Raw genomic sequence first — 284,160 nt, forward strand, 5'->3', positions numbered from 1 at the left:
GTCAATACTAGTTGTAATTGATTATTTTAGCAGGTGTTATGAGTATGCGATAATGAAGTCTACAACATCATAGAGTCATAGAGTGATACAGTGTGGAAACAGGCCCTTCGGCCCAACTCGCCCACACCGGCCAACAATGTCCCAGCAACACTAGTCCCACTTGCCTGCGCTTGGTCCATATCCCCCCAAACCTGTCCTATCCATGTGCATGTCTAACTGTTTCTTAAACGATGGGATAGTCCCAGCCTCAACTACCTCCTCTGGCAGCTTGTTCCATACACCCATAACTTTGTTACCTTTCGGATTCCTATTAAATCTTTCCCCCTTCACCTTGAATCTATGTCCTCTGGTCCTCGATTCCCCTACTCTGGGAAAAAGACTGTGCATCTACCCGATCTATTCCTCTCATGATTTTGTATACCTCTATAAGATCTCCCCTCATCCTTCTGCGCTCCATGGAATAGAGATCCAGCCTACTTAACCTCACCCTATAGCTCACACCCTCTAGTCCTGGCAACATCTTCGTAAATCTTTTATGAACCCTTTCCAGCTTGACAATATCTTTCCTATGACATGGTGCCCAGAACTGAACACAAAATTCTAAATGCGGTCTCACCAACGTCTTATACAACTGCAACATGACCTCCCAACTTCTTTACTCAATACTCTGACCGAAGAAGGCCAAAGTGCCAAAAGCCTTTTTGACCACCTTATCTACCTGCGACTCGACCTTCAAGGAACCATGCACCTGTATTGCTAGATCCCTCTGCTCTACAACACTACCCAGAGGCCTACCATTTACTGTGTAGGTCCTGCCCTTGTTCAACATCCCAAAATGCAACACCTCACACTTCTCTGTATTAAATTCCATCAACCATTCCTCCGCCCACCTGGCCAATCAATCCAGATCCTGCTGCAATCGTTCACAACCATCTTCACTATCTGCGAAACCACTAACTTACGTATCATCGGAAAAGACTGTAGCATTTTTGATGGAAATCTTCAAGACACGGTTTACCAGTGACATTATATTCAGACATAGAAATAGAAAATAGGTGCAGGAGGAGGCCATTCAGCCCTTCGAGCCAGCACCGCCATTCAATGTGATCATGGCTGATCGTCCCAAATCAATAACCCGTGCCTGCCTTCTCCCCATATCTCTCGATTCCACTAGCCCCTAGAGCTCTATCTAACTCTCTCTTAAATCCATCCAGTGATTTGGCTTCCACTGCCCTCTGTGGCAGAGAATTCCACAAATTCACAACTCTCTCTGTGAAAAAGTTTTTTCTCACCTCAGTTTTAAATGGCCTCCCCTTTATTCTAAGACTGGCCCCTGGTTCTGGACTCGCCCAACATTGGGTACATTTTTACCTGCATCTAACTTGTCCAGTCCTTGTGTAATTTTATATGTTTCTATAAGATCCCCTCTCATCCTTCTAAACTCCAGTGAATACAAGCCTAGTCTTTTCAATCTTTCCTCATATGACAGTCCCGCCATCCCAGGGACCAATCTCGTGAACCTACGCTGCACTGCCTCTATTACAAGGATGTCCTTCCTCATATTAGGAGACCAAAACTGTACACAATACTCCAGATGTGGTCTTACCAGGGGCCTATACAACTGCAGAAGAACCTCTTTACTCCTATACTGAAATCCTCTTGTTATGAAGGCCAACATTCCATTAGCTTTCTTCACTGCCTGCTGTACCTGCACGCCAACTTTCAGTGACTGGTGTACAAGGACACCCAGGTCTCGCTGCACCTCCCCCTTACCTAACCTAACTCCATTGAGAAAAGAATCTGCCTCCTTGTTTTTCCCGCCAAAGTGGATAACCTCATTTATCTATATTATACTGCATCTGCCACGCATCTGCCCACTCACTCAACCTGTCCAGGTCACCCTACAACCTCCTAACATCCTCTTCACAATTTACACTGCCACCCAGCTTTGTGTCATCCACAAACTTGCTAGTGTTGCTTCTAATTCCCTCTTCCAAATCATTAATATATATGGTAAACAGTTGCGGCCCCAACACCGAGCCTTGCGGCACTCCACTCGCCACTGCCTGCCATTCTGAAAAGGACCCGTTTACTCCTACTCTGTGCTTCCTGTCTGCCAACTAATTCTCTATCCATGTCAACACCCTACCCCCAATGGGCCTCAGTTCATTTCTCAGTTTACTGACTACACGAAGAACATAGGTGTGAACCATCACAAAGTTACACCAAAGTGGCCGCAAGCTAATGGAGAAGTGGAACGTCAGAACCAATCTCTAGAGAAGAGGATGAGAATTGCTCAAACAGAAGGCAAAGATTGGAAAGAGATGCTCTTATCAAATGCAGCAGCATTTCGAGCTACACCACACAACACAACAGGGAAGAGTCCGGCAGAATTGTTGTTTTGAAGGGATATCTGGACCAAGATCCCATGGGTTAGTGAAAGGTATCACCGTTGCGATAGTGCAGGGACACTGCAAACTGAAGTTGAAACTGTGGGGCATCAGACTCAAAACTATCAACTTGAGGCGCCAAGAATGCACGACTTTGGAGGAAACTGTGCAAAGCACGTATCGAGATGATGAACTGGTGGAACAGGACTAACAGATCGGAATCCAGTACCAGTGCAGCCTGAGGCAGTGGTCAGACCAAAATGTCAGAGAAGACCACTAAAGAGATACGAGGACTTTGAGATGTATTGACATGTGGAAATGATGCATAATCGATGTAACGAATGCCATATCTTGAATGGTGTTGCAATGTTCAGTTTGCAATGTGATGATGCGGATATCTTTTCTGTTTGATAAGAGAGGGATATCTTTCTTTTGTATGTCAACTACAACAATCAAAAGTGGCAATTGGTGCTTCAGAGTATCGTAGTTAATGCTTCACTGCAAATTTTGCCAGTTCTGTAGAACTGCCCAGGGTGGATGACGAGGATGTAAAGCAGCTCCCACCCCAGGGTGGGATATGATGGGAACTGATGTCATATTTAAATATATCACGTGTTACTATGAGTCAGAAAGCTCAGAGGACACATGTTGCCGGGATGTAAATGGCGGACGAATAAAACAAAGCATTTATGTTCAGCGCCCTTGAAGAGTGCCTATTACATTCTGATCAAGGCGAGGATCTTTCAACAGAGGGCCAAGGCATTGGGTATTTTTAAGGTGGAAATTGATCGTTTTTTGATTAGGAGGAGCATCAAAGGTTATGGGACAAGGCAGGAGAATGGAATTGGGAGGGAAATATAGATCACCTGCGTGGGTTTTCTCCGAGATCTTCGGTTTCCTCCCACACTCCAAAGACGTACAGGTATGTAGGTTAATTGGCTGGGTAAATGTAAAAATTGTCCCTAGTGGGTGTAGGATAGTGTTAATGTGCGGGGATCACTGGGCGGCACGAACTTGGAGGGCCGAAAAGGCCTGTTTCCGGCTGTATATATATGATATGATATGATAATACAACTCTAGACTAACTATCCTATTTTTCTCTTACCTTGTTAATGTCTCTCCAAGTGGGATGATGTAGAGATTACAATAAAAACGTTGCAGCAAAATGTCCACCCTCTCCCAACATAGTTGCATCATTCTGCTTGTGTCGGCCAGTTGCTCAAAACCATCAGCTCGGTTTCTTTATTATTTCCAATGTTTTCCTTGCTGCCATATGGGTTAGGATTCAAGATCTTCACCATTTTTGGAAGCAATTACTTGTGCCTTCTCTGACATTTATCCTAATGGACAGCAGTAATCCAACAGTTTGTCTTTTCTGAAATGATTGATTCCTTCACAATACTATACCACTGATTGATCTAGATGGCTTATCTTGCGGGTCTCAGAACTAATTTGTCAGAGATCGAATAAGCCTGTAATAGCTCCAGGCTTGTAAATGTGCAGTGGATTGCTTTTCTGAATTCAACTCATAGAAAACAGTTCTACACATCTAAGTGTATACATTTAAATAATAAGCACATGCTACTCATCTCAGTTGTACAGTTTTAAAAATATTATTCTTTTCAGAGCTCGATGCTAGACAAATTGCAGAATTTTGTATATGTAGAATTGCTTAACATAATCACTTTTCTAGAATGATGTCTGCTGAATAGAAGAAAATTGCTGTCTTCATTAATTATTCAACCCACACGGTCACAGGGAAAACGTACAAACTCCGTACAGACAGCACCCACAGTCAGGATCAAACACAGGTCTTTGGCGCTGTGAGGCAGCAGTTCTACCGCTGCACCACTGTGCGACCAAAGTTATTGATTCAAATTTAAAAATTGTTAAAGAATAAATAATTCAAAATCCCTTTTCCTTAAATAAATGTAATCATTATAGCAGCTTATCAATTCAGAAACATTTAAATTACTTAATTTGAATTTCTCAAGGAAGTATGTTGATGAGGATATTGGTATTGGTTTAATATTGTCACCTGTACTGAGATACTGTGAAAAGCTTGTTTTCGTGCTATCCAATTAAATACGATCATGCCTTACAAGAGTATAATCAAGCCACATCCAAGTACAACAGGTAGTGCAGGGGAAAATACCAGAATATAGTTCTATTGCATTGTAGCATTACAGTTACAGAGAAAAAGTCCAGCGATGAAAGTATATTGGAAGATAAGGAATACATCCTAACTTAAGGGAGGTAGACACAAAATGCTGGAGTAACTCAGCGGGTCAGGCAGCATCTCGGGAGAGAAGGAATGGGTGACGTTTCGGATCGAAACTCCTTCAGAAGGGTCTCGACCCGAAACGTCACCCATTCCTTCTCTCCCGAGATACTGCCTGACCCGCTGAGTTACTCCAGCATTTTGTGTCTACCTTTGATTTTAACCAGCATCTGCAGTTTACTTCCTACTAACTTATGGGAGGACCGTTCAGTAGTCTGTTGTATACAGGTGGGAAATGGCTGTTTTCAAATCCCGATGAGAGAGGGGAGAAGAGGGAATTACCAAGGTGAGAAAGGCCCTTGCGGTTGCTGGCTGCTTTCCTGGGGCAACATGAAGTGGAGTGGAGATAGTAGGAAATCTGGTCTGTGTGATGGACTGGGGTGCATCCACAACTTACAATTTCTTGCGATCCTGGGCTGTTCCTAAATCAAGCTGTGATGCAACCCTGGGGAAGTAGAAATGTCGGTGAACTTTTTGGCTGTAGCTTCAATTTGGTTGGGCCAGGACAGAATGTTGGTGACATTTATGCCGAGAAACTTGAAGCTCATGACTAGAGCCAGGATTTTGCCATAAGTGCCTTTTTATGCCTTTTTTGATGATTTCAGCAAGATAAATGCGTTTTTCACGATCAAGTGCCTATAATCAGCCTTTTTTTGCCGTGTTAACATAACTTACAAGAAATTTTCCACCACCAGGGCGAAACCGGGGACACCACCATCGGTCATTCATTCTTGGGTAGTGGACGAGGCCCCAGTCTTTTGCAGTCAGGCTGCAAGTGGGTGTTAAGTGGGGATTGGAGAGGGGTGGGTGGGGAAGGGTCCAGTCTTTTCAAACTGGAGTCAAGCTGTGAGTAGGTGTGAAGTGTTGTTGGGGAGGGGGTACCAGGGTTAAGTTTCTGTTTATAGACCTTGCAATAGAACTCGTTCAGGTCGTTGATCAGCTGACGATTGTCCAAGGAGGAGGGGGTTTTCCTCTTGTAGCTGGTGATTTCTTGCAAGCCCTTCCAAACTGAAGTAGAGTCATCAGCTGAGAACTTGCTCCTCATCTTCTCAGAGTTTCTTCTTGCTCCTCGTCTTCTCAGACCTTTCCTTGGCAGCTCTGATTCCTCTTCTCAGCTTGTACTTGGCCCGCTCCTGTAGGATCTACTCCTGCAAGCATCAAAATGCCTAAAGTCAAGTCAACGCCTTGTAAAAAAGTGAACGATTTGGTGAGAGTGTACTGGAGTGATATATTCTCTACAGACAACTGTGTACTGTTTTGCAAAGCACCTGAGAAAGCAGGGAATCATGAGAAGAAATATTTTGTCTCCCAGCATGTACAGACAGCTAAATACAAGTCGGTGGCAGAGAAACTCAAGCTAGTCTCCTTACTACATTTACTGCTGGCTCCAGTCGCAAATCTGAGTTTTTGAGTGATTTGTGCAAGGCATTCATATCATATCATATCATCATATCATATCATATATCTACAGCCGGAAACAGGCCTTTTCGGCCCTCCAAGTCCGTGCCGCCCAGTGATCCCCGTACATTAACACTATCCTACACCCACTAGGGACAATTTTTACATTTACCCAGCCAATTAACCTACATACCTGTACGTCTTTGGAGTGTGGGAGGAAACCGAAGATCTCGGAGAAAACCCACGCAGGTCACGGGGAGAACGTACAAACTCCTTACAGTGCAGCACCCGTAGTCAGGATCGAACCTGTGTCTCCGGCGCTGCATTCGCTGTAAAGCAGCAACTCTACCGCTGCGCTACCGTGCCGCCCTTCATTGATACTGGAATTCCACTGTGGAAATTGGAAAACAAATCTCTCAGAGGTTTTTTTAGAGAAATACACAGAGGAACATATACCAAATGAGTCATCATTATGGAAAAGTTATGTTGACTGCAACTTCAACATTGTTGTGCAGAAAATTAGAGATGAAGTTGCATGCAACAAAATTTGGATCTCAATAGACGAGACAACCGATGTTGTGGGGAGATATGTTGCCAATGTGGTTATCGGTACACTGGAGGCAGGTCAACCATCAAAGGAGTATTTGTTGACATCGGAAGTATTGGAGAAGTCAAACAACTCAACTATTGCTCAGTTGTTTACATCTTCACTTGCTGTATTTTGGCCAGAAGGTATAAAACACGAGAATGTTTTTCTGTTTGTGACTGATGCAGCTCCGTACATGTGAAAAGCTGCTCATGCTCTTAAAGTTTTATTCCCAAAAATGTTGCATTTGACATGGACTCCTGGACTCCATAGAATTGCTGAGCACATACGTAGCTTGTTTCCAAATGTCGATGCCTAGTTTCCAATGTCAAGAAAATCTTCCTCAAATCACAGTTGTGCAGTTGTTCAAGGAGATGGCACCCGAGATTCCGCTACCTCCTCAGCCCGTTTTGACTAGGTGGGGTACATGGCTCTCTGTTGTACTCTACTATGCTGCAAATTTTGAAAAGATAAAAGAAATCGTCAACTGTTTTGAAGAAGAAGAATCTGCTGCAGTCAGGATCGTCAGTGAAATCATGCAGAAAAAGTCCCTCCACCGCGATCTTGTGTTTATTCCCTCCAATTTTGCAAACTTCCCACAACCTATCACTTCCCTTGAGAAATGTGGCGAAACATTAGTGAATAACTTGCAGGTTTTCAACAAAGTAACTGACGATTTTTTCGTAAATTTCCTGGCGATGTCGGTAAAGACATACAAGGAATATGTAAGAGGGTGATTTTAGGTAACAAAGGTCTTGAAGAAATAGAAAACATAGCTAAAGTTCTGAAAGGTAGTTGTTCTGCTGAAGATATTGACATGAATATAGAGTCTGTAGCTTGTTTCGGGTATGCACCAGTGACCTCAGCTAGGGTAGAAAGAAGTTTTTCACAACTGAAGCATATTCTGTCTGACGGCATAGTTTAACACCAGATCATTTGAAAAAAATGCTGGTAATTATGTGCAACCAGGCAACTTTGGTCATTTAATGTAGTATTGATGCTGACTGGGTCATTTACTCCAGCACGCTTCCGTCAATAACGAGCTACTTGGTCTTGCTGACATTGAGGGAGAGGTGGTTGTCTTGCCAGCATGTTGCTAACTTCCTTATCTCCTTCCTGTACCCCATCTCAGATAATGGGGTTGATGAAGTCTACATGGGCTTCATTGTTTTGTGTTTCTGTGTAGGAGACTGATCCAAAAGATCCAGGGTAATTTGATAAATTGGATCCAAAATTGGTTTGATGATAGTCAATGGTTGCTTTGGAATTGGAAGCCTCTGAGGTATGTTTTACTGCAGGGATCAATGTTGGAAGACTTGCTTTATGTTATATGTGTGTACATATTATAAATTTTATTTAATTTAATATATTATTTAAAATCTGGATATGAATAATGGAGGTATGGTCAATATGTTCACAGATGACATAGAGATTGCTGTGAGGTGAGTGGTCTTTGACTGCAGACCAACATTGATAAAATAGGCTGAGTAGTGTAGTGACAGGTAGAATTTAATTCTGAAAAAATGTGATTTGTTGCAATTTGGGGAGAACAAATGAGGCTAGAAAGGGCACAATGAATGATAGGACTGTGGAAAGTGTGGAGAAACCTTGATGTACGGATCCCTTGCAGCGCAAGTAGCACATGGGATACTTGCCTTCACTAGCCAGTGCATAAAATAAAAACTGGTACAGTTATTTTAAATGTTACTTCGGACAAAAGTCGAGTATTGTGTGCCTTTCTGGATGCCACACTCTTTGGAAGAATGTGATTGTTCGGGAGGAAGTAGAAAGGAAATTCACTAGGAGGTTGTCCAGAATTGAGCAATTCTGTTGTGAGAAGAGATCGGAAAGGTTGGATTTATTTTCTATGGAGCAAAGAAAGCTGAAAGGGATCTGATTGAGGGATACAAAATTATGAAGGGAATAGATAGGCTAGAGATAAACCATTCGCCTCTGCATGGGTATCGATAACAAGAGAGTATAGGATTAATGTAAGGTGTAGGGGATTTGTGGAAGATTTCTTTTTCAACCAAAGAGTTGTCAATATCTATAACACACAACTAGAGGGGCCAGTGAAGGCAGGTACTCCTGAACTGTGAGCCTGGTGTAATGTCTCGCAAATAAAAGTGGTAAAAAGAGCCTGATTAAATGCTGCAAGAATCTTTGCTCTGTGACAGGACGTTGGGTAAAACAGACTTTAACAGGAATTAAAAAGCAATTTGGTGGAAATCGGAAATGGAAACAGAAAATGGCGGAGATATTCAACAGGCAGGCAACATCTGTGGAAAGAGAAGCTGTTAACATTTCACATCAATGTCCCTTCATCAAAACTGAAATAATTTATTAGCAGAAGTTGGATGTCGGGGCTTTATGGCAACATCAACTGTAAGACTGATGAAGGACCTGGGGGCCAGCTGACAAGCCCTACGCCAGGCCATCAAGGAAACTTCAGGGGTGGCAGAGCAGAGTAGCCAGTGGCTGTGGCTGAAGAGGAAAGACCCATCTGGTCTCCCAAATAAGCCGGCTAGGCAGATGCAGAGGGGGATGTTCTGGGATGCCAGAACATACCGCTGAGCCTACTGGAGACGTCGTGGGTCCAGTCAGCGAAACGTTGATGAAAGTAGGAGCCCACTTGATAACCCCAATGACGTGTCTGCCCAGCCTTTCTCAACATCGGAGGAGCGTAGGTGAGTGCTTAAGACTTCCATCACCACCGGGAGCAAGTTAAGTGGTGGCACTTTGGATTTTAACATCACGTCCCGTGTATATGAAAACATTGACGAAAGGTCACTAACCGCAAAAACTAACTGTCTCTCTGCACGTGCCACCTGACCTGCTGAGTATGCCCAACATTATCCATTTACCAAGCTCATGGAACTGGGTTTCTGTGCATCCCTCTGCAACTGGATGCTTGACTTCAATCTGTCAGACCACAATCTGTACAAACTGGTAACAACACTTCCTCCTTGCTAACCATCAGCACAGGAGCACCTCAAGGCTGTGTGCTTAGCTCCCTGCTGTGCTCACTCTAACAAAACTGTGTAGCTGGACGCAGTTCCAGCTCCATTTTCAAATTCGCCGACGACACCACCATTGGACGAATTACTGATGACGATGAGTCAGAGTATAAGACGGAGATTGATCAACAGATCAAATGATGCCATAACACCAACCTTGCTGGAAGTCACAAACTTCAAATTCCTGGGCATGCATGTCTCTCAAGATTTGTCCTGGACCCAGCACATTGTTGCAATCATAAAGAAAGCCCATCAGCGCCTCTACTTCCATAGAAAAATGAGAAGATTACGTATATCAAAGAATACTCTCTTCAACTTCTACAGGTGTACAGTGGGGAGCACATGGACTGGTTACATCAAGGCCTGGTTTGGCAACTCAAACGAAGATTGTAAAAAATGGTGAACACTGCCCAGTCCATCACGGGTACTGACCTCTCCACCATCGAAAGAATCTACACCAGTTGCTGCCTCTGAAAAGGGAGGCAGCATTGCCAAAGATCCACACCACCCTGTCCACACTCTCATGTCACTCCTGTCTTTGGGAAGCAGATGTTGGAGCCTGAAAACTGTAATGTCCAGGAACAGCATCCTCCCTGCACCCATCAGGCTATTAAACACTACAACCTCCAAATAAGCTCCGACTACATAGACGTAGGGCATTGTTACTTACTATGCACTATCATTGTTTGTTTACTTTTTTTATATATGAACTTTTTTGATTATTACTGTAGTGTTCACTGGAATTTAAAGGGATGAGAGGGGATCTTATAGAAACATATAAAATTCTTAAAGGACTGGGCAGGCTAGATGCAGGAAAAATGTTCCCGATGTTGGAGGAGTCCAGAGACAGGGGTCACAGTTTAAGAATAAGGGGTAGGACTGAGATGAGGAAAAAAAATGGCCTCCTTTTTTTCTGTGTTTATGTATCTGTTGTGCTGCTACGTAACAATTTAATTGTTCCGTTTTGGCGTATAGGACAATAAAACACTCTTGAATAACTGAGGACATTGAAGAAGCAACGAACTGCAGATGCTAGAATTTTTAGCAAAACACAAAGTGTTAGGGGAACTCAGCGGGGTGGTCAGCAACTTTGGAAGGAATAGACAGATGACATTTCGGGTTGGGGCCATTCCTCAAACTGGAGCCTGAAATTGAATATAAAATCCAATTTTCATTTAAAGAAATTGCATTTAATCTGGTGAATTGATGCTAACACAAATCTGAACTATTTAGCTGTAGGAAAATTACATAATCTTCATAACAGAATTTTACTTTCACTTTCTTCAAAAATGATTTCCATCTTTTCAGTAACATTTATGGAACACAAGGATATAGTTTCTGAACTATTATTAACTTAATTTGAAATGGCTATTGCGGTTAATTTTAGTATTTGCCTAATTGCGTACTTTTTCCCATGTACAGTAGCATGAATTAATGCATTTTTCAGGAGCTGTAGAGGAGACAGACAGCCTACGTCTGTTTCCTCTTTGGTTTGACATGATTTTCTGAACAGTTTCCCTGATGTTCTCTTTCTATCATCAGATTTTGCTTGCCAGAATAATTACCCTTTGATGAAACTACAGAAAAGTAAGTATTTTCAAGAATAGTAAATGCTCCTAAGGAATGCATAAAGCAGACCTTGAGCTGTTCAGTTGAAATTACAAATGTTGCTGTCTAGCAATATACTTTGGAAAGGGGCAGTTTACTAAAGGGCATCTTCTTCACAACAGGATTTTTTAAAAATTCAAATCAATAGACAAAGACTAGGGAAAGTTAATCAAAAGTAGGAAAGTATTTTGGGAGGAAATATTCCTTAAGCATTATTCCCAGAGCACAAGAATAATTATTGAATAATTACGTTTTGCAACACAGGAGATAGTACCTATCCCTGCCAGCTCCCCAAAAGCATGATCTAATTCTCTCTGTCAATGAGTTAAAAGCCGCTGGACTTAACAGTGCCCGGTGCAGCTCGGCCGCGGGGCCTTCCATCGCCCGGTGCGGCTCGGCCGCGGGACCTAACACCGCCCGGTGCGGCTCGGCCGCTGGTCTTAACAGTGCCCGGTGCGGCTCGGCCGCAGGGCCTTCCATCGCCCGGTGCGGCTCGGCCGCGGGACCTAACATCGCCCGGCGAGGCTCGGCCGCGGGACTTAGCTGCGCACGGCTCGGCCGCGGGGCCTTCCATCGCCCGGCTCTGCCGCGAGACGTTTCAGCGGCCGGTGCGGCTCGGCCGCGGGGACTTCCATCCCCTTGCGGGGACTGTGCGGGTCGGTCGGGGACGAGCTGTCTGTCCGTGGGCGTGGGGAAGAGAGTGGAAGTTTTGTTGCCTCCATCACAGTGAGGGGGTGTTTGGAGTCACTGTGATGGACGTTTGTGTTGGGGTCATGTGTCTTGTGTTCTTTTTTTTTTTGTGTGACTGCTATGTAATTTCGTTCGGTACCTCGGTACCGAATGACAAATAAAGCTCTGTTGACTGTTAATGGAAAGTCACTCGGTTAAATTGGCATCATTGCTTTGCTGAGAAATTTAGCACTCTACTGAGCATTTTGAATATATCTTTACTTTTAAAACACTGTTTGAGAATGATGTGCACTTTTTGTCAACAAGATGCAAGAAATAAATGCCGACCGTAGCAACACTACATTGAAAATCTGTGAACATCCACTGTCATATCAGAAGGCTTCCTGACAATCTGGCCCTTGTAAAAAAAAAGTGATCAGTGGTAAATCAATGTACTAAGATTAACTTTGATTGGAAGAAAAAAGCTCAAATTTGGCACATATGTGTAAAGTGTAAACATGGAATATATTCCTGGATTTGGTCACAGTGACAAAAAACATTTAAACAATTGTTTTAAACAATTTAAAATTTCTGGCGACATAACCACATCTGTCTTTATTTATCTTGCAATTGCGATCTTTATCAAATTGACAAATTAGTGTACTAATTGTCATCAATATTTTAAGCATAAAGTAGTGTACAAAATGTCATCAATATTTTAAGCATAAAGTGGCAATATGATGTTTTAATTAATCTTAATTTCAATTTGAAGTTGTATGTTTGAGTGTAATGTGGATAGTTGGGATTGGAAAAATTACTATTCATTAAAGACAGTGAAATACTTTTTCTTAATCATCCTTTGACTTGTAATGTGTAACAGACGAGGAAGAGTTTATGTAAAAAGATTATCCATAATCTATTTTGCTGTGTACTAGATCATGCTGCACTACGAACTTAAATTATCCCACTCAACACTCTTTAATAATCTATTTAAAAACTAATGATCAACTATTTATTTTTTCCTAATACATTGATTTTTCTTTGTCTTTATTAGGTTCCCCTGGAAACCTTGATGACAACATTAAGAAAATTGCACAAGTGTTGGATAAGATATTTGCTCACATCCACTTGCCCACATGTTTTAGGAAATAGCTATAGCTTTAGTTTTTAAAACTTGTAACTTAATCTGGGCATTGCCACTTGGCAATAAAACAAAACTGCTTGATTCCTAATAAAAAGATGATTTACTAAATAATTAATAACTTTGTATTTGTACATGCAGTTGAATTGATTATACAGTATCATTCAGTAGTTTCGTCAAATTACAGATTAAAACAATGTATTTATGATAGGAATATCTGAGTGTTTAGCCAGTTAACATGGACCACATTAGTTTGAACAACAAAAGTACAAGTATTGTCAAACAATGAATCAGTTAACTGGGTATCTGGTGGCATATTTTTTTAAAGGTAGAGCTCTTCGACATTTCCTCATTTAGTCGATTAAGCTTTCCAATGTGTGGAATGCTCACTGCAGTTTCTGCAAAGGGAAAAATGCAAAACAGCTTTAATTTGAGATTGAAACTAATTTATGACATTGTTAACATTTCAGATTTCCGAAGGATTGAAGGATTGAAGATTGGGGGGTTAGCTATTTGCAGAATTACACAATGAAGCCTTAATGTAGCATATAAAACAGGTATTTGTTAGATATAACAAGGCTTGGTAGGTAAATGTGTGTTAGCTCTGCATCTGGAACCACTATTAGTCTGCAATACAGTGATGGCAAATGAACAATTGGTGTCTGATTTCTAGTACATAATCATTTCTCCTTTCAGTGTTGAGGAGACTCCCACCGTCACAGCTCAGAATTGATATATGTTTTTCTGTTGAAGTAGGTTTGGGGGAATACTTGGTCAGGTCCTCTTCCAGTTAGGAGTGCAGAGTAGGTTGAGGTTGTGTAATAATGAACAATTAAATAAATTGGATTAGTTCACATATTAAGTGGTTCATTATGGCGGAATCAATAATTCATATGTTGCCAAATCAATTGTGCCAAAGCACCAATAATCTAGATAAAGAAAATGATTAAGACCATCATGACTAAGGTCAGCAAACTACTTATGCTCCATGTCATGGAAGAAGTATGTTAGTAACATTTTCCATTTATGCTTAAAACTAATCCATCTCTTGTAATTATTTTGGAAGTAAGAATTTTATCATTCCATTTTCAGCACATATGTCATTTAAATAGTCTTCACTCTTGAACAATTTAGTAACATAACCATTCCTTCAATTTTGTGTCGAAGTATCAATCTAGCCCAGGCGAGGAGCTCAGATCTGCAACTTGGTTGGTCTGGATTGATGTAGCGAACACCTGCATGATCCAGACCTCTGGAGGAAATATGGACCATCTATTTCCCTCCACTCATGCCGCCTGGCCTGCTAAGTTCCTACAGTAGAACCAGCCAAATGTGTAAATGTTTACATTTCCTTACATTTTTTCAGAGGTCAATTTCAGGAATTCACTAGCTTTCAAGCATTGCTAAAGCCACTCAAATGCCATGAGCTGCATTATTGGTACTTTAATTTCAAAGATAACATGTATTCTATGACTGTTGCTGGTTGTTACTTAACTAGTTATGAACACGGTGCTCAATGTAAAGAGTAGTATTTGAACAAATTAAGCATTTGTTCTGTGAAAAACATCATAGCATTACATTTATAGTGAAATATTCGATAAACGTTACAGTATTTTCTCAGAGTTCACCATCTAATTTGTCAATGTCCAGATTTTGTGTGCAGGTCTATGTAATGATCATAGAGCATTGGTCAAGAGTAAGAAGGAGGCATGGAACAGGTATAGGCAGCTGGGATCAAGTGTATCACTGGAGGAGTTTCAGGAACTAAGGAGCAAAATGTCTTGACATGTATGTGAATACATGATGTAGATGTCAAACAGTTGAAGAAGCAATTGGACAGGTACGTGGATAGGACAAATTTAGAGGGATATGGGCCAAACGCAGGCAAGTGGGATGAGTGTAAATGGGACATGTTGGTGTGGGCAAGTGGGCCAAAGGGCCTGTTTCCACACTCTATGACTGATCCGAAAGTGAATCACTTATGTAACAAAAAGGTAACACAGCAGGATGTACAAAGGACGGCACATTTTGGGTGTGAACAAATTACCAGACAAGTTCTTGAAAATACCCGAGGACAGTACCTTTTGAAAAATTGCTGGATTCAGACAGACTGTCATACATCTGTCCAGCTCTGTCTCAGATTCTAGCAGAGTTAGTGATAACTTAGAGTCTGTGCTATCTCTGTAAGGTTTGCGCCACTCCTTAGATTTCTTGTAAATGCTTTTAAGTTGTTCGGCTCTAAAAGTATCATCTAAAATTAAAATGTTTAAGTAGAAAAATTACATTTTTGAAAAACACTTCACTTACATGAAATGTTAAATTGTAAAGACTGGTTTGTTTGGCTCAGTATCCCACACAGTCATATTAAACATTCTTTACCAACTCGGCCCAATTTGTCCATGCTGACCAGGATGTCTTTCTAAGCGAGTCCCATTTGCCCAGGTTTGGCCCATATCCCTCTAAACCTTTCCTATTCACATACATGTCTAGATGTCTTTTAATTATTGTCATTCATTCATTCAAATGTGTCCAGATGTCTGTTAAATATTCTTATTCGACCTCACTCAACCGCTTTCTGTGGCATCTTGTTTCATATACCCACCAACCTCTATCTGAAGAAGTTGCCCAGAGGTCCCTTTAAAATCCTTCCCCTCTCACCTTAAATATATGTCCTCTAGTTTTTGATTTCCCTTCCCTAAGAAAAATACTGTGCATTCATTGTAACTATGCCCCTCATATTATACACCTCCGTAAGAAAACCCTTGTTTCCTGTACATCACAGGATAAACCCTGAGCTTGGCCAACTTCCCGATAGCTCAGTCTCTGGGGTGCCACACCTCCACACTCGTAAATCTTTATGCTCTTTACCGTTTAATTACATCTTTCCTATAGTAGAATAATCAATAATGTACACAAAAAATCCTAAGTGTGGCCTCACCAATGTCTTGCACAACTATAACAGAACATCCCAGCTTCTCAGTGCCCTATGTGAAGGCCAGCATGCTAAATGCCTTCTTAACCACCCTGTCTACCTGAAACAACACTTCCAGGGAACTATGCACTTGTTTCCCTATATCCTTCATTTGTGCAACACTCCCCAGGGCCTTACCATTTGCCATGTAAGTCCCACACTGCTTTCTCAAAATGCAACAGTGCATATTTGCCATTCACCAGCCCACTTATTCGGCTAATCAAGATGCTGCTATGATTTTGCTTAGCCTTATAAATGAGAACAATGGGCCCAGCACCAATCCTTGTAGCACACCCAAAGTCATAGGCATCCAGAATGAAAACGAGCCTTCTCCCATCGCCCTCTGCTTCCTACCATCAAAGCAATACCCAGACCACCAGCTCTTCCCTGCAATCTCACTGCACCCATTATGCCAAAATATTTTAGGATGAAGTGCTCTATTATCTTAGTATTAAAGTAGGAAGGAACTACAGATGCTGGTTTAAATTGAAGGTAGACACAAAATGCTGGAATAACTGCAGGACTGGCAGCTTCTCTGGAGAGAAGGAATTGGTGATGTTTCGGGTTCTTCAGACTTTAGTCTGAATGTCTTAATGTATTAGTATCAATGAATTATTATTATTGTCTGCATCAGATCTATTGAAGCACAGACCTCTAAATTATGTTGTTACATTGAATTAATGAAAATAAAGGAAAAATGGCCACTGGGTTGCTATCCTGGGGCAAGTATTTATGTCCCCACCATTCAGATTCCAGTTATGAATACCTTGAGCAGAAACAAAAGCCAGCTAGCACTCTCAGAAACCCGTGCACTGAACCCATCACCCGGTTGAACCATTTGAGCAACTTACTGGCTGCCTCATCTTTGAACAAACAGCCACTTCACAGGGACAAGCTATAAGCAAGGAGCCAGACAGCCCACATCCTATTCCTTCTCTCCAGAGATTCTGTCTGTCCTGCATTTACTCCAGCATTTTGTGTCGATCTTCAGCCCACATCCTGCATCTTAATGGCTTCATGTCCACAGATATGATCAGGAAAAAAAACCATGAGGTGAATACAATTAGTTGTTGTAATTGTAATGTTAGAATATAAAGAGATGTTGTTGCTCTTCCTCAAAAAGCAATAGATCTCTACTTAATTAATTAATTTCCAATGGGGCTAATGGAATCTGCTAAACAAGAGCATAAAAGGAAATTAAGCCATGGGTGGCACAGGGAAGATCACTGCATTCATATGGACTTGGGCCCACTTGATCTCACCCTGGATTCATCATCAAGTCCAGGGTATTCAATGACTTCTTGAATCAAGGAGATGAATATACCTCTGGCCTCTCAGCATTACACCAGCTTCACTTGGTGTTATCCCTTTTGATTTATTGATAGTTTTTGTTTGTTTATTTCGCTGTGTATTTATGTCGGTGACATTCCCAAGAGGCTGGATTGCCACTCATTGTCTGACCTGCCGCATGGAATGGTCACAGAATGGAGGCCTTAAGATGGGTATGAGCTGGATGATTAGTGTGCAGAGGTGAGCATGTTCAAGTACGTTTCAGTACAAAGTGTAGATTGTTTACAATCAGACTAAAGAGGCTACTCTTATTCTCATGGTCAAAGGAAAATATGTTGTTTCCATTTGTCAAATAACTGATATCCAATGTAATTTAATGACTGGGCAGCACACTGAAAATCAACACCAAAGACTTGCAATTTTATGACCTTCTACCTTCCTGAAATGCCTTACTCCAATGAAGTGTGTTTGAGTGGTGCCGCCTTGGTGCCTGTCCAAAATCCTGTCTACAAATTAAAAAGGAGTACCTCATTTTTAATAAATGGATCAGGATCTCTGCCAAATTATAATGTGGTACGTCAGTGGTATTAACTATTTGTTCACTCAGACCCCAAGTTAATTTTAAGCCATTAAAGAAAATGCTTGTCTTTTTATATTCCTTTACATTGTCGAAACAGAAATATATTATAGAGTCATACAGCATGGAAACATGCTCTTTGACAAGAAACTTGCCGTCACCGACCATCATGTCCCACCTACAGTAGTCCCAGCAGCCTGCGTTTGACCCATATCCCTCTAAACCTGTGCTATCCATATTCCTGTCCAAATGTTACAATAGCACCTGCCTCAACTACTTCCTCCAGCAGCTCGTTCCATACACCCACCGCCCTTTGTGTCAAAAAGATACCCCTCAGGTCCCTATTAAATCTTTCCTGCCTCACCTTAAACATTTGTCCTCTGGTTCTTGATTCCCCTATGCTGGGCAAGAGACTACCCGATCTGTTCCTCTCATGCTTTTGTTCAGCTCTATAAGATCATCCCTCGTTCCCCTGCGCTCCAAGGAATAGAGTCCTTGCCTGCTCAACCTCTCCCTATTGCTCAGGCCCTCAAGTCCTGTTAAATATTCTCTCTTGACTCTGCCAACTCTGAAGTAAAATTCAGTATCTTTTATTACTCATCAGTAAAATGCATACCTGCCTGGAGAATACTGGTTGGCACCGGCTCATAACTCACTTTCTTGTAGAGTTCAAAATCCTTGTGCCTTTCATTCCATTTCCAACTCCCTCGCTGTTTGAGTGGTGCATTTAGGTTACCATGGAGAATATTTTCCTTCCAAGGCTAGAAGAAAAATTGGAGAGTTTTTACATGCCCAACAAACAGAGATCTATGAAAGAGTCCGTGAGGAATGGTGTTGCATAAATCAACTCCATGAGTGGAAGACCCATGTCATACATCTGTGAAGTGAGGGACAAACTAGATTTTCTACCAGTTTGGAAGCCCAAGGACTATGTTACAAACATAGAAAAAAGGTGCAGGAGGAGGCCATTTGGCCCTTCGAGCCAGCACCGCCATTCATTGTGATCATGGCTTAATCATCCACAATCAGTAACCTGTGCCTGCCTTCTCCCCATATCCCTTGATTCCGCTAGCCCCGAGAGCTCCATCAAACTCTTTTTTAAATTCATCCAGTGAATTGCCTCCACTGCCTTCTGTGGCAGAGAATTCCACAAATTCACAACTCTCTGGGTGAAAAAGTTTTTTCTCACCTCAGTTTTAAATGGCCTCCCCTTTATTCTTAGACTCTGGCCCCCTGGTTCTGGACTCGCCCAACATTGGGAACATTTTTCCTGCATCTAGCTTGTCCAGTCCTTTTATAATTTTATACGTCTCTATAAGATCCCCTCTCTCATCCATCTGAACTGCAGTGAATACAAACCCAGTCTTTCCAATCTTTCCTCATATGACAGTCCCCCCATCCCAGGGATTAACCTCATAAACCTACGCTGCACTGCCTCAATAGCAAGGACGTCCTTCCTCAAATTAGGAGACCAAAACTGCACACAATACTCCAGATGTGGTCTCACCAGGGCCCTATACAACTGCAGAAGGACCTCCTTGCTCCTATACTCATCCTCTCGTTATGAAGGCCAACATGCCATTAGCTTTCTTCACTGCCTGCTGTACCTGCATGCTTACTTTCAGTGTCTGGCATACAAGGACACGATGGTCTCGTTGCACTTCCCCTTTACCTAATCGTTTGTGACCATTGAGATAATAATCTGCCTCCTTGTTTTTGCCACCAAAGTTGAATACCTCCTCATTAATCCCGTTAAGTCAGTGAGCTAGGGGGGCACCAAGTGGATGCTCCAATGTAGCTCACTGGTCGAGCCAATTCAGATTTCCACTGATTCGGATACCAAATATGTAAAGAAGAACTGCAGAGAAGGATCTCGACCCGAAATGTCACCCATTCCTTCTTTCCAGAAATGCTGCCTGTCACGCTGAGTTACTCCAGCTTTTTGTGTCAATCTTTGATTCATATACCAAGCCCAGATCAGAGATGATGAAGGCAAGCTGCAGTATTAATATGGCGATAGGCAGGGTGCCCCTGAACAGTGTAAATGGTAGATTCAATGGTCTTTTTGAAGGCTTTGACAGCCTTTACTGTTGGTTAAAACCAGCGCAGGACCTTCACAGTGAATTGCAGGGCCCTAGGAAGTGTTGTTGAGCAGAGGGATCAAGGAGTGCAGGGACATAGTTCCTAGAAAGTGGCGCATTGGCCTACATCAGTCAAGGTATTGAGCATAGGAGTTGGGATCACAAAAAGCTGGAGTAACTCAGCGGGTCAGGCAGCATCTCAGGAGAGAAGGAATGGGTGACGTTTCAGGTTGAGACCCTTCAGATTGATGTCAGGGGAGAGGGCGGGACAAAGAAAGGATGCAGTAGGAGACAGGAAGACTGGGAGAACTGGGAAAGAGGGACAGAGGAGCTATCTAAAGTTAGAGAAGTCTGGAGAGAAGGAATGGATGATGTTTCGGGTCAGGACCCTTCTTCAGACTGATGTCAGGGCGGTGGGCGGGACAGAGATAGAATGTAGTCGGAGACAGTAAGACTGGTGGGAGAACTGGGAAGGGGGAGGGGATGGAGAGAGTGGGAAAGCAAGGGCTATTTGAAGTTAAAGAAGCTAATGTTCATACCGCTGGGGTGTAAACTGCCCAAACGAAATATGAGGTGCTGTTCCACCAACTTGTGGTGGGCCTCACTATGACAATGGAGGGGGACAGAAAGGTCAGAGTGGGAGGGGGAGTTGAAGTGCTGAGCCACCGGGAGATCAGGTTGATTAAGGCGGACTGAGCAAAGGTGTTGAGCGAAACGATCACCGAGCCTACGATTGGTCTCGCCGATGTAGAGAAGTTGACATCTGGAACAGCGGATACAATAGATGAGATTGGAGGAGGTGCAGGTGAACTGCCTCACCTGGAAAGACTGTTTGGGTCCTTGGATGGAGTCGAGGGAGGAGGTAAAGGGACAGGTGTTACATCTCCTGCGGTTGTAGGGGAAAGTACCTGGGGTGGGAAGGGACTAGTGGACCAGGGAGTTGCGGAGGGAACGGTCTCTGCGGAAAGCAGAAAGGGGATGAGATGGGAAGATGTGGCCAGTAGTGGGATCCCGTTGGAGGTAATGTTGGAGGATTATTTGTTGTCTACGCTGGCTGATGGGGTGGAAATTGAGGACAAGGGGGACTCTATCCTTGTTACAAATGGCGAGAGGGGAATCAAGAGCAGAGCTGCAGGATATAGAGGAGGCCCTAGTGAGAGGGAGGGGGGACGGAGGGAGGGGGATGTAGGGAGGGGAGGAGTGATAAGGGAGGTTGAGGGGGATGGAGTGGGGGGGGGGGGGAGGGGAGGGAGGGAGGGGGAGAGAGGGAGGGGAGAGAGGAAAGGGTGCTACACCAATGCAGGAGAGGTTAGGGCCCAATGGGTCCACTTGGTCTAGTAGATATTAGATATATATAATCTTTATGTGCAACAAATTACTCACGTTCTGAAAAGCAAATTACTTAAATATTCAAGCAATGATGATACCTTTTTAAGTTCATCTATCCGTGCCTCATCGGGCTTGTGTGGATGCTCATTTGCCTCCAAGCTGCCTTTGAATCCCGGAATTTGGAATCCATCAAAGGTTAGCCAAGCTTTCTTTGATCTTCTCCTTGCCTTCTTTTCCTCATTGATAATGTCCACAGGAGCCACTGTTCCCGACAAGAACATTTGACTGTACGTGAACCTCTGATTTGGCTTCTGTCAGGAAGAAGCAGCAAATAAAAATGTGCATTTATTGCTTTGTCGTTTGCACCAATGTAAAGGTGGACTCAACCCAAAATGTCACCCATCTCTCCCGAGATGCTGCCAGACCCGCTGAGTTACTCCACCATTTTGTCTCTATCTTCGATTTAAACCGGCATCTGCAGTTTTTTTTCCTGCACCAATAGAAAGTTCAGTTCAGTTTAGCTTATTGTCCCGTGTACCGAGGAACTGTAAAAAGCTTTTGGTTGCCTGCTATCCAGTCGGCAGAAATACAATACATGATTACAATTGAGCCATTTACAGTATATAGATACATGATAAGGGCATACCACCCCAAAGATACCCCAAACCATTCCTCTTATATGTGTTCTAAAATTGTCTGGAAGTCTTAAATCCAACATTTGGATTGGAGCGCAAATGGTCAAAATAAGTGGTGCTCAAAAATTGCACCTTGGGCCTTGGGTGGCATGTCCAGGTAACTTAGAAACATAGAAAATAGGTGCGGGAGGAGGCCATTCGGCCCTTTGAGCTAGCACCGCCATTCATCGTGATCATCCACAATCAGTAACCCGTGTCCAACTTCTCCCCATAATCCTTTGATTCCACTAGCCCCCAGAGCTCTAAATAATTCTCTCTTAAATTCATCCAGTGATTTGGCCTCCACTGCCCCCTGTGGCAGAGAATTCCACAAATTCACACACTCTGGGTGAAAAAGTTCCTTCTCACCTCTGTTTTAAATGGCCTCTGGTTCTGGAATCCCCCAACATTGGGAACATTTTTCCTGCATCTAGCTTGTCCAGTCCTTTTATAATTTTATGTGTCGCTATAAGATCCCTTTTCATCCTTCTAAACTCCAGTGAATACAAACCTAGTCTTTTCAATCTTTCCTCATATGGCAGTCCCGCCATCCCAGGGATCAATCTCGCGAACCTACGCTGCACTGCCTCAATTACAAGGATGTCCTTCCTCAAATTAGGAGACCAAAACTGTACACAATACTCCAGATGTGGTCTTACCAGGGCCCTATACAACTGCAGAAGAACCTCTTTACTCCTATACTGAAATCCTCTCATTCTGAAGGCCAACATGCCATTAGCTTTCTTCACTGCCTGCTGTACCTGCACGCCAACTTTCAGTGACTGGAGTTCAAGGACACCCAGGTCTCGCTGCACTTCCCCCTTACCTAACCTGACACCATTGAGATAATAATCTGCCTCCTTGTTTTTACCACCAAAGTGGATAACCTCACATTTATCTATGTTTCTTATATAAATTACACCTCCTACCCTCCACTCATGGAAAAGTGGGGCAGTACAGAGAGAAAAATCATCTCATTAGTTGCTTTAAATCCTATGAGTTTTACTTTTGTTAACATCATTTGAAACTTTGCTTCTGCTTACTATAAACTGACTGGAGCATAGTTATGAAAGATAACGTGTAGACTGGAAAAATTATATGTTTTCTAAAATCTTCATATATTGCCACATTTGGTCCCCAAAAATACAGCCTTTTTTTTCCTGGCTGAAGTTTTGTAGTTGTATTGTGGATGAATGTTCCATATCACTGCATCAACAAAACTAACAATGAGTTCAGGAGTTTAGCGTGTGCATGGTGGAAACATGGAAATCCTGAGGTTGTTGTCAACACTTTCTCAGTCTTTTCACAGTGCACCCTGCTGGAATCTGGGGAAATGAGTGCAATTGTTAAAATGCTTAAAATGTTGTGCTTTATTGCTTCCGTTCTCCTTGGGACGGCATGGGTTTCCTCCTGCCACTCCAGTGTCCTCCCACAACCCAAAGGCATGTGGGTTGGTGGATTAATTATCCTCTGTAAATTGCCTCTAGTGTGTGGGGCCTGGATGAGAAATGGAATAGTATAGAAATTGTGTGAATGGGTGATCAATCTTGGGCTCGGGGTCGAAGAGCCCGTTTCCATGCTGTATTTCTAAACTAAACTAAACTCACTGCTTCAGGTCTAAATTAGTTTTTATTAATATCATAGCAATATTTAGCCCTAAAAAACAAACTTTATGTGTGCAATTGTAATTTTCCCACGTCTTGCAACAGGTTTAAAATCTGCTGTTTGATAATCAACTTTATTTATTTAGCATTCTGTAAAAGGTTTATACTATTAACATTCATTCAAAGGAGAAAAAAGTGCTCTGTCCTTGCTGGCTTGTTGTCTCTAATAAGCACATTCATGAGATGGGGTGCTTGATCATACATAATGTCAGATGGAAGGTCAGGCCATTTTCTGTTAGATTTTAGACCTTCAGGGTCAGAAGACGAGGCATTTTTTACTGAAACTCATTCATTCACCTATGTAGATGACACTGGCAATGCTGACGTTTATTATCTTGCCTGACTGCTCCAGAACTGAGGAGCCCATGAAGAATAAACTACACTTGTAGGAAGGAACAGCAGAAGATGGACACAAAATCTGTTTGACCCAAAACATCACCCATGCCTCTCTCCAGAGATGCTGCCTGTCCTGATGAGTTACTCCAGCATTTTGAGTCTACAATGAACTACACAGTTGAGTCCAGAACTTTCAACAGATAAGGTTAGGTAAGGGTGATAGATTTTCTTCCATATAAGATATTGGTGAACTGCATGCGAGTCTACAACAAAAAGTGGTTTCAAGGCTAACTGTGTAGAGAAGATAGACATAAAATGCTGGAGTAACTTCTCTCCAGAGTTGCTGCCTGTCCTGCTGAGTTACTCCAGCATTTTGTGTCTTATCTTTGGTGTAAACCAGCATCTGAAGTTCCTTCCTACATATTTTAACTGTCTAGAGACTGGCTTGTTTAAAAAATTACAAGCATACTTACTTATTTACTAGAATTGCAATTTTCCACCTGACAATGTGATTCCAATTCATGGTCCAGAACTCCGGCTGCTACACTATATCACCATGGTACCTTACACATTGTCCGCCAACCGTCACAGGCAAAGTAGGTTGAAAAAGAGTGCAAAAGGCAGGTTTGTAGTCTTTGAGTGAAGGTTGGGAGAAGCACATACCTTCAAGCTCATCAGAGGAAGGCAGGTTAGGAGTGAGTACGGGGATTGGCTGAGCAATTAAATTAGAAGATTGGTAAATTGGCCAATTAGTCAATTTAACAGCTAATATAAGCAAGGCTTGCTCAAGGGGAGCAGCCTGTCAGAGAGTGGCCTTGTTGAGGGAAGTGCCCTGTGAGTAAAGTGCAAGTCTTTGGCTCAAGAGTCTTTGGCTCAAGAGTCTTTGGCGAGGAGGCTACACCTGATTTGAAACGTGATTTTTTTGACCGCTGAGGAAATGGCAGGCAGGTAGGTTGGTGCAGTGTGCTTCCTGCAGGATGTGGGCCGTCAGGGACACCGATGGAGCTTCTGGAGACTACATCTGCAGGAATTGTGTCCAGGTGCAGCTCCTGAGTGACCGTGTTGGGGAACTGGAGAAGCAGCTGGATGACCTCAGGGCCACCCAGGACACCAAGAGCTTCCTGGACAGGACCTATGGTAAGGTTGTCACACCAAGGATGCAGGACGAGAGAAGGTGGGTGACTGGGAGTAAACATGGAGAGCAGGTGGCTGTGCCTAATGAAAACAGGTACACCGTCTTGGGAGCTGTCGGGGCAGAAGACGCTTCCAGTCCGAGCGGCGGACATGTCGGTGGCTCCAATCCAGGCAAGGAGACTCGACTGGGGAGACCGATGTCGGGCAGAGCCATAGTAGTGGGTGACTCCATTGTCTGAGGTGCGGACAGGAGATTCTGTGGCGGCAGGTGAGACTTCAGGATGGTCTGTTGCCTCCCTGGTGCCAGGGTTACAGTTGTCACAGACTGACTTCAGACCATCCTGGAGAGGGAAGGTGAACAGCCAGATGTAGTTGTGTACGTGGGCACGAACGATGTCGGGAAGAAGTGGAAGGAGGTTCTGCAAAGTGAGTTTAGAGAGTTAAGAAGAAGACTGAAAAGCAGGACGTCAAGGGTGGTTATCTCTGGATTGCTTCCTGTACCTCATGCTAGTGAGGGCAGGAACAGGGAGATAGGGGATATGAATGTATGGCTGTGGGGCTGGTGCAGGGATTTAGATTTATAGACCGCTGGGACCTCTTCTGGGGTAGGAGTGACCTGTACAAAAGGGACGGGTTACACCTTAACAGCAGGGGGAACAACGCTCTAGTAGGCAGGTTTGCTAGTGCTACAAGTGTGGCTTTAAACTAAGTAGTGGGGGGGGAGGGAGGGGTTGACAAATTGGGAATATGGAGATGGAGTTAAGGGGATTCAAATACAGGAAAAATTGCAAAAGACTCCCAAATTAATGGGAAGGAACATTCGAGAAGGGATAGGAGAGTAAGGTCAGGGGCAATAGTGACCGGTGTGAGAAGGGAGGTGAATACGTTAAAGTGTTGTATTTGAATATTCAGTGGTATACGACCTATCGAAAAGACAGACAGGTGGGCAGAGGGGGTTGGGTCGCTCTGTTGGTAAGGAATGATATTCACTCCCTTGCAAGGGGTGACATAGAATCGGGAGATGTAGAATCATTATGGACAGAACTGAGGAATTGTAAGGGTAAAAAGGCCCTAATGGGAGTTATCTACAGGCTCCCAAACAGTAGCCTGGATATAGGGTGCAAGTTGAATCAAGAGTTAAAATTGGCATGTCGCAAATGTAATGTTACGGTGGTCATGGGAGATTTCAACATGCAGGTAGACTGGGAAAATCAGCTTGGAAATGGACCCCAAGAAAGGGAGTTTGTGGAGTGCCTCAAGATGGATTCTTAGAGCAGCTTGTACTGGAGCCGACCAGGGAGAAGGCAATTCTGGATTTAGTGTTGTATAATGAACCAGATTTGGGAACTCAAAGGGAACTCAAGGTTAAAGAGCCATTAGGAGGTAGTGATCATAATATGATAGTTTTAATTTACAATTTGACAGGGAGAAGGGAAAATCGGAAGTGTCAGTATTGCAGTTGAGCATGGGGGACTTTGGAGGCATGAGGGAGGAGCTGGCCAAAGTTGTCTGGAAAGAGACACTAGCAGGTGGAACAACAATGGCAGGTATTTCTGGGAATAATCCAAAAGGTGCAGGATCAGTTCATTCCAAAAAGGAAGAAAGATTCTAAGGGGAGTAAGAGGTGACCCTGGCAGACAAGGGAAGTCAAGGACAGTATAAGAATAAAAGAGAAGAAGTATAACATAGCAAATATGAGCGGGAAGCTAGAGGATTGGGACTCTTTTAAAGAGCAACAGAAGGTAACTAAAAAGGCAGTATGGGAAAAAAAGATGAGGTACGAAGGTAAGCTAGCCAAGAATATAAAGGAGGATAGTAAAAGCTTCTTTAGGCATGTGAAGAGGGAAAACAAATAGTTAAGACAAATGTGGGTCCCTTGAAGACTGAAGCAGGTGAATTTACTATGGGGAACAAGGCAGACGAGTTGATCTGTCTTCACTAAGGAAGACACAAACAATCTCCCAGATGTACTAGTGGACCGCACCTGGAGTATTGTGTGCAGTTTTGGTCTCCTAACCTGAGGAAAGACGTTCTTGCCTTGGAGGGAGTACAGAGAAGGTTCACCAGATTAATCCCTGGGATGGCGGGACTTGCATATGAGGAAAGACTGGATAGACTGGGCTTGTACTCGCTGGAATTTAGAAGACTGAGGGGGGATCTTATAGAAACATATAAAATTCTTAAGAGGTTGGAGAGGCTAGATGCGGGAAGATTGTTCCCGATGTTGGGGGAGTCCAGAACCAGGGGTCACAGCTTAAGGATAAGGGGGAAATCTTTTAGGACCGAGATGAGAAAACATTTCTTCACACAGAGAGTGGTGAGTCTGTGGAATTCTCTGCCACAGAAGGTAGTTGAGGCCAGTTCATTGGCTATATTTAAGAGGGAGTTAGATGTGGCCCTTTTTGCTAAAGGGATCAGGGGGTATGGAGAGAAGGCAGGTACAGGCTACTGAGCTGGATGATCAGCCATGATCATATTGAATGGTGGTGCAGGCTCGAAGGGCCGAATGGCCTACTCCTGCACCTATTTTCTATGTTCTATGTTTCTATGGACAGAGGTCCTAGGGTGATAGAGGAACTGAAGGAAACTCGTATTAGGCAGGAAATGCTGTTGGGTAGCCTGATGGGACTGAAGGCTGATAAATCCCCAGGACCTGATGGTCTGCATCCCAGGGTACTTAAAGAATTGGCTCTAGAAATTGTGTGGACGCATTGGTGATCATTTTCCAATGATCTATCGATCCAGGATCAGTTCCTGTGGATTGGAGGGTAGCTAATGTTATCCCATTTTTTAAGAAAGGAGGGAGAGAGAAAACGGGAAATTATAGACCAGTTAGTCTAACATCAGAGTTGGGGAGATGCTGGAGTCAATTATAAAAGAAGAAATTGCGGAACATTTGGAAAGCAGTAACAGGATCGTTCCGAGTCAGCATGGATTTGCGAAGGGGAAATCATGCTTGACTAATCTTCTGGAATTTTTTGAGGATGTAACTAGGAAAATGGACATGGGAGAGCCAGTGGATGTAGTGTACCTGGACTTTCAGAAAGCCTTTGATAAGGTCCCACATAGGAGATCAGTGGGCAAAATTAGAGCACATGGTGTTGGGGGTAGGGTACTGCATGGATAGAAAATTGGTTGGCAGACAGGAAACAAAGAGTAGGGATTAATGGGTCCCTTTCAGAATGGCAGGCAGTGACTAGTGGGGTACCGCAAGGCTCGATGCTGGGACCACAGCTATTTACAATATTCATTAATGACTTAAATGAAGGGATTAAAAGTAACATTAGCAAATTTGCAGATGATACAAAGCTGGGTGGGTGGCAGTGTGAACTGTGAGGAGGATGCTATGAGGATGCAGGGTGACTTGGACAGGTTGTGCGAGTGGGCAGATGCATGGCAGATGCAGTTTAATGTGGATAAATGTGAGTTAATCCACTTTGGTGGTTAGAACAGGAAGGCAGATTATTATCTGAATGGTGTCAAGTTAGGAAATGGGAAGTACAAAGAGATCTGGGTGTCCTTGTTCATCACTCACTTAAAGTAAGCATGCAGGTACAGCAGGCAGTGAAGAAAGCTAATGGCATGTTGTCCTTTATGACAAGAGGAGTTGAGTATAGGAGCAAAGAGGTCCTTCTGCAGTTGTACAGGGCCCTAGTGAGACTGCACCTGGAGTACTGTATGCAGTTTTGGTCTCCAAATTTGAGGAAGGACATTCTTGCTATTGAGAGAGTGCAGTGTAGGTTCACTAGGTTAATTCCCGGAATGGCGGGACTGTCGTATGTTAAAAGACTGGAGCGACTAGGCTTGTATGCACTGAATTTAGAAGAATGAGAGGGGATCTTATTGAAACATATAAGATTATTAAGGGATTGGACACACTAGAGGCATGAGACATGTTCCCAATGTTGGGGAAGTCCAGAACGAGGGGCCACAGTTTAAAAATAAGGGGTAGGCCATTTAGAACGGAGATGAGGAAAAACTTTTTCAGTCAGAGTTGTAAATCTGTGGAATTCTCTGCCTCAGAAGGCAGTGGAGGCCAATTCTCTGGATGCTTTCAAGAGAGAGCTAGATAGAGCTCTTAAGGATAGCGGAGTCAGGGGGTATGGGCAGAAGGCAGGAATGGGGTACTGATTGCGAATGATTAGCCATGATCACATTGAATGGCGGTACTGGCTCGAAGGGCTGAATGACCTACTCCTGCACCTATTGTCTATACTAGACCACTTTAAGTACTTGTGGTTTTAGTTACATTGCGTCAATGGATCAATTCTGGTTACCAAGATAACAATAAGGGCGGCACGGTAGCGCAGCGGTAGAGTTGCTGCTTTACAGCGAATGCAGCGCCGGAGACTCGGGTTCGATCCTGACTACGGGTGCTGCACTGTAAGGAGTTTGTACGTTCTCCCCGTGACCTGCGTGGGTTTTCTCCGAGATCTTCGGTTTCCTCCCACACTCCAAAGACGTACAGGTATGTAGGTTAATTGGCTGGGTAAATGTAAAAATTGTCCCTAGTGGGTGTAGGATAGTGTTAATGTACGGGGATCGCTGGGCGGCACGGACTTGGAGGGCCGAAAAGGCTTGTTTCCGGCTGTATATATATGATATGATATGATATAATAACACAGGCCTCAATTGCACAATAAATCTTCCCCCTCTAAATTAAATATATAACACATTCTTAAAACCGAATCTTTGTGATAGGAGATAATAGGATATATTATTGAAATCTAATGTAAAATATTCACCGAGGGGAAGCACATGGAAGTCCATGAGATCAGTGCTGGGAATATTAATCGGCTGGGGTAGTTTTAGATCAAGGAGGAGGTGGTATTGGAGCTCTTGCAGAGCATGAAGATGGGTGAATCCTCGGGGCCTGATGGGATCTATCACTGGTTATTGAGAGAGGCACGAGAGTGGATCATTGGGACCGTGAAGAAGCTCTTTCTGTCTTCTCTAGCCGCAGGGGAGATCCCGGAGAATGAGCAGCCGATGTTGATCAGGAAGGGTCTCGACCTGAAACGTCACCCATTCCTTTCCTCCATAGATGCTGCCTGTCCTGCTGAGTTAGTCCAGCATTTTGTGTCTATAGCCGATATTGTTCCTTTGTTTAAGAAAGGAAGTATAATTCAAAAAGTACAGGCCAGTGAGCATCTAATGGAGGGGATTCTTTGGGATGCGGTTTACTCTCATTTGGAAGAAAATGGCCCAACTTGGACTCGGCTTGGTTTTAGGCCTGGCAAAACTTGAAAGAGTTCATAAGTGATGAGAGCAGAATTAGGCCATTCGGCCCATCAAGTCTACTCTGCCATTCAATCATAGCTGACCTATCTTCCCCTCTTAACCTCATTCTCCTGCTTTCTCCCCATAATCCCTGACACCCATATTAATCAAGAATCTATCTACTGTGTCTCTGCCTTGAAAATATCCATTGATGGTCTCCACAGCCTTCTGTGGCAAAGAATTCCACAGATTCACCACCTCTGAGTAAAGAAATTCCTCCTCATCTCCTTCCTCAAGGAACGTCCTTTAATTCTGAGGCTTTGACCTCTGGTCCTAGACTCTCCCACTAGTGGAAACATCCTCTCCACATCCACTCTATCCAGTTTTTTTGAGGAGGTGATGAAGGTGATTGATGGAGGCGGGGGCAGTGGATATTGTCCACATGGATTTTAGTAAGGCGTTTGATAAAGTATCTCAAGGGAGGATGATCCAGAAAATTGAGATGAACGGGATTTCCCGATGATTTGGTTGCTTGGATTCAGAACTGACTTTCCCACAGAAGATGTGGGTTGTGGTGGATGGGTGTGACTCTGGCTGGAGGTCCCGAGGAGTACCACATAGATCATCTGCACCGACTAACCAACCCATCTACATGTATGTAGGAAATAAAAACCTGCAGATGCTTGTTTAAATCAAAGGTAGACACAAAATGCTGGAGTAACTCAGCGGGTCAGTCTGAAAAAGGGTCTCGACCCGAAACATCACCCATTCCTTCTCTCCAGAGATGCTGCCTGTCCACTGATTTACTCCAGCATTTTGTGTCTGCCATCTACATATGTGTTGTGGCATCAGGGATAACACCAGGTTCTGCAGTGACTACACTGATACAGTCAGGTGAACGCACATGCAATATTTTATTTACAGTGGTAAGAGAGTCCAGGACCAGATTGGAGCACTGTCTCTCGCCATGTGGGTGTACAGTATGTGCGATCGCAATTGGGATCTCGGGCTCATCCCTGCAGCTCAGTCCTGGTCTCGGAAGGGGAGGCAGGTTGATCTCCGGCTTCTCCCTGCAGTTCACCCTTGCCTCCAGAGGAGGCTCCGGCAGTCTCTGGTTTATCCTGAGTTAACTGAGCATGCTGGGTTATTCTGGTGGCTCAGTCATTGACTCTGTGTGTGGACAGGAAGAGCCACTTAGTCTTGGCCTCAGTGGAGGTGCTGGCTGTCTAGAGCTGATTTCGGGCAGCCCAGTCTTGGCCACAGGGTGGTGCTAGTGGTCTCGTGTTTGTCATAGTGGCTCAACCTTCCTCGAACCTGCAACAGGGGAACACGGCAAGCAACGATGCTCCCCACTTTCTCTCCCTTCCCCTTTCTCTCTTCCTCTTTTCTCCTCTGCTTCTCCTCTCACCCTCACTCTTCCCCTCCCATATTATAATATATATATATATATATATATATAAATAAATAAACACATACATATATACACACGCACATACATTCATATACACAGATATATATACACAGTTTTATATATGTATGTATGTATACATACACACATATATATATATATATATGTGTGCATGTATATAGACATATATATATGCACATATGTGTGGCCATAAATGTAAATGGGTTGGTTAGTAAGTTTGTAGATGATGTGAATCAGCTACAAAAATGGCCAGAGAAATGGCAGATGGAGTTTAATCCGAGCAAGTGTAAGATGTAAGCGTAATGGAGAAGTATATTGTTAATAGCAAGACCTTTAACATCATTGATGTACAGGAGGATATTGGGGTCTAAGTCCACAGCTCCATGAAAGTGGCAACACAGGTCAATAGAGTGGTAAAGAAGGTGTGTGGTTTGCGTGCCTTCTTCAATCAGGACATTGAGTACAAGATTGATGTGGTTTCATGGTAAATGTGCAAAGTCCACACAGCACCAGAGATCAGCATTGTACTTGGGCTGCTGGAGTTGCCTGGCAGCAGCACCACTGTTTACACCACTGTCATGCACTCCAAATATTGGTAATCATTTCACTTCTTCAAATAACATTATTTTATAAGTCAAAAATACTTTTGGACAAATGAGAATTAACAGCCTGTGACATGGAAAACGGGTCAATCCATGTCAAACATGTCAATCCATACCTGAGCCATTTGCTCCCGCAACAATTGCTTTGCCTTCACCGAAGAGCTGAAGGTCTGAATGGAGTAGTTGTGTACCTCACTCCCTTCAGGAGGCACAAACGTTATTGACCTTGGTTTGATTTCCTCCAACTTTATGCTGGCTTCATACACTGCATCAATGTTATTCTGAAAAGAGAAAATGGTTGGTCCTCAAATAATTTAGTTACTTTTGTAAAAAGATGTCAGATGCACATTTCCATTTGAAAGTATTTTATTTTTTTCTATTAAACCTATCATTCATCCTTGAATGGTTCTGGATTGAACTCTCAGACTTTTGCAGCCCAAAATATTAAGAATCCATCAGCGCTTACTGAAAATCTATAGCATTCGATACATTGGTATAAGTTTAATGTCATTTATTTTACACTTAAACTACTACCTCTTTACAAACTAATGGAAAGTGTTGTTTTATTTAATTTTTTCCCATTTTTTGTTTGACTTTAATACAGATAGTTCTGCCATAACATACACTTGCATTGCATGTATTGTATATAATGAGTTATTAATTAAGAAACACTATTTGCAATATGTGGGCTGACTTGGAATAACACAATTTCAATCAGGAACAAGAGAACCACTTAAAAGTGTATTCAGAAATTGACATGCAGAGAAAAAGCTGTCTTCGATGTAAACAGTGTGTGCGTGGAGGGGGGGGGGGAGAGTTTATAAATTGGCATTATAATTACAAATTATAAATTGAGATTATAATTGGCAGACTATCTCTCAATTGTTAGAGATATAAAGCAGAGACAGACCCTCACCAAGTACAGGTTAAGTGACCATCATTTGGCAGTTGAAAAAGGAAGACAGAAGAAATCTTGGCAACCAAGAGAAAATAGAATATGCGGTCACTGCTTGGCAGATGAGGTTGAAACAGAAGTGCACTTCCTCTTAAAATGTAAAAAATTCGATAAAATAAGAAATATATATTTTCGAAAAACTCAGTCTGGCGACACCAGATTTTAAAGAACTAGACGATATATCAAAACTAAGAATAATTCTTGGTGAAGGAAATACGGCACATCTTGGCGCACAATACGTAACAGCATGCCACAACCTGAGAGACAGTGAATGACCAACATGTACACATACACTCATACATAAATTGACACCAAGGAAATTAATATCGACCTGCTAAACGTGCTACCTTGCTGTACTGTTTACAACTGCAAGAACGAGTAGCAATTGATAAAAGGCTATAAATGTATTGCGTGAATATATATATATATACATACATACATACATACAGGGGCATATTGACCCATGCATTGTTTACTTGTTTTTATATTCATGCATTTTAAATATGTATGTCATGTTCTATACTTTGGCAATATAATGATGTATCTTATCATGCCAATAAAGTATTTTAAATTGACATTGAAAAAATTGAATTGTAATCTCCCCACAGTATTCAGACACATTGTATCTTAAGTACACAGCTGCTACTTTAACTGGGAGCGGCTATTGAAAATGACAAGCAATCACTTCCATTCACACTTGTGAATGGTACGATATCAAACAATGTATCAAACAACCTTAAGTATTTTATCGCAACAAAAATATGTTGCAGGAAAAATAATTCTGTTACCACGATTCTGAAACTCTATAGCCCCAAACTTCCTTTATCCTCATTGACACAATTGTCCTTGTATTGTGATTTTCTATAATGAACTCTCCTAGAAAAACAACTATCGCATTATAAAAGACTGACATGCATCCACGTGTCACCAGTAGTGGACAACATTAGATCGGTGCATTATTTGCAAACAAGAATGCTTGAACAGTTGATGGTAGAAATCCATTATACCTTTGTAACCATATTGTGACAATTCATATTCAATGATTCAATGATTCATATCACAGTAACACTCATATTATGAGTGCTAATGTGTTAAGTCCATAACTCAGATTGAACCCCAGGAATAATATCATAGAACAGAAATAAATCTAATATCATTTTATATATCACAATAACAGTGACGTATCAAGTAGGGAAATAGTTTTCAACCTTTAAAATAACCATTCTTAGTCACTATGTAAATGCTTTTTATCAAACTATTTTTACCTGGATGTGATTTGTGAGGATTTTTTTACTTAGTTTGCTCTGTAAATATTGCATATTGTAAATGTCAAGTGGAGCATGGTAAGTCTTTTTTGACAATGCATTTTTAGAAATCAGTACTCTTGGGATGGCTGGCAAGTGACTGAAGATATGTGGATCAGTTTCAGAGGCTGGGATGCCAAACTCCCGGCTCAGAACCGTTATCATTGCTGCTGTTGGGAAGAGGTCACTCTGTACCACTTGCCTCAGCTTCTTAGCCAAGCAAAGGTATTGAAGTCTGAGAAACAATTTAAAAAAAAACACAAGTTATAATTTAACCGGAGAAATAAGTGATTCATGTTCCCTAAAGATCCTGGAATACAAATCTCAATTTAAAAATAACAGTCAAGTTTAGAAAAAAGATATACATCATCCCTGAAATATCAAAGCATGTCAGGGTTTTAGTAGTATCTAATTTAGGCAAAAATTAAATTTTATGTTTTTTATATTGTCATATTATCCCAACCAAGCTACCCTCTCCCTGGTCAACTCCCTGGTCAACTCGTCCCTTCCCACCCAAACTACCCTCTCCCCAAGTATTTTCCCCTGCAACCGCAGGAGATGCAACACCTGTCCTTTTATTCCCCCCCTCGGATCGACCCCGACAGTCTTTCCAGGTGAGACAGAGGTTCACCTGCACCTCCTCCAACCTCATCTACTGTATCCGCAGTTCCAGGTGTCAACGTCTGTACATTGGCGAGACCAAGTGCAGATTGTTTCGCTTAACACCTCCACTCAGCCTGATCTCCTGGTACTTCAGCACTTCAACTCCCCCTCCCACTCCCAGTCTGACCTTTCTGTCCTGGGCCTCCTCCATTGTCAGCGTGAGGCCCAGCGCAAATTGGAAGAACAGCATTTCATATTTCGCTTGGGTAGTTTACACCCCAGCGATATGAACATTAGCTTCTTTAACTTCAAATAGCCCTTGCTTTCCCACTCTCTCCATCCCCTCCCCCCTCCCAGTTCTCCCACCAGTCTTACTGTCTCCAACTACATTCTATCTCTGCCCCGCCCACTCCCCTGACATCAGTCTGAAGAAGGGTCCTGACCCAAAACATCCTCCATTCCTTCTCTCCAGAGATTCTGCCTGTCCCGCTGAGTTACTCCAGCATTTTGTGCTTATCTTCGAGTTGCGGAGGGAGCAGTCTCTGCGGAAGGCGGATAGGTGTGGAGATGGGAAGGTGTGACTAGTGTTGAGATCACATTGGCGGTGACGGAAATGTCGGATGTCATCCCCTCAATACTGTCAGACACACTTGTGATTGATGATATAAACAGCTGCCAAATATTGCCAAATATTATGATTGGATTCTTTAAATAATTCTGATACCAGATTTTTTTAACAGTTCAGTACTATTAATCATACATTCATGGGTTCTCAGGGCAATATGAGGCCACTCGGCCCATCAAGATTACTCTGCCATTCAATCATGGCTGGTATATCTTTCCCTCTCAACTCCACTCTTTCTCCCCATCACCCCCTGACTAAACAAATATTATTCAATTCTATATTTAACAAAATATCAATCACAACCTTTAATTTGAATATATGGATAGGGATATCGGAGAGCTGATTTAGTTCACTGTTATTGTCTTTGGAATAAGTAATGTGCATAGAATACAACATTCCATCAAACACCTCATTAATTCATTGTACCTGTAACAGAAGGTCTCACCTGTACAATGCCTGAACACAGTCCTGAGGAGCCATGTCCCTGACATATAACAAAGGTTGCTTCACAATATCACTTAAAGGCTCATGGAGGTACATGTGATAAAGTCTATCATCTAAATTTGAATATAACCGCCGATCAAAACTGAAGTCGGAATTATACAGAACTTTAACCCTTTTTTCTCCTTCAGCCATGGATCTGGAAAATATAAGTAAACGAAGAAAGATTAATATTTAACAATTGAAAATTCCCTCAAGAGAGTCATAAGACATCGGAGTTGGAACAAGACCATTTGGCCCATCTTTGCCACCTAACAAGATTGTGATTGATATCTTACACCATTTTCCCATACTGTCAATTCCTTTAATATCCATAAAAAATCTCATCAATCTGTTTCGAATGTGATCAATGATTGAGCCTGATCAGAGAATCACAGTGATTCTTCACCAGCCGAGGGGAGAGATTTCTCTTCACTTTGGTTGCAAATGGGTGTCAGAGGTTATGGGGAGAAGGCAGGAGAATGGGGTTAGGAGGGAGAGATAGATCAGCCATGATTGAATAGCAGAGTTAATTTGATGGACCGAATCCATCTATCCCCACAGCCATCTCTCTAAAACTCTAGGATGTAGATCATTATGTCAATGGGATATAGATACAAAGAGCTGGATTAACTCAGCGGGCCAGACGGCATCTCTGGAGAAAAGGAATAGGTGACGTTTCGGGTCGAGACCCTTTTTCAAACCTTCAGTCTGAAGAAGGGTCTCAACCTGAAAAGTCACCCATTCATTTTCTCTAGAATGCTGTCTGACCCACTGAGTTACTCCAGCTTTTTGTGTCTATCTTTGCTTTAAACCAGCATCTGCAGTTCCATCCTACACATGTCAATGGGATATATCAGATCCCAGACTCACTAAGTTTGAGTGGTATCTTTTTATTAACATTAATTTCCGGTATTTCATTTGCATTGGCATCTTGCTTAGCTGGTGTACTGGGAGGATGTTTGTATTTTGTACTTAGTCTAACTCCTCTGTCATATCTCTCATTCCCCATTGTAACTAATCCCACCTCCATATGCAAGGGATCTATATTTCCCCTCGCTAGTCTTTTTCTTATTTACACATCTCTGGAAGCTCTTGCCATCTATTTTAATGGTTCTTGATGGCTTATTCTTTCTATTTTCATTTATTAATTTCTTAGCCACCATTTGCTGAATTCTAAAACAGTGGCAAACCTCCGGCTAACTGCATTTTCTGGTAACTATACAAGATTTTCCCTTAATCTCTCCTGTAATCCTTGGTTGGACCACCATCCCTGCTCTGCTTTCAGTACTCTAAAAATAAATGTATATTTGTTGCAAATCACAGGTTTTTCTCTACATTCTAAATGCTGCCCACATCCAGTCCACTGTCATGACCTTTAATGCAGCTTCCATACCCACGTAGGCAACCTGCCCCCTCAGCTCTTTACAGATTCAGTTTTTCAACTTGAAAACCCTCATTTCAAATTAAGTTCACAATTGGCGATGTTAGATTCTCTCATATCATGGTCACTTTATTCTTGTGCTCCCTTGGGGACTACAGGGTTAATAATTAACCCTTTCGCTCTGCAAACGGCCTGTTCCTTGTGTTCTTTGATGTCCTGATCTATGCATGGGATAATAGGAATGGAACTGAACTTGGTAAAACACCATGCTCAAATCAACATCCTGTTTTACATGACATCCAAGTGTTTATCAAGCAATCACGTGTGCTAATTCAGCAAGAGTCTTGTGGTTTTGTTCAAGAATGATCGTATTGCCTGTTTATCCAGCAAATTGATATTTGTCAAATCAGTGTTTACGTAAAGTATCTTACATGCTGTCCTTGCTCATGCTGACTGCTAAAGATGTTTCTCATCATTGGGTAGACCTTTGCCAAGTTTGTTTCTTTGTGCATCAGATTTTTTTCCTGACTGGAAAAAACTCAATGGATTCTTCAAATTAAAGGCAGCTCAGCTCTATTTGTGAAATTGCCAGCACGACACTTGGAACAGGAATATCATATGGGAACGACTTTTCACTTTCCCTTGAGAGTACATATTTCTTTCCCCAGCGGTCTTGTCCTCGGGCCTCGAGTCAGCTGTTAAGCAGGTTGCCGTGACCTCCTGCAGAAAACCACGCACTAACCCTGCTGACTATTCTAAATCCACAAACAATGAACAAAAGAGTTAGAGAATATCTTGCTGGACAGGATGCCTGAGCAGTTAATTATCTGTAAATCCTCCTGGATTCCATTTATTGGCAAAACTTCACTTACTGAAAGCAGCATTTTTTAGTTTCTGTTATTTAGTTACCAATTCTCAATTATCCTTTGGCAATTTGCATTTGTACTTCAATGTGATTTTTTTTTTTTTTTTGCATATTTTTTTTCTTTACAAATCCATGACACATTGGTCAACCTAAGAAGCACCTTCAGCAACAGACTGGTCCCACCAAGTTGCAGCACAGAATTGCACAGCAGATCCTTTTTCCCTATGGCTATCACTGTTCAGCACCTCCCCCTTCTGTTGTGGGGTAGACTGAGATGGGACCACCCCCCACCTTCCCCAATCTTTGCACATCCCCAATCCTTTCCATATGTCACTTTCATCATATCATATATATATACAGCCGGAAACAGGCCTTTTCGGCCCACCAAGTCCGTGCCGCCCAGCGATCCCCGCACATTAACACTATCCTACACCCACTATGGACAATTTTTACATTTACCCAGCCAATTAACCTACATACCTGTACGTCTTTGGAGTGTGGGAGGAAACCGAAGATCTCGGAGAAAACCCACGCAGGTCACGGGGAGAACGTACAAACTCCTTACAGTGCAGCACCCGTAGTCAGGATCGAACCTGAGTCTCCGGTGCTGCATTCGCTGTAAAGCAGCAACTCTACCGCTGCGCTACCGTGCCGCCCAACTTTAATTTCATGTTTCATGTATCTTGTATTCTATGACAGTTGGCAGACCAATTTCCCTCCTGGGATAAATAAAGTTATATCGTATTGAATACAGTTTGTGTGTTGCACTGGATCATCTCACCCGACAGGCAGGTTCTCCCACAATGTCTTGAGTCCTTTGTTCTTCAGTCCCTCCAAAACAAAGAGGTGAAATGTTCCATCCATGATGTGAAAACCTGTCACAATATCCAGATTGGAACTTTCATCATTCTCCAGAGTAGAACCTGAAATACTATTCCTTTGGGAATTGCCTTTCAGTTCATAATCTCGTTTCAGTTCACCATCCACTGATCCGTATTCACTAAACTGAGAATCCGCACAAAGAGGTAGAGAATTAATTGCATTAATTTGCTCCAGTAGACTTTGAAGAAAGGTTCTGTTTTTATAATCAAAAACGTATATAACCCGACCATATTGGCACTTCTCTCTTTCGATTGGCGCGTAATCCCTCCTTTTTGATAATGGGTAAGCCAGTTTCACTCTCACATTGAGCACAGTGTTTGAGTCTACATAATGACCTTTTGGTAATGGCTTTCCCTCTGGTCCATCAATAGCTCCTGCAACACCTACAATACGCTTATTCAATCCATTGGTTCGATAACCTAGTGGATCTGGCAAGTCACTGTTCTGAATGGAGACGTCAACATTCAAGCATGTTGCACCATAAACCAGTTCTGAGAAACTCAGCTTTGCAATGCCATAAGGGTCCCAAGATTTATTTGTTTCCATGAAGGGGTCGTGAACAGTGCGTTTATTGCTAACAAGGCCAACGTTACTCAGTTTGGTGTCTTCGGGTTCAGTGCCAAACAATGCTGGTGGCTGGAATTGTGGTTGCACCTTCCTGTCACGGTCGTGGATTTCTATCACCAGTGGTGGACCCTGCAAATACTCTTTAAGTTTGTCCGGATTGATGGTCCCTGTTAGAATCACATTTATATCCTTGAAGGAAATCTCTGTCCCATGTTCCCTGCCTTTAGTTTGATGACAAGGCAGGTTATAGAATTTATACTGACAGTACACAGGGTCACATCTTTCCTGGAAAGGAAACAATAATTGGACATAATTATCATTCATTGCATTTCTCAAAATTCAGAGAATTAAATCTTCTCAACATATATATTTGTAGTGAGTGTCAAGTCGGAGGTATAGATTGTATAACCACGTGTGTAAACAGATTGAAAAATAGTTTACTCTGATGTTAGAATTTTCCACTTACCTTATTTTTCCCCATATGCCTAATATTTTGTCTAAAAAAACTTTATTTAATGATAAAAAGCAAATCACAATTAAAAAACGATGTTATTTTGATGCATTGTTTTGCCCGTGCCAATTTTAACTGAACGATCATTAACCTGAACAATAATTCTGTTTCTTTCTTTCTTTCTGATATTATCTGACCACCTGAGTATTTCCAGCATTTTCTGTTTTATTTCAGTCTCCAGGCTCTGCAGTATTTAACTACTTTGATTTTTGCCCGTTCAGGAAAAAAAAAACATACGATCGATTGCAATCATGTATTGTGTTTCTGCTGACTGGTTAGCATGCAACAAAAAGCTTTTCACCGTACCTCGGTACATGTGGCAATAAACTACACTGAAACTGAAACCAAATTAAACGATTTCTAATTCTGTTGAAAATGACATATTAAAATTTATTCTACTTCTGAAGTAATGGGCCTGTCCCACTTAGGCGATTTTTTAAAATGCGACTGTCATAGTCGTAGCAGGTCACCGAAGAAACAGCAACTGGACCCCCTCTACGACAAGCTACAACAACCTACCACCTAGTCGACGTCAAGCTATGGCAAGCTACCGACAACTGGCGACCCAATCGTCGCGACTTAGGACGTCCACCTACGACCGCACCTACGACCACGCAGGCGACAGCCTACAACAACTGAAGTCAACCTACGTCTACTCGCGACAAGCTACGACCGTGTCGGCGACAACTGAAGACAATTCATGTCATTTTCGCCTCCGGTTTTGACGCCGGTACCTGGTTGTCGTCAATGGAATTCACCGAAGTCAGCACTGGCGACAACCTACGTCACCTGGCGACAACCTACGACAGCGCCTACGTCAGGAGACGTCAAGCTACGATCATTGGCGTCAAACCAACAGTCGCCGAAAATGTTTAAACATTTCAAAATCCAGCGGCGACCAAAAAAACGCTACGACTCTTTGGAGACGATTCACGACCGTACAGGCGACACCCCAGCGACCGTGTGGTGACAGCCTAGTCACCTGTAGTCGTCTAAAGTATCGCCTAAATGGGACAGGGGCTTTAGATTATAAATATTAATTTATGATTATTCCACTGGTGCTAACGGGAATTGAATAATTGGCTAGAATCAAAGATTACAATAATCACACTGTTGAATAATAATTAGTTCATTATACACGCTCTGATTCATGGCAAATCCCCATTTGCCAGCTCTTTCCCATGTACCTGGTTATTTTTCTTCCTCGATCACTGTTCAAATTTTACTTTGAAAGCCAAGTTTGAATCTATGGTGAATTCCAGATTGTGAATATTAACAATTGAAAATTAAGTGTTCACTTTGACTCCCCGTGCCTCTTAGCCAATAACTTTAAAAATAATCTCTATTTCAGTCAGGGACCTCTTTTCTCTTTTACATTAAAGATGATGCCAGAGTTTCATTATGAATGTTTTTGTCTGGTGACTTGCCATTTCTTCTGGGAGCAGGGAGGATAAGTCCCATTTTGTCCAATTATATTATAATCCCCTTGCCTCTCTGCAACTATTTCTGGAGCTAAATGTTTTTATTGCAATGGAACCTCTTGCACAAAACGAACCATCTGACTAATTCACAATTCAGGAAACATTTACATGAGCTGCAAGAATTTAACCCTTTCCATTGCTGGGCCCATGCAGGGTGACAAGGCAGTATTGAAGAAGGGAATCTGAAGAAGGGCCCCGACCCAAAACGTCACCCATCCTTTTTCTCCCGAGATGCCGCCTGACCCGCTGAGTTACTCCAGCACATTGTGCCTATTGAAGAACAAAAATGTCAGACCTGACCATTCTAAGATCGTAAGATAAATATGAATAGGGAAGATCATTTAATCTAACGGTAGGATCCTATCAGAATATCCACTATTTTCACAAACCAGAATTTGCTGCCTTAGCACACCTCAACCTCCCGACCCATAAACCACAATAAGTGTGAATATACGCAACAAAACATCCTCCACCACAATTCACAACGACCATGCCCTGCAAGGATGAGTTTTCTGAGCTCCTTGCTCCATCTCCTAGACACTCACATCTGTGCAGCCAAATTCTGCTCTAACTCCATTTACTAGTTTGCAGACACCGCTGTAATATCCGGATCTTGAAAAATGATAAAACGGAGTACAGGAAGGAGAATAAAATAGTGCCAAGACAGCAACCACTCCTTCAACGTGAGCAAGATGAAGGAGCAACTTTTTGATGTCAGGAAATTAGGTGGCCAGCCAGCAATGGTGGAAATTGTTGAGCACTTCAAGTTCCTTGGCACAAACATAGCCAAATATTTGTCCTGGACCAACCAAGGTGAAGGTGCAACCAAAAAAGCACACATTCGCCTCTACATCCTCAGAAGACTTAGCTCACAATAGGTGCAGGAGTAGACCATTCGGCCCTTCGAGCTAGCACCGCCATTCAATGTGATCATGGCTGATCATTCTCAATCAGTACCCTGTTCCTGCCTTCTCCCCATACCCCCTGACTCCACTATCCTTAAGAGCTCTATCTAGCTCTCTCTAGAATGCATTCAGAGAATTGGCCTCCACTGCCTTCTGAAGCAGAGAATTTCACAGATTTACAACTCTTTCACACCTTACCCTTCCATATCTTTATGTCTCCACCCCCCCTGACTTTCAGTCTGAAGAAGTGTCTCGACTCAAAACGTCGCCCATTCCTTCTCTCCAGAGATGCTGCCTGTCCCGCTGAGTTACTCCAGCATTTTGTGTCATGTCTCCAATGACTCTTTGCAACTTTTCCACATTCACCATAGAAAGCATTCGATCAGGATGCATTACAACTTGGTTTGGCAACAGCTCAGGCCAGGACCGCAAGATATTGCGAATAGTTGTAGATGTAGCCCAGTCCAGTCCATTACACAAACAAGCCTCCCAACAATCATCTCCATCTGCACTTCACACTGCCTCAGGACAGTAACCAACAGAATCAAGGACCATTTACACACCCTATTCCCTCTTTTGTCAGAGAGAAGATACAAAAGTTTGAAAGCACGTACCACCAGATTCAGGAATATCTGCTTCCATGCTTGTTATCAGATAAGATCATCAGTAATAGGTGCAGAATTAGTTCATTCGGCCCATTGAGTCTGCCCTGCCATTCGATCATGGCTGACTAATCTTTCCCTCTCAATCCCATTTCCTGCATTTTTCCCATAACCTATGACACCCTTAACTAATCAAGAACATGTAATCTCTGATTTAAAAATACCCAATGACTTGGCCTCCATAGTCATCTGTGGCAATGAATTCCATATATTCACCACCCCCTTGCTAAATACATTCCTTCTAATCTCCATTTTAAAGGTATGTCCTGTTATTCTGAGGCTGTGCCCTCTGGTCCTAGACTCTCCCACCAGTGGAAACATCCTCTCCACATCCACTCTATCTAAGCCTTTCTTATACTGTAGATTTCAATGAGATCCCCCTCCCCCCCCCCCCACATCCGTCTAAACTCCAGCAAGTACAAGTCTTGAGCTTTTGAATGCTCATGTGTTAATCCAATCATCCCTGGCATTATTCTTGTAAACCTCATCTGGACCCTTTCCTATACCAGCACATCCCTTCTCAGATGTGGGGCTAGGGTTGCCAACTGTCCCGTATTAGCCGGGACATCCCGTATTTTGGGCTAAATTGGTTTGTCCCGTCGGGACCGCCCTTGGCCCGTATTAGGCCCGGACACTGTAGGCGAAGCTGAGCTGAACTGATGGGCAAATTAGGAGTCTGAGTTGTCAGACGAGGCTGGAATATTTGGAGATGTAGAGACCCCGTGATGATTTCACTAATGAATTCCCACCGAACACTATAAACCATAAGAGGATTGACTGAGACTGTCATTATTTAAATTTCATGCCAAGTCTGTCTGGAGTTTGGAATGAAACGACAGGAGACCATCATGGGACTGAGGGCATCAGCTGCTGCAAGTGATCACTGGGGAAGTGCCCAGTAGGTAACTGAGTGCATGGAAACAAATGCACAGGTTCCCCGGGTTACAGATTAACCACCTTATTGAAATCTGACTTTACACAAGTTCATCCAGACATTTTTCACGCATTTTTTCAAGATATTAATAATAATTTTAAAAACATGTTTGTGATAATCATTAATGACTGGATACCATATATATTCTAGTAGTTTCATTATGGGTAATGTTAGAATTAGTGTATAATGATCCAATATTGGTTACTACAAAACCCCCCCAGAAATGTCTGACTTTTGGAAAAATCGACCTGTAGACAGATCTCATAAACTGAATAGTTATGTAACCCCGAAATGGGTTAGTGGATTTATTAAATATTAGACTGAACTATGTGCATTTGTACTTTCATATGTTTTCATGATACAAATGTAAATGTGCAAAATGGGTCAGATTTAACCTCTCTAAGACCTCTGCAAAAGTTTGTTTATCTTCTAAGTTTGTGATCTTTGGAACTAGACTGGGAAATTTTTGATTTGGATACCATTATCCGGAACAATGTAAATCACATGGGAAATCCGTGAAGCATTTCTCTGATCTCTCATCTGGACTGCTGCTTACAGTATCTTTTTGATTTCAGCTTATAGATGTAATGCTTTTTGTTAATCATTGACCCTGGAGGCGAAGATCTGACATTGGCCAACTAATAATATATCACAATTACTATCACACTGGTACCCCACTCAGAGATAATACAGTGAACACTGATGTGTTATTGTGTTTTCAGTCATAGAGTCTTACAGCCTGGAAACAGGCCCTTCGGCCCTATTTGCCCACACCGAGCAACATATCCCATCTGCACTAGTCCCACCTGCCTACGTTTGGCCCATATCCCTCCAAACCTTTACATGGGAGGAAAGAGAGATTTTGATCATATAAGTCAATATGTACATCAATAATCATTCCAATTATTCTAAAAAGTATATGGGCAGTGTGAAGAAGATTCCTGGGCCAAATGTTTTCTGTTTATTTCCTTACACAGATGCCCTCTGACCTGCTGAGCTCATCCAGAATGGATTTTCTGAGTTCTTTGAAAAGTCATCAGGGACAGAGGGAGAGATTAATTTGAGATCGGAACAGCAAAACAAAAAGAAAAATCACAGGCAGGTCTAATTTGACACATCGCTGATCAGTGGTGAACATGGGCGTCCTACAGAGGTAGATCATGAGTCAGTCTGTGAGGGCAGAATATTGTGAGAAAAATGTGTTTGAAAATCAAATGACTTATGTCGCAAATTGTTGGAGAAAGGTGACACGCCAACATTAGGAGAAACACTGAACATTGCCTGTTCATTTGAAGCCATGGAAACCCAGTTTCTGACCATGAGATTGGATGGAGGAAGCCAAGTTAACAAGATGACATCTACTGGCACTCGGGACATGGACATGGTATGGGTCATTCCAAAGCTGAAGATAACTGTGAGTGTTTTAGATGAGGAGATTTTGGACATTTTGCCAAGGATTCATGTTGCTGGGATGTAAAGGAATGACGGGTGAATAAACCAAAGCGTTTATGTTCAATGTTCTTGAAGTGTGTTTATTACATTCGGATCCAGGCGAAGATCGGACATTGGCCAACTAATAATATATCACAATTACTATCACACTGGTACCCCACTCAGAGATAATACATAGAACACTGATGTGTTATTGTGTTTTCAGTCATAGAGTCTTACAGCCTGGAAACAGGCCCTTCGGCCCTATTTGCCCACACCGAGCAACATGTCCCATCTGCACTAGTCCCACCTGCCTACGTTTGGCCCATATCCCTCCAAACCTGTCCTATCCATGTATCTTCAGTCTGAGTAGGTACATATGTATATCCACCTATACTTAAAGAAAAATCACATAGGCAGTACAAGGAGCTCAAGACCCAGGAACCTCAGTATCAGGGACCTGGTGCAAAGTATCATGCAAGACTTTGTGTGGAGAGATGGGTGGGGGCAAGCTTCACCTCCTTCACCACACTATCTATCTGTGTTGCCGCTTTCATGGAACTATGTACCTTCATCCCTACCCGACTTGTTCAATTCAATTATATTTATATATATTTAAAATATTTGGGAAGTAGTCAAAATAATACATAACATGTTGATCACAACTAAAGCCGGATGCAACGTAATGTTTGAAAATGTACAGTCTTTGCAGTATAAAGTTTTTGCATAGCAATTTAATAGTATTCTTATATTTTGCACTTTAATGAATTGGTTAAAACAGACAGTAACAATGCAAATGGATTACCAGAAAGTCTTCTGGAACAGAAGCCTAGCTAAACATTCTACTTCAGCAAAAGCCCTTTGTTATCTCTTGTTCCATTAAAGAACAATCGATCCAAGGCAACGTCTGCCACCATTATTCGTTGGCATGTTGGGAAATCTATATACTAAAACACTCGTTTGTTTGTTTGTTTGTTTGCTCCTGATCTACAGCCAAAGCGGTACACGATAGCGTGACAATTTTAGGCCCACCTTACTCACCGCCGTCCCTTTGGTGCTAATGGAAGAAGTTTAATTGAAATCGGTGTTATATTTTTTAAGTTATTCACATTTTAAAGTTTAAATCTATCCCCTAGGGAGGGAGGGAGGGAGAGGGTGGAGAGAGGGGGGGAGGGAGGAGGAGGGGGATGGTGGGGGGGAGGGGAGGGGAGGGAGGGGAGGGAGGGAGGGAGGGAGGGAGGGAGGGAGGGAGGGAGGGAGGGAGGGAGGGAGGGAGGGAGGGAGGGAGGGAGGGAGGGAGGGAGGGAGGGAGGGGAGAGGAGGGGAGGGAGGGAAGGAGGGAGGGAGGGGAGAGGAGAGGAGAGGAGAGGGAGAGGGATGGGGGGGAGGGGGGCGATGGGAGGGGGAAAGGAGAGGTTTGGGCCCAATGGGTCCACTTGGTCTAGTAGACACTAATCCTTTCAGTGCAGATTGTCACTTGGATCTCACTCAGTTACGATATCTGCTGCTCATGATTTTTATGGTCATGATAAATGCTTTCATTCCTTAAATTCATCAATGCCGTAATTTATGCAATGACTATATTTGGTCCTCTAGATTGTAACTGGTTACTAAATCGAAGCACACTATTCTTGCAATATAAAGCTCGCTTAAAATAAAAGTAAAGATGTTTTCCAGCTAAAGAGGCTGCAGGCAGTCTGATTTGCATTCCATCACTGAACTAGCTTTCAGATTTTAATCATTATTGATTGTAAGAATTGTTTTAAGAAATTAGTTCTAAAGCCAAATATTCAACAGGAGCATTGCAGTTTTACCTAACCACCATAGGAGGCGACGAATACCAATTTTATTCAGTTATTGGTCAGTACAGACAAGTCATCCATCATGAAAATGGCTCAATTTCAAATGGTTTCGTTTAGTTCAGCTTGTTTAGTTTAATTCAGTAGAAATACAGCATGGAAACAGGCCCCTCTGTCCACTCTGACCATCAATCTCCCAATCACACACTGGTTCTACGCACGGCTTTGGGACGTGTGAGGAAACCAGGGCACCCGGAGGAACCCACACAGTCACCCATATGGTGAACGTGCTAACTCCACACAGACATCATCTGTGGTCAGGATCGAACCCAGATCACTGGGTTCTGTAAGGCAGCAGCTCTACCAGCTATGCTACTGTGAAGTAATGTTACAGGTTAATTGAGATCTGAGTGTAGTTTAATTGCAATGGTTGTCCCACTGTAAGTAATTCAAATCCAGTGGCGTGATTGCGAGTTGAGCTAACACCAAATATGAACGAGGATCCAACTTTGGATTGGAGGTTTGATCCAGATCAGTGGAAGGAGATGACACCTCCAGCGAGCACCACAAGCTGCTCAGTTGTCAAGGTGGCTGATATTTTCAAGAGCAAAAGTACCAGGAGGTAATCATATCTTGCAACATAGCACTGAATTAAGTATTTCTTCATTTTCATTGCCTTTCCACAATTACCAGTTTGTGTAAGAGGTAAATTTGCACTTAAATGTCTTCTTTCACCTGCAAGTGTATCTTCACTCAGAATATGGGAAACTGTGGAAGAAGAGAAAGGTATTTCACAGACCACAGCAAGCACATCTGGAACATGTGTCCTCTGCCATATGATAGCACCGGGTGCCTTCACTGTCTTTACTTCTTAAAGGGTAAATAGACCATAATCACTGGGCAAGAAGTAACATCTTGATTTTCCAAGGAAATCACATCAAATAACCTCTGAAACTCATATGGCAACTGGCTAAGATTGAATCAATTGATTGACACCAAAGGAAAAAGTGTGGTTTTCTTAAGCAGAAAAAGCTTGTCATTATTTTTGGGGAATAGTACATCCCACATATTGGAGAAAAAAAAGAGGGATTACGTGGACAAAATTAAGCCAAGATAAATATGGAAGGAAACTATATCTGGAGGGACCTTCAATGGAAACCTGAGCAACATAGCTCATTTGGCAGTCCAAACAAGTGCTACCATTGCCAATGACATAAAGAACACATGTGGATCAGACAGCCTCTCCCTCATGTCTCTTCTGGTCACTTCACTTTAGAGACAGGAGGAGCTGTTGAACCAATGCAAAGACCAGCCAAGTTGAAACACTGGAGCGGGGCCCAACTCAAAGTTATTCATGCCTACGTGGGTACAAATCCAGACATGATTACTTTTGTGGGTCTTCTCAGTAGACCCCGAATGTCCCTCACAAAACCATAGCCAATCGTTGCTTCAGGCTCAGTTGAATATCGTAAATATGAAAGAATTTTTCATTAAAATAAATGGGATAAAACATTTAACATCAATAAACGAAATTACAGGTTCATCAACAGGAAACAAAAATTACCCCCAATGTGTCGGGAGTGGATGAAAAAGTGGGATAACATAGAATTAGTGTGAATGTGATCGATGGCTGGGGTGGAGTCAGTGGGCCGATGGCCCTGTTTCCCTGCTGTATCTTTCAATCAATTTTCGGATGTCTTTTTACCCTTAGCTTGAGAGGGGGAGGCCTGTGGCTGTTCACTCTCGACAACCCTCTACACCAACAAGCTATTAGGAATTTGGGTCTGCCATTGACCCAGTAGCATTAGGCTTTACCTAGTGTCACTGACACTGTCTCAATAACAGCAAGAAGTTGTATTTTTATAGCATATAAATAAATGAATCAGGGGCAGAGGAAGACCGATGACAGACACCAAAAGCTGGAGTAACTCAGCGGGTCAGGCAGCATCTTTGGAGAAAAGGAATACGTGACGTTTCGGGTCAATAAACAATAGACAATAGACAATAGGTGCAGGAGGAGGCCATTCGGCCCTTCGAGCCAGCACCGCCATTCAATGTGATCAAGGCTGATCATTCTCAATCAGTACCCCGTTCCTGCCTTCTCCCCATACCCCCTGACTCCGCTATCCTTAAGAGCTCTATCCAGCTCTCTCTTGAATGCATTCAGAGAATTGGACTCCACTGCCTTCTGAGGCAGAGAATTCCACAGATTCACAACTCTCTGACTGAAAAAGTTTTTCCTCATCTCAGTTCCAAATGGCCTACCCCTTATTCTTAAACTGTGGCCCCTTGTTCTGGACTCCCCCAACATTGGGAACATGTTTCCTGCCTCTAACGTGTCCAACCCCTTAATAATCTTATACGTTTCGATAAGATCCCCTCTCATCCTTCTAACAGGGTCGACACCCTTCTTCAGACTCTGGGTCCCTTGTTCGAGTTGACTAAATCTGCCGAACAATAAATGTGTGATCCTCCAGCTCCATCTTAAATTGGCCGCTCCTTATTTTTAAACAGTGACCTCTAGTTCTAGAACTAGAATTTAGGTGACATAATGTCCTCAAGAATACAAAGTAGTATCAAACAGAATTTGGCAGAGTTAAAAAGTAAATATTAAGATAGAAACCCAAAATATGCCCAAGGATGTAGGTTTTAAGGAAGGTCGATGGTGAAGGGATTTAGGAAATGAATTTCAAAGCTTAATGTCTTAGTAATTGAAAGCATGGTTGTTAATAAGACATAGTAGCAGAATTAGGCCATTTAAACCATCAAGTCTACATTTATTCTAGCATGGCTGATCTATTTTTCCCTCTCAACCCCATTCTCTTGCCTTCTCCCCATCACCTTTGACACCCTTCCTAATCAAGAACCTATCAATCGTCGCATTAAAGAAACCCAATGTCTTGGTCTCCACAGCCTCATCTGGCAATGAATTCTACCAAGTCACCACCCTCTAGCTAAAGAAATTCCTTCTCATTTCCATTCTAACGGTAGGTCCTTCTATTTGGAGGCTTTGCCCTCAGTAGATTTTGGACCTCTACTGGTCCTCCAGTAGGTTTCAATGGGATCACCCCTCATCCTTCTAAACTCCAGTGAGTACAGGCCCAGAGCTATCAAACGGTCCTCATACATTAAGCAAATTATACCTGGGATCACTGCCATAAACCTCCGCTAGAATCTCTCCAAAACCAGTACACCCTTCCTCAGATATGTGACCCTGATCCACTCACAATATCCCAAATGGGGCCTCACAGTACAATATAGAACCTCAGCATTACATCCCTGCTTTTATATTCTAGTTCCCTCGAAATGATTGCTGGCTTTGCATTTGCTTTCCTTACCGCCAACTCAACCTGCAGATTAACCTGTTGGAAATCCTGCACCAGCACTCCCAATTCCCCTTGTACCTCTGATTTCTGAATTCACTCTCCATTTAGAAAGTAGTCTACGCCTTTATTCCAATTACCAAGGTCCATGAGGTACACATTGTTACGCTGTACTGCCACTTTGCCGACTCTTCCAATCTGTCCAAGTCCTTCTGCAGCCTCCTTGATTCCTCAACATAAACTGCCCCTCCACCTATCTTCGTATCATCCGCAAACTTGGCCACAGAGCCATCAATTCCATCATCCAGATCATCAATGTATAACATGAAAAGTAGTGTAACCAACACTGACCCTTGCTGTACACCACCTGTGACCAATAGACACCAGAAAAGGTCCCCTTTATTCTCAATCTTTGCCTTCTGCCAGTCTGCCAATCTTCTATGCATGCCAGTACATTTTTAGATTTCTTTTAGAGATACAGCGCAGAAACAGGCCCTTCGGCCCACCGGGTCCGTGCCACCCAGCAATCCCCGCACACTAACACTATCCTACACCCACTACAATACAATACAATACAATACAAACTTTATTGTCATTGTGCAGTGTACAAGTACAGAGACAACGAAATGCAGTTAGCATCTTAACCAGAGTGCATGTGATGGAATAGTAAAACATATAATATATACATATATGCACAGTAGCGGTAGTGGAAATTCCGGTGAGCGAGATCAGTCACTGATGGGAGGAGCGCCCGAGGGGGGGGGGGGGGGGGGTGGCAGCAATCACCGAAGCGCAGAGTTAAGTGAGGTAACGACCGCAGGAAAGAAGCTGTTCCTGAACCTGCAGGTCCGGGAACGGAGAGACCTGTAGCGCCTCCCAGATGGGAGGAGGGTAAACAATCTGTGGTTGGGGTGAGAGCTGTCCTTGACGATGCAGCGCGCCCTTCGCAAACATCGCCTACTCTGGATAGACTCAATGGACAATTTGTACATTTGCCCAGCCAATTAACCTACATACCTGTATGTCTTTGGAGTGTGGGAGGAAACCGAAGGTCTCGGAGAAAACCCACGCAGGTCACGGGGAGAACGTACAAACTCCGTACAGATGGCGCCCGTAGTCAGGATCGAACCTGAGTCTCCAGCGCTGCATTCGCTGTAAGGCAGCAACTATACCGCTGCGCCACTGTGCCGCCAGTACTTTGTACTCAGTACTTTGTCTCTAACACCATGGGTTCCTATCTTGTTTAGCAGTTTCACGTATGGCACCTTATGAAAGGCCTTCTGAAAATCCAGGTAGACAACATCCACTGACTCTCCTTTGTCTGTCCTGCTTTTTACCTCCTCAAAAAACTCCAACAGATTGGTCAGACAAGATCCCCCTTCAACAAAACTATACTGATTTCCAAAGATGCCAAAACCACAGCCTTAATAATGAACTCTCAACTTTTACCAACCACTGAAATCACACTAACTGGCCTATAATTTTCTTTCTTTTGCCTCACTCCCGTCTTAAACAGTGGAGTTACATTTGTGATTTTCCTGTCCTCTGGAACCAATCCTGACCCTAGTGATTCTTGAAAGACCACGACTAATGTTTCCACAATCTCTACAGCCACCTATTTCAGAACCCTGTGGTGTAGTCCATCTGGTCCAGATAACTTATCCACCTTCAGGTCTTTCAGCTTCCCAAGCACCTGAGCTCCTCAGTAATAGCGACTGCACTCACTTCTGCCTCCTGACTCCTTGAATTTCTGGCACAGTGCTGGTGTCTTGACTGTGATTACGTATCAAAACACGTATTCAATTGATCCACCATTTCTTTGTTCCCCATTACTCCAACCTTAGTGTAATTTTCCAGCGGTCCAATGTCCACTCTTGCCTCTCTTTATACATCTGTAAAAACATTTGGTATCCTCTTTTAGCTAGCAAACCTTCATATTATATAATTTCTCCCCTTATTGCTTATTTAGTTGCCTTCTGTTGGTTGTTAAAAGTTACCCAATCCTCTAGCTTTGCCGTGTTATAAGCCTTCTGTTTTGTTCTTATGCTATCTTTGACTTCCATGGTCAGCCACGGAGGCCTGATTCTCTCCTTGGTTTGTTTCTTCCTCTTTGGGATGAAAATATCCTGTCCAAGTTCAAGGACGATCAGTAATATAGAATTGGAAGAATCGGACTGCAGGAAATGACACGAATTGGAAGGGAGTGAAGCAATGGTGGGCTTTGAAAACAAGAGCAAGAATTTTAATATCTAACTGTTACTTATTCAGGGGCTAATGTTTGTCAAGAAACCACAGGGAAATGCCAAATAGACTTTGGCTTTCATTAGCAGAGCAGTGGATGACCTCAAGTTCATGGAAGATGGAGCAAGGGATACCAGCCAAGAATTCTTTGGATTATTTAAGTTCAAAGGTACCAAAATCAGATGTTGCAGCAACCGCTGAGCCAAGGCAGGAGCAGCATTGATCAAAATTACAGACGTTGAAATAAGCACAGATTTATGGTGGAAAGTTTATCTCGGGTTCATTGCAACAACAGAATTGGATCAGACTGCATCAGTTTCATACAAGTGCCACAGGGAGAGGTGGCACCAAAGGCCAAGAATTAAAAACGTCACGTGCACTGACAATTATGTTTCGGCTGGATCCAATACTTAGCTGTCGGCAATTTCTGTCTTTCTGTCTATGGCAGATCAGATAAGCATTCTGACGATTTAGAAACTGCAGAGGGTTTGAAAGGGATCGCGATGAGGTAGAATTGGTGTTATCAGCATATTGGTGGAAAATGAAGCCGTGCTTTCGGTTGACAATGCCAATGGCAAACAGGAAAAGGCCAAGCATACATTATTGAAAGTTACTAGATAATTGCGTGACATGCAAAGTGAAATTAGTGTCAGCAATTTCTTGCTCTGGGTGGATTGAACAGAGCCAGTGAGTGGAATCACCTCCCATCAACTGAATAATACCAAATGCAAGATAGGTGCAAAAAAGCTGGAGTATCTCAGCAGGTCAGGCAACATCTCTGGAGAAAAGGAATAGTGACGTTTTGGGTTGAGACCCTTCCTCAGACTGAGAGTCAGGGCAAAGGAAAACGAGAATGCAGCAAGAGAGATTGTTGCAGAACTCTCGTCGGAGGAGCAGAACGTCCTCAGGCAAATCTTGAGGAGATCTCGCAGAGGAGCAGACGAAATGTGTAGGAAGGAACTGCAGATACTGGTTTAAACTGAAGGTAGACACAAAACGCTGGAGTAACCCAGCAGGACAGGCAGCATCTCTGGATTTGGATCAGCATATCTTTGGTTTAAACCAGCATCTGCAGTTCCTTCCGACGCTTAACACCAAATGCATTTGAGGAGTGGACAATCACATCAAGAACTGAGGATGGTTAGTGAAGGTTGAAGAAAGAGAGTGCAGGCTTGTAATACCACTGCAGGTTGTATAGGATATCATTAGAGACTAAGAAATATGGTTGGGGCAGCATGCTGATTGCATGGATTCAAAGGGAAAAGACATATTTGGGAAGGTCCATTGCATTCAAGGGCTTTGGAATGAAGGGGAGCTGCAGATAGTGCAGTAGTTTGCAAGGAATAAGGGATTATGGTTATTTCCCTTTTGAGAGAACAGAATAGTTCTATCTTCCTGTCTCCACCTATATCCTTCCTTTGTCCCGCCCTCCTGACATCAGTCTGAAGAAGGGTCTCGACCCGAAACGTTGCCCATTCCTTCTCTCCTGAGATGCTGCCTGACCTGCTGGGTTACTCCAGCATTTTGTGAATAAATTCCTTCGATTGGTACCAGCATCTACAGTTATTTTCTTATAGAATAGTTTACAATATCAGCTGAGTATCAGAGACATTGGATGTTCAGCAGCCGGGTGGAATATGGTGGACGGGTGCAAGAGACGCAATTGAAGGATAAGACAAATTGGGAGATGACATCTATATTTCCACATTTCCTTATATTCATGAAATGAGTCATCCAGTCCATCATATCTATGCCATCTTCCACAGCATTCCCATCAATCCAGTTCTCCCATTAATTAATTTTAACCAATTCTCACGTGTCAACTCCCCTCCTTTGCACATTCCACACAGCTACACTATGGACAATTTACAATAGTGAATCCATTTTCCAACCAGCATGTGTTTGGGATATGGAAGGAACCTGGAGCATTGAAGGAAACCCTACAGAGTCACAAGGGAAATATACAAACTCCACATAGACAGTATTAGAGGTCACAATCAAACACGGGTCACTGTGTTGGTGAGACAGTTGCACCACTGGTAATGCTCCATTGGAACCATGAGAGATGGTAAAAGAGAAACTAAGGTCAGGTGCAATTCTTATCTAACTACACGATCATATAAACCAGGTAAGGTTGCAATATATTCATTGTGACAAACAGACAGGCTATCAAGTCTTTTGGATATTTCCAAGGAAGATAGACTGAGTAGACAAGAAAACCCTTTTTTCCTATTTCGGAGAACATTCAGAGCCATGACGATGATCTACTTATCTTTGCAGAAAATTGATGGTCTATATTCCACACGTCAGTATTTTGAAAGCTAACTACTCACCAACATCCTGCACAAGAGAACAAAGCCTTTGTGATACAGATTGGCAAAGTCTGCTCCTACTTTATCCATTCCTCAATTCTGAAGTTCTCCTGCTAATTTTCACTACGCAAAGTCGAATCCCATCAACCAACAATGGAAACCATCTTTCTGGATCTCAAATGGGTCGTCATTTCATGAAAAGCATTTTTGTCTATTGAAATGCCCAAAACAATTTCCTTGCCTGACACACACAGCTTCAAGCACCTTATCCACCAGCAAGACCAACTGATGGGAGGCACAGTGGCACAGCAGTAGAGTAAGAGCGCCCAGGCCCAGGTTAGAACTTAACTCCAGGTGCTGTCTGTGCTGAATTTGTACGTTCTCTCACGTGGGTTTTCTCTGTATACTCTGATTTCCTCCCACATTCCAAAGACGTGCAGGTTTGTAAGTTGATTGGCTTCTGTAAATCACCCTGAGTGTGTAGGATGCAAAAGTGGGATAACATAGAACTAGTGAACGATGTTTGGCATGGACTTGGTTGGCTGAAGGGCCTGTTTCCACGTTGTATCACTAAACTAAAATAACAAATATAGAAATCCTTTTGAATCTATGAAATTCAGGCTGGAAGAATGGGCGGCACGGTGGAGCAGCGGTAGAGTTGCTGCCTTACAGCGAATGCAGCGCCGGAGACTCAGGTTCGATCCTGACTACGGGTGCTATCTGTACGGAGTTTGTACGTTCTCCCCGTGACCTGCGTGGGTTTTCTCCGAGATCTTCGGTTTCCTCCCACACTCCAAAGACGTACATGTTTGTAGGTTAATTGACTGGGTAAATGTAAAAATTGTCCCTAGTGTGTGTAGGATAGTGTTAATGTACGGGGATCGCTGGGCGGCGCGGACTCGGTGGGCCGAAGTGCCTGTTTCCGCGCTGTATCTCTAAATCTAAAAAAAAAAATCTAAAGAATTGGGTTATATTTAACAATAGCAATTTTATGCACAGATTGTATTGCCTCTATATGACAACAAAGTCAGCAAACAGCAAAGTCAATGGTAAGTCTTGCAAGAACATTGTCATCAGCACTCATCTGAGGGGGCAAAATGGGGTTCAGCTCCTTCCATCCACATAGCTCCATCCCTGGAGAGGACGCAGGTTGGGGTCCTATACATTAATGACTTGGATGAAGGGATTAAAAGAACCATTAGCAAATTTGCAGTTGATACAAAGCTGTGTGGTAGTGTGAACTGTGATGAAGATGCTATGAGGTTGCAGGGTGACTTCGACAGGTTGTGTGAGTGGGCGGATGCATGGCAGATGCAGTTTAATGTGGATAAGTGCGAGGTTATCCCCTTTGGTGGTAAGAATAGGAAGGCAGATTATTATCTGAATGGTGTCAAGTTAGGAAAAGGGAACGTACAACGAGATCTGGCAGGCAGTGAAGAAATCCAATGGAATGTTGGCCTTCATAACAAGAGGAGTTGAGTATAGGAGCAAAGAGGTCCTTCTACAGTTTTACGGGGTCCTAGTGAGACCGCACCTGGAGTACTGTGTGCAGTTTTGGTCTCCAAATTTGAGGAAGGATATTCTTGCTATTGAAGGCGTGCAGCGTAGGTTTACTAGGTTAATTCCCAGAATGGCGGGACTGTCATATGTTGAAAGACTGGAGCGACTAGGCTTGTATACACTGGAAATTAGAAGGATGAGAGGGGATCTTATCAAAACATATAAGATTATTAAGGGGTTGGACACGTTTGAGGCAGGAAACATGTTCCCAATGTTGGGGGAGTCCAGAACCAGGGGCCATAGTTTAAGAATTAGGGGTAGGCCATTTAGAACCGAGATGAGAAAAAACCTTTTCAGTCAGAGAGTTGTAAATCTGTGGAATTCTCTGCCTCAGAAGGCAGTGGAGGCCAGTTCTCTGAATGCATTTAAGAGAGAGCTAGATAGAGTTCTTAAGGATAGCGGAGTCATGGGGTATGGGGAAAAAGCAGGAACGGGGTACTGATTGAGAATGATCAGCCATGATCACATTAAATGGTGGTTTTGGCTCAAAGGGCCGAATGGCCTCCTCCTGCACCTATTGTCTATTGTCTATTGGGTGTTAGTGGGGCGATCTATCTAGTACTTTCCTCAAGTGGGGAATCAGCCTTGTTTTCCTTGCTCTATTTTCCTTCCATTAATATTGTCTGAAGCTATATGGATTCTTGCAGGCAAATACAATTATATTTTGCACAGCTTAAACAATCCAATTCCTAACAGAAACGTTAAACACATTTTATTTATGTAGTTCTCCCCACCAGAAATTATCTTTCGGGAAAGGTTTACTTTCATAGCTCCTTCGAAGAATATATTTTCACAATTATCTCACCTCACAGGTCACCCCGACATAGCCAACGTCAGGCCTGGCTTGCCCGTTGTGGAACAGGGAACCTGCCCAGAGAGGGAATCAATCCACCTCTCCCTCGTGGACAGGAGAGGCGGGAGTCAGTGTTGGACGGGGGGGGGCTGTAAGTAGACCAGCTGCGGGAGGGAGGGAGGGCATGGCCTGGATGGTGGAGTGGGCCGCTGGACTGGGGGCCGGTCCAAGAGGTCGTGCGCATGGACCAGATGTGGTCTGCAGCGGCACCGAGCGGTGGAGCAATGGTGGAGGACACCAATGGCCACACTTGGCCATTCCAACCCTGCAGCGCCACCACCAGGATAATGAACCTTCGTGGTCAGGTTAAGAACTCTACACCTATAACAACAGGGACGAGAAGATGGGCAAATCTGGCGACTCTGTATACTGTCTCTACTACTATGCACTTGTACTATGTCTGAGATGCTCATCTAAGATGTATCTAAGTGCTTATGCATAGTGATACTAGTACTGAACTGTATACAAATAAATTGATTTCACTGTACCTCGGTGCATGCGATGGATATAGTACCACTGAAGATACCAAGCTTACCTGCAGTTCATGTATTGGTACAGGTGTTGATGGCATTGAGCTGGCTGAAAGAATACGGATGACCATTGGATTCAAGACCCTCTCCGCTTCCTCTGACATTAGTGATTTATCCACTGATACGGTGAAAAGTACGCTCAATATTCCCTGGATTAATTTTTCCGATGTACTTGTGACTGATTTATCGCCTGAAGATGAAGTGGAGAAAATCAATTAATCAAAATAATTAAGGATCGTGAAAGGACGACACAAAATGATGGAGTGACTCGGTGGGTCAGGCAGCATCTCTGGAGAGAAGGAATGGGCGACGTTTTGGGTCGAGACCCTTCTTCGGGTTGTCATGAAAGGATAACCTCTTAAGTATAAATAAAAAAGCATTGTCACGCCAGTACCTAGCACTTTCACACAGTGCTTTTTTTTTGTTGGCAACTGGTATGAGCAATAACTCTTCTACATTCAGGTACGCGCATCCAGCTGGTGCACTGATAATTCTCTATATTCACTTAACACACGGAGGAAACTTTTGTTCTATCTTTCTGTTTGTCATTTATGCCAAAGTTGTTGCTATATCCAAAGATGTTCAGGTATGGTGTGGGTTAATTGGCCTGGTAAATGTGTAAAAAAAATTGTCCCTAGTGGGCATAGGAAAGTGTTAATGTGCGGGAATCGCCGGTCGGCGCGGACCAGCTGGGCCGAAAGGGCCTATTTCCGTGCTGTATCTCTAAACTAAATCTCCTGTATCACTGACATTGAAAAGCTGAAGGACCAATAGACAATAGACAATAGACAATAGGTGCAGGAGGAGGCCATTCGGCCCTTCGAGCCAGCACCGCCATTCAATGTGATCATGACTGATCATTCTCAATCAGTACCCCGTTCCTGCTTTCTCCCCATACCCCCTGACTCCGCTATCCTTAAGAGCTCTATCCAGCTCTCTCTTGAATGCATTAAGAGAATTGGCCTCCACTGCCTTCTGAGGCAGAGAATTCCACAGATTCACAACTCTCTGACTGAAAAAGTTTTTCCTCAGTTCTAAATGGCCTACCCCTTATTCTTAAACTGTGGCCCCTGGTTCTGGACTTCCCCCAACATTGGGAACATGTTTCCTGCCTCTAACATGTCCAACCCCTTAATAATCTTATACGTTTCGATAAGACCAGGCACACAAATACTGTGGCGACAAGACCCAGTCAAAAAGTGGGTACCTCAGGCAGGTGAAAGGTTAAAATTGCAATTGCCATTAAGCACAAGAAGTAGTTTGCTTCTGGATTTAGAGACAACAATAATTAACCAACCACTTAACTTAAGTACAGTAAAAATCAACTGGCCCTTTTGATATAATACTGTGCTTCGATAATTGATGTGTAATTATAACACAAACGATTGAATTTTCCACAATCAGCTAAACATGCCCAAGGCACTATTTTAGAAGTAAAGTTTGTTTAACATACATGCCATCACATGTTATACTGTACAATATTTTTAATAGCCAAATACATGAATGTCAGCTGAATATCTGAACTTGTACCTGCGCTTTGAAAAAGGTTGATTAAATCAGCCATCAATAGTTGTGAATTGCCCTTGGTCATAAGTTGCGCAGACAACAACTGCCCAAACATTTTGCGATAGACACAAAAAGCTGGAGTCACTCAGCGGGTCAGACAGCATCTCTGGAGAAAGGGAATAGATGACGTTTCGGGTCGAGATCCTTCTTCAGACTGAGAGTCAGGGGAAAGGGCAAGGAGAGATATGGACGGTGATATAGAGAGATGTAAAATAATTGAATGAAAGATATGCAAAAAAATAACGATGATAAAGGAAACAGGCCATTGTTAGCTGTGGGCTAGGTGAAAACGAGTTCCAGACAATGAGTTGTTCTGTGTAGTTGCAATCAAATAAATGTATTTTCTTCTGCAGCAATTCGTGGGTCTGACTATGTTTTGTCTGGAGAATTAAATGATTGAGCTATCAAATGATACCTGTGGTTTCTTCTGTGCAATTTCCCTTTGCTTAGTTATTCAAATGCCCCGGGGCAAAGTAGAGGTTGCGCAAGATGCTGGGCTTTGGCAGGGGTCAGGATTACTGGAGCTTCAGAAGTTTGTATATGCTTGGTGGTGAGCTTTACGAGCAGTCTGCAGCTTTGCAAACTTCCTTTTGTATACAGCAGGAAGCAGCCGCAAAAGATGACGAGGGAATGGAAGATGAAAGGAATCAATCAACTGAGATGTAGTGGAGCCTCCCCATCACTAAGGATGAGAATTCCTGTGATGGGGAGGCACCACTTATGGTTAAAACAAGAACATTAAACAAGAATATCAAACATAAAGAAAAAAACATAAAATAAGCAGAGATGTGGCAGAACAGGAGATTGCACAGGATATATATAAACAAATTAAGAATAGCTAAAAGTGGGATATATTCTGGGATTGCCCAAAAATACAGGATTTCTGGAAGAATATTCAAAAGGAAATTAAACAGATTATGGGCATTAACTTCCCTCTGGAACCAGCACTTTACATTTTGGGTATAATTCCTGACAGTATGACAGATAAGAGTTCGAAACATTTACTGACAATCCTGCTGCTGATAGCAAAGAAGACGATAACAACTTCGTGGTTGAAACCACAGCCTCCAAGCATAATGCAATGGAGAGATAGGGTAAAAAATGTGTATATAATGGAAAAAATCACAGCAAGGTTACAGTTGACAACAGACATGTTTGATAAAAGATGGTCATTATTAATACAGGCAATGCCGGGACTCGAGTCTCTTCCGTTTTTGGGAACTTAAAGTAAGGGTATTTACATTCAATATGCATCTCCTATGTTTGTTTAGTTTGTGTTTGTATGTATGTAAAAAAAAAAAATAATAAAAATAAAGTAAAAAAAAAAAAAAAAAGAATAGCTAAAAGTGGAATACAGAAAGAAAACTAGCATATAATAGCGATTGTAATTCATTGAAATTTAGAAGGATGAGGGGGGATCTTATTGAAACATATAAGATAATTAGGGGATTGGACACATTAGAGGCAGGAAACATGTTCCCAATGTTGGGGGAGTCCAGAACAAGGGGCCACAGTTTAAGAATAAGGGGTAGGCCATTTAGAACTGAGATGAGGAAGAACTTTTTCAGTCAGAGAGTGGTGAAGGTGTGGAATTCTCTGCCTCAGAAGGCAGTGGAGGCCAGTTCGTTGGATGCTTTCAAGAGAGAGCTGGATAGAGTTCTTAAGGATAGCGGAGTGAGGGGGTATGGGGAGAAGGCAGGAACGGGGTACTGATTGAGAGTGAACAGCCATGATCGCATTGAATGGCGGTGCTGGCTCGAAGGGCTGAATGGCCTACTCCTGCATCTATTGTCTATTGTCTATTGAAACTCGAGTGCAAACTAAAGTTTGCCAGAAATATAATAACAAATCATAAAAGTTTCCATCGATGCTATATAAAGAATTCACAAAGTGTGCTCTAATTCTATAGAAAATGAGTTGTGGAGGAATTAATGAAAAACAAGGAGATGGCAGCTAAATAAACACATTCACTAGAGTACACAGGTAATGTCACAGTAATGGCTGTAAATCAGGAACCTGAAAGGAAATGGGAACTTTGGGAAAATTGCTATCATCAGGAAGCTGTAGGGTGACAATTCCCAGGTACTGTTGGATTTTAATCTTTTGGATTTCATTGCATCTTCATAGAAGCAACCAGTCAGATAGTTAAGGTGCTAATTTAAAATCTCTAAAGCATCCCAGATTCAAGTAAGTTTTTATTAGGTTGTAAAATAACAAGTGTAACCTTATTCAAAAACGGAGGGAGACAGAGCAAAAAAGTTCCCTGGTACCCTGCTGGCTGGTGGGGTGGAAGGTGAGAACGAGGGGGATTCTGTCCTTGTTACGAATGGGGGGAGGGGGAGCAAGAGCGGAGCTGCGGGATATAGAAGAGACCCTAGTGAGAGCCTCATCTATAATGGAGGAGGGGAAGCCCCGTCTCCTGAAGAATGATTCTCTGGACACTAAATTTTCAAACAACTATGTTACAATCCTTACAAATGTACTAAATATCTACTGTACAACTATGTCCCTCTCTAACCCCACCCGGGCACGGACATAACCCCGGAAAAGGGCCAAGCATCTAGTTCGGGCAGAGTCCTCTTCCGCCTGGCGCGTTGACTCTTGGATAGGCAGCTTGGCCAGGCCCAGGAGCAACCCAGCCAGGACATCTTCAGCCCAGGTTAGCAAGCTGTAATGAGCAATATGCTGCAGGAATCAGAGGTAGAACTTTGTTTTGTTTTACAGTTTGTGAGCGACTTGGATAAAGGAACTGAAACTTCTAAATTTGTTGATGACATAAAGAGGTTTTGAGGAAGATATAGATGTGTGAAGGAAACAAATAATTTGTCTATTTTGGAAATAAAAGTTAAAAAATGCAAATGTATCTGAGTGTCATATTGCATGATTTGCAAAAGGTTAGTTTACAGGCACAGCAAGTTTTACAAAGCTAAAAGTTACGTTAATGATTATTACATCGGGAAATCAATATAAAATTTATGCTTCACATAGAGCAAACTGATAAGCATTCATTTGAAGTACAGGCACTTTCCGTCTTACATAAGGGTTACGATCCGCGAAACCTTACGTAAGTCAGCTTATACATAAGTCGGAATCACCATCCCCATCCCCTGCCTGTAATAACTCACTGAGAGTATTGTGTAAGAAGGAACTGCAGATGCTGGTTTAAACCGTAGACATAAAAAGCTGGAGTAGCCCAGCGGGACAGGCAGCGTCTCTGGAGAGAAGGAATGGGTGACGTTTCGGGTCGAGACCCTTCTTCAGACTGAAGAAGTCTTCTCGCAGTCTGAAGAAGGGCCTCGACCTGAAACGTCACCCATTCCTTCTCTCCAGAGATGCTGCCTGGCCCGCTGAGTTACTCCAGCATTATGTGCCTACCTTCATTGAAAGTGTTAACTGTCTCAGTGGAATCTTGCTGTGTCCGGGGCACTTTCTGCAGCGCATAGCCTTCTGGGTAAGCACCGCCGCCATTGCTGGTTTGTTTCCGATGTAAACTTGAGTGATCAGACAGGGTTGCGGAAATGACAAACTGCCTGATTGCACCAGGAACTGAGTACAGAATTATTTTTTCATTTTGAGTTTACGCAAATCACCTATGCGTAAGTCGAGGAGTGTCTATACTAGGTATTGGTATCATTTAAGGAAAGATTTAATGTGTTGGAATCAGTTCAAATGTGTGCAAAACAAAGCATTTCTCTGTATCAATAGACAATAGACAATAGGTGCAGGAGTAGTCCATTCGGCCCTTCAAGCCAGCACCACCATTCAATGTGATCATGGCTGATCATTCTCAATCAGTACCCCGTTCCTGCCTTCTCCCCATACCCCCTGACTCCGCTATCCTTAAGAGCTCTATCTAGCTCTCTCTTGAATGCATTCAGAGAACTGGCCTCCACTGCCTTCTGAGGCAGAGAATTCCACAGATTCACAACTCTCTGACTGAAAAAGTTTTCCTCATCTCCATACTAAATGGCCTACCCCTTATTCTCAAACTGTGGCCCCTGGTTCTGGACTCCCCCAACATTGGGATCAAGTTACATGTGACAATAAAGTGTCATTGAACGACTGAAATATGAAATTAATGTCTTGTTTTATGATGAACAATCGGACAAACTTGATTAAAACTTATAAGATCCTGAGGAGTCTTGACAGAATGCTTGTGAAGAGTGCATTTACAATTGTGGGTGAATCTAGAACTAAGGGGTTACTGTTAAAAATTAAGGATCACCTATTTAAGACAGAAAATATATATTTCTCTCAAAAGGTCTCTCCCACAAAGTGCAGTGGAAGCAAATTTTTTGAATATGGGAGATACAGCAAATGAACAGATTTGTCAGCACACCATGTCTGTACTGACCATCATGCCAAATTAACCCCACCCTCCTGCACATGGTCAGTATCCCTCTATTCCCTGTCCATTGGCGTGTCAGTCTGAATGCCACTTAAATGTTAAGAATATATATTGATATGTCCATCCTGAGAAAGACTGGCCATCTACCCTTTCTATCCCCTTGATACTTTTATATACTTTATCAGGTCGCTCCTCAGCCTCTAATGAAACAATCGGAGTTTGACCAACAGCTCTTGAGAGCCAATACACTTCAATCCAGACAACTTCCTGGTGAACCTCTTCTCCACCCTCTCCAAAGCTTCTCTTCCTATAGTATGGCAACCAGAACTGCACACAATACACCAAACGTGCCAAAGGGATTTTCCAATTACTGTATACTTTCCTCTTGCATATGACCTCTCCAAATGCAAGAGCAGCACTCTGGGAGCATTCCCAGTGAGTAGGGCCAAGCCATCTGGTAGGGTTGCCAACTTTCTCACTCCCAAATAAGGGATAAAAGGTGACGTCACCGCCCCGCGCCCCACGTAACCTCACCCAGCCAGCGGCCACGTGCTCCCGCTCTACCAATGGTGGCCGCCTGGGCCGGGAGGCGAGTTGCTACGCACCCTCCGTTAAGTAGGTTGCTATGCAACCTCCGTTAGGCGGCGCCCAGGCCTCCGGGCTTACACTGTCTGGGCCTACAGCGGCATCTGGGCCTACATCGGCCCCCGGGCCTAATAGGGGACAAACCAAATTAGCCTAATATACGGGATGTCCCGGCTAATACGGGACAGTTGGCAACCTTACCCGGTAGGCCCAGCTATCCCACAATGGACATCGATGGGACTCACACCACGAGAGCAAGGAGGGACCTGCAAACAACCGCCAAAAGCAAGGTGGGCCGTCGGAGAGTGAGGAGGGCCGCCAAGAATGAAGGGGGACCCAGCGATAGAGGAAGCACTGAGAAGAAAGAGGGACCCAGCGGGGTGGGGAGGGGGGGGGGAAGGGAAGGGGGGAGGCGTGAAGAACGAAGGGGGACCTGGCGAGGAGGTGAGGTGTTGTTCCTGCCACATGCGGTGGGAGGCAGTACCTTGGACTATTCAGTGAACTTTTGTGATTTTGTTGGCATCAAAATGTGGTGACACTTGTGTACTTGGTGAGGTCTGCTACGTGTATTTACCTGGTTGTGTGCAAAACAATGCATTTCACTGTACCTAGGTGTGTATGTGTGGCAACAAAGTATCATTGAATTATTGAAGGTATTTATTTCACAAAATGCTGGAGTAACTCAGCAGGTCGGGCAGCATCTCAGGAGAGAAGGAATGGGTGACGTTTCGGGTCGAGACCCTTCAGACTGAATTATTGAACTATTATTGAATTATTATTGAAATATTATTGAATTATTGAACCTGACACTTGTACAAAATATTCCCATCGACCACTTTGCCACCCAAAGTTTCAACGGAGTTTTTTTTTCCTGCTGGTTTTGTTTAACAATCTTCCTTGCTATTCACAATGCCACCGATTTTCGTGTCATCTGCAAAGTTAGTAATCGGAGCTCCTGCATTTCCATAGAAATTATTCACATATATCACAACAACTGACCTTTTGGACCACAACTGGCCACTGATCTCCATTCAGAAAAATACGATTCTATCACTGTCCTGTCATCTTCTATAATCCAGCCAATTTTGAATGTAATTTAGCAACGCACTGTGGACAAATAAAGTCAGATGCTTTCCTGAAATCCACATAGAATACACCCACTGTCATACTTTCATCAATCATCTTTGTCACTTTAAAAAAATCCTAAATCAAATTTGAGAGACAGGACCTCCCGCAAACAAACCCATGCTGACTATCTTTAAGTCTCTGCTTTTCCAAATGCATATAAATGCTGACCTTAGAATCTTCTCCACTAATTTCCCTATTACTGTTGTAAGGCTCATTGGCCTATAATTTCTTGGTTTATCCATGTTGTTCTCCTGGCTATTCTCCAGGATACAAAGATCTCTGTCAAAGTGCCAGTAATCTCCTCCCTTGCACCACCTCGTTATCCTGGGATAGATCCCATCGGGAATTGGGAATTTAATCATATTAATGCTTTTCTCGAAACCCAACACCACCTCCTTCTAAAAATTGAATATCAACATACCCCTCCCTAACACCTTCACCCGTGTCTTCTTAAGTCAGAGGGTGGTGAATCTGTGGAATTCTTTGCCACAGAAGGCTGTGGAGGCCAAGTCAGTGGATATATTTAAGGCACAGATTGATAGATTCTTGATTAGTACGGGTGTCGGAGGTTATGGGGTTAGGAGGGAGAGATAGATTAGCCATGATTGAATGGCGGAGTAGACTTGATGGGCCAAATGGCCTAATTCTACTCGTATCGTTATGATCTTATGATGTCCTTTTTCTTAGTAAATACAAATGCAAAGAATTCATTAAGGACATCATCCCTCTGGGCTTCATGCTTAAATTTCCTCCTTTATCCTTGAGGACCTACCCTTTCCCCATCTACCCTCTTTCCTCTAATACATGTATAAAATACCTCACAATTCTCCTGAATCTTCCTTGCCAAAGACATTTCATGGGTCCTTTAAGCCCAACTAATTTCTTGTCGTCCAATCGCCATTCAGCCTAGGATGTAATCAATTTTCTATAATCAATATAGCTTTGGTACATGGAAGAAAGGAGGAACAGTGGAGAGAGGTTAAGCTTTTAAGGCTATACCATAAACATATGGACCATGCACCTTTACCACAGGCCAAGTATCTGTTCTACATTTTCAGCTTTGATGTCTCATTTTCACACCTTACCCTTCCTTATCTTGGTGTCTTCCTCTCCCCTGACTCTCAGTCTGAAGAAGGATCTTGACCCGAAATGTCACCCATTCCTTCCCTCCAGAGCTGCTGCCTGTCCCGCTGAGTTACTCCAGCATTTTGCGTCTATCTATCTGTCAGAGGTACAATTTTCCATATAGCCAAAGCTAGCTCATGAAGGATATTCCCAATTTTTGTCAACTACCATCTTATAGCGCAGATGTAAGGATTATTTATACCAGAGATTCTTGATGAAAGAATGATGGGCAATAATCACCAACCATCAGTAGCAAGAGCCAGAAAGAGCAGAGCAAGGAAAGCTTATATATTCTGTTATTTGTGGTCTGGGTCTGGCACCACTTCTCTGGCCCAGGTTTCCTCTACTCCTCTCCCACAATAACCTCCTTCCCTGATCATTAATTTCATAGAGTGAAGGAAACCCCACAAAGTGCCAGAGTAAGTCAGCGGGTCAGGCAGCATCTCTGGCAGACGTGGATAGGTGATGCTTCAGGCACCTTCTTCAGAGGTCGACTGACCTTTCCAACCTCTGGAGAAGAGTCCCGACCCAACACGTCAACTATCTACGGTGTGTCTTCCAGAGATGCTACCTGACCCGCTGACTTACTCGAGCACTTTGTGGGGTTTCCTTCACTCTATGAAATTAATGATCAGGGAAGGAGATTATTGTGGGAGAGGAGTAGAGGAAACCTTGGCCAGGGAAGTGGTGCACTGCTCTGACCCGGACCACAAATAACAGAATATATAAGCTTACCTTTCTTGCTCTGGCTACTGGTGATGCGCTACTGCATCACTTGGTGTTTTTTAAAACCTGCATCTGCAGTTTCTTGCACCTGAATTTCATATAGTAATCATGTAATGTGACCCTGGCAGTCAGCTCCAGCTTTGAGGCCCAAAATTAACAGCTGAGGTAGGGTGTGGGATGTTGTGTTTTTCTACTGAGATGCTGGTCATTTCACCTCCAGAACTAGCAAGCAGAGTGCTAATGATGCACACCATGTTAAAATCAATGAAGAGGTGGTGCAGCGGTAGAGTTGATGCCTTACAGCGCTTTCAGCGCCAGAGATGCAGGTTCGATCTGGACTACGGGTGCTGTCTGTACGGAGTTTGTACGTTCTCCCCGTGACGGCGTGGTTTTTCTCTGAGGTCTTCGGTTTCCTCCCACACTCCAAAGATGTACAGGTTTGTAGGCTGATAGGCTTGGTATATATGTAAATTGTCCCTAGTGTGTGTAGGATATTGTTAATATGTGGGGATCGCTGGGCCTGTTTCCACGCTGTATCTCTAAACTGAAACTAAAACTAACGGGTGCATTCTCCATTTCTGATGGGTACACTGCTTGCTTTGTGAATTCATATCATGGAATAGGAATTGTGCCCATTGAGTATAAAAATATATATACATAAACCGGCGACAGGGTGTTGGGCGCCCAAGGCTCATTGATGCGCGAGGGCAACAAAGGCTATCCCGTCTGGTCCGAACTGACTGAGGGAAGACGACAAGCCGGTGGAGAGAGTGTGATGCTCTGGGCAATGTTCTGCTGGGAAACCCTGGGTCCGGCCATTCATGTGGACGTCAATTTGACAAGTGTCACCTACCTAAACATCGTTGCAGACCCTTCATGGCAATGGTATTCCCTGATGGCAGTGGCCTCTTTCAGCAGGATAATGCGCCCTGCCACACTGCACACATTATTCGGGAATGGTTTGAGGAACATGATGAAGTGTTCACAGTGTTGCTCTGGCCTCTAAATTCTCCAGATCTCAATCGGATTGAGCATCTGTGGGATGTGCTGGATCGACAAGTCCGATCCACGGCGGCTCCACCTCACAACTTACAGGATTTGAAGGATCTGCTGCTAATGTTTTGGTGCCAGATACCACAGGACACCTTCAGGGGTCTTGTACAGTCCATGCCTCGGCGGGTCGGCACTGTTTTGGCGGCACACGGAGGACCAGCAGCATATTAGGCAGGTCATAATGTTTTGGCTGATCGGTATACGTATATATATATATATATATATTTATATATATATATATATATATATATGTTTGATCAGACATACCTTATAATTATTGTATGCCCGTTAAATAGCTACCATATTTAGATTGGTCTGGTTCCCTTTTAGTCGTAGTATTGCTCTCACATTTCTTCCCAAGATTATCCACCCTGGCAATAACTGAAAGTTCACATCAAAAGAAAGCCGTCAAGCTGACAGGCTAGGTCTGCTACCAGTCTACAGGCAGTTATTAAAATGTTCCACCCCTACCTCCTGGAGAACACTTCAAAGTCACGCCGTAGACACAACTACAAAATAAGCATCGTTAAATCTTTAAAGAATTTGCTGAAGAGTTTAGGAAGTGCTGCATGTGTTGCTCATTTATCACAGGATGTGGGATAATGCACATGTACTCTCTTTAAACTCTATTTTATTCCAGTTCAACATTTTAAAAAAACTCCAAGGAGGGTTCCTTTGACATCAATATCTGAAAATAGTGACAGTAAACAAAAATACCTCCCTTCCCATCTCTGTGGATTTTAAACCATATGCTGTTTAACTCTCCACTTTCTACTGTATCATTTTTTGTTAGATTTTCTAAGCATTGCCAAAACAATTAAAATACACCAACACCAGTTGAATAAATGCAATCCAACCATTAAAAAAACCCTATAGAATTGTAGAAGTACTGAAACAAGTCCAGAGAGTAGGGTTGCCAACTGTGCCCTATTGCCTTTTGGGCAAAATTAGTTTGTCCCGTACGGGACCGCCCTTGTCCCATATTAGGCCCGGGGGGCGTTGTAGGCCCAGACACTGTAGGCTAACGGAGTGTGTTCGGGGAGCAGGGCCGAGTGTGTTCGCCTAACGGAGGTGGCGTAGCAACCCGCCTCCCGGCCCGGGCGGCTGCCATTGGTGGAGCGGGAGCACGTGGCCGCTGGCTGGGTGAGGCCACGTGGGGCGCGGGCGGTGATGTCACCTTTTGTCCCTTATTTTGGAGTTAGAAAGTTGGCAACCCTGCCAGAGAGAGAGAGAGAGAGAGAGGAGAGAGAGAGAGAGAGAGAGAGAGAGAGGAGAGAGAGAGAGAGAGAGAGAGAGAGAAGAGAGAGAGAGAGAGAGAGAGAGAGAGGAGAGAGAGAGAGAGAGAGAGAGAGAGAGAGAGAGAGAGAGAGAGAGAGAGAGAGAGAGAGAGAGAGAGAGAGAGAGAGATGAGAGAGAGAGAGAGAGAGAGAGAGAGAGAGAGAGAGAGAGAGAGAGAGCAGCAATTGGTAAATTCGCAACTTAGTACTGGCTGGTGAACAATTTCACAGTCTACAGTTCCGATTGCTGGATACATTTATTAGCATCTGTCAGGTAATGGGGCTTCAGGAAACGGGGCTTCCCCTCCTCCATTATAGATGAGGCTCTCACTAGGGTCTCTTCTACATCCCGCAGCTCCGCTCTTGCTCCCCCCTCCCCCCACTCGCAACAAGGACAGAATCCCCCTCGTTCTCACCTTCCACCCCACCAGCCAGCGGATCCAACATATCATCCACCAACATTTCCGTCACCTACAACGGGACCCCACCACTGGTCATATCTTCCCATCCCCTCCCCTCTCTGCGTTCCGCAGAGACCGTTCCCTCCGTAACTCCCTGGTCCACTCGTCCCTTCTAACCCAAACCACCCCAACCCCGGGCACTTTCCCCTGCAACCGCACGAGATGCAAGCACCTGTCCCTTTACCTCCCCCCCAACTCCATCCAAGGACCCAAACAGTGTATCCAGGTGAGACAAAGGTTCGCCTGCACCTCCTCCAACCTCATCTATTGCATCCGCTGCTCTAGATGTCAACTTATTTACATCGGCGAAACCAAGTGCAGGTTCGGCGATCGCTTCGCTGAACACCTGCGCTCGGTCCGCATTAACAAAACTGATCTCCCGGTGACCGAGCACTTCAACTCCCCCTCCCATTCCCAGTCTGACCTTTCTGTCATGGGCCTCCTCCAGTGCCATAGTGAGGCCCACCGGAAATTAGAGGAACAGCACCTCATATTTCGCCTGGGCAGTTTGCAGCCCAGTGGTATGAACGTCGACTTCTCCAACTTTAGATAGTCCCTCTGTCCCTCCCTTCCCCTCCCCCTTCCCAGATCTCCCTCTATCTTCCTGTCTCCACCTATATCCTTCCTTTGTCCCGCCCCCCTGACATCAGTCTGAAGAAGGGTCTCGACCCGAAACGTCACCCATTCCTTCTCTCCCGAGATGCTGCCTGACCTGCTGAGTTACTCCAGCATTTTGTGAATAATACAAATACATAGTTCTCTGAAAGTGGCATCACAGCCAGAGCTCTATCTAGCTCTCTCTTGAATGTATTCAGAGAATTGGCCTCCACTGCCCTCTGAGGCAGAGAATTCCACAGATTCACAACTCTCTGACTAAAAAAGTTTTTCCTCATCTCTGTTCTAAATGGCCTACCCCTTATTCTTAAACTGTGGCCCCTGGTTCTGGACTCCCCCAACATTGGGAACATGTTTCCTGCCTCTAACATGTCCAACCCCTTAACCACCTGAGGGGTGAAAATATAGGGGTGTATAAAATCACGAGGTGAATAGATATGGTGAATGCACACAGTCTTTTCTCCAGGGTAAGGGAATTACTGTAGGAACCAGACAGCATAGACTTAGGTGATGTGGAAAGATTTAATAGGAAACTGAGGGGCAACTTTTTCCACACAGATGGTGGTGGATATATGGAACCAGATATTATAGACGCAAATAAAAAACAATCAGGTAATTTCTAATTTTTAAGGTTCTTATAGAAATAAAGGGATTCCTATCAACCTGTAATATGTTATTTGTTACAGCTTTACACCCTTGTCCTTTTCTTTAATGCCATTTGTCCAATGAACATAGTGATCTTGGCAATCCATAGATTAATTACATATTTGGTAACGCATCGTGTTATCATAAGAAAGTCTACACAATTCTGCATGACTCTGGTCTGGGCTAAACTGAACTCATTTCAGATAGTTTTCCCTTGTCCCCACCTGTCCTCACTTTCCCAGGCTGCAAGCAATGATCTAAATGAGATGGACTTGGGAGCAGAGAGGACGAGGCTTCAGAGGTGAACACACTTCCCTCAACATTCCCCTAAGACTCTGCCCGAAGATTATCCTGACAATCCTTGACAGGAGGACGGTTCATGTTTAGAGTGGAAACTAATCCCCAGATCAAAACTGAGAAACTTTAGTTTAGTTTAGTTTAGTTTAGTTTAGAGATACAGTGCGGAAACAGGCCCTTCGGCCCATCGAGTCTGCGGCGACCAACGATCCCCCCACATTAACACTACCCTACACACACTAGGGGCAATTTACACTTATACCAAGCCAATTAACCTACAAACCTATACGTCTTTGGAATGTGGGAGGAAACTGAAGACCTCGGAGAAAACCCACGCAGGTCACGGGGAGAACGTATAAACTCCGTACAGACAGCACCCGTGGTCGGGATCGAACCCGGGACTCTGGCGCTGTAAGAGCTGTAAGGGAGCAACTCTACCGCTGCCCCACCGTGTTGCACCAAGTTGGTAACAATGATTAAGTGTCTCTGACTTGAAACGACAACCAAGAAGGCACATCAATGCCCCTACTTGCTCAAGTGACTGAGGAAATTTGGCGTGTCTCCAACGCCTCTTGCACACCTCTATTCACAAAATGCTGGAGTAACTCAGCAGGTCAGGTAGCATCTCAGGAGAGAAGGAATGGGTAACGTTTCGGGTCGAGACCCTTCTTCAGACTGAATACCTCTAAAGATGCACCATGGAAACCAGGACTGAAGAAGGGTCTCGACCCGAAATGTCACCCATTGTTTCTCTCCTGAGATGCTGCCTGACCCGCTGAGTTACTCCAGCATTGTGTGTCTACCATGGAAACCATATTGTCGTGTTGCATGGCAGCTTAATTTGGGAACAGCTCTGCCCAAGACAGCCAAGAAATTGCAGAGAGTTGTCGATACAGCCCAGTCCCTCACCTAGACTAGACTCCCCACCATCGGCTCCATTTACATCGACACTTCATGCTGCTTTGGAAAAGTAGCCAACATATTCAAGGATTGTGCCCACCTTAGTCATTTCTTCTTCTCCCGATTAATTAATCGATTAGTGTCCCAGTCGACTTACAATCCTGACCAGCTTTTTTAACCATTAAAATAATCTAAGAATCATTGGCCAAATCTTACAGTTGGGAATAAACAAAAAAACATTGCATCAATAATTTCATTTAGTTGCAAGAAGTTATATCTCTCCAAATGGAGCAACTATTTGCAGGAAACAGTAGATGAATGTGGAGCAGTCAATCAGCTTTAAAATTGGAGAGTATATCAGTTTTGTAATAATATAACTGCCGTATCATTTCTTTATTCCCCACCATTCAGAATTACTTCTGTCTCCTGCCATCCACTCACCAGCAAGGAGAGGTTTAATGTCCACTTTGATCAGAGTTGGGGCTGGTTTCTCTTTGACTTTCTTTTTCTTAGGAATTTTCTGAGGTATTAATTTCTCTTTGGTTTGCTTCTTTGCTGTTGCTGCAAGGAAATGTGGACGTGTTTAGACACAGTTCAAGGGAACGATGCTCGATTTCACATCGAAATAACATTTTACGCAACATTTCCCATGACAGTATTTCATCCAGCAACATTTTTCACAATAGTATTTCATCTTGAAAGTGCATAATCTTTAATTATTGTTGCCAACAAATGGCATGGTGGGATGCAGTGACACAAAGCAGAAGGAAAAATGTAAAATGCTGCATTTCAATACAATAAATCCCCCTGGTGAATACTGGGGAAGCTACTTAATATGGAAGAAGTGTTGATCCCTAGCCCTTTTGGATTGGTTAGCAATATGAATTTCCCTTAGGATATCTTCACATCTGGTTCCCAACCACCCACACAACCAAAATTCTCGTCATGCAAGCAATCCAGCTGGGCCAAGCAGCCCCTAAAGCAGCTTAAGTACAGCAGTCTGTAGCCACGCTCTTTTGTAAAGAGGCTCAAACTCCAGTTAATCAACATCTATGTGCAACTCAAAGGATCTCCTGAGCAACAGCAGCTCTGTCAAAAGCACCAGGGCAACACCTTGTCGGAAAAATAGCAAAAGAAGGCAGTTCAGAGTTGATTAGTTGGGTGTGATAATTCATTAAAGTATTGTAAATAGAATCAATATCAACAGCTTTAGTACATTTACAACTTGATCTATTGTTCTCCCACCGCTTCGAATTGAATGTCAGAAAATATTTGCCATAAAATGGCTGCCTGTTGTGCGGAAGTAATGAAGTAATCAAAGGAAAGTGATGGATTGAGAAGCTACTAGTCATTTGCCAGCGAAGGTGAACGAAGACATCTCCAATGGCACAGCTTCCTGGGGATCTTCCTTGCCTCTAAGCATTTTTTCCACAACTGGTGCTGCCTCCCCTGATTGCTGTTTTACCTGCTCAGGATTTAGTCTCTTCCTTGAACTGCCAGGCTATGCAAATAAAGCAAATTGCAATATTTCAGCCTATTGCATCAGAAACACATTGTAAGCCAGAATATGTGCTTCAAAATAAATTCAGTTCCTGTTAGTCCAAAGACTATATCTCACTGTATCTGAGCTCCGGAGTGAAAGAGAGGTTTGGAGAGAGTATCCCCTGTATTCCAGCAGAATTTCCTACTGCCCTTGAAAAGTGTAAAAGTATATGGATGGACAAGTGTAACCACAAAAGGTGTAAAGGAACTGGCCGTAAAAATGGGTGTCAATGAGCATTACCCTTCCGTGACATTTATGCACCAGTAAAACAAAGATCAAAAAGCTTTTGGCACATTGGTCTTCATCAGTGAGAGTATTGGGTATAGAAGTTAAGAGGTCATGTTGCAGTTGTACACGACATTGGTGAGACCACATTTAGAATATTGTGTAGAGTTCTGGCCACCATGTTATAGGAAAGATATTGTCAAGCTTAAAAGGGTTCAGAAAAGATTTACGAGGATGTTGCCCGGACTAGAGGGTGTGAGCTATAGGAAGAGATTGAGTAGGCTGGGTCTCTATTCCTTGGAGTGCAGGAGGATGAGGGGTGATCTTATAGAGGTGTATAAAATCAGAGGGGAATAGATCGGGTAGATGCACAGAGTCTCTTACCCAGAGTGGGGGAATCGAGGACCAGAGGACATAGGTTCAAGGTGAAGGGGAAAAGATTTAACAGGAATCTGAAGGGTAACGTTTTCACACAAGGGGTGGTTGGTATTTGGAACAAGCTGTCAGATAAGGTAGTTGAGTCAGGGACAATCCCATTGTTTAAGAAACAGTTAAACAGGTACATGGCTCAGACAGGTTTGGTGGGATATGGACCAAGCGCAGGAGGGTGGGACTAGTGTAGCTGGGACATGTTGGTCGGTGTGGGCAAGCTTGGCCGAAGGGCCTGTTTCCACACTTTATCACTCTATGACTCTATGACTCTGTGGAAGTCTCGCTGGTTACATAAACTCATGGATAACTGCACAAGTGCAGCATATTGTGCTCTGCTCACGGGAAGCTGGCCATCCCTTAACCAAGCACAGATTTCTTATTAGTTTAGCTTAGTTTAGAGATGCAGCGCAAAAACAGGCTCTTCGGCTCACTGAGTATGCGCCGACCAGTGATCCCTGCACCTTAACACAATGCTACACACATCAGGGACAATTTACAATTATACCATGTCAAATAACCTATAAACCTGCACGTCTTTGAAGTGTGGGAGAAAACCGGAGCAGCCGGAGAAAATCCACCGCAGGTCATGGAGAGAACGAACAAACTCCGTACAGACAGCACCCGTGACCAGGATCAAACCCAGGTCTCTGATGCTATAAGGCAGCAATTCTACTGTTGTGCCACTGTGCCATTTGATGTAACTATTGGCCATAAACTAACATATTCAAATGGTAAACTCAGTTTCAGGCGAAAAGTCAAGAGCAGTCAACATATCAAAAACGCATGTGAAACATTTGATCCAATAGTTCATTGAGTTCACCTGCTCCAGCTCAATCTAAGGTAGACTCAAAATGTTGGAGTAACTCAGCAGGTCAGGCAGCATCTCTGGAGAGAAGGAATGGGTGACGTTTCAATCTATGTTTTTTGTAATGCTCCTCAATAAAGCACCAAGAAAGTTTGAAGAAGGGTCTCAACCCGAAACGCCACCCATTCCTTCTCTCCAGAGGTGCTGCCTGTCCCGCTGAGTTACTCCAGCTCTTTGCGTCTATCTTCAGTTTAAACCAGCATCTGCAGTTCCTTCTCACACACCAACAAAGTTGCTCCTGGTCTGTGTTAAGACCATCACTCAATACTTTAACAGTTTGCTTCTCTGCTTCCAACTGTTCATCCATCCAAAGGAAGGACTAAAGAACGGAATCACAATGAGAAGTGATGCGCAGTTAGGTTATGAAGGCATAAAGTCCAGGAATGAACAAAGAGCACTACCTTCAATGATACATACATTCTAATCATGCTGGAACCTGCAGAGGCATTTGTACCCTAAATGCATCTTCACATCAAAAAGTGAACACAGAATGTTTCACATAAGGGTTCAGTTGAAATGCCCACTTGGTCCAAATGAAGTTATGGAATCATGAAGTTAAGAAGAACCTTCATTTTCCGGTATATGAGTCTTTGAATTAGCTTGGGAAATTATCTGTTCTTCACAATTTTAAACTATGTATCCATCTATTTCTTGCTGCATGGTGGAAATTAAGACTAATGTTTTAATTCATTTTTATTTGCAATTTTCTATCCCCCTTAAGAATTGCTGTACTTCATTTTGAATGAATTATTTAGGTCGCCTATTTCTCATGCTGTAATTCTATGACTTTAAGCATACTTTCCAAGTCAGAGCTAATTCAATAATCTCTAGATTGTTCATGTGGAATTGAAATTATATTTGTAGCACCAGTCTATCTTTATTCAGTTTTATTTCATACTTTTAATCATCCTTGCCCACAGACATGATGGGCTAAATGGCCTCCTTCTGAGCTGTTAACTTTTGATTCTATTAAATATTAAGAGGTTATCAGATGGAGACTGCAGAAAACTAAAAAGGGTATCGAGACGCAAAATAGCCATGTGTGCATTGTACCAAAACCCATGAAATATCTACTGCCTGAACTAATTAAGTTAATTATTCTAACATCTGTTAGTTTTCACTTAATCACCGGTGGTATTTGAAATGCAGTTTTTGATAAATAGTTGCTTGTCACATCTCGGTTTAATTTGTCAGAGAAGGTTGTTTATTTTTTTAGAACTTAGCGAGGCCAGTCTTAGCTAAATCTGCCACACATGCAAATATAATAATAATTTAGAACAACATTTAGAACAACAGAATGGCTAGAGTCCCAGGTTCGATCCTGGCTAGGGATGCTGTCTGTACAGAGTTTGTACGTTCTCCCCGTGACCTGCGTGGGTTTTCTCCGAGATCACGGGTTTTCTCCCACACTCCAAAGACGTACAGGTTTGTAGTTTGAGTGTTAATTGGCTTAGTATCAATGTAAAAATTGTCCCTAGTATGTAGGATAGTGTTAATGTGCGGGGATCGCTGGTTGGTGCGGACTCGGTGGGCCGAAGGGCCTGTTTCCGCGCTGTATCTCTAAACTAAACTAAAACATCTTGCTGAGAGCAACATCTCTCACTGGGTTGCAGTCAGTATGTCTGCATTTGACCATAACGACCTTGTTTTCTATTGGAATACTGCCTTGTGGGGATTACCCGAGCGAGCATTAGCAACAACTGCTGTTCTCCTTTGAACAGGATCTTTCAAATGTCCTGTGGCTTGTTTAACATGAAAGAAAGGATATGTTACTGTAAAACAGCACAACTCATTTAGTACTGCCAGCCAGTTTCCAAACTTTGGGGAATTATTTATCACAAATGTACAGCGTTTCATCTGCCAGCAATTAAAGATATTTTAATTATAAGGTAATTAAAGGTGTTTTCTGCTGGTAAATTTCATTACGTTGTTTTACATATTTATTTCTGTCTTCTGTCTCCTTTCTCTGTTCGTTTACTTATTTATCTATTTATTCACTTCCCTATGTTCTTTAAATCCCTGTAAAGCGTCTTTGAGTGTATGAAAAGCGCTATATAAATGTAATGCATTATTATTATTATTATTTCATAAAACGTGAATTTAACATATTTAGTTGATCAGTTAAGATTTTCCCAGTAATGTAGAAGTTCCATAAAATAATTCGTTGGAAATCATCATTCTATTCAATTTTTCCAAATATATTTCAAGCAGCTTTTAATGTAGAAGTCCAATTAATCCATGCCAAATTGTATAGTGTTATTGATCCTTGCTTTTAAAATAAGTGAATTTCCACAGAAAAACGGAGTGGGCTAAAGTTCCACTGCAAGCTCCTGTAATGAAATACCCAGATTCTTGCAGTGTGGCATTACATGTGTATCTTGGCAGGAGCCAGAAAAAGTGTCAATGCTGTTGAGGTAAAAACAAAAATACTGTAAACACTCAGCATTTGTGGAACATGAAAGGGCGTTAGTTAATGTGTGATGTTAAGGACTCAGTGTCAGACCTGGACTTTTCATGCATTTTCTGTTTTTATTTCTAGCATCTTCACAATGCTGTGAGGATTTCAGTGAATATTTTTGTTTTGAATGCATTTACAATTTTTTTGAGATACCTACCTAGAACATAGAACAGTGCAGCACAAAAACAGGCCCTTTGGCCCACAAAGTCTGTTCCGAATAAGATGCCAAGACCATCTCTTAAAAGCCATATCCCTCCATTCCCTGTATATCCACATGCCTATCCAATACCCTCAAATGCCACCATCATATCTGCCTTCACCACCAGCCCCAGCAGCCCATTCCATGCACGGTCCTCTGTGTAAAAAAGTTGACCCGCATGCCACCCTTAAACTTTCTCCCTCTCGCCTTAAACCTCTATTTCTCCTCATCTCCTTCCTAAAAGAAAGTCCTTTAATTCTGAGGCTATGACCTCTAGTCCAAGACTCTCCCACTCGTGGAAACATCCTCTCCACATCCACTCTATCCAAGCCTTTCACTATTCTGTATGTTTCAATGAGGTCCCTCCCCCCTTGTTATCCTAAACTCCAGTGAGTACAGGCCCAGTGCCGGCAAACGCTCATCATCGGTTAACCTACTCATTCCTGGGATCATTCTTGTAAACCTCCTCTGGACTCTCTCCAGAGCCAGCACATCCTTCCTCAGATACGGTGCCCAAAATTGCTCACAGTATTCCAAATGCAGCTTTACCAGCGCCTCATAGAGCCTCAGCATTACATCCCTGTTTTTGTATACAAGCCCTCTTGAAATAAATGCTAGCATTGAGTTTGCTTTCTTTACCACCGATTCGACTTTTGGGAATCCTGCACCAGCACTCCCAAGTCCCTTTGCACCTCTGATTTCTGTATTCTCTCCCCATTTAGAAAATAGTCTGCGCCTTTATTCCTACTTCCAAAATGCATGACTCCACACTTTGCTACACTGTATTCCATCTGCCACTTCTCTGCCCACTCTCCCAACCTGTCCAAGTCCTTCTGCAGAGTCCCTGCTTTCTCTACACTACCTGCCCTTCCACCTACTTTTTTTCTCAGCCGCAAACTTGGCCAGAAAGCCTTCAATCCCCTCGTCCAAATCATTAATATACAACGTGAAGAGTAGCGGCCCCAGCACCGACCCCTGCAGAACTCATCTGTAAACTTATTCATCCTACATTGAGATCAAACTAAGTCATTAGTCTACATAAGAAAGAGTAGGGTCACAATTTCTGTGGTTGACTATTGGTCACAGACCTCTGATCACAACAGCATCCCTCCACCTAGCACCATCTATTGTATTCACTAAGTGCCTTTGAAATAGAATTAATGTGTCTAGAATTACATGATGGAAAGATGTACTTCTTGAGGAGCATCTATATATTACTAAAACACTCATCTTGTATATTTGTTTTGTTTGTTCCTGAAAGACAACCAAAATGGTGCACGATGGCGCAACAATTTTAGGCCCACCTTACTCACTATTGGCCTGCGGTTCAAATGGTTGTTATATTTTAAAAGCTATTCACTTTTTAAACTTTAATAAACCGCTTCCACTTGCTCTGCCCGTCAGCCGCGCCTGCGCAGCAATACCTCCGTGTTTGACTTCACAATGGGAACCCAACGGGTCCGCGCCTGTAAAGTTAGGGCCCATTGATCTAATACTTACGTGTTCATCTTGCGTCACAACAGTAAGATGGCCACCAGATCTGCGCATGCACATTTGGGGGGAGGGTTGCCATTTTGAGATCGGTCCTGATTGGTTCCAGCCGCTCCTCCCCACGTGGGGTCGATTGATTGGCTCCAACCTCCCGCTCGACGCCTGATTGGTCGCTGTTCCCTGTCCCACGCGGGGGGAGCGCCGCCGCCGCTCTGATTGGTCGCCGGCTCTTCTCGCTCAAAGCGTGCTGGTTGTCCACCAGGGCTTCTTCCCACTCAAAGCAACGGCCGTCGCCGTTGAGCTGCCGCTGCAGGAGAGATTTGCATACAACGGGTCCACGGGTCGCTCTGGCCGCCATGATGGCCACCAAGATGGCCGCCCAGGGGCCGGGGTGAGTGGCTCCCTCTCCCCTTTCCTCTCCCCTCCTCGCCCGGCCCCGGGAGAGATTCCATGGCCGGCAACGGGTCCATGGGTCGTCAGTTGGGGAGGGTTGCCGGGCCCGCAGGAGAGGTTTGCACGGAGAGTTGCCAGACCCTCAGGCGAGGTTTGGACCCAGCAGGGGTTCCAAGCCCTCAAGAGAAGTGTGGACCCAACGATAATAAAATTAAATGATCCATGAAATTATGGTTGCTTACCAATTTGAGATTCCATGAGATTTCATGTTGCCTGTAAACATTTTTTCCCAACCAACTTTAACCTGGTTTTATAAGCTTTAACCTTATTTTTTGAGTTTTGACAGCCAAAGCCACAAGAGCGATGGTGATTCTCCAATAATACCCATGGCATGTGGGCACATGGCAATTGTCACTGTCAAATGCATTGATAAATAGCACTGTTCCTGAAAAGTATTTGTGCAAGTCGACATTGTATCAGTCTTCCAAGATGTCCTGCCTGTCCTTTGATCTCATGGATAAAGTGGAAAAAAAAACTGGTTTAGATCCATACCTACAATTTTGAAGGAGAGAACTTGCCAAAGTGAACACTCATAAATTACTTCACCTTCATCAAAATAATTATTTATAGTCTGTCAATCTATGCAAGGACAGATTTAGTTTTAGAGATACAGCGCGGAAACAGGCCCTTCGGCCCACCGGGTCCGCGCTGACCAGCAACCCCCACACATTAACACTATCCTACACCCACCGGGGACAATTTTATTTTTACACATTTACAAAGCCAATTAACCTACAAACCTGGACCGCTTTGGAGTGTGGGAGGAAACCGAAGAACTCGGAGAAAACCCATGCAGGTCACGGGGAGAACGTACAAACTCCATACAGACAGCGCCCGTAGTCAGGATCGAACCCGGGTCTCCGGCGCTGCATTCGCTGTAAGGCAGCAACTCTACCGCTGGACCAGCGTGACCGCAAATCTATTATACCTTTTGGTCGTAGATGTTGGATTCTGCTTGATCCATAAACAAATAAGGGACTCAATAAGAACATATTTATTAATCCGGGAACTGCATTGCCAGTGCTAAATATTAATTTGTGAGCAAAGTGCGTGATTGGTTCTGTAAAACATAACAGACTGTATTCTGATAAATATGCTGTAACTTATGACTCTACCCCACAGGGTAATTTATTTTTCTCTCATTGTGTTTTTAATTCCCCTACTTCATGGGGATTAAGGGAAAGATTTTCTACCGGTTAAATTTGTTCCTCGTCAAATTTACGGGCAGCATTGTGCCACAGACAGTACAGCTGCTGCCTCACGGTGTTGTAACCAGCACTTAATCCTAATCTTGGAATCTGGAGAGTATTGAAGAGAATGTGCGGAGATTTTTATAAATGGAATTAATGTCGGATTACTGTAATAGGGTAGTTGATATTCAATGGGGGCGAGATGGGAGGGGTGGGGGCTCTTTGTGTGCTGTACCTTTCTATGATTCTAAGCTTAGGTCTATCATTATTGCCATATGTACCAAGATACAGTTAAAAACTTTGATGATTGTTTAATGATTGTTTTAGAGAATGGGGATAAACCACAGTGTTGACTGCTTATATGTCCGCCTACACTCTTCCTCCCTTGTCTGTAATCAAAATTTTGAATTTTTAAATTTAATTAAATTTAATTTTTAATTTTTTTTTTTTACCTTGTATTTGTTTTACTAATGTCAATGTTTATCTCTGCGTCTGGGATGGGGCGGGGGGGTGGGGGGTGGGGATGTATCTTTACGCGTATTGTTTGTTCATTGTTGAAATAATTGTAAAAACTAATAAACAGATTTTTTTTTTTAAACAAAAAAACTTTGATCTGTGTTCCATCCGGGAGGTTCATATAGTACTGAAGAACAGATGTATATACATCAAGGTAGATTTATAAAAACACACAATATAATATTTAGTGTCACTGCTACAGAGAACGTGCATATACATAGTGCTAGGGTTGCAACGAGGTGGGTTGGGAAATCAAGAATTCATCTTAGCATGTGAGAGGACCATCCAAGAGGACCATCCATCTCACCTACACACATGGGGCAGCAGCACGTAAGCTGTTGTGTAGGAAGGAACTGCAGATGCTAGTTTAAACCGCAGATAGACGCAAAAAACTGGAGTAACTCAACGGGTCAGACAGCATCTCTGGAGAAAAGGAATAGGTGACGTTTCAGGTCGAGACAATAGACAATAGACAATAGACAATAGGTGCAGGAGTAGGCCATTCAGCCCTTCGAGCCAGCACCGCCATTCAATGCGATCATGGCTGATCACTCTCAATCAGTACCCCGTTCCTGCCTTCTCCCCATACCCCCTCACTCCGCTATCCTTAAGAGCTCTATCCAGCTCTCTCTTGAAAGCATCCAACGAACTGGCCTCCACTGCCTTCTGAGGCAGAGAATTCCACACCTTCACCACTCTCCGACTGAAAAAGTTCTTCCTCATCTCCGTTCTAAATGGCCTACCCCTTATTCTTAAACTGTGGCCCCTTGTTCTGGACTCCCCCAACATTGGGAACATGTTTTCTGCCTCTAATGTGTCCAATCCCCTAATTATCTTATATGTTTCAATAAGATCCCCCCTCATCCTTCTAAATTCCAGTGTATACAAGCCTAATTGCTCCAGCCTTTCAACATACGACAGTCCCGCCATTCCGGGAATTAACCTAGTGAACCTACGCTGCACGCCCTCAATAGCAAGAATATCCTTCCTCAAATTTGGAGACCAAAACTGCACACAGTACTCCAGGTGCGGTCTCACCAAGGCCCGGTACAACTGTAGAAGGACCTCTTTGCTCCTATACTCAACTCCTCTTGTTACGAAGGCCAACATTCCATTGGCTTTCTTCACTGCCTGCTGTACCTGCATGCTTCCTTTCAGTGACTGATGCACTAGGACACCCAGATCTCGTTGAACATCCCCTCTTCCTAACTTGACACCATTCAGATAATAATCTGCCTTTCTATTCTTACTTCCAAAGTGAATAACCTCACACTTATCTACATTAAACTGCATCTGCCATGTATCCGCCCACTCACACAACCTGTCCAAGTCACCCTGCAGCCTTATTGCATCTTCCACACAATTCACACTACCCCCCAGCTTAGTATCATCTGCAAACTTGCTAATGGTACTTTTAATCCCTTCATCTAAGTCATTAATGTATATCGTAAATAGCTGGGGTCCCAGCACCGAACCTTGCGGTACTCCACTGGTCACTGCCTGCCATTCCGAAAGGGACCCATTTATCCCCACTCTTTGCTTTCTGTCTGTCAACCAATTTTCTATCCATGTCAGTACCCTACCCCCAATACCATGTGCTCTAATTTTGCCCACTAATCTCCTATGTGGGACCTTGTCGAAGGCTTTCTGAAAGTCGAGGTACACCACATCCACTGACTCTCCCCTGTCAATTTTCCTAGTTACATCCTCAAAAAATTCCAGTAGATTTGTCAAGCATGATTTCCCCTTCGTAAATCCATGCTGACTCGGAATGATCCTGTTACTGCTATCCAAATGCTCAGCAATTTCGTCTTTTATAATTGACTCCAGCATCTTCCCCACCACTGATGTCGGACTAACTGGTCTATAATTACCCGTTTTCTCTCTCCCTCCTTTCTTAAAAAGTGGGATAACATTTGCTATCCTCCAATCCACAGGAACTGATCCTGAATCTATAGAACATTGAAAAATAATCTCCAATGCTTCCACTATTTCTAGAGCCACCTCCTTAAGTACCCTGGGATGCAGACCATCAGGCCCTGGGGATTTATCAGCCTTCAGTCCCATCAGTCTACCCAAAACCATTTCCTGCCTAATGTGGATTTCCTTCAGTTCCTCCATCACCCTAGGTTCTCCGGCCCCTAGAACATTTGGGAGATTGTGTGTATCTTCCTCAGTAAAGACAGATCCAAAGTAACGGTTTAACTCGTCTGCCATTTCTTTGTTCCTCATAATAAATTCCCCTGCTTGTCTTCAAGGGACCCACATTTGCCTTGACTATTTTTTTCCTCTTCACGTACCTAAAAAAAGAAGGGTCCTGTTCCTTTTCTCCAGAGATGCTGTCTGACCCGCTTAGTTACTCCATCTTTTTGTGCCTGTCATCAGCACATAAGCTGTTCTTGAGTATGGTGATAAATGCTTTCAAACATTAGTATCTTCTGCAGAGCAGCAGAGAGCAATGACTGGGATCCAAGTGGTCTTTAGTTATGTGTAGGAAAGAACTACAGATGGTGGTTTCAATCGAAGCTAGACACAAAATGCTGGAATAACTCAGCGGGATAGGCAGCATCTCTTGAGACAAAGACCAGAGATACTGCCTGGCTCGCTGAGTTACTCCAGCATTTTGTGTCTATCTTCGGTCTCTAGTTATGATGGTTGCTTTACCAAACTTGTACCAAAGGGTGTTCTCCACCTCTGCACCATTCATACAGATAGGGGTGAGTACTCCACCCTACTTCCTAAAGTCAATGACCAGCTCCTTTGTTTTACTGATAGACAGGGAGATATTGTCTCCTCACATTAACATCTCTATCTCCTTTCTGTACTCTGTCTCGTCACCTGGAAGATATAAAACACTGCATTTTTCTTAGTTACTTCTCCACTTGGGCATATTTGCAATGACTTCATGTGTTATCCACACCATGGCGTTTAAGAGGATTTTTGATAGGCATATATAGGTATACAGGGAATGGAGGCAAATGGACCATGTGCAGGCAGATGAGAATACTTTACCTTGCCCTCAGGTTCAGCACAGACATTGTGGGCTGCAGGGCCTGTTACGGAACTGCAGATGCTGGTTTAAATCGAGGATAGACGCAAAATGCTGGAGTAACTCAGCGGGACAGGCAGCATCTCTGGAGAGAAGGAGTGGGTGACGTTTCAGGTGGAGACCCTTCTTGATCTCGATTCAAGAGAGAGCTAGATAGAGCTCTTAAGGATAGCGGAGTCAGGGGGTATGGGGAGAAGATAGGAACGGGGTACTGATTGAGAATGATCCGCCATGATCACATTGAATGGTGGTGCTGGCTCGAAGGGCCGAATGGCCTACTCCTGCACCTATTGTCTATTGACTCGAAACGTCGCCCATTCCTTCCCTCCAGAGATGCTGCCTGTCCCGCAGAGTTACTCCAGCATTTTATGTCTATCTTTACTTTTCTACGTTCTATGGTAATCTGGCTCATAGATGGTGAAAACCATTCTCATTGCACATATTAACACAATTTCACACTTCTTATACAAGAAGCTGATACACAACAAATGGATTAAAGGATCCTTGCACTCAATGACTGATAGTGAAGATGCACATCCATTGTCTAAATACTTGACAGTCACTCCAATTTTCCATGCACCTGCTATAATCTCTCTGCGCCACAATTCCTCCAATTTAGCTGTTTTCCTCTGCTCAATGTGCAATTGAGATTGAGAGCAGGAACGTATATGCTAGATAGACACAAAACACTGGAGTAACTCAGCGGGGCAGGCAGCATCTCTTGAGAGAACGAATGGATGATGTTTCTGGTCGAGACCCTTCATCAGACTAGTTAGGGAAAAGAGAAACGAGAGATATGGACAATGATGTCGAGAGATAAAGCACAATGAATGAAAGATACGCAAAAAAGGTTACGATGATAAAGGAAACAGGCCATTGTTAGCTGTTTGTTGGTTGAAAAAGAGAAGCTTGTACAACTTGTAGTGTAAGAAAATAACTGCAGATGCTGGTACAAATCAACGGTATTTATTTCACAAAATGCTGGAGTAACTCAGCCGGTCAGGCAGCATCTCAGGAGAGAAGGAATGGGTGATGTTCCACCCAAAACATCACCCATTCCTTCTCTCCTGAGATGCTGCCTGACCTCCTGAGTTACTCCAGCATTTTGTGAAATAAAAGCTGGTACAACTTGGTTGGAGGGAGGGATAGAGAGGGGAAAGCCAGGGTTACTTGAAGTTAGAGAAATCAATGTTCATACCACTGGGCTGTAAGCTGCCCAAGCGAAATATGAGATGCTGTTCCTCCAATTTGCATTTAGCCTCAATCTGACAATGGAGGAGGCCTCGGACAAAAAGGTCATTGTGGGAATGGGAAAGAGAATGAAAGTGTTTAGCAACTGGGAGATCAGGTAGGTTTAGGCGGACTGAGCGAAGGTGTTCAGCAAAACGATCGCCCAGTCTGCGTTTGGTCTCGCCGATGTATAAGAGTCCATACCTTGAACAATAGATATAGTAGATGAGGTTGGAGGAGGTGCAAGTGAACCTCTGCCTAACCTGAAAGGACTGTCAGGGTCCCTGGACAGTCGAGGAGGAGGTATAGGGACAGGTGTTGCATCTCATGCGGTTTCAGAGGAAGGTACCAGGGGAGGGGGTGGTTTGGATGGGAAGGGATGAGTTAACCAGGGAGTTGCGGAGGGAACGGTCTCTGTGGAAGGCGGAAAGAGGTGGAGATGGGAAGATGTGACTAGTGTTGGGATCCCGCTGGAGGTGATGAAAATGTCGGAGGATTATGTGTTGTATGCGACGGCTGATGGGGTGAAAAGTAAGGACTAGGGGTCTCTGCCTCTGTTACGACTAGGGGGAGGGGGAAGGGGAGCAAGGGCGGAGCTGTAGGGTACCGAGGAGACACGAGTGAGGGGCACATCTATGATGAGGGAGGGGAACCCCCGTTCCCTAAAGAATGAGGACATATGCTAGGCCAGTTTAATTGCATGCCATGAAGTGTATTCGGATTTTGCAGCAGCAGACGATGCATGTCATTCACTGGCCTGCCACACGGAAGCTATATAATGTAGAAAAAAGACACAAATTTCAGGAGTAACTCAGCGAGTCAGGCAGCATCCCTGGAGAATATGGATAGGTGAAGTTTCGGATGAGGCCCTTTCAGTTTAAAGAAGGGGCCTGATCTGAAAGGTCAGGATCCTATCCATGTTCTCCACAAATGCTGCCTGACCCGCTGAGTTACTCCAGCACTTTTGTGTCTTTTTTTCATGAACTATATAATATATCTTTCCCAGGACAGGAGAATTTCCAAGCAACAATACACAGCAAGTGCTGGTTTTCAAATTATGTTTGCAAACAAGCTAATTTAAAGTCGAAATTGGAATGTATTGGTTCTGCATATCTTTTATGGTTCCTAAACTTGCGAATAGAATTTAAGGTTTACTTTCATATCAAGCTTGAAGCAATTATTTTGACTTTCTAGAGACATGCAATGGTTGCCCACCCACTCATTCCAAAGGCAAAAACAAGTTGGCTCCCTGCACAGTCTTAACCTCAGAGAGAACAAACATTTTTGATTAATATCTTCATTATGGAAAACATCCCAAACGTTTATTTTAAATGAGCCAAAAAATAATTAACCATTAATTAAAGGCTAAAATATTGGGAAAGTATGGTTTCTTATTTCTTACTTTTGTACATGATCCAACCATTTGTAATCATTGAAAAATATAAAAATGCAAGAATGTTCAAAAATATTTTCAAAATGTGATACATATTACAGATTGCACTGTATTGCACATTTTGCTATTTGGCATTCATTGCTTTATTTGTTGTTATATATGGGATTAGTTGGCAACATTAAATGGCAATAAACTAATCTGGTTTCAATATCCAGTTTTTATTGCGATGTGGTCAATTTGTCAATGATTTGATTTGGAAGACAAAAAAAATTAAGTTCTCATCTCAGAAGTTCTCAATGTTTTGATGGTTTGATGGTGGCGCAGCGGTAGAGTTGCTGCCTTACAGCGAATGCAGCGCCGGAGACTCAGGTTCGATCCTGACTATGGGCACAGTCTGTACGGAGGGCCGAAGGGCCTGTTTCTGCACTGTATCTCTAAATCTAAAATAAATCTATATACAAGGTGATGAGGAGACTGATTTTCACCATTTCACCACTTTGCAAAAAAAAAGGCAGCATTCGGTTTATTATAATGTACACTGATCAGCCAAAACATTATGACCACTGACGGGTGAAGTGAATAACATTGATTATCTTGTTACAATGGCACCTGTCAAGGGGTGGGATATATTAGGCACCAAGTGAACAGTCAGTTCTTGAAGTTGATGTGTTGGATGCAGGAGAAATAGGCAGGAGTAAAGACCTGAGCGACTTTGACAAGGGCCAAATTGTTATGGCCAGACGACTGGGTCAGAGCATCTCTGAAATGCAAGGCTTGTGGGGTGCTCCCGGTCAGCAGTGGTGAGTACCTACTGACAGTGGTCCGAGGAGGGACAAACCACAAACAGGGTGGGTGTTGGGTGCCCAAGGCTCATCGATGCGCGAGGGCAACAAAGGCTATCCCTTCTTGTCCGGAACGACAGAAGGTCGACTGTGGCACAAGTCACAGAAAATTTTAATGGTGGTCACGGGAGGAATGTGTCACAATACACAGTGAATCGCACCCTGCTGCGTATGGGGCTGCACACGGAGGACCAACAGCAAATTAGGCACATGGTCATAATGTTTTGGCTCGTCGATGTATCTGTTCTGCCCATTAATTCGCTGCTCTGTTTACAAACTGTCCATTTGATCCAGGAGACATTATTTTTTCTGGTACTCATATTAAACTCAAGTCCAGTTAATAAATACAAGTGGGGATTAAATAATATTGATGCAGTTTTCAATTATATACTGACAACACCATATCTTGATCACGTTCATCAATAGTGGACAACAGGTTCTAAGGTGCTCACGCATCTGCCAGTCAAAGGAATATTCCTTTCCTCTCTGGTCGAAGGCATTTGGAATAATGACTTCACAGGAACTTGCTTCTTTTGACAAAAGGTTTGAGAGCAAAGTTTCTTGAGGGAAGGTATGGCTAGGAGTTACAGGAGGAGGAGAAGGAGGAATAATAATGAAGAGAACTCTTTCAATTTGCTCATTTTCCAATGAGCATAGGGATTCTTTTCTCATCACAGAAAACAATCTTTATGTCTGGATCCAGGATCACACTCCCACAGGTTTTGGCAACAATGCAGACGGAGACTTACGTTACCGAGGCAGCAACTAAGGGATGTATCACAACCAAGAAGAGATTTTATAGCACACACTCCAATAACAATGGTAGTCATGGTCACGCATGTCCACAGCCTCTTCGCCTATGCTCTATTTAAGCTACATACAATCACAATGCACATCACAATAAATCTGACTTGTCTTGAACAAAGGGACTATCTCCAATGTAAATCAGTATGCACTTGGTGACTAGCCCTGTATAAGTATATTCATTCTCATTTCTCCCCTGAGAAGTAGTAAGGCAGGCTTGCACAAGTTATACGATTCTTCAGAATGGCTACTCAAAACGAAAGGGCAATCTTTGGGCTAATGATTTACCAAATTCAAATGGAGATTCTGTTAAGATCTTATCCATTGATCAAGTAACAGCCTTAATGAATGGACAGTTTAAGCCTTCAGATAATCTTTCTGATGCCTGAATGTTCTGAAACTTCCAAAGATGTTGACGGTGGTATCTTCCCTATCGACAAGTGAGTGCAGGGTTGCTTGTCTCCTTCGATTGTGTATCGGCTTTGATGCAAGGAGTGTGAGATTGTGTTCGTATTATGATATCATGAGAGGTAGAGTCATAGAGGGGAGATACATTTCCTCCCGGTGGATGCAACAAGGACTACAAACCATCATGGCTGCCAGCAAAAGACTACAAAACAGAGAGAGAGAGAGAGAGAGCGAGAGAGAGAGAGAGAGAGAGAGAGAGAGAGAGAGAGAGAGAGAGAGAGAGAGAGGGAGAGAGAGAGAGAGAGAGAGAGAGAGGGAGGGAGAGAGAGGGAGAGGGAGGGAGAGGGAGAGAGAGAGGGAGAGAGAGAGAGAGGGAGAGGGAGAGAGAGGGAGGGAGAGAGAGGGAGAGGGAGAGAGAGAGGGAGAGAGAGAGAGAGGGAGAGAGAGAGAGAGGGAGAGAGAGAGAGAGAGAGAGAGAGAGGGAGAGAGGGAGAGAGGGAGAGAGAGAGAGAGAGAGAGAGAGAGAGAGAGAGAGAGAGAGAGAGAGAGAGAGAGAGAGAGAGAGCAGCAAGCTACAGTTTTGATTTAACTACCTGTTTTGGTTTTGTGTACCTGTCTGCAAACAATTAAGTTTACCTGTTTTTGGAAAAGACTAAATATATGGAATTTAAGTTTGAAAACAAGAACTTTTCTGTCTTCATTTCCGGCACCCACACATCCCAACCTTCAAGAGAAAAGCTCCTGACCTCTCAAGACATCACAGTATGTACAATGGCAAAGATTGTTTTACATCTGTGGGCCAGATTACCATGGCGTGGAAAGCACAGGAAGTCACTGCAGCCACGCCCAAGAGGGACGTAACAGAGAAAAGTGCAGCATTTGAGTTCAAGAAGAAAACAGGTGCAGCGGGGTCTTCATTCTTGATTACCCGAGAGCTGCGGGAAGTGGGAGAAAAGGGATCAGTGGCGGAGAGGCAATGATATGAGTCTGTTCATCTGTATGGAAAATTAAAAAGATATGAAAGGGGGTCGCTGCTTGGTATTCTTGATAAAATTAATGCATTTCTTTCAGCGCTATAGTCAGATCCTGTTGCAAATATTAATTATATTACTTAACTTGTCCCTGTGTTTGCGTACTAATTTGCGTTACTGCTTGTCAACCATCTGCTGGAATGGGCACCATTGTTTTGTTGTAAACCTCCAGTATTTCCATGGCTGCCTCTTAAACCTCACCTCACATCCGGAATCTTGGAATCATCCTTGATCAAACCCTCTCCTTCGACAAACACATCAAACACATCACAAAGACAGCCTTCTTCCACCTCAAAAACATTGCCCGTCTCCGTCCATCCCTCTCCTCCACAGCTGCAGAAACCCTCATCCACGCCTTCATCACCTCCCGTCTGGACTACTGCAACAGCCTCCTCTATGGCGCACCCTCAAAAATCATCAATAAACTTCAATACATTCAAAACTCCGCTGCCCGTCTACTCACACACACCTCGATCCGTGACCATATCACCCCTGTCCTTTATAAACTCCACTGGCTCCCCATCCCCCAGAGAATCCAGTACAAAATCCTCCTCATAACCTACAAAGCCCTCCATAACCTGGCCCCATCCTACCTGACCGACCTCCTCCACAGGCACACTCCCACCTGCACCCTCCGCTCTGCCGCTGCCAATCTCCTATCCCCCCACATCCGGACTAAACTCAGATCCTGGGGGGACAGGGCTTTCTCCATCGCTGCTCCCACCCTATGGAACTCACTACCCCAAACCGTTAGAGACTCCCCCACACTCACCACATTCAAAACATCGCTGAAGTCTCACCTGTTCAGTACTGCCTTCAACCACTGAAGGTCACCTCACCTACTGTCTCCTTTCTCTGTTCATTTATTTATTTACTTATTTATCTATTTATTAATTTCCCTATGTTCTCAAAATCTCTGTAAAGCGTCTTTGAGTATATGAAAAGCGCTATATAAATAAAATGTATTATTATTATTATTATTAAATCCCCAAACCCCCTCAAATATGTGTCAGCCACAGAGGTGTTCCTTCCCTTGTTTTGTCCACCTCTTACTTGCAGGTATAAGATAACACATCCACAAGATACTCTGCAGCAGTGCTTAATTTCTTTAGTTTGGTTTGATTTAGTTTAGTTTATTGTCACGTGTACCGAGGTACAGTAAAAAGCTTTTGTTGCGTGCTATCCAGTCAGCGGACTGACGAGACATGATTACAATCGATCAATTTACAGTGCAAAGAAACGTGATAAGGGAATAATGTTTAGTGAAGAAATGTTGCTGCAGAGTAGAAATTTTAGAGTGTGGATGGACACACGGTGGCACGGAAGTGCGGCACGGTGGCGCAGCGGTAGAGTTGCTGCCTTACAGCGAATGCAGCGCCGGAGACTCAGGTTCGATCCTGACTACGGGCGCCGTCTGTATGGAGTTTGTACGTTCTCCCTGTGACCTGCGTGGGTTTTCTCCGAGATCTTCGGTTTCCTCCCACACTCCAAAGACGTACAGGTATGTAGGTTAATTGACAGGGCAAATGTAAAAAATGTCTCTAGTGGGTGTAGGATAGTGTTAATGTGTGGGGATCGCTGGGCGGCGCGGACTCGGTGGGCCGAAGGGCCTGTTTCCGCGCTGTATCTCTAAATCCAAAATCTAAAATGCTGGAGTACTCAGCGGGCCAGGCAGCATCTCTGGAGAGAAGGAATGGGTGACGTTTCGGGTCGAGTCCATTCTTCAGACTCCAAGAGTGCGGAGTGATTGTAATGTGTGATTGCAGATCTGCTTCTGTGGCTAACACAAAAATAGTCGCCTGGGTTGGGCACCATCTTAGAAGCATATTCCCTCCAATTAAATAGCAATTTGCCTCTGGGAAAAGAGAATTCATGCTGACAGCTTTGCCTCAAGTTGTGAAGATGTGGAGTGGCTCAGAATGTACAAAGGTTCTTTGTTGACTCCAGAGAGTGGCCATTCGCCACGTCTCGCGGTGCTCAGCTCCTGCCTGCTCCCTGCTGGAACATGAAAAATAACTCCCAAAAGCTTTATTTTTATTTACCTGAAGACCAAAATTTATATTTACCTTTGCCTTTTTTGCGAGAAATTCCCTTTGAAAGCAACAGTATTGATGATCGCTTTTTTCCAAGTGCCATCCTGACTGATTTACTTTGCTTTAGATCTGCACAGATTTTCCTGACGGTGAACAAACAAATCGCATGATAGTTAGAGTAAGTTATTTAAATCTTGCACATTACAATATGACAGATTTACTAGTAGGTGTGAAATTTTACTTGCGTATTTTAAGTTTTATTATCATGCTGTAGGTAACTATTGTGCACTGTAACTAGGGTTGCCAACTATCTCACTCCCAAATACGGGACAAGGTGACGTCACCGCCTCGCGCCCCACGTGACCTCACCCAGCCAGCGGCCACGTGCTCCCACTCCACCAATGACGGTCGCCCGGGCCGGGAGGTGGGTTGTTACGGAACCTCCATTAGGCGGCTCCCGGGCCTCCGGACCTACACTGTCCGCTCCTACACTGTCCGTGCCTACATTGTCTGGGCCAACTGTGTCTGGGCCTACAGCGACCCTCCCCACCGGGCCTAATACGGGACAAGGGCAAACCAATTTAGCCCAAAATACGGGATGTCCTGGCTAATACGGAGCAATTGGCAACCCTATCCAATCTTCTATCCCTGCGAGTTCCTTGCCTCTAATACCACAGGCTCCTATCTTGTTTAGCAGCTTGACGAGTGGCACCTGATCAAAGGCCTTCTGAAAAACCAAGTAAACAACATCCACTGACTCTCCATTGTCTATCCTGCTTGTTACCTCCTCAAAGAAACTCTTAAGTTTGTCAGGCAAGGTTTCCCCCTTAACAAAACCGTGCTGACTTTGGCCTATTTTTATCATGTGCTTCCAAATACGCCAAACCCTCATCCTCAAGAATGGACTCTAAAGTTTCATCAACCACTGAAGTCAGATTAACTGGCTGATATTTTCTTTTCTTTTGTTTGGCTCCCTTCTTAAGCATTGGAGTTTCATTTGTGATTTTCCAGTTCTCTGGAACCACTACTGACTCTAGCGATTCTTAAAAGATCGCTATTAATGCCTCCACAACCTCTACAGCCAGATCTTTCAGGACCCTGGTGTGCAGTCCATTTGACATCCACCTTCAGACTTTTCAGATTCCAAAGCAACTTCTCTTCAGCAATATTCACTTTTGCCCCCCGATTCTCTTGAATTTCTGACACATTGCTGCTGTCTTCCACTGTGAAGACTGACACAACAATCTTACTTAGTACATCTGCCATTTATTTGTTCCCATTACTCCTTTTCCAGCATCATTTTCCAGCGGTCCAAAGTCCACTCTGATCTCACCTTTACTTTTGTATATCCAGTAAACCTTCGTTTTAACGTGGTCACGGTGGTGCAGCGGTAGAGTTGCTGCCTTAGACAATAGACAATAGGTGCAGGAGGAGGCCATTCGGCCCTTCGAGCCAGCACCGCCATTCAATGTGATCATGGCTGATCATTCTCAATCAGTACCCCGTTCCTGTCTTCTCCCCATACCCCCTGACTCCGCCTTCCTTAAGAGCTCTATCCAGCTCTATCTTGAATGCATTCAGAGAATTGGCCTCCACTGCCTTCTGAGGCAGAGAATTCCACAGATTCACAACTCTCTGACTGAATTTTTTTTTCCTCATCTCAGTTTAAATGGCCTACCCCTTATTCTTAAACTGTGGCCCTTACAGTGGCCCTTACAGTGAAATGCAGCACCGGAGGCCTGGGTTTGATCCCGACTACGGGTGCTGTCTATACGGAGTTTGTACGTTCTCCCCGTGACCTGTGTGGGTTTTCTCCGAAATCTTCGGTTTCCTCCCACACTCCAAAGACGTACAGGTTTGTAGGTTAATTGGCTTGGTAAATGTAAAAATTGTCCCTAGTGTGTGTAGGATAGTGTTAATGTGCGGGGATCGCTGGTTGGCGCGGACCCAGTGGGCCGAAAGGGCCTGTTTCCACGCTGTATCTCTAAACTAAACAGACCCCTTTATGATGGATTTTGGACATAGCGCATGGACCTGTCTGATGCCATCCTGACTCGCCAGGACTCGCCAGGCCTCGCCAGCCCAGGCATCCGATGCCAGCCCCCACTTGCAAGGTGCACCAGCAAACCCTTCTTCACCCATCACTGATACGGTAGGCGAGATGGCTGTTGTCGTGGCTCACAATGTAGCCCCTGGAAACAGTGCTATCCATCATTAAGTCCATCAATTGCCACCTCATATGCCTTCCACCCTAAACTCAGCTCATATATTGTGTTACCACTCCCAAGTCCAGGACTTTGTTATTTCCAGGCATGAAAATTCTAATTTACCAGCATGTCTCCCTCTTTCTCCTCTCCATAATCTCTAGATCCCGACTTCTAATTTGCACCAAGCCCCCTTCACTTACCACCTCTGCGTTTGCATTACATTAGCTTCTGATGTGCAACAACTCATCCAAGTTTTCAAATCCTACCATGTCTATTCCATATAACCTCCGGGCGTACACCTGCCCGAGTTATCCACACCTCCAATTCTGGTGACTTAACATCCCCATGTTCAATCCTCCCACCACTTTGCCTTCAAAAATCATTCCTCCTTTTTACCTCTCATTCTTCAAGACAATCCATTGAAACAAACTCTGATAAATCCTTTGGACACCTGCCCTAATATTAAATCCAGAAAAGTTTTCAATTCCTAGTGTGGGAAAGAAGTGATGGAATGAGAGATCACGAGGCAATGGTTTGCTTTGGAGTAAATGTGGTTCATAAAACCTGTGTAACGCAAGCATGAACTTCAAAGAATAACCCTGTACTTTGATGTCAATGAGAAAGTGAGAATGCGTGTGTTGCCTTTGAAGAAAGATGCCGTGAAGATCTAGCAAACTTTGTGTGCTTGATATTAACTTGTCCGACTTTGATTGTTGACAATAGCACAAATAAATTGACATACAATGACATTAAACCAAATAGATGAAATGTGGAATATGAAAGTAACATTTAAGAGGCATTCGGACAAATGCATGAACAAGCAGAAATAGAGGGATATGGACCTTGTGTCGGCAAATGTCATTAGTTTAGATTGGCTTTAAGGTTAGTGCAGATGTCATGGCCTGAAGAGCCTGTCCTGTGCTGCACTGTTTTCTGTTCTTTATGTTCTACATAAGGCATAAAAGGACAAAAGGAAAAATAACTAAACAGTTACAGGGACATGGTGACTTCTACTGTGATAAACTCCCCAATGAAATCAATTGACAATAGACAATAGGTGCAGGAGGAGGCCATTTGGCCCTTCGAGCCAGCACCGCCATTCAATGTGATCATGGCTGATCATTCTCAATCAGTACCCCGTTCCTGCCTTCTCCCCATACCCCCTGACTCCGCTATCCTTAAGAGCTCTATCTAGCTCTATCTTGAATGCATTCAGAGAATTGGCCTCCACTGCCTTCTGAGGCAGAGAATTCCACAGATTCACAACTCTCTGACTGAATTTGTTTTTCCTCATCTCAGTTTAAATGGCCTACCCCTTTTTCTTAAACTGTGGCCCCTTGTTCTGGACTCCCCCAACATTGGGAACATGTTTCCTGCCTCTAACGTGTCCAACCCCTTAATAATCTTATACGTTTCGATAAGATCCCCTCTCATCCTTCTAAATTCCAGTGTATACAAGCCTAGTCGCTCCAGTCTTTCAACATATGACAGTCCCGCCATTAACCTAGTAAATTAACCTAGTAAACCTACGCTGCAAGCCCTCAATAGCAACAATAGCAAGAATTGGTATAGTTTAATTTTGATAATCACAAAACAAGTTGTAAATTAGCACTGGATTGTACTGAGCTTAGAGTTATTCAACAAACTAACTCCATGAGAAAGACACTGTGCCTCACTAAACTGTGCTACAAAAGCATCATTAGAATAAAATACAAATTCCTGTTCAGAAGAAATTCCTATTCAAGAGAAACCATGGGAAACAGCCTTAAAATTAAACCCTTTTGCAATATATATTATCTCCTAAGAAATGATATATCTGATAATGGAAGGGTGCAAATATCATATTCACTCAACTGACTGCAAATTGATGACAAGCAATTGGTAAAATACTATTCTGAAAAGCTGGTCTGCCTGCTCCTCGTGAACCAAGTGGACAATGTTTTATATTACATAAAAATGACCACTTAAAAACATCACAAGGCCATGATTCCATTATACGTTCATTACAAAGCTAGAATTTATTAATTTTTTAGAGGTTGAAAACATTGATGCTCAAACCGTTAAATATTTAAACTTATCGCTGACAGATGATCAATCCCAATGTCAGGAGCTCAGCCAATTTTCAGTACAAAGGAATTGCCAACACCTGCTTCACATTATCTCTGTAAAATATAGCCAGTACCTGACCTCCCCATGCACCCGTCTCAGTGACAGCTCTAGCTTATGCTGCTGAGTTCTACTCAAAAGTTAAATGTCAAAATGACTAACCGCACAGACAATATCATCCTACAGTTTGGCCTTCCGTGAGGTTTAGGATGAACAAACTCATCAGGAAGGCTGGCTCCGTCATGGGGGCGGAGTTGCATTCATGGGAGGTGGTCTTGGAGGGGAGGATGCTCCTCAAACTGCGGAGCATCTGGGACAATACAGCTCACCCCCTCCATGACACACTGGCCAACCTGAGGAGCACCTTCAGCAACAGACTGGTTCCACCAAGATACAGCACAGAACGCCACAGGAGAGCCTTCTTCCCCATGGCTATCAAACTGAACAACTTCCCCTTCTGTCGTGACTCCCCATCCCCCCCCCCCTCCCCCCCCCCCCCCCAATCTTTACACATCCCCAATCCTTTCCACTCATCAGTTTAATTTCATGTATATTGTGTTTTAGACTGTTGGCAGATCAATTTCCCTCCTGGGATAAATAAAGTCCTATCATATTTTATCGTATCATATCGTATGAAATTATGTTACCTTGGATCATCCAACACCAATAATTTTTTTATTAAAAGATCAAATTTTTCATGCTACTTTCTTCACTAATCATACACTACAAACTTCTGTACATATTGTGTAGAAATATCTGTATGGAATTTGAGTTGTGGACTTTATCATGCAAACATAGTGATGTATACTACGATATTTTACCAAGTTTTCTTTGACAAATTGATTACTAATTTTAACCTACGGCTGCATGGTCAGGAAAGAACACTAGGCAGAAATTCAACAATAATTTCTCAACACAGCCACAAATACTTTCGATTTTCCAATATTTGTGATCAACTCGCTTTTCATCCCCAGATGTATTTATAAATTTAGCATTTGGATATCTGATAATTAACGCGTCCTTTCACTTCACTTGGCTAGGCAAAATACTTATCCCAAACATTTAGATGAATGAAACAGCAAGGTCACAGGAAGAACATGCAAACTCCACAGAAACATTTAGATTAATGTTAAGTGACTCGCTGTTCCATTTGGGACATCCAGTGGAATGACCCCCTATTGAACAACCTTTTCTGAATCATTAAGGCTTGGAAATAATTTTCTGCATACATTTCTGAGTATTGTGTAAATAACTGATATGGTTATAACTACTCTCAAACAGCAGTCTGATGCATCAACAATCCTGAAACATAGAGTGCTAGAGTCATGGGTGCATCGGCCCACTGAGTCTATGTTGACCATCATGACCTAACTGTACTCGTCTCATTTTATCTCCCCTCCCTCCCCCTCAAATTACTACCAATCATCTACACTCACACTAGAGGCAATTTACAATGGATGATTATCCTACAAACCTTTTGGGACGTGGAAAGAATCTACCGAGGAGAAATTGCAAGGTCACAGGGAGAGCATGCAAACTCCACGCAAACAGCACCTAAGGACAGTATTGAAGCTGGAACCGTAAGGCAACATTTCTGTCGGTGTACTACTATACCAGCCAGATACCCAATACCCACAATCAGGTAGCAGTCAGGTGCTGGAAGACCAAATGATTGTTACAAACTCCCAACTTAGAAACAGTTAATGCTTATGCTTTGTGATGACATTGGCTACTGGCATCAATTTTGATAATCCCTATTGTTTAGGGATTATCAACATTATTAGGGAAACAGAATGATCAAGGAAAATTTGTGATCACAAATTCAAATTATTTGCTTCTAAAACTATTTAATTCTATGCATACGAACAACACTTGAAGGAAGTTCCATGTAGTGTAGCAGTGTCATTGTGAAATACTGCCCAAATAACCAATGTTAATCGATATCAAAGGTAGACACAAAGTGCTGGAGAAACTCAGCGGGTCAGGCAACACCTCTGGAGAGAAGGAATGGGTGACCTTTCAGGTCAAGACCCGTCTTCAGATTCGACCCAAAATGTCACCCATTCCTTCTCTCCAGAGATGCTGCCTGTCCCATTGAGTTACTCCAGCACTTTGTGTCCACCTTCGATTTAAACCAGCATTTGCAGTTCTTTCCTACACATTATTCAATATCAATGTTGGAGTCTGACGAGGGGTCCTGACCCGAAACATCTCCAGACACGCTGCCCAACCCGATGAGTTAATCCAGCACTTTGTGTCAATCGATGCTTAATTACACTTTCATAATGATAAAAATGGGTACAGGCACTCCCAAACTTACGTAATAGGCGACCCGTGTAAACTCGCACTTATGTAAGCAATTCTTTAAGCCCACTGATTTATTTCCGAGTTGTGCTTCTCGGTAATCTCGGTGGCAGTGCGCCACTACCATCACACGTGGCCGTTTCCGCCAGCCAGTCAGCTGTTCCTGTGGATACTCCCCCGTGGTCTCAGCGGCTGACCTCCCGCTCAGTCTCCACGTCGAATAGTAAATTACGCAGTAGTACTGGAATTCTCTGCCTCAGAAGGCAGTGGAGGCTGGTTCGTTGGATGCTTTCAAGAGAGAGCTGGATAGAGCTCTTAAGGATAGCGGAGTGAGGGGGTATGGGGAGAAGGCAGGAACGGGGTACTGATTGAGAGTGATCAGCCATGATCGCATTGAATGGCGGTGCTGGCTCGAAGGGCTGAATGGCCTACTCCTGCACCTATTGTCTATTGTCTATTGTCTATTATTTCCGACTTATGCAACATCTGGCTTATGCAAGTATCCATGGGACGTAACCCTTACGCAAGTCGGGGAGCGTTTGTACTCTCCAGTTTTTGGCAGGTTTACTGTATTGCCCAGTGCATATATGACAATGGTCATTCTAAAAAGTGAACGCCAATTTTACCTCTGTTGTTCCTCCTCGAGATTTCCTTCAGCTGCTGGAATGCCCAATGCGAAAAATGATCCTAGAGAGAGAAAGAGAGAGAGGGGGAGAGTCATTGAGAGTGATACAGCGTGGAAACAGGCCCTTCGGCCCAACTTACCCACACCGGCCAACGTGCACCAGCTACACTAATCCCACCTGCCCGTGTTTGGTCCATATGCACCGTTCCCAATGTGGGGTCCTGTACATTGGTGAGACCACACAAAGACTGAGAAACCATTTCGCTGTACACTTACGCTCGGTCCACCAAGGCCTGCTGGATCTCCCAGTTACTAACCACCTAAAATCCCCTTCCCATTCCCACACTGACCTTTCTGTCCTGGGCCTCCTCCATTGCCAGAGTGAAGCCACACGCAAATTGGAGGAACAGAAACCCACATTTTCCAAGCTTTCCAAGGGAATGAACATTTAATTCACCAATTTTATGTAACTTCTACAAAAACCTCCCTCCCCCCACTAAAAGCCTGTTAACCAGCTACACAGTTCACAACTATGTATCCCTCTTGGGGACACACCTGTCGGGGAACCTCCTTGCCCAAGGTCATCTGTTGTCAGCCCTGATTTATCCTGCTTTTCCTCCACTCTCCCTACTACAATCAGTCTGAAGAAGGGTCCCGACCTGAAATGTCACCTATTCATTTTCTCCAGAGATGCTGCCTGACCCACTGAGTTACTTCAGTGTTTTGTGTCTATCTTTAATATGTTTTAATACCAGCTACAACTACCTTAAAGGGTTACAAGGTTGGCGTAGTTCAACAGTCAGTAGAAATAAAGATAAAATGGTGTGTTTGGGGATTTCCAGCAATTTCATTAACTGTTAATTACGCTATAATTTGTTCGATTGAATGTCAAGTTAAAGAATTCCCATAAGATCATTCTATCATTATATTTTCTAGTAAACTCATTTGAGGGAGATGTTGGGGAGGGTAATCTACATTAAAGGAAATGTTACCTAACATTCCATTGTTTGAAAAGTGTCCCATGAACACGTTCAGGAAGGCAGAGTATTATCTGAATGGTGTCAAGTTAGGAAAAGGGTACGTACAACGTGATCTGGGTGTCCTGGTGCATCAGTCACTGAAAGGAAGCATGCAGGTACAGCAGGCAGTGAAGAAACCCAATGGAATGTTGGCCTTCATAACAAGAGGAATTGAGTATAGGAGCAAAGAGGTCCTTCTGCAGTTGTACAGGACCCTAGTGAGACCACACCTGGAGTACTGTGTGCAGTTTTGGTCTCCAAATTTGAGGAAGGATATTCTTGCTATTGAGGGCGTGCAGCGTAGGTTTACTAGGTTAATTCCCGGAATGGCGGGACTGTCATATGTTGAAAGACTGGAGCGACTAGGCTTGTATGCACTGGAATTTAGAAGGATGAATTATCGAAATGTATAGGATTATTAAAGGTTTGGACACGTTAGAGGCAGAGAACATGTTCCCAATGTTGGGGGAGTCCAGAACCAGGGGCCACAGTTTAAGAACGGAGATGAGGTAAAAAAATTCAGTCGGAGAGTTGTAAATCTGTGGAATTCACTGCCTCAGAAGGCAGTGGAGGCCAAGTCTCTGAACGCATTCAAGAGAGAGCTAGATAGAGCTCTTAAGGATAGCGGAGTCAGGGGGTATGGGGAGAAGGCAGGAACAGGGTACTGACTGAGAATGATCAGCCACGATCACATTGAATGGCGATGCTGGCTCGAAGGGCCGAATGGCCTCCTCCTGCACCTATTGTCTATTGTCTATTCAAACAAAAAGTCCTACAATATTCATGGAATAAACAAGTATTACCCCATATGCACATTTTTTATTTGCTTTTATTTGTTTTCAGAAAATAAATGGCAGTGGAGAGATCTTCTACTGGACTTTCTCCAGTAGTCCAGAACTGTACTGTTTTATAAAAGGTAAAGTTTCTGTTTACTTTAGTAAGGTGTATGACACGGTCTCTCATAGCAAGCTGGTCCAGAAGATTTAAGATGCAGGCATCCACAGTGACTTTGTAGTTTGGATTTAGAACTGTCTTACCCATAGAAGACAGAGGATAGTGGTGGAAGTATATTATTCTGGATGGAGATCTATGCGGTGTTCTGCAGGGATCAGTGGTGGGACCTCTGTTGCTTGTGATATATTATAAATGATTTGGATGAAATTGTAGATAGTTGATTAGTAAGTTTACCAGACAACACAGAAATTGGTGGAGATCTGACCAGCGAAGAAGGCAGCCAAAGAATACAACTCAATACAGACAATTTATAGATATTGGTGGAGAGATAGCAGATGGAGATTATTGAAGGCAAATGAGAGATGCTGCATACTCAGAGGTCAAATGTAAGGGGAAAGTCTACTTTACTTAAAGTATACAGTTAACTGCAGGGCCCTTAACAGCATTGATATACAGAAATATCTTGTAGTCCAAACCTAAAGCTCTCTGAAAGTACCGACACAAATAGATAGAGTGGGAGATTTAGGTTTAGGTTTGTTATTGTCATATGTACTGAGGTACAGTGAATAGCTTTGTTTTACATTCTTTCCAATCAAATCAGATAATACTAAACATAAATACAATCAAGCGAAATTTAAGTACAATAGGTAGAGCAAAGGGAAAGACATACAGTGCTAAACATCCAAGGACGTACACACCACTGGAGATAAATGGGTCTACTGTGGATAGGGTGAGCAGTTTTAAATACTTGGGAGTCCGCATCACAGAGGATCTGACATGGGCAACGCACATTGCCACACTGGTGGGTAAGGCAAAGCAGCGCCTTTACCACCTTAGGCAGCTGAGGAAATTCAGAGTGTCTCTGAGGATCCTTCATTACTTCTACTCTGGGGCTGTAGAGAGCATCCTGTCCGGCAACATTACAGTCTGGTTTGGGAACAGCTCTGCCCAGGACAGGATGGCCCTGCAGAGAGTAGTGCGTTCGGCAGAACGCACCATGGGAACTACACTCGTCCCCCTGCAGGACCTATACATCAGGAGGTGCAGATCCAGAGCAAGCAAGATCATGAGGGACCCCTGCCACCCCAGTAACGGACTGTTCCAGCTGCTACGGTCAGGCAAACGCCTCCGCTGTCACGCTGTGAAAACGGAGAGGATGAGACGGAGTTTCTTCCCACAGGCCATCAGGACTGTCAACTTTTATAACTCCAGGGACTAAATTTTGTCTACACTATATTAACTTTATTAACTTTATTTATGTGCTGTAACTGTAATTCTTTTTTGTGCACAATCCGCAGGCATTGCCACTTTCATTTCACTGCACATCGTGTATGTGTATGTGACAAATAAACTTGACTTGGACTTGGACTTAGAATATAGGTCTCAGCATTATAGCGCTAATGTTCGAGAGGCAATGTCCAATGAGGGAGAGGAGAATCAGACAGTACTTTACTCAAGAACAATTCAGAAGCCTGATAACAGAGGAGAAGAAGCTGTTCCTGAGCCTGGCGGTGCGCATTTTAAAGCTTCTGTATTTTCTGCCTGACGGAGAGAAAGAAGGAGGAATGCAGGGGTGGGACAAGTCTTTGATTATGTTGGCTGCTTTCCCGAGGCAATGTGGAGTGCAGATGGAGTCAGTGGTGAGCAGTCTGATGCGTGTGAAGGACTGGGCTAAAACCACAACTCTCTGCAATTTCTTGCGGTCTTGGCCAGAGCTGTTCCCAAACCAAATTGCAATGCTTCCCGATACGGTACATCAGTAGAACCTTGTAAGTCTTTGGAGACATGCTGAATTTGCTCAGTCCCATAAGGAAGTAGAGGCATGAATGTGCCCTTTTGGCTGTTGCTTCAATTTGGTTGATCCCTAACAAATCATTGGTAATATTTATGCCAAGGAACTTGGCGCTCTCAAACATTGGATGTTGATTGGGACATGTGCACCATCACATTTCCTGCAGTTGATAACTGGCTCCTTCATCTTGCTGCCATTGAGGGAGAGGTTGTTGCTCTGAGACTACCTTACTAACTTCCTATCCATCATTATTCATGATCCAACCCACCACAGTGGTGTCGTCTGTAAACTTGTAGATGGAGTTCGAGCCAAATTTGATTGTTTTGGGGACTGAGAGCACATCCTTGCAGGGCATCGGTACTGTGGGAGAGGTGTTGTCACCTATCCTTGCTGGTTGTCATCTGTGGGTCAGAAGGTAGAGGATCCAGTGGCAGAGCGGGATGCTGAAGAGGTGTATGGTATACACGTCTTCATTGGTCGGGGAACTGAATTTTTAAAACTTTGTTTTGGCCGCATTTGGAGTATTGTATGGAGTTCTGGTCACCCCATTACAGGGAGGATATGGAAGCTTTGGAGATGATGAAGAATAGGCTGCTGCTTAGATTGGAGGGTATTAGAAATGTTGGCCAAACTTGAATTGTTTTCTCTGGACCATCGGAGTCTGAGAGGAGAAGTTGATAAAATTATTAGAGGCAATGATAGGATAGATAGAATCTTCTCTCCCTAGAGTTTAAATCTCAAACACTTGAGGGCAGAGCATGAAGGTGAGAGAGAAAAAGTTTAAAGGGAGATATGTGCGATAAGTTTTCTTTGCATATAATAAGTGCCTGGAACATGCCACCAAGAGTGCTGGTGAAAGCATACAGTATACAATAGGAGTGTTTAAGAGTTTGTTTTTACAGGCACATGCAAATATATGGAATGGAGAAACGTGAGTCATGTGCAGGCGGAAGCGATTAATTTAATTTGGCATCATACTTGACAAAGACATCGTGGGCCAAAGGGCCAGTTTCTGGGCCAAAGGGCTATACTGTTCTATGTTTGTTCTTCAGTATTCATGTAATTAAATAAAATCTGCAGTGCCAATCGTGCCAGTATTTTGTTTGGGTCCTCTGATTCTTACCTGATTCAAGAATGATGGGTTCCAACGGCAAAGCACCTGTTTCTTTTTTGGTTGTCAAGAGGGGACTGAAATCCAACAAGTTCAATTGCTCCTGAACCAATTGTTTTGTACCACCTGCCAAAAAAAATCAGTTAGTCAGAAAGATTGTATAGTACCTCAGAATGCAGCACTAATTTAAGCCCATCTGCTTTACAGCATGTTCCAAAACAGACTATTGGTATGGTGGTTATTAACATTTGTCCTAACACAAAAGACACAGGATGTTCCAGTTGTTTCCCATTCTTTACTTGGTTTCTCCTTCATAGACAATAGACAATCGGTGCAGGAGTAGGCCATTCGGCCCTTCGAGCCAGCACCGCCATTCAATGTGATCATGGCTGATCATTCACAATCAGTACCCCGTTCCTGCCTTCTCCCCATATCCCTTGACTCCGCTATCTTTAAGAGTTCTATCTAGCTCTCTCTTGAAAGCATCCAGAGAATTGGCCTCCACTGCCTTCTGAGGCAGAGAATTCCACAGATTTACAATTCTCTAACTGAAGAAGTTTTTCCTCATCTCCGTTCTAAATTGCCTACCCCTTATTCTTAAACTGTGGCCCCTGGTTCTGGACTCCCCCAACATTGGGAACATGTTTCCTGCCTCTAACGTGTCCAATCCCTTAATAATCTTATATGTTTCAATAAAATCCCCTCTCATACTTCTAAATTCCAGCGTATACCAGCCTAGTCGCTCCGGTCTTTCAACATACGACAGTCCCGCCATTCCGGAAATTAACCTAGTGAACCTACGCTGCACGCCCTCAATAGCAAGAATGTCCTTCCTCAAATTTGGAGGTTTAATGTTATAAACTTCACTATGGACAAAACATGTTTGCAGGCCAATCAACTCCTCCAACATTCTGCCAATTTTCATGCATATTATTAATAGTAATTGAGGAATATTCATTTAAAAGGCACTATTTCATTTAAAATTGCACGGTCCTTTTTTCTCTAAATCCGGTAATCTAATCAGCATCATTTCTTTATGTATTTAAATGTTAAAAGGAATTTTTGTTACGCAAATATGATCATTGCAAAGCGTAGGAATGAACTACAGATGCTGGTTTATTCCAAAGACTGACACAATGTGCTAGAGTAACTCAGCTGGTCAGGCAGCATCTGTGGAGAAAAAGGTTGGGTGGCGTTTTGGGTCGGAACCCTTCTTCAGAATGAAAGTAGAGGGGGACCGGGGGGAACTGGTGGTAGGAAAAGGCCAGAGCAAATGGATGGGATCGAGGGAGGGAGGTATAACGACAGGTGTTGCATCTCCTGCGGTTGCAGGGGAAAGCACCTGGGGAAGGGGTGGTTTGGGTGGGAAGGGATGAATGAACCAGGGGGGTTGTGGAGGGAATCGTCTCTGCGGAAAGCAGAAAGGGGTGGACGTGGTAAGATGTGACTCGTGGTGGGATCCTGTTGGAGGTGTCAAAAATGTCAGAGGATAGTGTATCACCTTTCACCCTTTCAGCCATCACATACAACACATCATCCACTGACACTTTTGCCACCTCCAAGGGGATACTACAAATAATCGCATCTTCCCATCTCCACCCTTTCTGCTGTCTTCATGTTTTGCTTGGGCAGCATACTACCCAGTGGTAGTAACGTTGATCTCTCTCATTTCAAGTAACTTCTGCATTCCCTCTCTCTCCCCCCCCCCCCCCCTCCCCCCCCCCACCCTAGTCATCCTACCAGTTCCACTGTTCGCATCCCTGTATCCCTCTGTTATCACCTCTTCCTCAGCCCACAATGGGACATTGTGGGCTCCACCTTTCCTTTTTCAACTGTTGCCGGTTCTGATTTGTTCGGACCATTTCATACCTCCAGCCCCTTGTCTCCCCGTCTCCCCCCCCCCCCCCCCTCACTTTCAGTCTGAGGAAGCGTTGCAACCCGAAATGTCACCCATCCTTTTTCTCCAGAGATGCTCCCTGACCCGCTGACTTATTCCAGCATTCTGTGTCTATCTATGATCATTGTAATGCTGTCTATGCCATGGTCAATGGTTTTGTACATTTAAAAAAAGGAACTTCTCATCTTTTACAATATTTATCATTGATACAGCTGAGAATTGCATATTCTCCTTCTCACCTTGAGTTGCTCCTTCCTTGTCCAATTGATTATGTAAATTCTTAGGGCGATCAAACTTGGCCTTTGGGCTCACTTTTTCTTTACCCTCCCATATCTGAAGTGTCATTATATGGGGGACAAGTGTTAACAGCAACTCCTTCGTGACAGGCAGCTCCATGTAGTGCTTGAAGACAAACCACCTCTGTTCACCATCATTCCAGGGCTTTAAAACCTGCAGTTCATTGAAACTGGGTTACAATTTTCAACAGGGCTTAAATATATTTGTAAAGCAAGCAATATCGTATTTCTTTTATTACAATGAAAATAATAATTATCCTACAAATAAAGACAAAGAAAGGTCTCAAAAATGATTGATTCAATTGCAATCATGTGGGAGCCTAGTTTAGTTTTGCTTTAGGTTCGTTTATTGTCATGGGTACCGAGGTACAGTGACAAGCTTTTATTGCATGGATGGTTTGAATGGTTTACATGTTGCATCCGAGCAATGTATTCTCCAATTTGTTCTCTGCTCTCTGCTTAATTTCCCCTTCAATGTCATGCAAGCTACAAATGGGGACAGAATACATCGGCAAACCTGTCAACTATTGCAGCAACAACACACATTATTTCCAATTTTGTCCATAAATCTTCACATCTCTTCTGTGAACAATACATTCTTCCTTGTGTCACATTTTTGACTCAGTCTTTCCCATCGTAAATTCCATTGTCAATGCTGCTATTGATTCATATATTCAGCTTCATGCTTTCTTGATGAACCAATTTAATGACACAAGCTGCATCCTCAGTAACAAATGTCAACGGTTTTAATCTCGTTATCAGACATTTCTAATGTAAAATAAGCTGGCAAAAAGCAAATTTTAGAATTCATATTTCCCAATAACATGATTATACTGTATATCCATTGAATTGCATTTGGCATAGTTTATTATTTATATAAATGCTTCCCTCCAACACTGTTTTATTGGTCTGGGCTTCCACCATGTAGACCCATAGAGCTTAGAAAGAGCTGGAGTAACTCAGTGGGTCAGACAGCACCTCTGGAGAAATTGAATAGGAGGACGTTTCGGGTCGAGACCCTTCTTCAGACTGAGAGTGAGGGGAAAGGGAAACGAAAGATAGACGGGTGATATAGAGAAATATAGAACAAATGAATGAAAGATATGCAAAAAAGTAACAATGATAAAGGAAACAGGCCATTGTTAGCTGTGGGCTAGGTGAAAGATGTGGTTTAGCCAAATATATATCACTTTGCTAATCCAAAATTAATTGATTCATTAATTCCTGCAAATTAATTGAATCACAAGCTGATTTTGCTATTTCTTCATCCAATGAGTTTCTTTCTTTCTTTTCAAATCTTTTTATTAAATTTCAAAAAAAATAAGCATAACAGTGATATTGATACATAGGGATCAGGATTACATTAACAACAAATGTAGCCTTAATATAAATCCAGTTTCAAAATACATATAGAGTATAGACCTCCCAGTCTCTATGTAATTATAGATAAAAGGTTAAAAGAGAACTTATATATATATATTTTTTTAAAGATAAAAAGAAAGAAAAAAGATTTTTTTTTTACCCCCCCTAAACTAAAATAAGCAAACAAACAAAAAAAACAAAAAAAAAACAGAATCTGGGTGGCAAAAAAAAAATGTCATCAGTTTAGACCCCTGTTTGTCGTTAAATCCGTTCCACCAAATAAAGGTAAAAAATTATTATAACGGCTGGAGAGGGAACAACTTATATTGTGTGAAAATATTGAATAAAGCTTCCCCAAGTCCTATCAAATTTAATCGGGTTCAACAATATCACTCCTAATTTTTTCTAAATTTAAACATGATATCGTTTCAGAACACCAATGGAGTGTGGTGGGAGGATTAGAGTCTTTCCATTTAAATAAAATAGATCTTCTGGCAATTAATGTAGTAAAAGCAATCAACTGACGGGCTGAAAGGGACAGATGAATAGAATCTATCGTTGGTAGCCCAAAAATTGCAGTGATAGGATGAGGTTGTAAATCAATACCTAAAACTACAGAAATAGTATCAAAAATTTCTTTCCAATATTTTTCCAAAAGTGGGCAAGTAATGAGTTTCTATCTCCACCATTTGTTCTTATATTTCAAAATGATAATATTCAAAATACATTAAAAACAAAATAACAACCTTATACCAGCACTGCATCACTATTGTTTCGCCTCGCCACTGTTATATCATCATTGGAGAAGAACTCGCCAAGCAATTCACAAAATTATATCAAGCAATTCACAAAATAATACCATTCCAAGGAGGTGAACAAACATCCTTCCCTTGAATCAATATTGCTTGAACTCACAGTGAGAGATCACAAAATTGGTAGAGGTGAGCCAAGCTTCTGGATCCAAGATTGTCAAGAAAGAGTCTGGACGGGAGGTACAGCTACAAAAGGAAGACAACTCCAAGAGATGAGGCCGTGCTGATTCAAGAATGTAAGAAGGATCTGCGATGGACAAAGATGCGCTGAAGAAAGATTTGGCGGCAGCCCGAGTCTTAATAAGCTCAAGAACAGTGCACTGATGCTTCTTTGAAGTTGGTCATATAGCGAGAATAGACAATAGACAATAGGTGCAGGATAGGCCTTTCGGCCCTTCAAATCAGCACCACCATTCAATGTGATCATGGCTGATCATTCACAATCAGTACCCCGTTCCTGCCTTCTCCCCATACCCCCTGACTCCGCTATCTTTAAGAGCTCTATCTAGCTCTCTCTTGAAAGCATCAAGAGAGAAGACCTGTGAAAAAGAACTTCTAACTGTTGCAATGAGGAAAAAACAATACCACAGTTTCAAGAAGAAACAATATCATAGATCAGCCACATTGAATGGTGGAGTAGATGTGATAGGCCAAATGGTTATGATCCTATAACTTATGAATAATAGTGGGCCTTAAAATATAAAGATTGTGCATGTTAGTTCTGGAGAAAGGTGTTATTCAGTGACAAAAGCCATCTTTTGGTTCAGGGCCAACGTAGCCAACGTGTTCGGAGATCGGTCGGAGATCCGGTGAGAAAATGTCACATCGACCAGTTTGTCAAACCTCCTGAAAAGATGATGTTCTGTGGTTTGCAACTATGGTGTCGATCCACTGAACCCAGTTGATGGAATGATGAGTTCGCTGCAATATTTCACAGAAGAGTGGTGCTGGAGATAGTGAAGACTTTTCCAGATGCATCTGGAATATTTCCACAATGCCATACATCATAGATGGTGACCCAATTTACCCAACAGAAGGCGATACGTGTCTTGGACTGGCCTGGTAACTCACCGGACTTGAATCCATTCAAGAATTTGTGGTCAATTATCAAAGAGAGACTGAAGGGAAAGGAACGTACCACAAGACAGAAGCTGGTCGAGGTCATCATTCAGCTGCGGTATCAAGATGAAAAAATCCTCGGAAATTGTCTGAATCTGCTCGGTTCAATGCCAAATAATGTCAAAGTCTTGATAAAGAACCGTGGGGTGGACATATAATTTACTAAAGACATGATGGTGCGATGATAATGATTAAAAGGTAGCTCTGCGGTTTCTATTGACTTGTTCATAAGGTCATAAGGTCATACGTGATAGTAGAATTAGGCCATTCGGCCCATCATGTCCACTCCACCATTCAATCATGGCTGATCTATCTCTCCCTCCTAATCGCATCCTCCTGCCTTCTCTCCCCATAACCTCTGATACCTGTAATAATCAAGAATCTATCTATCTCTGCCTTAAATATACCAACTGACTTGGTCTCCACAGCCTTCTGTGGCAAAGAATTCCATAGATTCACCACCCTCTGGCTAAAGAAATCTCTCCTTATCTCCTTCCTAAAAGAAGGTCCTTTTATTCTGAGACTACGACCTCTAGTCCTAGACTCTCCCACTAGTGGAAACATCCTCTCCACATCCAATCTAGCCAAGCCTTTCATTATTCAGTATGTTTCAATGGGGTTCCCCCTCAATCTTCTCAACTCCAGCGAGTACAGGCCCAGTGCCAAGTGTTATGCTGTGATTCTATAAATTTGTGCAAGGATGTAACCCTAAATTATTATTAACTTGCTTCAGATATTCAACTGAACAAATTGTCTTTGCTTCAACCACTCATTGTGCCAAAGGACTCCATTAATCTGAAACATTACAAAAGGTTTCCTGATTTCCTTCCTCAGCCTCTGTGACAATTCTATTTAAATGCAATACACTATAACAAACACTATTCACACAATTTCTGGTTACAATAGTTTCAAAATGGTACAAAGTTTCTACTTTGCCTTTCCTGCTCTAGTAGGAATAGTCCTGGCATCTCATGAGAAAAGTCAATCAGTAGTACCCAGCATGATTAACAATATAATGCAATTCGATACCATTCGATACATTCTACACAATTCTATACTCTTTGGTCTTTAAAACTTGGTGTCAAAAGCTGCACACAGTACTCTAACTGTGCCCTAACTATAACCTAGGGTAAATTAATGATTGTTACTATTCTACGGCATTGCCTGATTCTACTCCCAAATTAAAGGCAGAAAAGGGAACAGCATCTGGGGTCAGTCTGTCGTCCTTAACCCATCAACATCACAATAAAACTCGATTGTATTACCTACATTTTAACAGCATAGCAATGACCTATAATGGAGTATTTTGTAAAACAGAGTACGAGTGAATATATGTTTCAATTTATTGATTGTCCTCCCAAATTGGATTGACTTATGTATACTATCTTATACATGTTAACTTTACCCCTATCTGTGTGCTCATTAAGTTACCTTGTTTATGTTTTCTTGAACAAAATCTTTAAGTCCTCGCCTCTCATTAGTGCCATCATCAAATTTTAAAAACAGGTTCCTCCTACCTAAAATCATCCTTCTGAAGAGAAGAGAGAACCAGACTGCCCCTGATATGTCGAACTCTACTTTAAATTGGTCTGTTGTTACCCAGTTTATCATTTTACCCTTAATAATCAAGTATTATATCAGTTGTTACCCAGTCAAATTACACAACGCTTATTTAAGAATAAAATAAAAACCCACAGATCTTTCCGACTTCTACAGTAAACTTCAATACATTCAAAACTCCGCTGCCCGTCTACTCACCCACACCCCGATCCGTGACCATATCACCCCCGTCCTTTACAAACTCCACTGGCTCCCCATCCCCCAGAGAATCCAGTACAAAATCCTCCTCATAACCTACAAAGCCCTCCATAACCTGGCCCCATCCTACCTGACCGACCTCCTCCACAGGCACACTCCCACCTGCACCCTCCGCTCTGCTGCTGCCAATCTCCTATCCCCACACATCCGGACCAAACTCAGATCCTGGGGGGACAGGGCTTTCTCCATCGCTGCTCCCACCCTATGGAACTCACTACCCCAAACCGTTAGAGACTCCTCCACACTCACCACATTCAAAACATCGCTGAAGTCTCACCTGTTCAGTACTGCCTTCAACCACTGAAGGTCACCTCACCTTCTGTCTCCTTTCTCTGTTTGTTTACTTATTTACTTATTTATCTATTTATTCATTTCCCTATGTTCTCTAAATCTCTGTAAAGCGTCTTTGAGTATATGAAAAGCGCTATATAAATGTAATGCATTATTATTATTATTATTATTACAAATCATTAAGACACAGTGCTTCATGCAAAGTTCTACTTTTTTTTAAGAACCTTATTTTTTGTCTACATTTATCTTTAAAAGTTGCTCCATTATCTTCCAACAATCCTCAGGATTAGTTTTAGTTATATCAAAAACTGGTGGCCTGGTAACGCCTTTCTTGTAAACCTTTAGCTAAAACCCAATGTATCAATGTATAAAGAAGGCTGTAACATTAAACAAGTTCCCTATGTGTTAAAATATACAATCAACATCTCGATTGGTGAAATATAATGGGTAAATTGATAGATCAATGGGAAATAAACAATAAAAAATGAATCTTATTTCTCACGTTTCCTATTTTCCTCTCAGATTAAAAGATGTCAGCTCTGATGTAAACCCACTTATTTCCCAGCAACTCACTGCTGCAATAGCCCTAAAGGACAAGGGTTCTACATGCTAAACACAAATTACATGGGTGAAAAGAACATTCAAAAACAACCTAAAGCTCAAGGTAATCTTGACATCGAAATCACAAAAACTTATAATTCACACATATGAATGACAAACACCAATTGAGTTTTTAATCTTAAAAACTCTTAATTGATGAAATGCATTAACAGAATTATCAACAATGATAGTTTTGCTTGGTAATTTGAAATTAAACAAAGGAATTGGTTGTGCAGAATAAATAGTTGAAAATTCAAAATGTGAAAACACTTAAAAAACATTTTGTAATTTCAGAAATATTAGGTTGAACATTTTATGACCTGGTTATTATCTGCTGCATCATATGTTTATTAATGAAAACATATGCACAGAAAACAAGTTCACAGATAATGGAATAAACTTCCAGAAGCATATGTCAGGAATTGTAGAGGCTAAACCCATGATAATTATCTGTTCATTTTAAGAAGTAGATGCATTTAAGATTTATGGAGATGGCCTCAAGAATAATTGCCCCAGTCAGTCAGAAATCCGTAGATTGAAATCCTAGTGTTTCAAAGCAAATAAAAAGCTTCCCAAAAACTACAACCACTAGATTTGCTCCCCAATGGGTCCTGTTTTTGACCCATTGTCCCTTGGACTTCTCTCTTAAATGATCGCAGAATCATTTTATCATCTTCCCACTTGCCTCCCACATACAATATTCACTCCACCCCTTAGCAACTTGGACAATTAAGTTGTTAATCAACCTTATTTTGTTGTATTTGGATTCCAATGTAAACTTGCAAATATATGTACAGGATATACTTTTCCAGTTGGAACTTGCTGATAACTGTCTTAGAGCAACAATTGTTATAGTTGCTGCAAGATATTTTGTCCAAAAATCGGCCGCAAACAGCTGGCAGGAACTAGCACAATTTATAATGCGTTCAAAGAACTTGTATTTCCATTGTTCCTTACAAAAGCTCAGAATATCCCAGTTTATCTTCTAGGCAATGAATTATCTACTAAAGTTCAGATATGATGCAACACAGTAAAGAGAGCTGTCAATTTGTATACAGCTCTCTCCAGCTAACAACAATATTATTTGTCCTGCCCCTCTTAGACGTAGAAAACATAGAAAATAGGTGCAGGAGGAGGCAATTCGGCCCTTCGAGCCAGCACCGCCATTCATTGTGATCATGGCTGATCGTCCGCAATCAATAACCCGTGCCTGCCTTCTCCCCATATCCCTTGATTCTACTAGCCCCTCGAGCTCTATCTAACTCTCTCTTAAATCCATTCAGTGATTTGGCCTCCACTGCCTTCTGTGGCAGGGAATTCCACAAATTCCATAACTCTCTGGGTGAAAAAGTTCCTTCTCACCTCAGTTTTAAATGGCCTCCCCTTTATTCTAAGACTGTGGTCCCTGGTTCTGGACTCGCCCAACATTGGGAACATTTTTCCTGCATCTCTTCTCTTGCACCTTTCTCTCCCCCCCTTCCTCCACCACAATCAGTCTGAGGGAGGGTCCTGATCCAAAATGTCACTTATCCATTTTCTCCAGAGATGCTGCATAACCTGCTGAGTTGTTCCTGTACTTTGTGCCATAGTTGCCTAAGAGGGAGTCTTATGTTGCTGGAAAATATAAGTGAAGACCTTGGGACATTTTATCTTTAGAGGTTTATTCATACTCAATTTATCTGAATTCCATTTTCCAGCTGGGGATTCAAACAATGACACAAGATCGTCATAGAATGGCGGTGCTGGCTCGAAGGGCTGAATGGCCTACTCCTGCACCTATTGTCTATTGTCTATAAGAGCATGTCTCACTCTGCAAAATGCTCAGTGCTGAGCAGTGGTAAACGCAAAATTATCATTGAATGGGTTGTCTCATTCCTTTGGAATATCATCTAAAAAATTGGATAATTAAAAAATATATTTATTATTACATTGGTTTGATATTTTAGTCTTCCTTATACATCCAGGTATAACCCTTTTATTTCACTTTCTGTACAAAGACTAAAACATCAATTATGCTGAATGTGAGAAATCTTTAATCTGATCAGTTAATGAGACTGCTACATGTTTAAACCATATTTAGCATCGCATTTATCTTATAAATCATGGTGGTCACAGTGGCGCAGCGGGTAGAGTTGCTGCCTTACAGCGAATGCAGTGCCAGAGACCTGGGTTCGATCCCAACTACGGGTTCTGTCTGTACGGGGTTTGTACATTCTCCCCGTGACCTGCATGGGTTTTCCCCGAGATCTTTGGTTTCCTCCCGCACTCCAAAGACGTACACAGGTTTGTAGGTTAATTGGCTTGGTAAATGTAAAAAATGTCCCTAGTGGGTGTAGGATGGTGTTAATGTGCGGGGATTGCTGGTTGGCACAGCCTGTAGGCCGAAAAGCCTGTTTCCGCGCTGAATCACTAAACTAATAAATGGCACAATATTCAAAATACTACTGGTGTTGAACCTAATCTCAATATCCAGACTAATGAAATATAGCAACATTTCATTAGAAATTTCATATACAATTGCGGTCCATTTCCTCGCATTCTTCTTATCGAAATAGAGGTTAATAAAGCATTTACAACTTAGCAATTCCGTTCTTAGATCCTTCACCTACCAACTGTGGGGCCATGGACTTTGATTTCAAATCTTTATCTTTCATTACCATTTGCATTTAAATGGAGAAATTGAAGGAATACATAGTTGGATAGCTAAGAACCCATAGTGTTGCAATAGATACTTTAAGTGCATGAAGGTTATATTCCGAGTGCAACGTAGCAGAGATCAGTTCCCATATTGTTCCACCTCTCCCACGGTAATGAAATATTATTAAGACTCCTATTACTTTTCAAATCGTCTCAAACTCAATTACAATCACATCTACTTTTCACCTCTATCAACAACATTTCAATGGACATAGATAACTGTCTTGTGCAACAGGGACAATAAGTGATAAATGTATTATTATTTGGAAACTTCCCCCCTCAAAAAAACATCAAAAATAATTTATTGTGGAAATCTTCAAAGTTCATAACAAAATAAAATACATGTATATATTTTAACTAGAAAATAGCAGCAACAACCTGAGCGACTGGCCTGGATGATGTTTGTGACAGTGTCCTCAGTAACTGCATGAACCAGCTGGCAGGAGTATTCATGTTCATCTGTAACCTTTCCCTATCCAGTCTGAGGAGTCCAGCTACTTTATTAAGAACACAACACACCCGCCTGCAAAGCCTAGCTAAACAGGGTAGTGCAACAGGTCCATGGCAGATGCCAACTCTCTGGCCCTGCACTCATCCCAGGAACCTAGGTCAGACTCCTATTTATTGATTATAGCTCTGCTTTCAACCCCATAATTCCAACTGAACTCATCGCTTACTGATCCATGACTTACAGACCAGGACCTATGACTCAGCATAGAAACATAGAAACATAGAAAATAGGTGCAGGAGTAGGCCATTCGGCCCTTCGAGCCTGCACCGCCATTCAATATGATCATGGCTGATCATCCAACTCAGTATCCCGTACCTGCCTTCTCTCCATACCCCCTGATCCCTTTAGCCACAAGGGCCACATCTAACTCCCTCTTAAATATAGCAGCTCCTATCGCTTACTGATCCATGACTTACTGACCCATAGACCACAAACAATAAGGTGACAAAATATCCTTCGTGATAATTCTAAACATGAGTGCTACGCAAGGCTGTCTTCTCATCCTCTTACTCTATTCCTCGTACTAAATTACTGTGTGGCCCAACAACTGTGTGGCCAAATTCTGCTCTAACTCTATTAACAAGTTTGCAGATGACACCGTAGTGAGCCAGATCTCAAACAATGACAACATAGAGTACAAGGTGGAGATGGAGAGCTTGGTGGCACATTGTTAAGATAATACTTCTCCCTTAATATCAGCAAAACAGAGGAGCTGGTCATTGGCCAGGTAACAGGCAGGAGACCAGTCTGTATCAATGGTGAAGTGGAGGTGGTCGAGAGCTTCAGGTTCCTAGGTGTAAATATCACCAACAATTAGTCCAGGTCCAAGCAAATTGATGGCTCAGCCAAGACAGACCACTAACACCTCTACTTCCTCAGAAAACTAAGGATAATGCACTTGATTTTACTGGCTCTTAACATTTTCTACAGGTGGACAATAGAATGTGTTTGCAATTTTTATTGTCTGCACTTTGTCTGCAGCTTAGATGTCTTATATTCTGCACTATGTTTCGTTTCTTATATGCAGGACCTGATGTACTCATTTTTGTCTGGAAAGCATGCAAAACAAAGTTTCTCATTGTATTGTGTGACAAGAATAAATCACCACCAATTATATAAACTAACATGGAAAAATGTTCCAAGCACTGTCAAACAGACGTCAGCACCAAACCACTGAAAGTTTTAAAGAGCAACCGAAGAGAGAAGAGATGAAGAGGGCTGCTGAAGCAGTTGCTGTACATGAGGACTGGACAGGTGAATGCATGGCTGCCAAAGGTAACACAGTTAAAACTGCTGAAGTACTCGTGACAAGAATTGAAAGAATGCAGAACTTACCGAAGGCTCCTAGCCTGATGGAGGTTAAAGAGATAAGGAGAGATGAAGCAATGGAAACAAACTTTAAAGTTATTTTCCACACTTATATTAAAGGACTAAATACTCTCACAGATTTACAATGTATTCCTTAAAACATGGAAGCTGCTAATTTAATGAAAAACTGCCAATCATAATCTTTGAAACAACTGTTTCAAATGTAAATTCACACTAATAGCAAAGGATTATGCAGGGGTACAATTCCGAACTTCCACTGCCAACCTAACAGGAATTAAATGCAATTGAGGAATTAAATCTATGTGGCTCTGTGCCATGCACATTTACACATTGGGTATGCAAGTTATAAGAGCAGTAGAGAAGCTATTAAAAATTCAGTGCAATTCTTAGTCTCTTTAAGTCCATGGCCTACAATACCAGACCTTCCAGAAGTGTTACTCAAGAGAGTTTGTGGGATAGACACAAAATGCTGGAGTAACTCAGCAGGACAGGCAGCATCTCTGGAGGGAAGTAATGGGTGACGTTTCGGTTTGAGATCCTTCTTCAGATCTCGACGCAAAGCATCATTCATTTCTTCTCTCCAGAGATGCTGCCTGTCCCACTGAGTTACTCCAGCATTTTGTGTCTATCTTCAGTTTAAACCAGCATCTGCAGTTCCTTCCTGCACAGAGTTTGTGGGATCATGGGAACGTACCTGATTTACATGGAACTGGGAAGTTGACTCAATGACCTCAACCATATCACAGAATAATAAAATCATCACAACAAAGTCTAGGATCACTAATTCTCCAGGTGCTGCCATGAAGTCATATTCTCCCTCACTATTTATGTAATTTGCCATTGAAAGACAATTTGCATCTGCTTTCACCATTAGCAAATTCTAGATCATGTTTATTTCAGTCCGCTATTCATGGAGGCCAAAGCAACACAAATTTTAACAGAATTAATAAACCTGCAAAACGTATTAAAATCTCCTACCTGGGAATCATTTGTCGTATAGAGCTTCGCAGCTTTTTCAAAAGTCACTAGGTCAAATTTTGCTGGGTCAGCATTTGGGAGAAGTGATGTTTCCATATGGAAATAGTTGAGAGCTTTTAACGCGCCCAACATCTGCAGTGCTCTAGACTTGCTATCTTTCTTTGCTTCGCTCTCTTTTACTAAGAAATACATGTTTCATCATTAATAAAAATTTACTGTTCAATCTGGTAAAAGCAAACACAAAAAAAACGTGCCAAACACTAAAATTAATCGATGCATACTGCTTACCAGTAGGTGTCCATACTGGATGATTTGTACTTAACAGTGATTTTATAGGGGATAATTGATAAAACATAAAATGGATTGGCGATGAACAGGGGGGAAATCGATTAAGAAATGTTTAGCACTGGAAAATCTCATTCTAGACGTCTGAATGTTCAGAGTCTCTGAACATAAAGTATAATTTAAATATAATTTGTAATAAAATTAAAAGATGCACAAGGAACAATCCCCATTCCAACGCAAGTTTAATTTTCTCCTCCCATCTCCTCCCCAATTCTACGGAATCAAAATATAACCAATTAATTTAATAGCCATCATGTCATGAGCTACTCTATTTTTCAAAATCTTAGTAATACCAAAGAACATTTGTTTCTCACATACTAGATTAGGATACATGTACAGTCACAAAATGCTGGAGTAACTCAACGGGACAGGCAGCATCTCTGGAGAGAAGGAATGGGTGACATTTCGGGTTGAGACCCTTCTTCAGACTGAGAGTCAGAGGAAAGGGAAACAAGAGATATAGACGATGATGTAGAAAGATATAGAACAAATGAATGAAAGATATGCAAAAAAAATTCTAATTGTTTTTCCTTTTCTCTTTGTATTTTCCAACTATTACCAAAAGTAGATTTTATATGACTTTACAGTGAGGCATTTTGGGTTAATCATTTATTTAAAGAGTAGAAAGAGGATTACACCCTGTAATCAATTTCTATTTATTAGACAGTTCTAGTTTGTATTCCTTTCTGCATCAATGTAAACACAAGTAGCTAGACACAAAATACTGGAGTAACTGAGAAGGGCAGGTAGCATCTCCATTTCCTTCTCTCCTGTCCTGAGATGCTGCCTGTCCCGCTGAGTTACTCCAGCATTTTATGTCCATCTTTGGTGTAAACCAGCATTTGCAGTTCCATCCAAAACATCGTACACACGGTTCTATGTCAACTGTAAACAGAAACATGTCAGTAGAGAAATAGGCTCTTGGTATTTCTGGGTGAATCACAGCAAAGAAACTAAACTGTGATTTTATTATAGCAAATGATGGTTTAATTAATTTTTTAACATAAAAACATAAAATGCTGGAAACATAGCAGGTCAGGCAGCATTTGTGGAAGGACAATAGACAATAGACAATAGGTGCAGGAGTAGGCCATTCAGCCCTTCGAGCCAGCACCGCCATTCAATGCGATCATGGCTGATCACTCTCAATCAGTACCCCGTTCCTGCCTTCTCCCCATACTCCCTCACTCTGCTATCCTTAAGAGCTCTATCCAGCTCTCTCTTGAAAGCATCCAACGAACTGGCCTCCACTGCCTTCTGAGGCAGAGAATTCCACACCTTCACCACTCTCTGACTGAAAAAGTTCTTCCTCATCTCCGTTCTAAATGGCCTACCCCTTATTCTTAAACTGTGGCCCCTTGTTCCCCCAACATTGGGAACATGTTTCCTGCCTCTAATGTGTCCAATCCCCTAATTATCATATGTTTCAATAAGATCCCCCCTCATCCTTCCAAATTCCAGTGTATACAAGCCTAATTGCTCCAGCCTTTCAACATACGACAGTCCCGCCATTCCGGGAATCAACCTAGTGAACCTACGCTGCACGCCCTCAATAGCAAGAATATCTTTCCTCAAATTTGGAGACCAAAACTGCACACAGTACTCCAGGTGCGGTCTCACCAGGGCCCGGTACAACTGTAGAAGTACCTCTTTGCTCCTATACTCAACTCCTCTTGTTACGAAGGCCAACATTCCATTGGCTTTCTTCACTGCCTGCTGTACCTGCATGCTTCCTTTCAGTGACTGATGCACTAGGACACCCAGATCTCGTTGAACGTCCCCTCTTCCTAACTTGACACCATTCAGATAATAATCTGCCTTTCTATTCTTACTTCCAAAGTGAATAACCTCACACTTATCTACATTAAACTGCATCTGCCATGTATCCGCCCACTCACACAACCTGTCCAAGTCACCCTGCAGCCTTATTGCATCTTCCTCACAATTACACACTACCCCCCAGCTTAGTATCATCTGCAAATTTGCTAATGGTACTTTTAATCCCTTCATCTAAGTCATCTAAGACAAATTGGGGAAAGATTTGTATCTTTTTATAGAAATTGCATCATGAGTTTATTAAAGTAAACAACAACAAAAAAAAACCATTTGGACAGGTACAAGAATAGAAAAAGATTTAGAATGATGCGGGCCAAATACAACTTGGTCAGAATGGATGGGTTGGACCGAATGGCCCTTTTTCGGGCTGCATAAATCTATAACTAACAAAAATTAGTTTAGAGATGCCTATTTTGATGCTTTTGTTGTTGGACTGTGGGTGACTGAATTTCGTCCAATTTGGATGACAATAAAGCTATCTTGAATCTTGAATCTTGAGAGTTTAGAGATCAGTCTGAAGAAGGGTCTCGACCAGAAACGTCACCCATTCCTTCTCTCCTGAGATGCTGCCTGACCTGCTGAGTTACTCCAGCACTTTGTGAAAAAATTAGAGATAAAGAAGGCAATATAGTAACTGAGAAGAAATAAAACACAATTACAATCAGTTGTGTAATTAGACTTTTAAAAAAATGAATATTCAGAACTGCTTAAATCATTACTATTGAGCATTTTACATTTTTTCTTTCACAGGTAATCTACGTTTCCTTCGTGTTAACGTTGATGGATTAGCATTGCGTGTTTGTGTAAAGTTTTATAAAACTGGGATTGTAACCATGTTACAACAGGCTGGGATGTTTTGTTTGGATTAATGTTAAACGACGTACCAGCGGAAACAGCGAGCGTTACAGTCGAGGTGAATGTGACAAGGTAAGGCGCAGGTGGAGAGTTACTCTCGTTTGGCAAACCATCGGACGAAAGCTGCCCAGAGACGACACGACCCTCAGCAGCCGGCGACCGGGCGGCGTAGGATAGGTTCCCTCCTCCGGGTTCATCGCCAGAGCTGAGTGGCCCCAGCTCTTCATCGGTGGGAGTGCCGCTGCCCAGCGGCATGTGGGGCAGTTCAGTGGACGCAGAGTCAGTGAAGTGCAACTCTTCCGAACCATCCTGCGGGTTAATGATCGCGACGGTCATAAATGTTGTTATTATCAGAGGGGGGAAACCCGCGGCGCTGCGCGTTGAAAGCGGGCTCTTTGTAACTTACACTGTACTTGTCCACAAGTTGCTGGATGTCCATTATTGTGAGACGAAAGCTGCAACTGGACCTTCAGAAGATTGAACAAGGCAAACGGAGGTGAAATAAAGAAACTCTGCAGCAGCAAGAAAAGGTCGAAGAAAGAAAGTCTGCAAACAACAACAACAAAACACTTTTAAAAGTGGGATGAGAATAAAGGGAGTCTGGGGAGATGAAGGCCACTGAGTGGAGCAGGGGGTGGGGAGGGGAGGCTGGGGCTGGGGCTGGGGGCTGGGGTGGGGAGGGGAGGCTGGGACTGGGGCTGGGGGTGGGGGGCTGGGGTGGGGAGGCTGGGGCTGGGGGAGGGGAGGCTGGGGCTGGGGTGGGGAGGCTGGGGCTGGGGTGGGGAGGGGAGGCTGGGGCTGGGGGTGGGGGGCTGGGGTGGGGAGGCTGGGGCTGGGAGAGGGGAGGCTGGGGCTGGGGTGGGGAGGCTGGGGTGGGGAGGCTGGGGCTGGGGTGGGGAGGGGAGGCTGGGGGTGGGGAGGGGAGGCTGGGGGTGGGGAGGGGAGGCTGGGGGTGGGGCTGGGGAGGCTGGGGGAGGGGAGGCTGGGGGTGGGGCTGGGGAAGCTGGGGCTGGGGAGGCTGGCGGTGGGGCTGGGGTGGGTGGAGGAGGGGAGGCTGGGGTGGGGAGGCTGGGGCTGGGGTGGGGAGGCTGGGGCTGGGGTGGGGAGGGGGGGCTGGGGGTGGGGAGGGGGGGCTGGGGGTGGGGAGGGGGGCTGGGGGTGGGGGTGGGGAGGGGAGGCTGGGGGTGGGGAGGCTGGGGCTGGGGTGGGGAGGCTGGGGCTGGGGCTGGGGCTGGGGTGGGGAGGCTGGGGCTGGGGTGGGGAGGCTGGGGCTGGGGTGGGGAGGCTGGGGCTGGGGTGGGGAGGCTGGGGCTGGGGTGGGGAGGCTGGGGCTGGGGTGGGGAGGCTGGGGCTGGGGTGGGGGGGCTGGGGTGGGGAGGCTGGGGCTGGGGTGGGGAGGCTGGGGCTGGGGTGGGGAGGCTGGGGTGGGGAGGCTGGGGCTGGGGTGGGGAGGCTGGGGCTGGGGCTGGGGAGGCTGGGGCTGGGGTGGGGAGGCTGGGGCTGGGGTGGGGTGGCTGGGGCTGGGGTGGGGAGGCTGGGGCTGGGGTGGGGAGGCTGGGGCTGGGGTGGGGAGGCTGGGGCTGGGGTGGGGAGGCTGGGGCTGGGGGAGCAACAGCGCAGCGACCACTCGCTCTCTCCTCCTGCCACCCACCGCCACCCACTGCCACCCACTTCGAGTTTGAGTCTAACTTTCTGTTGCCCGGCAACTGGCCCAACACTAGCCATCGCCCGGCAACAGCAACAGCAACAGCAACGCCCAGCCCGACGCAACAATCCGCAGCCAGGGTCAGACCCACAACAAGCAACGGGTAAAACCATCCCAGCAACGCCTCACTGGAGGTGGTCAAGTCAAGTCAAGTCAAGTTTATTTGTCACATACACGATGTGCAGTGAAATGAAAGTGGCAATGCCTGCGGATTGTGCACAAAAAAAAGTTACAATTACAGCATATAAATTAAAATTAATACAGAAAATAAAATTTAGTCCCTGGAGTTATAATAGTTAACAGTCCTGATGGCCTGTGGGAAGAAACTCCGTCTCATCCTCTCTGTTTTCACAGTGTGACAGCGGAGGTGTTTGCCTGACCGTAGCATCTGGAACAGTCCGTTACTGGGGTGGCAGGGGTCCCCCATAATGTTGCTGGCTCTGGATCTGCACCTCCTGATGTATAGGTCCTGCAGGGGGGCGAGTGTAGTTCCCATGGTGCGTTCTGCCGAACGCACTACTCTCCGCAGAGCCTTCCTGTCCTGGGCAGAGCTGTTCCCAAACCAGACTGTGATGTTGCCGGACAAGATGATTTCTACAGCCCCAGAGTAGAAGCACTGAAGGATCCTCAGAGACACTCTGAATTTCCTCAGCTGTCTGAGGTGGTAAAGGCGCTGCTTTGCCTTACCCACCAGTGCGGCAATGTGTGTTGCCCATGTCAGATCCTCTTGATGAGGACTCCCAGGTATTATGAACACTTTATGAAGTTGCTGTGTGCGTTAATGGATCTCCCCCACCGCTCCCTCCACCACTCCCCTCCCCGCCTAATTGTCAAGATCTGGGGAACTCCAACTCTTTGCGTCTATGGTTTAATCCAGCACCTGTTGTTCCTTCCTACACAATTACAAGATCTCCCGGTTGCTCAACACTTTAACTCCCCCTCCCGTTCCCACACTGACCTTCCTGTCCTGGGCCTCCTCCATTGTCAGAGTCAGGCCCCAGCACAAATTGGAGGAACACCACCTCATATTTCACTCGGACAGCTGACACCCCGGCGGTATGAATGTTGACAAATCTAACTTGAAGTAACTCAGCATCCCCTCCCTCTCCACCCCCCTCCTCCCTATCCTAGTTCTCCGACTGGTTTCACTGTCCTAATTAATTTTGCTGTTTGTAACCTTCCCCCTCAGCCAACAATGATCCATTCTACATTTCCTTGATCACCTTACCCTTCCAAATCACTACACTCCCTCTCACCTGACTCACAGTTTGAAGAAGGGTCTCGACCCGAAACGTCACCCATTCCTTCTCTCCAGAGATGCTCCCTGTCCTGCTGAGTTACTCCAGCATTTTGTGTCCAATTACAAGACCTGCTGGATCACCTGGATGCTAACCATATTAACTCCATTTCCCATTCCCACACTAACCTTTTCTGCCCTGTGCCTTCTCTATTGTTAGACTGAGGACTAACAGCAGAATATATTGCCCTTGGGTAGCTTACAACCCAATGGAATGAACATTGAATTCTCCAATATAGGGAATCCTGCCTCCTTTTTCCCTCTCACTTCCCTGTCCCCCACCTTGGTGAGCGGCCATCTCTTCCACTATCCCACCACCGTTTCCCTTCCCATTGTCATATGCATGTACATGTACAATGAGAGTCTTGCTTGGAGCAACATCACAGGCACATAGACTCAGACAACACGCTCATACCGCTCATATATATATATATATATATATACTTCTGAGTGCCCAGGTACACATCAGGGGATTTCACAATAGTGCAGAGAGCCAAACATTTTTGGTTCCATTATCACAATTTGCTTCAGTATCGCCACCAATAATCTTCACAGTCCCTAATATTATTGAAAGGTAACCGATTAATGTATTTGATAAACAAAGTTCAGATTGAATACAAAAGCAAAATCCCATAGCTGCAGGGATATTTGAGTTAAAAATAATGCTGGACATATTCAGCAGATCAGGCACCATATGAGCAGAAAGAGTTCACGTTTCGGATCAAACCTTTATCGGATAGTGCAAGGCCATTAATCTGAAACATTACCCTGTTTCTCTCTCTTTGGATATTTCCTGATCAATTGCATGTTTCCTACATTTTACTGGTTTTACTGCCAGTATTGCTTGCATTTGAGTAATTTTCAGAAATAGTGCTGAGACATCGAAGGTAAGATGTAATTTTGTGCTGCAGACAATTCCCAACAAAATAGAGTTAAATATAAAGAGCTTCCAGCTTTCTATTCGATTGGAAACTTCAAAGAGAAACATTGCTCCCAACCTAACTAATTAATTCTCAAAGCAAGACAAAACCTCGGCTGGTCAAGCAGCATATCTGAAATCCCTCTACTTTTGACCCAAATTCAGGACATGAATGATAGAATCAAGACATCATTAAATTATAATGGCTCAGAAGGAGGCTTTTTGGCAGCATCGTTGATTAATCCCTTCAGTTCCATTTCCCCATACTTCATCAGCAATCATTTAATCTCCTCAACCACATCGTTGATATAGATTGTGAATAGCTGGGAATCAAACACTGCCTAGTACCCAACTAGTCAGCCTGAGAAAGACTATTTGTCCACACTCTTTGCTTTCTGCCATAACTGATTATTAACCCATGCCAAAGTAAACGGAATCACAACAAATGCATGATCTGATTTAGGCAGCACATTATCAGCTGGACTAAATGCAAGGGCACTTTTTCAAATAGTATGGGATTTTGTGAATAAATCGATTTCTCCCGAGATGCTGACTGACCTGCTGAGTTACTCCAGCATTTTGTGAATAAATCGATTCTCCCGAGATGGTGCCTGACCTGCTGAGTTACTCCAGCATTTTGTGAATAAATCGATTTGTACCAGCATCTGCAGTTATTTTCTTTTAGAATCCTCATGTGCCCAATTACCAACAAAACTATTTGTAAACTGCAGGGTGAAAGTGCAGACCAGTCTCAATAGAAATTAAATCTTGTGTGTATTGTAGAACCCGTATCTATATTGGAAAAAGCCTTCTAGCCATACAGGCATGTGCTTCCAGCTCCCTGCAGATGTATGTTATCAACATTAACAGTTTGGCAAATCCCCAGAACCCCTCTTGAAACAATTTCTAATGTGTTAAAAACAATATCAGAAGTGACTTTAGGAATTTTCACAACTCTACTGATTGTTATATTGTGCATCTTTCTTAACAATATTTTTAAAATACAGGTGGCTAATGAAGCAGCTTAACAAAAAGCCAAATGTTTTCTAAAATATCTTGCTGCTTTATTACGGCACAATTTAAGTGGGAATTGCAGGTGCTGTTGAGAGGTTTATAAGGTCATAAGGTCACGTGATAGGAGCAGAATTAGGCCATATGGACCATCAAGTCTACTCCGCCATTCAATCATGGCCGATCTATCTTTCCCTCCTAACCCCATTCTCCTGCCTTCTCCCCATGACCCCTGACATCCATACTAATCAAGAATATATATATCTCTGCCTTAAAAATATCCATTGACTTGGCCTCCACAGTCTTCTTTGGCAAATAATTCCACAGATTCACCATCTTCTGACGAAAGAAATTCCGTCTCATCTCCTTCCTAAAGGAACATCCTTTAATTCTGAGTCTATGACCTCTAGCCTTAGTGGAAACATCGTCTCCACATCCACTCCATCCAAGCCTTTCACTATACGGTAAGTTTCAATTGTTCTTTATACTGACAAATTTATTATGGAGTTCGAGCCTGTGCCATCGTGTGGTAGATACTGGGAGTAAGGCTGGGATGGAGTTTTTAAGTACTGGAACTCAATGCCTCCAATGCAGTGCTGGATAATAATATTTTATTTTTGACAATACCCATTAAAATATTCTCTTGCATGACCAAAATAAACGTTTACATATCACCACTAACTGGTATTTCCACAGATTTCCGGAGATCTCAAGATACAGTTTCAAAAGTTCAAACACTACTACATCTGCTGAATATTGGACGTGGGAGTAAAGATTTCATGGGAGCACTGTTCAATTAACATAGAAATGTTAGCTTGAATAATTGCCAACCACGATAAGAGTTTAGCATGCGGACCATGTTTAGTTGTCATATCCATGACTTTCATTTAATGGTAGAAAAATAATTAAATATGGACTTTGAAAACCTACTGATTATATTAACAGAACATAGACCAGTACAGTACAGGAACAGGTCCTAGGGCTCACAATGTCCATGCCGAACATGATAGCAAGTTAAAATAAACTCCTCTTCCTTCTCGTGATTCATATCCCTCCATCCCCTGATTTTATCTGCTCATTCTTGGCTTTTACCTATTTAGTATTTTGCTTGCTAAGTTGAAATATGTATTTACAAAATGGTCCTTCTCCTTTATCATCGTTAGTTTTTTGCACGTCTTTCATTCATTTGTTCCATATCCCTCTATATCACCGTCTATATCTCTCCTTTCCCTCTCCCCTGACTCTCAATCTGAAGAAGGGTCTTGACCTGAAACGTTACCTATTCCTTCTCTCCAGAGGTGCTGCCTGCCCCACTGAGTTACTCCAGCTTTTTGTGTCTATCTTCAGTTGAAACCAGCATTTGCAGGTCCTTCCTTTACAAAATAATTAGTGGATTGTATTGATCAAGCTTAACTTTATATGCAACCTGCAGGAGACTGGAAATCTACGATTTCCAATATGGCCATGAATTGGCAAGTGCAAAACTTCCTTTCAGATGATTTTGATTTAGATTGAGCCACTGACAAATCTGTGGTGACTGCTCGATGAACAGATGTTGAATTTGCTCCTGTTGCCACATGCAATACATTAGGGGGTTTAATCAGATTAAACTGTTGTTTTTCATGTTAGTTTACTTTTAATGTTATGTTATAATCATGCTCTTTTTCCATTACAATAGATCGGAAATTGGATATGTCATTTGCTTCCTTCGTCATTTTTCAAAACTTTTATATGCACAATGCACAAGCCAGGGCGTGCATTTGAATATCATTCACTTGACTGATGGATACAACACTCAAAATGCTGAACAGTATTCAGGAGAGACACAAAATGCTGGAGTAACTGAGTGGGTCAGGCAGCATTTCTGGAGAACGCGGATTGTTGACGTTTTGGGTCGGGACCCGTCTGAAGATGGGTTTCAACCTCAAACATCACTTATCCATGTTCTCCATAGATGCTGCCTGACCCACCAAGTTACTTCAGAACTTTGCATCTTTTTTTGTAAATCAGCATCTGCAGTTCCTTGTATCTACAATATCCAGCAGAGATTATCTCACTAGATTTGTACCCCATTGACTAACGTAATCATCCATCCCCCTGCTGCCAACCCACCCTCAAACTTAGGGATGCACTGGTTGTTGTATAGATGATGTACCATAACAGCTCACCAAGGCTTCTTCAGCAGCCTTGAACCCAGAAATTCCACGTCCTAGATTTATAGAGGCCAGGTGCATGGGACATCATCAGCTCAAAGTTAAACGTACCATCATGACTATGTAATTTATCACATTTCTTTACATTTCTCTGCCACAGAGGGCAGTGGAGGCCAAATCACTGGATGAATTTAAGAGAGAGTTAGATAGAGCTCTGGGGGCTAGTGGAATCAAGGGATATGGGGAGAAGTTGGGCACAGGTTACTGATTGTGGATGATCAGCCATGATCACAATGAATGGCGGTGCCGGCTCGAGGGGCCGAATTGCCTCCTCCTGCACCTATTTTCTACGTTTCTATCTTTCCTTTGTCAAAATGCTGGAACTCCCTGCTTAGCTGCAGTTTGGAAATATTTTTTTATCACCTGGACCTGGAGTTCAAGGGGAAGACGCACTGTAATTTTCCCAATAAATGCTGGCTTTGCTGGAAATGTCCATTTCCAGAATGAATAATGACATTCAGAGGAATTTAACATTTTAAATGGTCAAGACCATGCAAATAGCCCTGCAGTTTATAAAATAAGAACAAAATCCAATTACTAGAATTTACATATGTATTGTTGTAATTCTCACTTATATAATACATTTTTCAACTGATATTCCTTTTGATCTCATATACTGGAATTTTCTTCATCCAAATTCTCCACTAACTGGGTCCAGAGACCTCTTCTTCTCTCCACAACAAGTCAACAGTTAAAGGATTCTCATACTTTTAACCTCAGTGCCAGAATAACTAAATAAATAGTGCAAGGAAGTGTAAGAAAATAACTGCAGATGCTGGTACAAATCGGAGATATTTATCCACAAAATGCTGGAGTAACTCAGCAGGTCAGGCAGCATCTCAGGAGAGAAGGAATGGGTGACGTTTCGGGTCGAGACCCTTCTTCAGACTAAATAAATAGTGCAATAATTAAAAAAAACGTGAAGAAACTCAAACCACCTGTGGAGCTTTCAAGTCACTTAACTTCAGAATTGTGTTTTAGGCAGATTACCAGACTAACTTGCTCACTCTCTTCTCAAGAATTCTCCACATTCTGGGCTTGTTCTGCATAGGGTAACCATAACCAAATTTCATGCATTTTTATAATTCACACAATTAAGACTGCAAATACAACCCCATAATACAACACAAATTTATGTTTAATATAATGTAATCACCAAAACTATTTCCTTTCATCTCAAAATATCACCTGCCTTGGCCTACTGAAACCATCTGATGCTATGCTAACATTCTTCTGGTCAGTCTCCCAAATTGTACCCTTCATAATCTTGGGATTATCCAAAACACTGCTTCCTGTGTTAAAACTTGCACCAAATATAGTTCAGCCATTAGATAGACACAAAATGCTGGAGTAACTCAGCAGGTCAGGCAGAATCTCTGCAGAAAAGGAATGGGTGAAGTTTTGGGTCAATACCCTTCTTCAGACTGAGTGTCAGGGGAGAGGGAAACTAGAGATATGAAAAGGTACGGAACAAATCAGAGCCGGCACCGATGACCCAGGAAAGGGGGAGCCCACAATGGTCCATTGTTGGCTTTGGAAGACGTGATAACAAAGGGAAACAAACAGTTAAACCAGCAGGATGATTAGAGTGGGGGGGGGGGGGGGGGGGGGGGGCGAAGAGAGAGGGCATGCAAGGGTTACTTGAAATGAGAGAAATCAATATTCATACCTCTGGGTTGCAAGCTGTCCAAGGTGGCGCTGTTCCTCCAACCCTAGTTGTCCTGCTAGTTTCACTGTTTGTGTCCCTTTGTTAAAACCTCCTCCACAGCCAACAATGGACCCTTGAGGGGGCCACCTTTCCGGTGCCAGTTCTGATCTGTTCTATACCTTTTCATCCCCCTGGTTTCCCTCTCCCCTGACTCTCAGTCTGAAGGTCTCGACCTGAAACATCACCTATTCCTTTTCTCCAGAGATGCTGCCTGGCACGTTGAGTTACTCCAGCATTTGTGTCTATCTTAGTTCAGCCATTACCCTTGTATTCACTGGCCTCCATTGGTCGCTGGTTATGTAACATTAATTTTAAACTTCTTGTTTTCAAATCTATACATGGCTTTGCCCCTCTCTATTTTCTCAGCCAGTCAATATTTGAGACAACCTTTGACCGATTCTAATCTCTTGATCATTTCGATTTGTAAATTCTTCACTATTGGTTATTCATGGTCTAAGCACCAGACTTACAGCCTAAACTTTGCTAATTCTCTTTCCACCTTTAAGATGTTACATAAAACTTAGTATGATTTTGCCCAGCTGCCCAGTATGTCCTTCTCTGTTCAGTGCAAATTTAATAATGCTGAAATAAAGTATCTTAGCATATACTAGTTTGTTTGAGGACTTTTGTCTTCTTAAGTAGGCCATTATGTTCAGGATGTCTTGGTTCCTCTCCAGTTCTGAGGTGGCTGAGAAGGCCAATGTAGGGCCTACGGATTCTGTCATAGGTGGGGTATTGTTTTATTTCCACCATTTACGCTGGATATCTGTCTGCTCCTAGTGAAGGATCTTAGTGATCTCAATACCATCCCGAATGCCCCTCCTCCATTATGACCAATTGTGGTGCAGGGATTCCATGGGTCTGTGGGAATGTTACCCGCTTTGAAGGAGGCTTGAGAGCATCCACGACTTGTTTAGGCACCAGAGCTTGGAATCTCTTGGTGAGCCAACAGGGCTATTTACATCTATTACAGCAGTTCAACTCTTTTTAAATCTCAATTCGAAGACTTTAAGAATTCCTAACAATCGGTCCGTTTTCAGGTCTGGCAATCTTCCTCGTTCCACCAGGAACGATGGACCGTCTGACCAGACCCCACCGCCGCTGGCTAGAACGAGGCCTATCACGCCCAAACCAGACCTGTGGCCTGCTGGAAAATACTCATGGACTTCACGATCAGGCTATTGGGCCCAGACAACAGAGACCCTCACCGAAGATAGACACAAAATGCTGGAGTAACTCAGTGGGTCAGGCAACGTTTCTGGAGCGAGGGAATGGGTGATGGGACAAAACCCTTCTTCTGGAGAGACCCTGACTGGAACGTGGCAACTTCAACAGCCTGACCGCGGGAGAAGACGGCAGGGGAAGAAAAAGGACATTCTAGCCTTCCATCACAGTGAGGAGGTGACTGGAGGAGACTCACTGTGATGGATGTTTCTTTTTTTTTTGTGTTGGTTGTGATTGTGTGTGAAATTGTTTATTTTTATTGCTCTATTGCTGGACTGTGGGTGACCTTTCATTTCATTGCACATCTTGTATGTGTATGTGACAAATAAACTTGACTTGACTTGACCAACTGGCCACACTGGAACAGCAACCTATGGCTACAGAAGAAGCCAGCAACCTAGTGGCCTCTCAGAAGCCTGACTGGACAAGCACACCACTTGGTGGGAGCGGCTGACCTCACATCCCAAACCTGAGGCTTGACTGAACAAAGGGTCTGACCTCATAGAGTGACCGACGCCGCAAGCTGACATAGACTCGATTTCTCTATTGAGTCTCTATTTCCAAACTCCCAAACTCCTCCTGGGATGGCAATTCCACACACCGACTTCCAGGCCCGCCAAGTGAGGGAGATGTGCTGGTCAGCATGCTCCCGGCCAACATCCATGCTACTGAAAACAAGGTGGATGAACCTAAAGCTAGACTTGGGCAACTGAGAGACTCCTATCATTCACTGTGAAGATCATCATCCTGCTATAACTTCCCAAAATGCAACACCCCATATTTATCTGAATTAAATCCCATTAGCTATTCCTCGGCCACTTGTCCAGCTGATCAAGATCCCACTGTAATTCTTGATAATCATCTTCACTGTCTACGATACCACCTATTTGTATTGTCGATACGTGTAGAGGTCTGCGTGCCAAAGAGGTCAGTCTAAGTGTTACCATAGATGAACATTGAGATTCATTCCCAAGAGAAGTCCAAAGCTGATGCATTCAAATCACATGATCCCGACCTGAGAGGGAAATCAACATTTGACCTTCATAAAGCCCGTCAGGGATATCTAGCGAGAATTCCATACCAAGCTAGAATCACACACCAACCGCATGGACACTAGTCAATTGTGGCAAGGCTTGCATGCTGTAATAGGCCACAAACGCAAAGTCGGGCAAAATCTCTAGCAATGGCGCCTTCTTCTTAGACAAGCTCAATGCATCCTCGGCTTGTCTTGCACAGTCAGTGGAACAATGTCACCGGCCCTGACACCTCAGGTGCACATGTACCCACAGTCACTGTCACAGATGTCAGATTGGCCTTCGTGAGAGCCACTCTGCGGAAAATGACTGGCTTCGATGGACTCTCCTGTCATGCTCTCAGAGCGTGGGCCAGCTGCTAGGAGTATTCGCAGACATACCTCACCTCTCCCGACTACAAAATGATGTTCCTCCCTGCTTTAAGAAGACCACTGACATACTGGTGCCAAAGAAAAGTAAGATAGCTTGGCTTAATTGCAACTGTAAAGTGTGGCTTCCACCACCATGATGTGCTTCAAGATGCTGGTCGTGGCACACATCAACTCCAGCCTCCCAGGCAGCCTTCATCCACTGCAATCTGCCTGCTGCGGCAAATGGTCCATGGCAGCTGCTATCTCCCAGGCCTTACACTCAATCATGGAACGTCTGAGTAACAAACATCTACATTAGACTCCTACTTATTGACTGTAGCTCTGCCTTCAATACCACCACACCAACCAAACTCATCTGCAAACTAGGAAACTCCCTTCTGCACTGCCTCCTTGACTTCCTGGCCCAAAGGCCGTAATCAGTAAGGATGGGTAAAACACCCTGCATCATAATTTTCAACAACCTTTAACAAGGCTGCATTCTCCACACCTTACTGTACTCCCTAGATAGGCATGACTGTCTGGCCAAATTCTACTGTAAGTATATTTACAAGTTTGCAGTTGTTTCTGTTTTCATAGGCCAGGGCATTGAGTCTTAGAGTCAGGAATCTTGATGCAGCTCTATCGGGCTTTGGTTAGGCTGTATTTGGAGTATTACATGCAGTTCTAGTCCCCCCATTACAGGAAGGACATGGAGGGTTTAGAAAGGGTGCAGAGGAGGTTTACCCAAATTATGCCTAGACTAGGGATTATTAGGGACAGGGAGGGGTTGGATGGGCTTGATTTGTTTACTCTGAATCACCGGAGGTTGCGGGGTGACCTGATAGAAGAATAGAAAATGATGAGATAGGGTAGACATTCAGAACCTTTTACCCAGGATGGAAAAATCAAAAATAGAGAGCTGAGCTTTAAGGGGGGGAGGGGCAAAGCTTTTTCCACAGGGGGTGGCGAGGGCCTGGAACGTACTGCTGGAGACGGCGATTGTGCCAGATGTGATATTGGCATTTGAGAGACTTTTGGATAGAAAATATGGACATGCAAGGGATATGGATTATGAGCAGGCAGGTAAGAGTTAGTCTTGGCATCATGTTCGGCACACACATTGTGGGCCACGGGGCCTGTTCTTGTGCTGTACTGTTCTACGCTCTGTGTTCTTTGACACACTATAGTGGGCTGGATCCCAAACGAAGACAGGACATAGTATAGGAAGGGGATTGAGAATTTAGTGGCTTGTTGTCAAAATAATAACCTGTCCCCAATGGCAGCAAAATTAAAGATCTTCTCATCAATTTCAAGGAGCAAGGTGGAGTACATGCCAAATTAAGCAGACAGTCGAGAGCTTCAAGTCCCTCAATGTAAGTAAAGCTTGAGTGCAACAAATAGGTGGCTGGACTTAACCACCCACACTGTACCCTGTACCTTCGAATGGATCTTGTCAAGAGTCAAGAATGAAGAGTGTTTTATTGTCATATGTCCCAGCACAACAGAATATATAAACATAGTGCAATAATAATAATAATAATAATAATAATAATAATAATAATAGTCTGAAGAAGGGTCTCGACCTGAAACGTCACCCATTCCTTCTCTACCGAGATGCTGCCTGACCTGCTGAGTTACTCCAGCATTTTGTGAATAATAATAATGATAATCGTCTATTGTAGTTCAGAGCTTATTTGAGGTTGTGGTGTTTAACAGCCTGATGGCTGTCGGGAAGAAGCTGTTCCTGAACCTGGACATTACAGTTTTCCCGATGGCAGGGGTGAAATGAGTGTGTGGCCAGGGTGGTGTGGGTCTCTGATGATGCTGGCTGCCTTTTTATAACAGGTCCATTGTTGACAGCTTTTAATAATTTAATCTTTCCTCACACAACCCTTCCCCTGACAACCAAAACATTTGATAAAAGTGTAAAATGTGAGAGAGAATCAGCTGGTCAGACAGCCACCAGAGAAGCTGGGTGAATGTTTGAGGTGGACAACAATCTTTAACCAGATCTGGAACATTAACTTTGTTTCTCCCTCACAGATGAAGCCTAAACACAATCTACCTTCACCATCTATATACTAAACCTCTCGTTTGTTTGTTTATTTGTGATCGAACTACAGCCAAAACGGTACACGATAGCTTGACAATTTTGGGGCCACCTTACTCGCCGTCGTCGCTTTAATGGTAAAGCAAGTAGTTTTATTGAAATCGGTGTTATATATTTAAAGTTATTCACATTTTAAAGTTTAAATCTATCTCCGAGGGAGGTGGGGGGGGGGGGGAAGGTGGATAAGGGGGGTTGAGGGGGATGGAGAGGGGGAAGGGGAAGTGGGGAGGGGAGGGGGAGAGGGGTAGGAGAGGGGTAGGAGAGGGTGCTGCACCAAGAGAGGTTTGGGTCCAACTTGGTCTAGTTTTATTTTTAAATGATTGCTGATTTTCTGACGGGTGGAATAGTTTGCTTTTAAAAATAACTTTATTGCAATGAAAAGTGTAAAAAAAAATGTTGCATTTCTTCCGACCTCTCCTGGTGACCGAGGAGGGAAGATTTTGATCTTGAACGATTTAGCCTGAACGATGTGCTGTGCATTAAACCGCGATGTTCACCGACCGCTGGCAAATCTGACGCGAAACTCTGCTTTCTAAGGGACTGTCTTATTGATGCAAAACTCAGTTTCAAGTAGGAAAGATTCGCACAACTTCTGGGGGGAGATTCGGGCAAAGATTATATAGAGTCTCTCGGAAAGGATCCGCCTGTAACAAAGTTTTCCCCAGTCCCACCCTCCCTGAGTTGCTCCACTCCCCTCCCCTCCCCTCCCAGCGTCACATCACGCGTGGACTTTTATTTTGATGATCAACTTCCAATTGCAGCAGATAACTGTTGCGACTCCCAGCACCGGGCAAGGCGCACTGAATCAAGGGCACAGTGGAGTTTGTGTGTCAGGGGGTCGCTGCTCAAACACCATGCAGTGGTGTGGAAGGTCCGGATCACAGTGCAGCCCGGTCCCAGTTACCAACGCTGACCCTCACTAAGGGACGCCGGGCTCTGGGAAGGGGGGGGGGGGGGACATGGATCGATCAGACACTTGCGACCCTTACAGGTGTCCAGCTCGCCGGACCCAGTGGGTGGTCAGCGCCTTGGCTTACCACTACGGCCTGGACCGCGGGGTGGAGAATGAGATCGTGGTGTTGGCCACGGGGCTGGACCAGTACCTGCAGGAGATCTTCCACCACCTGGACTGCGAGGGCGAGGGCAGGATCCCCGGAGAGGACTTCCACACCCTGTGCCAGATCCTGGGGCTGGCTGGCAGCTGGGATGGCGAGGAGTGGCCGCAGGAGCTGAGCTTCAGGCAGTTCCACGCCAGGCTGTGCGGCCACTTCAGCACCAAAGCCGGCAGCCAGTACGAGACGGGCAGGCTGCTGGTCGGGGAGGACAGCGAGCACATCGAGACCCAGATCCGCCTGAGGAGCCCCGTGAGGCGGCGCAGGAAAGCCCTTGGAGCCGCTGGCCCGGGCCAGACGCGCACCAGGGCACCTTCAGTGGACCGTCAGAGAGGGGACTCGCCCTGGCAACACTGCACCCGGCAGTGCTACGAGGACATCGTGGCCCTGGAGGCGGCCGAGGACAAGGTCGCAAAGCTGGAGCAGGAGAACGAGAGCCTGCGGGAGCTGGTGGAGGACATGAGGGCCGCCTTGCAGAGCAGCGACGCCCGCTCCCTGGCGCTGCAAGTGGGGCTGTGGAGAAGCCACGCCGACCACGGCTCTCAGGGCTGCCTCCTCGCCTGGTCCAGGAGGGGGTCGGCGGACACCTGTAGGAGCCTCCGGAGCCGCCCCGGCCCAAGCCGCGGGCTGCACAGCGTGCTGGAGGAGATCGACATGATCCGCAGCTCCAGGGACGGGCAGATCGAGGAGGCGATCAGGTTCAACCAGGAGATGGGGAGGGAGCTGAGCAGGTCGCAGGGCGCGCTGGTGAAACTGGAGGAGTGCAACGGCAACCTGAAGGTAGAGCAGCAGCAGACGAGGAAGCGAGTGGAAGAAGCTCGCCTGGCTTTGCTGGGGAGTCTGGAGAAAGTGAAAGAACTGGAAACTGGTGCCAAGCAGATCCCTCTCTTACAGAGGAGCATTGCGCAAATGGAATCAGAGCTGCAGTACTACAGGTAAGGAGGCACCTCAATCCCATCCTTAATGTGTCATTTAATTAAGCATAAAAACTGTTTTGCCATAACATTCACCAGTGGCCACTTTTTTTGACACCACCTGCGATTAGAAGGGCAAGCTTCCAACGTCAAAGTACATAAAGTGAAACGTGTTACTTTTGCGTGAGTTCAAAAAGTTGTTTTTACTTTTGCGTGGAAATTGTCCAATGTGGTGTTTTAAGTTGAAGATCTGGAGGCGATTGAGTGGAAAACAATTGAACTCTTTACACGATCACCATCAGGTAAATGCACTTGCTACTTTTTAATGATCTGACGCTTGGAAGGCAAGCGTGCTGTATGCAATGTAAACATGCTAGGTCCTAACTTTTTTTTAAATTTACTACCAACCATCTCCATCGGTGTCACGACAGCGCTCTCTACCACCTCGAACATACACGTGGAGCCCATAGACTTCTGTAATATTTTGATAGGAAACATCTCTCCAGCAGCCTCTGCCATATCCTTCCATTCCTCTGGCTCACGAAGTAATACTCCACAATTATTCTCTGCCTTAGCCCTGAAGTCACTCCTTTTTGTAATTCACTTCCTCTATCCTTCTCTGTCCTTTTCTAAGCTCGATATATCCATAGGTGCTACCTGTAGCCGCTCGTATCTATTCATACTAATTCACGTAGCTACAAATCTACTTTCCTGGCGTTTATACTAGACGATGACGTAAATTAATATGATTTCCCCCCCTTTTCAAATCTGACTTCATCTCCTCTTGGTCCTTTGATTCTCCAAACTACAACCTCCCTTTCTCCTTTTAAGTCACACTTTCTGCAACACCACGTTGGCGCCTCTGGAGTTAATCTTTTGCCCTGCAATGGTATTGAAATAGAGCCCTAACCAAAGACAGTTCACAACCTCAGGTAGAGGTGCATAAACACTGTTAGTTCCTCTTGCAGCCTTTGGGACAGTTGACCTTGTCATCCACCTCCAGTGTTCCCCCTTCTTTACACATCCACGTGGGAGTGCTCTTGACTGTTATCTATCCATTTATAAACAAGAAATCTCTGACAATGTTCTGTTCCCTTTGGACCATTGCAAAGCACCATCCTTTACCGATGTCAGTCCTCATTAGTATGCTTTAAGAAGAACTTCACCAGCAGTCCACTTGTTCCTTGACTGAAAACCATTGAAAATATATATCACTGTATACACTGGATTTTAGTAAGTATACACTGGAATTTAGAAGGATGAGAGGAGATCTTATCGAAACATATAAGAGTATTAAGGGGTTGGACACGTTAGAGGCAGGAAACATGTTCCAAATGTTGGGGGAGTCCAGAACAAGCGGCCACGGTTTAAGAATAAGGGGTAGGCCATTTAGAACTGAGATGAGGAAAAACTTTTTCAGTCAGAGAGTTGTGAATCTGTGGAATTCTCTGCCTCAGAAGGCAGTGGAGGCCAATTCTCTGAATGCATTCAAGAGAGAGCTAGATAGAGCTCTTAAGGATAGTGGAGTCAGGGGATATGGGGAGAAGGCAGGAATGGGATACTGATTGAGAATGATCAGCCATGATCACATTGAATGGTGGTGCTGGCTTGAAGGGCCGAATGGCCTCCTCCTGCACCTATTGTCTATTGTCTATTGTCTATATAGGAGAAATATCTCAAATGGCCATTTATTCTAGTTCGTCAACCTGGCAGAGATTGGAAAATCACATGTGGAATTTTTTTCATTGTGAGTTTTACTCAACAGCATTTTGTTTCCATTGATGTGATAGTACCATTTCTGTATATGATTTGTCCCAGTATACTAATAGTTGCTGCAATTAAGTATTGGTAAATGAAATGCAGGGAATTTGAGGAAAAGTTCCCAAAATTTTTCATGATTTGCATATGAAAGTCAAGTTCACGAGAGTTAGTCAAAATTGGAGGAACAAACTCAATATATTATGTTGATATGTCCAGTTATTTGAAGCACTTGGCACATTAAAAAATATCCATCTTCACCATCTTTTCTTCCTTATGGAGGTTCTTGTGGTCTAGAAACAGTTGGTCTTACAATGATAATTCTTCCCATAGGACTGAAGATTGTCAGGATAATAATATTGTGTCCCAGTAGAAGCTTGCAAACAACTGCGAGGAACATCAATCACTTTAAGCATTCTGCAGTCCATGGATGCACTAAGCAACTGAGAAGGTATTTATTCACAAAATGCTGGAGTAACTCAGCAGGTCAGGCAGCATCTCAGGAGAGAAGGAATGGGTGACGCTTCGGGTCGAGACCCTTCTTCAGACTTAAATACCTTCGATTTGTACCAGCATCGGCAGTTATTTTCTTAAGCCACTGAGAAGTGTGATATTTACAAGGTGAAGTCATTAGTCATAGCCAGTGGGCAGCCGGAGTGCAGGTAAGGGCAGCAGCCCAGCCTGGTAAGGGTGGCATTGGCAGTCCAATCTGGCAGTGGCCAGGGAGATGGTGTGGGTTCGGGGTGGCATCGGCTGCCCATCTGGGAAGTGGCTGGGGAGGCAGTGTGGGCTTGGACGTCCGCAGAGAAGGTTTGTAGGTCCGTCCGCCATTACTAAAATCCATTATAAAGAGGTCCGTTAAAACGAGAGTTTACTGTGCAGACCAAAGTGGTAATAATTGAACTCTTGAAATCTGCAAATGTACCATACTCCTTCCTAGGGCAGCTTTCTGTAAAAGGTAATCAGGCAAACCACAATATCTCCAGTGGCTCAATTGACCACTGAGGATTTGGAGAAAGAAGCATATTATTCAACAACATTGGAAGTAGTATGATATTATTTGAAGGAAAGATAATTATTGTCATTTAGTTAAAGAAAACTTACCATGCCCCAAAGAGGACCAAAAAAAACACCTAGTGCATTCTAATTATAAGAAATAACCTGGTAACTCAGTCCTCAAACACCTTATAAATTGGCAATTCACTGCACTCTATGTCCAAAATTAAGAAAATGGAGCCTATGAAATAGGTAAACATGGAACAGAAGACAGCACAGGAATGGGCCCTTTGGCCCGCTATGTTTGTGCCGATACGATGCTGAGCTGAACTGATCTCATCTGCCTGTGCAGGATCCATATCCTTCTATTCCTTGCACTTCCATGTGTCCATCTAAACGCCTCTTAAACACCACTATCCGGAGCACGACATCCGGAGGCTGCAACGGATCGTTCGACCAGCTGAGAAAGTTGTTGGCTGCAACCTTCCCCCCCATTGACGAACTGTACACTGCAAGGGCCAGGAAGCGAGCGGGCAAGATCATCTCTGACCCCTCTCACCCTGGCCACAAACTCTTTGAAGCACTTCCCTCTGGAAGCGACTCCGGACTGTCAAAGCAGCCACAGCCGGACATAAAAACAGCTTTTTTCCCACGAGTGATAGTTCTACTCAATAACCAAAGTCTGTAGTCTCTTTTATGCTCTGGTTTATTTTCACCCACATGTTTAGACCGTAATGTTGTATCCTTATTGTTTTGATGTGGTTATGCTTTATTCTTAATTGTTAACTGTATGTTTGTGTTGTCATTTGTGAGCGGAGCACCAAGGCACATTCCTTGTATATGCACATACTTGGCCAGTAAACGTATTCATTCATTCATTCATTCATTCATTCATTCACTGTCATATCTGCCTCCACCACAACCCCTGACAAAGCATTCCAGACCCTCACCACTATCTGAGTAAATACTTTGCCCTGCACTTCTCCATTCATCTTTCCCCCTCTCAGCTTATAGCTATGTCCTCTAGTTTCCAACCTGGAGAAAAGGTTCTGACTATCTACCCTTTCAATGCCTCTTATAATTTTATATACTTCCATCAAGTCTCCCGTCAACCTCTGACATTCCAGAGAAAACAATCAAAGTTTATCCAACTTCTCCTTGTAATTGAACACCTGAATCCAGGCAGCATTTTGTTAAGCCTCCTCTGCACCTACTGAAAAACCTCCACAACCTTCCTGTAAGGGGTGACCAGAACTGCAGGCAATGCTCCAAATGCGGCCTAACCAAAGTCATATAGAGCTGCATCACGACTCCCTGGCTCTTGAAAGAAGGCAAGCCCACCATACCACTTCTTTACCATCCTACCTTTCCTATCTACTTCAGCTGCCACCTTAGGTGGTTATGAACTTGGAATTCAACATCCCTCTGCACATCAATGCTGTGAAGGATCTTGCCAATAACTGTATACTTTCTCCTTACATTAAACCTCCCAAAGTGCAACACCTCACACTTGCTCAGATTAACTCCATCTGCCATTTCTCCGCTCATTTCTACAGCTGATCAATATCCCGCTGAATCTTCTGACAACCCTCCTCACTGTCTGCCACTCCTCCAATTTTATAACATCAGCAAATTTACTCATCAACCCATCTACATTTACATCCAAGTCATTTATATATATCACAAACGGCAGAGGTCCCAGGACAGATCTATGCTGAACTCCACTGGTCACAGACCTCCAGCCAGAATATCTTTGTCCCACCACAACCCTCTGTCTTCTATGAATAAGCCAGTTCTGAATCCATATGACCAAGTCGCCGTGAATCTCGTGCATTTTAATTTTCTGGATCAGTCTGCCATGAGGGACCTTATCAATAGCCTCACTAAAATCCATAAATCCAACATCCACCACCATCAATCTCATCCGTCACCTCATAATAGAAACCATAATAAATTTGGCAATTCTCAGTTCTTCGTTTATGCAATACTTAAACCACAGATACATTGTCTCTATGTTTGGAAGATTCAGTGTAATAGTAAATGATTGACATTCATCTGTCTAGATATGTTCCCTATGTTCAGATACAAGTCAAATACAATTTTTACAATAAATGCAAAAAAATCTGATCCTCATAATATAATGAAAAATATAATCAATTACCAAACTTTTAATATCTGCAATTATATTCTCTGCACTAGAAGAGAATGTCTTATCTTATGATAAACTGCATGCAAAATAATGCAGTCATTGGATACTTCCATACATAGAGTCATAGAGTCCTACAGCACAGAAAGAGGCCCTTCGGCCCATCGTGTCCGTGCCGCCCGTTACCAAACACAGTCTAATTTTAATCCCATTTTCCCGCATTTGGACCGTAGCCCTGAATGTTGTAGCATTTCAAGTGCCCATCCAAATGCCTCTTAAACGTTGTGAGTGTTCCCGCCTCCACCACCACCCCAGGCAGTGAGTTCCAGACTCCAACCACCCTCTGGGTGAAAAAGTTATTTCTCACATCCCCACAAAACCTCCCTCCCCTTACCCTGTATCTATGTCCCCTCGTTGTTGAACCTTCCACCAGTGGAAGAAGTTCCCCGCCATCTACCTTATCTATGCCCCTCATGATCTTGTACACCTCGATCATGTCCCCTCTCAGCCTTCTCTGCTCCAGGGAAAACAACCCCAGTCTGCTCAGTCTCTCCTCATAGCCGAGGCCCTTCATCCCTGGCAGCATCCTGGTGAATCTCCTCTGCACCCTCTCCAAAGCTATCACATCCTTTCTATAATGTGGTGACCAGAACTGTACACAATACTCCAGCTGTGGCCTCACCAGTGTTCTGTACAATTCCATCATTACCCCCCTACTTTTATATTCGATGCCCCTGCTAATGAAGGCCAGAAACCCATATGCCTTTTTGACCACCCTGTCCACCTGTCCTGCTGCCTTCAAGGACTTGTGTACCTGTACTCCAAGGTCCCTCTGTACCCCTGTCTTCCATAGAGTCCTTCCATTCATGGTGTACTCCCTCTCCGTTATTCCTGCCAAAATGCATCACCTCGCACTTTTCAGGATTAAATTCCATCTGCCACTGCTCCGCCCATCTGACCATCTCATCTATATCTTCCTGCAGCTTGCAGATCCCTTCCTCGCTATTCACCCCCCCCCCCTAACTTTGTGTCATCTGCAAACTTGCTGATCATGCCCTGTACGTTGACATCCAGATCATTAATGTAGATTACAAACAGTAAGGGACCCAACACTGATCCCTCCGGCACCCCACCCCTCGGGCGGCACGGTAGCGCAGCGGTAGAGTTGCTGCTTTACAGCGAATGCAGCGCCGGAGACTCAGGTTCGATCCTGACTACGGGTGCTGCACTGTAAGGAGTTTGTACGTTCTCCCCGTGACCTGCGTGGGTTTTCTCCGCGATCTTCGGTTTCCTCCCACACTCCAAAGACGTACAGGTATGTAGGTTAATTGGCTGGGTAAATGTAAAAATTGTCCCTAGTGGGTGTAGGATAGTGTTAATGTGTGGGGATCGCTGGGCGGCACGGACTTGGAGGGCCGAAAAGGCCTGTTTCCGGCTGTATATATATGATATGATATATGACACCGGCCTCCAGTCACAGAAGCAACCTTCTACCATCACCCTCTGCCTTCTGTCACTAAGCCAGTTTTTTATCCATTTTGCCAAGGTGCCCTGGATCCCATGGGCTCTTACTTTCTTGACTAGTCTCCTGTGTGGGAACTTGTCAAAAGCCTTACTGAAATCCATGTATACCACATCCACTGCACTACCCCCATCTACCTCCTTGGTCACCCCTTCAAAAAATTCAATCAAGTTAGTCAGACACGACCTTCCATTAACAAAGCCATGTTGACTATCCTTAATTAACCCTCGATCCTCCAAGTGAAGACTGATTCTGTCCCTCAGAATCTTTTCTAGCAGCTTCCCCACCAACGATGTCAGACTCACCGGCCTGTAGTTCCCAGGTTTATCCCTACTGCCCTTTTTAAATAATGGCACCACATTAGCTATCCTCCAGTCCTCCGGTAATCCCCTGTTGCAAGAGAGGCTCTGAAAATTTGTGCCAGAGCCCCCGCAATCTCCTCCCTTGCCTCTCTCAGCATCCTGGGATACATCTCGTCAGGGCCCGGAGACTTATCCACTTTTAAGCCTGCCAGAGCCTCCAGCACCGCCTCCCTGTCAATAGCAATATGCTCAAGAACATCACAACCCTCGTGCTCCATTTCTAAGTCCGCATCGCCCTCCTCCCTCGTAAAAACAGATGCAAAAAAATCATTTAAAACATCTCCTACATCCTCTGGCTCCACACACAGCTTTCCACTATGGTCCCTGATGGGCCCCACTCTTTCCCTCGTTATCCTCTTACCCTTGATATACTTATAGAACACTTTGGGATTTTCTTTTATTTTGCCCGCTAGTGCTATCTCATGGCCTCTTTTTGCTCTCCTAATTTCTTTTTTAACAACCGCCCTACACCTTCTGTATTCCTCTAATGATGCCTGTGCCTTAAGTTCTTTATGCCTTCCAAAAGCCCCCCTTTTTTTTCGAATCAATCCTACTATATCGTTCGACATCCAAGGTTCTTTGGACTTGTTTGTCCCACCCTTAAACTTTAGGGGAACATGCTTCCTCTGTACTTTTTCAATTATTCCTTTGAATGACTCCCACTGTTCTGATGCGGTCCTCCCCACGAGAAGCTGATCCCAGTCCACCAGGGCCAACTTCTGCCTTATCAGATTATCCTTTTCCATTACCACCTTAAATATCACTGAATTGTGATCACTGTCACCAAAGTGCTCTGCTACTGACACTTCAGCCACCTGTCCGGCCTCATTTCCCAAGATTAAGTCCAATACCGCCCCCTCCCTTGTTGGACTTTCAACATATTGGCTCAAAAAACCCTCCTGGATGACCCTTAGGAACTCTGCACCCTCTGGGCCCTTGACACTTTGGCTATCCCAATCAATATTCGGGAAGTTGAAATCCCCTACTATTACTACCCTGTTGTTTTCACCCCCCCCCCCGAGATTTGCCTACAAATATGTTCTTCTATTTCCCTCTGACTGTTTGGGGGTCTGTAGTATACACCCAGTAAGGTGCATGTCCCTTTTCTATTTCTCAATTCCACCCAAATAGCCTCATTTGAGGAACCCGCTAATATGTCATCCCTTCTTACAGCTGAAATAGATTCTTTGATTAATACTGCAACACCCCCTCCCCTTTTTCCCTACTCTCTGTCTCTCCTGAAGATTCTATATCCTGGAATATTGAGCTGCCAGTCCTGCCCTTCCTTCAACCATGTTTCCGTAATGGCAACAATGTCATACTCCCATGTGTTCAGTAACACCTTCAATTCATCCCCCTTGCTTCCAATACTCCTTGCATTAAAATAAATGCCGTTCAGACTTGCCCTACCCCATTGTGCTGGGGCATTCTTGTTCTGCCTCCCAATCTGATCAGTTTTTTCCTCTATATTTTCCTTCTCCTCACCCCCTATACTAGCTCCATGCTGTATCCCAACCCCCTGCCAAATTAGTTTAAACCCTCCCCAACAGTGCTAGCAAACCTCCCCGCCAGGATATTGGTCCCCCTCTGGTTAAGGTGGAGACCGTCCGGCCTATACAGTTCCCACCTTTCCCAGAAACAGGCCCAATTATCCAGAAAAATGAATCCCTCCCCCCTGCTCCAACTCCTGAGCCACACATTAAACTGCTCTATCCTCCTATTTCTATACTCACTAGCTCGTGGCACAGGGAGTAATCCAGAGATTACAACCTTAGGGGTCCTGTACTTCAATCCTCTACCTAGCTCCCTAAATTCTTGTTTCAGGACCTCATCCCTCGTTTTACCAATGTCGTTGGTTCCAATGTGTACAATGACCTCTGACTGGTTCCCCTCCCCCTTCAGGATGCCCTGCAGTCGTTCCCTGACATCCTTGACCCTGGCACCAGGGAGGCAACAGACCATCCTGGAGTCACGTCTACGGCAATAAAATAATACTATTTGGATAATTGTCACCCTAATGGAGCCACAAGAGACTGCAGATGCAGGTATCTTGACCTGCTGACGTCCTGCTGTAGTCTTTTTGTTCAATTATCAACCTAACATTGATTGAAAATAACATTTCATAATTTGCCTTGTTTCCTTCTAAATGGTGGAGAGTGTGGTTTGTGTGATGGATTGGATTATGTCCACAATTCTGTGCAATTCCTTGTGGTCTTAGGCAGAGCTGTTTCCAAACCAAGCTATGATGCAAGCCAACATTATGCTTTCTATGGTGCATCTGTAGACATTTGTAAGAGTCATTAAAGCCATGCCAAATTTCCTCAGGCTCCTCAGGAAGTAGAGGCATCAGTGTGCCTTCTTGGCTGCATCAGTAGAGTTGGTCCACGACAGACCTTTGGCAATAATAACATGGAGGATTTTGAAGCTCTCAACCATTTCCACGTCAGCACTATTGATGCTGATTGGGACATGTGCTCCACCATCCTTCCTAAAGTCGATAACTGATCCCTTAATTTTGCTGACATTCAGGGAGAGATTGCAGTCCTGACACTAAGTTACTAAGTTCTCTATCTTCTTCTTGTACTCTGTCTCCTCGTTGTTATTGATCCGCCCCACCTCATTGGTATCATCTACAAACTTGTAGATGGAATTGGAGCCAAAATTTGCTCACAACACAGTCGTGAGTGTATTGGGAGTAAAGTAAGAGACTGAGAACGCTTGCTTGCGGAGCCACTAGAACCTCGACCTTCTGACCCACCAAATTATTGTGGAGAAGGTGTTGTCACCTACCTGCACTGATTCTGGTCACAAAGTAGATGTTCCAGTGACAGAGGAGGGTTCTGATTCCTCGGGTAGACACAAAATACTGGAGTAATTCAGCGGGTCAGGCAGCATCTCGGGAGAGAAGGAATGGGTTACGTTTCGGGTCGAGACCCATCTTCTGATTCCTGGGTCCAGAGTTTAGAGATGAATTTAGATGGGATTATGGTGTTGAAGCCAAAGCTATGATCGATAAACATTGTAACGTCGGAGTCCTTGTTGTCTAGGTGTTCCAAAGATGAGAAGTGGACTTGTTGTGATAGGAAGCATATGGCAGTGGATCAAGGCGGGCTATGAGGCTGAAGTTCATGTGCACCATCACCATCACCAGTCCCTCACAGCACTTCATGATGGTGGATGTTAGAGCCACTAGATGATAGTCATTAGGGCTCACTACCTTACTTTTCTTTAGTACTGGGATAATAATGATCTTCTTGATGTAGGTGGAGTTCTTAGAATGGAGTAGTGACGGGTGAGAGATGTCTATGAATACTTCTGCCAATTAATCCATACAGGAAGGGTTGCCAACAGTCCCGTATTAGCCGGGACATCCCGTATTTTGGGCTAAATTATTTTGTCCCGTACGGGACCGCCCTTGTCCTGTATTAGGCCCGGACAGCGCTGTAGGCCCGGACATTGTAGGCCCCGACGCTGTAGGCCCCGACGCTGTAGGCCCCGACGCTGTAAGCCCGAACACTGTAGCCCGGGGTCGCTACAATCCTTGACAGTGTAGGCCCGGCGGCCACCTAACGGAGGTTGCATAGCAACCAGCCTCCCGGCCCGGGCAGCTGCCATTGATGGAGCGGGAGCACGTGGCTGCTGGCTGGGTGAGGTCACATGGGGCGTGGGGCAGCGACGTCACCTTGTCCCGTATTTGGGAGTGAGGAAGTTGGCAACCCTACATACAGGTCCCGAGGATGCAACCAGAGGACCCATCCGGACCAGTTGCTTTCTACCGGTTCACTCTGAGAAAGGCCATTCTTTGTGTCTGCCACAGTAACCATTGGTACAGGCACACCCAAAACTAATGGGCCTTGCTGATGGAGAAAGGAGGTGTATAGGGTCAGGACATCCATGTGAAGATGAGGAGATGGGGGCTAGGAAATTGGATGTTATTAAAAGTATGGAGAGCATGTGAGGTGTCTCAGATGTGGGTGGGAAGGGATTGGACAGGTGGAACAAAATAGAGTTGAGCTATGAGCGTTGAGTTGAGCTATGAGTGCACCAGTCCCTTTGCCTCCATAGATGCTGTACTCCATTAGCTTGCTTTGTTCTCCAGATCCCAACATCTCCAGTCTCTTGTGTCTGCAAAACAGGCTCAATGGTAATTTTGGGATTCATTTACTGTTTACCTTTGTTGAGCCATCTGCATGTGAACAAACATTCACTAAGTAAATAGAACCGCCATCGCTATTTACAATGATCATTATCTGTTCCTGGTTCATTTCTGATTTGTCTTGCTATGATTCTACAATTCTTGTGTTTTTCAGTTTGTTAATGTTGATTTCTAGTTGGAGTGGAGCTGCAAATGTTTGCAGGATCTCCAAATTTTCACCCCTTGTTGTGTAAAGACTTCACAGATGTTCTATCTTCAAAGAGAATCAACAAAACATTTCATTCCACTTGGGTAGCTTGCAAACCAAAAGTGTAAACATTGAACTTTCCAATTTCAAGTTATACCCCCCTATCTCCCTCTCTTTCCCGTGGCCCAACCACACTGGTGCAGACATATTTCTCCCACCATATCCCAAATTGGTAGTCACCCTGCTTCTTTTCCCTCCTTCATACACTCATCTCCCATCCATGCGACCCCCATTTCCCTTTTACACCCCTTCCTCTTGACCCCTTCCACCCACATCCTCCCTCCCTCCGGATTTACATTTCACTCCTCCTCATCTTTCCTTGTCTGACACCCTTTTGTCTTCTTTTCTACTCTAGCCTTTGTCACTTACTCCATCCATCTGCAAATCACCCCTCACCCTCTTACTTGCATCCACCCATCACTTGCCAGGCTTGGTCCCACCAAGACCTCTGGTTTGTGCACTTTTCTCTCGCCTATTCCATCAGTCCGAAGATGGACCCCAACCCAAAATGTCATCTGTCCATTCCTTCCACAGCTGCTGTTTGACCCACTGAGCTCCTCCAGCATTTGGTGTTTGCGCAAGGTTCCAGCATCTGTAGTTTCTTGTGTCACCATTTCATTATTTCATGCAAGAGGGCAGCAGCTGGAATGAGCCCACACCTTCTGGAGGACAGTTGTTTTCTCCATCTGCTGAATGCCACTGATTGTAGGACAATATTTCGCAGGTGGATCACGTCAATTCTGAGATATACTGAAACCAAAATGGATTCCAGTCCCTTGGTGTTCAGCTCACGTGTTACTACGAACACTCGTTAATGCACAACAATACCCCTATTTTGGCAGCAACTACGATACCTTCATTATATGGCCATCTGCCCATTTGCCTTGTCTTCAAGCCATCAATGCAAACCAAAAGGCAGCCATTATACAACAAAGGCAATTTAGAGACATTTGCAGAAATGACCCCAGTATTTGAAATATACTCATGAGCACAACATGATTCAAAGAATGCCATGCTGCTACATAAAATGTGATGGGAGAGAACGATAGTGTGTGGAATCAATATTTCCATCACTCAGACTTCTCTGCAATATTTGGCAGAAAGAATTGAGATCGATTTCAGATCAGATTAGAAAATTGACTAAGTGGCAGAGAGCAAATTGTGGAGTGATGTGCCAGATTTCAGATTGGCAGAATGTAAAAGAAGATATTTTGCAAGGATCATTGTTGCGACTTAAATATTTAGATTTTGATTTAGAGATACAGCGCGGAAACAGGCCCTTCGGCCCACCGAGTCCGGGCCGCCTAGCGATCCCCGCACACTAACACTATCCTACACACACTAGGGACAATTTTTACATTTACCCAGTCAATTAACCTACAAACCTGCACGTCTTTGGAGTGTGGGAGGAAACCGAAGATCTCGGAGAAAACCCACGCAGGTCACGGGGAGAACGTACAAACTCCGTACAGACGGCGCTGCATTCGCTGTAAGGCAGCAACTCTACTGCTGTGCCACCGTGACCGCCCATTTACCCTGTCTATGAACAAATTAGATGACTATCACCCGGATAGATCACTTTGTAAATAGCTTAGCAGCAAATGACAATGGGCTGAATGAAGCTAGCTGTGTCCAGTGATTCTGAAAGGAATAGTCAAATTTCATTCTGGACTGGGTTTGCCCCTCCTTTGAATAGGGATCCCCAGCCCAGATATTAGGAGGAAAAAAGTAAGTAAAGTTATTATTTTTTAAACATTTTAATATTCTAAATTATTCCTTTTTCTTGATGCAATTTATAATTGTTTTCTTTTACCTTTTAGCCATTTACAACTGTTTCAATGGTTTTTAAATGTTCCTGATTTCAGAAATAGGGTCTCAAAGATATGAAAATCGGCTACATCTCAGCATTGCCTCTTTTCAAAGACTGACAGGGTGATTCTCAGAATGAGGCTGCCAACTTGCACCGAGGCCTTGTTAAACCTTGCCAACCACCTCCCAGCTGCTGAGGCTCACGTCAAATGGAGCTCATGTTCATAATGCATAGGAACAAATTGGGCCATTTGGCCCATCAAGTCTACTCCACCATTCAATCATGGCTGATCTATCTTTCCCTCTTAACCTCATTCTCCAGCCTTCTCCCCATAACCCCTGACACCCATACTAATCAAGAATCTATCTATCTCTGCCTTAAAAATATCAATTGAAGGCCTCCACAGTCTTCTGAGGTAATGAATTCCACAGATTCACCACCCTCTGACTAAAGAACTTCCTCCTCATCTCCTTCCTCAAGGAACGTCCTTTAATTCTGAGGCTATGACCTCTGGTCCCAGACTCACCCACGAATGGAAACATCCTCTCCACATCCATTCTCTCCAGGCCTTTTTCCTTGTTGGTATTACTGTTAGTGGAGGTCTCAGTGAAGCCGAAGTATCACATGGCCTTCATGTCAATAACGTCAGTGCCAGTTATAGTGAAAAAGAGTGCTTCTTTGTCTTGGAGGACAGAGGAACTGTGTTGGTGGGTGCCTTGTGGTTTGCTGATGCCTCTGCCATCACTGAAGAGCTGCTAATGTATGCCAGCTCTGCGATGTGGGTGCAAGGCTTGGAGTAGTGGTAAGTGTGTGAAGATTTGGTGGGGCATACGAATGTTAGGCCTGAGTCTTTATTAGCAGAAAATGTCAGATAATGATGTGAATGCACTGCATTAGCAACATTTGAGTCAAATGTTGTATTTTGGAGGAAGACGTTTCTGTTGACTGGATAGCACAAAAGCTTTTCACCATACCACAGTACACATGACAATAAACTAAACTGTAGCTGTAACAAAGACCAGATCACAAGCACAGATTATTAATCTCCTTTCTGCATTAGATATAGCTGTTTGGGGCTTTATTCTGGGTGATCACTTTCGCTGTGGTCTCCTCCCTCTAGTGCTTGACCATCTGCCTATACAGCATGCCATCCCTTGGGAAGAAAGGTCATTTCTCGTTGTCTACTTCATCCCCAGTGGATTTGCTGCATTAGACAGTGGGGACCTGTTTTGCTGTGGTCATTCACCACCATTCGGCAAAGGGGCTTGATCTGTGACTTCCACCATTATTTGATGCCACAATCTGTCTCTTCTTTATGAGGTGAAGTCTTTGGTTCAATTACCACTTGCTAGCAGCTTCAGCTGACTCTCAAAATTAGATTTGACCTATATAGATTAGGGACAATGAGACCCAAGTTAGCACTGGCTGGTCACACTATTCACAATGATTTTGTTGCAGCATAAACTCTACATGCAACCTTAAGCAAACCCAGGCTAATTACATATTTTGAGTTCCATGTCTGCTTTTCATTGCCAACCAATTCCAGCCCTCTATCCCTGAAATGCAGAACTTTAAATATAGACTTAGCCACACTACAGTTTATAAAATATAACAAATTCAAATATGTTCAGAGATCTTTCATTTTTGATTACTACTCTTGCGTAATTTGTCATCTGATCCTGCAAATGCTGAGGTCAAATTTAAGTGCCAAAAATGTCTTGGCTGCAGAACTAAGATTAAAGAAAACATTGATGATAAAAAAAACCTTAGGAGAAATCAGCAAATTTTTTTAAAAACACGTTAAAGACCAAGGTGGCATCCGGAATTTTAGTGAAACTGTGCAGCTGAGGAGAAAACTGATCTGTTAATATACAACAGGTTCAATAATCACTGTGTGAATAATCTTGGTAAGATTGGTTGCTGGAATTGAATGCAAAAGCATCAGAGTTCCAAACAAATTCCCGTCATTTTCCTAATTTGGAATTTTCTTCGACATCAGTATTTTGCATCATTGTAAAATGGTGCCTCACAAGAGTTTGCCAGATTACCATCTGCGAAGACTAAGAAATCCTAATGTTCATTGTCTACAAGAAAATGACCAATCTCAGTTACTCCTGAGATTTACTGCACATTGGAGCACGGATTAACATGAGAATGTCTTAAGGGCAGAAAAATAGCCCAAGATAGCATTGAGATAGTGCTACACCAGCTTTAGTTTAATTGAGATTATAACACAACCGTTCACTAATAAAGGCAGTGCACAAAATATTCTTCAAGCGGCAAGAAACGAAAATCTTGTTAAAGTAATTGCCTGAAGAAAATGTAAACTAAAGCTGAAATTGTGATCTATCTATCATTCGCTGCTTATATTTTAGAGCTCATTCTATTTATGACATCATTCTTTGGCAGCAGCAGTTCTTCAGGCTCCCAACAGATGGATTTGATCATTTTTAGCTCTTTTTCATTGTTAGTGTATTTTTCCCCAGTGCTCCTCCTGCACACACTCCAAGTAACCTTAAGCATCCGACAGTGTTCCCTCATTAATGGCCCGGACGGAAGGAAGGCAGGACAGAAGGCAATGAACAAAAAAGAGAAATAAATGAGTGAGGGAGGAATGTGGCTAGCCACTCAAAAAGAGTCAAAAAATAAACAAAGGGATAGAATAATGAGTGTAAGGAAATAACTGCAGATGCTGGTACAAATCGAAGGTATTTATTTCACAAAATGCTGGAGTAACTCAGCAGGACAGGCAGCATCTCAGGAGAGAAGGAATGGGTGACGTTTCGGGTCGAGACCCTTCTTCAGACTGATGTCAGGGGGGCGGGACAAAGGAAGGATATAGGTGGAGACAGGAAGATAGAGGGAGAACTGGGAAGGGGGAGGGGAAGAGAGGGACAGAGGAACTATCTAAAGTTGGAGAAGTCAATGTTCATACCGCTGGGCTGCAAGCTGCCCAAGCGAAATATGAGGTGCTGTTCCTCCAATTTCCGGTGGGCCTCACTATGGCATTGGAGGAGGCCCATGACAGAAAGGTCAGAATAGAATAATGAAATCGCCATTCTTGGAATTTGAATAAGTTGTTACTTTCTTCAGCGTCTTGGCTTCTGTTTTTAAGGGGACATTGAGCACCTGACTCCCTTCTATTTTAATGCAATCAAAAAATGTTGCATGTATACAAATGCAACAAATTATATCTGAATGCTAGAAATGATAATAATCTGCAAATAATGCCAGAAATGAACAAATTTCAGAAAAAAACAACTGTTAAAATGAAGTTATAATGGTGGGAGATTTTAACCTTCGAAATAAGGACTGGACTGCCGCAGTGCGAAGGGCTTGGGTGAGGTGGACTTTGTTCAGTGCGTTCAGGGAAATGTTCTTAATGAATATGTAGATGGCCCTACCAGAGAAGAGCCTCCTCTTGGGAAATAAAGCAGAGCAGATGCTTGAAATGTTGCAAATTGAAATACAGAGCCAGGTTTGATCCTAACCACAAGTGCTGTCTGTACGGAGTTTGTACATTCTCCCTGTGACCGCGTGGGTTTTTTTCCAGGTGCTCCGGTTTCTTTCCACACTCCAAAGACATACAGGTTTGTAGGTTCATTTGCTTCGGTAAAAAATTGTAAATTGTCCCTAGGATAGTGGTAGTGTGCGGGGTGATTGCTGGTCGGCCTAGACGCAATAGGCCAAAGGGCCAGTTTCCATGCTGTATGCCTCAAGTCTAAAACGTCTAAAGTTAGAGAACACTTTGGGAACAATATTATCAGCTTTAAAATATTTATGGAAAAGGATAAGACTGGTTCAAAAGTTGAAGGCCTAAATTGGTGCAAGGCCAATTTTGATGGTATTAGTTTAGTTAAGTTTAGTTTAGTTTAGAGATACAGCGCAGAAACAGAGTATAAGAGTCAGAAAGTCATGTTGCAGGTTAATAGGACTTTGCTAGGGATGCTTTTAGAGTATTATGTACAGTTCCAGTCGCCCCATTACAGGAACAATGTGGAGGCTTTGGAGAGGGTACAGAGAAGGTTTACTAGAACGATGCCTGGATTAGAGGCTAAAAAGCTCCAGGGAGAGGTTGGACTGACCCCAGAACACCAGAGGTTGAGGGAAGACCCGATAGAAGTATATAAAATTATGAGAGGCATTGATGGGGTATATATTCAGAAACTTTTTTTCCCAGGATGGGAATATCAAATTCTAGAGAGCATAGCATTAAAGTGAAAAAGGCAAAATGTAAAGGAGAAGTGAGGGACAAGTTTTCCACATAGAGGATTTTGGGTGCCCGGAACATGCTGCAGGTGTGGTAATAGAGGGTAATAGAGGGAGAGACAATAGTGGCATTTAAGAGACTATTAGATAGGCAAATGGATGTGCAGGGAATGGAGGGATGATGTGCAGGCAGATAAGAATTGGTCTTGACATCATGTTTGACACAGATATTGTTCCTGTGCTGCACTGTTCTCCGTTCTGATAAAATCCAAGCAGCAGAGGAAGAATGCCCATCATTTTAATTGTACGAAAAGTGTCTTTAAAACCTGTACACTAAAAATAATTTTATCAAATCTTTGCAACCAAATATTCGGGGCAAGAAATGGCACGACATTTGATCATTTCAGTCCAAATGCATTATTTACCTTGTAACAATGAAGGATCAAAAATGCATTATAGCAACACAAGCCCAAGGATCAGCAAGCAAATAAATGTATACACAGCAGTCATCTTTGCAGGTTAACTTTCAAATCCCACTATATGGATCTCAGTCAGTTCTTTGTTTCTGGCCTAATCTTGTGGGTCTGCCAAAGCAAACAACCTCATTATAAAGCAGATTTCTTGGTGGTCGTTTCTCTGTCCAGACTCGCAAAACCTCATGAAAAGCCCTTGTCTCTTTGTGCTCACATACAAATGTTCGTAACTTCTGAATCTGTGATCTGTTGGTTAATGGCATAAAAACTCTTAAAAGTTGAGAATCTGAAATGTCCTGGAAGTGGCTGGAACCAGGACACGGTGAACAAGCCACTCAAGGCATTCTTACCCATATGGAAATCCAATCATGTTAGTCGCTTATGCATAAGGCTGGAACCAGTCTGTCTGCTCAATATGTCCCCAAAGTAATTTATTGGACAAGATTCAATAAATAAAGGGGGGTGGAGAGTGTCAAATGACACCACGGGGTAAACGCTTCAGTCCTGTGCTTCCAGTAAAGAGTTGGAAGAGATCATGGATGATGATCATAGGAAAGCTATGTCACCAAATTACAGGCTTTGGTCCAGTCTGCATCTCCGTCAAATAAACTTCCTTCCTAAGAATGAGAATTTGCTAAACGTACTCCTGCGCAAGAGTAGTGTTTGCCAATCTCTACTTCCTGTGTATATTAGGAGGTTTGTTCTTCAGATAGACACAAAATGCTGGAGTAACTCAGCGGGACAGGCAGCATCTCTGGAGCAAAGGAATGGGTGATGTTTGGGGTCGAGATCCTTCTTCAGACTGGTTAGGGATAAGGGAAAAGAGAGATATAGACGATGATATTTATTCACAAAATGCTGGAGTAACTCAGCAGGTCAGGCAGCATCTCAGGAGAGAAGGAATGGGTGACGTTTCGGGTCGAGACCCTTCTTCAGACCATGATGTGGTTCTGACGGTTTTTATTCAATCTTCCAGATGCCTTTTTATAAGATTCCTGCTGCAGAACCCTACAAAGATCTTTAGCTGGCGATGACTCCATTGCCAGCACTAAAGTGATCTCAAGGAACAGTTTCCTCACAGTATGTAGTCCTAATAACATAAATAACTTCATAGTGAATTGGAAAAACTTGCCACATGCAAACAAACCTTCAAGTTTGGGGATTTGAGCCATTTTGCTTTGGAAAACTTTAGTGTGACAGCTACCAGGCCAGTTAATTTTTAAAATGCTGTATCCAATCCACTCTCCCAACCTCAATTTTTAAAACTTATTTTTAAATATTTCTCCCTCATAATCCAATCATAAATCATAACAGGTATTCTTGTTTTATTTTTCCTGAAGACTTTTTAAGTCCCCTCACCAGTCTCTTGAAGCACTTCATAATGGTGGATATCAGAGCCATTGGGTAGTTGGTTTCATTAAGGAATGCAACCTTGCTTTTCTTTGGCACTGGGATGAGAGTGCTTTCTTAAAGCAGGTGGAAACTTCAGAATAGGGTAGTGAGAGATGAAAGGTATCTGTGAATACCTCTGCTAGCTGGTCCGCACAGGTCCTAATCACACGGGCAGGGACACCATTCTGGCCCAGTTGCTTTCAACGGATTGGCTTTCAGGAAGGACAATCTTACATCAGCCACTGTGACTGTTGGTACAGGCACAACCAAGGCTGATAGGGCAGGTGATGTGCTTCCAAAGCAAAGGTAGAATGCATTGTGCTCATGGGGAGGAACACATTGTTGCCAGCTGTATTGCCCAGCTTCACGTTGCAGCCTGTTTTAGCAGGCAAGCCTTGGCACAATCGACAGGTTTTTATGGGATTGCCACAGCTCTCTAGCTTGGTCTGGAATTCCCTCGGCATCCTTGATGGCTTTGCGAATGCCATAAATAGATTTCCTGCAGGTTTCTGGTTGGGGAACATATGTATCATCTTCTTTGGTACGCATTCCTTGCTGATGAAGTCTGTGCCAGCAGTGGCATTTGGTAGTGGCAAAGTGGTAGGCATCTTTGATGGTTGTGTAGATTGGGCCAATGGGTATTTGGACCTCTGCTTGGACAGGAGACATTGCGATATCACTGGTACCAGACTCTTGAGGTTGGCTTGATTGAAGTCCCCACCTATTATGAACAAGGCCTCGGAGGACTACTTTGTCTCAAGACTACTGGTGACAGTGTGTAGTTCCTCGAATACAAGCTTAGCATCAGCGTGTGGTGGGATGTAAACTGTGGGCAGCACAATAAGAAGTGAATTCCTGCAGCAGGTAGACAACACTTCACTGTGGGATATTCCATGTCTGGGGACCAGGAGCGCACTAGGACCACAACATTGAGTATCTCGAGGAGTTAAGTAGTAGCCTGTGCCACGCGATAGTGAGAATAGGAATGGAGTGAGGTGGAGGATAAATACGTGGCTGAGGAACTGGTGCAGGGAGCAGGGTTTCAAGTTTCTGGATCATTGGGACCTCTTCTGGGGGAAGTATGACCTGTACAAAAAGGACGGGTTGCATCTGAACCTGAGGGGAACCAATATCCTGGCGGGGAGATTTGCTAAAATAATTGCGGAGACTTTAAACTAGTACGGTTGGGGGGAGGGACTCAAACACAGATAGCTAACAGGCAGTGTGTGAGGCAGGAGGCAGAAAAGGGAAACACTCAGACCCAATATGTAGGAGAGAAAGAAGGGAAAAGAAATAAACTGAGAATAAGAAATGATGGGTCCCTTAAATGTGTATATTTTAATGCTAGGAGCATTGTAAGAAAGGTGGATGAGCTTAGAGCCTGGATTGATATCTGGAAATATGATGTTGTGGCGATCAGTGAAACATGGTTGCAGGAGGGTTGCGATTGGCAATTAAATATTCCAGGATTTCATTGTTTCAGATGTGATAGAATCGGAGGGGCAAGAGGTGGGGGTGTTGCATTGCTTGTCAGGGAGGATATCACAGCAGTGCTTTGGCAGGACAGACTAGAAGGCTCGATTAGGGAGGCTGTTTGGGTGGAACTCAGAAATGAGAAAGGTTTAGCAACACTTATAGGGGTGTATTATAGACCGCCAAATAGGGAACGAAAATTGGAAGAGCAAATATGTAAGGAGATAGCAGATATTAGTAGTAAGCACAGAGTAGTGATTGTGGGGGATTTCAATTTTCCGTATATAGACTGGGAATCACATTCTGTTAAAGGGCTGGATGGTTTGGAGTTTGTAAAATGTGTGCAGGATAGTTTTTTGCAGCAATACGTAGAGGTGCCTACCAGAGAAGGGGCAGTGTTGGACCTCCTGTTAGGAAATGAGATGGGTCAGGTGACGGAGGTATGTGTTGAGGAGCACTTTGGGTCTAGTGATCACAATGCCATTAGTTTCAATATCATTATGGAGAAGGGTTGAGATTTTGGATTGGAGAAAGGCTAATTTTGAGGAGATGAGAAAGGATTTAAAAGGAGTGAAATGGAAATTTTTGTTTTATGAAAAGGATATAATAGAGAAATGGAGGATATTTAAAGGTGAAATTTTGAGAGTACAGAGTCTTTATGTCCCTGTTCGGTGGAAAGGAAAGAATAATAATTTGAAAGAGCCGTGGTTTTCCAGGGAAATTGGACACTTGGTTCGGAAAAAGAGGGAGATATACAATAAATATAAGCGGCAGGGAGTAAATGAGGTTCTTGAGGAATATAAAGAATGTAAAAGGAATCTTAAGAAGGAAATTAGAAAAGCGAAAAAAAGATATGAGGCTGCTTTGGCAAGTAATGTAAAAGTAAACCCCAAGGGGTTCTACAGATATGTCAATAGCAAAAGGATAGTGAGGGATAAAATTGGTCCATTAGAGAGTCAGAGTGGACAGCTATGTGCTGAGCCGGAAGAAATGGGGGAGATATTAAACAATTTCTTTTCTTCGGTATTTACCGAGGAGAAGGATATTGAATTATGTGAGGTAAGCGATACAAGTAGAGTAGTGATGGAAATTAGGAGGATTAAAGAAGAGGAGGTACGGACACTTTTGCAAAATATAAAAGTGGATAAGTCTCCAGGTCCTGATGGGATATTCCCTAGGACATTGAGGGAAGTTAGTGCAGAAATAGCAGGGGCTATGACGGAAATATTTCAAACGTCATTAGAAACGGGGATGGTGCCGGAAGATTGGCGCATTGCGCATGTTGTGCCTTTGTTTAAAAAAGGTTCTAAAAGTAAACCTAGCAATTATAGACCTATTAGTTTGACGTCTGTGGTGGGAAAATTAATGGAAAAGATACTTAGGGACAATATATATAATTATTTGGATAATCAAGGCCTGATTAGAAACAGTCAACATGGATTTGTGCCTGGAAGGTCATGTTTGACTAATCTTCTTGAATTTTTTGAAGAGGTTACCAGGGAAATTGATAAGGGCAAGGCTGTGGATGTTGTCTATATGGACTTCAGTAAGGCATTTGACAAGGTTCCACATGGAAGGTTGATTAAGAAGGTTAAATCGTTGGGTATTAATAGTGAGGTGATGGATTCAACAATGGCTGAATGGGAGATACCAGAGGGTAACGGTTGACAATTGTATGTCAGGTTGGAGGCCAGTGTCTAGTGGAGTACCCCAAGGATCTGTGTTGGGTCCACTGTTGTTTGTCATTTACATTAATGATCTGGATGATGGTGTGGCAAATTGGATTAGTAAATATGCAGATGATACTAAGATAGGTGGTGTAGTTGATAGTGAGGTAGATTTTCAAAGTCTACAGAGAGACTTGGGCCTTTTGGAAGGGTGGGCTGAAAGATGGCAGATGGAGTTTAATGCTGATAAGTGTGAGGTGCTGCATTTTGGTAGGACAAATCAAAATAGGACGTACAGGGTAAATGGTAGGGAATTGAGGAATGCAGTGGAACAGAGGGATCTGGGAATAACTGTGCATTGTTCCCTGAAGGTGGAATCTCATGTGGATAGGGTGGTGAAGAAGGCGTTTGGTATGCTTGCCTTTATAAATCAGAGCATCGAGTATAGAAGTTGGGATGTAATGTTAAAATTGTACAGGGCATTGGTGAGGCCGAATCTGGAGTATGGTGTGCAGTTCTGGTCGCCAAATTATAGGAAGGATGTCGACAAAATGGAGAGGGTACAGAGGAGATTTACTAGAATGTTGCCTGGGTTTCAGCACTTAGGCTACAGAGAGAGGTTGAACAGGTTGGGTCTTTATTCTTTGGAGCGTAGAAGGTTGAGGGGGGACTTGATAGAGGTTTTTAAAATTTTGAGAGGGACGGACAGAGTTGACGTGGGTAGGCTTTTCCCTTTGAGAGTGGGGAAGATTCCAACAAGGGGACATAGCTTCAGAATTGAGGGACAAAGGTTTAGGGGTAACATGAGGGGGAACTTCTTTACTCAGAGGGTGGTGGCTGTATGGAATGGGCTTCCAGTGGAAGTGGTGGAGGCTGGCTCGATTTTATTATTTAAGAGTAAATTGGATAGGTATATGGATAGGAGGGGATTAGAGGGTTATGGTCTGAGTGCAGGTAGATGAGACTAGGTCAGGGAGAATGGTCGGCGTGGACTGGTAGGGCCGGACAGGCCTGTTTCCATGCTGTAGTTGTTATATGGTTATATGGTTATATGGTTATATGAAGCACATACCTCCACCCTTTCACACAAAGGGGTGTATGGAACGAGCTGCCAGAGGAGGTAGTTGAGACAGGAACTATCGCAACGTTTAAGAAACAGTTAGACAGCTACATGGATAGGACAGGTTTGGAGGGATATGGGCCAAACGCGGGCAGGTGGGACTAGTGTAGCTGGGACATGTTGGCCGGCGTGGGCAGGATGGGCCGAAGGGCCTGTTTCAACGCTCTATGAGTCTACGACCCATAACGTTGTCCGAGAGAACAGGACAGTACATCTGGTCTAATGAGAAGTTGTATGGTGCAGTCAGGGGGCAGAGTGGAACCTTGAATCTGTAAAACAGAGCCCACAGCAGCCTCTCAGTTCTCTAAGGTAGTTGTGTTTAGCTTTAAGTGCATCCAGTTTGGATCATTGCCAGCAGTATGCTGCAGAAAAGGGACCTTGAAGCTACTTAGTTTCAGTATCACTGCAGTGCAGTACATTGGTCACCTTTCCCAGGAAGGTAGCTGTTCCTGGTCAGGCCCAGTAGTTGGTGCAATCATTCCATCACATAGGTAGACACAAAGTGCTGGAGTAACTCAGCAGGTCAGGCAGCATTTCTGCAGAGAAGGAATAGGTGACGCTCGATGGGGTCCAGGAGTCCGATTGGAATGTCAGGCACTCCAGGCGTTCAGGCTCTCGGCCTGTTTGGGCCCCAATGTCAGGATGCAGTGTTGGATGCTCCAGGAGGTCAGGGCGGGGGGGGGGGGGGCCTGGTGGTTCGGTTGGGTTGGTAGCTCCTCGGCACTTAGTTGGACCCGGTCGTCTGGTTGGTGGTGGGGCTGGGTGGTTGGACAGCTCCAGGGGCCATCGGTTTTGTCGGCTGGAGGCTTGAAGGGACTGGTAGGCCGCAGGTCTCGCCGGAGGTTTCAGGCCTCGCTCGTCGGGTCCGCTCACGTCCGGTAAGTCCATCGATCCTGCCAGTTTGCAAGATCACCAGACCTGAAAGAAAATTGATGGGAATATTGTTAGTACGTCGAGAAATACTGATGGATTTACAAGTGGAGAATAATTTCAGTGGAGCAATTATATCAGATGATAGTAGATCTTCTTCTGGGACCAGCACACAAAGAGCCACCATGCTCTGGTGCCATCTTAGAGCATATCTTGTGACCCTGTGGATTGGAATTGGCATGTCAGGCAATGATGCAGCCCGTCAGGTTATTTTCTGCAGTACATCTGTAGATATTAGAGTAATCGGTGACGTTCCGATTCTCTTTAACGTAGAGGTGCTGATGCACCTTCTTCATAATTACATCTATGTACTGGGCATCTGAAATATTAACATCTAGGAATTTGAAGCTGCTAACCTTCTCCACCTCTGACCCACTAATGAAAACTGGCGATAGACACAAAAAGCTGGAAGACTCAGCGGGTCAGACAGCATCTCTGGAGAGAAGGGATAGGTGACGCTTCGGGTCCAAACTCTTCTTCAGACTGTGGTTGCAGGGGAATGTTCCTTGGTCTTGTTGACTTCGAGCAATATCACCACTCTTGAGTCATAGAGCATGAAAACCTTGGCCTTTGCCCATGCCGACCAAATGCCCCATCTGCACTAGTCCCACCTGCTGGAGTTTGGCCCATATCCCTCTAAACTATTCCTATCCATTTCCCTGTCCAAAATCTTTTAAATGTTGTTATAGTACTTAACTTCTCTACCTCCTCTGGCAGCTCATTCCATATACCCACCACCATCTGTGTGAAAAAGTTGCCCCTCAGGTCAGTATTAAATTTTCCCCTCTCGCCTTAAACCTATGTTCTCTGGTTCTTATTTCTCCTATTCTCAGTAAAAGACTTTGTGCATTTGCCCTGCCTCCTTCCCTTATGAACTTATACACCTCTATAATATAACCTCTAAGCCTCTTGCGGTCCAAGGAATATAGTCCCAGCTTGCCCAACCTCTCCCTAATAGCTCACCCCCCACTCAACCAGGTGTTCTAGGTCTTACCTGTATGCTGATTCATCACCCCCCTTGTTTCAACAGTGATGTCATAAGGTCATAAGGAATAGGAGTAGAATTAGGCCATTCGGCCCAACGAGTATACTCCACCATTCAATCACGGCTCATCTGTCTCTCCCTCCTAACTCCATTATCCTCTGCTTGATCTAGCTCTCCCTCCTCACCGCTTCCCCATAACCTCTAACACCTGTACTAATCAAGAATCTATCTATTGCTGCCTTCAAAATATCCATTGACTTGGCCTCCACAGCCTTCTGTGGCAAAGAACTCCATGGATTTACAACCCTCTGACTAAAGAAATTTCTCCTCATCTCCTTCCTAAAAGAACGCCCTTTAATTCTGTCGTCAGCAAATGTATAGGTAGCACCGGACTGCACTTGGCCACACAGTCATGGGTGTAAAGAGAGTAGAGGATGGAACTAAGCATATAGCCAGGGGGTGAGGAGAAGATATAATTATAAATATTTACATAATTAGAAACAATAATGTCACTCCCACTTCCCACAGATCAAGTCGTGAAAAGACAGCAGAGACTGAAAGGGTAATTAGATTGAATAGAAGACAACACAGATGGTTGTCCATTTAGATGTGTGCTATATCTTGAATACAAATGCAAAGTTGTAAAGATGCATGACCGTGAAATAATTATATAAAATGGTGGGAATGCTGAATAGGCCACATGGTATCTCTGGAGAGAGACAAACAGTTAATATAGTTCAGGTTGAAAAATTTTCATCTTTAGTTTAAATTTAGTTCAGAGATACAGTGCGGATGCCTGGTCGATTGTAGGCTGAGATACAGGGAGAGATCGACCCACTGGGTCCGCACCGACTAGCGATCCCTGCACATTAACGCTATCCTACACACACTAGGGGCAATTTACATTTATACCAAGCCAATTAACCTACAAACCTGTACGTCTTTGGAGTGTGGGAGGAAATCAAAGATCTCGGAGAAAATCCACGCAGGTCACGGGGAGAACGTACAAACTCCGTACAGACAGCACCCATAGTCAGGATCAAACCCGGGTATCTGGCGCCGTAAGGCAATAACTCTGCCGCTGCGCCACCGTGCCGCAATCTGTTCATTTTCACCAGCTTCTCTCTTCAGATATTGCTTGATCTGCTTTTTCGTTTCGCTTTTTATGTCTTGAATTCAGATGTTTTCAGGAAATAAGTGAATTGGATGAATATTAATAACAAGCCTTGGATCAAACTAAAATGCTTTTAAAAAACAACTTAAAAGGCATAAATGAAAAATATTTTGATAAGGTTAAAGGAATGATGGGAGGAAGTGGTTATAAAATGTGAAAATAAGCTAAATGCGAGATTTTTCTAAATGGGGAAAGTGAATGCTGTGTGTGTCTCTGGGGTTTTGCCAAGGGGCTGTGAGGATTGGCTACCGTCCAGTCCCAAATGTTGATTTTGGTGCTTAAAAACAGTAAACAGTTAAGTGACTTGGATTTTAGTTGATTCTTATGTGACTTTGTCCATTTGAACATAATATTTCTGGAAAAATAATTTCCAATATTATAGAAGTTTTCCAATCATATTTGCAGAATACTGTTCAGTGACGAATAAATGCTTAAATGCAGGCACTCATAATCAGTTTATTTGTAACTCCCGAGAATTCAGGGTGATATGAAGAATATGCTATAAGACATAAAATTAACTTGTCAGGAAATGGGTGCAAGGTTACTTCATTTGAGCAGAACGACAAAAGGTTTGCAAGGCGTCCCTGGTTTCTGCTGCCAATGGATAGCAGAAGCAAAGACGTCACAGGATGGTGCCAGCACCTGTGAGCCAGTGGAAAGGTTAGTCCAGGAAGAACTTACTGATTAGGAAAAGAGCAGAAAGGGATGTTTTTCTATGAAGGTGACAAGGAAATATGACAGGTCCTCAAATCGTGACTGGCTTGGTGGAATAAATGAAGAGGAAATATTTGCAAAGGCAGAAAGTTCAGCCACTAAAGATACAGATGTCAGACAATTTGCCTGGGGTACAGATGCAACAAAAAAAAAAATTTATCCAATGAGTTGAAAACTAGAAAGGACTGAAAGAATGGTGTGAATGGATTTAGTAATAGCTCTCAAACGGAAATTGGACAAATATTTTTTAAACAGGTGCAGGCAGAGTGAAAGATAAGAGGGCTGCACGGTGGTGCAGTGGAAGAGTTGCTGCCTTACAGCACCAGAGCCCCGGGTTCGATCCTGACTAAGGGTGCTGTCTGTACGGAGTTTGTACATTCTCTCTGTGGGTTTTCTCCGAGATCTTCGGTTTCCTCCCACACTCCAAAGATGTACAGTTGTGTAGGTTAATTGGCTTGGTATAAATTGTAAAATTGTCTCTGGTGCGTGTTGGGTAGTATTAATGTGTGGGGATCGCTGGTCAGTGTGGACTCGATAGGCCGAAGGGCCTGTTTCCACGCTGTTTCTCTAAACTAAACTAAACTTCACTAAACAGATGCCACAGCTGATATGATAAGGGAAAATGGTAGGAGATGTCTATCCAGTAAAGTTCACAGGTTCACCAAATGTTGCCATACAAAAATTACAATACTCTAAACTAAACTAAGACTGGGTTAATTTGGACATTTCTACTGATTTACAAAATGCTGACTGCTTTTGAAGTGTATTCTCCTAATCTGAGATTAATATGTGGCTTTGTAATTGACATTTTGAATTGCATGCAAGTGAATTAAAATGTACAAGTCCTGTGACTATCTGGAGAGGCACAGAATGTGGCTGATATGTTTTACCCAGCACTTTCAGCCATGCTTCTGTGACATCTCATACAGAGGACTTGTTGAAAAGTATCAAAACACAAATGCTGGTGAATTTGCTTGCTGGCAAAAACAGGACTCAAAATCATGAAAGTAAACACATGAAGTCAATTTCTAAACCTCCCACACTTACGACCGGGACATCTAAAGGGTCTTGTTTAACATGTTTGGAGTATTTGATCTCGGTGTTGTAAGGTCTGCCTTCTACTGGGGAGCATTTAATACTTGTCCATTTCAGTGCACGTCTGGAACCCAGATGGAAGGACAAACTATTTTTCAGGAAATGAGGACTGAAACTTTGCCAAGTATTTATACAGGGCACATTGTTAAAGGTGAATCTTCAAAATAAGACCTTCCAGTCTTTGAAATTATGCTTCCGTGCCGGTGATATGTTTTATGTGATTGGAAGGCTGCAAATGTTCAATGTAATATATTCATAGTGATCTTTGCAGTAAATGCCTACCTTAATCCAAGATTTATGCGTGACTTTTTTTCAGCAGCTGTGACGTTTATCAGGGTTTTTTTTATCAAGCTTTCCTCCACAGATGCTGTCTGACCCGTTGAGTAACTCCAGCTTTTCGTATCTCTGGAGCATCTCTGGAGAAGTCTGTAACTCGTTATCACCTAGGCCACAGGTAACAATGGCCTGTTTCCTTTAACATCGTTATTTTTTTTGCATGTCTTTCATTCATTTGTAGATTAATAATAGGGATTTAATGGGCAAAAAAATAGACTAAAATGTACACATAAAAATAATGCATTTTGTTCAGGGTTCCATATGTTTATCAGCCCATAGCAGTTCACTTGGACAAGGAATGAGACTTCACTCACTGGCCTGATCTAAGCTCAATTTCCCAGGATAATGGTTGGGATGAGAATTTATCCCAGCTCCCTGCAGATCTCTGACCGGGAGCTGGGAGCTGAGCAAGAACCCTCAGGAAAATAAAGCTTTACTCTGGCACATTGCCATGGAAGAAAGAACAGGTGCTAAAGAGACCCAAAGACTGTTTTAAATCATCCACCAAATATCCTGAATGGATGTGATGAAGGGTTTTTGAAAGATTCACTCTGTTTCTCTCTTCACAGATGCTGACTGACCTTCTGGATGTTTAGAGCATTATCTGTTTTTATTTCAGATATCCATCATAAGCAGTTTTTTTTAAATCATTTCCATCCACCACGTGCCTTGGTGGACCTGTTCTGAGGATGACACAGAGATAAAAGATAATTTGCTGCAAGGTCAGAGTCTTCCATTTGATGGCTTTGCATTCATATCCCAACCTGACAGTCTGGTCACGACCCAAAACGTCACCTATTCCTTTTCTCTACAGAAGCTGTCTGACCCGCTGGGTCACTCCAGCTTTTTGTATCTCTGGAGCATCTCTAGAGCAAAGGTCTGTAACTCGTTTTCACCTAGCCTATAGCTTACAGTGGCCTGTTTCCTTTATCATTTTTACTTTTTTGCACATCTTTCATTCATTTGTTCTATATCTCTCTACATCATCGTCTGTATCTCTCATTTCCCTTTCCCCTGACTCTCAGACTGAAGAAGGGTCTCGACCCGAAACGTCACCTATATCTCTTCTCCAGAGATGCTGCCTGTCCCGCTGGGTTGCTCCAGCATTTTGTGTCTATCTTCGGTTTAAACCAGCATCTGCTGTTCCTTCCTCTACAAGATTCCTACAGTGGTCTGTGTTACTGTGGTGCTTCCTTCCTGACAAAGAGGAATCATTCATTTACTTTCCAATTACCTCAACTTCAAAATGGTGAAGCACAACCCAAAAGTAATAATAATACTAAATAATAATAATATAATAAAACAACAGTTAACCAATATAGCAATTATTAATTATGCTTAAATAACTTTACATTTAGTGATATGTGTTTTGGTGTTTTAATTGTGTTCTCTTGCATTAAGCTTGTAGAATGATGGACAAATGGAAAGTATTTCTGTAAAGGAACATTTGACATGGTCTTTATTTTCATTGTCATCCTCATTGCATAGTTACAATAAGCCAAATACAATTTTGTTGATTTCTTTGTACATTTATGTACTCTTACCAGAAACATAGATGAGTTCATGAATGTAACTGCTAATAGTTACGTTAGCAACATGGTCTTCTTGATATTGCACCCTCAGAAATTTCACAAGAAGTGTAAAATCACAGTTCAACAGAATTGATGCAGGCCAAATATTGAGAAGAATTTTCGAACAAAACTTACTTTCAGTGAAGTTCCAAATCAAGAATTAGTTGCATTGGTATGTTTATATGGCGGGAAATTTAAAAAATGATATTAATAGAAGAGTTAAATTGATACTATACATTATTTTTGCTTTTGAAAATGGTGATGTGGTTCTCCATTTCTGACCTGTTACGCATCACCTATTTCTCTATATTAATTGTTCCACCAATGGTGCTATGCTTTTAACTGCCTGAACGTAGGCTCTGATGTTCCCTTGCAAATCTTCATCTCCTCTCTACCCATCTCTCCCTCTTAAAGACGCTCATTAAGATTGACATTTCTGACCAAATGTTTGGTCATCTGCCTTGACTTTGTCACCAGATTTTATTTGTACTCCTGCAAAACACCTTGTGTCATATTTCTACTTTTTGAGGTGCCATCTTAGTTGGTCAAGAAGTCTCTATTCAAAACATAGAGACAAAGACTCCTACCGTGGTCTGCATTACCGCGGTGCTCCTTTTTGAGGAATAAAGCAGAGGTAATTACAAAATTGGTGTTGTCTATGATGAAGACACAACATCGATCATGCTGCTAAATGTGATTGCGATCATGGTACAATGCTTAAGAATGGCGTGCCACCATACATTCCTACATCCAATACTTCCCGGAGGCTGAAGGCATTCTAGTGGATTGAGAAAATCATGTAGTCCGATTGCTTATCGGAAGGAAAATACATCAGATCGTTGGAGCTGTAGAGTCCACCAGTGAGTGAGGCATTAATTGATTGGAATGCCATTGATAATCACTTATGGAGTGCCATGGCCCTCAGGAATCTCCAACATTTCACGGGGTGAAGAAGAGGCCAGAAAAGGGTTTAATGATTTTAATTACGTGATTACTGGAAATAGACAGTTTCAACTCTGAGAACTGACTGAAACGCTGCTTGATTTTATTTGAGATTGTGCCCGAGGAAAGATCTTGAGCCGAAACGTTGTCCATTTCCCTTCATTGACGCTGTCTGGTCTGCTGAGTTCATACCTTTTTTTGCTCAAGATTCTGGCCTTTGCAATCTGCAGTGTCTCTATGATCTTATTTTCTGTTATCCAGGTCTGTTATTGTGCTAGTTTAAAATGTCCACTTTAAATTATTGAATACTAAGAGAGAGAGACATTGAAATGTAACTGTTGCACCAGACTCGTTTTTTCACTTGTGTTGTAAGGTGGATGGCACTTGGTTAACTGCATTATGTTAAGAAAGGCGATTTGCTTCACCTCATCCCATCACAAGGGGGTGGGGGGGGGGGGGCTGTTGCTGGTCATGGGAACAGAAGTGGCATAAGCAATGAGGGAGCCAGTCCTTTGAGCTAAAGTGAGTGTGCATTGTGCGAAAGAGTGTCCCTCTAAATAAAGTTAACGCAGTATTCCTTGCGAAAATATGGAGAATACTCAGGGTCACCCAGCAAAAACTTCACGTTGAATCACTTATACTTTCCGATAGCCTGATAATTTACCAGAACAGCCTCATGTGTTAAGGTTTAAGTGGAAGGAAATCTGTTAAACCAGCTCGTTAGTTTGATGAAACATGCTCACAAAAGGGTGCTGGAATTTGGAAAATCCTCCTGTCAACGGACAGCTGATTTGCTCCCAAAGTTTGTGAGTTTGTACTAAAAGAGGTGAAGTGATTAAGTGAGTGGCCCAGCTGAAGAGATGGAGGATGGGGAGGGGGAGGGGGTGGGGGGGCAGGGATGCAAGCAAGAAAGAAAACTGTTTGGTTCATTACCGTGAAAGAACAGAGGCCATCGAAACGTCACCTTCTTTACAACCTTTCATTTCTGCAGCCTCCTCTGACCTGGAGCAGCGCTGTTTAAATCAAACAGTCGGAGTGAATGATGGAAAACATGGTTGCTCTCCAAAACAATAGCGGCCCTTTGCAGCGGTTAAAAAAAAAAAGAGTAATGCCAGCTGGAGGGTGCTGGAAAACACTCGGGCGTTTGTTTCTGCTTTTTATTAGCAAGTCTCATGTTTGAAGGGCCGCGGAGAGGGGCAGGGTCTTTCTACCCCTGAGAATGGGTGGCACTTTGCACAAAGCCTCTGCTGCTGCTGCTCCAGAGCAGGCATCTTGTGTGTGTGCTAAAGAAGTAAATGTGAATAAAAGACCTGGCAATCATTCCCGACTATGAAAGACACTACGTAACCGATTGAATACTTCTTTTAAATTTAGTCCCGCTGGCTTACAAAAGTGTAATGAGTTTCTCATGGTGGAGTGAAAAATCTAGATGGGGCGGAATTCTATTTTTTTTTTTTTAAACGGGCTACTGATTTTACACCGCCCAAAACGTAGCCTAAACAAGCTATTTATTGTCAACGTCTTGGACTTGAATTTATTCTGAAGATTGCTTTCAGCTCTGGAAAAGGATTTTAAACACGTTTTTTAAAAAGTTTATTTGCCAGCCACATGAACTGCGGATCCGTTATTCAACTTATCCATCTGTTTGTGGAACTTAAATCAAAGTTACGCTACAGCTAAATAAAGCCATGTTGCTTTTCAACCACTCACATAGGTAAAGCATAAAGGGGAGAGGGTTGAATAAAATGTAAAAGCTTGCTGCATGTGCCAATGACTAAAGTTGATACTTTAACTTTAATTGATAAGTTGATTTCGTTTTTAGTTTTAGAGATAGAGCGCGGAAACAGGCCCTTCAGCCCACCGAGTCCGGACCGACCAGCGATCCCCGCACATTAACACTATTCTACACACACCAGGTGCAATTTACATTTATACCAAGCCAATTACCAAGCCAAGCCAAATAAGCTACAAAAACTGTACGTCTTTGGAGTGTGGGTGGAAACCGGAGATCTCGGAGCAAACCCACGCAGGTCACGGGGAGAACGTACAAACTCCGTGCAGACATAGTCGGGATCGAACCCAGGTATCCGGCACTGCAAACACTGTAAGGCAGCAACTTTACCACTACGCCACCGTGCCTCCACCACTTACTTAAGCGCTACTTAAGTTGATGCTAAAGTTGATATTTTAACTCGGGAAGAGGCCTTCCAGAGGTGCCGGGTGGCAGAGGCCTTCTGGAGGTGCCCGCCCACAAGGCCCGAAGGCGCGGCAGATGCGGAACTGCATGAAGGCTCGTCGGACAGCGGTGCCAGGAGTGTGTCGCTGGAGACATTGGACACGAGGAATGGGCCGGAAGGAGGGGAAACCGGGGTAATGCCTCCAGCGCCTTCAAGGGCGGCTGCAGGAGGCGCTCCTGGGACACAAATTTAGCCGGGCAAGGAGAGAAGAGGGACGTCGGTTTGGGGGCCAAGCCGCTCTGGGGCATTGGAGGAACTCCCTGCAGGAACGTGGGGCTTACTGAGATCAGGAACTGCTCCAGTTAGACCGACAGCGCGGGTGGATAGGACTTTGGACTTTGGACTTTGGAATTGGCGCCAAAGCACGGCGGTGCACGCATGTGGAAATATGTGACAAATAATGCACCATTGAACCATTGAGAATCCCGCTGATCTTTGCCATGACTGTTCCACATCATAATAAGTTGTTTGTTGGATACCTCTTTGTCAAGTTTGACTATACTGATATTTGGGCAGATGAATGGATAGAAAGGGTTTTGAGGACAATGGGCCAAATGCAGGCAAATGGGACTTGCCCAACATGTCAACTTGGTAGCCATGGGCAAGGTGGGTCGAAGGGCCTGTTTCTGTGCTGTACAACTCTATGACTCTACTGCATACAAGGAAATGTAAGGTTCACAGGTTTTAGTCAGTATGTTGTCATCTCTGGATGCCTCAACGATTTAACATCTGTTGGAAATAAATAATTCTGCTGAAACGCCAAATAAATATACTTAAGGTGTTGCAGCAGTTAATGCTGCTGCCTCACAACTGCTGGGACCAAAGTTCAATCCAGACCTTGGATACTATTTGTGTGGAGTTTGTATGTTCATCCAGACAGAATAGGTTTTCTTCCAGTTACTTTCCACATTCGAATGATGTGCTGATAGGTTTATAAGCAATAAGTTACAGGGGTGCCAAGAAATAAGGCCTTGTATATATTTAAAAGGGTAATGGGAATGATGCAATTGGTTTGCTTGGAGGTAGCATGGACTCATTGGGCCAAATCATCTCCTTCTATGCCATAATAAGTTGATAATGTTTAGCAAGCTTTGTCGAAGATCTTGGCACCGAGAAATTATTTTAAAAATACTTGCTTAAAATAATAACTATTGCTTAACAAACTACAGTAACATTATTTCTGTGCTCTGGTGCATAGTTGAAACCTTAGCAACAAATGTACTTGTATATATTTTCCCTTGAATGCACTTTATTGTAGCTGTCGTTGCATGGAACAATTGAACGACGTCAAGTGATAGGATTAACCCATAACATGTCATTTTCAGTTAACCATCTATTTATGTTTACTAATGTGTTGTAAGTGGATGATATCCTAAAAATGGAGATAATTTAAATGCTACACTTTCCTTATTTTTATGCAGTAATGCATGCTGAGTTTATAATCAATCATTGTTGAGGATCCACTTGGGGCTGCAAAAGCAAAAATTGAACCGTTAGTATCCTTGCAAGAAAAGCTCCAGTTACAGGAAAGCCTTGTCTACAAGGACTGGTGACTAATTAGCTAAAAGTATTGGCAATATTAACTTGCCGAAATTTAAATAAGCGAAAACTGCATCAAAATTAGGTTTGGAAACTTGCTGGAAGAATAAGGGGTAGGCCATTTAGGACTGAGATGAGGAAAAACTTCTTCAACCGGAGAGTTGTGAATCTGTGGAATTCTCTGCCACAGAACGCAGTGGAGACCAATTCACTGGATGTTTTCAAGAGAGAGTTCGATTTAGCTCTTAGGGCTAAAGGAATCAAGGGGCGGCACGGTAGCGCAGCGGTAGAGTTGCTGCTTTACAGCGAATGCAGCGCCGGAGACTCAGGTTCGATCCTGACTACGGGTGCTGCACTGTAAGGAGTTTGTACGTTCTCCCCGTGACCTGCGTGGGTTTTCTCCGAGATCTTCGGTTTCCTCCCACACTCCAAAGACGTACAGGTATGTAGGTTAATTGGCTGGGTAAATGTAAAAATTGTCCCTAGTGGGTGTAGGATAGTGTTAATGTACGGGGATCGCTGGGCGGCACGGACTTGGTGGGCTGAAAAGGCCTGTTTCCGGCTGCATATATATGATATGATATGATATGATATGATATGGGGAAAAAGCAGGAACGGGGTACTGATTTTAGACGATCAGCCGTGATCATAGTGAATGGCGGTGCTGGCTCGAAGGGCCGAATGGCCTACTCCTGCACCTATTTTTCTATGTTACTCGGTTAACACTGAGGAATGTTGTCCGGCTTCTTAGAATCTTCTTAGCATCTTATAACCAGAATCCCAGCTGGTTTCAACAAGTAGGACTCTTTTAATTTGCAATAAATGAATGTGCTATACTTTGGACCCAATTTAGCAAATATTAACACCTCCAGTTCCCGAAAATAATCCTGTTTATAGCTGACCCTGAATCCTTGTCTACCTCTCCACACGTCCACATACAGACAAACACAAAGAAATGCACGTTAAAAAATCCTAGTCTTCAATCGATAGTCTCTGTTAAAAAGACATTACCTCTCTACCTTCTAATTTCAGTAAAGTGTCACTGCTTAATAACTCCTCATTACTAGAATCCATATCTCATGAATTAATCCAGTAAACTTTTAAACGTTAACTTTTGCTAGATTACTGTCATACCTTTTTAATGTTGTGTAGTGTAGTTTCCCAACCACCAACCATTGTGGCTCATACCTCAGTATGCGTGATGCCGCCACCATTTACATCTTCCCATCATCACCTCTTTCTGCCTTCCCTGAGACCACTCCCTCCGCAACTCCTTGGCTTATTCATCCCTACCTAGGGGGGAAAGGAGAGAGGCAGGGAAGGGGAGGGGGAGGGGGAGGGGAGGAGATAAATGGAAGCACAAGAAGCTGCAGATGCAGAAATCCCCAGGCTTCATCTATATCTCCATCCTGCCCCTCCCCAACTACTTCCATCTTCCCCCCGAGGCTGATCTGTTCCTACTCCACCCATCCCCTCTCCAACTTGGCTCCATCTGCCCATTATCTCCCTCCCCATCTGTCTCCACCTAATGCCTGCAACCCTGCTTCACCTATCTCTCCCACCTCTTCACATCGGCTATCTCCCCACTCCACTCTCAGTCCTGATGCACAGTCTTCTAACCTGGCCAACTGAGTTCCTCCAGCATTTTTTTTCTCTCTAATTACAGCATCTACAGACAATTTGTCTCTATCATTGTCTTTCCTGTTATTGTTAACTACATATTGTCTAGATAATATACTGGTTAGTAAAACACAAAGTGCTTGAGTAACTGAGGGGGACAGGCAGCATCTCTGGAGCGAAGGAATGGGTGACGATTCGGGTCGAGACCCTTCTTCAGACTGGTTAGGGATAAGGAAAACGAGAGATATAGATGGTGATGTGGGGAGATAAAGAACAATAAACGAAAGATCTGCATCTCTGGAGGACATGGATACGCGATGTTTTGGGTTGGGACCCTTCTTCAGCCTGTCTTTACATGATGTAAAAGAAATATTGCAGTGCGTTTAAGAAATATTGTAGGGAACACAATTTGGTATGTACATTTCTCAGCTGAATCTGCATTTAGTATCATACAGGCTAAATTTAATGCCATTTTTGAAATATTGCGGCTATTCATTCTACTTAAATCAATCGAAGGTATTTATTCACAAAATGCTGGAGTAACTCAGCAGGTCAGGCAGCATCTCAGGAGAGAAGGAATGGGTGACGCCACCCATTCCTTCTCCCCTGAGATGCTGCCTGACCTGCTGAGTTACTCCAGCATTTTGTGAATAAATACCTTCGATTTGTACCAGCATCTGCAGTTATTTTCTTACACTACTTAAATCAATGATGTGAAAATCGGGCAGATTCTACAATTAAATTCACAAACCAAAGGTTTTCATGAAATTCATGTATTATGTGTTCATCAATTTCCCACCTCCTTGTAAATCACAAGTTCCCTAAAATCCCTTTTCAGTACTTATTTTATTTCTAGCCTTGTCTCTGTACCTCAATATTTAACAGTATAGTAAAATACCACATTTAAACAAGTGCATATTATTGTATTTGTGTGCTAATATTAATAGTTCTGTAGTTATATGCTATGTAACCAAGTTTTGGTTTTATGAGTTTTGAATATAGTGTAAACAATCAATACTAGTGCGGCACGGTGGCGCAGCGGTAGAGTTGCTGCCTTACAGCACCGGAGACCCAGGTTCGATCCTGACTACGGCTGCTGTCTGTACGGAGTTTGTCCGTTCTCCCTGTGACCGGCGTGGGTTTTCTCTGAAACGTAATCACACTCCAAAGACATACAGATTTGTAGGTTAATTGGCTTGGTATAAATGTAAATTGTACCTAGTGTGTGCAGGATAGTGTTAACGTGCGGAGATCGCTGGTCAGTGCGGACTCGGTGGGCCGAAGGGCCTGTTTCCGCGCGGTATCTCTAAACTAAACTGAACTTCATGATACAATAAACTTTATCATAATTCCCTTCTTTTCAATTGCTTATAATTATTGTTCAGATCTTGGACAAAGAGCAACAATGCCTTTCCACTAAATTAAATCATGATAAGAAATCGAAATGGGAGCTGTGTGTGCTTGTAGCAGGATGCCCCCAAATGGTTGGCAACAGCACTTTTGTCTGTCTGGCTGGATAGCAGATAAAACCAACCCTACTGGCAGGGAAGCAAATCAATGGCAACATGTCTGATTCTGTGACAGATCTCACCCCCGCTCCCACCGTGGAGCTTAGGATCATGCAGGCTTCAACCGAGCTCTCTGTCAAAGGTTTCTCCCATTGCTTTATGAAGCAGGATTCCTGATACATAAGCCTCAGGGGCTGTCTCTCAGACTGTCAGTGTCTGGCAACACATATAAAAGAGCCCTGCAGTTAAAGTTAACACAAACGTAACCATCCGTGCGCTCAGAACTCACCTCCAGATTAAAATTGTACTGGAATAACACATTATAAGAATCTGTCACAGATACCAATCCTGTTCGGTTGTAATATTTCAACTGTGTTATTACTGGATTTTCTTTCCTGATTCCAAAATACGTGAGCCATGCCAACTTGAGTTATAGAACACAATTATTACTTACACTCAGTCTTCTCCAAATAGGTATTAGAAATTCATTAAAGGTTCACATTTCATGCTGAGTTTCATAAAAAAAAACACACATATTGTCATTATTGTTAGGATCACTTTACTGAATGTGAACTTCCGTAATTCAGTTGATGTTAAACTGAACCAGCCAAGCTGTTGTCACAATTACTAAACAAGAGGTGCCGGTATCTGCTTTACAATTTATCAAGGTAGACACAAAATGCTGGAGTAACTCAGTGGGACAGGCAGCATCTCTGGTGAGAAGGAATTGAGTGCAAAAGTGTATGCTCAAGAGTTCACAAAATGCTGGAGTAACTCAGCGGGTCAGGCAGCATCTCTGGAGAGAAGGAATGGGTGACATTTTGGGTCTCGACCCGAAACGTCACCCATTCCTTCTCTCCAGAGATGCTGCCTGACCCGCTGAGTTACTCCAGCATTTTATGATACCTTCGATTTGTACCAGCATCTGCAGTTATTTTCCTGTTCAAGTGTTCATGTATGCTGAGCTGGTCATATCCTAGAGGGTGTGAATGGTACAACACTCCACCTTCACGCATACCCTTCACCACAATCCCCCCCCCCACCCACCTCTGCAAACCAGAAGTGGTGTTAACTTGACTCATTAAAATCTTTTCCACCAAATCCCGCAGCCAATCCCGGATATCAGCTTGCGACTGGAACTAAATGTAGTGACCTGATAGTATGACTGTCTTTTAATACAGAAACTCAAATCCCCAACTGGCATTATTGTTTCTGCTATGAGATTATATGCTTTGAGTTTTCAAGTGGCTGGAGACTTATGCTCTGCCTCGTTTCATCCGCTGATCTAATATAGTTCTGAAATAAACACACAATATTGTTCAACCAACTGACCACTGTCAGCTGCTTGATAAGCTGTCAAATGCTTTCACAAAATTAGGTTCAAAATAAGATGATCAACGTCTGATTCAAACTGGAGGTGATGGTTACAGCTCTCCTGTACAATGACAATAAAGATACATTGTATTACCTGGACAGCCTAATTCATGTGAAAAACTTCCTCAGATTTTGAGGTACTCCTCTTCTCAGGACACTGAGCTCTCACGAAGAAAACTTAAATTGCAACAACTTTAGTTTAGTTTAGTGACACAGTGTGGATACAGGCCCTTCGGCCCATCAAGTCCACACCGACCAGCGATCCCTGAACACTAACACTATCGTACACACGCGAGGGACAATTTTACATTTATTTCAAGCCAATTAACCTAAAAACCTGTACATTTTTTAATGTGGCAGGAAAACGAAGATCTCAGAGTAAATCCACGCAGATCACAGGGAGAACATACAAACTCCATACAAACAGCACCCGTGGTCAGGATCGAACCTAGGTCTCTGGAGCTGCAGGGCAGCAACTCTACCACTGCACCACCATGCTACCCTAGATTTGCTGTATATAAAATAAAAACATAAAATGCTCAAAATATTCAAGTGGTCAGGCATTAACTATGGAGAAAGAAAAATAAAGTTAACGTTCAAGTTGTGACGTAAAAGATCCAGTTCTGATTAAATATTATCAAAATGAAAGATGCTCTTTTTCTCTATCCGAAGATGTTGTCTGACATGTGGATTATTTCTTCCATTTTCTTCCATTTCTTCCATTTTCTGTTTTATCCCAGATTTAAAGAATCTGTGGTGTTTACATTAAACTTGATGTATGTGCTTGATAAAATAATGAAATGAGAGGAACAATAATGTCATCAAGAATTTCATTTTGGTAATCGAACTGTTAAAGGATCGGAAATTGTACAAACTTTTGTTCAGTTACTTTTTTTATTTAAGTTTTTTAAGTTTCTTGAAAAGAAATGAAAGCTGATCGGAAAGAAATAATTTGGCAGAGTTCTCTAACAAAAGATAATCACCATGGAAATAAAGGCAAGAAGAATTATGGGATGGATAACCCCAGGGAGCAATGATGGGCCTTTTCTGTTCCTTTAATCCACATGAATGAATAGATTTAGACATGCAATACAAATTGTTCAAAGCTGACAGATGGTGCTAACCCCCTGGGTGGGATCAACTGTGCTGAAGCAGCCATGGATCTAGTGGGAAAACAAAACAAAAAATTGCAACCATGATATGAGACAATGCCTGACCTGATGAAATGAAATTAGTGTTGGCTATGCAGTTGGTGGAGCCTATGAATAATTGGCAGAGGACAGCCTGGGGAGAGACAACAGGAGCCATCTCAGCTTCATTAAGTGTCCCTGCTGAGACTTTATCCAAATGATGTTTTCATCATCCATAAGGCAGGCTCTTGATCTAAATGTATTACGAGAACATTAAGGTCCAAGATCTAAATGCCCATCAGTTCGACTGAATAATAAGTAATTGTTTTAAAGATGTCATTACTCTGGCATGTATCTATGAAACATTTATCGCAGGGTGCTTCTCTTTACCAGAGTCAGTTTATCTGCATAGGTCATTGCATAATGTAAACCAATTAAAATAAAATGAGAATATTTATGAAGTAATGAGAAAAGCAATTTCTTTCAAAGACTGTTGATCACCCATTAAGAACTTGTGAAGCGTTTTGATCGATTGGTGTGGTCTTGAATTAAAAACTGTATTACAAAACTTGTGTAATGTTGAATGTAGGTTGTGCTGTTTTCTAAAATTCTAGAATTTGATAATGGACATTTATACAGTGAATTCTGAGCTTTTGAGAAAGTTCCATGGCAAAAGGACTCCACCAGGCATCCTGACTTTTCCTACCACTGCACAATATCACTAAGATCGCTTCTCATCCAACTTTTGCTGCAAGTTACGGTAAGAAAAAAAAATAGCGTCTGGCTGTTGCCAGAAGCGAAAGATGTTCAGAGTTAGGCTGTAGAACAGTCTTCAATAATTTGCCGTAAATTCAATTTTATGTATATCGAAAAATCAAGGATTTCAACTAATTGAAGTTAATTAATTTGATTAACATGCATAAAGTTTAGTTTAGTTTATTACTGTCAAGTGTACCAAGGTACCATGAAAAACTTTTTGTTGCATGCTGTCCAGACAGCAAAAAGACGATATACGATTACAATCAAGCTGTCCACAGTGTACAGATACAGGGTAGAGGGGATAATGTTTAGTGCAAGATAAAGTTCAATAAAGTCCGATTAAAGATAGCTTGAAGGTTTCCAATGGGGTAGGTGGTAGGTCAGAACGCACTCCAGCTAGTGAGAGGGCGGTTCAGTTACTTGATAACAGCTGGGACGAAACTGTCCCTGACAGTTCCATGGTGCCATGCGTTTTCAAACTTCTGTACCTCTTGCCTGATGGGAGAGGGACGAAAAGGGAGTGACCGGGGTGAGACTGGTCCTTGATTATGCTGGTGGTCTTGCCGAGGCAGCGTGAAGCAGTCAATAGAAGGGAGGTTGGTTTGTATGATGGTCTGGGCTACATCGAGAACTCTCTGCAATATCTTGCATGTTCTTGGATGGTGCTGTTCTCAAACCGTGCTGTGATGCATCCTGACAAAATGCTTTCTATGGCGCTTCTGTAGAGGATGGTGAGGGTAGACACAAAATGCTGGAGTAACTCAGCGGGACAGGCAGCATCTCTGGAGAGAAGGAATGGGTGATGTTTTGGGTTGTTAGGGACTTGCCAAACCTCCTAAACCTTCTAGGGAAGTAGAGGCATTATCTCAAGGCTATTGATAGAGGAATACAGTTCATTCACAGCAATCTTGTCATCAGCATGGGGAGGGATGTAGGGTGTTGCCAGGATAGCTGAGGTGAATTCTCTTAGGTGGTAGCATAGTCAGCATTTCGCCCGTAGATATGCCAGGCCCGGGGAGCATGAGCTCGCCAGGACTGCCACATCTGAGCACCATGAGGTATTGATTAGAAAGCGGACCACACTGCCTCCAACCTTGCCCGAAGATGCAAGGGAGAAACCCATGGGCTGGCTAGCACAGCCAGGTATGTCAGGGGTCAGCCACGTCTCTGTGAAACAGATCACACAGCAGTCTCTCAGTTCTCTAAGGTAGGTCAGTCTGGCTAAAAGGATCATCTTTTGAATGAATGAATGAATGAATGAATGAATGAATGAATAAGTTTATTGGCCAAGTATGTGCATATACAAGGAATGTGCCTTGGTGCTCCGCTCACAAATGACAACACAAACATACAGTTAACAATTAGGAATAAAGTATAACCACATTTAAACAATAAGGATACAACATTACGGTCAAAACATGTGGGTGAAAATAAACCAGAGCAAAAAAGAGACTACAGACTTTGGTTATTGAATAGAACTATCACTCGTGGGAAAAAAGCTGTTTTTATGTCTGGCTGTGGCTGCTTTGACAGTCCGGAGTCGCCTTCCAGAGGGAAGTGCTTCAAAGAGTTTGTGGCCAGGGTGAGAGGGGTCAGAGATGATCTTGCCCACTCGCTTCCTGGCCCTTGCAGTGTACAGTTCGTCAATGGGGGGAAGGTTGCAGCCAACAACCTTCTCAGCTGTGCGAACGATCCGTTGCAGCCTCCGGATGTCGTGCTTGGTGGCTGAGCCAAACCAGACCATGATGGAGAAGGTGAGGACGGACTCAATGATAGCAGTATAGAATTGGACCATCATTGCCTGTGGCAGATTGTGTTTCTTCAATTGCCGCAGGAAGTACATCCTCTGTTGGGCCTTTTTGACTGTGGAGTCGATGATGGTCCCCCCATTTAAGGTCCCTGGAGATGATGGTTCCAAGGAACTTAAATGACTCCACAGATGTGACTATGGTGTTGTTGATGGTGAGTGGGGGGGAATAAATAAATAAATAATTTGATTGACATGGTGGAGTGTTATTAATTTGATGGCTCTCTTCCAAATGCTTTCACTTTTCATAGGTTTATGAATACAGGTATTTGATTGTTATTTGAAAAACTGATGGTTGTAGCATTAATCTCTTGAGCAATCTGTCAGAACTTATGAAAGAACTTCTCTGACAAGAAATTGTTTCCTGCACTTCTGCCATCTTCCACATTCCCAGCGATTTATATTGAATGTCCAAAGCTTTGAATTTAACAATGAATTTTGGATGGAACTTTCTCAAAAGTTCAGACTGCTCCAATTAGTTATTAGAACAAATTTAGTTATAAATGGGACTTTGATCTATTTTACTATTTTCCAGCACAGACTTTTTGTGCACATTTCTGGCGTTTCAATTAAAAAAAATTGAGCTCTTTGGGTTTTTAACAAAAACTGGAAGCAAGGCCCTTTAATCTATGTACTAAAGCTCTCGTTTGTTTGTTTGTTTGTTTGTTCCTGAACTACAGCCAAAACGGTACATGATAGCGCAACAATTTTAGGCCCATCCTACTCACCGCCGTCCCTTTGGTGCTAATGGAAGAAGTTTCATTGAAATCGGTGTTGTATTTTTAGTTATTTACATTTTAAAGTTTAAATCTATCTCCTAGGGAGGGAGGGAGAGAGAGGGTGGAGGGAGGGAGGGAGGGGGGTGGAGGATGGGGGGGAGGGAGTGAGGGGGGAGGATAAGGGGGGTTGAGGGGGATGGAGTGGGGGGAGGGGACGGGGAGGGAAAGGGGAGGGGAGGGGAGGGGTGTGGGGGGAAGGTTGAGGGGAGGGGAGGAGGGAGGGAGGGGGGAGGAGGGAAGGAGGGGGATGGGGAGGAGAGGGGGAAGAGGGGAGGGGAGGGGGTGAGGATAGGGTGCTGCACCAATGCAGGAGAGGTTTGGGGCCAACGGGTCCACTTGGCCTAGTTTAATTTAAATTCACCTAATGTATCACATTGGCATCTAGCAGCGTGTCATTTATTACCTAGAAATAAAATATAGAATTTTAATGAGAGTGAAGCTTAATTACAGTTTGTAAATCACAGGCTCAAGGTACCTAGTTGAACTCTGGTCATATCACCACAGTACTAAATAATAATTTGCTGTTCTCTCTAGAAATTCAACCATCCACTTAAAATATATTCTATTATTACTTTTGCAGTGTGACTTGCCTGTCTCTTATTTCATTAAGTTATTACGATCAGAAATGGAGAAACACTGTTATTTCCAACTTCAGATTCAGTTTAGTTGTTGATAGTGGTTTCTCTCCCCAAGGTCACCAATTGCTAACGTTGAGAGCACAATTGTTCTGGCACCACTCAGCCAGATTATCAATTTTTTTCCTCTGGTCGGCTCATTATTACCCATTGTTCATCCAACAACAGTGGTATCGTTGGTGAAGTTAAAGATGGATTTGGAGCTATGTCTAGATTCATGGTCATAGTTATAGAGAAAGTAGACTAAGGGACCGAGCTCACAGCTCTGAGATGCCCCAATGTAATGGTCAGTGAGGAGCATGCGTTTTTACAAATCCGTTGAGGTGGTTATGGATGTGGAGAGGATGTTTCCACTGGTGGAAGAGTCTAGGACCAGAGGTCACAGCCTCAGAATTAAAGGGCGTTCTTTTAGAAAGGAGTTGAGGAGGAACTTCTTTAGTTAATCTGTGGAATTCATTGCCACAGAGGGCTGTGGAGGCCAAGTCAGTGGATATCTTTAAGGCAGAGATGGATAAATTCTTGATTAGAACGGGTGTCAAGGGTTATTGGGAGAAGGCAGGAAAATGGGATTAGGGGGCAGAGATCAGCAATGATTGAATGGTGGAGTAGACTCGATGGGCCGAATGGCCTAATTCTACTCCTATATCTTGTGAACTTGTGATATCTGCTGGTGAAGAGGTTGAGGCACTATGGAGGATCCAGTCCTCAGCATGTCAGACCCTTCAGGTGGACTGTTTCCAGCATCTGCAATCTCTTGTGCCTCATTCTTATATTCTGTGCCCTGACCTATGAAGGCAATCATGCCATATCCCTTCTTCCACGTCCTATTGTCCTACGGTGCCAGGAAATTGTTCGATTTGGAGCCTAAGGTCTCTCTGTTCAGAAACATTAATATGTGCCTTAAATTACAATTAAAACACAAAGTACTTGTGCTATAAACTTCAGGATAAGCGCTCAACTAAGAAAGCCAAGCCCAAAGCCAAAGTATTATCTAACTGTCTAACTAAATATAACAACTTACAATAAATAACTCTGCATGCAAAAAGCAGCTACCTACATATTAACTAGCTCTAATCCTATAGATACCAGTATATCATTGGAGTTATCAAGTGGGCACCTCCCTTCACTGTTGTTTCGTTGAGTTAGGCCCACGACACCTCGGGAAGGCTCAACAGTTGGTTCTGCCATCCACAGATTCCTAGTTCTCCAAATAGCCACATGGTCCATCTCGCTATGAAACCTCTACAACCCACCTCATACATAAACTCCTCTGCTAGGCTAGACAATGGTAAATGGAGAATACCTTTCCCATATCATATATATACAGCCGGAAACAGGCCTTTTCGGCCCTCCAAGTCCGTGCCGCCCAGCGATCCCCGTACATTAACACTATCCTACACCCACTAGGGACAATTTTTACATTTACCCAGCCAATTAACCTACAAACCTGTACGTTTTTGGAGTGTGGGAGGAAACCGAAGATCTCGGAGAAAACCCACGCAGGTCACGGGGAGAACGTACAAACTCCTAACAGTGCAGCACCCGTAGTCAGGATCGAACCTGAGTCTCCGGCGCTGCATTCGCTGTAAAGCAGCAACTCTACCGCTGCGCTACCGTGCCGCCATTACTCAGCCACATTACTCAGACACCATGGAACTCCTAACCATTTCCTAATATATGAACTAACCAATCTGTCTAACCTTTCCACCTTAGAAATTGGCATCTCATATACTGTCAATGCCCACATCAACCGAGGGAATAGCCCAAACTGCAAACACCACAACTTCAATTTGCCTGGAAGCCCTGACTTCTCCATCCTTTCTAACCCGGCAGTAACATCCTTTCTAAATTGCTGAACCTGTTCAATTTCATCCAACTTCCTGTTATACCACCTACCCAAACTTTTAACTGGTTTCTCCATTATAGACGGGATTTCTTCTTCATCTACTTAAAACCTTTCCTCTACTACCTTTCCTCTTGCCAAAGAAATACTCTGTGACTTACTAGGCTTAATTTTCAATCTAGCCCATTTAAGAATATCATTTAACTTCTCTAACAACCTTCTTGTACAAGCTACTGCCGTGGTCACCAAGGTCATATCATCCATATAGGCCCTGATTGGAGGGAGGCGCAGTCTGTCCTGCCATCTCCCCCCCCCCCCCCCCCCCCCCGACGACCCACCGTGATGCTCTAATCACTAACTCCATCGCCACTGTAAACGCTCATGGGGAAATAGTACACACTGCCATAATGCCCATCTCTAGTCTCTGCAATGCTGTCATGAAGCCTGCTGTACTAAAACACATTCAGACATCTCGGAAACATGCTTTCACTAAATTTACTATTGATCCTGGAACTCTGAAGAAATCAAAAGCACTCCAAATAAGACTATGTGGCACAGATCCAAATGCATTTGCCAGCTCCAACAACACTACATGCAAATCTCTTCTCTCAAGCTTGGCTGGCTGAATCAGGTGCCATATTACATATTACATGTTCTAAGCAACCTGCAAAACCTGGGATTCTTGCTTTCTGCACTGTAGTATCTATTAACCTATTCCTTTCGAAACAACCTGCCAGCCTCCGAGCCGCTATGCTAAAGAAAATCTTGCCATCTACATTTAGGAGACATATAGGCCTAGATTGACTTAACTCTGAAGAATCTTTCTCCTTGGGAACGGAAATTCCCCCTGCTCTATGCCAAACCCTTGGGATGACCTGCTTCTCCCAAACTATACGCAAGAGCCTCCACAAGAATCTAAACAGACCAGGTGCACTTTTATATGCCCGGTAAGGGACTCCATTCGGCTCTGGGGCTGAAGAAGCCTTTGCTTGCCTTATTATTGCTTCCACCTCCTTGCACTTTGGTGGCAAACATCTAACTTACTCTATCTCGCCTAAGGGTGGTATATCTGGAAGAAAACCCATTCCCCTTTTCTTTTCTGGATCCCCAGTATGTCCTTTTTAAATATTCCTCTAACTCTTCCTTTGAAGCTTTGAGCTTTCCACTATTTTCCTGACTAAACATTCTTTTAACAAATTTAAATGGATCCCTATAAAATGCTGACCTGACTTGCTCCTTCTTCTTTCTCTTCCTCCTATGGTGTTCTGCCCCCCCTTAATATTGCTAACCGATTTCTTAACTCTTGCAAAACATTAATTCCCTCTCTCTCATCAACTGTAGCCTTTCTCCACTGCTTTCTCAACTGCCCCCTCTCCTTCACTAATCTTTGATCTCTCTCTCGTCTAGATCTAAACACCTGTAGAGCATGCCTCTTCTTTTTCTCAAGACCTGTCCGCACCACATTAATAAATAATCCCTCCCATCTTATCTAACTTGTTTTCCACTATCCCCTTTCAGACTCTCTAACACCTTTACCAAATCTATATTAACAGTTGCCCATTCCTTCCTTTCACTTGCCCCAAGCCATTTAACTCTAGGTTTCAGCCCACCACTCTTGTCCCTGACTGGCAGATTAACCTCACCACATTCCCCTCTACAGCGCTTGTTCCCTCCTCATCAGAAACAGGGATGATGGTATCTTGCGAACTGTGGTATTCTACCCGTCACTGGACTTCACTCGACTGACTTGACTGATTTCTCAAGAAGTACTCACGAAATGCTGGAGTAACTCAGCGGGTCAGGCAGCATCGCAGGAGAGAAGGAGTGGGTGACGTTTCGGGTCGAGACCTTTCTTCAGTCTGAAGAAGGGTCTCGACCCGAAACGTCACCCATTCCTTCTCTCCTGAGATGCTGCTTGACCCGCTGAGTTACTCCAGCATTTCGTGATACCTTCGATTTGTACCAGCATCTTTTTTAGATTTCGATTTTTTTTTTTAGATTTAGAGATACAGCGCAGAAACAGGCCCTTCGGCCCACCGGGTCCGCGCCGCCCAGCGATCCCCGCACACTAACACTATCCTACACCCACTAGGGACAATTTTTACATTTGCCCAGCCAATTAACCTGCATACCTGTACGTCTTTGGAGTGTGGGAGGAAACCGAAGATCTCGGAGAAAACCCACGCAGGTCAAGGGTAGAACGTACAAACTCCGTACAAACAGCGCCCGTAGTCAGGATCGAACCTGAGTCTCCGGCGCTGCATTCGCTGTAAGGCAGCAACTCTACCGCTGCGCCACTGTGCCGCCCCTATATCTGGAGTTATTTTCCTTCACAAGAAGTACTGCTCAATGCGATTTCCCTGCACTCCCTCTAACAAGCACTTTCTCTTCCTCTGAGGCCCTTTGCTATTGTTACTTTCTGCTTACCATTTACTGTAATTTTGGACTTGAATCCCAATATGTCTCAGTTCAGAAGCACCCCATTGTGCCCTACCATTTACTGTAGAGGTTCTACCCATATTTGACTTCCCTAAATGCATCATTTGTCAGGATTAAATACCATTTGCCGATGCTCAACCCAAATTTCTAGTAAATCTACATCATCCTGTAAACTTGGGGGTTTTATTTCTTTTTATTTACTAATGTTCTCTTTCAATTCAAACATTACTGAAGCCAATAATTAAATAGAAAGACGAACACCATGTCTTTTAATTACATTAACCAGTGAAATTATAAAAGGAAGAGACGATCTCATAATGTTTGAGATCACAATATTTATGAAAGAAAATATTCAGGTTATAAATATTTTAACAGTGAAAATGCGTTCAAGCTACACTAGGGAAATAATCCCCTTTGCGTATATTACTGTAGTTTGTGTATTTTTCTAGCAGAGATGTAACATCTAGCACATTAGAAAACCTAGTTCCTTTTTTTGTTGACTTTTTACTTTCTTAAAAGCCAACAACTGTTGAATAGTTTATACTTTTTGATTACTCATAGGCATTTTTGAGTCTTTCTTTAAATCAAACTCCTGTGAAAGTAAATCTGGTGAAGCAATTTTTGCCATCTGCTCTCCTCATTTACTTATTTCCTCTTGTACTTATGAGACCGCCGGAATAAGTTGACATGCATCTCTCAGCAATAGCTCTGCTGCTCAGCATTTACTGCCGTGACAGAAAACGTCAGTTCCACGTTAAATCTTCGGAGGGACCGTACCTGTCTAATGGAATGTCTGCTTTCGTCGAATTGAGATTACCTTCAGCCCTACTGGCGAAACCTACACATTTTCAAACTGGAAGTTAATCTTGTTTGTAGCATTCAATACCTTAATCCCAGCATATTTGATTACATGATTCCAGTATCTCCAATGAAGTTGGATTGTTAGAGAATTGATGGGCCTTCAGTATTTGACCATGTTGGGTGAAGAGCATGACTGACAGATAAGACATGATAGGCAGATTTTCTAAGCCCTTACTGTACATGCGCAACTAACTTATCATGTCAATAGACAATAGATAATAGGTGCAGGAGTAGCCATTCGGCCCTTCGAGTCAGGGGCCTGGTGAGATCTGGTGTTCACTGTGATTCACTGTGATCAAGGCAGATCATCCACAATCAGTACCTCGTTCTCTCCTTCTCCCCATATCCCCTGACTCCGCTATCATTAAGAGCTCTATCTAACTCTCTCTTGAAAGCATCCAGAGAATTGGCTTCCACTGCCTTCTGAGGCAGAGAATTCCACAGATTCACAACTCTCTGGGTGAAAACGTTTTTCCTCATCTCCGTTCTAAATGGCCTACCCCTTAATCTTAAACTGTGGTCCCTGGTTCTGGACTCCTCCAACACCGGGAACATGTTTCCTGCCTCCAGCGTGTCCAATCCTTGAATAATCTTGTATGTTTCAATAAGATCCCATCATCCTTCTAAATTCCAGTGTATACATGCCCATTCGCTCCATTCTTTCAACATTCCCGCCATCCCGGGAATTAACCTCGTGAACCTACGCTGCACTCCCTCAAAAGCAAAAATGTCCTTCCTCAAATTTGGAGATCAAAACTGCACACCAGATCTCACCAGGGCCTCACCAGTACAACTGCAGAAGGACCTCTTTGCTCCTATGGCCTTCATAACTCCCCTTGTTATGAAGGCCAACATGCCATTAGCTTTCTTCACTGCCTGCTGTTCCTGCATGCTTACTTTCTGTAACTGATGTACAAGGACACCCAGATCTCGTTGTACTTCCCCTTTTCCTAACTTGACACAATTCAGATAATAATCTGCCTTCCTGTTCTTGCCACCAAAGTAGATAACCTCACATTTATCCACATTAAACTGCATCTGCCATGCATCTGCCCACTCACCCAACCTGTCCAAGTCACCCTGCATCCTCATAGCATCCTCCTCACAGTTCACACTGCCACCCAGCTATGTGTCATCTGCAAATTTGCTAATGTTACTTTTTATCCTTTCATCTAAATCATTAATGTATATTGTAAATAGCTGCGGTCCCAGCACCGAGCCTTGCGGTACCCCACTAGTCACTGCCTGCCATTCTGTAAGGGACCCGTTAATCCCTACTCTTTGTTTCCTGTTTCCTGTCAATCAATCTTCTATCCATGTCAGCACCCTACCCCCAATACCATGTGCTCTAATTTTGCCCACTAATCTCCTATGTGGGACCTTATCAAAGGCTTTCTGAAAGTCCAGGTACACCACATCCACTGGCTCTTCCTTGTCCATTTTCCTAGTTACATCCTCAAAAAATTCCAGATTAGTCAAGCATGATTTCCTGTTCGTAAATGTAATTCATAATTCATCCTCCCCATGCTGACTCGGACCGATCCTGTTACTGTTATCCAAATGTGCCGCTGTTTCATCTTTTATAATTGACTCCAGCATCTTCCACACCACCAATGGTCTATAATTCCCTGTTTTCTCTCTCCCTCCTTTCATAAAAAGTGGGACAACATTAGCTACCCTCCAATCCATAGGAACTGATCCTGAATCTACGGAACATTGGAAAATGATCACCAATGCATCCTCGATTTCTAGAGCCTTCACCTTAAGTACCCTGGGATTTATGAGTCTTCAGTCCCATCAGTCTACCCAACACCATTTCCTGCCTAATGTGAATTTCCCTCAGTTCCTCCATCACCCTAGGTCCTCTGGCCACAAGTACATCTGGGAGATTGTTTGTGTCTTCTTAGTGAAGACAGATCCAAAGTACCTGTTCAACTCGTCTGCCATTTCCCTGTTCTCCATAATAAAATAGATCTGGGAAAGTCACAAATGTTCAATCTACAAGTTTCATCTTGCAAGATGGAATTATGTTGCAAGAAGTATTTGTAAAGGAATGAGTTGGAATGGGAGATTATGAATGATTTAGTTTAGTTTAAAGGTACAGCGTGGCAACAGCCCCTTCCGCCCACCGAGTCAACGCCAACCAATAGACAATAGACAATAGTAGTCCATTTGGCCCTTCGAGCCAGCACCGCCTTTCAATGTGGTCATGGCTGATCATTCTCAATCAGTACCCCGTTCCTGCCTTCTCCCCATACCCCCTGACTCCGCTATCCTTAAGAGCTCTATCTAGCTCTCTCTTGAATGCATTCAGAGAATTGGCCTCCACTGCCTTCTGAGGCAGAGAATTCCACAGATTCACAACTCTCTGACTGAAAAAGTTTTTCCTCATCTCTGTTCTAAATGGCCTACCCCTTATTCTTAAACTGTGGCCCCTGGTTCTGGACTCCCCCAACATTGGGAACATGTTTCCTGCCTCTAACGTGTCCAACCCCTTAATAATCTTATACGTTTCAATAAGATCCCCTCTCATCCTTCTAAATTCCAGTGTGTACAAGCCTAGTCGCTCCAGTCTTTCAACATATGACAGTCCCACCATCGATCACCTGTACGTTAGTTCTGTGTTATCCCACTTTGCTATCGTACACACTGGGGGCAATCTATAGAAGTCAATTAACCTACAAACCTGCACATCTTTGGAGTGTGGGAGGAAACTGGAGCACCCGGAGAAAACCCACGCGGTCACAGGGAGAACGTACAAACTCCGTACAGACAAGCACCCTATAGTCAGTATTAAACCCGAGTCTCTGGCGCTGTAAGGCAGCAACTCGACCACTGCCCCAATGTGTCACCTCATCACCAAATATGATAATCACCAAAACATGTTTATTCCTATACTTAAACAAAAGACAGTATAGTTTTCATGCACCTTATAAACACATAGAAAATGTAAAAAAAACAACTAGCATTAGGTAAATTTCTTCTTTTGATGTGCAGCATCCTTTAAGAGAAAATCTTCGTCCAGACTGTTCTGATTTGATTTTTAAAAAGAATAGCTTCTTCCTAGTACATCCTACTTAGAATGAGTTAAGAACTAGCTACAGTTTTAGATAAAAAGCTCAAAAGCCCCGAAGCTCTGGAGTATGGTATGATATGGTATGGGTTTATTAATGTCACGTGTACTGTCTAGTGTTGCTGTCTAGTTAAATCATACTACACATGAATACAATCAAGCAATACACAAGTACAACTGGTATTGCAAAGAGAAAATACCAGAGTGCAAAACTTAGTGTTATAGTATTATATCATTAGAGTTATGAGGAAAGTGCAAATTTAAAAAAAGTACAAGGGCTGCAGTGAGGTAGGTTGGGAGATCGGGTCTACACCCTTAGTTTATGCGAGGACCATTCAGTAGTCTGATAACAGTGGGAGTATAGTGTATTTTCCACCCAGCAGGAGAAGAGGGAATGACTGGGGCATAAATTGTCCATTCCCGAGACAGCATGAAGTGCAGATGGAATTGATGGGGGCTTTCTTCAGTTTAGTTTAGAGTTACAGCGTGGAAACAGGCCCTTCACCACCGAGTCCGCACTGACCAGCGATCACCCGTGAAGGATATACACTAGGGACAATTAAAAGAAGCCAATTAACCTACAAACCTGCTCGTCTTTGGAATATGAGAGGAAACCGGAGTACCCGGAGAAAACCCACTCATTTACAAGGAGAGCATACAAAGTCTATACAGACAACATCTGTAGTCAATATTGAACCTGAGTCTCGAGCGCTGTAAGAGAGTAGCTCTACCACTGCGCCACTGCTGTTTCTGTGATGGACTGGGCTAAATCCACAACTCTCTGCAATTTTGTGCAGTTTGGGGCATGGCTGTTGCCATACCAAGTTGTGATGCATCCCAATAGGATGCTTCCTGCTGTGCACGTGGTAGTTGGTAAGAGTTGTTGGAGACATCCTAAACTTCCTTAGTCTTCTGAAGATGTTAAGGCATTGGTATGCTTTCTTCAATGTGGTTGCTCCAGACATACAGTGTTGTTGGTGAGTAGGAAGAAGGGTCTCGACCCGAAACGTCACCTCGCTACCATCTTCACTTCGACATCACTAATGTTGACTGGAACGTGTACACCATCTCGTTTCCTGAAGTCAATGACTTGCTCCTTTGTATTGCTGACATTGAGGGAGAGATTGTTGTCTGGACACCATGCTTCTAGGCTCTCTATCTCCTTCCGTACTTTGCTCAACAATGCCTGAGATCCAGCCTACTGCAGAATGTTGGTTAAAAAAAACCAAGTTAGGCTGTCAGATTCAGCTATGGCATGATCAGAAACACAGTAAGGCCTCTATTTGTTTTGGCAGTACATTGCCCTCAGAATGGAAAAATGCTGGATGAGTTCCTACATTACACACGGGCTATCCTTGTGAACAACTTGAGACTGGCACACAATAGACGTGGAACTGAGACTTCCAAACCTGAATAACCGTTGCCAATAACCTGCCAAATTTAACAATCTACATAAGTCCATAAAATATAACAGATAGAATAATTCATGAAAAAATCTTGATAAATGATATTGTATTGGCCTCAGTTGATGCTTGAAGCACATAAGACTGTGAAATTTATTTTGAAGAAGGGTCTCGACCTGAAACATCACCCATTCATTCTCTCCAGAGATGCAGCTTGTCCTGCTGAGTTACTCCAGAATTTTTGTCTCTATCTTCGGTTTAAACCAGCATCTGCAGTTCCTTCCTACACAGGATTATTTGAACTTAAGACTGCGGGAAATACCATCCCAAATTCAACAGTTAACTTTGTTTTAGATCCATTCATCCAGTGTAAAGTAATTTATCCTAGAGTCAAGCCAAAGTATCAGAAGTGAAAGGACATTGTGCTAATTTATTATTTTAACCTGTGTCTATAGATTAATTTTTTGTTCCAAGATTAACTAGATTCTTCATATATCCGAAGACTCTCTATACTTTAGCAAGAGTCAAGGGTGTTTTATTGTCACATTTGTCAGTTGAAACAATGAAATGCTTACTTGCAGCAACACAACATATGTGACATAGAACACAATATGTAAACATAGTATACTGTAAATAATATAATAAATGAGAAAAAAAAGTTCAGCGTGTATGTACACATAAAAAACAAACATACAATAATAGTGCAATAATAACAATAATAGTCTATGTAGTTCAGAGCTTATTTGAGGCTGTAATGTTTAATAGCTTAACGTATGTAGGGAAAAAGCTGTTCCTGAACCAGGACGTTACAGTTTTCAGGCTCCTGTACCTTAGCACATGAAAGTTTGCAGTTAGGATAGGTTTTTGATCGAAGTTCCTGTTAATTATTGGAATTTCTGGTTTTGTTAATCAAACAATGAATGCACTAGGGGGAGAAATTACTATGACTAAAGTGCTTAACTCTTGTGCATTTTGGCTTCTAATTTGCTTTTTCAAGCCCACAAACAGTCAGGGGAGCATTGATTAGAATGTCATTAGTCATGGATAATATTTCAGGACCTATCACTTGACAATCTTTCACTCTCTATGACATTGTTTCAGGATCTAAAGCAGCTTACATCAATCGCACAAAAGAACTGGAGAGATGTTTGCCTCTAACTATGGCAACCTCATTCCGCCCCGTTTGTGTACTGATACTTTATCTGTGTCTCATGTTTCTGAATATCATCAAAGTGGCTTGTGGACATTGCCACATAGATTTTAAACTTAACACTCCCATTGGGTCTGTTAAATGTTACACTTAATTAACTGTCAAAGCATTTTACAGAAGATTTTACCTGCAGGTTTAAAAAAAAATTAGATGTGTTTTGTGGCTCATTGAAGCAAATGGAGGGAATATACAATTAATATGAAGAAATCTCTTGTCCAAAACTCAACATTAGAACTTATGTCAAACGGAGGATTATTTGGACAATTAAATGTTTAACATTTTTTAAATGTTTGATATTGTGAAAGTACAAAGTTACTCGACACTTTGAAGTATTGATGAATTCAAAATTGTTGCGGAATTTAAATGTTCCTATTTATTAATCCTTAAATAATCTCTCTAGTTGGCAAAACAATATAAATACAGCAGTAACAAGTACAATGCTGGGAGATTATTGAGTAAATCCTTTTGAAACACCAAACTAATTTTGGAATCTGATTTGGCAATTATAATTTCTTTTGCAAGAATAAACATCGAATATTGTTAATATTGAAGCATTATAATTTGCATCTCAATACTGATAAGAGCATCTCAGAGTAGCCATTGTAAAAAAATGTATTTAGCATTAATTTGTGCAATTTTATCCTCTTTCATTTTACTTTTAACTGTTTGTCCACATGAACTATCTGCACCAGTCTTAAATGTCTTTGCATTTTGATGGATCATTTTCATGTTTTATTTTGAGCTCATCGATTTTTGCCTCCAAAGGACAAAATTAAACAGATGGATAGTTCAATTTGCAAGGGCTGGACCATTCAGAACTTAATTTAAATGTGTGCATATCTATAGTTATTAAACTGTGAGTTTCCAACCTAAAGCTCTGCAAACTCCAATTAGTTCCAACTCATTGTAAAACCGGCAACATTTTCCCATTGGATAGTTTCTAACAGTGATATATTGATAGGGACATTTTATGACCTCACTTGTTTGGCTCAACCAGCGAATTCATTTCAACCATCTTTAATTGACTGATAGCTGCAGTAATGGAAGATTAGTGAAAGCATGCTGTATTTTTGTTTATACATGTCCTATTTTCATATTATATATTATATATTATATATTATATATTGTCTTATTACTAGAGGATTATATTCTTAGTTACTTCTCAAGACTAAATCTCACAGCAGGAAGGATATGGCCACTGCTATTCCTAGCTCCTGTGTACTGTGAAACATTTAGCATTGTTTTAACATGTCGGAAGGAACTGCAGATGCTGCTTTAAACCGAAGATAGACACAAAAAGCTGGAGTAACTCAGCGGGGCAGAGGTGATGTTTTGGGTCGAGACCCTTCTTCAGACTAGTTTGGGAAATGGGGGGGGGGGGGGGGTCCATTCCTTCTATCCAGAGATGCTGCCTGTCCTGCTGAGTTACTCCAGCTTTTTGAGGCTAGCATTGTTTTAATATTGTTTCACCTCAATTTTGTGAATTTTACCTAATACTTTTGCTAATATAGTACAAATTATTTCAGTTTTAAACCCCACAATAGAAAAAGTTAAATAAAACGATTTTTTAATAAAGTAGTGTAATTTATTTTGAAATACAGCAGTAATAACTAATAATAATTTATTTTTATTAGCAAACAGGATGGCAATTTATCCAACCCGCTTTGAAATTCAGATCAATAAAGTTAAGTTAATTGTTGATCCAATATGCCACTCAGTGACATAGTGAAAAGCTGTTTATTTCATATTGCATATTAAATGACGAGGATATCAACATAGGATCATAACATACAGTATTCACCTCTTCTACAAATCCACCAACAAACTAAGTTGATTCAATGGAAGGGAAGAACTGCAGGTGCCAGTTTAAATCGAAGATAGACTCAAACTGTTGGAGTAAGTCAGCAGGACAGGGGCTGGAGAGAAGGAATGGGTGATGTTTAGGGTCGAGACCATTCTTCAGTCTGAAGACCCTTCAGTTGAGACCCTTCTCCAGTCTGAAGACCCTTCAGTTGAGACCAGTCTGAAGAAGGGTCTCGACCCGAAACATCACCTAATCCTTCTCTCCCAAGATGCTGCCTGACCCGCTGAGTTACTCCAACATTTTGTGTCTACCAGCATTTTGTGTCTATCTTTGATTCAATGGAAGGCAGCTTCCAAATACTTTATTTGTTATTATGGCGTGGAAATGGTTGCATTTCTACATAATGCAGTGAGTTTCAAGGAACACAAACGTGATTAAATCATGGGATTGAAGTGTTTGTCTCACTGAGATTCACGGATGAGATCTTTGGATTAAAATGAACTTATTACCTTGTAAACAAAACAATCAATGGTGAGCACATCGTTCCAGCTAAATGATCAGGAATCACCAGAAAGTGTTATGGTATTTCTACTTGTTATGAGAGAGCTGTAAATTTGTGACAGATATGATTGTAGGTATGTAAGCCAACATTGGAAAAGCTCAGAAAGTGCAGTTAAGGTGAGAAAACCACAAACACTATCAGTAATCGCAAGGGGATTTGCTCTTACATTTATTCACTTTTTGTTTAGGTCCGAGGTCATGAAGTTTCAGTTCCTACAAGCAAATCCATCAGAGGGGAGACCTCCTCATGCGTTCTATGAATGGAAGGGGTGTTTACCCGTGCATCAGGAACGCAGATCACCGACGGGCGATACAGAAGCATCAGCTTATAATGGTAAGAATATTTAGAGGATTAGAAAATCTACAAAGTGTTATTTAATGCAGATGGACCTTTATTTCTTCTCATCTATTTTGCGTAATTTACGTCATTCCGATTTACTATTTCATTTCCAATTTAGGTCTTTTATTTGCTATTTTATTGGGACCATTTATGATGAGGTTCTGATTGTTATCAACATAGAAGTCTTACATCCTACTGGCTTGCACTATAATTAATAAGACACCCAACAGTCTACATGTTGTTGTCTACTGCATTACTTCACCTGAAAATAAACCATAGGCAGGTTGGTTTATAAACTGTGTAGGAAGGAAAATGCAGATGCTAGTTTACATCGAAAATAAACTTGAAATGCTGGAGTAACTCAGCGGGACAGGCAGCATCTCTGGAGAGAAGGAATGGGTGACATTTCAAGTCGAGACCCTTCTTCAGACTGGGTCTCAGCATTTTGGATTATAAAATGTTAGGCGAGTTTATTACCTCACAGTTATTACCTCACACCTCACGTGAATTCCATCACTTCACACTTCTCTGAATTGAATGCCATCTGCCCTTCCTTTGTCCCTTTGCCTAGTTGATCTAAGCCCTGCTGTAACCTTGGACGTCCATCTGCGTTGTCCACCATATCACTCATTTTAGTGTCATCTGCCAACTTACCAATCATGCCATCTGCATTCTCATCTAAACTGTTAATATGTGTGACAAACAACAGGGAATGCAACACCAATTCCTGCAGCACTCAACTGTCACAGACCTACAATCTGAAAACAACCCCCACTTTGTGGGTCTTTAGTCAGAAGGTGGTGAATCTGTGGAATTCTTTGCCGCAGAAGGCCGTGGAGGCCAAGTCAGTGGATATTTTTAAGGCAGAGATAGATGGAATCATGATTAGTACAGGCGTCAGAGGTTATGGGGAGAAAGCAGGAGAATGGGGCTAGGAGGGAGGGATAGATCAGCCATGATTGAATGGCGGCGTAGACTTGATGGGCCGAATGGCCTAATTCTGCTCCTATTCCTTATGACCTTATGACCCTCTACTCCTAACACCAAGTCACAATTCCAAATTCACCAAATTCACTACAATTCCAAACTAAGCTCAAACAGTTGCCTCAGTATAAAATACATTTGTATAACCTGATATGGTGGCGCGGTGGCGCAGCGGTAGAGTTGCTGCCTTACAGCGAATGCAGCGCCGGAGACTCAGGTTCGATCCTGACTACGGGTGCCGTCTGTACGGAGTTTGTACGTTCTCCCCGTGACCTGCGTGGGTTTTCTCCGAGATCTTCGGTTTCCTCCTACACTCCAAAGACGTACAGGTATGTAGGTTAATTGACTGGGTAAATGTAAAAATTGTCCCTAGTGTGTGTAGGATAGTGTTAATGTGCGGGGATCGCTGGGCGGCGCGGACTCGGTGGGCCGAAGGGCCTGTTTCCGCGTTGTATCTCTAAATCTAAATCAAAAATCTAATTGTACATGATAACTCGCATGTCAGGAATAAAATGGTGTAAGGTATATCAGTGAGTAAATATTTCTTATATTCTCACTGTAAAAGTTTGCAAAGGAACGCCAAAGGTCAAAATGTGTGATGGACAATTTTGTCTCTAATTGGCTAGCTCGCTCTGTGTCCCATGTGATCTCACCTTCCAGACCAGACTACCAGGCAAACAAAATCTTTTCTTTCACAGTCAACTTTGGAAACCACTTGATGTAGTGCAAACAAAAGCCAATGCAAATGCAAATCAGAAATGCATATAGAGTAGATTATAAAAAATAAGCATTTGTACAACAGTCCGTGATATATTTACTGCAGAGTCACAGGCATAATACAATCCATGAAATAGACCTCGTAATATTTTTATTTCTTAAACAAGATAAAATTCAAAGGCATGTGCAAACTATGTTCAATGTAAATGTTAATAATGAAGAGTACCAGATTCAACTATAATTGTTACTCAACTGCATAATGCAGTTTATTTAATGTTTTAGTTTGGAGATACAGCGCGGAAACAGGTCCTTTCGGCCCACCGGGTCCGCGCCGACCAGAGATCCCCGCACATTAACACTATCACTAATACCCACTAGGGACAATTTTTACATTTACCCAGCCAATTAACCTACAAACCTGTACGTCTTTGGAGTGTGGGCGGAAACCGAAGATCTCGGAGAAAACCCACGCAGGTCACGGGGAGAACGTACAAACTCCGTACAGACAGCACCCGTAGTCGGGATCGAACCCGGGTCTCCTGCATTTACTGTAAGGCAGCAACTCTACCGCTGCACCTGAGAGTGTTTGAAACTTTGCTGAATCTTCAATCCATTTTGACCTTTGGCGTTCCTGTGCAAACTATTACAGTCAGAATATAAGGGATATTTACTCACGGGTATATCTTACATAATTTCATTCCTGACATGCGAGTTATCATGTACAATTATCAGGATATCCTATTGTATTTTATACTGGAGTAGCTTTTGATTAGTTTGTGCTTAGTTTGGAATTGTGGTGAATTAAAGCTTTTAGTTCGTAAACTTATATGTCAAAATATCAAAGACAAGAGACTTCGGGAAAATTTTGAAAATTTTCAATTTGCAAGTACAGATAAATAGTTAATATTTTTATACATATTTAATTTTAAAAGCTAGCTATCTCAACAATTCCAGAGAAATAAACAGTTCAATCCCACCCTGATGCTGAAGTGTTGCTACAGTTCTACAAGTTTAAATGATGTTAAATATTTGCTTCTATGCGTCAACCAGCTGAAGAGCAGCTATTCCGCTCTGTCGAAGGACAAGCTGCCTCAGACGAGGAGGATGAGAAGTGGACTGAAGATCAGAAGACCCAGGTGAAAGAATTGAAGAAACTTTTGAACCGTCTCTGTTGCTGTGGAAACGGGTGAGTGGAGCTGCTGAACGTAACCATAGAACACTAGGTATATTCACAAAATGCTGAGATGCTGCCTGACCCGAGATGCTGCCTGACCTGCTGAGTTACTCCAGCATTTTGTGCCGAGATGCTGCCTGACCTGCTGAGTTACTCCAGCATTTTGTGAATAAATCGATTTGTACCAGCATCTGCAGTTATTTTCTCATAGAACACTGGGTATCTCACTGCAACCAAATGCAAAAATCTAACAGAAGGGTCAGACATACATGGTCCTCTGTGTTGAACTGCTCCCATTTCGCCCCAGTCCCATAGATTAGGGAATTCGAAAACTTTCTTAATTCTCTCAGAGAGAGAATGGGTGATAAACAGGTAACCTCTCCAGTCTCTCCTCATAGCTAAAACTCTTCATCCCAGGCAACATCCTGGTAAATCTGGCCTGCACCCTCCCCTGCATTATCATAGCGTTTCTGTGGCGTGGTGACCAGAGCTGTACTCTGACTGAGCTCAGACCAATGCGGAGTGCAACCTGGATTGTTGTAAAAAGCGGGTTCACTCATTTCCTTCAAGGTAGGAAAGCTGTCACACGTAGCCCCTCTTTGTAACTCCACAGTCACCAATGGGGTCGACCCTTAACTACCCTGAAATGAGTAAGCAAATCTCATTTGGAAATCAACACAACAGAGTGCTATTTCCTAGTAGAGCACTGTGGAGCAAACTCAAATAAATCACTCCAATTTTAGACTAATAACGTCTCCATCACAGATAATATGTAGGTGTGCTTGCATATGTAGGGAGAGGTTGAGCAGCGTTTAAGAAACAGTTGGACAGGTACATGGATAGAACAGGTTTAGTGGGATATGGGCCAAACGCAGGCAGGTGGGACTAGTGTAGCTGGGACATGTTGGCCGGTATGGGCAAGTTGGACCGAAGGGCCTGTTTCCCCGTTGCATCACTCTATGGCTCTACTTAATGCTGGTCTGACATTGGGGTGCCATGCAGAAATAAAAGAAGGCTGGATTATTACCACAGCATGTGCAACGCACGTTTTCAAATTTTCAACGTTCAAATTTTCGGATTGAACAATGTGTCTGCTTCACCTGGAATTATGCGCAACTTGCAAAGAAATAACAATGAATGTCAGTCTCACTGTGGTTTTGACAGCAAGTCATGAATTTTTGAACCAAAGAGCTGTCTAAAAAAAATTGTACACATCTATTGTACTCTCAGACCCTCCTTTTACACGTTATGTTTTCACAGCTGTGATGATAAATCTGTAAGGAAGCTGCTGTCAGAGTTTGAGAACGTACAGTGCCACGAGAGCAACAATGCGATTTGGGAGCTGGTTGAGAAAGTGGCAAAATTAAAGCAGCAACTGGAGTTGAAGGAATATGAAACCCAACAAATGGAGACCGACATTGATCAGGTGAGATATCGGAACATCCCGCTGCATTTCTTCAATGTCAGCAAATGTACATTTATGACAAAAATATTCAGGGGGTTCTGCGTTTGTTAAAAATCGTCTTTCAACCAACCAACTTTTGATGTGATGATTTTGAATCAGTTCAAACCTTTCATTCTCATAAAACGAAAAATGCTGGAAATTGAAATGAAATCAAGTCACAAGGCGCCCTGTGGAAAGAGGAGGCGAACTGGTGTTGCCAAGCAATGATCTTTCATCAGAAGAAAGAACAGTTTAAGCTGCAGAGAATGCTGGAGTAACTCAGTGGGTCAGGCAGCATCTCTGGAGAGAAGCTGTCCCGCCCCCTCCCCTGACATCAGTCTGGAGAAGGGTCTCGACCCGAAACGTCACCCATTCCTTCTCTCCAGAGATGCTGCCTGACCCGCTGAGTTATTCCAGCATTTTGTGTCTGCCTTCGATTTTAACCAGCATCTGCAGTTTTTTCTCCTATACCAAAGTTGCAGAGAAGGTGGAAGGGCGGGATGGGGGGAATTGGTGGTCGAAAGGAACTACGGGAATATCTGATAGTGTGGAGGCCAAGGGAAACAGATTGACATAAATAAAGTCATAGTGAGTCATTAGAGTGATACAGTGTGATTTAGATTTTAGATTTAGAGATACAGCGCGGAAACAGGCCCTTCGGCCCACCGAGTCCGCGCCGCCCAGCGATCCCCGCACACTAACACTATCCTACACACACTAGGGACAATTTTTACATTTGCCCAGCCAATTAACCTACCTACCTGTACGTCTTTGGAGTGTGGGAGGAAACCGAAGATCTCGGAGAAAACCCACGCAGGTCACGGGGAGAATTTACAAACTCCGTACAGACGGCGCCCATAGTCAGGATCGAACCTGAGTCTCCGGCGCTGCATTCGCTGTAAGGCAGCAACTCTACCGCTGCGCCACCGTGCCGTGTGGAAACAGGCCCTTCATGCCCGCATCGGCCTACATGTCCCAGCTACACTAGTCTCACCTGCCTGCGCTTGGTCCATGTCCCTCCAAACCTGTAAATGGTGATGCTGCCAACTGAGAGGGGGTGGCGAAGGTCTGTTAATCATGACTAATACATCTGAAAGAAGGAAAATAGTTCATCCAACTGAAGCCTAACCAGACCAGCATTTTCCATTTTGATTGCCTTGGTTTCTGCATAGAAGGAATACAATTTGGAACAGCACTCTTATTAGAAAGAGGACAAATTTTACTTGGTATACTTTTGTCAGGGGATTGAAATTCCATCCGTTCTTGTAAACAAAACGTGGATAATCTCTTTGATAGTAAAAGTAACTGCAGAACCCTGCATGATTTACAACCATGTTATTGCAAAAGTGTACTACTTCCTGAAGAACTGAGAACATGACTCTCTGTATAACATTACAGAGGAGTCAGGTACAAATCTGTCTGAACACCACATCATCCAGTTTTAGTTAAACATTAATAATACTTTACCTCAGGCATGGAGCAGTGATTATTTCAAGTGGTTATTTTAATAGAACCTTGTCATCCTTAGTGTAGATTCCTTTAAAAAAATCAAATTTAATGCCAAAAACCTTACTCAGCATTGGGTGAAGTTCATAAAATATTAATGCCACAAAGCCAACTTTGAGAGATCATTCACTTCCATCATTGATGTGAAAGAATGTACCTCCCTTCACCCTCGAGTTCTTCATCATGTATTGTCCTTCCGTTGACTGGATTGCACGCAACAAAAGCTTTTCACTGTACCCTCGGTACACGTGACAATAAACCGAACTGAAACTTTGTCTGAACATTTTTTTTAAACGATGCCTTGTCAGATGTGGCCCAAATATAAAGTTATCCTGTTTCCTAAAAGTAGAAACAAGGAACTCCAGATGCTGATTTACATGAAAGCATGCAAAGTGTTGGAGTAACTCAGCGGGTCAGGGAGTATCTCTGGAGAACACGGATACATGACGTTTTGAGCTGTGACCCTCCTTCAGGTGGGTCCTTTGAGTACTTTTCTGTTTCCCAATAGGCTGTGGGAGGGTTGGAGCCACTTGACTTAATAATCTAACTGGTTGCTCCAGCACTTTGTGTCTACCTTTGGTATAAACCAGCATCTGCAGTTCCTTGTTTCGATCTTTAATAAGCACCTCCCCCCTTTCTATCTTTTAGTTTTGCAGTTTTATTTGGTTTTATATGGAAACAGTGGCATACCCAATGTGGGGTAGCTTAACCTTGCCTTGAGTTCGGTGCCTGCAGCAGTGTACACATCCCTTGAAATAATGCTTTAAGAAGTAGGGACAGGAACCTGATAACAAAGACCACCAGGTTCGAAGAACACGATCTTCTCTGCAACTCTCTGGCTTTTGAACATTACACAACGTTGACCTCAGCAACTATGATCTTCTAAGGACTGTGTCTTTGGTTGCATTATGGAATTAGGTTTTTGCGCCATTTTTGTTATTTCCTTTATCCTTTGTCTGTACACTGTGAAATGATTTGGTTGTAATCATGTATAGTTTTTCCACTTACTGGATAGCTCGCAACAAATAGCTTTTCACTGTAGCTTGGTACATGTGACAATCTATTTACTAAAACTCTTGTTTGTTTGTTTGTTTGTTCCTGAACAACGGCCGAAACGGTCCACGATAGCGCGACAATTTTAGGCCCACCTTACTCACCGTCGTCCCTTTGGTGCTAATGGAAGAGGTTTCATTGAAATTGGTGTTATATTTTTTAAGTTATTCACATTTAAAAATTTTAATCTATCCCCTAGGGAGGGAGGGAGGGAGGGGGGAGGGAGAGAGGGGGGTGGAGGGAAGGGGGGAGGGAGGGCGGGGGGAGAAGGGAGGATAAGGGGGGGTTGAGAGGGATGGAGTGGGGGGGAGGGGGAGGGGAGAGGAGGAGGGAGGGAGGTAGGAGAGGAGGAGGAAGGAGAGAGGGGGAGGAGGAGGGCGGGGGAAGGGAGGGAGGGAGGAAGGGGGGAGGGGGAGGGTGCTGCACCAATGCAGGAGAGATTTGGGCCCACTTGGTCTAGTAGTAAACTAAATTCTACCAAGCTCTGGGGTTCTAATCCATTGCAGCCGAACCACGGCACCACTCATCACTGACGTGGCTCAAAGTGCAACACGTCATAATATTTCAGCCTGGGATACTTGTGCTAAATATACTTCATAATCCTGCTTCGTTAGACTTCAATGGCGTGGAATTTTGGAAGCAGAGGATAATACTCATATATATATTGTATATTCATCTAACCAATTCCTATGTGTGGGAAAGAACTGCAGAAGCTGGTTTAAATCGAAAATAGACACCAAATGCTGGAGCTTCTCAGCGGGACAGGCAACATCTCTGGAGAGAAGGAATGGGTGACGTTTCGGGTCGAGACCCTTCTTCAGAACGTCACCCATTCCTTCTCTCCAGAGATGCTGCCTGTCCCGCTGAGTTACTTCAGCATTTTGTATCTATAACCAATTCCTGCCTCTGCTATCTTTTGTATTAGATTTTACGGAGTAATTTCGGTTTGAGAAACATGAAGGAGTAAAACGTATATTTTTAAATCATCTGCCACACATTTAAAGTTTTCCTAAAATACTTCTGACATTAATCCATGAAATGTAAAGTGGAAGTCCTATAATACTCATTAATAACATAGGAATTTATGTTACTCTAAACTATAACTGAGGGAACACTCTAAGAGGCATAAATATCCTTCAGTAGGAATGTATGTCCTTTTCGTACATCGTGGCAAATGCTATTACAGAGCTATGGTGCAACTATTTTTAAGTTTAGAAATGTGACCCAATGTTGGGGGAGTCCAGAACAAGGGGCCACAGTTTAAGAATAAGGGGTAGGCCATTTAGAACTGAGATGAGGAAGAACTTTTTCAGTCAGATAGTTGTGAATCTGTGGAATTCTCTGCCTCAGAAGGCAGTGGAGGCCAATTCTCTGAATGCATTCAAGAGAGAGCTAGATAGAGCTCTTAAGGATAGCGGAGTCAGGGGGTATGGGGAGAAGGCAGGAATGGGGTACTGATTGAGAATGATCAGCCATGATCACATTGAAGGGCGGTGCTGGCTCGATGGGCCGAATGGCCTCCTCCTGCACCTATTGTCTATTGTCTATTGTCTATTGACCATATTTTTCTGGTTTGCTTTTCAGTTGAAGGGGTCATTGCTCTGTGAACTGCAACGCAAAGTGGATGAGACCGAACTGCTGCAGATGGAGCTGCAGATGCTGGAGACCGAGAGAGTACGTCTGTCACTGATAGAAGAGAAACTGATGGATGTACTGCAGCTCCTGCAGCAGTTGCGTGACCTTGTGAGTGAATGATGCTCTGACAGCTTTCAGTAATTTACTGCAATGGACTGCCACGATAAGGAGAAGCTCTTTTCCAGTTGTGCATTAGGATTGATTTATGTTTGTTACATTTCAGAAAAAAGATAGGAGTTTCAGCCTATGTAGAAATGAATACGCCACAGGGTTATTAAAAGTGACTTGGAAGGTATTTAAGTGCCAAAATGTTAATTAACCATCTTTTCATTTTGCATTGTAATCAATTAAATCCTTATTTTATCTAGAATGTGTCTAGGAGATCGCTAGGAAAAATCTTGCTCAGCACTTTAGAGTCCTGCAATAATCCTCAGCATGGTGAGTAATCAAATATAAAAAATGTGAACATTTCCCGTTCCTGCTCTGTTCTTCTTTGTCCTTAACAGCGTATACATGCAACAAATAATATCAAGAGTGTTATAAGAAAATAACTACAGATGCTGGTACAAATCGATTTATTCACAAAATGCTGGAGTAACTCAACAGGTCAGACAGCATCTCGGGAGAGAAGGAATGGGTGACGTTTCGGGTCGAGACCCTTCTTCAGACTGATGTCAGGGGGGCGGGACAAAGGAAGGATATAGGTGGAGACAGGAAGATAGAGGAAGATCTGGGAAGGAGGAGGGGAAGAGAGGGACAGAGGAACTATCTAAAGTTGGAGAAGTCGACGTTCATACCATTGGGCTGCAAACTGCCCAGGCGAAATATGAGGTGCTGTTCCTCCAATTTCCGGTGGGCCTCACTATGGCACTGGAGGAGGCCCATGACAGAAAGGTCAGACTGGGAGTGGGAGGGGGAGTTAAAGTGCTCGGCCACCGGGAGATCAGTTTTGTTAATGCGGACCGAGCGCAGGTGTTCAACGAAGCGATCGCCGAGCCTGCGCTTGGTTTCGCCGATGTAAGTAAGTTGACATCTAGAGCAGCGGATGCAATAGATGAGGTTGGAGGAGGTGCAGGTGAACCTTTGTCTCACCTGGAAAGACTGTTTGGGTCCTTGGATGGAGTTGAGGGGGGAGGTAAAGGGACAGGTGTTGCATCTCGTGCGGTTGCAGGGGAAAGTGCCCGGGGTTGGGGTGGTTTGGGTAGGAAGGGATGAGTGGACCAGGGAGTTACGGAGGGAACGGTCTCTGCGGAACGCAGAGAGGGGAGGGGATGGGAAGATATGGCCAGTGGTGTGGTCCCGTTGTAGGTGACGGAAATGTTGGTGGATGATATGTTGGATCCGCTGGCTGGTGGGGTGGAAGGTGAGAACGAGGGGGATTCTGTCCTTGTTGCGAGTGGGGGGAGGGGGAGCAAGAGCAGAGCTGTGGGATGTAGAAGAGACCCTAGTGAGAGCCTCATCTATAATGGAGGAGGGGAAGCCCCGTGTTCTGAAGAACGAGGGCCTAGTGTGAAACACCTCATCCCGGGCGCAGAGGCGGCATAGACGGAGGAATTGGGAGTAGGGGATAGACTTTTTGCAGGGGACCAGGTGGGAAGAAGTGTAGTCCAGATAGCTGTGCAAGTCAGTGGGTTTATAGTGGATGTCAGTCACTATAAACACCTCATCCCGGGCGCAGATGAGTTTGGCACGTGTACCAGATGTGAAATGGACACATGAAATCCTTCCTTGCTGCAGCTTTACAGGCACAGTAGGTATTAAACCGATATTCAACTGATTTACTTGGCAATAAAACAAAAAGACCAATAAAAGTCAGTGTGCACATCTGAGGTGGAGGAGAGAGGGTGTGGAATAAGTAATTAAATAAAGAAGGCTTAGCCAAGATAGATAAAGCAAGAATCTTTTTTGACAAATAATGAAATGCCTCATGGGTTTCAAAGTCCCAAGGGAATTTCATCTCTGCTATCCAACTGTGGTAAAGATAATAACATCAGGTCGAGTCCTTGAAACAGTAATTAAAAGCCCAATGAGAAGGCATGAAAAAAATTGTCTTGTTCCAAAATTTCATCCTTGCAAAATTACAGTGAGAAATTGACCAATTTTTATTGATTTTAAATGCTCAGGGGGGTAAAAAAATATACAGGTGCAAAAATGGAATGAATGACTATACAATCCAGTCCTTTTCCTCATTGCGGATTTTGGACTGTTTCTCTGCAATTGTAACACTATAATGCTGCAACACTCTATTCTGTACTCCGGTATTTGTGGCATGTGGGTATGGCTTGACTTTACTGGTAAGTGGTATGATTTAATTTGGCTAGATAGCATGCAAAGAATGTTTTTCACAGTATCTCGGTACTTGTGGCAATAATAAACTGATATCAAGATCAATTCCAATAGATGAGGCAGTTCACCAGATTTTACATACGGTGCAGAACTTGGGTATTGCTCATTTACTGTAGGTGTCGGTGGAATTTCATGCTGGTACCATTAATTGTTATGACATTAGTCAGGTTAATTCCCAGAATGGCGGGACTGTCATATGTTGAAAGACTGGAGCGACTAGGCTTGTATACACTGGAATTTAGAAGGATGAGAGGAGATCTTATCGAAACGTATACGATTATTAAGGGGTTGGACACGTTAGAGGCAGGAAACATGTTCCCAATGTTGGGGGAGACCAGAACAAGGGCCCACAGTTTAGGAATAAGGGGTAGGCCATTTAGAACTGAGATGAGGAAAAACCTTTTCAGCCAGAGAGTTGTTAATCTGTGGAATTCTCTGCCTCAGAAGGCAATGGAGGCCAATTCTCTGAATGCATTCAAGAGAGAGCTAGATAGAGCTCTTAAGGATAGCGGAGTCAGGGGGTGTGTGGAGAAGGCAGGTACTGATTGAGAATGATCAGCCATGATCACATTGAATGGTGGTGCTGGCTCGAAGGGCCGAATGGCCTCCTCCTGCACCTATTGTCTATTGTCTATTGTCTATTGTCAGGAGATAATGGAAGTTTGTGAGGAGGAAGAAAATATAAATGAGAGTAGTGCTAACAATGAATTTACCATAAATTCACCATGCATAGGACAGGAAAAATGGTATAGAAAATTGAGGGGAGGTAATTTTGGGAAAAGAACAGTGTTATTTGTATCCTCGACACATTTTCAAGGTGGTAAGTGAATAGTGGCCTAAATATTATAAATCTTCAGCTTTCAGAGGTAAGTGTTGAGAATTTGTAAATCCAATGTCATGTTAGGCATTTCAAAACAAAGATACTAATTTTGTCACATGCAAATTTAATTAAAACAATTGATTTTAACACAAAATGGATAAAATGTCACATGCATTGAGGTATTGATGTATTCTACTAAAAGTTCTCTATGGTTAGGATTGTTGGCTGGTATATTTAGAACACTCTACCTCTTCCCCTCCCCCCCCGCACCTCTTTTCCCCCGATGCTTCCCTGTGCTCGACCCAAATGGGCACCCATTTCTCCCTTTCCCCTCCCCCAGACCCCTTCCGCCTATATTCTTTCCTTTGACTTCACATTTTATGCCTCTTCCACCCTTATCTACTTACCTCATACTTTTTGTTTTTTCATCTCTAGCCTTTGTCCAACCGTGTGCCAATCCAAAACCACCCTCACCTATAGCTACCTATCACTTGCCAGGCTTTGCCTCTCTTCCAGCTTTCTCCCCTCTACTACAATCAGTCTGAAGAAGGGCCCCGTCCCAAAACGTTGCCTGTCCATGTTCTCCTGAGATGCTGCCTGACCTGCTGAGTTACTTCAGCACTTTATGTTTTTTTATAAGATTTTGAGATTGTTGTGCATTCACATACTTCACATAGAAGAAAGAAATAAGAACGTCTGAAGAAGAGTCTCGACCCGAAACGTCACCCATTCCTTCTCTCTAGAGATGCTGCCTGACCCGCTGAGTTACTCCAGCATTTTGTGTCCATCTTCAGTGTAAACCAGCATCTGCTGTTCCCTCCTACATAATAAGAATTTTAAGTAAACTTCTAATAAGCTGTTCCATTAAATCATGTTATTGCAAAAAATATTCCGTTTATATAACACGTAAGCTATCTGGAAACATTTATTTGGTGCAATGATTTGGTGTGAAGTGTCTGCCAGAAGTTTCCTGTGTTGAGAGAATGGTATCCATCGAACTGTTCTTGTGACGTTCAAGGTTTCAAGGTCAGTTTATTGTCACATGTACCAATTAAGGTACAGTGAAATTTGAGTTGCCATACAGCCATACTAAGTGAAAAGCAACAAGACGCACAACCACATAAAAGTTAACATAAACATCCATCACAGTGGATTCCACATTCCTCACTGTGATGGAAGGCAATAAAGTTCAAGCTTCTTCCTCTTTGTTCTCCCGCGGTCGGGGCAGTCAAACCCCACAGCCGACGATCCAAGCCCCCGTCGGGGTGATCAAAACACCCGCGTCAGGGCGGTTGAAACTCTCTCCACGGCATGGAGCTCCCGAATCGGCCTCTTCTTACCAGGGACCGCGGGCTTCACAGTGTTAAAGTCCACAGGCCCCGCGGTTGGAGCTTCGACCCCCGGCAAAGGGATCGCAAGCTCCACGACGTTAAAGTCCCGCAGAATCCCGTGGCTTGGAGCGCCCGTCGGTCTCCAGGAAAGCCCACCAATTCCACGATGTTCCGTTAATGCACGATGTGAAGAATGACTGCGATTACTTCAGTCCAGCATCCAATCATAAAAGATGAACCGCGGAATGGGAAGCTAGCACCAGCTTATTTGGTTCAAATGGGCAGTCTGCAAATAAAAGAGACAGAGAGTATAAGAAAATAACTGCAGATGCTGGTACAAATCGAAGGTATTTATTCACAAAATGCTGGAGTAACTCAACAGGTCAGGCAGCATCTCAGGAGAGAAGGAATGGGTGACGTTTCGGGTTGAGACCCTTCTTCAGACTGATGTCAGGGGGGCGGGACAAAAGGAAGGATATAGGTGGAGACAGGAAGATAGAGGGAGATCTGGGAAGGGGGAGGGGAAGAGACAGAGAGAGTCAGAAGTCGCACTTCACTGGAACATCTGTTGAGCCTGCAGGCATTTGGAGTGGAAACATTTAATAAAGGAAAGGGGTTATTTTCAAGTTTTAATCTGATTCTTTGCAAACATTTGAGAAACAAAACAGCTTGCAGGAAAAACCCAGCAAGTCAGACAGCATCTGTGGAGGGAAATGGACAGACAATGTTTCAGGTCGAGACTCTTCTTCAGACCCAAAATGTCATCTGTCTATTTCCCTCCGTAGAAGCTGCCTGAGCGTTTAAGTTCCTCCACAGTATTTTTACTGAAGACGTCAGTGCTGTAGTCTCCTGCGCTACAGAATTCCAATCGAATGCTTGTTTGCAAACATGTGTGAGTTTCTAAATTAATTTTAATTAGTTAACAGGACTGGGGGGGCGGGGGTGCTTTAATATTTTTTGTTGTGATCAGAGAAGAGAAGTGTATTACATTTAGCTGAAAATTACTAAATAATGATTGCAATAATACTTTAAAATAAAAAGGATGGTCTCTTAATTATGAAGCATTACTGAATAACGGACAATAAAGGAAAAATAGCAGAAGGTGAACAGACAGCCCAATCAGTCTTATCCATCATTCAGATTTGTCTTATCATCATTCAATCCACCTTCCAGTCCTATCCCTTGATCCTATTTTATCACAAAATCTATTGTTCTCAGTTTAGAATGTACTTATGAAATTATTTTGTGTATGGAAAATAACTGCAGATGCTGGTGGTTCAAATTGAAGGTAGACACAAAATGCTGGAGTAACTCAGCGGGTCAGGCAGCATCTCAGGAGAGAAGGAATGGGTGACGCTTCGGGTCGAGACCCTACTTCAGACTGGTGTCAGGGGAGGGGGCAGGACAAAGATAGGATGTAGTAGGAGTCAGACAGTGGGAGAATTGGGAAGGGTGAGGAGAAAGAGAGGGACAGAGGAACTATCTGAAGTTGGACACCATTTTGTGTCTGTGAAATTATTATACTCAGGGTAGATAAGTCAAAATGTTCACAATCCTATGAGCGAAGCAATTGTTTCTCCTCCCAGGCCGACATTTCTGACTCCGTATTACGAGATTATGTTCTCGCATTCAAGGGAGCAGCCACTCAGCAACTACCCTACCTAACATTTGGTATGTTTTATTAACATTGCCTCCCACTGCTGAAATCAATCTTGGGAATATCGGATGTAAATAACCCTTCCTTGGGCAAGGAGACTAAAACTGTGCCCAGTTCTCCAGGTTGGGTCTCAACAAACCTCTGTACCAAAGGAACAAACCTTCCTCATTCATTAACTCCAATCCCTTGCAACGAACTCGTGATTGTAGAAAACAGGAAGGACCAATGCTGGTGAAGCCAGAGTATATATGGTCTAATTGCAAATGTTGTCACTCTGATCCTTGAACGTTTGGTTTAAATGCTTATCCTTCTTATCTGATTCATACCGTGAAAGAATATCATCCAGCAAAGTGGAATAATAAATTAAAATGGATGTTGTAATGTCCTCTGTAAGACCCTGTTGTGGCTAGCGCAATGAATATACGCCCGACATCTTGTAAGAAGATTTTATTACTGATCCTTCACCAGGAAACTTCTAGAAGGTCACCTGACCTCAGTCACAAGGCACAAGCCCATTGGCCCTAGAAGGTCATCTGACCTCAGTCACAAGGCACAAGCCCATTGGCCAGCTTCTGCTCTTGGCCTCAAGGGGGCACTGGCATTTACATTACATGTACATCACAGATGTAAATAGCCTGTGTTCATGAAGTTTGAAGAGTTTGTTGAGAATGTAAAAATGTTACCAGGGTGAGCATCTTCAGTTGGAAGGACAGAATGGAGAAATTGGCATTGTTCTCATTGCAATGGAGAACTTTTAATGCGTCTTATGATCGCGAATGGTTTTAATATGGTGAATAAGGAAAGAAATTAGCAGATTTAAGATGGTTGCCATCAGAACAAGTGGCAATATGAGGTAACCTTTTTGCACAAATCAAGTGTTTGATCTGCAATACAATGCCTGAATGAAGTAAGGTGTGAAAATGCCAGATTTCCCAGTCTAAGGGGAAATTGTACAGTCAATGGCAAGAACCTTAACAGCATTTATGTGCAGAGGGACCTTGGCGTTAAAGTCTATAGTCCCCTGAAAATGACACGGGTGGTAAAGAAAAAAATGCCTTCCTTCATCGCCCAGGGCATTGAGTATGAGAGTTAATGAAGTCATGTGGCAGCTTTCTAAAACTGGCTCGGCTGCATTTGGAGTATAGTCTTCCCATTACAGGAAGGACGTGCAGCGGGTGCAGAGGAGGTTTACGAGAATGCTGCCCGGTTAAAGAGTATTAGAGATAAAGAGAAGAAAAAAGACACAAAATGCTGGAGTAATTCAGCGGGTCAGGCAGCATCTCTGGAAAACATGAATACATGAATACGTAGAACTGAGATGAGGAAAAACTTTTTCAGTCAGAGAGTTGTGAATCTGTGGAATTCTCTGCCTCAGAAGGCAGTGGAGGCCAATTCTCTGAATGCATTCAAGAGAGAGCTAGATAGAGCTCTTAAGGATAGCAGAGTCAGGGGGTATGGGGAGAAGGCAGGAACGGGGTACTGATTGGGAATAATCAGCCATGATCACATTGAATGGTGGTGCTGGCTCGAAGGGCCGAATGGCCTACTCCTGCACCTATTGTCTATTGTTTCAGCTCGGGACCCTTCTGCCTTAAGTTTAGTGAGAGGAGTCGGAAGGGAAGTTGTTGAGTGTGAGGACAAGTTCTGCCATGCCGCGGAGAGTGTTAGTAGAGGGATATTTGTTGGGTCTCTCTCTGTTCAAGGAAGAACTGGAGGCCTTGAGACCTTGTTGGTGGGGGTTGGAGGTGTAAAGGGACTGGACCGCCATGTTTACATTTGTGTAAAAATGAGGAAATGGAGACATAGAATTTTAAAGTTATTGAAGAGTTTATTGAACAGAGAGACTAAATCAATTTCCCTCTAACAGTCTCCTCCGCGTGGTGGAAATTGCCCTTGCCCTCCAGACTTCTCTTTTAACTCCTCTCACTTTTGAAAGGAGGGCCGCGACCCGAAACATCACTGATCCATGTTCTCCAAAGATGCTGCCTGACCCGCTGAGTTCCTCCAGCACTCTGTGCATTTTTTTGTAAACCATCATCCACAGCTCTTTGTTTCGAGTTATAAAGAGAGGTCGGGCAAACCTGGACTATTTGCTCTGGAGCATCGGAGGAGATACACGAAACGCACTTTTAATCCACTTCTTTTTACATGTTACACAACAGCATAATACATTTTGCAGTGAACCAGGTGAGTGTATAAAATGATGAGAGGCGTAGATCGGGTAGATGGTCAACTTTTCTTCAGGGGTGAAAATGTCAAAGACATAGCTTTAACCTGTTCAGTGCCACCTCCGAGTCTACTCGGGCCATGGCCAATGGTGAATACAAAAAACATGGCAGTGAACAGGTTAAGGCCAGAAGGGGAGAGTTTAAAAGAGATGTGCAGGGTTTTTTTTACACAGAGAATGGTGGGTGCTAGTAACCAGGGGTGGTAGTGGGAGCAGATATATTACGGCATTCAAGAGACTTCTAGATAGACATGTCGATGTGCAGGAAACGGAAGAAAAAGGATCTCATGTAGGGCGAGGAGATTAGTTTAACTTGGCATCCTGTTCAGCACAGACACTGAGGGCCAAAGGACCTGTTCCTGTGTTTACTGTTGTACATTTTATTGGATTTTATCCCTATTGGTAGCACTGCACAATTCCCTGACTTGTGCACAGTTCTCTGAAAGTGGCGTCACTGGTAGGTAGGGTGGTAAAGAAAGGTTTTGGCCTTCATCAGTCAGGGTATTGAGTATAGAAGTTGTGATGTTATGTTACAGTTGTACAAGACATTGGTGAGGCCGCATGTTCAGTGGAGTAGTGTGTTCAGTTTTGGTCACCCTGCTGTAGGAAGAATTCATTAAGCTGGAAAGAGTGTGGAGAAGATTTTTACGAGGATGTTACCAGGACTCAAGGACCTGAGCTACAGGGAAAGATTGAACAATCTAGGGCTTTATTCCTTGGCGTTTAGAGGGCTAAGGGATGATCTTGTAGAGGTGCATAATGTCATGAGGTGTATAGATAGGGCAAATGCATAGACTCTTTTACCCAAGGTAGGGGAATCAAGAACCATAGGTTTAAGGTGAGAGGGGAAAGATTTAGTTGAAACCTGAAGGGCAACCTGTTCAGTTGGAGAATGGTTGGGTCTATGGACTGAGTTGCTAGAGGAGGTAGCTGAGGCAGGTACAGTAACAAGATTTAAAGGACACTTGGACAGGTGCATTGATCGGAAATGTTTGGTGAGACATGAGCCAAATGCGGGAGAATAGGACTAGTGTAGATGAGGCATCTTGGTCGGCATGGATGAGTTGGGCTGAAGAACCTGACTCTGTGGGTCAACATCATACCCTTAATTTACTTTTTAGATGTTACACGGCAGAATGATAACATTTCCATTTGAGTTTGAACCTAGAGAATTTAAAGGGAGCATGGGAAATAGGGCCCTTTTGAGTTTAAAAGGAAAATGGGTTCAGGGCCCCAAGGCAGTGAGGAAAACAGAACCAAGGCAGATGTTGAAATATTTCAATTAACTCCTAAGGTGTTTCAAATTCCATTTACTTATTGTGAATAATTGTTGCTTTTTTAAAGATTATTTAAGCCTCATTGAGAAGATTTTAAATGGCTTTGAATATCAGAGGCATGCAAGTAGTTGAAAGGCCTTTGACAGCAGTACATTGTCAAAACACACCTGGCTATTGTGGAAGCAGGGCCTGTCTACGCATCACCACTTACAACCCCCTTCCTCTAGTGTACCCTTGTCATGTTTAGAGGTTCAACTCAAGACTACTTGCTGAAGGTTAGTGCAGGCCACTGGCCATACAGGGTAGTTGGCTCAGGGAGCAGGTCGGAGAAGGGTTGCCGGGACATCCCGTATATTGGGCTAAATTGGTTTGTCCCATAAGGGACCGCCCTTGTCGCGTATTAGGCCTGGGGGGCGTTGTAGGCCCGGACACTGTAGGACCGGGGGCCACTTTAGGTCCTAATGGAGGTTAGCCACCCGGGCGGCTGCCATTGGTGGAGCGGGAAGGAGAAAATAATTCACCAAACAATGAGGAAAGGGCAAGGGAGAGGGAACTCCGAAGGGTCGTATTTCTATGCTCCCTTTAAATTCTCTAGGATTCATTTCCTGCACTCCCATTAAACCCACTGGAAAATGTATCATGCTGCTGTGTAGCATGTAAAGAGAAGTGAATTAAAAGGGAAGAGATGGAGGCTTTGGTGAGTATAAGACAATAACTGCAGATGCTGGTACAAATCGAAGGTATTTATTCACAAAATGCTGGAGTAACTCAGCAGGTCAGGCAGCATCTCAGGAGAGAAGGAATGGGTGACGTTTCGGGTCGAGACCCTTCTTCAGACTGATGTCAGGGGGGCGGGACCTAGATGAGAGGGTTTCAGTTACAAGGAGAGGTTGCGTAGACGGACTGTCTTCTCTGGAATGTCAGAGGTTGAGGGAAGTTGATGGAAATATATCAAATTATGAGAGGCATAGATTGGGGAGACGTCAGAAACGTTTCCTAGAGTGGAAATGGCCAACACTAGGGGACATAGATATAAGGTGAGAGGGGGAAGGTTTTTTGCATAGAGGATGGTGGGATGTGGAACGCATTGCTATGGGTGAGTGTGAGGCAGATATGATAGTGGCGTTTAAGAGACTTTTGGGTCGGCACATGGAAATGCAGGGAATAGAGGGATATGGATCATGTGCAGGCAAATTAGATCAGTTCAGCAAGGCATCATGTTCAACACAAACACTGTGCGCTGAAGAGCCCATTCCTGTGTGTGCTGTTCTACGTTCTAATTGGCAAGTTCGGTGAAAGAGTCAGCCCACGTATTGTAGAGCTAAGTGTGCAGATGCTGGTATAAACCGAAGATAGACACAAATAACTCAGCGGGACAGGCAGCATCTCTGGCGAGAAGGAATGGGTGACGTTTCTTCCCCTTCAGTCTGACAAAGGGTCTCGACCCGAAACGTCACCCATTCCTTCTCTCCGGAGATGCTGCCTGTCCCGCTGAGTTACTCCAGCATTTTGTGTCCATTGTGAACTAAGTGTGTTCCCTTGTCTGCATCACTCTTGCTAAGATGCAGTTAATATGCCTGCACAACAGTGCAGTGAGAATACCTTTCTGCCACATAATGCTGGGACGTCTTCCAGGATTATTTCAAGTATATAAACAGGCGTAGTACTATCCAGCTAGAAAGAGCGTTATGTAATTACATTTTTGAGAAAGTATTTAGGTTAACACAAAACAGATTTTGCTGATTTTGTCCTCTTGGTTTCATATTTCATATTTCAGATACAGCGCGGAAACAGGCCTTTTCGGCCCACCAAGTCCGCACCGCCCAGTGATCCCCGCACATTAACACTAGTCCTACACACACTAGGGACAATATTTTACATTTTACCCAGTCAATTAACCTACATACCTGTACGTCTTTGGAGTTTGGCTAATATGTCACCAGTATCTCAGCTTCTTCTTTATTCCTGGTTTATGCCTTACATTTAAAATGTTAATATCATATCTGTAAGTTACTGTCACCTTAACATTTTCTTACAGGTCCTTTCACTATCTTTCTTTATTTTATTTTGGCACCATCTGCACCCTGTTTCGGTTTCTGAAGGGCACCGTACAATCCTGACCCCGAAAAATATAGTCTATACCTCAGCTGCTCCCAATAGAAGTGCTTCAGATTTACCGAGATCGGATGGCTGGGTTTGGAAGCAAACATGTGGGGAATGCCACATGAAACAAACAGGCTAATCTTTGGTTTCGTTTTGATGACAATTTCATTTTAGTCTGACTTGGGAGTGAATCCATGATCTCAGAAACCCAGGGAAGTGCCCTCGGAGATCAGGGCTCTCTGGAGAGATGGGACAGGGTGAGATTGTGGCCTGTGTTCAAAGATCAGCACAGAAGAAGTCATTGGAGGTCATTGTCAGATTGGTAGACCAGTGGGGAGCCCAAGGAATGCAGAATTTGCAACGTGGGGCATGCACGGGTTGGGTCCCTATCATTAGGGTGGCACCTTTACCTGAAAGCCTTCTTTAAAGCTATAGAAAATAAAGAAATAGAAAATAGGTGCAGGAGGAGGCCATTTGGCCCTTCAGGCCAGCACTGCCATTCATTGTGATCATGGTTGATCACCAGAAATCAGTAACCCGTGCCTACCATCTCCCCATATACCCTGATTCCATTAGCCCCTAGAGCTCGATCTAACTCTCTCTTAAATTCATCCAGTGAATTGGCCTCCACTGCCTTCTGTGGCAGAGAATTCCACAAATTCACAACTCTCACCTCAGTTTTAAATAGCTCCACTTTATTCTTAGACTGTGGCCCCTGGTTCTGGACTCCCCCAACATTGGGAACATTTTTCCTGCATCTAGCTTGTCCAGTCCTTTCATAATTTTACACGTCTTTATAAGATCCCCTCTCATCCTTCCAAACTCCAGTGAATATTAATTTCCACTCTATGAAATTAATGGAACCTAATTTCCCAGGTAATAAATGGAACAATGCCAGCCTATGTATGACTATTGTGTAGGAAAATAACTGCAGATGCTGGTGCAAATCGAAGGTATCACAAAATGCTGGAGTAACTCAGCGGGTCAGGCAGCCACTCAGGAGAGAAGGAATATGACTATCGTGTGGTTGGTGTAAGGATAATTGGCAATGACCTAGAAACATTCTCCATCATATTCCAACCCATAAACAAGCAATTTTCAGTTCTATAGCTTTGGAAACTTGGGCTAGAGTGTGATTTTCCCTTTATCAATAGGTCCAGTGTGTTAAACTAAGCATGCAAGGTTATCGATTCAGCCCAACAATATGTTACCTCCAAGGTTGCACTTCTGAACAGATTGAACTTTTAATTCGGACGTCTGAACTTCCCATTATTCTGGTCTGGAAAGAAATTGCATACGACAAAAGCTACAAATTACCACTCACCACACCTCCGTTGCTCCACTGAATTAAGGAAATGGCCCAGAGTGTTTCACAGAATAAATGAAGGACATATTATGTGATGTAATAAAAAGCTCGAGCAAAGGCGTAAGTTTTAATGATGGTGATAAAAGAGCAGTCAGAGTGGGAAATGTGGGGGGAGTTTACTGTGAGAATTCCAGAGACTGGGAATTAGATAACTGAAAGCATGACCACTATAAACAGGACGAAGAATTTGGGTGTTTAGAATCAGTGCGCTAGGTATTCACTCAACTATAATAAAAGGTTGAAGATGGGTCTCGACTCGAAACGTCGCCCATTCCTTCTCTCCCGAGATGCTGCCTGACCTGCTGAGTTATTCCAGCATTTTGTGAATAAATACCTTCGATCTGTACCAGCATCTGCAGTTATTTTCTTATAATAAAAGGATATGTTGTTAAAAATTGGCTTAACTTGGGAGTACACAATTTTGCACACTTTTCTAGGTATCTAAGTTCCATTGGAAAAATTCATCTTAGATTTTACAGTGGAATTTTAGTTCTCCCTCACATTTTTCCTCTAATGATGCCTCAAATAAGATTTTCAACATCATGTGTTATTTATTCACAGGACCAGATTTCAATCCTGAGTCCCTGCTTTTTGTATAGCCAACACACGGATAATGTCTTTTTACCGCACTGCAATTTCTGACCTACTGTAACTTCAAATACAATCGCAGTTGTGTGCTTTGTCGTTTCGTCAAAGGAGGTCAGGATCACAGTCAGTGTCAGTTTCCTGACCCCAACATACCACTGCTGCTGATATGCACTATGTTTCACACATTGCCACCCGTTGCTGTGTTAAGGAGGTCACCCGAACTCCATATTGAAGTACAGGCGACCATCTTTCTTGTTTACCCCACAGGAAACAACAAAGCCAACAGAGGCGTGGGAAGGAACTGCAGATGCTGGTTTACACCGAAGATAGACACAAAATGCTGGAGTAACTCAGCTTGAGCAAAGGTGTAAGTTTTAATGATGGTGAAGCAGCATCTCTAGAGAAAAGGAATAGGTGACGTTTTGGGTCAATAGACAATAGGTGCAGGGGGAGGCCATTCGGCCCTTCGAGCCAGCACCGCCATTCAATGTGATCATGGCTGATCATTCTCAATCAGTACCCCGTTCCTGCCTTCTCCCCATACCCCCTGACTCCGCTATCCTTAAGAGCTCTATCTAGCTCTCTCTTGAATGCATTCAGAGAATTGGCCTCCACTGCCTTCTGAGGCAGAGAATTCCACTGATTCAGGTGGTACTTCTTCAGACTGAGAGTCAGGTGCAAAGCGAAACGAGAGATATAGATGGTGATATAGAGAGGTATAGGACAAATGAATGAAAGATAGGCCATAAAGTAATGATGACGAAGGCCATTGTTAGCTGTGGGCTAGGTGAAAATGAATAACAGAGAATGAGAATCAACGAGACGACTTTGGAGCTGGTACGACTTGGGTGGGGGAGGGATGGAGAGAGAGGGGATGCTTGGGTTACTTGAAGTTAGAGAAATCAAAAGCACCTGCCTGCAGTGTGAGCGCCCCCAAAAGTCGAGGGTCTCGACCCGAAACGCCACCCATTCCTTTTCTCCAGAAATGCTGGCTGTCCCGCTGAGTTACTCCAGCATTGTCTGTTTATCTTCTATGTAAACCAGCATCGGCAGTTCCTTCGTACACAAGTATAATAGGTATGCAAAGAAAAAAATATACGAGAGTGCAGAATATAATTTTGCAGCATTGTAGCTAAAAGGTCTAGTGTTCAAAATGAGTTAGATTGGAAGATTGGGACCACAGCCTAGCTTATGGGAGGACCATTCAGTGGGGAAGAAGCTGCTCCTGAATCGGGTGGGATGTGCTTTTAAGCCTTTGTATCCTCTGCCTGATAGGAGATGGGAGAAATGGGAATGGGTGAGATGAATAAGGTCCTTGATTATGTGGCTGCTTTCTGGCGGCAGTGTGAAGTTTCGATTGAGTTGATAGTGGGGAGTCTGGTCGGTGCGATGGACTGGGCTACATCTACAACTCGGCAGTTTCAGCGCTGTTCCCAAATCAATAAAGCCCCAAAACCCCAAGGATAATCCACAGTGCTACTTTATTGCCAAAGAATAGGCTGGGTGCCGTCTCTAGGTCTGGGAGTTTAGGTGATCTAGATGTCAACTTCTCTACATTGGCGAGACCAAACGCAGGCTTGGCAATCGTTTCGCTCAACACCTTCGCTCACTCCGGCTTAACCAACCTGATCTCCCGGTGGCTGAGCACCTCCCACTCCCAGTCTGACCTTCCTGTCATGGGCCTCCTCCATTGTTATAGTGAGGCCCACCGCAAATTGGAGGAACAGCACCTCATATTTCGCTTGGGCAGCTTACACCCCAGCGGTATGAACATTGACTTCTCTAACTTCAGATAGTTCCTCTGTCCTTCTCTTTCCCCTCCCCCTGCCCAGTTCTCCCACTGTCTTCCTGTCTCCAACTCCATCCTTTCTTTGTCCCGCCCCCTCCCCTGACATCAGTCTGAAGAAGGGTCTCGACCCGAAAGGTCACCCATTCCTTCTCTCCTGAGATGCTGCCTGACCCGCTGAGTTACTCCAGCATTTTGTGATATCTTCACTTTGTACCAGCATCTGCAGTTATTTTCCTAGCACCATAATGTTTATTAGTGATAACGAGAATGGCCATAACTACTGGTGAAGAAAGATTTCAAAAGCAATCCCTTGAAGGACAGAGAAATGGACAAGGGGAGATTGAATTTATCAAAGATTAATTGATCAATCATATCAAGTTTATTGGAGATGCTGATGCTGGAATCTCAAGCAAAACACAACTGATCGAATAATTCAGAGGGTCAGGCAGCATCTGTGGAGGGATAGGAAGAGCGATGTTTTGAGTGGGCATCCTTCCCTAGACTTGATTAGTACGGGTGTCGGGGGTTATGGGGAGAAAGCAGGAGAATGGGGTTAAGAGGGAAAGATAGATCAGCCATGATTGAATGGCCTTGATAGGCTGAATGGCTTAATTCTGCTCCTAGAACTTATAAACAAGACTATTGTAGTAGGGAGAGAAAGCCTGTCAAGTGATAGATGGATACAGGTGAGGTGTAGATAGGTGTACAGGTGAAATGTGTAGGAAGGAACTGCAGATGCTGGTTTAAACCGAAGATAAACACAAAAAGCTGGAGTAACTCAACGGGACAGGCAGCATCTCTGGAGAGAAGAATGGGTGACGTTTCGGTTCAAGACCCTTCTTCAGACTTCTCTCCAGAGATGCTGTCTCTCCCACTGAGTTACTCCAGCTTTTTGTGCCTATCTTAGGTGTACAGGTGAGAGAGGGGGGGAGGGTTTACAGGTTTCAGCTGTATGGAAAATACCTGCTGCAATGACCTATATCTGCAGGTACACTGTAATTGCATTGGTTACTGAGCCTGTTTTTGAGTTTGAATCATATTTTTGAGTATAATTTACATTCAGCTGCACCCCTTCCTATGGATTTACTTTTGGTTTTTTTCTATTACAACTGACAGTATCATTCTCTGCTTTATTTGGGTAAACAAAGAATCATTTTAATGTAGGGAATGGGTGCCTTACAAAATAGGCAGAACCCGTGTTTAGCAACCCCAAGCGGCAATGTCAGAAAAGACAAAAATGATCGAGCAAACAAAATAACAATTGTTTCTTTCTTGCAGGAAAGGCTCACATTCTGGAGGTACTGAATGCCTTGTATCATGAACTTGCCGCTTGCGAGCTTCTGTCTGACAAGTCTTTGGAAAAGGCTCAGAGTCACCAGTCCCTGGTAAATCCACTGCTTATCTCGTGTTGAGAATCCGGAAACTGGCTTTGCTGATTTGTACATCGCGCACTTCAAATGTTTCCTATAAATCTACGACTCCTGTACTCTGACCGAATTTGTATAAATTACTTATGCACCTTACGTAACACAGTGTTAAACTTGTCAGCTAGATCAACGATGTAATAATATAATAATAATATTCATTTATTGTCATTGCAACGAGTACAACGAAATTAAAAAATAGCCAATCCTGACGGTGCGTACAAACATATATGCAATAAATGCAAAAACAAATAAATACATAAATACAATTAAATACAATTATATTAAGTACAAGATTTTTTAACGGTGTTGCCTAGTGCAAAGGTAGTGTTCAGTTCTCGTATGGCCCTGGGGTAAAAACTGTTCTTAAGTCTTAGATGGAGACTTAGCTGTATAGTCTGGTTCTTGTTTGTTAATCTTTACGATTTGAGGAAGAGAATATTAGGGAATTGTCCAATAAAGGGTGGTTAACAAATGTATTAGTTCCAAATGAACTAGTAGTCTCTTTTAATAGTATTAAACGAACAGCCAAAATATTATAGACAATAGACAATAGATGCAGGAGGAGGCCATTCGGCCCTTCGAGCCAGCACTGCCATTCAATGTGATCATGGCTGATCATTCTCAATCAGTACCCCGTTCCTGCCTTCTCCCCATACCCCCTGACTCTGCTATCCTTAAGAGCTCTATCTATGCATTCAGAGAATTGGCCTCCACTGCCTTCTGAGGCAGAGAATTCCACAGATTCACAACTCTCTGACTGAAAAAGTTTCTCCTCATCTCAATTCTAAATGGCCTACCCCTAAAATATTAGATTGTCATTAAAAGGTGAGAGCAATCTAACAAGAAAACATATCACATTGGCTCAAAACATATATCATTTGGAAACCATAAATATGAGATATATATTTTGTGGACAAAACCATTTAAAAAATGACAGATTTACCTCCTACAGAACAACACTGAGGTCACAAACAATTTACTGGGTCAGGCTCCATTACATATATAGCTAGTGAAGAATACAGAACAGCGAAAATGGGAAATTAGGCAGTCTAGCTATGAACCGGACATAATGGCAAATACCAGTGAAAACTGATGGGGGGGGGGGTTGTTTAACTATCAATGCTGTTACCACAATGGATATTATTGCAGCATTGTATATACATATTTATTCCAGTGCCATATTATACACAGAATATACCTGATACATTTAGAGTTCAGCTCCAAAATAGCAGCATTGAAAGCCATGGCCATGAGCAGCCAACGGTAACACTTTGATTTGTAAGCTGGATTAAGCAAACTCAAAACGATGGAGCCAATTATAATTGAACCAGATATTTCCATTGGTCCTGCGAGCCAAACGAAAGTTAAGTTAATTGGCATCACATCAGTAAAACGTGGTCTTTGGAACTAAAGTCGGTCAACAAGCCTGCGCTGATGCTCCCTGACACTTTGCTCTGGGAATCCATTTTTAAAAAACACAAAGGGAGACGAGGCGTGTGACCGATGCTATGAATAACCCAACAGCAAGGCACAGTCACATCCTCCCGCTCCAAACAGGCAAGTTAATGGGCAAGCTGCCCACACAGTGTTAATTTGGCAACAAGCTGCAACTATAGTTGTATGCAAATGCCACTTAGTCCCATCTAAAGCTTGAGGGTGCATGGCTTCACTTGTGGTTGAAATCCCTAGCCTGACCAGTGAATGATGCATAATACTGCTTAATAAGATGTGTTCAGACAGCCATAAAGCGCATCACTTATAAAGCAAATTAAATAGCAATTCAGCTGGCCTGAACTTCAGCCAGTCTGCTTCACTGTGTTCTCTCAGAAGTTTTGTGAAGAGGTCTGTAGTGGAGATTGTTCAAGTGCGAAGGAAATGTTCTGTGGAGAAATCGAATGTCGTGGAATGAAACCATAAACAAGGTGGTCACGGTGGCGCAGCGGTAGAGTTGCTGCCTTGCAGCGAATGCAGCGCCGGAGAACCGGGTTCGATCCTGACTAAGGGCGCTGTCTGTACGGAGTTTGTATGTTCTACCCGTGGCCTGCATGGGTTTTCTCCGAGATCTTCGGTTTCCTCCCACACTCCAAAGACGTACAGGTTTGTAGGTGAATTGGCTTGGTAAATGTAAAAATTGAGCCTAGTGGGTTTAGGATGGTGTTAATATGCGGGGATCGCTGGTCGGTGCGGACCTGGTGGGCCGAAGGGCCTGTTTCCGCGCTGTGTCTCTAAACTGAACTAAGCTAAGCTTGGGAATGTTGAAGTTAGTCGATAGCATGTGCAAAGTGACAGATATTCTGTACACATTTTCAACATACAAATGCATTTCCAAAATAAAGTCTGTTACATATTTTTACTTTGGAGAAGACAGCTGCACAATTGACCATGTACTTGAAGAGTGAGTCAAGGAGTCTTTTGCTGCTTTACTTTGCTACTTGTGCGACTCACATTATAAAAGTAAAAGCAAAATCTTTTTCTCTGCTATGTTAGATTATTTGCTCTATTAATCAATGGCTGCTAGAGGAGATTGTTAGCCATAACTACCCTGAACAAAAACACATAAGGTCATAAGGGATAGGAGCAGAATTAGGCCATTCGGCCCATCAAGTCTACTCCACCATTCAATCACGGCTGATCTATCTCTCCCTCCCAACCCCATTCTCGTGCCTTCTCCCCATAACCCTTGACACCGAGGATTAATATCGTTCCGCACTGTAGATTTGCTGGGTCACACTTCTATTCTCGCAAGTTAAGGTAGGATCAGCCTGATCCTACAGGGCAGGTTGAAGGGGCACAGACTAGCCTCAGTTTTGAATGTTCACTGTTGTTACTGGCAGGATAAATCAATGTAATTTGCATGGATTCACTTCGGGCAATTTTATCAAAGATATTCCAGACAATTTATGTATCTGCTCCCAATGTATTAATTATTCAGACTTCAACATTGTATCAATGGTATTAAATGGAACAAACATTAAAATAAAATAGCAGCTTTTCCAAACATGGGACTGGTTGTAATTTTATGTATTTTATTTTTGAACTTTCTCTCCTGCACTTATCTTTCTTGGAATGTTTGACATCTCCTCTGTTTTCCTGTTTTCACTTTGTAAGCAGGAATTTGCTGAAATGCATTCTACTGGGGTAGAAATTGAAACTTGTGACCATTTTGAAGGTTTTGAGTAGGGTTGCCAACTGTCCCGTATTAGTCGAGACATCCCATATTTTGGGCTAAATTTGTTTATCCCTTACGGGACCGCCCTTGTCCTGTATTAGGCCCGGCGGGCGCTGTAGGCCCGGACACTATAGGCCCAGGGGCCGCTGTAGGCCCGGACACTGTTGGCCCAGGGGCCACTGTAGGCCCGGACAGTGTAGGCTAACAGAGTGTGTCCAGGGAGAAGGGCCGAGTGTGTTCGCCTAACGAAGGTTGCGTAGCAACCCGTCTCCAGGCCCGGGAGACCGCCATTGGTGGAGCGGGAGCACGTGGCCACTGGCTGGGTGAGGTCACATGGGGCGCGGGCGGTGACGTCACATTTTGTCCCCTATTTGGGAGTTAGAAAGTTGGCAACCCTAGTTTTGAAGGATCTATGTCCTGCACCTCAAAGCCATATGAAACATCAATACTGATTCTGAAAGTTACCAGTGGCCTCTTGGCCAAGCTTTTAGGTTTAGACAAAAAGGATTCTGACAGGGCCATATTTTTTCTAAGAATTAACTAACATCTCTAAGCTCGTGGGATTATTGATCCGTTCCACTTTACTCTTCACAAATAAATCCTTATTTTTTATAGGAACTGTAACGTATATTGTTTCTTGCACAGAAAACTCTCAGCGTGCTGAGAGCTGCCTTAATGCTGCTCTATCAATCATCAGCACACAGGTTGTACTTGAAAAGCAGGAACAAGAGACAGTGATTATTTCCGGATGATAAAGCCCATGCCGTCACTTCATAAGGCCACGAGTGTTGCTGAGAAGTGCGTCATTAGCGGGTACACTGGCAAGGGGCAGGAACTGAGCAGACGAGTGAATGCGATGGGGGAAGCCTTAGTGTCACGCACAATGCAGAATGGAATCAGCACCTTTTATGTGAATGGCTGCAATATGTTCCATGCAACATAACTTTCCTATTGAGTAAAAATAGATGGTAGATATTACAGCTGGTGCCAGAAAGACAATGTTCACAGATGCTGTAGGCATGTGCTGTGAAGAAAAAGAAAGCAGGGATGGGAATAGTGTTATTAAGCACCGGGCAACTAAACTCATCAGGACAGTTTTGAAATTGCATGGGAGAGTGTTGTTTCCCAAAGGTCTCAATTCATCAAACACCAGCCTCTTTGATTTAAGTAACTAGATCTCTGTATCTAGTTACATGTCAATTCCTCATCAATGTTATCTGCCCGCCTTCAAACGGTGGAAAAATAGGGCAGATAATTGAAGCCCACTTTCAACAAAGGTCTTGTTCACCACCATAAATCTGACACTGAGGTTTTGAACGGCTGAGAGTTTAAAGGGTGAAACTTTACGTTTTTGCACTGAATTATACACTGGCAGGCACTGTTGAGGCAAATTAATCAGAAGTCCTTTCTTAAATTCTACCTTTTAGTATTTTTGCTTCACAAAATGGTCATCCCTGAGTTAACAATCTGTGAGGTAAAATTTAGAAATCTATGTGATTTACAGCAGCAAAGCAAAAAAAAATGCTACATTGGATAACGTTAATCTTTCCATTTGGAATTTGTACATTATTTATCCGACAAGTTTCCAAAAGAAAGAACAAATTCACTGACTGCACATCGTTTTGCACAATATGTTATGTTGTAAAAGTGCAGTCTCCATCGTTACAGGAACTAAAATGGAACTTTTCATATTTGTGTGGCCCAGTACACATCATAAGGAACCTCTGACTGGTGAACCATTGGGAAGCTTATAAAGGGCTCTTTATGGCTATATCAGTTTCACAGGGTAATGTACCAAAGAAAACAAAAATGCAACATTCAGAGCAGAATGAATATGAACAGTCTTTTTCAGAAACTATTAGTCAGTGTTAGCTCGGAGTTTTCCAAAAGTAATGGCCTGGAAATGGATGTAACCGGTGAATGAACTGAGGCATCCTTTCCCATTTAATCTCCGTGATATTTTGCACTGCTGTAAAAGCCATATTGAAATAGCATACGCCCTCCACAGGGCATCTGGGTACAAGGCAAGGAACGGCATTTTCCATTAACTGATCAGTGAGTAGTTCAATGTCTTGCATACAGAGATTCAGCTCTGCATACTATCCATCAAATCAAACCATACCATACATTGTGGGCAGCACAGTGGTGCAGTTGGTGGAGCTGCTGCCTCACAGCACCAGAGACCCAGGTTCAATCCTGACTATGGGTGCTGTCCGTGCGGAGTTTGTGCGTTCTTCCCTGTGACCGTGTCGGTTTTCTCCGGGTGCTCTGGTTACCCCCCACACTCTAAAGACGTGTGTACAGGTTTGTAGCTTAATTCTGTAAATTGCCCCTAGTGTGTTGAATACGAAAGTGGCATAACATGGATGCGCAGGTGATCAATGGTCAGCATGGACTCGGTGGGCCGAAGGGCCTGTTTCCACACTGTATCTCTAAACTCTAAAGCATGCAGAGTCGCTGTATTGCAGCGCATTCTTTCAACTTCCAAGCCCAAGGAGACGTGTAATTCTTCCAGTGTGGTGCAGGCATTGGGTGGATGAAGAAGGGGTCGGCCTGGTCCAACGATGCCGTCGACCCCTTCCATGGCTGCCGCACACTGTGTGACTGGCTGTGGTACGGCCTGCCACACTGTGAATGGCCTGCCACAGCTGCCTCTGCTATAACCACAACCCCAGACCATCGCAAAATAAACAGCGCAAGGAATGAAACCAAAGTGTGAATGAGAGTGGGCGAATGTAGTTTCACGTTAACACCGAAAGAAACAGAAAGAATGGATTGTAAAAAATGTAAAATAAAACATTTTTTTTTAAATCCATCTCCAATGAAAGTGGACACAGGTTCAGCAACAGTGACAGAAAAGACAACCAGCACTTCACACCTTGAAGAGCACGTAGAACGAAATGGATGCTTGTTTTGCATTTACTATCCAAAGGCAGGAGTTTCCCATCAATTTCAATAGTGAATCAATGAGAAGCTCGACAAGAAAGCCTGAACATCACGGACAGAATATTTTTCCCAGAATTTACTGTGTTTTGGCTGTGTGATTTGGATGGAATGCCATAACATTCTGGCCCAATATCTAAATATATACTTCCACATTAGCAAGACCCTGAATTTTGAACGAAAATCTGTCTTTCACTTGTCTTTGCAAATGTGTCGGTGATATTTTGACATGTTGAATTGCATATTTTTACATGAGGAATGGTTACGATCGCCTCATGTCAACCTCAGGATGAAGTGTGTTCCGCGCCAGGCATCAGTGCCCTGATTTTTCACATCTGCCAGAATCCAAACTGCCTGAGCTTGGCGGGTTGTCCTCCCAGAAGTTTCAATAAACTACCTGTAAATCAGACGCCTGTGTGTGCATTTTTTTTTGTGTGGAAAAACCAGACAAGCCAACAGCTGTTAATGGGATTATGTTCACTGTTAATGGAGTGCAGTGGATGGTGGGGCAGTTCAGCGGTTGTTTTGAGAGTAAGTACCACGATGGCTGTTGGACATACTGTATGCTTGCACTAAACCTGGTGCCCTGAAATAATGCCACGTGATGGAGTGAAGTACAGAAGGGTCCTTCGTCTTTGAAACTGAGGAATCTCAATGTTTCAAAGAGGTGGACAAAATGAATGAGTTGGATTTGCAGAATGATTGGAGTCTCCTGAGCTACTCGCATCAGAAGAAAAGGAGCATGGAAATTTCTCAAACGCTTAAGTCTTTATAGTAGAGGAAGGGGGGTAACATGTTATGACGTTCTTGTCTCCATGATCTTTCCATTCAGAACAAACCTTGGGATGAGGTTTGACCTACGTGTAGAGGATGAGGAGACTGGGTGTATATATTCACGTTTAGAAACATGAGAGGCCACCTCGGCACAACATACACATTTAGAACGGAGATGAGGAAGAACTTTTTCAGTCAGAGAGTGGTGAAGGTGTGGAATTCTCTGCCTCAGAAGGCAGTGGAGGCCAGTTCGTTGGATGCTTTCAAGAGAGAGCTGGATAGAGCTCTTAAGGATAGCGGAGTGAGGGGGTATGGGGAGAAGGCAGGAACGGGGTACTGATTGAGAGTGATCAGCCATGATCGCATTGAATGGCGGTGCTGGCTCGAAGGGCTGAATGGCCTACTCCTGCACCTATTGTCTATTGTCTATTGTCTATAACATACAAAATTGATTTGAATCGAAAACTTTATTGTCACATGTGACAAGTCACAGTGAAATTCTTTGCGTGGTCATACACAAGGTATGCAAATAGTCGCCCATAAAGGGCGCTTACAAAGTTCCCACGAGCCAGTTCCCCCTTTGTTCTTCCCCCCCCCCCACCCCCCACCCCCACGGCGGTCCCCCCACACCAGGTTCCCACTGTTCCCCCCCCCCCACACACACGGCGGTCCCCCCACTCTGGGTCCCCAATGTTCTCCCCCCCCCACAAGGCGATCCCCCCACATGGGGTCCCCACTGTTCTCCCCCCCCCCCCACACAGGGGGGTCCCCCCATGCCGGGTCTCCACTGTTATGCCCTCCCCCCCACAGGGGGGTCCCCCCACTCCGGGTCCCCACTGTTCTCACCCCCCCCACACGGTGGTCCCCCCACGCCGGATCCTCCTTTGTTCCTTCCCTCAGCAGCGACGTCGTCACTTCCACGTGTCCGTCCTTGTCTGCCAGTCTGCGCCATCATCAACCGCCACACCGACCTCTCCACTAACGCCGCCGGGTCCTCTCCGGACGCCTCCGTGGCGCCGACACCGGTCATAGCCGCAGGCTCCGCCGACCCAGGCACCGATGGCCGCACCTCCGACCCACAAGGTTCCGACCCACGAGGTACCTGCCTCAGCTTCTCAGTGGCACCTCCGGAAGGCGGCTAATGCAATGTGGTCGGCTAGGTGGGGGAATGATGGCTCTCCTATCTGTGGTGTCCAAAACCAGGTCAAACATAATGCCGAGAGAACCTGTTATCTGCTTGCACATGGTCCATGTTCCTCCGTTCCCTGCCTATCCATGAGCCCATCCAAACGCCTCTTAAATTCCACTGTCATGTCTGTCTCCACCTCCACCACCACCACCCCTGGCACTGCCACCCTCTGCCACCACCACCTCTGGCACTGCATCCTAGATACCCTCCGCCACCACCACCCCTGCCACCAAGCCACCCTTCACCACCACCACCCCTGGCACTGCATCCTAGATACCCTCCACCACCACCACCACTGCCACCAAGCCACCCTTCACCACCACCACCCCTGGCACTGCATCCTAGATACCCTCCACCACCACCACCACTGCCACCAAGCCACCTTTCACCACCACCACCCCTGGCACTGCCACCAAGCCACCCTCCGCCATCACCACCACTGGCACTGCATCCTAGATACCCACTGCCTGGGTAAAAAACCTGCCTCACGCATCTCCTTTAAACTTGAAAAAGACACAAAGTATCTCAGCAGGTCAGGCAGCATCTATGGAGAACAGGGATAGGTGATGTTTCAGGTCGGGACCCTTCTTCAGAATGTGGGGGGGGGGAGGGAGGAAAGGTGGAAAAGAGGAGGGGCAGGTAAAAGGTGGATAAATGTGAGAAAAGATTGCAATATGCAGATGGTTGGGCAAAGGCCAGAAATGAAAAGACAGGAGAAATGAGACAAAAGATCTGAAGAGTTGCCTATTGTGAAGCTAGAGGAAGGATACATAGGTTGAAAGGGAGAGGGAGGGGAGAAATAGGTGGGAGTCCAGGTGTGGCACAAGGGGCGGGGGGAAAGAACGGGGGGCTGGGAGAAGAAGGGGGAGGGTTTACCTAAAATTGAAGAATACAATGTTCGTACCGTTGGGTTGCAAGCTGGCCAAGTGGGATATGAGGTGCCGTTCCTCCATTTGTGTGTGGCCTCACTCTGGCAATGAAGGAGGCCCAGGATGGAAAGGTTATTGTGGGAATGGGAGTTAAAATGGTGGGGAACCAGGAGACCCACCTCATTTGTCCTTTACCACTCTAATCTTAAAGCTAGGCCCTCGAGGATTTGATTTTCCCATCCTGGGAAAACGGTTCTGTCTACCCTGTCTGTGCCTCTCAAAATTTTATATACTTCTATCTGGTCTCCCCTCAAACTCTGGCATTCCAGAGAAAGCGGCACGGTGGCGCAGCGGTAGAGTTGCTGCTTTACAGCGAATGCAGCGCCGGAGACTCAGGTTCGATCCTGACTACGGGTGCTGCACTGTAAGGAGTTTGTACGTTCTCCCCGTGACCTGCGTGGGTTTTCTCCGAGATCTTCGGTTTCCTCCCACACTCCAAAGACGTACAGGTATGTAGGTTAATTGGCTGGGTAAATGTAAAAATTGTCCCTAGTGGGTGTAGGATAGTGTTAATGTGCGGGGATCGCTGGGCGGCACGGACTTGGAGGGCCGAAAAGGCCTGTTTCCGGCTGTATATATATGATATGATATGAAAGCAATCCATGTCCTCTAATCCCAGCATCATTTTGGTGAGCCTTTTCTCCACCCTTTCCAAAGCCTCCACATTCTTCCCGTAATGGGATGACCAGAACTGCACAAAATACTCCAAATGTGGCCTAACCAATGTCTTATAAAGTTGCATAATGACTTCCTGACTCTTATACTTAATACCTCAAACACTGAAAGGACCATATGCTTTCTTAACCACTCTACCAACTTTTAGAAGGATGAGAGGAGATCTTATCGAAACGTATAAGATTATTAAGGGGTTGGACACGTTAGAGGCAGGAAACATGTTCGCAATGTTGGGGGAGTCTAGAACCAGGGGCCACAGTTTAAGAATAAGGGGTAGGCCATTTAGGACTGAGATGAGGAAAAACTTTTTCAGTCAGAGAGTTGTGAATCTGTGGAATTCTCTGCCACAGAAGGCAATTCTCTGAATGCATTCAAGAGAGAGCTAGATAGAGCTCTTAAGGATAGCGGAGTCAGGGGGTGTGGGGAGAAGGCAGGAACGGGGCACTGATTGTGGATGATCAGCCATGATCACATTGAATGGCGGTGCTGGCTCGATGGGCCGAATGGCCTCCTCCTGCACCTATTGTCTATTGTCTATTGTGTTGCCACTGTCAGAGAGTGGTGGACTTGGACTCCACATTGTAGAGGCTCAGTTTCTAACTATAACCAAAGGAAGCATTGATAGTTTTTGCATATTAACGGTATCAAGTGACAGGAAATTAGTGCCAGAAAGTAATACAGAAGTATAAGATCAGCCAGGATCTAATTGATGAAATGAATGACTACGCTTGCTTCTATTTCTCCTGAGATTGCCTCTATTTTTTGTAAATTCTAGAGAGTAAAGACAAGCTCTGCTTAATCTCTTTTTGCAGGACTAATTTCCCATCCCAGGGATTGGCCGAGAAGTTATTTAATTATGTATAGACTATTAAAACTATAAATCAACAACACTTCGCAAGAACGGCCTTGGTCAGCAAAGAAAGCAATAGATAAAGGAAAGGGCATGTAATAGTGCAAAAATAGAGAACTGAGAGAGGGAGATAAAGAATAATGAATGAACCTAGTGTAGAAACCTTTCTAAAGTAGAAAGGCACGGTGGCGCAGCAGTAGAGTTGCTGCCTTATGGCACCAGAAACCTGGGTTTGATCCTGACTGACGTACAAACTCTGTAAGGAGTTTGTACGTTCTCCCTGTGATCGCATGGGTTTTCTCCGCATGTTCCGGTTTCCACCTACACTCCAAAGACGTGCAGGTTAATTCGCTTCTGAAAACATTGCCCCCAAGTGCGTAGCATATAACCAGTGTATGGGTGATTGCTGGTTGGCATGGACTTGATGGGCCGAAGGGCCTATTTCCACGCCGTATCGCTGCACTAAAATAACTAACTTGGATTGTTCCTATTGATGGCTCTACTAAATCAGACTTTCCTCAAGTTTCTTTGAAATTGGATGAGCATTTTCAGAAAGATGGATCATTTTTGTGTAACAATTTTAATGTGCAGAGGTTCACTTGGTATGCTTTAGGGATTACTATTATCCAGAATTGTTGGGAGAAGTTTCTCTCTCTCTCAAGGAATCCTTTACTGCCTGTCCAAAAGGTAATTCCCTCCTCTGCTAAAGTAGGAATGGGACAGTTTATAATATAAAGTCACAGAGTCATACAGTGTGGAAACAGGCCATTTGGCCCAATTTACCATGATGCCCCATCTACACTAGTCCCAGCCTGAATTTGGCCCATATCCTAGAGAGCAATCAAACTCATTATCACGTTTCTCATGATGTATTTAGCTTGTTTCGCTCTGAGCAATGTTTTTCGTGTTCTCTACTACTATACGATGAAACACAATCAGAACAGCAATATTTATGCCATTTACATTAAGAATATTAAGAAAACTGTAAAAATGTTCAGATCTAGCTGTAAAGCATTAGCATTGAATAAATAATTTGGAAAGCTTGGAAAAACATTTTTTTTAAAAATATGGGTGGCGCAGTGGTAGAGTTGCTGCCTTACAACTCCAGAGACCTGGGTTAGATCCTGACTATGGGCACTTGTCTGAACGGAGTTTGTACGTTCTACCCCTGACCAGCGTTGGTTTCCGCCAATATCTTCGGTTTCCTCCCACACTCCAAAGACGTCCAGGTTTGTAGGTTAATTGGCTTGGTATAAATGTAAAATTGTCCCTCGTGTGTGTAGGATAGTGTTAATGTGCGGGGACCGCTGATCGGTGCAGACTCGGTGGGCCGAAGGGCCTGTTTCCACGCTGTATCTCGAAACTTAACTAAACTAAAGATTGGGTCTCATTAAAGTCAATACATATAATAATGGCACTCAGGACCAATAAATCTTTGGGATCTAATGGTTTTAATTAATATAATGGATTGAAGGTGGTAATTGCAGATACTTTGACCATAAAGCATTACCCTTTGAAACTCTGTTGATATTAAGGATTTGTCCTTGTATATTAGAAAATTGTAGATGGAATTGTGGTGAGCGATATCTATACTTAAAGGCAGAGCAACAATCAATGGACTGAGTGCAATTCTCTGTTGCAGTAAATATCAACGGAAGTTGGAGTAAACCCCTCATGTGAAGCTGAGCCAAACATGTTTTCTAACCTCGTATTAATAGCTATATATAGAATTTAAGGATGGTGTTTAACAAAGCGTTACCAGATGGATTACATACCACAGGTCCATGCGAAGAAGAACAAATGGAAATGTTAGCTAAGGAAGTCGACAAACAACAGACTCACAAGCGCATATACTATTGGTCATGTTTATTGTTGGTAGACTGACCACAATTGGTCCTGCATTCAAACTGACACCAATGTAGAAGCAAACAGTGTCTCCTATGCCTTTGCATGAGCAGACTGTGAGCTGGAGATTTAATAGCACTACCGCTGGCAGCTAGGGTGTTGTACTATGAATGTTATAGGGTGTTATAGAGTGAATGGCAGCCTTAGAGCCACAAGGCATTGAGGGAAAAAGCACAGGCTAATGTTTTCACACGGCGATGTGACAGTGTGCCGACTGAAACCTTGGATGTTCAAACCAGCGAACGTAAACTGTCAGATCTGACAGATTGGAAGCTTGTTTTGAGAAGAGGAGCGAGGGTAAATTTAACAGAAAGATAATGCAGAGCAGATCACACCTCGCCCGAAAAGACACTGCTGGGGAAGAGGTGAATGACATGCAGCAGGTTATGTCTGGCCTACCTCACCTCCACAGCCCATGGTTCCTGCACCCCTGCGCTGAACAGCAGAGCGTTGATCTTAATGGTTCCACAAAGATTATACGGAACAGTAAAAATGTAATGAAATGCCCTCTTACTTGGCTGCAAGACCTGGACTACAGCTACCAGCTCATTCCAGCCCTATGACTTCCGTTACCAAGGAGGGAAAAGGTATTAGGATACAAAAACCATCTACATGTTTCCCTCCAAGTCACACACCAACCCAATTCTGACACTGACCACCATTAAAATTTCCTGTGACTTGTGCCACAGTAGACCTTCTGTCGGTTTGGATCAGACGGGATAGCCTTTGTTGCCCTCGCGCATCGATGAGCCTTGGGCGCCCAACACCCTGTCGCCGGTTTGTGGTTTGTCCCTCCTCGGACCACTGTCGGTAGGTACTCACCACTGCTGACCGGGAGCACCCCACAAGCCTTGCCATTTCAGAGATGCTCTGACCCAATCGTCTGGCCATAACAATTTGGCCCTTGTCAAAGTCGCTCAGGTCTTTACTCCTGCCCATTTCTCCTGCATTCAACACGTCAACTTCAAGAACTGACTGTTCACTTTCTGCCTAATATATCCCACCCCTTGACAGGTGCCATTGTTACAAGATAATCAATGTTATTCACTTGGCCTGTCAGTGGTCATAATATTTTGGCTCATAATGTTTAATAGGCTCATAATGTTTAATAAACATATGTATAGTTAAACCTATTTCTTTTTATTCCTCTATTTTAGTAATTTTATAGGATACTTGTAAGAGTAAACACTTTTTTTTAAATGTTTTTTAATAAAATGAAGGCATGTAAAGTGATTGAAGAATGCTCAACCTGTAAGTTATTGCTCATTATTTCTTCCTCTCTGGCTTATTTTCCTTAACAACATTTATCTCATGCTCTTCGTTTTGTGCTTTAAGAGTCTTCTTCTCAGCAGATGTGCTTTCTTTTATAGGCTCAGGATTATCTTCAATGAATGTGCTCGCTTCAGGGCCAGGAGTAGGTTAACATCGAGTCAGAGTTAACATTGACAGAACATGTCAGTTACTGTGTAGGAAGGAACTGCAGATGCTGGTTTAAACCGAAGGTAGACACAAAATGCTGGAGTAACTCAGAGGGGCAGGCAGCATCTCTAGAGAGAAGGAATGGGTGATGTTTTGGGTAGAGACCTCCAAAACGTCACCCATCCCTTCTCTCCAGAGATGCTGCCTGCCCCGCTGAGTTACTCCAGCATTTTGTGTCTAATATCAATTGCTTTACATAGAGTGGCTTTGGTCTCCTGGTCTTGATTTTTTTTCCCTCTACTTTTCTCAGCTCCCTCTTTTCTCTTGGTTGGGGTGGTTTACTGGGCATATCTGTGGTGATTTGTTCAGGGTTGGCCAATTTAGCCATCCAGTTTTCACCATTATTGGGTGATTAATTAGGCTCTTGGATGGAAATCAGAGATGGCCTTATTGAAAGATTATATTGTAACTCGACCAAGTGGACCCATTGGGGCCCAACCTCGCCTGCATTGGTGCAGCACCCTCTCCTCCCCTACTCCCCCCTCCCCTCCCCCCCACTCCCCCCTCCCCTCTTACTCCCCCCTCCTCTCTACCCCCTCCCTCCCTACACTCCCCCTCCCTCCTCCTACTCCACCCCCTCCCACCACCCCTCCCCCCTTCCCCTCCCCCTCTTCCCCTCCCCCACTCCATCCCCCTCAAACCTCCTTATCCCCCTCCTCCCTCCACCCCCTCCCTTCCCCTCCCCCCACCTTCCTCTCCCCCCTTGCCCCCCACTCCATTCCCCTCAACCCCCCTTATCCCCCCTCCCTCCCTCCCCGCTCCCCCTCCCCATCTCCCTCCCTCCTCCTCCCTCCATCCCCCCCCTCCCTCCCTCCCTCCCTCCCTCCCTCCCTAGGAGATAGATTCAAACTTTAAAATGTGAATAACTTAAAAAATATAACACCAATTGCAATGTATCTTCTTCCATTGGCACCAAAGGGACCATTTTGGCTGTAGTTCAGGAACAAACAAACAAACAAACAAGAGTTTTAGTATATAGATATATAGGACCTTTGTGACAAGGCAACTGGAGCATTGCATACATTTTTCGTCTCCTTACCTGTGAAGGATCTACCTACCATACATGGAGTGCAGTGAAGATTTACTAGACTGGTTCCAGGAATGACGGGCCTGCCTAATGGATTAGAAATGTATTCTTCCAAGTTTAACAGAGTGAGAGATAATCTCATTGAAAATGACCAAATTCTTAAAAGTGTAGTAGGAAGGAACTGCAGATGGTGGTTTACACTAGAGATAGATACAAAATGCTGGAGTAACTCAGCGGGTCAGGCAGCATCTCTGGAGAGAAGGAATGGGTGATGTTTCAGGTCGAGACACTTCTTTAGACTGGGAGTCAGAGGAGAGGGATATATAGAAATGTGGAAGAGAAAGGTGTGAAAGCAGGAGCTCGTTGGAGAGAGAAGAAGAACTTCTTCAAAGTAGGCATACCTTGAGGAGCAGACGAAATGTGTAGGAAGGAACTGCAGATGCTAGTTTACACCAAGGATCCCCGATGAGTTACTCCAGCATATCGTGCCTAAAATTCTTAAAGGGTTTGGCGGGCCCTATGCAGAGCAAGGTATTTCCCCAAACTGAGGAGTCCAGGACTAGGAAGCACAATCCAAAGCCACAACATGTAGTTGGGAAAACAATTTTCACACTCAGAGTGTGGTGAAGCTTTGGAATTCTGCACCGCAACCAGCTATAGAGACTCAGTTACTGTGTTCATTCAAATCAGACTGGTTGATTTTGGTGGAAAATCTAGTAGATTTGAGGGGTCTGAAGAAAGGTCTCGACCCTAATCGTCACCCATTCCTTCTCTCCTGAGATGCTGCCTGACCTGCTGAGTTACTCCAGCATTTTGTGAAATAAATACCGTAGATTTGAGGGGAGTCGTGCAGATAAATGGCATGGAGCTGGATGGTTAGCTATGATCTTAGGGAGCAATTGGGTAACATGTTTCTACTTTTTTTAGTTTTTGGAGATACAGAGCAGAAACAGACCATTCGGCCCACCGAGTCTGCACCAACCAGTGATCCCCACACACAAACACTATCCTACACACATTAGGGATAATTTACATTTATGCCAAGCCAACTAACCTGCAAACCTGTACGTCTATGGAGTGTGGGAGGAAACCGAAGATCTCGGACAAAACCCACTCTGGTCATGGGAAGAACATATAAACTCTGTACAGACAAGCAGCCATTGTCAGGATGGAACCCGGGTCTCTGGCGCTGTAAGGCAGTAGCTCTACCGCTACGCCACCATTTTTTCTGTTTTCCTATGTTCTTACGTTTGCATGACGTAACAATACAGTAATGTCAGAAATAATGCATAAAAATCTGAGCAAACAAAACAAGGAGGGAACAGCGTGTTTGTTATTTTGAAATTTATTACATTTGCTGTTTCTGCTAATTATTTAATGAAGGCCAGCTCACTCACTGTCTGGTATTTTCCAGAAGTACTGAATGGCTTTTCTTTGGCTCCCTTTAAACAAAGATAGGGTCTGGAAAAAGTTTTTGAGAAACTCCTTCAGTAAAGTGCATAGACAAAAATGAATGACGACTGAGGACCACAGCCATCTCCCTTTGTGCTCGTACGACTACATACTGTGGAAGAGTATTCCCATTATTCCTACTGCCACGATTTCTTAATACAACACTCAATCAAATGCTCAGGTGCTCGCGTAACCTGTGCTTTGATAATGGCAATGTCTGGGATCATAAATCCTTGTGTGCGTGCCTCTCATTTGCTCCACCCTCCTCTATGGGTTTCTTTGAGAAACAGCGTGGAAACAGGCCCACCGAATCCGCAGCAACCATCGATCACCCACACGCTAATTCTATATTATCCCAGCATCGCATCCTGCATTAGGGCCGATTTACAGAAGCCAATTAACCTACAAACCTGAAGGTGGACACAAAATGCTGGAGTAACTCAGCGGGACAGGCAGCATCTCGGGAGAGAAGGAATGGGTGACGTTTCGGGTCGACCCGAAACATCACCCATTCCTTCTCTCCCGAGACGAAGGTCTCGACCCAAAACGTCACCCATTCCTTCTCTCCCGAGACGCTGCCTGACCCGTTGAGTTACTCCAGCATTTTGTGTCCATCTTCAATTTAAACCAACATCTGCAGTTTTTTCCCTACAACCTACGTCCTTGGAATGTGGGAGGAAATTGGAGCAACCGTAGAAAACAATTGCGTTTTTCCTCCACGATTGCTTTCAAAGGAGCTTCCTTTCCTTCCGCTTACAGGCTTGGTTTGAGTGTGCAAACTTACCATTGCTCAGAAACACTGAGATGTAGGCTGTAGCAATCCCTTTGAAAATCTCTGGGGGCTGGGGCTCAGAAACCATTCACTTGCCTCACTTGATCACAAGAACTGCACACTGATCCCCCGGCCAGACTGTGCTGGCTGTTGCCTGAGTGTAAAAACAATAAAATCAGAGCTACTCAAAAACACCGGCCCTCATTAATACGTTCATTTATTATTGCTTCAGTAAACCAAAGGTTGCAATGGAATTCACAATGAAACGGTTTCTGCCCTATCTTATTCCAAGAGTAATCCTTCTAATGGCTCGACTACCGTTCTGCTGAACACGTACACTTGGTCTGCCATGGCCGGCTGAATTTCTCAGTATCCCACCATTTTAACACCCCTTACCATTCATGAGGCATGCGGTCGCAATCTGTCCTGGGCCTCCTCCATTGACAGATTGAGACCACATGCAAATTGGAGGAACAGCACCCCATATTTCGCTTGGGTAGCTTACACCTTAGCGGTATGAATGTTGAATTCCCTAACTTTAAGTAGCTTATACAAACACTCCCCTCCCCCCTCCCCTCCTTGCTCCCCTTCCTTCAATAAAACTCAGTCAACCAGTTCCACAGTTCGCAGAAATGTATCTATCTTGGGGGATCACATCATCCCTAGCCAGCAACTGGCCTATCAAGCCGATTTACAGAAGCCAATTAACCTACAAACCTGAAGGTGGACACAAAATGCTGGAGTAACTCAGCAAAATGCTGGAGTAATCACATCATCCCTAGCCAGCAACTGGCCTACCCTGCCTTAAGTTTTTTTTTGCCAACCCTGATTTGTCCTAGTCTCTTCTTGCTTCCGTTTACTCCAGAGATGCTGCCAGACCTATTGGGTTACACCAGCACTTTGTGTCTACCTTTGGTACAAACCAGCATCTGCAGTTCCTTTTTATTACAATTAGTAATCTTTTTTGCCCTGAATCTACATTTGTATAATATTGAAAACAGTGATGAAATTCTCTCCTTCATGCTGATGGGATGAATCGAGATTCGATCGCAACTGGGATGCAAACAATTAATAACAATGAATCTGCAGTGATATCTGTGGCTGTGTTCTGCAGCTGTGGCTCACCGGCAGTCTCTCCGTTTTTTTTGGTGTTTTTTTGTCATTGTTGATGTTAAATGTACGTTTTGTTTTATTTTTAATTCTGTGTATGTAGGGGGGTGGTGGGGGGGTTGGGGGAAACCTTTTTTTAAATCTCCTCCTCAACGGAGATGCGACCTTTACCGTGTCGTATCTCCGTTCGCGCAACGGCCTAACATCGTGGAGTCGGCGGCCTCCAGCTGGGATCGACCTCGAAGACTCCGGTCGCAGGGCCTGGACTTACCATCTCGGAGGCTTCGGCCGTGGGCCCTGCAGACCGCAACATCGGGAGCTCGCAGGTCCCTGGCTGGCGACCGGCTTTTGGGAGCTCCAGCCGTAGCAGCTTCGACCGCCCCGAAGCACGAGGCACGATCAACCCGCCCGCAGGCCCTTCATCACCCTGCGTGGCTCGGCCGCAGCACTTTACATCGCCCGGTGGGGGCTCAGGACTCTCATCGCCCTGCGTGGCTCGGCCGCGGCATTTTCCATCGCCCGGTGGGGGCTCAGGACTTTCATCGGCCTGCTCGGCTCGACCCTGGGACTTTCCATCGCCCGGTGGGGGCTTCAAGGGGTTGGGAGCCTCGATCGCCTCGTGGCGCCACGGGAGAAGAACGAGGAGGAGATAAGACTTTGCCTTCCATCACAGTGAGGGTATGCCTAGAGCAATCACTGTGATGGCTGTTTTGTGTAAAAAATTGTATCTGTGTGTCTTGTGTTCTTTAATGTCTACTGCCGGACCCTGACGTGAGAGGACGCTGGCGTTGAGTATTCGCCGCTTTTCCGTCAGGATAGTTTGTCTGTTTGTCTGTTTGTTTCTATGTTAATTGTATTTGTAAAGCGCTTTGTGCATGTGTTAAGGCGCTATATAAAATAAATATATTATTATTATTATTATTATTATATCTGTAGAAACATTTTGCAAACTTCCCTTTTTGCTTGCCAGTGTTGTGCTGATTGTTGATTGTATTATAGAATCATAGAATCGGAAAGCGTGAAACGGGCCATTTGGCCCAACAGGTCCATACTGACCAGCGGGCACCGTTCCGTATCAATCCTAGTTCCCAGCACTTGGTCCATCGCTCTCGATGCCAAAGCAATTCAAGTATTCATCTAGGCACTATGTCAGCGGTCCATCTTCAGCCTCTCTAAGGCAGTACATTCCAGGTTCTTACCACTCTCTGGGTGAAGAAAGCCCCTCTTATACCCCTTCTGAAACGTTTTCCCTTACCCTAAACCCATGCCCCCCAGTTTATCTACCTCAGTTTAGTTTAGTTTAGAGATATAGCATGGTAACAGGCCCTTCGGCCCACTGAGTCCGCACCGACCAGCGATCCCCGCACATTAACACTATCCGACACGCACTAGGGACAATTTTTTTAACATTTTAGATTTAGATTTAGATTTAGAGAGACAGCGCGGAAACAGGCCCTTCGGCCCACCGAGTCCGCGCCGCCCAGCGATCCCCGCACATTAACACTATCCTACACACACTAGGGACAATTTTTACACATTACCCAGTCAATTAACCTACATACCTGCACGTCTTTGGAGTGTGGGAGGAAACCGAAGATCTGGGAGAAAACCCACGCAGGTCACGGGGAGGACGTACAAACTCCGTAGTCAGGATCGAACCTGAGTCTCCGGCGCTGCATTCGCTGTAAGGCAGCAACTCTACCGCTGCACCACCGTGCCGCCCTGATATGGAGAAAAGATTTTTATAATCTATCATATCTTTCCCCCTCATAATTTTATACATCACAGTCAATAGATTATACAGTTAGCCCGAGGTTGAAAGTAACTATTCATGTCAGCTTATATTTGGGATGTTGATGCTTTCTAATATGCTTTCTCATAGATTTGAATGTGAGAAGCTGACCTTGAAGATCGGCAGAGCTGTGGACTGACATTTGAATTACAGCTCTGATCTTTGTAACAGTGCCTACAGGATTAGCGAAAGGTTTTAATGCATCACATATCCACACGAACAAACTTGGAATGCAGAAATAAGGCAGACAAAATAAAATCCCCAAACTTCTCCTAAGTCAATTTATCTCAGGCTACTTTCTTCATCTTCAATTTCAAATATGATTTTCATTCTCTGAAATCAATCTTTCTTTTACTGTTTATTTGCTGTCATCCACACAATTCAAAATTCATATTTAAAATAATCCCATTCGATTCTAAAGAAATCAGTTTGATAGGTCAAATTTAACTCGTTTCTTTAGTTTATTTTCGAGATACAGCACGGAAACAGGCCCTTCGGCCCAATGGGTCCGTGGCGATCAGCGATCCCAGGACATTAACGCTGTCCCACACACACACACACACGAGGGACAATTTACAATTTTACCAAGCCAATTCGCCTACACACCTGTACGTCTTTGGAGTGTGGGAGGAAACCGGAACTCCCAGGGAAAACACACGTTCACGCAGATCACGGGGAGAACGTACAAACTCTACAGACAAGCACCGGTGATCAGGATCGAACCCGGGTCCCTGGCGCTGTAAGGCAGCAACTCTACCGCGACACCACTGTGCCACCTCAACCTTGACATTCAAAATCATAGAGAACTACAGCACGGAAGCAGCCTCTTTGGTACCTGGTGACTGTCATATGTTGAAAGACTGGACCGACTCGGGTTGTATACACTGGAATTTAGAAGGATGAGTGGAGATCTTATCGAGACGTATAAGATTATTATGGGGTTGGACACGTTAGAGGCAGGAAACATGTTCCCAATTTTGGGGGAGTCCAGAACCAGGGCCCACAGTTTAAGAATAAGGGGTAGGCCATTTAGAATGGAGATGAGGAAAAACTTTTTCAGTCAGAGAGTTGTGAATCTGTGGAATTCTCTGCCTCAGAAGGCAGTGGAGGCCAATTCTCTGAATGCATTCAAGAAAGAGCTAGATAGAGCTCTTAAGGATAGTGGAGTCAGGGGGTATGGGGAGAAGGCAGGAACGGGGTACTGATTGAGAATGATCAGCCATGATCACATTGAATGGCGGTGCTGGCTCGAAGGGCCGAATGGCCTCCTCCTGCACCTATTGTCTGTTGTCTATTGTCTAATCTGCACTCACCACCAAGCATCTGTTATTGCCCGAACCTGCCCATATTCTGCCCATTCTCACCATATTCCCACCAATTACCCCCAGAATCTAACACACACCTACACAGTATGGGCAGTTTACAATCGTCATACAGTAGCAATCTACACATTTCTGGGTTGTGAGAAGTAGGACAATGAGAGGAAACTCTCACCATCACGTGCAAACTCCGCACCCACAGCACCGGAGGTCATGTTCATACCCGAGCCACTGGAGGTGTGATGCAGGAGCTCTTCCAGTTGTGCCATGGCATTACCCATGATGCTCTTTCCCTCACCCCAATACCTGGTGCATCATGGTCTGGTTCGGCAGCTTGAACGCCCAGGGACGAAGAAGACTGCAAAAGAGTCGTGATCACTGCCCAGTCCATCACCGGCTCTGACCTCCCCACCATCGCAGGGATTTACAGGAGTCGTTGCCTCAAAAAGGCAGCCAGCATCATCAGAGACCCACACCACCCTGGCCACGCACTCATCTCACCCCTGCCATCGGGAAGAAGGTACAGGAGCCTGAAAAACTGTAACATCCAGCTTCTTCCCCACAGCCATCAGGCTATTAAACACTACAACCTCAAATAAACTCTGAACGACATAGACTAATATTGATTGAGAATGATCAGCCATGATCACATTGAATGGTGGTGCTGGCTGGAAGGGCCGAATGGCCTACTCCTGCACCTATTGTCCATTGTCTATTGTCTATTGTCTATTGTTATTGTTGTACTATTATGGGGGGGGGGGGGGGTTGTGTGTACTTATGTGTGTGTGTGTGTGTGTGTGTGTGTGTGTGTGTGTGTGTGTGTGTGTGTGTGTGGACATACATATGATCTACACACAAAATGCTGGAGTAACTCAGCAGGTCAGGCAGCATCTCAGGAGGGAAGGAATGGGTGACGTTTTGGGTCGAGACCCTTCCTCAGACTGAAATACACATATGATCTATATGTGTATTTGTGAGTATGTGTATATATACACACACACTCAACCTTTTTTCTCTCCCTCGTTCATTATATTTACAGTGTACTATGTTTACATATTCTGTTGTGCAGCAGCAAGTAAGAATTTCATTGTTCAGTCTGGGACACGTGACAATAAAAAGCTCTTGACTCTCTTGACTCCGTGTCTAACTGGACCTCGGCAACTTCAGCTCTCATTGCAAATCCTACTGACTAAAAATTATCATGAAGTACATTTGTAAAAGATATTTTACAAACGTACTTTGCGAGGCGTTGCGGCAATAATGCATCGCCTCACTTTATCATTCTCCCAGCTTGCCCAGACTGCATGCGTTCTGTTGTGCCCCGAGCATGTCTTCAGTCTGCTGTTCACAACCATTAAAGCTGGCCTCAGGGCTCCATAGTTAATGAGGGGAAGACCAGCCTCTAATGCAGCCAGTGATCCCTTCTGGAAGTTCATATCATTGCTAAAACAAAGCAGCAACTCAAACAAAATGCCGGAGACTGGCTAATGCCTGGAGAAATAAACCTACCAACTCCTGCTTTCAAGAGAAAATGAGTGGGTGAAAAAGGCCTGACAGAAATAGAAGAAAAACACAACAGGATGCTTCAACAGAGCAGGTGTGTGGCAATGTTTGGTGAACCTGTGAACTTTAATAGATAGACATCTCCTACCATTTTCCCTTATCATTACCAGCTGTGGCATCTGTTTAGTGTAGTTTAAGTTTAGTTTAGAAATTCAGTGTGGGAACAGGCCCTTCGGCCCACCGAGTCCATGCCGACCAGCACATTAACACTATGCTACCTCATCTACCTAATCTATTGTATCCGCTGCTCTAGATGTCAACTTATTTACATCGGCGAAACCAAGCGCAGGCTCGGCGATCGCTCCGCTGAACACCTGCGCTCGGTCCGCATTAACCAAACTGATCTCCCGGTGGCCGAGCACTTCAACTCCCCCTCCCACTCCCAGTCTGACCTTTCTGTCATGAGCCTCCTCCAGTGCCATAGTGAGGCCCACCGGAAATTGGAGGAACAGCACCTCATATTTCGCCTGGGCAGCTTGCAGCCCAGTGGTATGAACATCGACTTCTCCAACTTTAGATAGTTCCTCTGTCCCTCCCTTCCCCTCCCCCTTCCCAGGTCTCCATCTATCTTCCTGTCTCCACCTATATCCTTCCTTTGTCCCGCCCCCCCTGACATCAGTCTGAAGAAGGGTCTCGACCCGAAATGTCACCCATTCCTTCTCTCCCGAGATGCTGCCTGACCTGCTGAGTTACTCCAGCATTTTGTGAAATAAATCGATTTGTACCAGCATCTGCAGTTATTTTCTTATAATACTATGCTACACACACTTGGGACAATTTTACATTTACACCAAGCCAATTAACCTACAAACCTGTAGGTCTTTGGAGCATGGAAGCAAACCGAAGATCTCGGAGCAAACCCATGCGGGTCACGGGGAGAACGTACAAACTCCGTACAGACAAACGCTCATAGTCAGGATCGAACCCGTGTCTCTGGTGCTGTAACTGTACCACTGCGCCACCGTGCCGCCCATCTGTGCTCTGTTCATCCAACCATCAATCAGAATAATACCCAACGAGTTTCTGTTTGAATGTTAATAATCCTTTAAAATCATAAATTTGTAAATATTGAGCATTTTTTAATATTTATCAATTGTCCCATAGTCTGCGCATTTTGTAAAATGTATTTGATACCGTTAAATTTGTGAACTTGCTGAACGTGCATTTGGCACCTCAAGAGTTAATTGTTCGGTGGGAAACTGTCTGGTACACACAGGAGCTAAAAGAGCCCCTAAAGGAACCTCATTCACATCCTACTTAATGCAGCCATGGCAACACAGCAACTGATGCCTGGTATCTCATGGGATTCCACTTCAATATATTCTCAACTGCAATAAACAGCTGTTCAGTCTGCCTCAAATCTAAATCTCATCCCAGGAAACAGTGATTTAGTGCAGAGAGTATTAACATTGTGCATTGAGAGTGAAATTTAAGCTGGCCTGCATTGGGTAAGAAGGCCATCAAGGATTCCTTTAAATCTCTCACACTTGCCTCAGTTTTGGTTCATGGTTTGTTTAATATACTATTTATATATTTAATTACTGAAGTGAATTGTGAGACATGGTTTTTAACCATCTGCAGACAACTTATATTCAGTATTTTTCAAAAAAAATTGGCAGAGCACTGGGGGTTTATTAAAAATAGACTCTCTCTTCTGAAACCAGAATTATCAAAGCCGGCTTTAAAAGATATTTCCAAACTGAGGTCCAAACAATGCAGCCATTTCCAGGAGATCCTGGCAGAGGGAGCAATGTCCCAGCCACCTCCTCCATTTATCAATCAACTGGAGGTTTGTTTCCATCTGCTTCTGTATTATATTGTAATTCATTTATTGGCCAGGTATGTAAACACATACAAGGAATTTGATTTGCCAGACAGTCATACCAAAAAAGCAACAAGATACACAACTACATAAAAATTAACATAAACATCCACCACAGCGCACTGTGATGGAAGGCAATAACATATTATCTTCTTCCCTCCTTTTCTCCCGCGGTCGGGGCAGTCGAACCATCCGCAGTCAGGACGATCGAAGCTCCCGCAGCTGGCGATCGAAGCTCCCGCGATCGGGGGCGGTCGAAGTTCCTGCGGTTGGAGCTCCTGAAGTCGGTCCCTAACCGCACGAGTTCCACGATGTTAAGTCCGCAGGCTCCCGTGGTTGTAGCTCCCGAAGTCGATCACCCAGAAAGAGGCCACCAGCTCCACGATGTTAGGCCGCAGTGCGGACGGAGATACGATACGGGAAAAGTCGCATCTCCGTCAAGGAAAGAGATTTTAAAAGTTTCCCCCCCCCACCCCCTCCCCCCACCCCCCACCCCACCCCCCACCCCCCCTCCTCTCACAAAATACAAAACTAAAGATAGACTGAAACATACATTTAACAACAGACTAAAAACAACAAAAAGGAAAAGGACGAGACGGACTGTTGGCGAGGCCGCCATCGCAAGCCGCCACCTTTGCCTTTAACAACATCAGTCACATTGCCATGTTTGCCCTTGTCCTTCATTGGTCTTTCTCTAAATGATACAAGGGCACGATTGATAATATGTCATGTGAAAGTCTGCATTGCCTTTCCAGTGCTGTTTTCCAGCTCAACGTTAGATGAGGGGAGACTCTTGCACGGGATCTATGATTAGAATATGGTCACAAGGAATAGGGGTAGAATTAGGCCATTCGACCCATCAAGTCTACTCCGCCATTCAATCATGGCTGATCTATCTCTCCCTCCTAACCCCATTCTCCTGCCTTCTCCCCATAACCTCTGACATCTGTACTAATCAAGAATCTATCTATCTCCGCCTTAACAAATATCCACAGCCTTCCGTGGCAAAGAATTCCACAGATTCACCACCGTCTGATGTAAGAAATTTCTCCTCATCTCCTTCCTAAGAGAGCGTCCTTTAATTCTGAGAATAATAGTGAGGCCATTGATGCTGGACACTTCAGTGAAGGTAACCTGACAATGGCTGCCCCAGTTTGCATGGATACAGCTGCTGTCAAAGGAACCGTGCTCTCTGCCACAGGGAGTGCTTCTGCAGTGCTCAGCATTAAGCTTGGCTTCAAATCACTGACGTAGTCTGAACTTGCTTCCCATTTTAAGAGTTAAGCACTGCAACAGCTGAAATGATGCATCCGAGTTTTCCTTGACAAAAAAATTCCCTTGGTCCTGAAAAGCTGACTTTAGTAGTGTGGATTTCCATTCGCTCAAAAAGGAAATTTAATGCTGGAAATTTATTTTTACTCTCTGTTTTTTACTCTCTTTCCCTTAACCTCAAGTGTATTTCGTTTCCATGTGCTTCATTTTACTTGGTTGAAGGGATAATCTTCCTGTTACGTGACACAAAATGCTGGAGTAACTCAGGCAGCCTGAAGAAGGGTCTCGACCTGAAATGTCACCCATCCCTTCTCTCCAGAGATGCTGCCTGTCCCGTTGAGTTACTCAAGCATTTTGTGTCTACTGTGGGTGTATAACCAGCATATGGAGTTCCTTCCTAAATGCTTTTCCTGTTTACAGTTGCTGCAGAAGCCTATGGAGAATGCTGCTTTAACATGGACGTAGATTTGGGGAAATCCCACTTACCAGGTCGAAGCCTATCTGCAGGCTAATGTCAATGGGAAGCTCTGTTCATTCATTGCTGAGGGGAAAATCCATTCATAAATATGCTATCATAGATCAGCTGTATGCTAGTAGATTTGTTAATGAAGCAAACATTTAAAATACTGAAAAAGTTGCTCTTTCAATAACTGAAGCTTTTAAAGTTCTGAAATAAAATTAAAAATGAAAGCCAAAAGCTGTAGGTGTTGGAAATTGTTTAGTTTAGTGAAACAACACGAAAACAGGTCCTTCGGCACACCGAGTCCACACCGACCAACGACCCACGCACATTAACACCATCCTACACACACATGGGATAATTTACATTTATACCAAGCCAATTAACCTACAAACCTGCACGTCTTTGCAGTGTGAGAGGAAACCGAAGATCTCGGAGAAAACCCACGCAGGTCACGGGGAGAACGTACAAAGTCCAACAGACAGCACCCGTAGTCAGGATCGAACCCGGGTTTCTGGTGCTGTAACCACTGTAGGGCAGCAACACTACCCCTGCGCCACCGTGCCACCCTAAAAGAAACACTGAAAATGGTGGAAACTCTCAGTGGGGTAGGCAGGTCTGTAGAAAGAGAAACAGAGTTAATATTTAATGTTGAAGACCCTTTCACTGAATTAGGCCATTCGGCCCAACGAGTCTACTCCGCCATTCAATCGTGGCTGATCTCTGCCTCCAAATCCTATTTTCCTGCCTTCTCCCATAATCCTTGACACCCATTCTAATCAAGAATTTGATCTGTATGTAGTAAGTACGTACCTTTGTCTGTAAGAACTTCTGAATAAATTACAATTTGAATCATCTGAGCTATATTTCAAGCAGGTGACTTAAATATAATCACTTTCCACGTCAAGCTACTCAGACAGGCCTCATTTGCAACAATAGTGATTTACTTTTTAGTCAAAAGAAAACGAAAGCAAAATCAATGTGCTTTAAAGTTCCGTAAATGTGAAGGGCGATGGCAACTCAGTAAAGAACTAGAAACTACAGGTGCTGGTGTACAAGAAAAGGACTGCAGTAACTCAATGGGTCAGGCAGCATCACTGGAGAGTATGGTTTGTGGTGGGAGTGGGGAGAAATCTGGAACAGTGGGGAGGGTGGGCTGGAACAAAGCCTGGTAGGTGATTGTCAGATACAGGCCGGGGGGGGGGGGGTGCTTTGATAGGAAAATGGTTGGACAAAGGCCAGATTTGAAAGGACACAAAGTGTGAGATAAGTATAGAAGAGGTTTGAATTGTGAACCCAAGGGAAGGAACAGGGTTGGAAAGGGGAGGGGGGAGGGACAGAATTGTGTGGAAGTCCAGGATGGGCTCTTGGAAGGACGGAAGGGGGAAAATAGTAAATAAATAAGGGAGGTTGTTTTTATTGGTTCATTACCTAAAATTGGAGATTTTTTAATACTCGCACCTCTTCTCACCTCATCCAGTGCATTCAGTGTTCCCAATGTGGCCTCCTTTACATTGCTGAGACCAAGTGTAGAATTGGTGACCGTTTTGACGGACACTTGCTTTCATGGCAGCCAAGGCCCGCTGGATTGCCCGCTTACCAACCACTTTTCTCCCCCTCCCATTCCCATACTGCTCTCTCATTCCTAGACCTCCGCCATTGCCAGAGTAAGACCACACATAAACTGGAGGAACAACGCCTTGAGTTCCACTTGGGCAGCTTCCAACCCAACGGTGTGGAGGTTGAATTCTCCAACTTTAGGTAACTAATCAACGAACAATCCCCATTTTTTAAAATTTATTGATTTTCACAAGGTCATAAGTGATAGGAGCAGAATTAGGCTATTTGGCCCATCAAGTCTGCTCCGCCATTCAATCATGGCTGATCTATCTCTCCCTCCTAACCCCATTCTCCTGCCTTCTCCCCATAACCCCCGACACCCGTACCAATCAAGAATCTATCTATCTCTGCCTTTAAAATATCCATTGACTTGGCCTCCACAGCCTTCTGTGTTTTGTTTTGTGCCCCACCTGGGTTCACACCCATTTCTCCCCTTCATCCATCCCTTCAGCCTATATTCCTTCCTCTGGCCTTACAGTTTTCACATCTTCTATCCTTGTGAGCCCCCACACCCATCATGTACACTTTTTACCGAGGCGCCATCGAGAGCATCCTCAGCAGCTGCATCACTGTGTGGTTCGGCAGCTGCACAGCCTCCAGCCGCAAGACCCTGCAGCGCATAGTGAACACTGCTGAGAGGATCACTGGCGCCTCACTCCCAACACTCCTGGTCCTTTACACCACCCGCCTCACCCGCAAAGCATTGAGCATTGTGGGTGACCCCTCCCACCCCTCCAACAGCCTCTTCACCCTCCTGCCTTCAGGGAGAAGGTTTCGCAGCCTGAGGTCAAGCACCACCCGACTAAAGAACAGTTTTTTCCACCAGGCTGTCAGGATGCTGAACTCTCTCCCCTCCCTTCCTCCTCTCTCCCCTGCCCCTATTGGACCTGGACTTTAACACCCCACACACACGCACATCCAGCACCAGACACTTTTTAAAAAATTTTTTTAACGCATTTGAAGTGACTATATTTTATATTTTATGTTGATTGTTGTTTGCTGTGCCTTTTTAATTTTAACTTAGTTTTATGCACTTTGTTCCTCGGGATTGTGGGAAACGGTATTTCGATTTTCTGTCTGTGTAAACTGGCTGAGGATTGACAATAAAATTGACTTTGACTTGACTTTGATCTCACATCTCTGGCCTTTGACCAACCAACTGCCGATCAGCCCCCCCCCCCACACACCTGCATCCACCTATTATCGCCAGGCTTTGTCTGCCTCTCCTCTTTCCTAGCTTTCCCCTCCCGACCCACTCCAGCACTGTGTCTTTTAGAGTTTCCACGCAGCAAACTTTTATTTTTCTCGTTTATTATATTATTTACTGTGTACTCTGTTTACATATTCTGTTGTGCTGCTGCAAGTGAGTATTTAATTGTTCTATCTGGGACACATGACAATTAAACACGCTTGACTCTTGAGTAAAGATCTTCTCTCAATAGGATGGCATGGTGGCGCTGCTGGTAAGGCTGCAGCCTTACAGCACCGGAGACCCAGGTTTGATCCCGACCTCGGGTGCTGTCCGTGTGGAGTTTGCATGTTCTTTCCGTGACCTGCCTCAGAAGGCAGTGGAGGCCAATTCTCTGAATGCATTCAAGAGAGAGCTAGATAGAGCTCTTAAGCTCTCCGTTCCTGCTGCAGCCTACCATCGGCCCAACTCCTGGAGCTGGCTGCCTCCAGGGCTCTGGTTCGCTGAGCCCGCGGACCGGACTTACCATCAGCGGAGCCGGCCGTCTTCGGAGGCTGCGGGAGCGGCTGCGACTCGCCTTAGGCTCGGGCTGCGTGGATGCCGACATCGGGAGCTCCGGCAGCGGCAGCGTGTTCGCCCGCCCTGGATCGCGGGGCTTGGGTCACGGACATTTCACCTTCCGGCGCGGCCTAAAATATGCCGCGGGATTTTTCTCTGCTGGGCGGGGGCTTCAATGTCGGGAGCCACGACCGCCCCGACGTGCAGCAACAGCGGCAGCGTGTTCGCCCGCCCAGGATCGGACTTATCATCGGCGGAGCCGGCCGTCTTCGGAGGCTGCGGGAGTGGCTGCGACTCGCCTTAGGCTCGGGCCGCTGCGGACCGTCCGGCGCGGCCTGCAACCACAACAACCTGGCCGCGGGAGAAGACGGCAGGAGAAGGGAAAGACATTGTGGCCTTCCATCACAGTGAGGAGAGGACTGGAGGAGACTCACTGTGATGGATGTTTCTTTGATGGATGTTTCTTTTTTTGTGTGTTTTTGGGGTTGTGTAATTTTAATGCCTATTTAATGCTTTTATTGTTGGACTGTGGGTGACTGAATTTCGTCCAATATTGGATGACAAATAAAGCTATCTTGAATCTCTTGAATCTTGAATCTTGAATCTTGCCTTGTCTTGTCGATACTGCACATAACCGCCTCTGTTGGGCTATAAATGTGCAGTCCCTCATGCATTGATGGTCTAAAACCTTGATGTACAGTTCCAGATACAAGGAACATGTAGGTAGATAATGATCTAATATGTGATACAGCAGGTGCACCCTCTTGCCACAGTCTACTGAGCACACGTGTTAGTTAGCACAACCTGTAAGCACCTCGCATGCCCAATGAAAATGAAGTGAAGCCAATTGCACAAGTAAATCAACAGAGGACTATTTTAACACTTCTGCGAAATTGCAAACTGATTGCAGCTTGCGCATTCTGCATTCAGAATGTTTCAGTTGAATTGTGATCAAGCCTGCATTTCTTCAATGGGCAACTGGAAGCTGTAAGTTCGGTCATAAGGAAACCATTTCTACTTGATTGAACATGAATCTTGAAGGCTTAGACCCCCGTTTCCTGTTTTCCCCTTAACTACAATGTTTCCTGACCCTAGCTGTAATGGTGCATGTTGCAATTAATGTCAGATGCCTGCATTTTTCTCAATGCCCCAGGAACGCAGGATTATTCCAAGGGCCTATGTTCTGCTAATGTTCTGCTGATGATTTTACATAACAGCCTGAGCATAAATCTTCCTCATCAAGACCATTACTAACAGAGATTTGTTAATTATCCTGGAAAAAAAGCAATTTGCGATCACCTAATATATAGAAAACCAAATCTTGTCAAAATGGATCACAGCCACACCAGTAACTAAAATAATACTGTCAGGCCCAGCTACAAAGACCTTACAGTCCTTTTTTCATTAAAAGCCAGGTTCATTTTAAAAGTCGTTTTAATGTCTTATACCAAAGCACTTAATTTTGCTCAGTGGTTTTGTTTGTTTCAGGCTGTGAATCAGATTATTGATTAGTACACTGATCAACTTTAATGTTAGCTTTACAGACCAGAAGCCTTCATTTGTCAGTTTATCAGATTAATCGTGTTTTTTATTTTGTGGATAATAATGAACAATGGTGAAGCCACAGTGACCCCTACGGGCCACACTTTGGTATTGCATTTTCTTCTGTCGCATTGTATACAAATTTCTTCATTGATTAGATATGAACTCAGTGGAAACTGCTCTTCATTGGGCATTGTAGCTCACTCCCTCCATGACAGGCTGGTCAATCTGAGGAGCACCTTCAGCAACAGTATAAGAAAATAACTGCAGATGCTGGTACAAATCAAAGGTATTTATTCACAAAATGCTGGAGTAACTCAGCAGGTCAGGCAGCATCTCGGGAGAGAAGGAATGGGTGACGTTTCAGGTCGAGACCCTTCTTCAGCAACAGATTGGCTCCATCAAGATGCAGCACAGAACGCCACAGGGGACCCTTATTCCCTGTGGCTATCAAACTGTACAACTCCTCCCCCTTCTGTCGTGGGGTAAACTGACTCCCCTCCCCAACCCCCCCCCCCCCCCCCCGCCCCCCAATCTTTGCACATCCCCAATCCTTTCCACTCATCACTTTAATGTCATGTTCCATGTATCTTGTGTTTTATGACTGTTGGCAGACTAATTTCCCTAATCATTTTGTTCTATCGTATCGTATCGTATTGTATCGTATTCATCAGGAGTCTAATTCTACTTTTTGCTACTGGCGTTAAAATTGGCTGCCTGAGGCCAATTTCTTCTAGTGGCAGCTTCGAATATGGATGATGTCCTTTATTAGCGTTTAAAAAAAACCTAATGCCTATTTCATACTCTTGGAAATCAATTTTTCCTGCACAGGTAGGCTGAGTAAAGACCTCCAACCATAAATGTGCTTAAACAAAATGTCATCATATTGGGACATTGCATTAATGACTGAAAGATGGGTGCAGAGTGGCTGAATCGCAAAAGGTCATAGACTTTGTAATAATCTATCACATTCTTACAATCAAATGTAAGTGGCACCACCAGCACTGGCTGCCTTGCCAACAGTCTGTCTGTCCTTTCTACTGTTTTTGTTATTTTAAGTATGTGTTAAATGTATGTTTTAGTGTTTCTTGGTTTGTTTTATGTGGGGGTGGGGCAGGGGGGGAATTGGGGGAATCTTTTTTTCAATCACTTCCTCGACGGAGATGCGATGTTTCTCCGTGTCGTATCCCCGTCCCCACTGCGGCCTAACATCGAGGAGTTGGTGGCCTTTCCTGGAGCTTCCTGCCGCGGGCTCAGCGTGGACTTTAACATCGGAGCTTGCGATCCTTTGCCAAGGAGAGCTCCAACTGTGGGGCCTGCGGACTTTAACACCGTGAAGCCCGCGGTCTCTGGTAAGAAGAGGCTGACTCGGGAGCTCCACGCCGCGGAGAGTTTCAACCGTCCCGACACAAAGAGTTTCGATCATCCCGACGCGAGGGCCTCGGACAGTCGGCAGCGGCGACTGCGGACGGTTCAACAGCCCCGACCGCGGGTGAACAAAGAGGAAGGTGATGGAACTTTATTACCTTCCATCACGGTGAGGAACGTGGAATCCGCTGTGGTGGATGTTTATGTTAAATGTTATTTTATGTGGCTGTGTGTCTTGTTGCTTTTTACTTAATGTGGCTGTATGGTAACTCAAATTTCACTGTACCTTAATTGGTACATGTGACAATAAATTGATCTTGAAATCTTGAAATCTTGAAATCTTGAAATCTTGAAATCTTGAAATCTTGAAATCTTGAAATCTTGAAATCTTGAAATCTTGAAATCTTGAAATCTTGAAATCTTGAAATCTTGAAGTATTTTTAACGCCAGCCAATGTTGAAATGTGCTAAATCCAACAAATCCTTTATGATCAGCAATCTGCATGCATAGACACCAAAAAGCGTTATTATGCTTTCCACTTTAGAACAGAGCAGTAGATGTTTATCTCTTGTGGAGCAGAATGTAGGGTTGCAGCTACATTCCCACCAACCCTGCCCACGCAGGATTTATTTCATGAGAATGCCAGACCCAGATCAGACAGGAGCCTCATTGAAATTAGAATTAAAGTTACAATTAGAATTGAAATCCAGAATTAATGGACGTTCTTTTAAGAAGGAGATGAGGAGACATTTCGTCAGTCAGAGGGTGGTGAATCTGTGGAATTCTTTGCCACAGAAGGCTGTGGAGGCCAAGTCAGTGGATATTTTTAAGGCCGAGATAGAGATATTCTTGATTAGTGCGGGTGTCAGAGGTCATGGGGAGAAGGCAGGAGAATGGGGTTAGGAGAGAGAGATAGATCAGCCATGATTGAATTGTGGAGTAGACTTGATGGGCTGAATGGCCTAATTCTACTCCTATTCCATATGACCTTGTGAAATGGGGTAACTTAGCCCCCAGATTGCATTTGCACTGGGCAGTGACTGGCCTAACCAATGGTCCTTAAAGCAAATTCCAGAGGTCAGACTTAAGATAGTCCAAAGTACCTGGAATTTTGTTTTCTTGGAACTGCAGGAGGGCCTCTCCTCCATCCAGTACAAGTGCTCAGGCTGGAGACTATCGCCCAAGTCCAGCCTGTGGTTTTCCAGAACTCTGCCCCAAAACCAGATCCATTTGGAGCTTTTTTTCCTCTGAGTGCATTGTGCATATAAATCATTTTCCACAAATGCTGAAGTGTTTGCACCATTTCCTATGAGGCCCCTCTCACTGAGTATATTATCCAGGCACTTCCTCACTTGCGTGACATTTCCCTGGTGTTTTTCATTGGATTACTTGCCAACAGAAATTGGCTCAGGTTGCAGCGAACAACTTGCATTATTAATTCGCCTTTCAACAAGGAATGAAAATAATTGAGAGTATGAACCATGTAGGGTTGCCAACTGTCCCGTATTAGCCGGGACATCCCGTATTTTGGGCTAAATTGGTTTGTCCCGTACGGGACCGCCCTTGTCCCATATTAGATCCCGGGGGGCGCTGTAGGCCCGGATGCTGTAGGCCCGACACTGTTGGCCCCGACACTGTAGGTCCCAACAGTTTCGGTCCCGACACTCTAGGTTTCCGACATTTTAGCTCCAGACAGTCTAGGTCTGGAGGCCCGGGCACCAGTTAAGGGAGGTTGCATAGCAACCAGCCTCCTGGCCTGAGCGGCCGCCATTGGTGGATCGGGAGCATGTGGCCGCTGGCTGGGTGAGGTCAAGTGGGGAGTGGGGCGGTGACGTCACCTTGGCCCGTATTTGGGAGTGAGATAGTTGGCACCCCAAGAACCCTGGGCGCTTTAACATGTCCTAACACAGACATTATTCTGTAATTTATCGGCCCCCCATTGTCCACAACCTTTCCCATCTCCTTCCCCAATTCCCATTCATTTGAACGCATGAAAATCCTGAGTGCAAACTAAGGCATTGATGCATTTGTGTCTCCGGGTGGTATATGCTTGTATCAGTCGGCTTGCTGCTACCATTTCTCAATCAGTCCAGTTCTGTAAATCCTAGTATCGTAATTCCGCTGCACCCCTGGTTTTCCACATCAGTGAGGTCTGGCCCTCGTGAACTCAATAATGGCACTGAGGCCAATCAGGCCACTCTGCAGTGCATGGGGACTCCCATCACCTCACCTTTGCTCCCTCCCACCCCCACCCCCCCCCCCCCCCACCACCCTCTTCCTTTCCCTCCTCTCAACAGCAGCTGACAACAAAGAAGAAGGCAGCTTTTTGCAGCCACTAACTGTGAATATGCAAGCCAGCATTTAATGTGAGTAAACCACGATTATTGGTTTCCTAAAGACAGGAGACCCAATTTTGAAATTCCCTTGATGGCCCCATAGTGGCAAAACGTATTTACTGCCCCCAGAATAGGTGAAGTCCAAATTCTAGGTTCGCTCTGCTCTTCATTGCTCCATTTCCCGGCCAATTGGACATGAAAACACATGAGTTTCCTACCTTTGGAGAATCATTGAGCTACAGCTGGACAATTGTTGCATACCTGGGCTGGATTAAGGGGAGTCTGGTCTCTCTACCTTTTACCCATTCTTTCAGGCTGTTTTGTAAATGTATTATTTGACTCTATCTGGCACTTCACCATCCTCCTTTGGCCTTTTCAGAGTATTCTGAGATGCAGTCAGAGGTTAATTCATGCAATATTCATTAAACCATTCTCTGATCGAATGGAATCCTGAGTTGAATATTTGATGATGATATCTCTTTAATATTTCCTGATGTGCTTCCACTCTAGCCTGACTGTAAACCAGAGGACACTGAGAAAATGATCTTTTCACATTAGTTCTGCTTAATATTTTAAGAACGTGTGATTATGTGTCACTTTTTATCTGAAAGGAAGATAATATTTCATTCATCTCCTTACTTATTAAACCTGCCTAAACTCTGTGATTCACTTTGCCTTCTCTTTCAATATTTTAGAATCTTTAGATTTGGCTGCAGAGCAAACAATTATCTCACTAGGGTCATTAATGAAGATCGAGGGGACCAGATCCCTGGTTATTATGCCACGATATTTTACACATTCATAACTGTTTACTTCCTTCTGCTCAGCTCGTATCTGATCAGTAACATTTCCAATTTCATGAGCTGTCACACCTCAGTCCTTCTAGGAGTGGTAGTGACATAATGGGGTCAAGATTCTGCCCCTGAGGTGCTATGTGCATCTGCGCTCCACAGAACTAACTAGCCTTGTGTTTTTACTTGAGATCAGCCCATTTATCTTCTAATGAGGTATTTTCTCTCACTGGACATGACAAATTAATAGTGTGTGTGTGTGTGTGTGGGGGCTTGTGGATGCTGTGGGCTGGAGGGATAGTAATGCAAAGATTGATATCATAGAGAATGTTTTTTTCTTGGTCTTTAAAGCAATTATTTCGATGGGCTGAAGTTGCTGTAAGAAAATTGTCAAACTATCATCTACCCGATCTATTCCTCATGAGATCACAGGACATAGGTTCAAGGTGAAGGGGAAAAGATTTAACAGGAATCTGAGGGGTAACTTTTTCACACAAAGGGTGGTGGGTGTACGGAACAAGCTGCCAGAGGAGGTGGTTGAGGCACAGACTATCCCAACATTTAAGAAACAGTTAGACAGGTACATGGATAGGACAGGTTTGGAGGGATATGGACCAAGGGTGGGCAGGTGGAACTAGTGTAGCTGGGACATGTTGGCCGGTGTGGACACGTTGAGCCGACGGCCCTGTTTCCACATTTAGATTTTTAGATTTAGATTTAGATTTAGAGATACAAGTCAAGTCAATTTATTTGTATAGCACATTTAAAAACAACCCACGTTGACCAAAGTGCTGCACATCTGACCAGGAAAAAAAAGAAACATACAGTGGCAGGCAGCCAAACACAACGGCGCGGCCATCTTGAACAAAATGTTAATTCAATCACCCACAGTCCAACAATAAAAGCACTAAACAGGCACCCAAAATTACCCAACCCCAAAAACCCCCCAAAACACAGTCCAACAATAAAAGCATTAAATAGGCATTCAAATCACACACCCCAAAACCCCCAAAAACACAGTCCAACAATAAAAGCATCAAACAGGCACTCAAACCACCCAACCCCAAAAACACACAAAAAAAAAAAAAAAGAAACATCCATCAAAGAAACATCCATCACAGTGAGTCTCCTCCAGTCCTCTCTCTCCTCACTGTGATGGAAGGCCACAATGTCTTTCCCTTCTCCCGCTGTGCCTCGCCCGCAGTCAGGTTGTTGTGGTTGCAGGCCGCACCGGACGGTCCACAGCGGGCCGAACAGAAACAGCACAGAAACAGGCCCTTCGGCCCACCGGGTCCGCGTCGCCCAGCGATCCCCGCACACTAACACTATCCTACACCCACTAGGGGCAATTTTAAAAAAAACATTTTGCCCAGCCAATTAACCTACAAACCTGCACGTCTTTGGAGTGTGGGAGGAAACCGAAGATCTCGGAGAAAACCCACGCAGGTCACGGGGAGAACGTACAAACTCCTTACAGACGGCGCCCGTAGTCAGGATCGAACCTAAGTCTCCGGCGCTGCATTCGCTGTAAGGCAGCAACTCTACCGCTGCGCCACCGTGCCGCCCTTTGTATCACTCTACCATTCTATGGCAATCAACTCCTTTTAAAGAGCAGCTTTAGAAGCTGCAATGAATGTGGTCCATTTTGAAGCAAAGGATTCTTCTCCTTTCATGTATCTAGGCCAAGCAACATCAGAAAAGGTGCATATTAAAGCTGAACGGTGAAGGTTGACAACCAGTTGATTATATCTGGATTGCTTCAGTCCTTGGCAATGTGGACCATCAGGACAGGAGCTTGCAACATATGACATTTACTGAATCGTGCTGGACAGCAGCATAGTGAATGCATGATGGTCCTTTCGATCAGTAAATAGACATTCCTTCATAATCTTGTCTAATGTGGTCCATTTTTTCCGAACAGCACAGCACAGGAACCGGCCCAATGGCCCACAATGCCGGTGCTGAACATGATACCAAATGCTTATCCGTCTGCACATCATCCATATCCCTCCATTTTTCGCATGTTCATGTGCCTCTCCAAAAACCTCTTATCATATGCCTTCCTCACCACTCTATCTACTTGTGTTGCCATTTTCAAGGACTTACAGACTTAGAACTCCACTGGTCACAGGCCTCCAGCCTAATTAGTCAGTGTTCTATTTCTTCAATAAAAGTCATAACCCGTTTAGCAAGAAGAGTTTCCTGACATAAATCTACTTTCTCATTGGACTATTAAAGTTCAGGGTCAGCCACAAACTTCATATTTTTGAAATGTGACCAAATTTCCTCTTACAGTCAGGGAGCAAGGTTCATTGACAATCCCAGTGATAGGAGCAACACGGCACAAAGGGTTAGTGTCCGATGAAGGTCAGTGGTTTTACTCCATGGATATAATGGTGGAATGCATAAACACACGACACAGGTTCTCCCCGAGTTCTGAATGCCCGACTAGCAGACAATCTGTGAAAACGAACGAGTGTCCAGGGGTTCGGCGGGATGGATGGAGATGGATTTGTCACCTGCTGAGGGGCCTGATGGAACTGTGCATTTCTGCAGGTCTTCTCTCCCCACCACAAAGGAACCTCTTCACATTTGTCATTGGATTGCAGACAAACCGGGTGACTGGGGAATACAAGGCATCTTTGACTTATAGTTAGACACAAAATGCTGGAGTAACCCAGCGGGACAGGCAGCATCTCTGGAGAGAAGGAATGGGCGACGTTTCGGGTCGAGACCCTTCTTCAGTCTCGTCCCGAAACGTCACCCATTCCTTCTCTGCCTGTCCCGCTGAGTTACTCCAGCATTTTGTGTCTCTCTTTGGTTTAAACCAGCGTCTGCAGTTCCTTCCCACACATTTTGACTTATAGTTGTTCATTCCACCTTGAAATGGGTCTGTAAATCCTCTGCTTTGTGCTGTTCGAGCAGTGTGCCTCAGCAATATTTAACAGAGCTATTCTTCCTAGGAATCGCCTTGGAAGTCTGGATAAATGAGTACCTGCTGTCATGTGTTACCCAGTGGGATCAAAATGTACTGAACTACGTAGTAATTACAGCACAGAACTATCAAGATATTTAATGCAATCAGTCCATTGCAGTATCGATCCATGGGGGGAAATGGCTTCAGTCACAACTACCTGGTCCATTGTTTCATCATTTATCTACTGTCTTTTCACTACATTTCCTTCTTTCCTTTTCCTTTAATTGCTCTCACATGCCAGGACACACCGATTGCTTCATAATGCCAGCCAAATCAGAAAATAAATGCCTAGACTAGAAACTTAGATAACAAAGAAAACATAGAAAAATAGGTGCAGAAGTAGGCCATTCGGCACTTCGAGCCAGCACCTCCATTCAATATGATCATGGCTGATCGTCTAAAATCAGTACCCCGTTCCTGCTTTTTCCCCTTATCCCTTGTTTTTTTTAAAGGCTAAATCTAAGAGCTAAATTTAACTCTCTCTTGAAAACATCCAGTGAATTGGCCTCCACTGCCTTCTGTGGTAGAGAATTCCACAGATTCACAACTCTCTGGGTGAAGAAGTTTTTCCTCATCTCAGTCCTAAATGGCCTACCCCTTATTCTTAAATTGTGACCCCTGGTTCTGGACTCCCCCAAAAATCGGGAACATTGAGGCGGGGCTAATGCATGCCTGACTGAGTATTTGACATATGAACACACTAACCTGAGAGATCTCACTAATCTTTTACCTTTACAAAAACATTCATGGGATATGAGCAGGAAGGAACTGCAGATGCTGGTTTACACTGAAGATAGATACTCCAGCATTTTGTGTCTATCTTCATGGGATATGAGTGTTACAGCTATAGATAACCTTTGTTGCCCATTACTAATCACCCATGAGAAGGTAGAGAGAGCAGAGCTGCCTCCTTGAACCACTGCCGCCAGTATTATGAAGGTGATCATTCACCATTATTAATTAAGAAGTTTCAGCTACAGTGCAGGCAAGTGGATAGGTACGTGCAGGGTTGCCAACTGTCCCGTATTAGCCGGGACATCCCGTATATTGGGCTAAATTGGTTTGTCCCGTACGGGACCGCCCTTGTCCCTTATTAGGCCCGGGGGGCACTGCAGGCCCGGACACTGTAGGCCTGGACACTGCAGGCCTGGGGCCGCTGTAGGCCCTGGGGCCACTGTAGGCCTGGACAGTGTAGGCCCGGAGGCCCGGGCGCCGCCTAAAGCAGGTTGCCTAGCAACTCGCCTCCCGGCCCGGACAGCCGCCATTGGAGGAGCGGGAGCACGTGACTGCTGGCTGGGTGAGGTCACGTGGGGCGCGGGGCAGTGACATCACCTTTTGTACCTTATTTGGGAGTGAGAAAGTTGGCAACCCTAGGTACATGCGACTGGGACATTGTAGCCATTGCAGAAGCCCGGCTAAGAGAGGGCCAGAACTGGCAGCTTAATGCTCTAGGGTATGTGCTACAGGGGAGAGAGGTGTGGGTAAAATAGGAGGCGGTTTTGGTTTATTGATTAAGGGGAATTTCAGAGGAGATGGCAAGGTCTTCACTGAGTATTTCTTCTCTGTTGTTACGGTGGAGAAAGACATGAAGACAGAGGAACTTGGGGTAGAAAATGTAGATGTCTTGAGGACAGTCTGTATTACGATCCGGAGGTGCTGGACATCCTAATGCTCTTCTGAAGGTAGATAAATCTCCTGGACATGATCAGATATATATGCAAGAACGCTGTGGGAAGCTAGGAAATTGCAGGCGCCCTGCCTAAGATATATAAATAATAATTAGACGCGGGTGAGGTGTTGGAAGGCTGGTGGCTAATGGTGTGCCTCCATTGAAGAAGGGCTGCAAGGAGAAATCTAGCCTGAGAATTATAGACCAGTGGGCCCAGCATCTGTGGTGGGCAAGTTAATGGGGAAAATTCCGATGAATAAAACATATATGCATTTGGATAGTCAAGGGTTAATTCGGGATAGTCAGCATGGTTTTGTACGAGGGTGATCGTGTCTTACCAATCTGATGTGATTTGTGAAGAAATAGCCAAAAATGTTGATGAGGACAAACCAATAAACATTATAGACAATAGGTGCATGTGTAGGCCATTCGGCCCTTTGAGCCAGCACCGCCATTCAATGTGATCTTGGCTGATCATTCTCAATCAGTACCCCGTTCCTGCCTTCTCCCCATATCCGCTATCCTTAAGAACTCTGTCTAGCTCTCTCTTGAATGCATTCAGAGAATTGGCCTCCACTGCCTTCTGAGGCCACATAGACTATATGGACTTCAGCAAAGCCTTTTATAAGGTTACACATGGCATGGTGGGCTGCTCTAAAAGGTTAGATCACCAGGGATCCATGGAGAGCTGGCTGACTGGAGAGAGAATTTGCTTCATGGAAGGAAGCAGAGGGTGATGGTGGAAGGTTGTTTATCAGACTGAAGGCCAATGGCTGGTGGTGTGCCTCAGAGTTTGATGCCAAGCCCATTATTGTCTGTGGTTTATATCAATGCTTCGGCTAAGAATGCAGAAGGCTTAATTAATACGTTTTCAGATGACACTAAAATGGTTTCGTACAAAGCAAAGATCGTTATCAAAAATTACAGCAGGATTTTGAACAATTGGCCAAGTTGACTGAGAAATAGTGAATGGAGATTAATGCAGTTAAGAGCAAGGTGTTGCCTTTTTTGAAGTCAAACCCAGGGCAGGGCCTTCACAGTGAATTGCAGGGCCCTAGGAAGTGTTGTTGAGCAGAGGGATCTTGGAGTGCCCCTGCATAGTTCCTTGAAAGTGGCATCACAGTGGTCAAGAAGGTGTTCTTTACATTAGCATTCATCAGTCAGAGTATTGAGTATAGAAGTTGGGATATTATGTTACAGTAGTACCAGACTTTGGTGAGGCCGGATTTGGAAGATTGTGTTTAGTTTATGTCACCCTGTGATAGGAATGATGTTGTTAATCTGGAAAGAGTGCAGTGAAGAGTTCAAAGGTTCAAAGGTTCAAAGGTTCAAAGGTCTATTTATCGTCACATGTACCAATTAAGATACAGTGAAACACGATTACCATACAGCCATATTAAAACAAAGCAACAAGACACACAACTACATAAAAGTTAACATAAACATTCACCACAGTGGATTCCACCACTGTGATGGAAGGCAATAAGGTCCAAACTTCTTCCTCTTTATTCTCCCGCAGTCAGGGGTGTCGAACCATCTGCAGCCGGCGGTTGAAGCCCCCGCGTTGGGGCGGTCGAAGCTCCCGTGTCGGGGCGGTCGAAGCTCCTGCGGCTTGGAGCTCCCGAAGTCGGTCTCTAACCAGGGACTACGAGCTCCACGATGTTAAAGTCGGCAGGCTCCCACGGTTGGAGCTCAGAGGTCGATCCCCGACAGGGATCGTGAGCTCCACGCTGGTAAGTCCCGCAGGCTCCCGTGGTTGAAGCTCTCGAAGTCGGTCTCCAGCAGAGGCCGCCAGCTCCTCGATGAAAGGCCGCACTGCAGGCAGCGATACGATGCGGGGAAAAAATCACATCTTCGTCGAGGTAAGAGGTAAGAGGTAAAAATGTTTTCCCCAACCCCCACCCCCCACATAAAACAAGCTAAAGAACACTAAAGACATCCATTTAACACATACTAAAAAAACAACAAAGAAGGAAGGGACAGACAGACTGATGGCGAGGCAGCCATTGCTGGCGCCACCCGATGGTTATGAGGATATTGTCAGGACTTGAGAGCCTGAGCTGTAGGAAGAAGTTGGGAAGGGCAGGACTTTATTCCTTGGAGCGCAGGAGACTGAGTGGTGATCTTAGAGGTGTATATGATCATGAGAAATAGATAGAGTGAATGCAGAGAGTCTTTTAGGGGAGATGGGAAATCAAGAACCAGTGGCCATAGATTTAAGGTGAGAAGGGAAACATTTAATAGGCAATGTTTTCATTCAGAGGGTGGTTGATATGCCAAATGAGCTGCCAAAGGAACTTGTTGATGCAAAAGGAGCTCATTTATTAGATATGTCCAGCCTCTGATCTAATATTTACACTGTGCATATTACAATAAACTTGTCTTGGTTTGACTTTACCTGATTTATCTGTAACCACCACATTTGTGGCATTAGTGCATAGCTCCCCCTCCCCCTCACCACCACAATCAGCCTGAGGTAGGGTCACAACCCAAAACCAACTATTTGTGTTCTCCAGAAATGCTGCCTGACCCCCTGCAGTTACTCTGGCTCTTTGTGTTTAAAAGAAAACAGTGTCTGCAATTCCTTGTTTGTACACTGCATGGTGTGGCCGGTTTCAGTTTAGTTTATTGCCACATGCATCGAGGTGCAGTGAAAAGCTTTTGTTGCATGTTAACCAGTCAGCGGAAAGACAATACATGATTACAATCGAGCCATTCAGAGTGTACAGATACATGATAAGGGGAATAACGTTTAGTGCAAGATAAAGCCAGTAAAGTCCGATCAAACTCTACTGGTCCAGTTACCTTTTTAGGTCTTCACCACCACACCAAGGATATTGTTAGTGGGGGAGTCAGTGGGGATAAAAATCACTGAGTAGAATGGGTAGACGGTTGGATCGTCTATTGTTAGAGATGATTATTTGTGCATCTGCATGCTAGTAGTCACTTACCAAATGTAAGCTTAAATGTTTGCCAGAACATTGTGCACCTTCAGCAAAAGTTCCTACTTCGAATCTAATGAAAGGAAGATATATAAGAAAATAACTGCAGATGCTGGTACAAATCGATTTATTCACAAAATGCTGGAGTAACTCAGCAGGTCAGGCAGCATCTCGGGAGAGAAGGAATGGGTGACGTTTCGGGTCGAGACCCTTCTTCAGACTGATGAAAGGAAGAACTTGGTCAAGCAGCTGAAGATAATTTGTCCTTCGACGCCACCCTGAGGAGTTCCCGGATGTTCTAGAGCATCAGAATGCTAGAGTAAGGAGCTGGTGGACTTTGCATCCAGCCCTTAGCATTAGTTGATGGAGGGATGGGGTATGAACCATAACTCTATTCATTTGACTGTGGGTCACTGAACTTGTCGTAAAAGTTAAATATCTGTTTTAATTATTTTTCGGTGTTTAATTAAGATATTTTAAATTGTTTCCTAATTATCTAAATCTACTTGAACAGTTTTTAATTATCTCAGTGTATCAGGGACGCTCCAGGGGGCCAGAGATCTATTGGGTCAGGGACTCCTCTTAGATACGATGGATCGGTTCGGCTGGTACACCTCAGCCAGAAAGAATTATCCAGCCTGGCAGCCACTCAGGGAGATCTCTGGAAACCTGGCAGATCCAGGGCACCGGGTCACAAAGTGCTGGAGTAACTCAGCGGATCAGGCAACCTCTCTGGAAAACATGGATAAGTGACGTTTCAGGCTGGAACCCTTCTTCAGACTGATTGTAAGGGGTGGGGGGAGGGAAGAAAGTTGGAAGAGAGGAAAGACAGGACAAAATGTGACAGGTAGTAAGTAGGTGGACACAGGCGAGGGTTTTTTTTTGAAAGGCAGATGGTGGGAACAAAGGCCAGAGATTAAACCAGGAGGTGTGAGACAGGTGGATTGGAAGGTTGAAACCTGTAGAATGAATGTAGGGCAATCATGTTTGACATATTTTTGGAGAATGCAGGAAATGTGACAAGTGATGATATGTGAAAGTTTGCGAATTCACTTCCGTTCTAGTTCTGAGAAGGTTAATATATACTTTGCCCAATCATTCATCTTGACAGACTATTTGTGTTTCATATTTACTGCTCAGTCCTGAGACTTTACTCAACCAACAAAAGTAAAACGGTATCTGGCCTGCAAGGTAAGAGATTACATTTAATGCAAATACTTTATGTGTATTTGAATAAATTCCTTCTATGTTTTGGTGCATGGGATTGCAGTGAGATTTGAATAATTATAAAATTATCTTTATTTATTAAATCTAAAGAGTGAATTAAAATTCAGAACTTTTTATGCTTCCTGAAAGGTATTCTAATTTTTAATTTGCATCCTTCCCCTCCTGAAGCGTTTTTTTCATTCTGCATGCTGGAGCCTGCTCCCATGTTTATGCTGAAATAAAAATGAAGGATTAGCCATTTACAGGAAATACTAAGGCATCCTTACCTGCAATTTGATATCTCTATTAAAGATTTGGAGCAACATCCTTAAATTCAAGTGGACACAGTTCGAGGCCTCCAAGCCTCTCATCCTTTTGCCTACCTGTTATTTCATGTCATATTGTATTTTTGCCCTTTTCTCTGAACAACGACTTTTACTTCTCTCCAAACCCCAAGCAGATGATTCAGATAATCTGAGTGTAATAACGTCTGTAAATGTGAAGACTTGTTTGATAGCTTTCAGTATTGTTGGAAGAGTTAATGCTGCAAAAGTTACATTTGATGTGCGCACTATGTTGTCAAATCTATTCATTCCATTAAATCAGCAGACCAAACAGTGACTGAGGAAGGAATGGAGGATTAATTTGAGCGATACTCCTTCCACAAATAACGCCGGCAAGGTTACTGAGAATAGAATGAAAATGTTGAAAACTTCACTTAATGATGGGTTGCCTAACTGCAAAGTCAACCTGTTTGATGTTTGGGAACTGTGCGTAATACCATGTGGCATGGGCATTCAGGCAATCTGAACAGTTAAATTACTGGAGTAACAACCAGAGTTCTGGACCATTGATCCAAAGACATGAGATTTAATTCTCTTGAAGAGACTGAATTTAAATATAAATTAATAAACATGCAATGTAGCCATGAAACTACAGAAAACCTGTCAGATTCATTTCAGTCAGAGAGTTGTGAATCTGTGGAATTCTCTGCCTCAGAAGGCAGTGGAGGCCAGTTCTCTGAATGCGTTCAAGAATGCAGCGCCGGAGACTCAGGTTCGATCCTGACTACGGGTGCTGCACTGTAAGGAGTTTGTACGTTCTCCCCGTGACCTGCGTGGGTTTTCTCCGAGATCTTCGGTTTCCTCCCACACTCCAAAGACGTACAGGTATGTAGGTTAATTGGCTGGGTAAATGTAAAAATTGTCCCTAGTGGGTGTAGGATAGTGTTAATGTACGGGGATCGCTGGGCGGCACGGACTTGGTGGGCCGAAAAGGCCTGTTTCCGGCTGTATATATATGATATGATATGATATGATAAGCTAGTTAGAGCTCTTAAGGATAGTGGAGTCAGGGGGTATGGGGAGAAGGCAGGAACGGGGTACTGATTGAATGGTGGTGCTGGCTCGAAGGGCCAAATGTCCTACGCATACTCCTGCACTTATTGTCTATTGTCTATTGTCCTAATGTAATTTCCTGATCGCGTCTATTCTCAAGGTGATCCCAAACCCGCCAAAACAGTTAACTCTTAACTGCCTCCTTCGTTAAGGGTTAGGATGAACAATAAAAACTGGCTTTGCCAGCAATGTCAGGTGAAAAAAGTAACGTAACAAGAACAGGTAAAAGCAGCCTTTCAAGTTGCATCTACCTGTAAGATAATTCCACGTAACAGAGTTTGTCATGTTACGTGGAGTTCTTTGCGATTGAAAAGGCAGCTCTTTAACTGCACGTACCTTAAACACACCTCTCCTGTCCAAATACCCATCTCCAGTTCAATAATTCCATGTTTCCATATTTAGTATCAATGCGCACACATAGTGTAAGTAGTGGACATTGGTCCTTAGGGTACTTTATCCCAGAAAGGGAGATAACATCTTTGAGAAAAGAGGTAGGAGAAAATTTTAGCAAAATAATGTACTTTAGCAATTTCAGCTTTAAAAAAATATATTTAATATAATATATGATATATTTAATATATAGCTTCCATATTTTCACACAAAGGGTGGTGGGTGTATGGAACAATCTGCCAGAGGAGGGAGTTGAGGCTAGGACTATCCCAACGTTGAAGAAACAGCTCGACAGGTACATGGATAGGACAGGTTTGGAGGGATATGGACCAAACGCAGGCAGGTGGGACTAGCGTAGCTGGGACGTGTTGGCCGGTGTTGGCAAGCTGGGCCGAAGGGGCTGTTTCCACACTGTATCACTCTATGACAGTATGACTCTATTAATCTACGACAATTTGTTTTAGCGCCGCCCAAGATGTTGGCCTTTGCTGCGTTGGCGTTATTTTTCTTCCTCGATTTGCCAAGTGTGGAATCGTGTCCAGGACCCTGCGAATGCACGGAACTCAGTGGCCTCGGCTTCAGAGTAGACTGCAGCTCCAAACATCTGAAGGAAGTTCCTCTTCTTCCTGAGAACACAATTGAACTTTACCTGCAGGGGAACCACCTCACCACTGTTCCTCCAGGCAAGTTTGACCAGCTTCAGAGCCTGAGAAAGTTAGATCTTTCCTCCAATCCGTGGAACTGTGATTGCCATATTGCATACCTCAAACACTGGTTCGAAGATCAAAAGGACATTTCTGATTCATCTGTTCTTTGTTCAACTCCTATTATAATTAACGGCAAACATATATTGAACCTCACCGGCAATGAGTATCCTGCCTGTAAGGACCATGATTTGATCCGTTGTAAATCAATTATTCAGAGAAATATCTGTATTTTTGCTGTATCTTTACTTGTTTTTCTTTTGTTGGCATGGGCTGTTAACATTGCAAAGTACTTGAGCTACCGAGTTGTCGTGGCAGAATGCCCCATAAGATCAAACAGCCAACGGAAAAGTGACAGGAAAAAATAATTTTGCAAGTAAAACATTTTCTTCATTATTCTCTATAAAGTACAATTCCTCAGAGAGCTACACTTCTAGATAATAGAAACACGAAAGCATAGAAACATAGACAATAGGTGCAAGAGTAGGCCATTCGGCCCTTTGAGCCAGCACTGCCATTCAATATGATCATGGCTGATCATCTAAAATCAATAGCCTGTTCCTGCTTTCTCCCTATATCCCTTGATTCCCTTTGCCCTAAGAGCTAAATCTAACTTTGTTTAGAAATAATGAAAGTTTTGTTAGATTTATTATACTCAAAGGGCAATGTGGGAGGGGCTTGAACTTTGAAATCAATAAGAAGGGTCTCGACCCGAAACGTCACCTATTCCTTCTCTCCATAGATGCTGCCTGTCCCGCTGAGTTACTCCAGCTTTTTGTGTCTATCTTCAGTTTAAACCAGCATCTGCAGTTGGTTCTTACACAAGAAGATAAACTAATTTGTGTGTTTTATTGCACAAATGATTTATAATGAATTTCTGACTCTGCATTCTTTTAGCCTTTTGTTTGCCTGCAACACGTGCTCTATCTTGAGATCTAGTCCACAAACTGATTACTCTGACATTCCATACTCAAATCCTCTGGTTCGCTGACATTAAACACTTTGCTTGTAGCTGCAGAATCAAGCTTCCCATCATTTCAAATCATATTCTTTCTCAGATGTCAGACATCCTCTCTATCAAAATGGTCAGCACAGTGGTGCAGCGGTAGAGTTACTGCCTTACAGCACCAGAGACCCAGGTTTGATCCTGACTACGGGTGCTGTCTGTGCGGAGTTTGTTCATTCTCCCCGTGGCCTGAGTAGGTTTTCTCTAGGAGCTCCGGTTTCCTCCCCCACTCCAAAGACACACAGGTTTATAGGCTAATTGGCCTGGTAAAATTGTAAATTGTCCCTAGTGTATGTAGGATAGTGTTAATGTGCGGGGATCGCTGGTCGTTGCGGACTCGGTTGGCCGAAGGGCCTGTTTCCGCGCTGTATCTCTAAACTAAACCAAACTAAACTAAAACAACTAAAATGTATCATGTGATTTTAAAATAAACTCACACTTTGCAGTGGTATCACTATTTTTAAACCTTGGGAGAAATGTTTGTATAATTTTTTATTTAATATCAAAAAATACTTTATTCAAGTAATAGATATCGCTTACAAAACATCTTCTTTTTTAACAAACCCATCCGACATTTCCGGAGGTTACACATTCGATACAGGCATTCACTTCCAAATTTAATGTTTGTATAATGGTGATGTTATTAATTATTGGGAAATCAAGACTTAATGATATAGAAAACCAGAGTCAGTATAAATACGAATTCAATGTCCATCAGAGCAAGGATGAGGTAGCACTAGAAAGGGTGCAGGGAGATTTTTGTGAATATTGGTAAGAATGAAGAATTTATAGCCATGAGGAATGTTTAGTTTAAGGTTGTTTTCTTTGACATACAGTAATATATAGGAAATATACGGTAAACCTTTGTTATTACAGACCTTTCGGATGGATGTTATTTATAGCGGACTGTCTCTTTAAGAACACAGGCTGCTAGTTACACTGTGGAGGTCACTGAAATTGCCAAGCCATGGAAATTGCCAAGTCATAGAAATTGCCAAGTCATTGAGATTGACAAATCATTGAAATTGCCAAGCCATGGAAATTGACAAGTCATTGAAATTGACAAGCCATTGAAATTGACAAGTCAGCGAAATTGACAAGGCATTGAAATTGACAAGGCATTGAAATTGACACACAATCGCTTCGATCGACACCTAACACCATTGAACAATGCATCAAAACGGTATTTTCAGCTTGCAGTAACAAAACTACATTTTTAGCTGTTAAGAACTTCGTACACTCAGCAGGTTAGGCAGGTTAGTGTCTTTGGAAGGAGAATCGGAGTCAACATTTAAGGTCAATGTCCTTTTGCCCTGGTGGGCAGCTGTTCGTGGGAATCTCACTTGGAGCGGGAAAGTGTTTCCTCACCCCGCCACACAGCCCCAGACCTCCCATTTTGCTCAGTCTCTGAACGCAGCAATCTGCAGCAGGGGCAGTAGTTAATGCTGTGCCTCAGCTGCGCTGCACAAGGTGGTGCCGGGCAGCCATCTTGGATGTGGTGAGGGAGGTCCACTCAGTGACGGGGCTCCAGGATTCTGACCTTGACACGGCAATGGGGGGGGGGGGGGGGACAAACCCTTCCGCGGTTATAGCGGACAATTGGCAATAACAGACACCATCACTCCCCCCCCCCCCCCCCCCTCATTATAACAACGGTTTACTGTATTGGACCTAGATGGAATAGACAAATGATCTATTTCCCTTAACAGAGGGGTCAACTATAGAAGATGTGGATTTAAAGTACTTGGTGGAAGGATAAAGAGGGAGATTGAAAGGCTGGTAGAGACAGGGACCCTCCCTATGTTTCTTGGATATCCATTTGAAATATGCTTCCCCTCATGTCCAAAGACCCAGGAACTGGAGAGTAGATTTGAACTGTGTATTCATTCGTATGAGCATCATGGCCAAAATGACAGCCTTCAGTGTGTTAAAGTTCTGTGATTCCATGATTCTACACATTCACACCCACAATCTTTTGCTACCCTTGAATGGCATAAGGTAGAACAGCTCCAAAAAGAAGTAAAATAACGAGCGCAAAATAAATATACAACCCGTTGCCTGTAATAACATCTACAAAAATGATTGTAATTTTCTGTGGTCAAAGTTTTTAAATCGAAGAAGTATTTATGCTTCTGCAGTTTAATAAAACAGCAAATTATAATTTTGCTGTGGTTTTCATGTTTATAAAGAAACGTAGTGCTACTACATCTATGTGAAGATATAAAGGTTTTATAAAGGCGAAGGTAGACACAAAATGCTGGAGTAACTCAGCGGGACAGGCAGCATCTCTGGAGGGAAGGAATGGATAACGTTGCGGGTCGAGACCCTTCTTCAGACTGATAACTTTGTAGTGGCAATATTTCCTGTTTCCCAGTTTCCTCTTTATCTGAAGGGCACAGCTGGTTGGTGATCGTGACTTCCTGTACGAACCCACGTAGGAGATGGAAAAAATACAATGTGAAAATGGGCTGTGCATTGTTCCTACTTGGTTTCTACATTAATTTGCCCCTTGCTCTGTTAATTATTCATTCCGACAATAAAATAAAGTTGTTTCACATTGGCACATGGGAAATGGCTGCTTCGGCCTAGTCTGCAAACTGTGATGGACACAGGATCTGTTGTCAATTTTTGCGTATGTTGAATATAATCCTCGTCCTATATCTGTCTTTTCTATACATGTCGAAATGTTCATTAAAATAAATGGGTTGCTTCACCTACTGAGTCTTTCCAGCATTTTCTGTGTTTTTATTTCAAATTGTTAGCATCTGTTGGATTTTGGTTTTGAATTTGTGCACTTATATTTTTGAGTCTTTTCCTCTTGCCCACAGATTACGTTTCCTCTTGCCCATGTAGATCATCCACATGGAAAAACTGCCCAAAGGCCCATTAAAACTGCACTGAGGTCAAACTTGAATCATAGGCCCCAAATGACTTTGATAATACTAAGACATCCAGTTAATTCAGGACTGTGTACATAGGGTTGCCAACTATCTCACTCCCAAATACGGGACAAGGTGATGTCACCGCCCCGCGCCCCACGTGACCTCACCCAGCCATGGGCCATGTGCTCCCGCTCCACCAATGGCGGCCGCCCGCGCCAGGAGGCGGGTTGCTGCTTAACCTCCATTAGGTGAACAAACTCGGCCCTGCTCCCCGAACACACTCCATTAGCCTACACTGTCCCGACCTACAGTGGCCCACGGGCCGACAGCGGCCTAATACAGGACAAAGGAGGTCTCGTATGGGACAAACCAATTTAGCCCAAAATACGGGAAAACGAGAATGATCAGCCATGATCACATTGAATGGCGGTGCTGGCTCGAAGGGCCGAATGGCCTCCTCCTGCACCTATTGTCTATTGTCTAACCCGGCTAATACGGGACAGTTGGCGACAGTTTACTATGTGTACACCAGTAAAAATGATGGTGGGTGGGAGAGAGAATGAATAGGTTTAATAAATTAATTCTGCTTGCCAAATGGAGTTAAATTCCCGACTTATTACATCTGGCTACTTACAAAGCTGATGCAATCCCTAAATCCTCTCATTAATTTTTTTTAAACGCCTTAAAATCCTAAAAACATGAACACACTTGAAAGGCTTTACAATGACAATCTCAATTCTAGCTCCTTAAGTGAGTTCATAAATGATAGGAGAAGAATTAGGCCATTTGGCCCATCAAGTCTACTCCGTCATTCAATCATGTCTGATCTATCTCTCCCTCTCAACCCCATTCTCCTGCCTTCTCTCCATACCCCTGTCACCCATACTAATCAAGAATCTATCTATCTCTGCCTTATATCCATTGATATCCACTGACTTGGCCTCCACAGTCATCTCTAGCTATCAATGCCACAGATTTACCACCCTCTGACTAAAGAAATTCCTCCTCATCTCCTACCCAAAGGAACATCCTTTAATTCAGAGGCTATGGCCTCTGGTCCTAGACTTTTCCACTAGTGGAAACACCCTCTCCACATCCACTCTACCCAAGCCTTTCACTTTCAGTAAGTTTCTATGAGGTCCCCCCTCATCCTTCTAAACTCCAGCGAGCGGAGGCCCAGTGCCGACACATGCTCATCATAGGTTAACCCACTCATTCCTGGGATCATTCTTGTAAACCTTAAACAGGAAAAAAGAATTTTGCAAGTAAAACATTTTCTTCATTATTCTCTATAAAGTACAATTCCTCAGAGAGCTACACTTCTAGATAATAGAAACACGAAAGCATAGAAACATAGACAATAGGTGCAAGAGTAGGCCATTCGGCCCTTTGAGCCAGCACTGCCATTCAATATGATCATGGCTGATCATCTAAAATCAATAGCCTGTTCCTGCTTTCTCCCTATATCCCTTGATTCCCTTTGCCCTAAGAGCTAAATCTAACTTTGTTTAGAAATAATGAAAGTTTTGTTAGATTTATTATACTCAAAGGGCAATGTGGGAGGGGCTTGAACTTTGAAATCAATAAGAAGGGTCTCGACCCGAAACGTCACCTATTCCTTCTCTCCATAGATGCTGCCTGTCCCGCTGAGTTACTCCAGCTTTTTGTGTCTATCTTCAGTTTAAACCAGCATCTGCAGTTGGTTCTTACACAAGAAGATAAACTAATTTGTGTGTTTTATTGCACAAATGATTTATAATGAATTTCTGACTCTGCATTCTTTTAGCCTTTTGTTTGCCTGCAACACGTGCTCTATCTTGAGATCTAGTCCACAAACTGATTACTCTGACATTCCATACTCAAATCCTCTGGTTCGCTGACATTAAACACTTTGCTTGTAGCTGCAGAATCAAGCTTCCCATCATTTCAAATCATATTCTTTCTCAGATGTCAGAGATCCTCTCTATCAAAATGGTCAGCACAGTGGTGCAGCGGTAGAGTTACTGCCTTACAGCACCAGAGACCCAGGTTTGATCCTGACTACGGGTGCTGTCTGTACGGAGTTTGTTCATTCTCCCCGTGGCCTGAGTAGGTTTTCTCTAGGAGCTCCGGTTTCCTCCCCCACTCCAAAGACACACAGGTTTATAGGCTAATTGGCCTGGTAAAATTGTAAATTGTCCCTAGTGTATGTAGGATAGTGTTAATTTTTAGATTTTTTTAGATTTAGAGATACGGCACAGAAACAGGCCCTTCGACCCACCGGGTCCACGCCGCCCAGCGATCCCCGCACATTAACACTATCCCACACACACTAGGGACAATTTTTTACATTTACCCAGTAAATTAACCTACAAACCTGCACGTCTTTGGAGTGTGGGAGGAAACCGAAGATCTCGGAGAAAACCCACGCAGGTCACGGGGAGAACGTACAAACTCCGTACAGACGGCGCCCGTAGTCAGGATCGAACCTGAGTCTGCGGCGCTGCATTCGCTGTAAGGCAGCAACTCTACCGCTGCGCCACCATGCCGTATCGCTGGTCGTTGCGGACTCGGTTGGCCGAAGGGCCTGTTTCCGCGCTGTATCTCTAAACTAAACCAAACTAAACTAAAACAACTAAAATGTATCATGTGATTTTAAAATAAACTCACACTTTGCAGTGGTATCACTATTTTTAAACCTTGGGAGAAATGTTTGTATAATTTTTTATTTAATATCAAAAAATACTTTATTCAAGTAATAGATATCGCTTACAAAACATCTTCTTTTTTAACAAACGCATCCGACATTTCCGGAGGTTACACATTCGATACAGGCATTCACTTCCAAATTTAATGTTTGTATAATGGTGATGTTATTAATTATTGGGAAATCAAGACTTAATGATATAGAAAACCAGAGTCAGTATAAATACGAATTCAATGTCCATCAGAGCAAGGATGAGGTAGCACTAGAAAGGGTGCAGGGAGATTTTTGTGAATATTGGTAAGAATGAAGAATTTATAGCCATGAGGAATGTTTAGTTTAAGGTTGTTTTCTTTGACATACAGTAATATATAGGAAATATACGGTAAACCTTTGTTATTACAGACCTTTCGGATGGATGTTATTTATAGCGGACTGTCTCTTTAAGAACACAGGCTGCTAGTTACACTGTGGAGGTCACTGAAATTGCCAAGCCATGGAAATTGCCAAGTCATAGAAATTGCCAAGTCATTGAGATTGACAAATCATCGAAATTGCCAAGCAATGGAAATTGACAAGTTATTGAAATTGACAAGCCATTGAAATTGACATGTCAGCGAAATTGACAAGGCATTGAAATTGACATAGTGTGAAATTGACAAGGCATTGAAATTGACACACAATCGCTTCGATCGACACCTAACACCATTGAACAATGCATCAAAACGGTATTTTCAGCTTGCAGTAACAAAACTACATTTTTAGCTGTTAAGAACTTCGTACACTCAGCAGGTTAGGCAGGTTAGTGTCTTTGGAAGGAGAATCGGAGTCAACATTTAAGGTCAATGTCCTTTTGCCCTGGTGGGCAGCTGTTCGTGGGAATCTCACTTGGAGCGGGAAAGTGTTTCCTCACCCCGCCACACAGCCCCAGACCTCCCATTTTGCTCAGTCTCTGAACGCAGCAATCTGCAGCAGGGGCAGTAGTTAATGCTGTGCCTCAGCTGCGCTGCACAAGGTGGTGCCGGGCAGCCATCTTGGATGTGGTGAGGGAGGTCCACTCAGTGACGGGGCTCCAGGATTCTGACCTTGACACGGCAATGGGGGGTGGGGGGGGACAAACCCTTCCGCGGTTATAGCGGACAATTGGCAATAACAGACACCATCACTCCCCCCCCCCCCCCCCCCCTCATTATAACAACGGTTTACTGTATTGGACCTAGATGGAATAGACAAATGATCTATTTCCCTTAACAGAGGGGTCAACTATAGAAGATGTGGATTTAAAGTACTTGGTGGAAGGATAAAGAGGGAGATTGAAAGGCTGGTAGAGACAGGAACCCTCCCTATGTTTCTTGGATATCCATTTGAAATATGCTTCCCCTCATGTCCAAAGACCCAGGAACTGGAGAGTAGATTTGAACTGTGTATTCATTCGTATGAGCATCATGGCCAAAATGACAGCCTTCAGTGTGTTAAAGTTCTGTGATTCCATGATTCTACACATTCACACCCACAATCTTTTGCTACCCTTGAATGGCATAAGGTAGAACAGCTCCAAAAAGAAGTAAAATAACGAGCGCAAAATAAATATACAACCCGTTGCCTGTAATAGCATCTACAAAAATGATTGTAATTTTCTGTGGTCAAAGTTTTTAAATCGAAGAAGTATTTATGCTTCTGCAGTTTAATAAAACAGCAAATTATAATTTTGCTGTGGTTTTCATGTTTATAAAGAAACGTAGTGCTACTACATCTGTGTGAAGATATAAAGGTTTTATAAAGGCGAAGGTAGACACAAAATGCTGGAGTAACTCAGCGGGACAGGCAGCATCTCTGGAGGGAAGGAATGGATAACGTTGCGGGTCGAGACCCTTCTTCAGACTGATAATTTTGTAGTGGCAATATTTCCTGTGTCCCAGTTTCCTCTTTATCTGAAGGGCACAGCTGGTTGGTGATCGTGACTTCCTGTACGAACCCACGTAGGAGATGGAAAAAATACAATGTGAAAATGGGCTGTGCATTGTTCCTACTTGGTTTCTACATTAATTTGCCCCTTGCTCTGTTAATTATTCATTCCGACAATAAAATAAAGTTGTTTCACATTGGCACATGGGAAATGGCTGCTTCGGCCTAGTCTGCAAACTGTGATGGACACAGGATCTGTTGTCAATTTTTGCGTATGTTGAATATAATCCTCGTCCTATATCTGTCTTTTCTATACATGTCGAAATGTTCATTAAAATAAATGGGTTGCTTCACCTACTGAGTCTTTCCAGCATTTTCTGTGTTTTTATTTCAAATTGTTAGCATCTGTTGGATTTTGGTTTTGAATTTGTGCACTTATATTTTTGAGTCTTTTCCTCTTGCCCACAGATTACGTTTCCTCTTGCCCATGTAGATCATCCACATGGAAAAACTGCCCAAAGGCCCATTAAAACTGCACTGAGGTCAAACTTGAATCATAGTCCCCAAATGACTTTGATAATACTAAGACATCCAGTTAATTCAGGACTGTGTACATAGGGTTGCCAACTATCTCACTCCCAAATACGGGACAAGGTGATGTCACCGCCCCGCGCCCCACGTGACCTCACCCAGCCATGGGCCATGTGCTCCCGCTCCACCAATGGCGGCCGCCCGCGCCAGGAGGCGGGTTGCTGCTTAACCTCCATTAGGTGAACACACTCGGCCCTGCTCCCCGAACACACTCCATTAGCCTACACTGTCCCGACCTACAGTGGCCCACGGGCCGACAGCGGCCTAATACAGGACAAAGGAGGTCTCGTATGGGACAAACCAATTTAGCCCAAAATACGGGAAAACGAGAATGATCAGCCATGATCACATTGAATGGCGGTGCTGGCTCGAAGGGCCGAATGGCCTCCTCCTGCACCTATTGTCTATTGTCTAACCCGGCTAATACGGGACAGTTGGCGACAGTTTACTATGTGTACACCAGTAAAAATGATGGTGGGTGGGAGAGAGAATGAATAGGTTTAATAAATTAATTCTGCTTGCCAAATGGAGTTAAATTCCCGACTTATTACATCTGGCTACTTACAAAGCTGATGCAATCCCTAAATCCTCTCATTAATTTTTTTTAAACGCCTTAAAATCCTAAAAACATGAACACACTTGAAAGGCTTTACAATGACAATCTCAATTCTAGCTCCTTAAGTGAGTTCATAAATGATAGGAGAAGAATTAGGCCATTTGGCCCATCAAGTCTACTCCGTCATTCAATCATGTCTGATCTATCTCTCCCTCTCAACCCCATTCTCCTGCCTTCTCTCCATACCCCTGTCACCCATACTAATCAAGAATCTATCTATCTCTGCCTTATATCCATTGATATCCACTGACTTGGCCTCCACAGTCATCTCTAGCTATCAATGCCACAGATTTACCACCCTCTGACTAAAGAAATTCCTCCTCATCTCCTACCCAAAGGAACATCCTTTAATTCAGAGGCTATGGCCTCTGGTCCTAGACTTTTCCACTAGTGGAAACACCCTCTCCACATCCACTCTACCCAAGCCTTTCACTTTCAGTAAGTTTCTATGAGGTCCCCCTTCATCCTTCTAAACTCCAGCGAGCGGAGGCCCAGTGCCGACACATGCTCATCATAGGTTAACCCACTCATTCCTGGGATCATTCTTGTAAACCTTAAACAGGAAAAAAGAATTTTGCAAGTAAAACATTTTCTTCATTATTCTCTATAAAGTACAATTCCTCAGAGAGCTACACTTCTAGATAATAGAAACACGAAAGCATAGAAACATAGACAATAGGTGCAAGAGTAGGCCATTCGGCCCTTTGAGCCAGCACTGCCATTCAATATGATCATGGCTGATCATCTAAAATCAATAGCCTGTTCCTGCTTTCTCCCTATATCCCTTGATTCCCTTTGCCCTAAGAGCTAAATCTAACTTTGTTTAGAAATAATGAAAGTTTTGTTAGATTTATTATACTCAAAGGGCAATGTGGGAGGGGCTTGAACTTTGAAATCAATAAGAAGGGTCTCGACCCGAAACGTCACCTATTCCTTCTCTCCATAGATGCTGCCTGTCCCGCTGAGTTTCTCCAGCTTTTTGTGTCTATCTTCAGTTTAAACCAGCATCTGCAGTTGGTTCTTACACAAGAAGATAAACTAATTTGTGTGTTTTATTGCACAAATGATTTATAATGAATTTCTGACTCTGCATTCTTTTAGCCTTTTGTTTGCCTGCAACACGTGCTCTATCTTGAGATCTAGTCCACAAACTGATTACTCTGACATTCCATACTCAAATCCTCTGGTTCGCTGACATTAAACACTTTGCTTGTAGCTGCAGAATCAAGCTTCCCATCATTTCAAATCATATTCTTTCTCAGATGTCAGAGATCCTCTCTATCAAAATGGTCAGCACAGTGGTGCAGCGGTAGAGTTACTGCCTTACAGCACCAGAGACCCAGGTTTGATCCTGACTACGGGTGCTGTCTGTACGGAGTTTGTTCATTCTCCCCGTGGCCTGAGTAGGTTTTCTCTAGGAGCTCCGGTTTCCTCCCCCACTCCAAAGACACACAGGTTTATAGGCTAATTGGCCTGGTAAAATTGTAAATTGTCCCTAGTGTATGTAGGATAGTGTTAATTTTTAGATTTTTTTAGATTTAGAGATACGGCACAGAAACAGGCCCTTCGGCCCACCGGGTCCACGCCGCCCAGCGATCCCCGCACATTAACACTATCCCACACACACTAGGGACAATTTTTTACATTTACCCAGTAAATTAACCTACAAACCTGCACGTCTTTGGAGTGTGGGAGGAAACCGAAGATCTCGGAGAAAACCCACGCAGGTCACGGGGAGAACGTACAAACTCCGTACAGACGGCGCCCGTAGTCAGGATCGAACCTGAGTCTGCGGCGCTGCATTCGCTGTAAGGCAGCAACTCTACCGCTGCGCCACCATGCCGTATCGCTGGTCGTTGCGGACTCGGTTGGCCGAAGGGCCTGTTTCCGCGCTGTATCTCTAAACTAAACCAAACTAAACTAAAACAACTAAAATGTATCATGTGATTTTAAAATAAACTCACACTTTGCAGTGGTATCACTATTTTTAAACCTTGGGAGAAATGTTTGTATAATTTTTTATTTAATATCAAAAAATACTTTATTCAAGTAATAGATATCGCTTACAAAACATCTTATTTTTTAACAAACGCATCCGACATTTCCGGAGGTTACACATTCGATACAGGCATTCACTTCCAAATTTAATGTTTGTATAATGGTGATGTTATTAATTATTGGGAAATCAAGACTTAATGATATAGAAAACCAGAGTCAGTATAAATACGAATTCAATGTCCATCAGAGCAAGGATGAGGTAGCACTAGAAAGGGTGCAGGGAGATTTTTGTGAATATTGGTAAGAATGAAGAATTTATAGCCATGAGGAATGTTTAGTTTAAGGTTGTTTTCTTTGACATACAGTAATATATAGGAAATATACGGTAAACCTTTGTTATTACAGACCTTTCGGATGGATGTTATTTATAGCGGACTGTCTCTTTAAGAACACAGGCTGCTAGTTACACTGTGGAGGTCACTGAAATTGCCAAGCCATGGAAATTGCCAAGTCATGGAAATTGCCAAGTCATTGAGATTGACAAATCATCGAAATTGCCAAGCCATGGAAATTGACATAGTGTGAAATTGACAAGGCATTGAAATTGACACACAATCGCTTCGATCGACACCTAACACCATTGAACAATGCATCAAAACGGTATTTTCAGCTTGCAGTAACAAAACTACATTTTTAGCTGTTAAGAACTTCGTACACTCAGCAGGTTAGGCAGGTTAGTGTCTTTGGAAGGAGAATCGGAGTCAACATTTAAGGTCAATGTCCTTTTGCCCTGGTGGGCAGCTGTTCGTGGGAATCTCACTTGGAGCGGGAAAGTGTTTCCTCACCCCGCCACACAGCCCCAGACCTCCCATTTTGCTCAGTCTCTGAACGCAGCAATCTGCAGCAGGGGCAGTAGTTAATGCTGTGCCTCAGCTGCGCTGCACAAGGTGGTGCCGGGCAGCCATCTTGGATGTGGTGAGGGAGGTCCACTCAGTGACGGGGCTCCAGGATTCTGACCTTGACACGGCAATGGGGGGGGGGGGGGGACAAACCCTTCCGCGGTTATAGCGGACAATTGGCAATAACAGACACCATCACTCCCCCCCCCCTCATTATAACAACGGTTTACTGTATTGGACCTAGATGGAATAGACAAATGATCTATTTCCCTTAACAGAGGGGTCAACTATAGAAGATGTGGATTTAAAGTACTTGGTGGAAGGATAAAGAGGGAGATTGAAAGGCTGGTAGAGACAGGGACCCTCCCTATGTTTCTTGGATATCCATTTGAAATATGCTTCCCCTCATGTCCAAAGACCCAGGAACTGGAGAGTAGATTTGAACTGTGTATTCATTCGTATGAGCATCATGGCCAAAATGACAGCTTTCAGTGTGTTAAAGTTCTGTGATTCCATGATTCTACACATTCACACCCACAATCTTTTGCTACCCTTGAATGGCATAAGGTAGAACAGCTCCAAAAAGAAGTAAAATAACGAGCGCAAAATAAATATACAACCCGTTGCCTGTAATAGCATCTACAAAAATGATTGTAATTTTCTGTGGTCAAAGTTTTTAAATCGAAGAAGTATTTATGCTTCTGCAGTTTAATAAAACAGCAAATTATAATTTTGCTGTGGTTTTCATGTTTATAAAGAAACGTAGTGCTACTACATCTGTGTGAAGATATAAAGGTTTTATAAAGGCGAAGGTAGACACAAAATGCTGGAGTAACTCAGCGGGACAGGCAGCATCTCTGGAGGGAAGGAATGGATAACGTTGCGGGTCGAGACCCTTCTTCAGACTGATAATTTTGTAGTGGCAATATTTCCTGTTTCCCAGTTTCCTCTTTATCTGAAGGGCACAGCTGGTTGGTGATCGTGACTTCCTGTACGAACCCACGTAGGAGATGGAAAAAATACAATGTGAAAATGGGCTGTGCATTGTTCCTACTTGGTTTCTACATTAATTTGCCCCTTGCTCTGTTAATTATTCATTCCGACAATAAAATAAAGTTGTTTCACATTGGCACATGGGAAATGGCTGCTTCGGCCTAGTCTGCAAACTGTGATGGACACAGGATCTGTTGTCAATTTTTGCGTATGTTGAATATAATCCTCGTCCTATATCTGTCTTTTCTATACATGTCGAAATGTTCATTAAAATAAATGGGTTGCTTCACCTACTGAGTCTTTCCAGCATTTTCTGTGTTTTTATTTCAAATTGTTAGCATCTGTTGGATTTTTGGTTTTGAATTTGTGCACTTATATTTTTGAGTCTTTTCCTCTTGCCCACAGATTACGTTTCCTCTTGCCCATGTAGATCATCCACATGGAAAAACTGCCCAAAGGCCCATTAAAACTGCACTGAGGTCAAACTTGAATCATAGGCCCCAAATGACTTTGATAATACTAAGACATCCAGTTAATTCAGGACTGTGTACATAGGGTTGCCAACTATCTCACTCCCAAATACGGGACAAGGTGATGTCACCGCCCCGCGCCCCACGTGACCTCACCCAGCCATGGGCCATGTGCTCCCGCTCCACCAATGGCGGCCGCCCGCGCCAGGAGGCGGGTTGCTGCTTAACCTCCATTAGGTGAACACACTCGGCCCTGCTCCCCGAACACACTCCATTAGCCTACACTGTCCCGACCTACAGTGGCCCACGGGCCGACAGCGGCCTAATACAGGACAAAGGAGGTCTCGTATGGGACAAACCAATTTAGCCCAAAATACGGGAAAACGAGAATGATCAGCCATGATCACATTGAATGGCGGTGCTGGCTCGAAGGGCCGAATGGCCTCCTCCTGCACCTATTGTCTATTGTCTAACCCGGCTAATACGGGACAGTTGGCGACAGTTTACTATGTGTACACCAGTAAAAATGATGGTGGGTGGGAGAGAGAATGAATAGGTTTAATAAATTAATTCTGCTTGCCAAATGGAGTTAAATTCCCGACTTATTACATCTGGCTACTTACAAAGCTGATGCAATCCCTAAATCCTCTCATTAATTTTTTTTAAACGCCTTAAAATCCTAAAAACATGAACACACTTGAAAGGCTTTACAATGACAATCTCAATTCTAGCTCCTTAAGTGAGTTCATAAATGATAGGAGAAGAATTAGGCCATTTGGCCCATCAAGTCTACTCCGTCATTCAATCATGTCTGATCTATCTCTCCCTCTCAACCCCATTCTCCTGCCTTCTCTCCATACCCCTGTCACCCATACTAATCAAGAATCTATCTATCTCTGCCTTATATCCATTGATATCCACTGACTTGGCCTCCACAGTCATCTCTAGCTATCAATGCCACAGATTTACCACCCTCTGACTAAAGAAATTCCTCCTCATCTCCTACCCAAAGGAACATCCTTTAATTCAGAGGCTATGGCCTCTGGTCCTAGACTTTTCCACTAGTGGAAACATCCTCTCCACATCCACTCTACCCAAGCCTTTCACTTTCAGTAAGTTTCTATGAGGTCCCCCCTCATCCTTCTAAACTCCAGCGAGCGGAGGCCCAGTGCCGACACATGCTCATCATAGGTTAACCCACTCATTCCTGGGATCATTCTTGTAAACCTCCTCTGGAGGCTCTCCAGAGCCAGCACATCCTTCCTCAGATATGGGGCCCAAAATTGCTCACAATTTTGCTGCTGTGAAGAGTGGATTTCCCAGAAAGGAAAAACAAAGGAACAAAGGGTCTGAAGAAGGGTCTCGACCCTAAACTTCGCCCATTCCTTCTCTCCAGAGATGTAATCTATCCCGCTGAGTTACTCCAGCATTTTGTGTCTACCTTCGATTTAAACCAGCATCTGCAGTTCTTTCCCACACAAAGAAACAATATTGTGAAGAGATTCTTGACAACAGAATTTGAGCATTGA

The 284,160-nt window shown here is 43.6% G+C and overlaps 2 protein-coding genes across 7 annotated transcripts; one reads left to right on the forward strand and one right to left on the reverse strand.

Moving 5' to 3' along the window:
* Positions 1 to 13,363: 13,363 nt before the first annotated feature.
* On the reverse strand, positions 13,364 to 137,140 carry cfap92 (cilia and flagella associated protein 92 (putative)). Of its 4 annotated transcripts, none has more exons than XM_078413956.1 (18): positions 137,031 to 137,140; positions 122,763 to 122,823; positions 122,386 to 122,665; positions 119,321 to 119,499; positions 107,747 to 107,957; positions 105,623 to 105,736; positions 100,736 to 100,796; positions 93,526 to 93,635; positions 73,772 to 73,891; positions 58,610 to 58,794; positions 39,395 to 40,347; positions 36,330 to 36,524; positions 34,618 to 34,891; positions 32,514 to 32,678; positions 21,437 to 21,649; positions 18,545 to 18,689; positions 15,172 to 15,341; positions 13,364 to 13,488 (listed from the first exon to the last, which is right to left on the reverse strand). In XM_078413956.1, exons 2-18 carry the CDS (start codon positions 122,793 to 122,795, stop codon positions 13,477 to 13,479), a joined length of 3,420 nt encoding a protein of 1,139 aa, XP_078270082.1. In that variant the 5' UTR covers positions 122,796 to 122,823; positions 137,031 to 137,140; the 3' UTR covers positions 13,364 to 13,476. The 4 variants fall into 4 exon arrangements, with proteins under 4 accessions (XP_078270082.1, XP_078270081.1, XP_078270083.1 ...); XM_078413955.1 differs by lacking the exon at positions 13,364 to 13,488 and adding an exon at positions 14,240 to 14,401; XM_078413957.1 differs by lacking the exons at positions 13,364 to 13,488; positions 73,772 to 73,891 and adding an exon at positions 14,240 to 14,401.
* Positions 136,683 to 224,379, forward strand: efcc1 (EF-hand and coiled-coil domain containing 1). 3 transcript variants are annotated; one of them, XM_078413959.1, is made up of 8 exons: positions 136,683 to 137,974; positions 195,802 to 195,947; positions 198,705 to 198,840; positions 200,089 to 200,254; positions 204,416 to 204,574; positions 204,690 to 204,758; positions 204,835 to 204,904; positions 221,249 to 224,379. In XM_078413959.1, exons 1-8 carry the CDS (start codon positions 136,887 to 136,889, stop codon positions 221,380 to 221,382), a joined length of 1,968 nt encoding a protein of 655 aa, XP_078270085.1. In that variant the 5' UTR covers positions 136,683 to 136,886; the 3' UTR covers positions 221,383 to 224,379. The 3 variants fall into 3 exon arrangements, with proteins under 3 accessions (XP_078270085.1, XP_078270086.1, XP_078270087.1); XM_078413960.1 differs by lacking the exon at positions 204,690 to 204,758; XM_078413961.1 differs by lacking the exon at positions 204,690 to 204,758 and having other exon boundaries at positions 204,416 to 204,505.
* The last annotated feature ends 59,781 nt before the right edge of the window (positions 224,380 to 284,160 follow it).

The sequence above is a fragment of the Rhinoraja longicauda genome, chromosome 17 (genome assembly GCF_053455715.1).
Source record: "Rhinoraja longicauda isolate Sanriku21f chromosome 17, sRhiLon1.1, whole genome shotgun sequence".
Lineage (NCBI taxonomy): Eukaryota > Metazoa > Chordata > Chondrichthyes > Rajiformes > Arhynchobatidae > Rhinoraja > Rhinoraja longicauda.

Coding starts and splice junctions, on each gene's coding strand:
- cfap92 (XM_078413955.1), bottom strand. CDS start 122,795: ATGGACATCCAGCAACTTGTGGACAAGTACAGT. Junction 119,500..122,385: donor AACGCTCGCTGTTTCCGCTG/GTACGTCGTTTA, acceptor TGTATTTCTTAG/TAAAAGAGAGCGAAGCAAAG. Junction 93,636..100,735: donor CTCGAGGAGGAACAACAGAG/GTAAAATTGGCG, acceptor GTTCACCGTCAG/GAAAATCTGTGCAGATCTAA.
- efcc1 (XM_078413959.1), top strand. CDS start 136,887: ATGGATCGATCAGACACTTGCGACCCTTACAGGTGTCCAGCTCGCCGG. Junction 137,975..195,801: donor TCAGAGCTGCAGTACTACAG/GTAAGGAGGCAC, acceptor CTTTTTGTTTAG/GTCCGAGGTCATGAAGTTTC. Junction 204,905..221,248: donor CTGCAATAATCCTCAGCATG/GTGAGTAATCAA, acceptor TCTTTCTTGCAG/GAAAGGCTCACATTCTGGAG.